This window comes from Liolophura sinensis, chromosome 6, assembly GCF_032854445.1.
Source record: "Liolophura sinensis isolate JHLJ2023 chromosome 6, CUHK_Ljap_v2, whole genome shotgun sequence".
Taxonomy (NCBI): Eukaryota; Metazoa; Mollusca; class Polyplacophora; order Chitonida; family Chitonidae; genus Liolophura; species Liolophura sinensis.
Window position 1 is genome coordinate 11,610,995 of NC_088300.1, and position 227,646 is coordinate 11,838,640.

The window sequence follows — 227,646 nt, forward strand, 5'->3', positions numbered from 1 at the left end:
CGTCTTAATTAATCACGCCTGAAGAATAAGAGCTATCAACAATTAATGATTCATCTTCTGGTGTCAAACTATGAACCTACCGTGATGTATACGACATGACCTACTGGTCAAGCATGGTGTTATGTTAGACCTGATCTAGGACAGTAGCAATTGTTAACTGCATAAAGGAGTGTTGGTATCTTGAGTATGTCATTTCGAAAACTTCAAATCACAATTTATGCCGTCAACTAGAATGTGGTCTACATGTTTGTATGTATGTATGTATCTACGTATGTATGCGTGTGTGCAGGTGTGCTTGGGGTTTTATCTGGTACTTAATTTTTCAGTCATATGGCGACGAGGATTTATTAGGTGTGTGCACATATAATGTGTCCATGCCATCAAGGTGCTGGCACCATTGGAGTATCATGCCGAAGATACCAGACATGACACGTCACCAAGGTCACATTATACTGAAACCTGGCCAACAGTTCTTTTTCCTTGCTTTAACCTCTCAGTGCCTAGCGCCAAGCTAGGTAGCAACAAGTAACATTGTTAAAGTCTTTGGTATGACCCGATTCGTTAACTAAAGTCACACATGGCTAAATTATGTAAAAACAATTACTAAATATTATAATAATGATCCCACTCTCTCATGAAAGTCATTGCAATTGGATCTAAAACTATATAAAAGACTACAATATAATAAATAAAACCAGATAGTGTGGTAGTTGGCAATTGGTCACAAGTGAATTCCGGCCACTTGCCAGTATACCACAATTATAGTTGAATTCTTACTGTTTATAAATAATGCATAAACAGAAGCTATTTACACGCCAACTATCACCTTGACTTAAACATAAATATGTAAAGAGAAATGGCACCAATGTTAATTGGAATCCATTAGACGTCACTGGTGTAGAATTACTCAAAATACTGTAGTGTCTTCATATTTAACATTCATATATGAAAACAATGAAAATGGAGCCAGGCCAAACCGCATGTTTAGTCCACCAGGAAAATCCTGGTTTATGCAGAAATAAAGACCTATTTCGTACGTTTATTCTGATAAAATTTATGCTAAACTCACATATTTCAAAAGGGTGCTTGTTCTCAGCAGAATCCCGATTCATGTAGGAAAATATCCTTAAAGAAAAACCAGAGTAATGGCCATAGTGTGATAATTGACAGATAATCACATGAAGCAGAAAGACGTGTACATTCAACATTCCTGCGTATTATAGCCTATAAAATTGAACTTTAAGCTTTGTAAAAATTAAATGCGAAATTCCAGCAAGGCCTGTGCTGAAATATTCTTTATCTCAGAAGTAAGCTTCACTAGGCAAACCACCTGAAAACGTTATCTAAAGATATCCTCATTTCGTTAGAAAAGTATTTTGTCACACAATTTATTGTAGCCAACTATGGTGGACGCCATGCGCCATATCGATCGTGTAACGAGAAGTGACCACCTTTTCTGATTTATTTTCACCTATATGGACAAAGTACTTTTGAATTAGCTTTCTGCAAAGTATATATACATTTGAAGAAGCTATCTCTTGTTATCATAGACCATTTGAAGTGAAAAATTACTTGTGAGTTTATTCACAGATTTAAATTAGCAAGTTAGGTTCCTCTTTGAGACGCAGAGTGGCCAGTCCGCCGTCAGCACACTGGTGTCGTGTCGTGTGTCTTTAGCACTCTAGAGTATACAGCATGAAGAGTAAAGGCAGTGCTGCGATGACAGTGTGATAATAGCATTACAAACTAGACCTTCCAGTAAGTAGCATTACAAACTAGACCCTCCAGTAAGTACCATTACAAACTAGACCTTCCTTCCAGTAGGTAGCATGGACATAACGCTATTGAGGTATTGGACATCAGCGTAACGGAATAATCGAAGCAATATTAACAGCCACATAAAGAAGAAAGCAAACAACTCTTTGATACCATTTTTCAAGACAATAACTGTCTTTCTTATGTATCTTTCTGCAACCATATACATAGGTCCGGCATCAAACATACACTTGGTTTTTACTTAGATACCAAATCTGAAATGACCAGTTTACACATAGTTCTTCTTCGTGAATCAAACCATGATGGTCAGAATGTGTCTTATAAAGGAAAACATTCTTTTATTAGAAGCCAAATGTTAAACCATATGATATCAAAAAGCTATAGATTACATAATCTTATTAACGTTTTAAAATTACATAATCAAAATGTTGACTCCCTTTGAATATTTCAAGCTTTTCAACACATAACGGACAAAATCCGTAGTTCCGTTAATATGTCTGTGTTTTTCTAAAAAGCAGCTGCACGCCATGTCTACCCTCCTTTGTTCTCCTGTCCCCAATGTCGTGGGTTAGTGAGTTCCTGATCGAGTTAGTCATCGGGGCTGGACAGGTCTCCTCCAGGTAAGTCCGCTAAATCCGCCTAGATCAAAAGCTATCTATGTCAGCGGCTGTCACGAAGCACCGTGTGCCTACTACGCCAGTAAGTATGTTTACCTCCTCGACAGACCGCACAGACAATGTACACCTAAGTCCTGGAGCGGAGCTTTGTTTGCGCTACTTGTTTAAGGTTGAAATGTTAAAAGTGGTGGCGTGTTGGCCGAAAATCTACATGTTTTCAGTTCTGCCCACTTTACTGTCTAAAGGAATATGACCAAACATAAATCGCTTCGACGCCATACTCTCCACAGATGCACAGTGTGTTCCAACACAAGGGTTCTCTGTCGCCTTTTGGTCGACAAGTTATGGCATTTCTTGACAACTTCTGGGATCTTAAAGAACACTTCTTTGTACTTGATAAAACATTTCACGGGCAAAAATCACTAAGACGTTGTTATCTGTGACATGTTTTCATGCAGATTTCACGCTCGTAGCACTACATGTATTTCACTTTTATTCCGCAAGGATAAGTACGCAATTAAGAAATGCTGAAGAATTTTTCACTGATACGATAGCAGTCAGTTTTATGCGCATGGAAACCGTAACGCCAGATGAAAACCACCGACCTTTGGTAAGTCACAGATGTGATTACCATTATGGTAGGACAAAAGAGTGAGGGCGGTGTAAAAGAATATACAACAGACAATTTGCTCTATGACGTCATCTGTGCATCACAGGGTGTTTGCTGTTCTTCGGTCGAAATAGACTACAAGATGAGGGCCTATTGTTATACAGAGTTACTGAGGATTATAAAGCAACAGATGCACGTTAAACATAGTTAAGATGAAGTCTTATGTTCAAAGACACATGGTTTGACTGCCGCCGCGACTTTCTTCAACCAACAAAGGAAAGCTTACCGCCAGTTTGTGTCTTAGTTTCTCGGTTTCTGTTTGTCTCTGAGTTTAGAAACTAATTTAGTGTTGCTTGGGCTAGCGACGTGTGATAAAAATTTGTAGGCAGAATATAGAATGCAGGTTTTCGCTCTATCCAATCAAGGAAGCTGTACTGATTATATTGTCCTTCAGTGTAGACCTCTTCTTCCTCTACAGTTCTTTCGATATTGCGCAAAAAAGGGGACAAAACAGTTTTTCCGCGGACACACATTGTCCTCATCCTACGAGAGAACATCTGTACGTTACAGATGACAATGTTTGTCAGTTACTTGCCAAAGAGGGATGGTTTACTCTGACCGCTCTCATGTACAAACAAAACATTCTTTTAGCGTTTAACGTTTAACTCCACTCAAATAAATAAACAAATATATATAATATATAAGTATATAAGTAAATAAATACTCATCCTGTCGTATGGCAATTTTGATAATTTTTCAACCAGCCACCAAACAGTTGAAAATAATTGCTTTATTGTAAAGAATGTCTAATCTTATTGTCTGTCCTTTCTAAAGTATTCAGCAAGTTACAAATATCTTCAACAAGTCAAATGCGGAAAAATGCAGTTAACAATATTAACATTGACATTCAAACAATCATACAAAAATTTGTGGTCCTATGCTATGGCCAGTAGCCCAAGACTAAGGACAATTTTTATCGATCCGGCGATTCTTTCACAAAGCAAATGTGTTAGAGACGTACAGTTGCCATGGTACATCGCATTTTGTGTTATGCTGACGCTTTTCTTTCGCACCATTTTGTGCAACATTTTTGTGCAACGTAATTGTAGATTTATTAAATGTACTTTGCAATATGTTGCAAGAATATTGTTTGTGTCAAAATCTAGACCAAAAGTTTGGCAGAAAATTTATGAAGAACAATATAGGGCAATGTCAGTTAAATATGGAACTCTTGAAATTTTTCGAGGCCATGCATTATAAATAACGACATCTGTGTCTTAGTTCGTAATTTTCGACTTGTGTAACGTGTTTCTTTTTTGTTTTTGTTTTTTTGTTTTTTTTTAATATACTTTATGTAAGCATTACTACACGAATACGTAGCTCAATTAAACAATCTTCTCAAATACATTGTATTGTTTTTGCAGCATTTTGTGTCGAATATCACTGACTGATTAAACGTATGTATAGCAGGGTTTTTTGTCCAACGCATCGGTTAGCTACATCGATCTGACATGTAAACGGCAATATATGTCACAGGATGACTCCACAAGTTTTCTTTGTGAAGAAAAGGGCTCTGGCTGACTTCGTAGACATTTTTTCTGCGGCAAAGAACGTTGGTGAGGACTAAAATCATTTTCCATCTCCTAAGTACAAACAGTATGTAGCAGAATCATTGGCTTTTCAGTCAAGACGACCTGCAGGATGGCAAGCTGACAGATGGGGATACGCTTGGCTGTTACATGGTCCACCTACTGATTTTCTGCCTCATCATTTAATAATGCTAAATGCCTCACATGCAAGTAGCATGCTCTTAGTGCCTTGATCGCACTTTCATATCAGAAACAAGTAATTTTTTGCACTGAATTACCCAACATAAAAATCAGATTCGGGCATCTTTGCAAGTCGTTTATTTCTAGATGTTATGTTCTCAGATTTCTGAAAGGAACGAAAAAATGACGGATATATAGCTCTATCAGTATTTGAATCTACATTATTAAACTATGTTTACTGAAATTCTTATTTCAGAATGTATAAAATCAGTTTGCTTCACCTCACCTTTTTGAACAGTTTTAACAGGAAAATTGTGTATAAAACGGGTTAGCTTCAGAATCAAGGCGCACATACACCATGCACGAAATGGTGTTCGATAACCACAAGATCCATTTCTAAAACAAACTAAAACGCCAGTTCACAAAGGAATGTGTAAGAAATAATTATATAATTCGGGAAGTGAAACTGGTAATGTGTAACACAAAAGCAGACATCAGTTTTCAATGACGCAGGCAAGACATATTCGATTTTCAATAGACAAGATATCCGAATCAAATATTGAACTCGTAAACTAGTACTCCGTGACATTTTGCATTTAACACTCGGTGCTATATCGTGGTATTGTCTGGAGGGCGACTGTAATAAATGATGTAATTTTACCCCAAGAGTTCAAATTTGACGACATTATTAATACCGTTCAGGAGTTTATGCTCTACCTGCAATGTGTGGCGGTGTTCTTAATCCATTATCACCACGTCTTCATTTGAGTGCAATATTCTTGTCATACAAGCGAAACAAACCATACAAACAAAAGAAATTGAGTTTTATGATAATTGGCGTTGTCGCGAAAGGTAAGCCTGTTTATGGGTGCATCTACACACCTGGAATAGACTATATATTTCTTTAAAGAGGAAGTTTCATCTAAAAAGAGTAATCGTACACACTGCATGTGCTAGCAAACCTTTTTCGAACTAAAGATATTTATTTTGTCTTTCAACAATCTGACGAAGGTGATAATATATGAATATAAACAAAAAGTAGGCCTTGCAACCATGTGTTGTCTTCATAAAGACCCGTATAAGGAGATATTCTCTGTAAATATGGCCAATTTGAGCTATAATTTCGTACAATGATGTTATCTACTGGAGATTAAAATGGTGAGTGTTGGTTAAGGCGAGGGAAGTAATTTACAGAACTTTTATTTACAATTATTGTATGTAGGGTAAAGTTGTGTTTATATGACAAAATTTGTATTTCTTTTAATTGTAGGATAAAATTTGTATGTCTTTCCTAGGACAAAACTTTTTCTTTTGTTGTTAAAAAGTCTATTGCTTTCTTTTGTAAGACAAAACCTTATTTTGTAGGACAATGTTTTTTTTTATGTAGGTCTAAATGTTTTTCTTTCTTAAGACAAAACTTAGTTGTGTCGAACAAAATCATCTTGAACTGTTCCCTGACTGAGATATACATTTCTGCCAAGACTTTTCTTCAAGACATTGAATTATGTTTGGGCTAAATTTAAGATTTTGGAATGTTTTTAAATACTCCTACTTGTAAAGAAAATAAAACTATTATTTTGTCTTGAGGAGCCGTTTTCTTTTCGTGTTTTTCATGAGGCGTCGACCATGTCGAGTTGGATTCACGCACTGTACTTGTTTTTCTTTCACCGCTAATTAAAAAGTTCATCACATTTTCACGAAGTATAAAATAACATTTCTAAACATAATGAGAGACGCAGACCTACCTGTTGTTGTTTTGCATTAGGACCGGCCTTCTACATGAACACACCACCGTGAAATATTGTTGAATATTGTTGATTGTCCAACTCCTTTTGTGTATGACATTTAGTAGATACATCGACAAAGACAATGAACAAACTTACTGACAATCATTAGATTGGGTTTTATAATGAATTTTACGATCAGCTGCATCTAGTTTATAATGGTTGCGAATTCGTAATGTACAGGCTAAAAAAAGATATATTTTTCTCAGCAGAACGGCTAAACCTATGTATACGTAGCTGTTAAGTGTACAGTTATGTCCAGCATGAACGAAATTACCGGATAAGTGTTTCTTTTAGATTATTCTGTAATACGTTAATAAACAATTATGGGAAGAATACTTGGGGCCATGCAGAAGATAGTAAGAAATGGTCAAATCCTGAAACATGTTTTGAATACATGCAGAATTGTAAGTCGTTTGCAAATAATATATATTTTACGGAATTAGATTGTAGAAAGCTCCTCAGCTGTGTGGATGATTTCCAACAATTTACAGAGGTCACAAAGAAAATTCTTCCAAATCGATACTTTTTTATAAGCTAACATAAGACGTTTTTGGTACTTATGGTTTGGCTATTTTGTTGCGTTGGTGTTTACGGCCGTATATCGATATATATACGATATGATAAGTAAATAAGATCAATATATTAGTGAAGTATAAATTTCAAGACAGGTTCAACAATCTTTATGTAGACCAATCAAGTCATCAAGTGGCAAACACACATGTTTTTCGTCATCAAATTCATTCGCAAAAAATTCTGACAAAAATTGAAAACACTATGTTGATCCTCAACTTAAGAAGTCTTATTTGATCTCCACATCAATGTACTGCAGAATTTTAAACACTAACATGTATCTGTTGCATATGAGCGACGGGGGAGGGGGGGGAGGGCGTGGTCCTCTTTAAGAAGCATACCCTACCCTCAGTCGATGGAATATTATTATTCTGGCATATGAGTAGGATCCAAAACTTGCCGGACAGACTATAACAGCTGTTGTAGAACTCGACCTCCTGTCTGAAATAAAGTACCCATATAGGTATCAGCGAAACATTAAATAAAAATTAGTAGACGCAGAAGCTATTAAAACTACATATCCCCATGAAAAGGTAATATCATATAATTTCTTTGCTGAAGCACATTCAGGCGGCAGCGGAGAAAAAAGAGCCAAGATCAAAGGATGTTAGAATCAAATCCATATCAAAACACATCATTTCGGTGGACCTCGGAAAAGTGTAATCGTGAAACGTGAAGAAAAGATTGGTGGCAAAGGGACGAGGAGGCTTCCAAGATTCCCAATCTCGCAGACGATGAGGCTGGAAAATCCATCAGGGAAACCAAAGTGGAGAGCGGAGCGACTTGCTGTTTCACGGCAGTTTGTTTGAACTCGGCATGCTCCGTAAAGAAACAAAATAAACGCGGAAGATTTTGTAAAATTCAAGCAGCGCCAGTTATTGAAACTCATATGAACCGTAAAAATGCCGCCCATATCTAGCGAAATCATCCACTTCTGATGAGATATGATTGGCTGCTGTAATTATCACCATGACAATCTCGTGACCTCCGTTCTCAGCATCCCTTTAACAAAAAACACAGAACTTCGGTATAATTATGTTTTAGTATACAGTTTATTTGTGGAACCCTTTTATTTATTAGCATTGACTCGCTTTTATGATTAATAGGCTGTTGTTGGTGTACGGATAAAGTTTCACTGTCAATGGTTGTAATTTTGAATGCGACTGAAAAACAAAATAAGAATGATGGCTAAAGGGAAGTAAGTTTTAACCAAATATTTGGGTATGTCATTAAACCACGAGGTATAGTTCATTTCTGAATGGACACATAGCTGGGAGAGAGAAAAAAGTCAGTTAAACCTGTCTGGTGTCTATATGTGACAAATGGAACTCAGCCGCACATGATTGGACAAATAGTGCGCATTTCCATCATATATTTGACTCAGTGTTTCGTTTATTCACATCTCTATTTGTTCGTTAATGTGATTTGAGTTTGATGCCGTAATCAGGATTATTTCATTTATACAAAGACATTAAGAAAAAAACGACCTTGACAAGTTATTCTCCCGGTTGTCCTGGTTAAAGACTTGACTTTAATGGTTTGCAATACTTTAAGTACACAGTCTTTGAAAGTTTGACAGATTTTCACTTATAAGTCAGCACGGTGAAGAACATGCACTGAGAGAAGAGTTTGGTTCAACTGACTCAGAAATCTGAGTTATACAACAGAGCTAATTTATCTCGGAAAACTGAGTCATATGATGAGTTAAATTAGCTCAGTTGTGTAAGTTTTCACAGTTGAATTAGCTCAATTGTGTACTGATTTTTTAGTCAGATGACCCAAACTTTCTCTCAGCGTACTGTTGGTAAGTTAATAATAAAGAAATTGAAGCATTACCACGTAACTGTGCGAACGTTACTCAAGTCTTGCGGTATAAACCAGCCTGATTTATGCATGTATGTTTACGTCATTTGAGAAGTGGTGCTAATGCCCTCTTTACAAACAGCTTTCCGGATTACCAAATATATATAAGTATCTGAGTTGATCAATGGATGCACATATTCGTAAAGGCTAAAACACTGCTGATGTCTTTGAGGATACTGCTTTATACTTGACATGCTTGGTGCACACACACAAAAATATATGCGTCCAAACAGACATTTGTACACCGGCCGTCCACCATTATGGACGTTCCAGCTCAATAATCGCAAGATCAATTCCCAAAACTACGTCTAACACAAACCACCAAACAACAAAGAAAGCATGTAAAGTACGAAAATAGGCATAGAAAGACGCAAGGTATGTTCTTGGCAAATGAGTGAAATCCGTATCCAAATCGTGTACCATGCCAAAACATCAGTCAACAAAGTAGTATGTATCCGTTGTAAGTTAAGTTGTGCTTTGATTCTAGCCGTTCACTTATCCAACGTGTCGATCCAATTCAACACGATAAATATATAGCCCCTAGCCTCGGGTTAAGGAGAGTTATACACAATCAGTTCAGATAGTTAAAGCGCTGATTCACTGTAACAGTCAGGCCCGTGGCCCACGAGGTCGAGTGTTCGAATCCAGCTGTCGCTGCCTTGACTGTAGCTTTAAGTCCGGACTTAACCCAGACAGCCGCCATGTAAGTGAACCATGGGGATTAATACCAATCCGTCAATCAATCAATGCAGAATTATACATCAAATATGATGACAACTCAGCATTTTGAGTAATTTTATTCCCATAACATCTGATACATTGCAACTGACATCCCTACTTTTTTACTCAATTCTGCTGAAACCATGGTGTTAGGGGGTTTGTACGTTGCTACTTGTCAAGCATTTACATGGACAGTCAGAACAAAACCCTGAAATGAGTTAAACTGACAAGAAGCCGGATTTCACCGGTAAGACGTGTGATCAACTATCATATTGTCGTTTATTGCCCCTCCGGAGTTTTAGCTCCATGATCCCGTATTTTATGTATGTTGCCCTTCTTGCTTAAATCCATATAGGAGGAATCTGAAAATAAACGGCATGAAATGAGGCAAAGATACCTGAACAAAAAGCATATGAAATGAAAGATCCATACACTGCAATCATAAAGAGAAAAATGAATGGCTACTAACATTTCATTTAACAAATTACACAAAATAATATAATTGTATTACACGTGTACGTGTGCTTCAACATTATATACGCCCGAGGAAATTTCCTCAGAATATGGTAAGATACCTGGGCCAAAATATCAAAATAGTTTTGCTTTCAATTTAATTTAGCCACAGGTTCTGTTAAAGATTATAACTATGTATTATATGCGCGGAAATGGTCATGGTATGTTGATAAGTAGGGCAACTTCAAACGAATGTTCGTTAAAGATTCGAAGTATTTCTGCTATAATTAAGTCCAAAATATGCGCTCCGTCGGTGATTGGTAAGGCATAATTGTGGCGATTAGTGTTGATGCTAATGCTAGGCTAATAAGTGAACCGGCAAGGTAAAACGTCTAGACTACAAGCCTTATCTCTGCAAATTCTCACCCAACCCTTAAATTTATCACACTAATGCAGTCTCGTTGATTTGGTATCGTTTTTATTTTAAACCCCGACAGACAAAATCTTCTACTCTAAAATTTTGCATACTACATAATTATGTGAGTTCTACCAATAAAAAACATAAAAGTTGAAACTGTAAAATGCGTTTTAGTTAATTGTTGAGAATACCGACAATAGTGTTGAACACATGTATAGAAGATAGGTAGTTTCTTGTTGGTTTCTCTCATGTTGCGCATGCGCGTTTCATTTGAGAAAACATCGATTTAAGCTGTCTTCAATACCCTTCAATAAATGGTCAATACCCCTTGTAATGCATAATCATTAATGAACAACTCGAAATTTTGAAATTCAAATGTATAAAAAGCATTTAAACCTTCCCAGAAATGTTTAGACATGTTTACCATAAGCTATGTTAGGATTGCTGACACAAATGGGTAATACTTTGAGAACAATTTCAGGGACTGTAAAGTACAGAAAAAGGGATAATACGTGCAAAACAGAGTAACACTGCAAAATGGAGGGAGAGAGTGTGTAGCCGAGTCGGTTATGATCCGGGAGATTTGTGAGCTTAATGCAGGGCGAATACGATATATGTTTATAAACTAGTGATGATAGTTCATAACCAGCCCCTGCTGATTATATGCTGTTCTGGATTTGTTATGGACATTAATTTCTGTACAAATAACGCACATTGCGCTAACAAAACAACGTTTGTGTTTTGACGGAATTTGATGTTGTGATTGATGCTGTACTAAATAAAATGTATTGAATTGAATGAAATGATAAAAAAAATTAATGGACAAACGGCTAAGAACGATGTAAATGATAGTAATCTGTTGTCCAATACGTCTTTGATTTTTTTTTCTTTTTTTTTTTTTTAGGTAATTGTTGACTGTTATTGATACAGAATCGTGTTTCGCTAGAGTGGTATTTTATTCGCGGTACAGGGGAGATAACTCTCATTTATATAGACGCAGTCTTGCCAATATTGAAACATTGTACACATATTCAGATAACCATGATTGTTATAACAATGTCCCCAAAGTAACTTATATCTACAAAGTATTGCCCTGTATTCCAGGCCACGTTGGTAGTGCAAGGGTGAGTTGTAAATTCATGGCCAACGGACAATAAATGCCCAGTGGTTTTGTCCAGTACTAAATGGAAAAAAAATATTGAGGCGGGTCCACCCAAGCATTAGAGGTCAACTATAAGCTTATCAGTTCTGCAGAGCTTTGTATATGAGCTTTGCACATGAACAACTGAAAATAGGGGGAAATCGATTGTAAAACGTCTGTACCATCTCCATCTGTACAGGTTAGTAATGCATCATTGTTTCCATCCTATGACACAGTGCAACGGAACATATTGTACTGTTTATTTATTTCTTGTTTTGATAAGGGTTTTAATTCTTACTCAGTGATATTCCACTTATATGAAGGATTATACATGAAGGGAGAAAACGTCTCACCTCACCAATTACTCCATTCACGCCATGACGTAGCAGACTCACTATTAATGTTTTACTGTAGTCATTAAGGATAGCGTTGACTAGAATAATCCAAATAAATGATCTTTTAAGAAACAGTAAGCACTTATCATTTCGATTTTTAGATCCATTTCAAAGGAATGCATTTGCATGAAAAATGTAATGCGAAAAATATAATCAGATCATAAGCCGACTGAAATAAAGATACACGTGCGCGGATAAGGCTAAGTAGAGCCGTAAGTAGTAGGTTATTCGCATATAAGCTACTATAATGATATGCCTGTCAAATTCACACCATCTTTGTGGTTCAAAGATATAAATCGTTCATAAGAGAAAGTTCATTCCGATTTTATTCCACACAACAAATCCCACCACGTGAACACGGCTTTACTCTGCAGGCCTTTAAATGGACTATTTGCAAACGTTCACACTGTCGCCGCTTGATTCGATATGCTGTTATCTTTAATATTTTCGTTCGGTCAGGAAAATGTTACCAGACTCTATTTGGTGTATAAGACGTAAAAACCTACAGCTTGTGAATGGATGACTTGCGTTTAACTCCAAATTACGTAGCTCCTGAGACTTTAAAAATTACTGGCCAGCTCTTGAATGTCTGCTATTACTACTGTCACTGGGGAGGTGCCATTTGTTTGTTTGATTTGTGTCTTAGGCAAACTCAAGACTATTTACCTTATTATACGCTATCAGGTTCATAGGTGAAGATGTATGCCTCATTAAAAACCGCTGACGAAACAAGCGGGAGTTGGATTCGAACGTGTGACCTTATTGCTCAAAGGCAGAGATAATTTGTCCGCTCGCGTGTAGGGTTGAGATATACATGTCAGGTATATTCGTCATGACTTTCCAATAAGGCAGCACTATATAAATATCTCAGTACTAGGACCGAGGTACTAAACACGGACAACGCCATAACATTCAAGGTCACTCTTTGATCGTCCATGTAAATATGAAGCTCTTTGAAGTCTCCTAAACAGTTAAGCATGGGTACGATCGACATATAGTAAGCAATATGTAAAGTATTTCTTTTTCCATTTGATTAATGTTTACATCGCAATCAGTAGTATTCAACTTATATATAGCGGTCTTGTTCATATTTGGAACGACCATGAAAGGCAGAGTCTCCTCTCGAAATCATCGGTGGCCGGATTCGAACAGACGGCTTCATTGATCAGTAGTTAGTTGTACACAGGTATTATAACACTCTGTCGCAGCGAAGGCTTTTCAGTTTTCATCTTGTAGTTCACATATGTATCTAGTCTGTGAGCATTCACTTTATGTCCGGGGTACCATTTCTCGGCTGTATGGCAATTATTCGTTTTCTGAACACTGATGTGTTAACTATCCATCAAGTTTGTAATGTGTGCAACAAACCCTGATACATATTCAGCAGATGTATTTACACCATTTACTGAGTTCACAGGAATATTAGCTACCATGAACGAATAGTTAACAATATCAAAAGTCAAGTCATTTCTTTTTTCATCAAAAACATTGGGCTGGAGGAATTCCATCGTAATCAATTAGTAAGTACAAACAACTTTATCTGGTGAACAAGTGGCCAACCTTCAATCTTGTAAATGAGGTTGTTCTTGCTTTTCTTGCAAAAATACCCTATACTTGTAGAATGTTCTCTTCATACTTTTTTGTGAGTGTGAAGTGTGGGCTTTATGAAGTCTATTGTTTTCACGATCCTCTGCACATAGTTGCATGCGCACCTGGACAAATAAATATCCGGTAATCTACAGGATCACAGCTGTATTCTACTATAGGAATGACAGATTGCTGTTGGTATATTTTTACATGTATAAAATTCCGAATTTCATGTCAATGTTATAATGGGGATTCAGAACAATGTAAAAAGACCAAGACCTCAATAATGGTTACATCGACAATATTCTGTGCGATGTGGAACTATTTCAACCAACTTCAAAAGTTAGGTTTTCAGAATCTAGTGTGTCACGGATATTTCACTTCTCCTTATTTTTCACCATGAGTGTCCGGAAAACCTGACGTTCAGCATTATGAATTTGTCTGATTCTGTTGGACTCAACACGTTATTCGCATGGTGACCTTGTGAATGGTCATGGGTTTCCCCCGGGCACTGCCCGGCTACCTATAGCTCCCACCATAATGCTGGCCGCCGGCGTATAAGTCAAAATATTCTTGAGTACGGCGTAAAACGCCAATCAAATTAACGAACAAATAAATAAATATTTGCATCGCCACGTTGTATATATGAACACGTTGTATATATGAATACATTGTAATCAAAGCGCAACAGTGATGCATAATTTTGACAAACAAAAAATTATATCTCGTCATGGTTCACAGTTTCTATTCTGATTTTAAAAAAATCTGGATCATTCCTTGTGTTTTCCGGCATCAATGAGAAGTATTGATTTGCATTATTTTGTACTAATTTATTAATTATATGGCTTCTGCGTGGTTTGTGGTGAAATTTGTTTGGGAACTGGTCTTTCGGTCGTTTACCTGGAACATTCAATATGGATAACAAATGCAACACGAATTTCTATTAAAACGCTCAGATCCCAAATGTCCAAAACAGTAAATCGAAATCTTTTCTGAATTTAACACTGGACAACATTACATCGCGATTATCTGGAATGCTGATCCTGGCAAGAAGTATTTTGGCGAAACAATAGCATTATCTGAGCATTGTTTTATTAATGCATATACGTGACAGATGTGCAGTTCAGTATGATATCTAATGAATCCCTTCATTCAAAACATTTAGGACAATTGTGCTACGTAATGTCCACCCATATTTCAGCTTTGTTAATATGGCATATCACACCTACATACACGATTATCAGTTCAACATGGACACATGTGCCGTTGAGTGTATGTTAAAATCAGTTAACCCCTTTTAACATTTTTAATTATTTAAGACAATGGAGTTGTCAAGAAAACCAAAATATTAATTACTTTCAACAGAAAAAAGTACATTGAATTTTCCCACCCAACTGCAACGTAGGCCTATAGGGTAGTATGCGCTCCTAATTTCACTGACTTGTGTATTTATTCTCAGAAACGAACAATATACGTAAAGCTGATGACACTTTCTCCCAGACAACAACAGCTGGGCTCTATTTATGAGTTTCAAACTGTCTACTTTGATGTTTCATGGCGTTTTCATAACAATTTTTACAGGCCTGTCTTTTTTACAGGTCCCAAATGCTTTAATGCTTCTGAACTATTCCCTGATAGTCCATGTTCGAACATGTACTCGTTTCTATATGGCTTTTTCTTTGACGGCCTGAGTCGTGATTTAGAAGCGCTGCCTCATATTCGACCACTTTCGCCTTTTAGGTACACTGAACTGGGAAATCATTTACTGCACAGGTCTCCCGTTTGTTCTTATTCAGCATACATTTATTTGTATTTTTCAGAGTTGTTTTCGAGAACAAGTATATTTTTTCAGCATCCCGCGTAATACTTATTGTTTTATCAGTCTTGATTTCGGTAGTATCTGGGTACATCCAGCCCATTTGTCCCCTGATCATACAGTACATTATATTTATCTGTGATCCGTCTACTTATTTCTTATCTGCGGGGTGCTGCGTGCCAAACCATCCACCTACAATATCGTTTCATGACATATGGTACATGCCTCCTGCATTTGAGACATTGTTTCTTCATAGAAAAGGATTAATTATCGCAAGAGAGTATGTCACGTTTTTTCTTTGTCTTACTTTTTTTTTTCTTTTGTGTGTAGGGGGCGAGGGGACTTTTTTCCATTAAAAATGGAGTGCAAATATCATTCTTCGTTGTGAATCCGTGGTAAATTAAATCTTTCTAGTTTAGCCACTGGGATGTAAACTGATTAGACACCTTTTGCACACCCCAATGTCACTGGGTACACCTCATGGGGTAAATATACATGCAGTTTTATCACCAGAGTCACAAAAATTTCATGCCCTGCAATTTCAAACGAAACATGACGGCCGCCATTCGAGTTTGCCTCGGGTTGCACGGATTGACCCGATCGATGCCGAAGACTGCCGAAGGTAGCTACTGCACATGTGTGGGGTTATTCGGTGAAGCGCTCGTGATGTAGTACCTGTCTGAAAGCTGATAGTTGACAGACGGCACATGACGGAAACTTCGCATTATTTGCATGTTTTAACAAGGAACTGGAGGTAATAAAGGTTTGATTGGCTGGACCCGGGCAGTGAATTATGGGAAGATGGATACGACCTTTGACCCTGCCGCAGTGCGTGCGCGCGTGTGTTGCCAGACGATGGTAGGTATTGGAGACGAGCATCAATCATCCCCTGGCACTCACTTAACACAGGGTAAACAGACATATCCTACAGAGCCCATGCCAGGGGCAAGATCATCTGCTAAAACAATCTCTACTCCTTAACAAACTATCTAATTTTCCTACAGATTGTCACTTATAGCAGAGGTGCCATTGTAATTTCATATTTCATTCATTCTTGAGTGGGCAACATAACACCGAATAGTTCTTAATCCGTAGGACTGTCACGAAAACACGCAAGGCGTTTTGATTCGGACATTTACTTTTCCTTTTTTTTTTTCACTTTTCTTTTCAAATCCATTTGTCAATTCGTTGGTAGAAAAACGGACCTTGGAATCTAGGCGTCAAAGCAGACATTCGTATACCAGTCGTCAACCAAAAGACGTTCCAGGGCAATAATCGGAAGGCAAATTTCCTAAACAACGCTCAACACAAATCAAAAAAGATGTACAAAGTATGAAAGGAATTTAGGATTGATTCATACAAAGCGAAGCACTCAACAGTTTTCAGTGAAGACTGAAGGTCACAAGGAATGTTCGAGGCGAAAGAATTACAACAGTATCAAAATTGTGTACCATGCTAGTGAATAAGTTATCCTTATCCAGGCATCTCGTTTGCGCTTTATCTGCAATTGTTCATATATCCAAAGGGGCGATCTTATTCCATACGATAGACATACAACCTTAGGAACCTCTATATTAAACCACATAATATTTGTATAAATCAACTGGTTGCTAAGTGCGGTAAAACAATGTAAACATTGGCTAATCACCAAATTTCGTCAAACAGTTTGCAAATACGTAGGCTGACTACATAATTATGACCATCAAAGTAATCTTATAGTGCATTTTTACATCGTTATTTTATCGGATGTTTGTCGTACTACGAGACATTCAAAGTTGTTTGCATTTCCCCTATTTCCGAATAGAAAGTATAAGGGGTATTTTAAAGGCACTCTGCTGTCAGCAGTGGTCAAGGCGTTCGGTGACCGGACAGCTGGGCAGTGATTTATAACCCTGAGATATCTGAGTGGACATCTGGATGGACAATCACAATTTGAAGACAACTTCATTCACGAGGAAACCTGCGACAAGAGAACGCACAGAACTAGAAATATCCAAAACATGGTAGCGTGGTGTTGCTTTGTGTTCTTTTAATTTAAAACACTTCACTTTTGCAGACAAAAATTTGAAACACTGTTTACTTTTGCTCAAATCACATTGACAGCCACAGAGCCACAGTGAGAACCAAGCGAAGTTTTACTCCAGTGGTAGTGAATTTTGCCGTTCAAAATTAGCTTGCATTTTAGCTTAGCATGTTGTTCAAAGTTGAATTGATAACAAATTCGCAAACTGCGTAATATTGTGTCGTATACACCCAGTCGCCTAGAACATACCTTGCGTCTTTCCAACATATACTCTCTTAGTTCTTTGGTTGTTTGTGTTATACGTCTTTTTGGGAATTGGAGCGTCCTTATTTTGGGCCGGCTGGTATACAAATGTCTTTTTCGATGCATACAGTCATATATTTCTCCATGTTTTGGACGGAAAAGTAGTGATGTCTTTGTTTACGTCAAAATATATCAAAGGTGATGATAATTTTACGTTGTCATTAATAGATAAAGTAACAAAATTTCTGTTTACATCATCTGTAAACTTGAACTCAGAAATATGGAATTCAGAACAGAATCAACCAAATAAATCAACAGAAACCCCATGGAGGACGACCGTTAGATTGTGTAAATATGAATTCTTGTGGTCTTGAACAGTCTTTGGTCAAATACTGTTCAGGAAATCAAAACCGTGTAAGCACTGTGAAGATTCCAAGGCTTAAAGTTTCAAAATTGAAACAAAACATAGTGATAGAACAATGGGTAAGGTTTGTAGTTTGTCAGCGTTATATGACCAAATAGAGATCCGATTCCTTTAGGTACAGAAATAATATTTGTCACCGTTAAGAGTTCAAATAACATGATAAAGATATTCGCCATTTCTATGCAATAACTAACGTATGGTCAGGTTATTTATTTCCTGGGCGTTTCCAATCTTCAATGAACATGTCACTGCTTACGCGTGCATGTGAAAAAGGTTGGACGTACGAACCTTGGAGTTATTTGTGCCAGGGGAGGAAGTGGTTTATCTCGCGTATATGTTGTTCAGAGTCAGCCTACCCACCTCTGTACTACCTCATGGTAAGAATAGACGTGCGGAGGGTAGAGGGCAGTTAGACTGGGTGCCAACTCCCGCGGGTCTGAAGGCAGGCAGGCAGTCTGGCTGCCCCAGGTCTTCCTGCATCGCGGCCACTCCTCAACCTGATACCAGAAAACGCCAGATCTTCGTCACTCGGACACTAACAATTTTTTTTCCTGGCGCTACAGCCGTGTGCAATGATTATGTGATTTCTCCATATGTGTTTATAAGTGGCTCACGTAAATAGAATGAATGGGGTCAAGGATGGGATATGCATTAGTTCACCAAATCAACTTCCGATGCCGTTCAGCGTTGTGTCAAATGAGCTCCAAGACTACAACAGTCTGATTGTAACTGTCTTTTTCATATTTATACATGTACACGGAGTGGCTCATTAACGCTTGGAATTTTTATTAAATATGTTCTTAGACTATTGACGTTGGAAGAATTTGAATTGAATGGAATCATTTTACGACTAAAAGTTTTAGCTGTACTAAATGTTATGTATTAAGGCACTGTAATTGAAGTATTGAGTTCACTGAAGTATATAATAGCTAAACAAGATTCCCCGGTGATACAGATCGAACAGAAGTTCGAACCAAAGGACTATATCAGAACTATTCTTGTTAAAAAAAAAACCAAAGTAATCAATATCATTGAAAGAACTTGAATTGAATGAAACCATTTTACGATTAAAAGTTGTAGTTGTTATAAATATTATGTACTAGGGCACTGTAAGGATGAAGTTGAAATAGAGCACATAATGGATGGTCAAGATGTAGGGGTGATACAGATCAACAGAAGATACGATCAAACAACATCAGAGCTATACTTGTAAAAAAAGGAAGTAATCAAGTTTTTTCAGTTGGTAGAGAATATACATGTATTCCTTAAATGATTGATAAACACATCCTGGCAACTTCACTTGTCTCGTAAACCCAGATTTACCATATTACACGCCAGTCTTCTGTTTGGTAGTTTTGGCTGTAGAAAGGCTTCCTCGTGTTCCACACAGTCAAGGCTCATTGGAAACCACGCAGCGCGGATGTTCCTAAGCCGTAAGACAGACAGCCCTAAGTAAGAGAATACCATTGGTACGACCTACGTGTTGGTTTGATCACGCAGGCTTTGTTGGCAAAAAGACACTGGAAGAAGCACATGTTTTGTAGAATATATACAGCAAAAGATCAGTTCAATCGGCAATAAACTGGACCCTGGCCACTGGCTATGAAGTTGTATTACAAGCAATTATGCAATGAAAATCAATAATATCACTTTGCTAAAACAAGATGAGGTGGCTCTAAACTAAACTTTGAACTAAAACAAGATCGTGAATGCTGATTCCTTATATATTTTGTGTTATGAAAGCTATTTTCAGTAGGTTCAATGTGGTTGCCTTGGAAGTATAATATATGTAGTCTCCTATATATGGGATAGTTATCTCCGCCAATAGAAATTGCAAAAGGTCGATTTCATGAGCATTTTGTTTTTCACTGTCTTGTACTAGTATTAATCAAAGTAACATTATACCCACAATACTGTTTGATATAAAATATATATTTCTGAATATGAAGTTATTTTCTTCTTGTGTTTTGGTTATTTCAGCTTTTAATGAGAAAATTAAATTATCATTTCATTTGATTTAGTTGAAAGTAAACGCAGCCACGACGAAAGAGCAGTTGCGAATTTTTCTATGCAACGAATAAAGAAACGTATGCTCAGGAATTTGTTTCAACTTGGAAAGCTTGTCTGTACTGGACACTTAGAGAAGCATTTATTTATTTTTTTATCTTCAAAGACGCTTTGACTTCAGTATTCACCTACGATGATCTTGATAATGCCATGAATTTCGCTAATTCTCTCTTAGACGTCTCTGTAAGGTTTCATGTGACATAGGTAACGGAGTACACTGACGCACCTTCGGCCTCGTCAGCTCTGGAATCTTCCAACAGAAAATATTGCCAACTTACATAATCAGCTTATGGAGTTAAGCTTGAAGACGAAAGGCATAGTAAAGAAAGAATCCACAACAAGATATGTCCTGTTCGGGAATTTAAGCAGTGAATTCCAGCGCAATTACCAGATCAGATCTTCTAACGACCGCACACGTGAGTTCACGTGCAGTTCTGGAAAAACACGAGATCTGTACGTTATTCCATCTTGGCCCCAAAGGTCGCTTTTCAACGTGGGAGGTAAAATCCGTGAGTACACTCCGCATATTGGAACATTGTGCAATCATCTGTGTTTCATTTACAAAATTTGGTGTATGACCTCACGTAAAAATAGAGTCCATATTTTATCGCCCAGAAGTGGTCGTACAGATGTTGTTCTTTGCGATATACTAGAAATGTCAAGCATTCAGCTGGGAAAAGTCGAGTATCACTTTGCATACGGCAAAGTGAATACGACCGGGTGGCGCATGAATATCGAGACATCATTAACTTTAAGATGAGGGGTTTTCTAACCTTCTCTTGGTGCTTCTGAATGAAAGTTGCAGTTGGTGGAATACAAAAAATGGATATCGAAATTAGTTAATCGAAGTTGTTGATGCCTTCTTAAATATATTGGTTACTGTCGTTCCATGATGAAAAGACGAATGCCTACATTATAGGACGTAGGAATCAAACTGAGCGATATCACTCAGCAATACTGGTAGATGATCTTAGGACACACTAGAAGCTTAGAAAAAACATAATACTAATAGGTTGTAAAAGAAAAAATACCGACGCCAGCCAACTGAAAACTTTGAACGGAGTCGAACTCTCGGCTGGTTCAGTTCTTAGTTTAGTAAACCCTGGGTGAAGTCTCGACTGTTCTGACAGTTTCTTGTACAGGATTTTATTGTACCCAGTCAATAAAATTGATTAAAGTTGAGCAACTGATTAAAATATTTGCGTGAAGAAGGGTAATATCTGATGATCGTGCTTGAAATAAGCTTACCGTTTAATTCACGGGTTTGTAAAGATTCGCACTGGTACAGCAACATAGCCTATTTTTAGACTTGTGAGATGTCAATTAATTGCGAACATCAGATTCAATTTTTTTCTAGCTTTTCTATTTTGTAATGTTTCAGCATTCAGTCTGAATATCGCCAACGCCACGTTTGAACATTCACATGAACATTAGAAAATCAGAGCTAAGTATCTGGAATCAATGCAACGTCTGTGTACGAGAGGAACATCAGGTAATGCACATTCACAGTGTACTGACACCATACAGGCCAGATAGATGTATATGTATGTACCGGTATTTGACTATTTGAGATTGCCATTAATTCTAGCCGGAAGCACTAGTCACACCTCATTTAAAGCTAAAAGGATGCCTAAGATGGTTGCCCATATGAAAACTGAACTCAAAATGCAAATGGATTCATTTTTTTCATTGCATCTATAGCGTTTTGTAGTTAAATTCTTAGGAAATTATTTCTGCTTTTGGTAAAAATGCCTTTCAGGATACAACGTCAATATTTTGATTATAGGTTATTCATCCTCATAGTTCAAACGAAAATAACCTCCTTCGCATAAACATTTAATTGTTATTTTAGGCCGGCAATACGCCATTTTATGAGTTCTTTAGTTGTTCGTGATACCATATACACAATAACTGGAGATGTGGCATGATTCTTACATTCTTTTAATTCAAGAGAAGCTCTGTTTATGTTAGCAGAAGTAAACGATCCAAAAGAACAGCTGATGGGACTATTTTCGGGTACATTGCCAAACGTTGCAGCTCAGTTCCGAATGAGTAGATAAGTCAGCTTCATTATCGGGATACTGTTAACAGATAAAAGCTTATAGATCTTTTAAGCTTGTTTAACAACCTGGTTTGATGCCAAAACACCCGTTTAACTTTGTATAAAAACAAAGTGAATGGTGCCATGACCTGGTATTGTTCAGTCAGCAGGCCCTGTTAAGTTCTTGTACGTTTTTCTTTCTCTCTCCTTCTTTCTTTTCTTGTATTCTCTCCGCCGTTTTCATGGCGGATAGAGACCAATGATACATGTGACAGGTTGTACCACCAAGACGTGCCTTATCTTAGGCACGGGACCAAGGAACGCCGAGTTTCATTATCGACTGACAAGAACGGCGTGATGAAGGGGGCGAGTAGCCCTCTCTACCGGTCCTACCCACAGAAGTGGTCAGTTAAGTTATAAGCCGTCAAAGCATCATCAACAGCCGCAGGCTAAGAATAAGGGACTGTTTTATTATTCTGGAAGCTGCGCGGAATGTGGGCATTGGGAAGATGTGAGTCCAGCGGCCAGTTAGCCATGCGCAGGAAACACCTGACCAGGCTCGGCCAACACCCCCACGGTGAGAAAGTTACCCATCTAGGGTACTCATTAGCTCAAGGTCCGCTTAACAAATTGAGGCAGGTGGTGTAACACGGTATCGACGTGTTCACAGTGTCTTTATCCCAGGGAATAGCTTCTGACAAGTTGGACGTCCCTATTTGCTACCTACTTGTACTTCCATGTACAATAATAATCTTGGAACATTACGAGAAATTCTAAAATTTGTAAATTGTAAATTTCCAAAATTTGTATCCAGCGAATTGCAGTTCACGGTATATTTAAAGAAAATTTTTTTAAAATCTGCCATTTTTAAGTGATATAATTTTTGGCTTTAAAAATGTGTACAATTATGATCGCTGCTATAAAAATTGTCCATTAAACTCTTTATCATCAAAACAAGTGTGATATAAGAATATTACATATGTTTATGGACAATGCGAAAACTGTTAAGGTAACGCATGTTTAAGCCAGTTTCAAGGGCAAAAACGTATTATGAAATTCGATTAAGGAAAAAAGGTTATTTAGGTGTCAACGATTGTAAAGCTTTCCTTTCTGTGATTCTCGTCTGAGTCATTGGTTATTTGCTATGCTTTCCTTTCTGTTATACTCGTCTTAGTCATTGGTTATTTTCTAAGCTTTCCATTCTGTGATTCTCTTGTTAGTAATCGGTTATTTTCTGCGACAAAGATAAAGACAAGTTAATCATCCTTGCGAGGCTAATAATAAACATCCAGGACTCCTGCTGCAGAGTTTTTATCGCTCAGGACATATTAATAAATTGAAGATGCAAACAAGAGGTAGGGCGGTGCGGCCTTATTAAACAACTTCTCTGGTAACGAAGTTATGAATCTAATGCGCTTATCGTAATTAACTTTACCAATTTGCCTCAAAATTGTGTAGGTCGCCTTATACTTGTCTTTGATATATTTCCTTATAATCATCTTTGTGAAACGTGATCTAAGATCAGACTGGCTGATGTGGCGGAATGCTGACGTCTATGTCGGGGAAGAAGATGGGACTCCCTTGGTTGAGACGGAGGGTTGTGATTAAGCAGGCGCTATAGAGGTGCCACTTCTCCCTCCGTAACTAGACATAACCCGGTCCAGGCCAGTTCTCCGCTCAAGGCGACAGTAATTCGCGCACATAGATCATTTGCTCTTTGATTTGATTTCGTCGTAAAACACTTGGCGTGCCAGATGTGAACCCCGAAGCCCACGCCTGCAGCGAATCAGTTCTCGGCTCTTTACTGGGTGAACCGCCGATCACATGACTTCGTGACACATCTTGTGTTATATCATTCCACTGACCGGAAGTCTTTACCTCCGCCATGTCATTCAAACTTCTCTGAACAGATAGCAATAAATGCACCATAATTGGAAGGAATTCCCCGCAGCTAGAATTATCAGGTTAGAATCGACTATGTCTTGTAACACATGGGCTACACACTGTATCAAGCATCAAATGTTGTCAAAGTCCTCTAACAAAGACCTCATCTGTATGTAAATGAAACGGCAATTCATAGTTTTAAACCCATATACCTCTTTATGCAAATTACCAGACCAAATTAGAAAATATACATATATGTCTCTCCAACTTTTAAATGATGTCCTATTGCGTTACCCTATCATTTATAAAGTGTAATGTAGCATAATCTTACCTGTTGTCTGTAAAACTTACAAATGCAGACTAAACAAAATTTGCTAAAATATTATAAGTAAGTAGAGTAAATACTGTCACATTAACATTCATGCTCATTGAGGACATACATACTTAAAATTAACAGTTTTTAAACTATTTGATACCATACGTATTTTCCATAATTGATTTTATCGTAAGTATGTATGCCTATACTTTGGCTTGTCAAGACGAGGGCATGTCGGAGTACAAAACAGATGACGTACAGCTGATTTAATTGGTGTTAGTGTTTGCAATCACGTTGCTACATGATATATTGCATGTAAAATGATAACATATGTAACTGAACAAGCAGTCGGGTGGAGTTAACCATAGTTTCTGCCAACGTCAATTTGTGTAAACATACGCACTAAGACTCCCTTGTAACTGCGTACCCGGTCGTACATTTTCAGTGCATTTCCATAGGGATTTTAAATATTTCAATACAACAGACGTAATGACCTCCAGGTATTTTGTTTCTTCATTCATTCATGGCTATTATACTATACTCCTAGTTAAAGAATCAAGTTTATAAATATTAACCATCATAAGTTACCAGGTCCATCCGAAATTGTACAGTACTATCCTCACAGTCCAGGCGGAAAAAATATTCTTACTCGCTGTGAAACTGATAGCTTTATGACCAAACCACACTCAACAATGCTGAACACAGTGGGGAACACGAATCTTCTATGCAAACTGCTTGGGTTCTCTACTTCGACTACCCAGGCCATAAATAAACATGAAGGCCTATCACACTCATAATAGACGTTATCTTACTTGTCACTGGCAATTTAACAATATATGTGTGCCATACGAGTACAGTGCGAATTTCCTATTTACATACCGTAATTGGAAATATCTTGCAGCAACCTGCGGATGGTCGTGGGTTTCCCCCAGGTTTTGCCCGGTTTCATCCCACCATAATGCTGGCAGCCGTCGTATAAGTGAAATATTCCTGAGTACGGCGTAAAACACCAATCAAATAAATAAATAAATAAATCATATTTACATACATGTTTTTGACATGTGCGAAATAAGACGGTCACATTATACTTCATCTTTCCTCACGAATATTTAATTGTTGATTGTTGTTTAACGCCGTAGAAGGATTTTTCACTTGGGATGGCGGCCTGCATATTATGGGTGGAGGAGTGCTCGGAGTAAACCACCAACCTTTGGCAAGTTCTACTCGCGAACTTTTTTTCCACATGGCCTCCAGTGGACTTCATGTAAGGCATGTAAGGAGATAGCGCCATCGACTTATTATTGTTGCCAAAACCCTGCAACGGAAGGGTCAGTACTGACACTCGGGTATTATACCTGTTCAAAGGCGTTCAAAGACTATGAATGAGAAAACACATGTCCATTCATCACAATTCACATGCGTAGACATGAATACATTTATGCCTTAGTAGTTAATTATGATGCGTTACTGTGAGTGAAATACTTTTTTTCCACTAAAAAAAAGTCGACGCGAGACCGTGGAAATCATGTGAAACAGTACGATTATATGGCATTGATTATACCAGCGTCACTATTTTACAAGGGCGTTTAGCAAATGTATCGTTGTTCATGAAAGAACAAACAAGTCCACAAAGCCATAGGAATCGCGGTAAGCTTTCCTCATTTATCTTCGTGTTACAACACAACAATAATTATCAACGATGCATGTACTTTATCTCCGACTTGACCTCGATATTTTTCCCACATTTTCCCAATCGACCGTTTAAGCGGGAAGCACCGGTTATAGGAGACTGTACTTCACCAGGCCTTATCTACATGTGTAAATCGGCCATTGATGTGAAAGTTTTACGGGCCCTTACAGCGACGAAAACAAAAGGGTTAGTCGGGTTAACGAGTTAGGGCTTCAGTCGGGGGGCAGGGATGACGGCATGGCGGTGATTTGTAATCTGGGAAGTGAAACTAAAGTCGATGGAAGTACGGTGACCCGCCAAAGAGGGTGGCTGAGTTCACTGTTCGTCGTGAAATCATCACGGTTGATATATAAGCTACCTCCATCTTCATTACAGTTATTGGTCCGTATATACGATTACATACAAATACAGAATTGTCCCCCTTTGATTTTTTTTTTTTTTTTTTTTTTTTTGATTGGTGTTTTACGCCGTACTCAAGAATATTTCACTTATACGACGGCGGCCAGCATTATGGTGGGTGGAAACCGGGCAGAGCCCGGGGGAAACCCACGACCATCCGCAGGTTGCTGACAGACCTTCTCACGTACGGCCGCCCAGCATGAGCTGGACTTGAACTCACAGCGACCGCATTGGTGAGAGACTCCTGGGTCATTACGCTGCGCTAGCGCTTTAACCGACTGAGCCACGGAGGCCCCCTGTGTCCCCCTTTGACATGCTATGTTTACCTATTATCAAACCCAGTCATTTTCTGGTGTTTCTTTAATTGATGTGTTCTCGTATTTTATATGCTAAGGGTTCATTCCCGTTTACAGAACAAAGATGGCTGAAGACCCTTTGACTAACACCACAAAAAATCATTTCATCAGAGAGTTAAAGGACTGCACGGGCTTTCATCATCGCCTATAGTCAGGGACTTACTGACTTAATTATTCACTCAGAACGCTGTAGTTAATGTGTCAGACATAATGCTGATTTAAAGATAATTAAAAATTCCGTTCAGTATGAATCGAAAAAAAGCTGCTCTTCTTTTATTAACACCTAACGCCATTTAATCTATTTGTCTATCCGTCTTAGATGTTATATATACTTCCTACGCATAAAACGCATGTAAACACAAGAATCCGATGTTCAGCGAGGAAACTGGTTAAAGGTAAGAAACAACGTCCTACATCTTCCGTGTACCTGTTAACCGGCTAGCATTTAAATTGAATGGCGTTACTCTCCAAAGTAACGATGCTGAACATCAGTGTACATACCTGTATATGTAACAGAAAACTTTAGACACACACACACACCTATATTGCTTATACTAAAGGTACAGTTATATAGCATGCGTCACCTAGCGGTCTGATATTGAACGGCGTGCATAAACACTCAGTTATGCACTTATCTACCTCTGCCACAAAACAGTTGAAGAGGGTAAGACTGAAAAAAAAGATCTCATGTGCAGTGGGCTTAGTCAGTGATAAGCTGTCGTGAAGAAATAACGGCACATTTGGGTGTCTTGACACTGTAAAGGTTAATTTATCAAACCCGACTGCATACCCATTCGAACATTTAACTCTCTGGCATATAGTTGGGCTATGTGTTGCTTTCCTCAATTCAACCACAAACTACGTAAATCACACGTGATTGTATCTGTACGGATAATAATGTTGTACTGGTGTATCAAACTCTTAGCTACATGGGTGAAAAGACGTAAAAATGACTGTCATCAAAACACTAAGGTACAAAAATAACTTTTTGACAACCAGCTATATCATTACGATTCGGTTTTAAAGATGACCAGTGTTTGAAATTACTTTCATCACCTACAAAGCAAACTCTAATTGAAATCTAGTTACGCATCCTTGCATATAAATATATATATTAAATCCACATTTTTGTACAAAAGTTGTATATATATATATATATATATATATATATATATATATATATATATATATATATATATATATATATATATATATATATATATAAGATATAAGATATCTCCAGCTGGCTTCCTCTTCGGACTTATGCGGAAAGGTCTGCCTGCAACTTGGGTATAGCCTGGTTTCGTCCCACCGAATGCTGGTCGCCGTCGTATAAGTAAAATATTCTTGGGATTCGGCGTAAAACACCAATCAAATAAATAAATAAATAAATAATTAGATACATAAATAGACAAAAATCAAATGCAGCAAATAAATGTGAGAAAATAATAATTTATTTATTTAACGGCATATAATTCACATTCATTTAACACCATAAATTTCAATGAGTTATATCCTTAATTCGTAATTTTATCGGCATAACACATACATATAATTACGGGTTTGCACGGTTCTGATATAGTCCCTCCAATTTCTGTGAAGTCTCATGTTATCAAGCATGCAAGAAAATCATTCTTTTTCCACTGACAACATTTTCTATATTGTTATTAATGTATTTTGCATCTATCTTCATTTTACTGGAAAAACTTGGAACATGAATGCCATAATAAATACTTTTGTCAGCTCAGTAAGATTAATTTATGTCGTCAGAAAGACTCTTTCGTTTAAACATTTTTTTCACATAAATAAAAAAATTTGCTTGTGATTTAACAAAATATAAAAGTAACAAACAAGTACTGTGAGCAGTTTAGCGAAAAAGAAGCGACAAAAGTTCAGACCAGTAAGATGGTTTGCATAAGGGATGCGACATATGGCATATCGTAATAAGTTAGGGCGTCCAGGCACTGGTGGCGTTTTTCAGCATACAGGCAAAACTAGCATTAAGTCACATAAATCACCTTGGAAATGTAACCAAAATCATTCCTTTAAAAACACTGCTTGTATTTAGCTGTGTAAATTTTATGCCACGTTTATATAAGAAGATCGACATTGGGGAAGGGAAAACGTGCTGTCTTCACTGTTAGGAAAAGCTGGATATGAACGTTATATCTGTGTCTGCATGCCGCTCTGTAGACTGGGGCAGTCTACTGCACTCACCCGTTCATCATCACTGGATCAGGTTTGGAAATATAGAAAAATAGTGAGAGAAATCACTGGGATTCCTGATATGAAAAATTATGCGAGATATCTCTGCGCATACACAACAACTTGTAACGCAACCAGAATTAGCAGCATAAGCTTTCGCCATGCATGCATGAATAGGTTCTGCTATCCAGAAAGTCATCAGACAATTTTTCTAAAAGTTGTCTCAATTTTGGTGCGAATTTTCGATGTCATTTAATAAATGTTAACGTCTGTGTTCCCTTTGCAGGTTATACTCCTTCTTCCAAAGAAGTACAATAGGCCCACTTCAACTTTCAACATTACAAATTCCACAACAGGCAATCATCTTCAGTCTGTCAATTGATCCCAATGAAATGATGATGTGATGTAACGAATTTAACACACGTATAAAGCAGATTTCAACTCTGTAAATACATGGGTGTAGGCAGAGAAGGTCGAATGTTGTACCCATTGTAAGTTTGACCCATTTGGGCGCTGAGGTTCTCTTGGGGCATCCCGGGTGGGCATGACTGGGAACTCGGCTGAGGGAAGGGGTGCAAGGCAAGAATGTCCGAAACGGAATGAGAGGAGGGCCAGCCCCGGGGCATGTATGCAGAGGCCATGCTGTTGAGGGCTGGGGACTTGTAGCTGGGGTAAGCCACTGAACACGGCTGACAGGTGGACAGTGGGGGAGGGGTGGGCACGGTGGGCACTCCGCTTGGGCACGGGTAACAGTTGAAGGGGTTGTATGGCGCCGTCACCGGTCCCGCCTGGGTACACTTGCCGGTTACGTCAAACGTCACGGGCTGTATATTCTGTTGGTTTCCTCCAAGTTTATTCCTCAGAATTCTGCTAATAGAACTAACTGACGGAACGTTGTATTTGTCGCAGATAGAGTCCGATAACAGTTTGTCCCGTATTTCCCAAGCGAATATCCCCGGGTCTCTTTCCTTGTATAATTTGATGTGTTTAACAACGTTTGGTGTGGTCACTCGAGGTTTACTGCCCCCTATAGCACCTGGCAGTATACTGCCTGTCTCGTTGTATCGCGCCAGTATTTTGCTCACGCAACCATGCGACACTCGTAACTGTCGGCTGATGTCGCATGGCCGGACCCCCAGCTGAGCTAACTCCACGATTCTCAGCCTGATTGCGTTGGGTAAAGGTCTGCCATTGACGAATACACCTCCTAACTGGTTCACCTCCCCGAACGACTGATCTAAAATAGAAAAAATATTACAGGTTATATACGGATTTGTTCATTTTATTCGTGTTTTACGCCATACTCACAAATTTCACTTGCGCGGTAACATCCACCATTATGATGAAAACAAACCGGACAAAATTTGTGGAAACCCACAGCCATCCGCTGGTAGCTGCTTGACATTCTCATGCACGTAGGACCGAGAGCCTCAATATTTATTTTTATTTTCATTGGTGTTTTATGTCGAACTCAAGAATATTTCACTTATACGACGGTGGCCAGCATTATGGTGAGAGGAAACCGAGCAAAGCGCAGGGGAAACACACGTCTATCGGCAGGTTGTTGCAGACATTCCCACGTACGGCCGTCAGTATTATATGTTAATTGTGTTAAAATATAACGATAAATGTAACCATTGTTTAATTTTACAGATAGACCTTAATCTCTCCATATAAATTATCCTGAGCTCAACATTACCTACGCGCCAAATACACAACAACCTGGATTTGAACACACGACCTCACTGGTAATAAAATTGTCTCAAAAGAATGACTTCGCAGAAACACATAACTCGGCAAGGATATGTGTACACAGTTTGAGACCACTTGTTAAATGTGGACACTAGCTTGATCCCTTGTCTAGTTCCGTGACGAGGCTATTTCTAGTGTTGAAAAATTACTGTAACCATCTTTTGAGCCTATAGATGTACTAAAATTCAATACTGCTAATAAAAAATCTAATCTCATTAATTTATGCATCATGTAAACGAATAAAAAGTTTTTCTATTCAAAGCATGTAATTACTGTTATACAAAGTAAATTAAGCAGCGATTTACTGATAGGAAATGTATAAACTCATGCATGTTAAAACATGTAAGGGTCAGACCAAGATGATAGAGTTCTGAATCACGTACATCTGATACAATTTGAGTTGGTTGGATGACAGTAATTCAACCAGTAATTTATCCACTATACGTTTTCTGTCACTTATATAATATGTACATTTGTTTGCACTTATCGCAATTTAACCTAAACTCGATCACAATCTTAAACGTAAAAGAATTAATTGAAGGAGGAGTGGAGTAGAGATCTTCCAACCACCCAGACTTATAGCCTGTCAGAAGGCCACTGATCACTTTAACATAACCTATACGCCTGTCCCCCTGCATCAGTTACACGCAGTGTTTCACCATCGGTCTGTTTGAGCATGTACGTATTGTAAGCATTCATCAGTCTATGGCCCAATGTGTCTGGCGGCCTGGAATATCCCTCTAGGGGGATACAGCCCGCAGAACAGTCAAGGTCCATGGCTCGCTATACTATACGCTGTATCGGATACGTTATCGCATAAAAAGTATTTAATGATTTCTGCAGGTGCGCACCACCATTAAGGCATATATTCAGTTCACGGGCACACTTAAGAGAGATTTTCAAGGGCACCAAAACAGTTTTATCCCATTCGTTTTTATTTAACTGGCACGGTGATTTTTTTCTGTCTAAAAGGTTTATAACTTGCAGAGAAGAAACTCCTCGAAGAGTAAACTAATACATAAAAGACGATCATACAATTTGCAGTTGTGAAACTTTACTCTGAAACAGCCCTTGGGCGGAAAATTACCACAAGGTTTAATACAAAACGATATTTAGATAATTGGTTATTTGATTTGCATGATGAAAATTTCTGTTTATTTTGTAACGCTGTGCAAAAATTATTTTTAACACAGCCAGGTCCCCTGTTTTCAGTTCATAGAATCTGTCATTAGGCCGTTATTTCTGCTTATTCTCTTCTCATGTATGTCTGAAATTTCATCTGTAAGAATGAATGAACGAATAATTATGACTTTACTTCGTCAACTGATGTTAAAAGGAAAGTATAAAGTTAACTAAGTTTAGCATCAACAATTTTAATTAAAATCCAGTGGTGTAGTGTATACAAATCGAGAGCAAATGTACAGGATATGTTTAGATTTAAACATGTTGGCATATACAATGCACGGGGCAATCAGCATGTATTATTCGTGATGTTAATTTTACTAAAAAGTAGACAAACAACTTTTTTTCTTAATATTGCCAGGCAAACTACTTTAGTAAACCCTGTTGATTTAAGTCTTAATTTTCCCCTTCAGTTTGGATTGATCAAAAGCAGAAAACGGATGTTCCATAGAAGCGTTCGGCGAGGTTTTTCTGCACAAATGAACAATAACATTCAGTTTGTATAGTCCCAATTTTTGACGAGCTCTATCTCAGTTTAGATACCCTGCCTACCTAGATTTGTTTAAGACATTACCGTTGTTTGTTGACCACTAGATTCATCTAGATCACCATGAAGACCTCGTGAAGCATTTCGAACAGAGCTTATATGACGTAATACATACATTTTATCTGTTGTGTTCACGTGGGGTTGCTGCATATAACCAAATAAACTGTTGTTTATCGCCCGGCTAAAGAATGTTTTACTAACATGACAGAGGTCAGGTTTACGGGTGCACGGAATCGCAATGGCTGGAGTAAACCACTAACCTCAGATATAGGTATAACTGGAAATCCTCACATTGAGGAAAGGTATTTTTGACTTTGACTGATATCGAAAGAAAGATGATCTCTTCTATATACATGGACTATCTATGAACCACCTACAATCTTTGTGATCGAACTTCGACACTGTTGTTTAGACCTGTTCTTAAGTTAATGATTGATAAAGAGTTTTCCCCAATATTAATTCTGTGAGGTATGCAGAATTCTTAAACAACAACACAGGTGAAATATGCCGAAAAAAAACCCCTGTCGCTAAAGAAATAATTTGGTAAATGATTAGAAACTAGCATGTAATATTTAGATTTATTCTTAGAAGCTTACTTCGAAGTCAGAATTTTGCAAATGTTTGGGAGCTTGTAAAGGAGAAACCTGTATGGGCATTGACTGTATGCTGGTCAGCACATCTGAAGATTTCCTTTAGGCGACCACATGTGAACATTAATGACATTGGAAGAGTGGTAAGGATGATGTTCACAGAGTCGTTTATAGCCCTGAGATGTGTAATGAGCTGAGAAGTCTGTCAGGCGTGTCCGCTGATGGGACAGGTCCGTCGCTCAGAAGTAACTTAGGCCCGCTTTGGTCAGTCCGCAGTTCGTTACGGTCTGCCACATACTGTAACAGCATCTTCCAGGCGCCAAAGGCACCTTACCAGAAACACCGTGTTACTTAATTAACAAAGAGTTCATTTGTTTCACACCAACGCTTTTATAAGTTTGTTGTCCATATAGGCCCGATGTGAGGCCTCCCAGGCCTTACATGCTTTAAATCTTTAGAAACCAATAATAAGGTCAGGCAACTTGTCAGGAAGCTTCCTACATTATCTGGTATGGTAAGGCGGAGAATCAGCCCCAGACAGGTACGATAACAAAGCGTAAATTTCAAAATCCCAGCACAATTCTGTAAATTTCTAAATCAGAAGTATAAATCTTGGTCGAAGCAGCCATGAAAGTTATATGGTCATAGAAGAAATGGTTGCTTAATAATAACCCTTCAAAAACGCACTCTCGATCACAAACGTCAATTTTTCGTTAAACGAGGATGTTTTTAACTTACAATTTAAAGATCAACGTTAATCAGAATTTTTTTTTTGCTGAAACTTTCACGTTTGTATTTCTACATGCTGTTAAAGTTTCGTTTTGGTTGACGTATGTCTTCATATGTAAAACATAAACTTTATAATATGATCAGTTTTGTCATATTTTGGCAAGTCTAAAATCCGTATTTCTGCAAAAGTCTTTCAGGCATCCATCATAGTACAGTGGGATAAAGAGGTGGCTGTTGAAAACAGGATACACCTCTTTGGAAACATACCTTAGTGTGAGTTAAGATAAAGGTCGTCTTGCAATAAATAAATGTTACCATGAATAAGAATGGTCAAGCTATAGTATTACCCAACATTTAACAACTATAGCGAAATCATAAGGGAATCCTGGTTCAGAGCACGTGGCCCTCTAGCTATTACAGACATTAATGTTATGAGCAAGTATAAGGCTTAAAGTTACATTTGTTACATAGTTATTTCATTGATTGGTGCATAACTGCGTGCTCAAGAATTTTTCCTAAAGTTACATTTGTACTGTGGCGATTTTCAAAATTCTACGTTGTCCAATGCAAAAAAAGATATTTCAGAGTGACTGGAACCGGCCACAATTTTGCAATTTTATGACCTATACATCGTTTGTTTAGAGCTTTACAAATGGCATGCTTGCCATATAACAGGAAGAGAAAAGTAAAACAGAACCGAAAAAAATGTAGCCTTACGAGTGTGTCTGTAGCTGTCACTCACAGATGTAGTCAATTCCGCTACTTGAAGTGCGCAGTTTCTCGCACAGGGACCGATTCCCGGCCTTATCATACCAGGTCCTTTGTCATGTACGACATATCAGTATATTTTATTGAATAACCAAGAACAGTGGGTAATTAGAAATGATTCACCCTAATACAGCAATAGTGAAAATATCGACAGTTTAAGTATTTCCTTTTCAAATTGTGAGCTTATGCTCGGAAATGGTCAGTATAAGGCCCTGTTTAATCAACTGTAGACAAAGTTACTGGAAACAGCCATTACTTTTCGATCGTTATTTGTATTGTTTTAGAGGCAACATACAACATAGTTTAGCAACATAACTTAAGACTGGAGAATAAGACAACACAGGTTTGCATATACCAATGTCTACTGATTTTTTCTTGACAAAATTTTGTTCAAAGTTAGGTTAGTTAACTGTAGATGGCGGTTAAGCTGTCTGTCAATGATGAATAAACTGCTTTATGAGTATTTATTGTATAAAATGGATTATGGTAAAGAATTATTGTTAAAACAAACTGATGGCCGGTGAATACACATGTATTGTCATTTGTACTTGTCAGTATAAACCCCTTGGCTACTGGCGGATACGTATTGATGTATAGCCAAGCAGGAAATAGTGAGTAAATTCTAGGTACATAGTTTATGGTTGCCTTCATTTTGCTGGGACTGGACAAACTGGAGACGCCGATTAACTATTCAGAACTGTGCGTACAAAAAGGTACGTGTAGTTGTACACAAAAATTATCCGTCCAATTTATCTCAGAAAAAAATTATAACTTAGACGTCTTTAACATCTGCATGTACCATTTTTTTTTAAAATCACCCTTATACAGCATATATGTTCATTGGTATTTGATGTTTTGCATCCGATTCGAACAGATGTATTGGACAGAACTTAAGGTGCGATTCTTCTTTGGCGTAAACCATGCCGTATTCCTGTATAGTTTCGTACATCTATGTACCCAAACGTGTTGCGAGTGGGTACACAATATTTAGCACCCATGTGTTTAAGGAATTTTGTTCGTATGTCAAGTTTGTTTACGTCTATACCGCACATCCCAACTGCTGTTTTCTGTGCAGTCCGTCATCTGGGAAACCTATTGCGTGTAAAATGTACGAGTGGCGTTGGACTATCAATATAAAGAGTATACACGAGCTTGCTATACCTCGCGCGTCTGGCCTGCTAACTACTGGCGGCTGTTCAATCTCTTCAACACCTCGAATTCAACATCAGATCCTATTTTCACATAATCTTAGCACGATTATAGCTACAGGCTTAAAAATGTAACAAATATGGTTTTGTAATTTTCTCGATTCTGTACCATTTGTTGATTGTATCATGATAAGAGATCACGTCGGATTCAGCAGTTTTATGTCTTCTGCCCTTCCGGAAGTATTTCCTGCCGAGGTCTGGAACGTTTGTTTATTTTGCTGAAAAACAGCTTTATCGACAAACATTTATAAATTTTGTGCCTACTTAAAATTGTCATACTAATGGAGCAGCTGAGGAAATCCTAGACGGTCCTGATTATTTGCCAGAAGTTTGGATAAGTCGAAGCGTATTGAAAGTTTTAGCTAAGACGCCACTTGTCCAACATTGTGCTCTCCGCACATCTCTAATAAGCAAAATAAATACAAGAACTTGAAAACATGAGAGCATGATGGGTAAAAAAAAAGGAAAACAAAAAGAACCTACCCATGCTCCCTTGCATCATCGGTAAATTCTCGGCCATGGAGATGTTTGGAGATTTTTATCGTGTTGAGTTGGTCATGGTATCCGACTTCTTCCTGTAACTCCTTGATCCACGGAGGATTGAGACTAAACTGTTCTCTGGCGAACCCCTCCTGACACCCCAAGGCCTCATTTACTGCCCTTGTTCGACACAGAGCTGACTCCCGCCATATGTCATTCTCTATAGTACGTGACTTTCACTGTTTTCCCGGTCGAAGATCCGATATCGTTGTGGAACATACATTCTCGTTAATTAGAGTTCGGGTAACTTGATTGGTCGAACTGTCGGGGTCTGAGCCATGATGCCTACTCCCAAAACGAGGCCATGAATGAAAGGCCACTTGCTTCTCCGTTTTTCTAGTTACGGAGAAGAAACTTTATTTCCTTGTTTAAATATCTGAGAAATTCTGATAAATGATACATGTGAATAAAAATGTTTTCAGCTAAGATCATTTAAAACCGTTTTTCCTTTCGCTCGTTGCAATGATGTTAGCGACTTGTACATGCATAATGTGAACCACTTAGACAACTTCAGATAAAATTGGCTAGTCTCGATTCTTGTACCAGCAGATGAATCAAATGACGTGTATAGTAAACGAGAAACTTTATACATGCGACGTAACAAGAACATTATAAGTAGAGATCTACAATAAAAATACGACCTACACGCATACACCAATAAATAGATCAGGGGCGAAAATTGACTACCATCATGATCTGTACTGATTGTGACGAGTGAATAGTAATACTGGGACATGATGAGTTTATCCTAGTGTACCATAGTTGTCTTATATTACAAATGCTGCCATTAAATTTGAAATTAAATTTAACATATAGTCGAATTATAAATCTCTGCTCAGTCCACATAGCTGTTATAGATACATGGTCGGGAGACGGTGATTTCCTTGTCTTTTATTTATTATCAAAAACCGATGTACAAGAATGCATTTATTCTTTTTTATTTGGGGGGTCACATATAACAGCTATATTGTGTTGGGTCCTGTGTATTTTGGTAGCAGTATGTGAAACATTTAGTTCAATCCGTGTTGCTTCTAAGCCCTCATTTACCTAAGTAAGTCAACTTTAAAACTGATCGTCATAACCACTGAATAGCTTTTCAATCCACACGATCACAAGAAATACATAATCAAATATGTATATAAAATTTAAAATATAGCATGTACACGTCCATAATTTATACTTTACGTTAAACTCAAACATGAAACTGTGGTCTTTTTTGCGCTAAATTTCCAATTCACTGTAGCAGTTTATTTGTTTTTGTTATCGGCCATTCTGATCATCGCCCACAGCTAAAAAGGTCCAATAGGCTCTTGTGTTTATTTTCCGAATAACGGACTTTTTATTTCACTTTTATGTACACTGGCAACGATGTTTGTCTTAAGCTGTCCTCAGTTCCGCCTGGAATTTAACTTCAAGACCAATATAATCAGCAAGTGACGCGAATTTACGACTTTCCTTACGACAGATTGCTGAATTATATTGGCGTTTTATGGCTAACAAAGAAGGCACGAAGCAAAGGGGCGTAAGCAGGAAGCTAAAGTGAGCTTGGCGGAATGACAGGTACATCCGAGATTTTCAATAAGAAGTCCATACGTATCTCGAGCTGTAAAAGATTTTAATTCTCGGACGCGGTGAATGTCTCTAAATAGATGCTAAATCTAAATGCTGATAGAGCTATTGCGTGAAATAATGGGCCGTTATAGCACGATATAAGTACTGACGAAGAATCTGTCCCGAAGTAAGGAATGATAGTTTTGATGCTTTTATATACCTACATCACACATATAGCATGAAGTATTCAACCTTGAATGCAGTTTGTAAGAGCTTGATGACAGAGAAATACTGAAAGCTAACATACATGGTTGAGCTGGGTGTGCGGGGATGTGCGGGGGTGTCATGTTACCAAATTCGGCAATATCATCATAAACAGTCAGGAGGATTCCTCGACTATGTGCATGCTTACGTGTCCATCTGGTAAAATATCTGCAGACTCACCTGCATTTTCCTGTAAAAATAAATACCTTCTACAAACGTAGTGAGTTCGAAACCGTTTCACGCAGGATGGTGTGAGCTGTGAGCTTTGTGTAACTGGGACATCATTAGATTATTTGCCTTGGCACATGTAGTGGGCTTCTTCAAATCGCCCATCAATTTCCTCATGCACGACCGAAATCAGACTAAGGTCATATTTTTATGTATTTGATTGGAGTTCAAATTGCCGTACTCAAGAATAACCTGCAACCTGCAGGGGAAACCCACGACCATCCGCAGGTTGCTGAAAGGCGTTTTCATGTACAGTCGGAGAAGACGCCAGCATGAGCTGGACGAACTCATAGCAATCGCATTGGTAAGAGGCTCCTGGGTCATTGCGTCGCGCTGGCGTACTAAGGCACCGAGCGGTCAAATCGCCAGTTGCTTACTCAATGGTATGATGGGCAATTAATATTCCTTATGGCATATTAACGTCTGAATTACTGTAAGTTCGTGATAGTCAAGCAAAGGAAATTAAAAATTTGTTGCAAATTTCTCACAATCTTCTAATATGCAACCTATATGTTTTGGTGTAAATGTGACAAAAATAACTGACTCAGTCAAGTTCATTTAAGAGCAGTAGCAGCGGGAGCTGTAAGAAATACATTCAAGCACTGTCAAGACCTCTAATCCTGAATGAAATGAACGATTATGGCGTAATGCAATTTCGGCAAGCGCTCTGAACAATTTCACAGAAGTCAGATCTTAAGTATCCACTCCCGATGGCGGACTTGCTTACACGGGTCGATGGTCCTATATGGCGTTGGATGACACTTCGACCTCCTGCATATTAGCACTATATCTTACAGATCGCGCTAATTTTAAATCATCAGCAACTCCACGGAATGTCAGACATAAATTTATTTTAATTCTTTTTAGAATTATCCCTATATCACATTCCACTGAGTTATATGGAAAAGATTTACTTTCATCGCAACCGGAAGCACTGGCGAATTTAACCGCCAATATAAAAACCATAAAATTGTCCAATCGCAGACGCGATAATTAATGTCAAATGATTTAATGTCAAAGGTCCTGTGATATACTGACAGAATATCAGAATAAACGCGCAATAATGTATCAGTGGTTTTCAACGTTGAAATCGTAGTGTGCGCGCATGCATTGTTACACGTTAGTACATGTATATGTGCATTTACCAGTTTTGTGCTGATACTTATATATAATTAGCTTGATAAATTGCGCGTGTTTTGTATTAATCAGTCCATAAACCATTTTTTTGTTTGTTTAAATCATATGAATGCACACGAGAGTAGTCCACATCACCCCGCGATGCACGTAGCAGTCTCATTAGATGGTTAACTAGCCCACTTGCCGCGACCATGTAGCAGACCTGTGGCCGATGAGGTCGCGTGTTCGAATCCACCTCACCGCTGTTTCATCTGTGACTTAAAGATAAAAGGTTTGTTAGATACCCTGACCAAGGTCGGTGGTTTCCTCCAACCATAAACCTGGCCACTGTCATATAAGGTAAAACTGTTGAGCTTTTTTTTTTGGCTCCCTGCGTGTTTTTTTCCCTTGCCTCTTCTCAATTTCCTCCACTCAATAAGCTGTTTTAACCTCAGTCAAATAAATTATTAAACATAATATCAGCTTAATTCAAACGGGCGATACCGAGCATTCTACATTTCTTTAAATTAATTTCTGAGTATGTGCATTTATAATTCCCATTCATGCCTTTCATCCACTTTATGAAATGTACTAGGTTTCGATTATATACATGATATAGGCTTATTGATTCATTAAATACTAATACGACCATATTGTTAATTTTAGTGTTTTGTCATAGATGTCAACAAGTACACATTGCTGTCGGTGCACGTTATCTAGCAGTCGAGTAGCTTTAAAATTGTCATAAGCATGCAGCAAACAGGGCATGCAACAAAACAACATGTTTAGAAATCACTGGTCTTTCTTAAATCAGCTCAGCCAGTCTGTGTATTGATTCGTTTTAATAGATACGACTAACTGATATTATTCAACATGGGCATAATCCCGCACAAGAACAGCCACACCTTTGAAGCTTAATTATCCAACCATGTGTTCACGTAAGTACCAATGTGTAATTATCTCTTTTGGGGCACGACTTGGGTGCAGCGATTTGTGTCAGTTGGAAACACGACGTTTTGGGATTATCGCCAATGTTTGATGGAAAATACCAATAGGTCAATTTGAGATTATCTAAATCCAAATGTATCCGCTTGAGGATTACCTAGGCCTGTACGTATTTAGCCCAGTACATACATGTGTGGGGCTTATGTAAACCCTCTAAATCAGACGGAGTATAAAAGGCGTGTGCTGTCGATTAGAAGACAAACCGCTATACCTCATACCATAAACCAACAAGGACACATATTACTCCAGTCCGCATAGTTCAATTATAAGAAAGAACATCAAGTGGTTTGAGTGGTTTAAGCAGTGCGCATACCGATCTACGGGGTGCCCAATGGAATCCGAAAGTCCTCTTCTTAACTTTCGCAGAAAAAAGAGTTTCAGTCAATCCTCTGGATTCCCAAACTATGCTGTCCGACTTTTGGAGAAACGGGGACACACTGGATTCCATAAGCGTCTGCTCGACGACATCCTGCAGTAGTGGCTACCTTAGTGACACAAGCACTTCTTTTGATGACGCAGAAGACTGGGAAACCGAGATGCACTCGAAAGTCGCCAAGGCTGTCCGCGATCTGGAAATCAAGTCATGGCGACGGCGGGTGGCCAATAAAAAACGAATGGAAAGACGCGGATCTTTGAAAAGGACCATCTCTACCCTTCAATAGTTATTACTGAGTATACAGAAGAGGAGGCGAAGGAAGCAGACCCTGAGCAATGGATAGAATGGGGAGAGCTAGGCCTTCTCCAGAATGGACTTGAAGTTAAGACCAACAGTCAAACAATCAGATCGGTGTCCGGTACAGACTGCAAACACGTTGAGAATACATCTTTCCAAAGCGCCCCAAGTACAGAGTCAAATGAAGAATTTCACAGTTTAAAGAACAAGGGAAAAGGTATAATTACACACCAATCTAGAACACACGTGGAAGAAAATACAGAAATATTGTCCTTGAGCCTAAGCAATATCGTGATCTTGAAACGGATCAGGGAAGGAGTAAATCAAAGTTACCAGCAAAAGAGTACGATGACTTCGTACAGGCAAACAGTAATGGCCAATCTGAGCGTGACTGTAGCAAACAAATGTGTTCAGGTTTGGCGCCGTTGAACTGGCTGAGTCCACGTACAGAAAGACAGGCACACAACAACAACCATTCCGCTGCAGATGACTTAGACAACATATTTGATGAGTTGAGACATTTCCCCGACGGCGACAAGGACTTCGATTGTGACAGAATACAGAGAACGAGTACACCTGAGTGCAAGCGACAGAGCCCATACCAAGAGGAAACACTCGCGTCCGACCTCGCGGCCGCTTTCGAGGAACTCTTGCAGATAGATAAAAAGTATCACCGTAAAGAGCATTCAAAACGCTATGTAAGCTCTTCCTCACCAGAAGATAAAGTTGAAGGAAATGTTAAAGCCTCAGTCCAAAGATTTGAAGACATTTTGGCCAAAACAGTTTCGCAAAGTCACAGATGGCGTGGAGAGTAAGTGATGAACGCTGCTAGTTTGATTAGTTTTACTTATTTCAATGATAGGGGTATTTCTCGGTCCGAGATATGAAAATTTGTAAATTAACAATTTTGTAAATTATGTTATTTTAATTTCGGTTACTTGACACTGGTGCCATCATGTGATATGCTCTTCAAGTATTTCACGAAGTTTGATACAGGTATCTAAGTCAAGATAACATATGAGCCTATTGTCATGGCAACGTTCATAATTACAATATTTCATGTTTGCTTTTTAGGGGTTATCAGAGGTCTGAAGTAAGACTAACCGCGGAAACAGGTCACCTTGTATGGAAGAAACCAAGAGGCACTCTGGAGCTGGTCATCGGGGAGGGAGACAAAACCAAGGCCTTCAGGTAAGCAAACAGTTCCAGATATACCATTCATCTGTGTCCCTACGGTTGGTTTATAGTTATTCTTTGTTTTGATGTTTATAGCCGGATTATGTGTAAAATAATCTACCGCTCTCCCATGCAGCTATCTGTCTTAAAGCCGCAGATGAACTTTTCAAATGACAATGGCGTTGAACATTATACGTTGCACATTGAACAATTAACGTCTCACTGATTGAAGTGCTTCAATACCTGTCTGCATAAAGTTTTAAATAATTCCCGTCAGGTCCCATAATTTCAAGCTCCTCATTCGCTGGCTTAATGCCGGTGAGGGTCCTAGCTGTGAAGTGCATGATTAAACATGATTAAATAGAGGACAATATGCTTTAAGCCTAAGGCGTATAAGTTTCATGGCGTGAAATGCGCATGTCAAGTAGGTGCACAGGCAATGATATTGTAGCCATCTAGCTAAGACACTTGTCTTCCCTATGTAATAACGACGGCCGTGCCAGAAGAATGCTGGTATGAATTAACATGAACTTTGAATTTTTCAACAGATGTTACCTTGACCCACAGAATTCAGGTGTGAAACTCAGTCACCTTAACAATGATGGGCTACTGGAAATGGTACTGGATGGCACAGAAAGTCCCAGATGTTCCCGCAGTGAGCGCCGAGTCACCAATCAAATAGGGCTGAAGGAAAACTACTTCCGGTTTGAGTCGTATGAAGGACACGTGAGACTACTGTTGGACCCACTTCTGGACTCAAAATGGGACTTCTTCAAAATGAATTATGTCATACTGTGATTTTTTCTGTTTAATTTGAAATCTCAAAGATTTATTATCACTACAATGATGTGTGTATATTGACGTATCATTTTAAGGAGGAGGCATTCAACTCAATCTAGTTGGTTTTTGGTGGTACCACAACAGGTAATAGATCGATTGCAAAATGACACCATCATTGGTGTGCGCTATGCATTGTGGGATTCTACACGGGTTTGATTACAATACCAGAGTGCTTTATCCAAAATATGCTTTATACAAGTCATTTTGTATATCAAACCAGAGTTTCAACCAGAGTAAATTCGCAGTAGAGACATCCCGCAAAAAGTCGAAAATTTCGTATAAGCTTGTGTTCGTTGGGAGGATAGTGCCATGCTAAATGATAGGACGTAAACAATTTAAATGACCAACGAGCAGACATTGACTATTTTCACTTAAAAATGTAATTACCGGACCAAATTTGTTCCATTGGTCCCGGAGTATTGCAGGCACCTGTTCTCGTTTTGACACCTACTTTTTGAAGTTTTGCACATTACGCCAAGGGTGAATTTATAACAGTCGTTACTCAAGTTTTCTTTGCTTGAGACTTCAATTCAAAACAACTACTATTCGCTATCCAGATTGGAACGGTTTTGGCAAACAAAGTGAAAGGAAACATGAAAATGTACTGTAAAACGAAGAGTATGGTTTTAAGAATATGCCAAAAATATTCCTTAATAATCCCTCTATTTTATGACGGAAATTTAGTCAACATCCTAAACCCGTCTTACGAAATGAAAACCAAGCGTTTCATGTATCCTTTAACGAAGTTAACCACTTGTTCTGTGTCATATGAAATTGGAGTTATTAAGTTAGATCACATGAAATCCTGCTATACACTGCAAGTTCATAGGCGTCAATATGGTACAGGTTATAATTACATGGACCAAACAAAATTCTTAAGTCAGTTTTCGTAACTTTTCTGTCACGTCACAACGACTTAGTGTAAGTTACAGTAAGTGTTTTTGAATAGGACTCCTGGATGGCGTAGATTTATAATCAATGTTTGAGCGAAGCAGTCATTTTTAGGTGTTATGAAGGCGCCAGGCTTATCCCTGAATGTCTTTGTAGCTCGTTAAATCCATAATTAAAACAGGTCAACCCATGATCTACCGCAACACAGCTCACTCAACGGGCTATGGCAGAATCCATACCTTTTTTATCATATTGTGATAATTTCACCCCTTTAGATAACATCAGACATTAATATCTAGTTTTGTCAGTCTTGACTCCATAACTGTCTACATCAATGTTTTTATTAGCGAAGAATAAAATTAAAGGATTCCATATCAATCCATAAGAAACATTTGTAATGGTGCAATAGGAACATCGTTTATAAAACTTTTAAATGGGTCATTTGTAAAAGAACATGTTTGTACCTGTAAATACGCAATATCATACAAGAACAATGTTACATATGCTAATTTTCCACTTGATCTCTATCGCCATTGGGAAACAAAACAGAAACAAAATTAAGACCATGACATTGTCATATATTTGTTTTATATTTTATTATTATTTACCATGACCATTCTAATAACCTTAACCATTCACCAACTTGACAGCCTTGCCTTGGCATGAAACATCCACCAAGATTAGGTCATGAAATCCCCCATTAGTTATCATCAAATTTCATTAGTTACATTTATTAAACCATTTAGTTCACCACAATTGTATTAAAGAACTAGTAGCCCCAAGTTGGATATCTGATCCTGGATATGTTTGTATTAGGAGATCCTGTTGACAACATTTTCATGATTTTACAATAAACTTCTGAAACCACTGTCAAGCCTTCCTTTAATCATTTATCCGCAATACAAATGCAAATCAGAATAAATAGTTTATAAACATTACCTTATCAATATTTATTACTTTTTCTCCTTTTTTATGAATATGTACATGTATTCACATTTTGCCCACATTGTAAATAAGTCATTCAAGCTGACAACCCTCTGCAGTTTCATTCAAAAAACTCAAATCATACTGCAGATGCACAAAATGTGTCAAAATGTTCTCTTATACAAACGCTTGGAGAACTACGTATAGGTTTGTTTTTTACTATGCAATAGTTGAATTCTCCCAAGGAATTGTTCTAAGCTTCTCTTAAACCACTGTAGCATATAACAGACCAGTTTCCATTGGTCATCCATTTTGGGTCCTGACTTTCAACCTCTTTGGCCTGTTCAGGCTTTAGGCCAACCACAACGTCTGCCTTCAATGCCCTTAATGAGCACAAGGGGGCAGGGTGGAAACCCCTGAGTGCTGTGTCAAAAGGGGTCGCCGGATCCCAGTTAAGATCGCCAACCAATTTACGATAGTTCAAGTCTCCCTTCAGAAGAATTGCGTCGGCCTGTGCCAGATCCTTGTACAAATCAGCTGATCTCATCCTCATTTCTGAGTAATCAAATGGCAGACACCAGAAATCATGAACTTTATACACCCAGGTTTTGTCTGTCAGGTACTTCCTCCATTTGCGACCAAACTCGGACATGGTTGCATTGTTGCTGGCGTGGAACTGTTCCACAGTCCACTCCCAGTCATCTGTTGTTACATCGGAGACAAACCATGGCATTGTCTTGCCATGGAAGTGAACCGTGTTCACCAGACCCATGGCAATGAGGACCTCAGCCAGACAGAGGTCAGTAACAAGTTCAAACCCAGCATTGTCCAGCACAATGTCCAGTCTTACTTTCCCTGGATTAGCTTTCTGTGCAGTGGTCAGTTTCTCCCAAAGTTTCTCTGTATCGTCACGTAAGATGTGGGGTTTTAGCATTGCCAGCTGCTGTATTGGGCTGGTCTTCTGAAAGTTCTCTGACCCAGCCGAGATGGACAGGTCACATTTATTTCCCCAAAGACACACCTGTGGATGTTGTGCAATTTAAAAAAATGAACTGGTTATCAATTTATTTATTTATCTGATTTGGATTTTACACCGTATCAAGAATAATTTCACTCATACAATGATATCAGGTTTATCTTATGTAGGTTGTTATGAAGGTACACTTCAGAATTTTATAAAAATTGCATTTGAAAACACACCTTACAGGCATAAAATATATTATGTTCAAAAATACAAGGCAAGACTTCACGTTCTCCCTGTTTCTGTGAGACGTGTTCATTTTTGGTGTAGACATCTTTAAAATATGGACATATTTAATTTGAATACAGCCATTAACCAACTTTGAACATTTACATTGCTCTTTAGCTTTTCTTATTTTTTCTTGTTTGCACTTCCTTGGACAAATGCACTAACATACTCTAACCCAAGACACCGACACACTCAGTTGCAAAACATAGCATGGTGGTTCAGACCCATGAAAAGCCTGAATACAGAAGATATCAATGATTTTCATGGATCTCCAACTACATGTATACTAGAGATTCTTTTGAGATGTGTCACATTTAGCCATTTTCTTACGGCCTGGACATCAAAGTCACTGTGAGAGAGATACAATGTTAAGCTTAATGTGAAAATATCATTAAAGTAAATTAGGTATGACAGTGTGACTTTGAAATATTTCTGCAAACTATTTTAGCAAATGTAAGAATAAAACGGCCGTCAAGTACCTCTAAATACTGCTGGAAGACTTCCCTGTTTTTCTCTGCCCACTGTAGTGTTGGTATCACCTCCTTTAGGTGTTCGACCAGCGTTATAATACTGGCTTGGGACGATACAAACCCATGACGCTTCTGATCACAAAAAACATCCAATGTCTTCAATAGTTTACTGCAACAATGTAACAACGCAAAGTAACACCACTGGAATAATGGTCAAGTCTGTAATTTAACTGTATTTTCATACTGCTATCTTTCAACAACAGTAACAATGTTCAGAGTAACAAACTGGCTGTTCTTTTTGCCATGTACCTGTGCAAGCAGACAAATGTTCATAGGTACATGTACAAATGTCAAGAGGCCTTCTTTCACTCAATAAAAGCGTCACACTAAATTTACTGTAATACGAGTAAAAGATGCCACATTGTACAAATGTGTCACAAATTGTACATTTCACGGAATGACTGCCCCTCAAATCTCCATCTTCAAAGCCGTCACTTGAAGGCTGACTAAAGGGAGACAACTGACTCATAACACATCGGTGAAATTGGAAGTTAAAGTTATGATGCTCCTGCCCGTTTTCAACAAAAATTTAACTGTCTCTCAAAACTGCATAATGATCCTCCTAAACCCCTCACAAAAAGGACCATGGGGTCATTTTGGCTCCCACTTTTGCAAGCCCTTAATAGCTATATTTAACTGTTGTTTACTCGCCCTGTATGCAGAATTTTTCATTGCTCACTGTCAGTTTTATGGGTGGAGGAAATGAAATGCCACAGCATAAACCACCTTTGGCAAGTTACTGACAAATTTTCCTACAGTGATGTACAGATGTGCACACTGTATCGGCGGATAACACATTGTCTTTAATCGATGTCAGACTGAACAAATAGTCACATGAGGAAAGATCTTGTGAGATCATATCAAGATGCTTTATAATGCGATGATGGTTCAAGTATTGTAGCCGATTCCCCCATGTCATACCTGACTTTACACAAAATTTGAAGTTTCATCACAATACTTGATTTTAGCTACTGGATATGGAAACTTTGATATATTTGTTTTTAGAGAACACTGATGAGGTGGTCAAAATTTTATTATCCATGGCAGGAGGAGTGGCTGTGTAGAATTGTCGCCTGATGTGTACCTCAAGTGTACAGCCTCTTTGATCCTCCTGTACATGTAGCACTCCACATACAGCCAGGCTGACTTAAACCAGCACGGAGCCTCCCTATGTTTCGCTGTCTCCTCATCCAGGTACTGGTTCCATATTGCCGTGTCAGAGCCGTCATCTTCCAGAGCTATCACATGCTTATTGGTCTGCACTTCATTCTTTAGTTTGGACATCCGACCAGCAATTGCCTTCAAGTCTTCAACACCTTCCTATAAAAAGTCAAATACATGTCTGAAAATATTGCATGAAATTCAGATTCTACACCTCTCAGCTTGATGGGCTATGGTAGATTCATATGACAATGCTTCTTCATTTAATTCAGAGCTATGCTGTACATGCATACATAGTGAAATAACAAACTGCAATGTGTACCTGTGAAATTGTTATCGGTACAGAGGAGCATGGGATGGAGCTTTGGATGGGGACAAGGTGATGGTGTTTGTGACAGCACCCTTTTTTCTAGTGCAAGGTAAACAAAGTGTAATAAGCCTGACTGTTCTTAAAAAAAGTGCCTCATCACCCATTTGATTTACACATTTGAATCCATGCAGAGCATTTCAAAGTTTTTGACCTGCTAAATTTTTGTAACCACAAATTTACCTCTCCATACTCTTCCATCACTTTGTCCTTCTTCCTGTGGACATTGTCTGCAACTGTAGTGATGATCACAGGCAACCTCTCACGGATTGTGACATTGGCAAACTGTCTGCAAACACATAATAATAATTTTTTTTGATAATAATAATTTCAAAAATTTACATTTTTACACAGTGATAATTAAGCATGATTTTTTAAAATAGAAAATAATCCATACTGAGATGATTTTCCAAGCTTTGAACTGTTTGTAGAGTTTAAGATGGAAGACCTTGTACGTGGCAAAACTCAACCAACCTGTCAACAACAAACTGTGAATGTGCATGTATCACCCTCACTGCCATACATTTTATGCAAATGTAAAGCCAAATAGACAACGCATTGCTCCCTGTCAGCCAGTTCTCATGTAGGGGCAAAGGGGTTCTAAACTTGTGTTATCATCTGATGCCACATCTGTCATTTCCTAAGTCAGGGATTTATGTCTTTACTCAAGGTGGCACCAAATTTATGGCGGTGTAAAGGACAATGTCCTCGACAGATGCAGTTATTGCAGCTGCTGTTGACAGGTAAATAAGTATATGTGGTTTTTCCTCATGCATGAGCTATTATGGGTTATGATACTGTATCCTGTTCTATTTTAGTTTCGAACACTCACGTTCTTGTAGATTTCTAAACTTTTACACCCAACAGAAAGTGAAGGCCCAACATATAATTAATTTTTTTTTTTCTTTAGATGGTGAGGGAGCTAAAATCTTATTCCGAATCTATCATGCCTAGGTTAAATATGCTCCCTTTACACCTCCAGTAGTCTCCTCACTTGACTAAAGAGATGATTTGCCCAGAGCTGATGATTTGTCCAGAGCAGCTACAACGTATGTCACATAAAAACTATGAGTATTAATCTGCGGTAACAGTTTGAACCAAAATGATATGTTCAATAAAGTGTCAGATCTGATAAACATGCCCATGCATGTCCACCCTCTACATAATCACCTTAACTAACAAGTCTTGCTGGCATATATCTGTAGTTAGTAACATTAAAGGATACATGAAATGCTTTGGTGTTATTTCTTAATGTGCAGATTATGACATGTAATAGCATTTAACACTACAAACAAATTTTTCAAATTTCACTTTGGAGGGTAAAAATGGCTTCAAAGTACAGTTTTCTTTAGGCCCCATCGGTCAGTCCTGAAATTAAGTAGCTTGCAGCGGTGACATCAACAATGATCCCTCTTTAAAAAGAACTGTGTGAGGGACAGAAAAAAAAATGGGTCTGGTCGCATGAGGGTGGGGGTTTGGGAAACAGACTCAATGGGGGTGGATGGACGGGCACAGCGGGCGACACCCTGGCCTGAAGAAGCCATGCAGTATCTGTGTACATCTCACCTTGCCCATGGTTCATTGGGCTCGGGGCACTTAGGGGTGTTCATCGAGTTCCGAGCAAGATCAGGGATGATGTAATTTCCAAAAAAATCTGATCTTCGAGGGAAAATATGCATAATATAGGGAGGTCATTAACAGGTATAAAATACCCCCAAAATGAAATTTTTTGAATAAAAAATCCGGGGCACAATTTTCTTTATTTGGCACAGAAACATAATCTTTGTTTTCAAGTTTCTTTTCAGGTATCCTTTAAGAATATAAAAATATGTATTTGTAATAAATAATGTTTACATCTTGTTACTTCCAAATATAAAAATACTCCACTGACTATAAATAAAAATGCAAAACAAAATGAAAAGTGTGATACTGCTCTTAACTGAGTACAAGAGTAACTGTATTTAAGTTAACCTGAATATTCCGAGAAGTTACTCTGCGAACTTGCAGCAGATATTGTGATTGGCCTGAAAGCATGCTGCAGTTCCAGACAGAAGTTGCTTCATTTAACATGATTAAGAGTTTCAGTGTGTAGGGTGTGTGTGACATAAGCAGGTCGTGTGCACAAAATGGCAGGTACAAGTGAAAGCGTGAATGGAGAAGAGATGTTGAAGACTTTGTTCATCAAAATATTGTTCAACATGAACTTTACCAGGCAAGAAACTGTCGACGAGGAGAGAATGACTGTAAGTGCTTGTATGTAGGTGAAACAAGAAGATAAGGTGGGTAATTTAGCGTTAGCAATGTTCTTTGGAAATGTCAAATGGAGCGAGTTCTGACCAGAACTACAGCATGTCGTCAGTCTTATAACAATATCTGCTATAAGTTCTAGTCAGAAAATTCGGACTATATTTTAGTCTGGTTCCTTACTTAAAATGAACTCTTTTGTGGTAGAAATACAGAAGTCTGTGTTAAAAAAAGAGCATGACAATCTTCACAAAACAAGAAAAAAACACAACGCGCAAAATGTGAGGTTACTTCAAGTACCAGTACATTGGCAACAATCAGTGACAGCGGTGGATGCAGGTATTCCTTTTACTTGAAGAAATCGAGCCAAACATATGCTTCTTCGTCCAATAGGAGGCATTTGAAAGCTTTCCGCGCTGTAAGTCTCTAAACTTAACTACATATTTGTAACCATCGCCTCATCAGGCATTATCAAAGACTCAATTTTCGTGTGCCGGCAATCTTGACAACAATGGAGTAACATATTTATGCATAGTAAGGGTGTATATACAGCGGCCTGAATATTAGAAAACCCAAGAAACTTGTTAAAATTTGGTAAATAACACTAGCTTACTCAGGATATTTCGCTGACAAAGGTTCTGGGAGGATTGCCTTCGGCATGCTGGGTGATACTATAGGCACAGAAAACTAAATACTTGAGATATCCAAAAGGTCTTGCTAACAGTTATACGTGGTTAGTGCCGTTTTGATAGTTGTATGATTGAGATTTTCCAGTCAGGTTGTTGTGGCGAGAAATTGTCAAAACGTGCGCCTGGCGTGAATGTTCTAAAATATATTTATGCTCCTGTTCTCAGTTTTGAAAAAAATGTTTGGAAATTGTGCTGCGGACATAACTAGAATCACCTTCTTGGATGGCTGGTGTTTGAATGTTTTGAGCTGATACTGGTAAAAATGCAAAGCGCTGCAGTTTGCCGGTAATGTCCATCTAGACTACTTAATTTAGGCCGACTCCCGTTTTCGTATATGAGAGAGCAACTTTCAGTACAGTGTATGCATATTTTTCATTTGGTTTTTGGAGACAAAACTACATTGGTTGAATTGACCAGTTTCGGATTTACAAATAGCATAACTTGATCAGTCAGCAAAGAATAATTTCAGAATATGGTGGCAAACATTCAAAAAGGTTGAAGAATCACAGTAGTCCGAGCACAATGACTGGGGGTCCGGCGACATGCCACAGCTAGGTTTAGCAGCCATGCAATAATATAGCGTATCCAAATATTTTTCAACCAACAGTCTGTGTACTTGGACTACATGCATCTAGTCCATCTAGATGGACTCAGTGTGCTATTTTAAAATTTCTGACTCATTATAACACTGATTCATTGACTGTCAGAATTATAAAATAGCGCACCATATAGATGGACTAGGTAAGCTGTATGTCAGTTTTCACTATTTCAGTGAACTTGAATTGTGTGAATGATTACTGCAGTACCATACCGCACGTTTGTTCAAGTTGAACAAGTGCGGTACCGGTTAGCCAAGAAATCAGCTGTGAACTTTTAACATTGGGTAAGGTTTTTAGTTCAGATCAGCGATCTCCACGTATTAGTAAATATAAACCATCCTGTGACAGTGTTTTCAAGCTATATATGTAGGTATGGCTAATCATTCATACGTACAGTGTTTTGTATTTTTAGAACGGTACGTTTTGTATTTTTAGCAAGGTACGTAATAGATGTATGTATGTATGTATATATTCGTTGATTTTTACCTCGTACTTGACACTTTTTTAGTCATATTAGGATGAGGAGTCATTAGGTGTTTGTATATACATGTACAGTGTGTCATCGTGAGTCCATGCCGAAGACACCAGACGTGACACCCCACCCAGTCACATTACATTCACACCAGGCCAGCCAGTCTGGTTTCCTTGCCCTAATTAACCTCTCAGAACTGAGCGAGGCAGCAAGATAAAGAAGTACCATTTTGGTATTACCCAATTTTTATCCCAGGTCTACTGACTTTGGGCAAACGCTCTAACCATTAGGCCATGGAAGCAGAAGAAATAGATTAATCAATGCCTTAATTTCCAGATGTACTGGCAAATATGCTAGTGAAGATTGGTGTTAAGTTTGGATCAGAATTAAATTAAGCCATGACCAATCACCAAATGTATCTCATGAAAATGAGTGGTATACAGTGGTATGAGTAGGCTTACATTCAGATGTTTTTCTTTAAGTTGTACTGTATGTAATTTGCAGGTAGACATTACTGGTGGTGTTTTAAATGGAGCTTATACCTCTTCATAAACACCAGAACTACCTGGATGCCTGTGCTGAAGTTCTGAATGAAGAATGGCCAAGAAGCAAAAATGCTAGGTGTGTTGTTAAAATTTTAAATCCTTATAAACCGTATAGATAAAATCTTTGATAACTTTGTGAATTTGTTGAAATGTTGAAAATTAACTAAAAAAAATTTGCAGGAAACACCAATCAAATAAATAAATTAATTGATAGCCGTTATAGGAAAATAAATCTTTATGCTGTTTGTCCTTCAACACAGGCTTCACAGCTTGGAGAAGTCATGTGATCACCTACCTACCTGTCTGATACTTTTAGATGACAACAAGAAGGTGATTGGGCACAGTCGCCTCAGCCAGATGAGAGGTCGTGAAGGGGCATGTTTGGTGGAGTCAGGTAGACATTCACTTCTACTGTTAACTGCTCTGTCTCATTTTGTTATTGTGCAATTCAAAATATCAAGCAGTTTGTGCTATTCAGTAAATAGGAAATATCAGCAAGCTAATGTGATAGTGTAAACAATGCAGATTTTGAAAAAGAGCAACAAGCTGGGCAATTGACTGATCACTCCCAGTGATGGACATACCCAGAACATGTGAGTTTTGTTATTCAGCATTATGACAACACGGTGACGTTCATTTGTGCTGTGTCACTTTAGAATATATCCTAAACTACATATCAAGAAAAGGAAACCATGCATTTCATGCATCCTTTAAAGTTGGGTTTGCCTGTAACAAGGTCAATATCAGTGGTTTACATTAGTTTCCTCCCACTTTAAACTTGATTGCTGTCATCTAAGTGAAAATTCTTATGCACTTTTTTAAACATTAATCAGGTAAATAGATAAATTGTTATATACTCACTTTTGATTAAGATACTGGTAATAATACTGCTATTGTAAACATTTTCTTGTACAGGGATGAGTGTTACATATACTTCAACCTTGTCACATGTTTGCAAGGTGTTCAGTCAAGCATATTGTGAAGGTATTATTCTGTGTAGAATGATAAAATTATACTTTTTGTGAAGCCCTGAAATTGGCCAACTCAACCAATGTGGTTTTATCTCCAAAATCAAATTGAAGAAATGTGCAAAATTTGTACTGAAAGTTGCTCTTCATGTGCGAAATGGACGAGGAATTAGGGTAGCTTCAATCTTTAATTCCTTTAGTTGTTGTGCGGAAAACTGTTCGTGGTCAAGGTCATGGAAGAAGCATCATGGAGAAGACAGAGGAATACGCCAAAAGGTTTGTCCATTTTTATCACGAGTTGTGACAATAAGCCCAATTAACTTTAGGATGGGCATCCTGCACACCTGGAGAATTAACCTGTCATTCGTCAGTATGGCAATCAAATAAAAGAAATTATTACTGAATGCCATAGCCTTTTTTGTAGAATGTCTTGAATATGCACGTACCAGTATTTGGAAAGGTTTTTGGCCCGTTATAAACTATGATCCATGACAATCACTGGGGACTTTTCCTCCAAAGTGTTTGGCCTCTCTGCAGATGACAGCTAGTGTCTAGACCTGTGCAGCCACATGTTCACATCCATCATTTCATCTTGCCATAAAGGTGATTCCATCCACCATAAAGGTGTGATTTCATCCACCATAAAGGTGATTTCATCCAGCCATAAAGGTGATTTCATCCAGCCATAAAGGTGATTTCATCCACCATAAAGGTGATTTCATCCAGCCATAAAGGTGATTTCATCCAGCCATAAAGGTGATTTCATTCGCCATAAAGGTGATTTCATCCACCATAAAGGTGATTTCATCCAGCCATAAAGGTGATTTCATCCACCATAAGGGTGATTTTGTCCAGCCATAAAGGTGATTTCGTCCAGCCATAAAGGTGATTTCATCACCATAAAGGTGATTTCGTCCAGCCATAAAGGTGATTTCGTCCATTCATAAAGGTGATTTCATCCAACCATAAAGGTGATTTCATCCACCATAAAGGTGATTTCATCCAACCATAAAGGTGATTTCATCCAGCCATAAAGGTGATTTCATCCAACCATAAAGGTGATTTCATCCAGCCATAAAGGTGATTTCATCCAGCCATAAAGGTGATTTCATCCAGCCATAAAGGTGATTTCATCCAACCATAAAGGTGATTTCATCCAACCATAAAGGTTATAGACACCATGTAAGTACATTATTCTTGAACAAATTTCATATGTAACATACTTGATGATGTTTCTGAATCTTTTCAAAGGAGAACAATTTGCATGAAGTAGTTGCTCGTAGTGTGTACTGTTGGTTGCTTATTGGGAGCAAGTTAACTCTTGATCCATTTTTTAAAAATTTCCACAGGAAAGGTTTCCAAACAATGTACCTGACAACACATGATAAACAGGGATTTTACCAGAGACTGGGATATGAATTCTGTGAACCGGTGGTCAGCTTTGGAGGTGACTTTGCCAACTTGCCAGAGAGCTTTGTGAGTTATGGATATTTACACACTCACCAAAAGCCACAATCACTTGTTGTAATCGATCACTGGTCGTACCTTGTTCAACATGTTCATGACATTTCAGTGGAATACTTGTGTCAAGAACAGGTCATATATTAAGTTGATTTGTAAAATATTTTATATGTTGTAGAAAAGGAACAATGTGGGAAGTACAGAATAAAAATATGACATGACTCAAATCAAGAAACTCTTATTGCATACATTATGTAATGTTTATACATGTATCTTCCTAAAATCTTATTTCACTGTATGATGACTGTTCTTGTGCAGGCAAAGATATATAGGCTTGAGTGAACTGGATACTGTATTTTAGCTAAAGTTTAGCATTTTTTAAGTGATGCATTTTGTTTGACCCCTATTGATTCCTCCACACTTCTATTCTTCTAAAGAGTGTTTTGTAAAGTTTGGTGACTTCCTGATCAGAAAATTTTAAGTGTTGGCATCAGAAGTATTACATCCTTGAGAGGCATTTAGAAGTTGAGTTGGATAACATAACGAGATATATGGATAACAACTTCTGTTTATTTGGAAGCGATGTTTTGGTATAGATAATAAAACCATTATCAAGCATAATGAACAACCAGAGCAACTCTGCTTATGTAAGCACATAAAGTGATTAGTGTCAACACTTATTTATGTGCTTATATTAGTAGAGTTGCTATGGTAGTTCATTACACTTGGTAACAGTATTACTATCTATACCGAAACGTAGCATCCAAATAAACGGAAGCTTTTATCCATATATCTCGTTATGTTATCAAAAGTATTATTTAACCTGTTTCTGAAAGCACAGTTTTACACACCAAACTTTAGGTTAAATATTGTAGTCTGGTTTATTGTCAAAACCCTTATTTTTGTTTTGCAGTCAAAGGCATTGGCTGGTTTATCAGGATCTACGAAGCAAGAGTTGGGAAAAACTAAGCGAAAAGACAACACAGAAAGTGAATTCCACAGTATATCACAACATGTAGCACCTCAGCTACCCCCACAACCTCCACCTTCAACTGTCTTAGAACAACCTGCACCTTTAACACCGGCTGCTCCACCACCACCTTTAGCACCACTTGCAATACCACCACCCCCACCTGTGGCTACTTTGCCACCCAAAGAACCTGCATCACTAGTCAAATCATCCATTGTGCGATGGGATCCAGCAAAAGTTTCTTGGTTGAAAAAAGAGCTGTGATATGTTTTAATCTAAACATCACTGAAAGTGAGTGCCTGAGAGTGTCTTTCAGTGTTTGGTGGAATAGATACCTATTTGTACCATGAACTGATGTTGTTGATTAAAATTTGAACACATGTATGATGGTTCATTGGGAAAGATTTTTTTTGCATTGTAATTCTATTGATCTGATTTTTCATTCTTTTTCAAGACATGAAGTTAAGGCAATGAAGAACCTTTACCTTACTTTCTCAATAATTTCAGATGCATTTTCAGAAAATATATACCATGATGTCTCGCGGCGGTTGTTGTCTTAAGTTGTACAATCTTAGAGGATTTCCGCTAGTTGATCAGTGACAGCTGTTTATGCCTCTGTCACACCTCAATGCCTCTGTCACACCTCAATGAGCCTCACCAGCTTGGCAAGACAGGGAGAGATGAGACAGGCTGCCAGGTTTTTAAACCTTCACTTTTTGTGAAATAACTAATAATTTTTAAAACCAGATATGGAGTCATACTCTACATTATTCGTAACTTTTGAGCACACCTTTAGAGTGTTTAAATATGTAGATAAATATGTACGAGAATTTGGCAATTCTTTTCTTTACTTTAGACATGTATCAGGACACAGAACATATATGTTTAGGTCTTGCATCTGGAAATGACTCCAGAGCCTCCCATGTCCCAGGCATGCAGGTGCCAGATGAAATCTACATGGTTTGTATTCTCGTCCGGGAACTGGGAAATCTGGCCTTTCATCTTTTCAGTTGGATCTAACCACTTTGCGAACACTGTTTATGTACTTTGTGTCAAAATAAGCAATGCCTTTCACAACGATACGTACTCTTCAGAGATCGATAATCTTTCATGGTCGTCTGGTATGTAACCAGTCAGCTTTGAATTAAGGCATTTGAAAGTGTTACAGCCCAGTTTATCTAATTTAATGACATATATACCTTTTATATATATCTCATATATATCTTTTTCTGGAAATACTCGCTTAATATGTTACAGACAATCTTTTTTAAGGTAATCTAAAAGTTGTGGTCCACTGCTCCTCACCCTCCTCATCGTGCCTATTGGTTAACGGAAGCCACACCTAGTACCACTCAGCCCAATCCATCCCCAGTAAGTTGAGTGACCAAGTGTTCACTGGCTTAGTGTCAGTTGTACAGTGACTGTGCAGGGTATCATACTTGGTATCTTTGGCATGGAATTCCAGTGAGGCAGCACTAGCTATAAAACCGTTTCCAAACGCCACACTGCATACAGTGGAATGGTTATACATAACAAGTAGTGTTCTATTTTATGATGGTGCCTCGTGCTGTGTGCACAGTGGCATGCAATGGAAATTGACCTTAATGCTTAAATCGTTGCCCTCAAAGTTGCAAGACCTGGCCCGGGATCACAAAGCAATCTTAGACTAAAGTCAAAATTTCAGTCACTAAAATTGATCTATTCCTTTCCCTTATTTCAGCTGAAATTTGTTTTACAGTAACTTACCTAGGTATTAAATTGTCAGGCAATATTTTGACCTTGTTATGTAAGAAAAAAAAGAACAACTTTAATATGATCGGAAATTTTGACCTAAGTCTAAGATCGTTTTGTGATCCCATGGCCTGGGATAAGGGTCATACCAAGGACTCGTCTTTCCAAAGACTTCCAAAGGGAAGCTAGTACATGTGTGCCAGACTGATAGTAACTGCAGAACACTCAACAAGAATCATCTCTGAATACATAAGGACTGTGTCTCACCTTTTGTTTACAACCATGTCTCACTCCGTACAGAAGCGTTTCAGGGGGTACAAACAAATTGGTAGATAAGAACTTATCTCAACTGGTATAGAACAACTTATCTGATCAGAGGAGAAAAGTTTAGCTCACCAGGTACATAAGAACTTTCATGTAGGCAGGCACTAACTCACCAGGTACATCTACATAAGAACTTATGTGTAACTCATCGGTCGATGTGAGTTCAAGACCAGCTTATGCTGGCTTCCTCTCCGGCCGTACGTGGGAAAGGTCTGCCAGCAGCCTGCGGATGGTCGTGGGTTTCCCCCGGGCTGCCCGGTATCATACCAAAGGCTTAAAAAGAAAAATGGTACAAGCTTGGCACTCAGCACTGAAAGGTTAAAGCAAGGGTGTCAGGCCTTCGGCATGATACTTCAGTGGTGGCAGCAGTTTATCTCGCTGACAGCAAGTACATAACCACTGTCTTGCCAGGTACATAAGACCTGTGTCTGAAGAGGCACAAAAATGCTGTGTCTCAGCTCGAACAACAGAATACCATGCCGGCTTGCATGAGAATATGGTAAATTTTCCAGTCGTACATTTTACTTCACAATGTTGTTAAATCTAGTTATGAAAGACCAGCAGATGATAAGTATCGGGAACATAAACAATGCTGGTCAATAAAATGGGATAAATCCACTTTTAATAATTTAATAAATATGTGTCATACAGTATCTTCCATTAAATAAACCAGAGGTACATGCATATATATACTACAAATATGTTTATAAGGTATGTGCCTTGTTATACTGCTGATCTGACCTTTCAGTCCCTCTCATACATGTGTGGAAAACTATATACCTCTGGGTAATCTATATCATGAGTATGATAACTGCATAATGATCAAAAATATGTTAACCTTTTAGATCTACAAGTACATGTACCCGTCACATGCTGTACTGCTAAACTGCAGTAATAGTATAGTTTTACATACAATATTGTATTTCTAACAGATGATTTGAATATGATATCTTCTCCTTAAACATCTTTAAAACCAATAAAAATATATGTTGAAATCACTATTAAATGTACATGTATTATCCACGCCCTCCAATAGCAGCAGAGTCGGATAACTTTCTGACCAGGTTTTCCAGCTTAAACAAGTGTTCATCTTGAACGCCTGGTGCGATTTGCCTCATGGCATTTGCAAGTTCAAATAAATATTCAGAGTTATGTCCACTTGGTCCAGCTGAGTGAAATATCTGATAAGCAACTTCCTCTTCAGGAGCATCGCCGAGGTAGAATGGGTTGTCTTCAGTTCCCACATAAATCATTAGTTTAAATGAATTCTCAGTTTTGTCTTTAGGATGGAATGTCACAAGAGTCTGTTTATAACCACCCTTTTCTCGAAAGTCTAAATGAGATGTCACTTCCTCTTCAACTTCTGGTGCAATTTCATAGGCAACTCCCCATACTGTGCTCTAAAAAAAAAATGAAAAATAACAACAGCAATCATTAACTTACGAATTACTGAGCTGAAGATGTTTGGGGCTAGGTTAATCAATCAGAAGCAACTTCGCACAAAGTGCAGTGATGATCACCATTCTCAAAAATCTTTCACTTTTATAATGGCAGTCACTTTTGTGGAGGAAACGGATGTCAATGAAGTAAACCATCAATCTTAAGGCCTTTAAGTGCTTCTGAAAGTGCATTTTTACATAAAAACATTAGGTGAAACATGGTAGCTTATATAGGCCTAATAACTAAGTACATGCTTACAATCAGTGACATGATTCATACATTTTTTTTTTAAATTAACAGTCTGCAATTCATCAACCTTTTGAAATGTCTACAAGATGTTTATTGATGTGTATTCTGACAAAAGTATGGTGCTGACTAAAAAAAAAAATTGTTGTGGAGCTCTGAAATTGTCCACCCTAATATTGACAATTTTGTCTCCAAAATCTAATTATATGGGTGAACAACTGGCACTGAATGTTGCTCTTTAAGAGAAGTACAATATATCAGAGTTAATGTGGTATTTGCTATCTAAATGTTTACTTACCTCAGTACTTTTGGATTCTACCAAAGTAACAACCCGGCCAGGCTACAAGTGGAAGAAAAACATTTGTTGAGCACAAAATTAGGTGGCTTACATTAATAGCGATATTGAACCATTAACTACAGGTAGAAAAAAGTCCTTAGTAAAACAATTACGAATCTTTCATTAATTGTGTGCATAACTATCACTCAGGATGTAGTACATCAACAAATCATAATTACACCAATAACTCATTAACTGTTTGGAGTATTATTTTTATTAAAATGGCTGGAGACCATACGCATGCAGCAGAAATGTAGACTACATCCAATGCTCAGTATAAAGTCTCGGGTAAAAGCTAGCATGGTGTAAACCTTCAAAAATTTTTGATTCAGCTGAATTCGGAAATTAGGTTTAAATTACCCTCACAATAAGAAAGTCTCCGAATTTTATCAAGTGACAGAAGTAAGACATTTACTCGACGAACACAAGCCTTATACTTTTGAGGGAAGATGAACACGTTTCAAATTCATCTTATCCTTATGGGAGTGATGTCGATAAATTGAACGGCTGCATGCCTATATAGTAATCCGTAAATAGAACGGCGTTCAACGCCGAAAGGTGGTGAAAGCCGTCAACCACTTACCCGACCGGGAACACCTCTGTGGTCTTCGCTGCCTTGCCAAAACCTTCTTTCAAATCCATTTATATATCCAACCAACTTTCTAACGTAAGGGAAATCAACTTTCCATATTAATGAACCATAGCCGAAAATCCACATGCTTGTGACAGACGTCTTGGTTTAACTGTCAACCTTGTTCCAAAGGAACAACATCTAGCTGCATCTCCCACACTACTAGTCTCGCACATTACAGCAATCACGCGAACTAATCGTCCAGTTAACTCTTCTTTCGGAGACGCAACCCACATAAACGTACAACAACAACATGCGATATTTGTAAGCAATGTCGTTTAGCTATGACCACAGTGACTAAAATCCTTTTCACATCTAGCTTAATACTAATTATTTACTGTAATTCAGAGGTTTCCCTTTTGCTAACAAAAAGAAAACAACAGAACCGCCTGGCTGTTTTCTATCCACTACGCGACTTAATACAGCTTTATTGTTTGCGAGACTAGTGTAAATGTCATGGGAACAAGGTAGATTATCACTAAAAGATCGCAATAATATTTCGAAAATGGAAGCTGTGGGCATACCTTTATGTTGTAGATTGATCTTTTTTGTACACCTAAAATAATGTATATTTATGTTAATACAATTAAGTATATTTTGCATCATATCAAGGTCTTTTTTTCTGAAGCTCATACAGTTTCTTCAAATTCAAGTCGTCTATCGCACAAGTTTTACTTTTTAGTAAAACCTTGTTTTCGGTGAAACTAATAGAGCTGTAAATGTGGGTAGAAAGAATCATAAGAAATGTTAAGAGTTTCGCATGATAACTGTGTCAGATTGGCTATGTTATAATTCCTGTACGAATAATAAAAACACAGCATAAACTTAGAACCTAAAAAGTTTATTGTCGAATGTTTTGTTTTGTTTTTTTTTTCTTACATATCAGCTGTCTCCCCTTCTGTCATCACAGATGAGATAGACCAGTCCTTCGTTATGATGCTGCACAGAAGATGAAGAAGTCTGGTTAAATTATGAATGAAAGAAATTGCGAAAATGTGTATAGGTTAAGGCTGCAAGATGCAAGTGCATTGCAGTCTACTTTCTAGTGAAGATCTAGTGCCTACGTGTTAGGGAAACAACCTGTAATGGTTTGAGAATTATCTTGGCGTAGTTTGATTTGATTCCAGCATCAGCAGCCATTCATTGACAAAATGGCGACAAGAGCGGCAACATGTGGGTATTTCAGTGTTACAAGTAATTTGTGTGGCTGTTGAAACCTATGGCATTCAACGCAAATTTTGCAGAAAAGTAGGAAATTCTAGTTTGTGCAAATGGTAAAATAATATGCTGAGAATTCTAGTCTTTTGATATGTTAAGAAAAAGCAAACACTTGTTTCTCTCACATTTATTTATTTATTTGATTGGTGTTTTACGCCGTACTCAAGAATATTTCACTTATACGACGGCAGTCAGCATTATGGTAGGTGGAAACTGGGCAGACCCTGGGGAAACCCACGACCATCCGCAGGTAGCTGAGTTTCTCTCACATACACGTATTCCTTACTTGCATTTTATCTTGTCATACTGTACATCTCCATTTAGTTCTTCAGCTCAAACATTGAACTGCTATAATTATACCAGTAAGCTGTCAGTGTAACGTTTGACAGTATAATCCCATTGTAGAGATATACTGGTACAAAAAAAAAAAAAATCATATGACGATTAACATAATGCGTGTGCAGCATTCACAATGAGCTAATTAAAAATGTTGTTACTCCATATCGTTTTTATTTTTTATTTTTATTTTTGTTTTGTTTTGTTTTGTTTTGTTTTGTTTTTGTTTTGATTCCTGCAGTCAGGTTTAATATTTTTATGGTATTGACTGAAAGTGAAATCTCCGAACACAGCGTTAAGGTATTCTGCCTCAATGAATGACTACATATGTCACCTGTGTCAAAATACAATGTATGCAGCCAGATTATTTTATATTGTTAAAAAAAAAAAAAGAAATGGGAACTGTTATCTGCAACTGTAGCTGTGGGGTTACTCTCATTTAGCAATGCAGTTGAGAGAGTTACGGAGGGAAACAGCCGCAGGTGTGTCGTTTTGATGGTAAGTAAGAAACATTTCCCGCTGTTCACACACGTATTAAAACTTCCCTAGCATAAATCGATGTCAACTGTGGACTCCTGTTGTGAGACTCACCGAACCAAAAGGGTCCATGGCAATCACGTTTGTTCATGAAATATTAATCATGTAACTAACACTTGTAAACAGATCAAGATGGTGGCCACAGTAGTGTACACACTGAAAATGGCCTTTCTTGTCAATCTGTATTATTGCCGTGGACTATGTTTGGTTAGGCCAACTTAAGAACAGGCTGGTTAATTTGTAGGAACATTTTGTTGGGAAGTTGTAATGTGGGTGTGAATAGCAGTAAATGTTCTTAACCACCAATCCAACAAATTTGTGACTGCTTCCCTGAGTAACTCTCGCAACAGCATGGTGAGTTACACCACTCCGTAACTACGGCAGTGAGTTACACCACTCCGTAACTACGGCAGTGAGTTACACCACTCCGTAACTACGGCAGTGAGTTACACCACTCCGTAACTACGGCAGTGAGTTACACCACTCCGTAACTACGGCAGTTGGGAAGTTCATGTAACTGTTCAATGCTTAACGTCCATTCAAGAAAGAATCAGCTTTTCACAGTGAATATCTGAGTGGGGAGTCAACATCAAACAGTGGCATTAAAATGGACTTTATAACTCCCCCATTATATGTTGCATTGCATTCTAACTAAAACAAATGAATGGCTAATCACCCCCAACAAAGCTCATCATGTGTTTGCTATTTCTAATCCTCACAGTCACATCCAAGATCCGGAACTTGAAGGACTACCATTACCGTATCATCAACAACCTGTCTCCTCAGCCAACAGGTGTGGATATTGCCAACACCCTCAAATACTTCTCACAGACTCTTCTCAGGTGAGAACTGACCCGAGTCATCATTGACTGAGTATTGTTATTGGTTACTAGACTCGATCTGCAACCAGCAGTAGAAATTCCAAGCTCGCAAATAAGCAGCCTGACAAGGAAATTTTGTCATCTGGCATAAATCATATCAAGTATAAATTAAGTGGTGCCTGACAAACTTGACAATGTAAATAACATAGGAAATCTTCAAACCAGAAGTAAACGAATTCCATTGGTCTCCAATAGCTTATTGGTTTTTCATGTAGTTGAAGTTGTCAGCTACTTAATATGGTGCAGTGCATGATGGGTGCGTCAAGGACAGGTTAGTTGTGGAGTAGGGTAACTCTCATCGAGCAACGCAGTTCCCAGAGTTATGGAGAGAAAGAGCCCCCAAATGTGTCGGATTGACGGTAAGGAACATTTACAGCTGTTCGTACGAGCATTAAGTCTTCCCTAGCATAAATCAATGTCATCAGCATGTTCCTAAATCTTAACTAACCTAATCTTATGTTGGTCTAGCCAAAAGTAGTCTATGGCAATAACACAAATTGAAAAGAAGGACATGTTTAAGGTGTACCCTACTGCGTGCACAGTCTTGAAAACTCACTACATGCTATGGTATAGGCTTGAAAAATGTGATGATTTTTCTTGACGAGACATGATTACCATGATCCCTTTTGGGACTGCAAGTCTCACAACACGTTAGTTTCTTAAAGAGGTGCCCATTAATGGTTGATGCCATGTCATGCTAGGGAAGATTTAGAGCCCATGTGAACAGTGGTAAATGTTACTAATTGTTAATATGACAAATTTGGGGCTAGTATTCTCCGTAACTCACGCAACTGTATAGCTATATAACTGTATAAGTTTTACCTCACTCCGCAATTAGTTCCAGGTAAGCATCATCCTGCAGGTAATATCGATATAGCTTTTGTGTGCAAAACTCTGTTTTAAACAGTTTGTGATACCAGCCCTATGAATTATATGAAAATTGCTGTTTTGTGTCATATATCAAGCTGCCTTGAGAAAAGAAAACTGACAAAAGAGTTAGTCATTCAGTTATTATTAGCATCTTGTAGTTTGATTTCATCAGGACAGAAGTGAGATGAGTGACAACTGAGATGTGTAGAGCTTTCATGTCACTAATCAGAACTGTTTGCTATAAGTGTGTTGAAGGATGTCCCAAACATCCCGGCTGAGAGTTTTGGCCCGCGACAGAGAGACAGTGTCAGATTGTCCATCTTCCCCAACCTGAACTATTGTGGACTGTACAAGGCAGTGTTAGGAATTATCGATGTAGTTCCTCTTTTGCAGTTTGGACAACTGGGTTTGTATATTTTTTATTCATTAATAAGTTGTAGAGGATTTAATTAACCTGTTTTTGGTTTTTTTTTTTAAATGACAGCAAAATGAAGAATTAACTTAACTCTCTAAGCAGTAGCTTTAGGGTCAGTATAAATTCTATAAGTACATTGAATGAATGTGTATATATATATATGATAACAACTACTTGTCAGATAGACTGCATTTGAAAATGCGTATGATTTTTCCACAGAATGGCAGGAGAAATGAAATATTATATTCATGAAACCAAACATTCCCTTGAACTAGCAGTTATATTTACATAACAGTGAAAAAATTGCCAATATTGTGGCATCATGCCATGACCATTTCCAACTAATTTACTATGCATATTACAAATATTTTGATTATTGCGAAATATAAAGTGGTATAATTTCTGTTAAGAAGATACAAGCTGCTATATGTTATTGAAAAGTCGTGTATTTGCCTCAGGCACACCTTAGAAAATTTGAGAGTTTTTGAATATAATTAAGTGATCAGGAACCTCCAGTACACCTTATAAGGGTAACAACCTTCATTAATATTTTTTTCAACTTTCAAAGTTTCTGAGGTACATCTTTTACGTGTTGATTTTGTTCAGAGTTGCAGAGGAGTGTATGAGGTACATTATCTCGTATTCAAAACTGCCCTAGGTTTCTTAGGTATATCTAAGGTATTGGCATATGTGTAGTGTGTACCTGAGGTACAGTACAGCTCAGATAACTTAGATGGAGTGTACACCTCATCTATACCTCACAATAAGGTGTACACCTCATGTCAGTAAGGGGAGTTTTATGTGATTAACAGTGAATCACATATGGTTTTTCTCCAACTAATCACTTTTCTGTTCGAAATCCATACTGAAGGGTGATAAGTCACGGAAAAATCACATGAAACTATAGATGATTTACTGTACATGTGTTCAACTTCTGTAGCCTTTCTTGCCCGTTCTTGTATCAACTTTAATTGCAGATGTAAAATTTCCTGTACATTTCAGCGCTTGGAGAAGCAGTCCTCAATGTGCTGGGCTGTCTGGTACCTTTCCTGGAGTATGATCTGCTGGATTCTCTGCCTTACACAGTGGCTGCTACTCTGGCCATCTTCCCAAAGTCTCTGCACAAAGACACCATTGAACTACTCTGTAGTAACCTTCTTCCTATGACACTGGGTAAGTTTACAGAACACACAAATTCCTCAACCTTTTTGCATAAAAAAGAGCAACGTTCTGTGCATTTAAAGTACATTTTTAATTTGGAGACATAACAACATTGGTTGGATTGGCCAGTTTCAAGGCTTCATAAAAAGTATGATTTTATTAGTAAACTGAGAAAAATGCCCTCAGAATATGCCTGAATAAACACCTTACAAACAGTACGAAAAAGCTGAATAATTACAGTAGATGCATTTATTTTCCAATATTCTTACTTTTTCTACTAAAAAAAACCTTATTCACACATGAGTACTATTTTTTTTTTAAATAAAACATGACAATAGGGCTAATCCTGCATACACATCATCAAATATTGTATTGCCTCAGCCTATTTCCTGATCATTGTGTAATAGTTTTAGTGAGTTTGACATTTACATCTTTTAGATGTATAGAGAGTTATTTCAGTGGTCAGTTTTGAAACATGTTTTGTACAAGCCACTTCCTTAATAATAGTGAGTGATGTAAAAAAAAAAAGAAATATTTCCCTGATCATTGACTGTGTTTATCTGATATGGTTCAGTTATCCCCCAGTAAATAATGGCCTTACTATTGAGTAATTATTTGTTATGTGGCTCCATGCATTTTAACTGGTGTGTCTTACGGTATGTACTGTAGGTTTTGACGGGTGTGCTGAGCCGTCCTACGCCAGCGAGTCTGCTGCAGCTATCATGACTTTGGTCTTCCAGCACACAGACAATGGAGGTATTGTAACCAGGGCTATTTCTGTCAGCGTTACATATATAACAATAGTACTGGCCACCATTGTATAAGTGAAATATTCTTGAGTACGATTTAAAACACCAGTCCAATAAATAAACACATACATGTACATAACAATGGTGGATGATCTCTATTCATGCCCTGTCATTAAAACATGTTACCAAAATTGCATTAAGTAACAAAACTATTGCAAATACTAGATTTTTCTGTTATAATTCTGAAAAGCCTTTTGCTTCAGACGTGTAATTTTGTGACTGGCCATCTGTAGTAGCTTATCTTTTTTCCTATGCGTACACACAATATAAACACACATTTTAACATGCACAGGAAATATTTTGTAAACAAAATCTCTCTGGGGCCACTTTCTCTAAAGTTTCTGTAAACATATTTCCCCTGCAAAACACACCTGATCTTTGTTCAAATGCTCATGAACTTGTTTTGGAGAAAAATTCCACATGGATGTTTTTGTTAAAGTGACCTTGGTTTCTTCTGTAAATTTAACAGACAAATAAATGAAAAACCTTCATAGTAATTCATAAATTTTGTGGAGTTGAACCAGGTATATAATCATTGTTGGTAATATTTTGTGTCCTTCACTATTCTTTATGTTCACAGCCTTCCATACACAAATTGTGGAGACACTGATGAGCATGAAGAAATCTCTCTGTAAGGTAAGGTGTTGATAGTGGACCCTGGACACATCCAATTCCAAAATTGTCCAAGAAAGGATGACCACTTGAAACATTTTTTTTTAAATTAGTTTGTATTCATAGACATTAGGTTATGATAGCAAATGAAATTTGAAACAGTATCTTTATTAAAGCTTATAATAATGTTACATTTAAAAAACATGGGCTGACCTAGATCATGGATAAACTGGTAGATATGGTAGGTGGTGTTCTGGTAGGTGTTCCATTCTAAGGATGCAGTAGACCAGTTGTTTGACTTCATGAACTATGATTGGATAAAGCTTGGCACAGATTTTGATAACATTACGAATGTGTTATTGTGTTTTCCTGTAGTGCTGAAAACGTCTAAAGATCAAAAGGAACTATTTTCTCACTACTCTGAAGTGATTGAATTACAGCTGATGTTGACTTCCAGATTCTTAAGATATTCTTAAGGTCAGTGACCTATAATTAAGTTGTATATGTTTTACACTGATGTTAAGAATTTTCAACTTATACTATGTGCAGGACATATTAAGTGTGATTGCGTATGGCCCGCCAGCAGCCAAGGCTCCAGCCGTCCACCTGCTGTTTTACTACTGGCCGCAGCTGAACCCACTGCTCTCTGACAGGAGAGGGCTACACTACAAATACCTGGGTGAGTTCTCTCCACTCACATGTATATGTCATGTTTAAAGAAAATGAAGTAAAAGTGAAAGCAAGTACACAAACTTCAGATTGGCTTAAGGTGTATGTTTTCATGTGGAAAATTAAGTATATATAGTGCCAGATTGTGTTAGCCTCTATGATGGTTATCAACCTTGATAAAAAACATGTGGTCTTAGATGAACCTTATGTGCGAGTATAATGTGTTATTTGAAATTCACAGGAACTATGCTGAGGTCTAGGGGTTACGAGTGGGTGCCTTTCAGTAACGAAGTTTGTTTTAATCTTTCCTTAAGCAGGGAATTTGTAGATTTATCCAACTCTCATTTCTTTTGGGTCTTTTATAACAATAAGTGGGCTCCTATGGCCATTAGTTGAAGACCGCTTGTCTTCATGTGAAGAAGTTTGTCAGCGACTTGCCTGTGGTCTGTGGTTTACCCAGGCAATCAAGTTTCCTCCACCCATGAAACTAACTGCCACTGTATAAGTAATAAGGTCTTTAATAAGTCGATATTCAGAAGTGAAATAATTAATTAAATTTAAATTCATATTGTGTAGATTATATGTAGCTCCAGTTTAGATTTGATTTTAATTTTGAAGTTGTCGCTAAATGTTTGGTTCTGTAATCAGTTCAAGGAATCTGGTACTGACTCATATATTTGGACATAATTTTATTTAATACATGTCATGTGAAATTCATTGTAGATGCTGACCCTATTGAGTGATAGTATTTATTAACAACATTAGCTTGTATTTAAAATTTAAAATAAGATTGTCAGAAAACACGTCTTTTCAGTAAGATGTCCTAAACTTACAGAAGATACATAATTTGCAGAACTCTGAACAGTTTTTGACTTTCATGTATGAAATTGCATCCAAAGCAAATCATAAATTATCACGTACATTTATGCAATATCTTTGGTACATTGTAATATTTTTCTTCTTGCATGTAACATTTGATTTCTCCATTTCTTTATTTTTTTTTTACTTCACTGTTGTTACTTGTGTGCGGCTTGTTGGTCTGTGATAATAGGATTTACATTCCCTGGTAAGATAAAGATCACCAGCTATATATGTGTATGGGCACGTAGACTTAACCTCTATAGAGGAAGCACCTGTCGGTTTAAATATGTAGATGCATAGCTACTGTTGTTTTTCTATGACCTACGTTACATGTTATGTGTGGAGTGTAAGTTAGAAAGACATACCTGTTTAGTTGTTGTTGACACTCCGAATTCAAGCATTAGAAACACCTGTCAGTTTTAGCTTGAAGATCTCTGGTTGCACTTGTGAATGTTTAAATGATAACAACAGTTTAAAACATGGGCGAAAATGGCTAATGGACCATCTACACATGTATTAGAGCATAAACTCAGCATCTAATGAAGATACATATATGTACAGATTTTAAAATTGTGGTCATATTTATCAAAATTATAGCGCTTATGTACATATTGATTTTATGGTAGTCGTGGTTGGAGTGATGAAGACTTCATCTCTTTAATGGCTATTTGAACTTAAGATCTTTTACTAACACCTGGCTGGTCCTTTAACAGAAAACATCACCAGACATAAACTCGTCTTCTAATATGATTTGTAGCGAAAGAAAAAGAGTGGAGCTGTGTCAGACTCCTGTTGTATTCAAGGTTTTCTCCAGATTGTAACATAAACACGTGTTGTCAGCAGTTGTTGCACAGTAATTTTAGTGCTGTGATAATCTCTATTGCTACCACTAGACATAATCCAGGTAGGCCTACACAATTTGAGTTTTGATATGATGATCATGATGATTTTGCAAACTTGGTACAATTAACACTTGTAGTACATTTAGTAGTTCAGAATTCAGATAACAAACTTCACATCTCTTTAACTGATTATACTCAAGCTGGATCTGGTACTAAATTGCTAAATCAGGAGATGAGGAAAGTGAAGAGGGGAAGGTCCTTACAGATGTTCAGGGAGATAACTCTTTTTTTCCATTTCATGATGTATATGACTTTGTTTTCATAAAAGTACTCACATGGCATATCTGTATAGTTCTCTAGAGTAGATGTGTTGCTAGTAAATGAAATACATAATGAGCATATGTAGGTAGAATTAGCACTGTGCAGTAATACATCAGTTTAATTCAACTCTGATATTTTGTACATTGACTTCCTCATTACTGTGACCTATGTAGATGCAATGTATTGGCATTACCCAGGCTTTTTCCATGATATAGTACCTTCATGTACTTTTTCTACATGTAGGACATCAGTGACATCTTGATAGCCATTCAATACATTCAGTGTTTCTACAAAGCATACTAATAACAGTTAATAGCTGATAACAGTGAATATTATAAATTCTGTTTTTTTTTTTAGAATTGCAGCATACAACTGTGATTCTGTTTTTTTCAAATTTCAGCATACAACTGTGATTGAAATTTTCATGTTTTGGCTTCTTTGTTTTTTTTCTTTCTTTTTTTCATTTCCAAAATGTTTTGGGGTAAAAATTTTTCCCCACATTGGCTGTGTCCATACATGTTTTTTAGTTTTTTGTAATTACTGAACCTTGCCTATATTGGTGAATGAAGGGATAAATTTGTCCCAGTTATGGACATTGCAGAGTTGGGTCATTCTTGGTGTAATCAGATTTTATTATGATTGCACTGTCTCGTCTAATGAATGAAAGTTACTACAATCTTTCTTAAATCTAAGGGTCTGTTCCATTCGCTCTCCCATGGCCACTGGAGGAGGTGGTTTCGTTCTACTGGAGGAGACCAGCAACGCCACAGCGTCTGACTCCGTTGGAGTTGGTGGCGTGTATCATAGCGTCTTCACTCACCCAACTTGACGTGACTTTCAGAGATGTGTAACACTGTGACGTCACACTGTGTCCTCCAGTGGCCACTGAATCCGCCACCAGTGGGGGTCAGATCGAATCTGCCACCAGTGGGGGTCGGATCGAATCTGCCACCAGTGGGGGTCGGATCGAATCTGCCACCAGTGGGGGTCGGATCGAATCTGCCACCAGTGGGGGTCGGATCAACGAATGGAATGCACCCTAGAATACTTGGACATCTGGCAATATTTGGTTATTAGGCCATCAATAAAAATATCTTTCCCTGATAACCAAAACGCTTTAAAAATGCCCTATGCTGTAATTTGTAAAGGGTTTAAGGTGGAATTTTGTCTATCTGTTTTTCTCTCAGTGTTAATTTTTAAAATGAGTATCATTTCCATTAGCCAAATTAAGAAAAAAAGGAGATTCCTCACAGACATACACTAATTTTTTCCTGATATGGTTAAGTTCCACAAAACAAAGAATGTTTTAAGGATGGCCTAAAGGAATCTGTTGTGAATGTTTGATATCTCTAGTATTTCTTAGATAATTCTCTTAATCTGCAATTTTTGCACTAAATTTAACGAAAATACGTTCCATTTAACACACCCAAATGTAAACATTTGTGTCAGGCTTTGTAGCTGTTGGTCTGAATGCACTATACTGTACATGTGTTTCTGGATTATATATAAATACTTAGATTAATACATAAAAATACTGAAAACACAGCTTTATGCGGTGCAAAGCAAAGCATGCTTCTGCTTTCTTGTAGTGTTACGTTTTCGTAGTGAGGCTAGCTCTAGATCAATGTAGTATTTATGTTATATGACCTTTTGTTTTATTGAAGATGAGCAGATGTCTTTACCTAATGAAATGGTTAACAGATACATGTACTTACAAAGCCCTGTCCATTTTGATGACAAATTTCAGTTTACCCATATATTGTTGTCTCTGTAGTTTTATGTGGTCTTGGTAGCAATTTTGACCTACATGTATTTCATTTGACTTATTTGAAGTATAGTTAACATTTTCTAAACAACTGGTTTGTACCTGTGTGGAATGCATCTTAATGTAGCTGACGTATATGCGAACAAAATTAAACCACCTGTTTCATGATTGAATTGAACTTTGGAATGTTTGCACATTTTAATAACAAGCCATCAATCCGCTTTCAGCGTGGACCCCTGTGTTGTGCCAAAGAGAAAAGTGTTTGAATGCAAGGAACTGTCAAGCTGTAAAGGTAAAGTAATACAGTTAAATCAAATAATCTATTGCTGAATATGTAACATGACTATCATTATATTTGATACCTTTTGTTCTAACAAATCTGGTGAACATGAATGTTGTTTATTGGGTAAATAATGGGAAGGTCTGTCAACAACCTGTGAAGGCAAACAAAAAGACACATAAATCATGAAATACCCACTTCTATTTTCCTATCAAAACATAATCATGCAAATAAATGTGCTGTTAACAGAAAAACAAGCAGTAGTTAAATTCTAGAATTCCTTTTTAGTTTCATTATATCTGGCCAATACATTGTTTGCTAGATTGTGCTGTGGAAGCTAAACCTGTATGATCGAGTGCTTGTTTTGGAGCTGGTCACAATGACAGTTTATCTCTCTCTCTGTCTATGCTGGTAGATGTGCCTGAACCCTGCCCTAGCCATACAGTCTGGAGACAAACCTCCTCCCCTGTACATCTGTAGTGACTGTGTGGATGTCCTGAAGAGGGATCACGCTGAGTATATGGTGGACATCACACTGCCCATGTCACACATCTCACCTCTGTGTGAGAACAAGGTAAGCACATCAGTCCACATCACACTGCCCATGTCACACATCTCACCTCTCTGTGAGAACAAGGTGAGCACATCAGTCCACATCACACTGCCCATGTCACACATCTCACCTCTGTGTGAGAACAAGGTAAGCACATCAGTCCACATCACACTGCCCATGTCACACATCTCACCTCTGTGTGAGAACAAGGTGAGCACATCAGTCCACATCACACTGCCCATGTCACACATCTCACCTCTCTGTGAGAACAAGGTGAGCACATCAGTCCACATCACACTGCCCATGTCACACATCTCACCTCTGTGTGAGAACAAGGTAAGCACATCAGTCCACATCACACTGCCCATGTCACACATCTCACCTCTCTGTGAGAACAAGGTAAGCACATCAGTCCACATCACACTGCCCATGTCACACATCTCACCTCTCTGTGAGAACAAGGTAAGCACATCAGTCCACATCACACTGCCCATGTCACACATCTCACCTCTCTGTGAGAACCAGGTAAGCACATCAGCCCACATCACACTGCCCATGTCGCACATCTCACCCCTCTGTGAGAACAAGCTGAGAACATCACAGTCCACACCACACAGCAAGTGTCACCCATTTCATCTCTCTGTGAGGACAAGGTGAGCACATCAGTCCACATCACACTGCCCATGTCACACATCTCACCTCTCTGTGAGAACCAGGTAAGTACATCAGTCCACATCACACTGCCCATGTCACACATCTCACTCCTCTATGAAAACAAGCTGAGCACATCACAGTTCACATCACACTGCTCATGTCTCACATCTCACCTGACTGAGAACAGGGTGAGTACATCAAACTGCCCATGTCTCACATCTTACAAGTCTGCGAGAACAAGGTGAGCAGGCCAAGCTTTCCATGTCACTCATCTTACCTGTCTGTAAGAACAAGGTGAGCACATCACCCTTCCTATGTCTCATATGTAAGAGCACATCACCCTGCAAGTCTTACATCTCACCCCTCTTGTTGTAAAAACAAGGTGAGCACATCACTCTGTCCATATCTCACATCTGACCCCTCTGTGAGAAGAAGGTGAGCATGCCAAACTTCCCATGTCACACATCTTACCTGTCTGTAAGAACAAGGTGAGCACATCACCCTTCCTATGTCTCATATCTCATCCTTCTGTGAGAACAAGGTGATTACATCAAATGCCCATTTCAACCCCTGATACCTCTGTGAGAACAAGGTGAGGACATCACCCTGCCCATGTCTCACATCTCATCCTTCTGTGGGCATCAAATGCCCATGTCACACATCAGATACCTCTGTTAGAACATGGTGATCATGCCAGACTTCCAATGTCACACATCTCACCTGTCTGTAACAACAAGGTGAGCACATCACCCCACCCATGTCTCATACCTCATCCCCCTGTGAGAACAAGGTGAGCGCATCAAATGCCTATGTCACACCTCTGATACCTCTGAGAAAAAGATGAGTATATCACCCTGCACATGTGTCACATCTAACCTGTCTTTGAGAACAAGGTGAGCACATCAAACGCCCATGTCACATATCTGATTCTTCTGTGAGAACAAGGTGAGTACGTCAGTTGCCCACGTCACACCTCTGATACCTCTGAGAACAGGGTGAGTATATTACCCCCCCCCCCCATGTGTCACATCTCACCTGTCTTTGAGAACAAGGTGAGCGCATCAAATGCCCATGTCACATATCTGATACCTCTGTGAGAACAAGGTGAGTATGTCAAATGCCCCATGTCACACATCTGATACCTCTGTGAGAACAAGGTGAGTACATCAAATGTTCATGTCACACCTCTGATACCTCTGTGAGAACAAGGTGAGTATATTACCCTGCCCATGTGTCACATCTCACCTGTCTTTGAGAACAAGGTGAGCACATTAAATGCCCATGTCACAAATCTGATACCTCTGTGAGAACAAGCACACCATTCTGCAGTACATTTCCTCACTTGACTATTACAGAACAGGATGGGTACACATAAATGCCTAAATATTGCAGCTATATGCACATGTTGTTCAGGGCTGGACTACTCCTGTAAATGTATCTAACTTATAAAGCTGTGTGGGGACATCATGACATTGGACGATAAATATAACAGTTAGTCTGAATTATTGTCATCAGCAATAGCGGGGACCATAGAGATAGCAGAAGCTGGAAAAGAACTCCTATTAACTGTGGTCATCTTTGTGGTGGTATTAAGCTTTCCCAGTTTCTTTCCCTTCAGAAATATATTGTCTATCTTTAAAAATGTCTTGTTATGCAGACTTACAGGCATGTCAGCATGTGATGTCAATGTAAATTGACCTAGGTAATAATACTTTCAGGTTTATGTAATGTGAATTTGATAATAGAGTGGTATTTATGGGTTTATGTTTGTTCTATCTAATCCTTTTGTGATCTTTTGTACAGAACTGCTCTGCCACGGATCACACGGCGGTCTGCACCTGCTTCTCAATTGAGTGTGCCAGTTACAATGGGAATCACCCTATCCGTTACTGCCGAATCTGTCACTTTTCTCGTCACTCCACCGATCATGGCATGACCCATATCTTTCATGACAGCATTCCTGACATCTGGGATTGCCCCTCTGACATGCAGCGGTACCTGCTGGATGCCATTGTTAGGTGACATTGAGTTTAAGAATGTGGAATTTTCAAAATGTTAATCTGTTACCATTTGGTAGTATCTGCATGTAGCTTACCCAGATTATATACAATTGCTAAGACCTAATCTGAATTTCATATTTGTAAGTCAAATTCAGTAATCATTTTGTAAATGTCTCATTGACAGCTTGTTGAAGGAGGCTCAGCCTATAGAATCAAAGCGTATGGTGGAAATGGGTGAGGAACATCGTCAGCGGGTGATGGATGATGAGGACTTCTTTGAGGCGGAGGAGGCAGAGGAGAGGAAACTGCTGAGTCGATATGGGATCTGGCTCATGGTGGAGCTCTGCAACACCAGAGAGGACATCCCAATAGTAAGGGATAGAGTTATGCCCCTTGTCAAGAGACTGTGCTGGCTTTGTGCAAGAAAAGCAAAAATGTTAAAGTTGTATAAACAGTTGAATTTTTGAAAATGGAACTACACTTTGTAGTATATGTTTTCTCCATAGATACATTTGAAAAGTCCAATATTTCTTAATTATAATTTGCAAATTTATTCCTGGCCAAAAGTTGTACAGCAATGTGTAATATTTTAAACCACAGTGTAGTCTTATTTGATTTGATTGGTACTTTACGCCGTACTCAAGAATATTTCACTTATACGACGGCGGCCAGCATCATGGTGGGAGGAAACCGGGCAGAGCCCAGGCGAAACCCACGACCATCCGCAGGTTGCAGGCAGACCTTCCCACTTACGGCCGGAACAGTATAGTCTTAGCTCTGTGAAGTAGTTTGTTCTCTTTGTGTTAACATCTAGTACTGTTGTAATGCATGCATTCCAACTTCATTAATATTACTGTGTCTTAACATTTGCTTTCAGGAAGTTCTTGGTCGTCTTTTGGGAATGTTATTCCAGTGGTTTGATTCCACAGCCTATTTGCCTGACGGTGAGTGTTATTTTAGAAGATACAAACAGAATAGATAGTATTGGTGATGGCCTAGGTTTCAGTCTTGAAATTTGTAATTGTATTTCAGGAAATCGTGACCTGCACATGGAATATCCTTTTGAATTTCCGTTGATAGAATATCTCGCCTTCTGTGTTGTGTTTGTGCCATGGTTAAATTCAAAGTTGGCTTACTCTGAAGTTTAAAGTACAAAAACTGGCCTAATTTGTAGAAAGGATCAAACAACAACCTGTGTATCTGTCCATAAATGCAAAATATGGTAACACTGCAGCCATTTTGTTTTTCTTCCATTCTGTTTTTGTGTATATATGTTTACATATATTTTAGTTCTGCTTGTGTCATTAATCAATTAGGGGCCTCCGCGGCTCAGTTGGTTAGCGTGCTAGCACAGCGCAATGACCCAGGAGTCTCTCACCAATGCAGTCGATGTGAGTTCAAGTCCAGCTCATGCTGGCTTCCTCTCCAGCCGTGCATAGGAAGGTCTGCCAGCAATCTGCGGATGGCCGTGGGTTTCCCCCGGGCTCTGCCCGGTTTCCACCCACCATAATGCTGGTGAAATATTCTTGAGTACGGCGTAAAACACCAATCAAATAAATAAATAAAATTAATCAATTTGTCTCCCTTTTATGCCAGTTGTCACAGCCTTTAGGGTCTTCTGTCGTATGCAAAAGGGGAAAGGGGGTGGACAAAGTTTATGTTTTCTTTCAACACAGTCAACAAATTACAGAATTACAGCAGCATCCCAAGCATCGGCCTTATACAAACATATATGTCCATGACGATTTGTTAATGTCAAATACTTATTTTCTCTTTGTGTGTTTGCAGATAATGTAGGAAATGCATTGGAGAAGCTGAAACCTGAGGTATGGCCACAGAAGCTTAGTTTCTAACATGTTCTAGGTAGTGCATAACTGCAGTCCTTTGGATGTAATACCACATGTACTTTATTTCTACATTTCCTTGTTTTTAACCATTCTTTCCAGTGGTATATAGAATACCAGTGCCTCTTCTGACACCTTTTTGTTCTAATATAATGAAAAGTTATTTGCTTAATGTTATGAAAGGATGTTGCATTTGACTCTTTCTGATCCCATTGAAGGAGCTTTATGTATATGCTGTTTGAAGTATACAAACCTGTGTGTTAAATGCTGGTTGGGTGGAAAATAAAATTTTTAGTGTACAAATTGTCAAAGAGAAGCTCTACAATGCTTATTTGGAAAGGTCTACAATACTATGACTTCAGTCTGACTGTTATATACTTGTTTCACAGAAGGAGCACAAAGTAAATGTTTTCAACTTGTTTCAGTACGTGTACAAGTGGCTGCAGAGAGTGAACAAGACTCACTTTGAAGTGATAGTTTCCTGCCTCCTTCCTCACCCAGTGGAGTACGCCCGGGTGGGAGGATACTGGTAAGGCACAACCAAGGCATGATGCTTTTGTCGTTTCTGTTGTTCTGTGATCCGATCTGAAACCCTGATCTTGCTAATAACACAAAATAAGAACAAAGCTGTGTAAAGCAGCTGATTTGAAGTTAGTATGGCGTAATACTGTCAAGTAAATTTACAATAGTTATACTTTTATCAGTTCTTTACAGGTACAGGATGGAACTACAGGTTTACACCTAGATTTTCAGTCTGCTTGTCTAAAAATTTTTCTAAATGGTTCAGTATAATTAGCTGAAACTTCATACATACCTCCCGCATTTTCAGACGTTGTAGTCCATTTGCAACACAATTATTACTGTTTTTGTTCTGTTGTGAGACATTATTTAATGGCTCTGATTGGAAGGGAACAGAATGCTTCTGTTATTAATTAATGGCTTTTAATTGATGAATGTACATGATACATATACATTAATATCCTTAAATCATGACAATTGAATTCTGTTCTACCATTTTATTCAACTAGTGAATTCTTTGTATTTGGTTGTGATTATCTGTTGATGTGCCTTCATTGCCTTTTCCTAAACAGGGATACCCTTGCCAACAGAACCTGTCAAATCAAAGAGGGACTGAATCGTTTGTTTTGTCTGGTTCCATATGATATCATCACATTTGAGGTAAGTAACAATCCTTGAATATAAAGGGAGCTAACTCTAACATATGCGCTGCGCTAATCTAGCTGAAGCAGAATATTCTCTAGAGAATAGCGTAAGAACAAGTTTGTTCAATTTTTGCCAATTTTTGTAGAGTAAATGTCGCTTTAGTATGATCAATTTGAATTTAGTGGGATGTCAGTGATTTTGAGTCATTAGCACATGCTGCGAGATTCGGTTTAATGGAGGGGGTGGGGTGAATAAGAGAAAATAACGTTTTATATGCTGACCATATATGTGGATCCATTGTCTGTGACTGAGGGGAGTTTTGTGTGTGTGTTTGTACAGATCTGGGACTATGTGATGCCCTATTGGCTGGAGGCTGTCCGCACAGAGGTCCCCAGTGGGGACATGGGCGAACTTAAGGTTCTTCTCTGGTAAGAAACGTATAAATCTGTTTGTGTTGAAGTACAGTATTTAAGTAATCTTGATTCATCAAGAAAAGTTCAGTTATTACCTTGACTTTGTGGAGTGGAGTAAATTTTCCTGTAGCCTGACTTCTGATAGTATGAAGCAGACTGTTAGTTAAACAGCTTTATGAGTATGGCGTGTGGTCTGGTGGATGCAAAACTGAACCAAAGATAGAAAGCTGAAACAAAAATTTGGCTTTGATGGATTTGATTTGTCTGATTTGTATATCTAAACCAAGTTATAAGTTTTTGATGTTCTAATAAGGAAGATTTTCTTTCTCTTCACAGTAAGGCATTTGACATTGACATGTGTCCTCTGCCCTTCACACTGGAGAAGATGTACCACTTTGCGTCTGAGCGCTTTGTGGATCAGGGGGCATATGTCCAGGAGCAAGCCTTACAGTGGCTCCAGGTAAACTGACACTCCGAAACAAAGGCCGTAGTCTGACCATCATTCCACTTAAGTCTTTAATGTGCAAAGTGTCATTGTCTGGCTTATAAACCTCTTAATGAGGTCAGTTGCTAGAAAATATACAAAGAAATGCGTGTATGTTTGTTATGTAGTTGCAGTTTCTGTTATAGTATTGGCTGTACAGCGGGAAGCTTGCTAACATTGAGAAGATAATTATGATCCTCATGTAGAATGATCACAGTAAGTTTTACTTGTTCATTCTCATGGCTATCTGCTTGCAGTTTTAACACAACACTGGAGATTTGTCACATAACTGTGTGGTGGTTTACCCAGGGTTCTGGTTTTCTCTTTGCATGAAACCTGCGTGTTGAAGTTTTATGCCGTTGTCCTGAATATATCACTTGTACAATTGCAGCCGTCATTATAGTGGGAGGAAATTAGGAAAAGTGGGTTGACCAATAAAATCATATAGAAGATACTGATTAGACTATCAGCACAAATTCGTTATGTATGGAAAATGGTTGATGACATTATGTGTTGTCCTGTTACTTCCCAGTAAACCTAAATCTCACACTGCTATGTTTGTACATTTCAGATCCTGTCAGGCATTGACATCATTATCCCACACTGCTATGTTTGTACATTTCAGATCCTGCCAGACGTTGACATCATTATCCCACACTGCTATGTTTGTACATTTAAGATCGTGTCAGACGTTGACATCATTATTCCACACTGCTATGTTTGTACATTTCAGATCCTGTCAGACGTTGACATCATTATCCCACACTGCTATGTTTGTACATTTCAGATCCTGTCAGAGGTTGACATCATTATCCCACACTGCTATGTTTGTACATTTCAGATCCTGTCAGACGTTGACATCATTATCCCACACTGCTATGTTTGTACATTTAAGATCCTGTCAGACGTTGACATCATTATCCCACACTGCTATGTTTGTACATTTCAGATCCTGTCAGACGTTGACATCATTATCCCACACTGCTATGTTTGTACATTTCAGATCCTGTCAGACGTTGACATCATTATCCCACACTGCTATGTTTGTACATTTCAGATCCTGTCAGACGTTGACATTATTATCCCACACTGCTATGTTTGTACATTTCAGATCCTGTCAGATGTTGACATCATTATCCCACACTGCTATGTTTGTACATTTCAGATCCTGTCAGACGTTGACATCATTATCCCACACTGCTATGTTTGTATATTTCAGATCCTGTCAGACGTTGACATCATTATCCCACACTGCTATGTTTGTACATTTTAGATCCTGTCAGACGTTGACATCATTATCTCACACTGCTATGTATGTACATTTCAGATCCTGTCAGATGTTGACATCATTATCCCACACTGCTATGTTTGTACATTTCAGATCCTGTCAGACGTTGACATCATTATCCCCATGCACATCTTGTTTGGCGTGTTCAAGTCCGGTGTGAACTCACTAACGAGTGCAGAGGTGATAGCAGAGTCGATGGGGCGCCCCTTGGCCCACCACTCCCTGCTGTCCCCCTCCTCCCCCATTGAGGATTATGTGCCTCCCCTGAGCCCTGAGCACACCCACGGCATGTGCGACCAGGCTGACATGTTTGACAGAGAGACAGAACTCAACTTACCCTGCTACATCCTCATGCTTGACCTCATTCTGAAACAGGTCAGTTTGTAAAAGAAATAAAAAGCTTGGTGGTATGAGCTGATAGGCACACCAGAAACATTATTCTAAACTTGCAAACAGTGTTCTTAAGGTACTGAATCATGAATTTACGTAAAGATGAATATAAGACAAATGTTTTTAGTTTAGCAGCTTAAAAATGTTACATTGTTCTAGAAAACAAAGGGAGACAAGCAATGCATGTGTATAATGTTGACTACAAGGCAGCAACATAGCTTTGTTTAGGTTGTGTTCAGCGTCGAGCATCATTTTGTGTTACATATGTGTTGGGCTAAATGTTATTGATGTGATCGACAGGTTGTATTTTGTCTTTCTATATCCCTGTGGTATTAAATTATTAAAGTAAATTGTGGGGTTTTTTTTTAATTAATTATTGTTTAAGTAATTAAGTAGCTGTGAAGGTGAGCCTGTATATAAAGTGGAGTAATGTGGAAACTTTGCAGCGTGTTATTTTTTCTTTAACACAAAAAACGTATCAAAACCACTTGAACAAACTCAAATCATCCGAACGGAAAAAGTTTTATTTGCTTATATTCTTTAAGTACTTATAAATAAGTAATTTTGAACACAAATAACACAGATGTATTCTGCAAAATTGATCCCATCCCATGTTACAGATGGAGCTGCAGGATTCCCCTGAGCACCTGGGGATATTTAATGAGACAACCAAGGATATCATGCAGCTGGTATCATCCATGTTGAGCAGAACATGGGATGGCACCCACACCTGTCAGGAGGAACAGAACTCTGTCAACTGTCTGTTCTGTCAGAACATCGTCCTTTGGCACAAACTGGCGTCAGAACTCTTTGGCAGAATTCTACCCAGGGACCCGGTCAAAATTCCCACCAAGGAGCTGCCCAAAATGGACGAGATGCAAAAACAGAAGTCTCACAAAAAGAAAAACAATCAGGGTAATCACTTGCTACTTTATGTCCTTTTTTTTCTGTGGCTTTCCTTAAATATAAACTGTCAAATAGCTCTATGTAGTGAACTGATCATCTAAACATGTTATATACTTTTTACTCCAGTAGACTAGTTGTCTCTGCCTGGGATTACCTTACAGATATGTTGCCACACATTGTGTTAAAACATCAGCTGTTGTATATTAAGCAGTACCATTCATTTTCAGCAGATGGGAATTCTTCCCCAGAACTAAAAGACGATGATGAGGAAGTAGAGCCAGATTTCAGAGTGAAGGAAATGCCTGTCCATCTACAGCTCTTTGATGCTTTGCTAAAGGTGGGTAAACCAGAATTCATTTTTGGCCACCCCAATTTTAACTGATGCAATTCTTTTTTGCAATGTTGGAGGAGTATGAAAATAAAAATACAATCTGAAAATCATCTAATTTGTGGAAAATGTCTTGGCAATTTTTACCCTTGAAGACATATTTACATGATCAGAAAGCATTAATCAAAAGAAAAATCAAGATCAGGCAATGGTTTTCAGTTTTATTTTCATTATATTTTTTGATCTTTCTTGTGTCAGCTTGCCCGTAAAGCACAAAATAAAATTGATGTCGCCTAATTAATGGATGTAATAATTAAGTTTTTATGAAATAAAAACCCACAGTAAGAAATGTAATTCATCATATTTCACCGTTTTTTGTTGTTTTTTTTTTCAGGAGCTTCACGAGTTGGAGGACTCAGATGCTATCTTCAGTCTGTTATACTCTCTTAAGTTTCTGTGTTTACATGGAGAATGTCTGAACTACACTGTCAGTCAGTATGAGACTTACCTCAAGTACAGCATGTCTAAAACACTGGTGCCAGAGTAAGTCCATGACATTACAGTTAACTGATTGTGTAGCATTTACTTACGTAATGTCAGATAAAAGGACCTAAGTGTGTGTTTACCCATGAAAATGTTAAAATGTAAAAGTGTTACATTATACTCAGGAAAACATGAACAAGCACCAGAGATATTAGAGTTCTTTTCATGATAACAGAAATTGTCAGATTTGTCAACTTATTAAAAAAAGAAGATAGGCATCATATAGACAAATGCAGCAACAGTTAAGAAATTTTGTATTTGCAAGACAGAAGAGATTTCAAGACCAAATTAGATGTCCCTAGATGTTCAGTACTTTCTGAAAGCTATTTAGCCATTATGAACACCTCTGACCAGGAAATTACGTTTTATGTTGAAAGTGATTTAAACTTAATGTACAGTGGTTGTTAGATATGTGCTAACTTCTGTGATAGGCTTCATTCATTATTTCCAGTGCTGAAAGTTGAAAATTTGTACGAGGTACAATTTTTCTGTATGTACATTTAACTGGTTTTAAGAAGAATCAATGTTTGTATCTTTGATGTCGGATTTATTTTTCTGCTAAAGCATGTAACGTAAGCATATAATTATTGATCTAAGTTTTATGAACCGACAATCATCATCATATGACAGAAAAATTGTTAAGCAGAATGTAAATCCTCCAAGCATATAGATAAACCAACATTACTGAAGAAAAGTGCAGTTATTTTGAACACTTAACTTTGTTTGTGGCAGGTTGTGGAAGTTGTTACAGTCTGACCATTCACACCTGTCTTTTGTGGCCGTACCTCTGCTGCTACACTGCATGACTTTGCCCACTGGAGCTGACGTCTTCTGGCAAGTCGTAGAGGAGGAGTATAGCAGTGACGACTGGAGGCAGAGATTTGCCTGTGGTAAGGGGGAACAACTCTCTTGGGAGTGTCCAAGTTTATATTGCTTGCCTGTAGAAGTTTTCCCTCCCTGCAGTAAAATTTATTGCTTACAAATAGCTTATTTTTAAAAAATAAATAAAACATTTAATATACTTTCAAGTATTATTCTGCTTTACTTTATCTTATTATCACTTGCTCTCCAAATCATCATATTTTTATAGTAGTTCTCAGATATTTACCTTGGAAATTACTTGTTAATCCAAAGCAGAAGTCTCATGTTTAAATTTTGCATTTGCTAGTTTTACCCTTAACACAACCATAACCCAGTCCCAAAGTTCTCCTCCCTTTAATGTAAAGTGCCAATGAAATGATAAATTCAGTGTAGCGATAGTCATGAAAAAGCCAGAATACTCGTGAATAAATGTTCTTGTTGTGAATTGTCCCAGTCATGGACTGTCATAAAAAAAATTAATGAAAAAGTCATATATTTTTTTATTTCAGTCCCATTTAGAAACACCTGAGTTACAGGATTTAATGGTGCATTGCTGAATCACGAATGATATGTTAGATTTGGTCTTACTAGAGAATCACATATTTTGGTTTTGAAACGTGTAACCTGATAAGGGTTCTTAATGTTGCTCTTCATTCACTTGAACATTGTCTTATATTCTCCTCTTGTAGTTGAGAAGGTGACTGTGTTGGCGCGACACCTGGACAGTGACATGATCCGCTGTAACCAGGTGATACAGACCACTCTGGCCCACGCCTTCTGCCTACTGATTGGTTCTCTAGAGGACATTAATGCTGCTGTGGCTCAGAAGACTGTACTCTACCTGGAAACAATTAAGCCTTCAGCCATCAAGGTAAGAAAACAAACAGACTTTGTCACCTTGTTTTTCATGTAACACTGTTATGTGTGACAATACAAGAATGTCACGTTCAAAAAGCAGGTGGCATCTTCTATATCCTGTTTTCATATTACATCCACATCAACTTTGCACCTGTTACCACACCAGTTACAGCCTACCAGCCAATTTTATTGGTTAATAACTTTTAACAAACAAAAATATGTTGTTCATATGTGTTCATCATATGCAATACTTAATCGTTGTAACTTTCATGAAGAGTTTCCGTGTTGTAAATGAATAAATCTTGGGAAACCATATTGGAACTGCCTGTGAATGGTTCTGAATGTGCTACCAAGCACACAGTTTACACATTTGCCTCACCTGTGTTACAAAACAAGTGAACAAAAAAAATCAGTGTACGTACTATTTACAGCAAGAAGTTTCTGTTTTAGGCTACATTTGTATTTTTATCCTGTTATCTGGGCTTACTATACGCCTAGTTAGAGTATTTGTCCTTTCATGTTTTCACGTAAGCCTGTAACATTTGTTTCTTATTTTTCAGCAACCAGATTTTAGCATTTTTTAACGTGCCACTGCTTTGCCAATGTATGTGTAGTGTGTACATTCTTGTACCATTGTTGCAGTTAACTGGAGGAAATTTAAGTGTTGTCTCTGCATTTCTCTCTGGAGAATCGATTGTCTAAAAACACTTTAACCCATGGTTCTTGATGACTGGCTTTTGCAGAAGATAGTAAAAAAAATTTCATCAGTATTGTATTTGGAAGACTTGATCATTTGAATGAAAAGACCCACAATGTGTGAAATGTTGGTCTGCAATAGGCAGTTGTTTTGAAATGTTAACTTGGTAGTGAACGACTGTTACCGGCAGCTGAGCAGATGATCTCCTTTCTGAGTTGGATTCTAAGACATATATATTCTTCATTATCTACACTATACCTTGAATAATGCAACAAAGTCAAAAATTACAGTTTAATATATTGAACCAATACAGACTTTATACACAGTGAAATGTCTTTGTAAGTTTTCATACTTGTATTGATTGTCCACACAACAGAATGCAACCATAAAGACTACACATAACATTGATTTACTACTGCTTTTAATTTTATGTAAAAGCATTAATCATCATAATATCAGTGTAGTAGTGAGGGATTTCTGAAAATGAAAATGCAGTGGGTGTTGATTTCATGAATTATTCCGTTTGACTTAGAAACTATTGTGTAAGAAGTATTATTTTAGTTGTTTTATTATAATAATAACATGAACTCTATTGCAGGCTTATGTTTATATCCTTTCTTCGTCATTTTATTTAACTACTGTGTGGGTGTGCTTTTTATTGATTTCTTGACAAAACTATGCGAGAGTTCACTTGCATTTATTTCCAAGGCCATAAATCTCCAGACCACTTCGCGAAATAGGAGCATTAAAACATAGTACTAGAGGAACTGTTTTAATTTATTAATGTCCAGAGTGCAGAGAAAAGGTTAAAGAGTTTTTGTCTGTAGCACATAAAACTCAACCACTGTAAAGTGGAACTCATTTTAAAACCTAGATTGGTACATGTGCTTGTGTTTACATGTACTTGTATATATGCATAAAGCCTGGATTAGAATCTTGTGTGGTGTCATGCTTCTGTATCTTTCAGATGTTTGAAGAGCACATTTAAAGTCATGTTGTGATACTGAATTCTCTATAGTTGAGTATGTATTAGTCATGAAAACTCCACAATTCTATATAATTGCACAGGTATGTTATTCCTAGTAGTGAATAAGATGCAAATGTTTACTTAACTCAAAGCATATATAACAGTAATTTTTATTTTTTTTTTTTTTTTTGGTCTGTGTGTGTGACACATTCTAAGCATCGTGATATTCACATATAATTGTTTGGCAAACTTTTGCTTTATGGCTTTCTCTGAAAGTGTTGCATTGCATCCGCATCATTGAAGTTTTAGAAACTCTTGTGGTGTTGTAGTGATTTTTTTTTTAAGAAGTAACCTTTTTTCATTTATGTGAATCATTAGGAATATTACGGTACATGTATATAGGCGGTACATGTAAGCAGTGTATAATCCCCTCACCAGTCCATCTAATGAGAGATTAGCATTTCATTAGTGAGGCTTATCACATAGGTGGTCATCTGTAGCTGACCTGTGTATAGCCGCTCTGCAAATCACTGGGAAGATGTTAAGTCAATAGGACTGTGTCAGTTGACAAAAGAGGTTGAAGAGGAGGCACTCCCTCCTCTGCATAGGTCCGTTACAGAATACTTCAAGTGGCTGGTACTGATATACATGTATACTTTGTCCTTAATGCTCCTCAGACAGGTAATTAAGTGCCAGTACACTCTTGAACCGAACCCTGTTTTACTGGTTTCTATGGGTTTTATATATTTTTACAAGGGAGATCATTTGTGAAATCATTGTTGAATGTTTAAAACATTTAGCTAATTAGCTAATTAGCTAATTAATATAAACACTTCACCAGTAAATAATGGGTTACTTTATGCTACATATAGGCAATGGTTTGTGTATATTTCTTTATGTAAGGTACATACACATTTGTATTCATGGAGGAATCAGAATTTATTGATGGCATCCGATTATGGATGTTTCTGAGACAGGGTAAATGTTACCTGATCATACCCTACATTGTGAAAGAAACAGACAGTATTTGTGATGTGCTGGTCTATGAATTCAATAACATATTTAAATTCTCAGAAAGAACTGTAATGAATGGCTTTACAGATTAAGGATATATAGCAGGCCATTGACCAGGACTTCTTTGACCAGCTATATCATTTTAGAGAGGGATCTATCTTTTGGCATACTTATTTGATGTCTTTGTTGTTCACTGGGTCAATCTAGGGAGTCAACATTTGCGCAGTTACTCAGAGGTCAAATCTCTATTTCACCTTTAAGATTGGTCATTGTTGCACCTGTCAGAAGAGGTGAACAGTCTGGGCAGGAGCCTGCTGTCCAGCCACCCTGGTGACATCTGACAGAGCTGTGTGCCTGCCAGACTGACAGCCCAGACACAAAGGCACCTGGCGGAAACACGGGCTGTCACAAATGAAGGCCAATTCCTGGAAGGAATCCAGTAATGAGGGCGTGAAATCACATGGGGGAAGTGAGACTTTACACAATTAGGCTACATCCTGCCTTGATTTTAATAATGCTTCTTAGGGGAATGACCTGGGAACGTGAACTTCTGTTGAGCCCAGCATTGGAAGTGTTTTGAAAGTTCTGTATTTTGATCACTTGATCCCTGACGTTTTGATAATGTAGTAGTTTTGAATAGACTTGTCAGAATCCACCTCCCTTCCCTCCACCTTTTCTTTCCAATTTCCTGCCTTGATTGTCTACTGAAAGAATAAATTTTATTCTCAGTATCTAGCTTATTCAAATTGTAGAAAAATTTTTTGATACTTAGGTTTTCACTTGAAGTCCTCCATCACTTCCCGTGACAGTCCAATTCAAGGTTTTAGTAAAGAAACCAAAAAGAAGTAGTGTAGACCTGCGGATGGTCACAAGGTTCCCCCCCCACCCACCCCTCCATCTGTGCTGGTGCTGTCATTTGAGTGAAGTAATTTACTGTAATATATACAGGTATATATACAGAGGTAATTTTCACTCATGTTAGGAATGTTGACGTTAATATCCTCAATGAGACTAAAAGTTTGAAAGTCCGCCTGGAATATAAGGATGTAGGAATGGTATATATATATATATATATATATATATACATATACACTGTATAAGTAAGTTGTCCATACGGATTAAACTGGTTTTCTTTTACCTGTGATAATTAGACTGTAAAATTTGACATATTAAAAGGGTCCATTTAATTGTGTGGTCATGGCTTTAGCCATTAACTATCAGACAACAGGGGAGGCATCATCTGACCCAGACAGCTTAAGCTAGTCAGTGTCAAGACGTCCAATCACTGCAAATAATAAAACTGGGTCGAACTTCTGCGAGTCTATCTGGAGATGATTGATGACTCTAACCCTTGTCTATAACCTGTCTACACTCCAGCTCAAGGGGCCAGCATTTTTATACCTGTTTTTGAAAACCCATGTTGATCAAGCCAGATAGTGCCCGGGTACAAGTTATTTACTCCTCACATACACAGAACATGACACAGATATTGTAAAATCATTACAGCATTAAAGCCTTTTTTTTTTTGTCCATAATGACAAAGAAAGACTGTGACCAATATGTCACATAGAATGAATCCTGCTTGATCATGCACTGATCATTGTTGAAATTATAAGTTTCCCAGAAGGATTTTGATTAAGACAGGCTTCACTCCTCTCACATTCATCGTGTGATCCCTTCATTACCAGAAAGTTTCATCCTGAAGTGTGATTGATTGCTTAAGGTGTGCAGCATGATTTCAGCAGTATTTCGTGCTTATCATGACAGTTACATCCAGGACACTGCTGACTGTTGATGCTGCCTCACTGGAACATCTTCTGCACTTCTACTTGCTGAGACTAGATAACAGGTAGTTGTTGTACATATGGCGAGGGGACAAGGTGATAATAATAATGACAAAATTTCCCACAGATCAGTTTAGTTTAATCCAAGATAAACGTAACTTGGATTTGAGTACTCATCCTGGTATGCTGTGTTTTTTCTAGTTTGACATGAATTATGCATTCATCCCAGAGTAGGCTGATGCTTAGTGGGGTTTTGCAGTTGACAAACTTTTATGAAAATATAAGTATAATGTTCAGGGGAGGTAATTCATCTGAACTATGTGTTGTGTACGCCGGATACATGCAACTTTCTCCTGTCTTCGAACAGTGGAATACTTCATGTCATAAGTCCCTGCCTTAAATGTCATGGGTATCAATAGATATTAAATCTTAATTTTGTACAAAAGTTTTTATCTTCTGAAGTTAACTTATTGTACTGAAAATCAATTTTTCGGTCCAGTAATTGCATGTACTGTCAGTTGGTAGTATTTATGCTGAATTGTCTGGTTTAATATTGGGTAGAGTGTATGAATGGATAGTTCAAACCCTGTTATAGTATAGAGCATCAGCAGCTAGCAATCCTTTTGAGGACCACCCACATCCAAAACTTCAAAGCCGTTATCATTTTAACAGTGCGTGAATGGTGCCCATGTTAAAGTAAAAGCGGTTTTCACATAATTATTATTAAAATATGTTGAATAGAAGAATGAATCTGAAATATGACATATTGTCTTCTGTAAGATTCCACTGTTGAACAGCAGAGTATGATGTGTGACTTGTGAGTGTACAATCATTCATGTTGTCTGTCATTTTGTTGGAACTGTAACACCTAGGCTATGAAGAAAAAGAGAAAGAACCTGTAAATGGTTGTATCATGAAGCATAACCATTCCATCTTAATTGATTAACTACAATAGCCCAAAAAAGTGGCACCATTTTTGTTAACAACTTCTGTCTTTCAGATGCTATTTTATGCACTTTAGCATACGTAACATCATCAGCTTCAGAGTTTCATGAAGAGTTGAATTTTGTCCACCTCATATCAGTATTTTCAAGACATGTCTAAATATACAAGTATAAATTCACGAAAAGACTTCTGTTTTTAACATTTTGTTTATCTATTGGCTGTAACCTAAGCATTATGATAACAGACCCAGGTCCTAAACGATGCAAACTTATGGAACAAGTTAGCTGGTAGTGACTGCTGAATGCAATTTGATCTCTTCTTGGATTGCTTTTTCACAGTCACATTTTGATAATCATCTGTATCCTTGGTACATATTAATATAATTCAGTGGCAGCTTTGTGTGCTGTGGCATGTAATTAACCCAGTCCTCGACCAGGAATAAATTCGCTAACCAGTGGCATGGTGGTTGTAAACTATGCCCCAGGTCAGGTACATGGTTCAGTCTTAGTCATTGTTCAGCCAGTCATAAATGTCAACATTTCCATTCTATGCTTTACTACATGCATAAACATCATTAATATTCAGTTGTAAACTCCTGTAGAAATGCCAGTTTTCCTGTGTCTTGATTAATGGGAAGTCAAGGCCGAATTTACCCTTGCTTTGATCCATGTCAAAAATAAATATTATTAATTCTACATTGAATCCCATTCTGTCAAAAGGTCACCTGTAAATTATGAAGGAAGTTTTGTTCTTTCAGATGTATCCATGTTTTATGAAACCATACTCATGTGTTTAGGCTTACCCTCCTGATACATCAGTTCTACATGTATTCCTGCTTAGGCTACTTTATGTTTGCATGCCCAGTAATTATATCTTTGAGTTTCTTGGCTCAAGGACCACACAGAAAGAATCAAGTCACACTTTGACCCAATGTCTTGCCAAATTTCACACAGTGCAAACTGAGATTCACAAGTTTTATTTGTTCTCATTTTGTAGATATGAAGTTGCTGGAAATGATGTTTCATGATCAGTACTTTTTGTGACATGATGTTATGATGGATGTCACAACAAAAAAAATTCAGTGTAGGGTCCCAAAGAGAAAGGTTCCACACACAATTCTTTACAGTCTGTTTCAAACCTTGTGGTAGTGCACTGTTGACATGCAGCCTCATTATACTGAGTAGTTACTGTACAGTACTGAGATGCTGCACAGTATTGGCATAGCACTGCTATGAACAGTCACGGCTTTGATGTACCCACCTCTAATTAAAGATGCTGCCATTACTTGCCGTTTGTCTTGGTTTATGTTGTGCCAAATGTGACTCATAAAAGTACAGCTGATGAATCAGAAATGTTAAATATCACGTGTTAAAAATGACAAAAGCAAAATGTGGCTAGTGACCCTTTTTTTTTTTTTTCCCGGCTTGGGGGGGGAGTGGGGGGCTTTAGGGGTAATATTACATTCATCTACGAATTGTACACATCATGGAGTTTCATGGAAATTCTAGAGTTGTCTTGATTCTGCAAATATTAAGTAATTGTAATCTTACAAACTTAGTCATATGATTCTCCTTCCCAAAGTCTGTTTGGATGTCTGAGCTTTTGCACAGTTAAACATGGTGTTGAAGGGTTGAAAAAAGTATTTGAAGGGTTGAAAAAATGTTGTCATTTGTATTTTTAGAAAACTTTGCTGCCAATTTCAACAGATTTAACTTCATGTACTAAGAAAGAATGTTTTGTTAGATGGTACAAAGGAACATTAAGATTGACTGGTTCTTCTGCTTCAGAATGTCTGGAATATCCAGCCTCAAGTTGTCTTGTAAGTCATAATTACTAGCAGCGTGTGTCTGCATTGCATCGAGGTGTAAACGAGGTGCCTACAGTTACGCCATTTAAATTACTTAACCCGAATTCCCAAGGCCCTAGCCATGCCAGCTTGGTTAAGGTGATCTACAGAGTGTTGATTTGTTATAATTATGAAAAAGGGCCAGGCAAGATATCTAGTCTGCTTAATAGTGAAGTGAAGAGCCTTTAAGCAGGTTCCAAGAAAGCTGAATATCTTTACAGTTATGAATTATTACACATCATGCTGGAATGCTTTGGTGTGATATATTGAGCCCAGTGATTCTGAAATGACATTGCCCAGTGGTTGCAATTGTGAATTTATAACTGGTTTTCTATGGGATTTTGCTTGGATTTTGGATGTTGTTCACTCATCTGCCAGTGTTCTGGTTTCAAAGAGGTCAATTTCCTATGTTGTGCTTATTTTCAAACTTGGCATCCACTGCCTTTGTGTCTCTGGTGATGCCCTGTTCAGAAAATTCTTAGCTCCATCTTCCATCTCCCAAAGGAATGCTTGTTAAGAACAGCCGTAGACAGTCATCAATACTTCAACACCTACTCTGTTCACTTGAAGCCTGGAAAAAGAATGTTCAATGTTAAAGAGCTATTCTACAAGGTGTTTTGATTGAAAATGATGGTTTCAGTAGGTGAAACAGAGGACAGTAAACCTTTAAGGATACTCTGTATTTGTAGATTGTAACTAAAAGGGTTAATGGCCTCTGTGGGAATCAACTTTGAGTACCGGCAAAATAGGATTGTAGGCCAGGTGAAATCCTTTTTCATGTACTTGTCAAATGTCATTAAGTCCAGTTAGTTTGATGAAAAGAATTATGTGAGGAAGCAAAGGATTGAGTATGGAGAGGTAATATTTCTGTTAACCAAGGATGGTGTCATTTAAAACAAGAATAAAGGGGACCTAATCTTTATCCTAACTATTCCATAAATACATTATGAAAGCATAATGTAGTAAATGTGTGTATAAACAATTGCGTGGCATCTTAATTTGTCATTTGATGCTGAATAACTTTTGTTCCTTGTTGTCAAATCTGCATTCTTAACTTGAAGAGTACCCACTGATGTTAAAGTAATTGATTGCCAGAACTGACCCAAATTGCCATCTTCAAGGCCAAGATGATCTGGCAACATTTTGGGCATGCTTCCCATACAACGTATTTGCTTCCACAGACACCTGAATGGGAAAAAAGATGCATGAGTTACTGCCTTGGATAATGTTTGAGGCAGGTGTATGAGAGTGAAGAGGAAGCTCTTGCTTGGTGTAGAATGGAGAGGGATTATTTTAGGAGATAACATTTAACCATTATTATTCTTCTGGCAGATGATAGAAAAAAGTAGTGGACATAAATTTTTCATATATTTTTTTTTTTTTGAAGCATGAAGTACATCTAATGCTGTCAAGCATTATGGTATTTTTCTGGAGTTTTGTGTACAGAAATAGCTCTGGACCACACTGAAAAATAGAAGGGCTTTGCAGAAAGACACGTGGATCTGGGTACAGGGAACAAAATATATGAAAGTGACTGAGCCACCCGTAAGATGGCTCCAAAAACTGTTAGACAATGTTTACATCCAGTCCAGTTCAAAGAGCTCTTATCAGAGAAGAAATCATGATTTACAACTGATTGTTAAGACAAATGCCTGTACATCTATGAATTCTCGTGTGTTTGTCATATGGCTATATAGCCAAATAGACAGGTAATCTGGACTTCAGACATAAAAGGCAGTTATCAACAGTTTTGTTTTTTATTTAGTTTATGCCAGTTTGAAATGCATGCATGTCTGTGTTTGTGTTTTCTGGATTAGGTGTCACTTGGATAAAAGTTGTTGTTTGAAAGATATGTCAAAAAGTCTGCTTTTCCACAACTCCTGTGGTGTTTTTTAACATCAGAAAAGTGTGGACAAGCTTATGAGAACAGAATATATTTGATGCACCCTGTTAAAACTTTACTGTGTACATGTACATAGAATTTTTTTTTCTATGAGGGCTGACCCTGGGAACATTAGAAAAACCACTTACATGTAGGCTGATGTCAGTCATTTCTTGGCGTATCACACAGTGAAATTAATGCAAAAAACAAAAGTTTTCTAGGGGAAGCTTAATAGTGGAAATGTCAGCAGACAGTTATTGATGCAAGCAGCTTACATTGCCAACCTCTAAGACTGCACATTCTGAAAGAAGTATGTGGATAGCATCCTGTGGAAATATGTAACTTGCCAGAAACAAGTTATTTGTATAATTTGCGAAGGTTTTTCGTTTCTTAGTGTTTAATTGTCTGTAGCTGATGTGTCTGTTCTTTTGTGCTGGAACTGACTTCTTCTCTTGGCATGTGCCACTTTCTTAATATAGACACAGGAGACTTTCTGCTGTTCATCATATATGTTCTGGCATATAAACCTGTATTGGAAGTAATAGTGAATGGTGGTGTGTCACAAACTTGGTACCTGGTGAAGTTTATCACAAACTTGGTACTTGGTGAAGTTTGTTACAAACTGAGTACCTGGTGAAGTTCGCAACGAACTTGGTACTTGGTGAAGTTTTTCACACACTTGGTACCTGGTGAAGTTGGTCATAAACTTGGTACCTGATGAAGTTTGTACCTGGTGAAGTTTGTTACAAACTTGGTACCTGTTGAAGTTTGTTACAAACTTGGTACCTGGTGAAGTGTGGCATTCTCTGATTCCTCCATATCATCAATTTCTGAATAAAAATTCAGATGTTTATGAGTACAACATACATGTAAAATCCCGTCAATTAAATAAATGAAATGAATAAAGCAAATGTAACCGATTTATGTTTTCGATCTTGGGTTCAGTCCTTAACATTTAAGTAGTAACAAGCCTTAAGCTTTGTTTAAGTCTTACTGAGTAACCCCCCGATCCGATGTTATTCAGCAAATAGTATTCAATCAATCATTTTTACAACTTCTTTTAAATTTTTTTCACATGAAACTTAGGAAGCAGTGTTATGTTGAAAAAAGTAGAGTAAAAGCAAAAGGAAGCTATTAGATGTATTGTTAACTGAGATATTCACACCCTTTGTTTGCATTCTGAATTCCATTGATTTCTCCCAGGTAATGCTGATGTTTACTATTCTGATGTAGTCTGGGGTGAGCTTGTCCTGATTTCACCAACCATTTCCCGGGCCCAGGCAGTTTATGAGGTCAGGCCTGGCTTAGGTAATGGCTAGGGCTCCCAGGAATTACTGCTAACCACAAGCTTATAAAATGCCAGGCTAGCAGAACAAAGAGACAAACCAATAAAGAGGATTTAGGAGGAATGTACCGAGAGTCAAATCTGCTTTCTTTTGCATCACTAGTCAGGAGATTAAAGATGAATCTGTCCATACCTGTGATTTATGTCACCTGTCGGCCTGGCACTTAAGCAGTCTGGAAGGCTGTACATATGTAAGACTTGATGCCCATCCATCTTCTTCCCTCTGGAATCAGTCTGTATTCTGTTCACGTACCTGATCATGGCATGGCCTTTTCATTAATATAAAAGGTGTGATTGGGTGAATTTTAAGCATTTTCAGAATTCATGATTTTCAGATAGAAATTATAATACTAATTGGGTGGGCTCAGTTTGGGCCTATAAACAGGCATGGTGTTAACATTGGAAGAATAATGCTACAGAACATTGCTCTTAACAATTGAATAAAAATGCAACATGCAAATATGGCTAATTTTGGACCCTGTAAACAAGCATGGTGTTAACATTGGAAGAATAATGCTACAGAACATTGCTCTTAACAATTGGATTAAAATGCAACATGCAAATATGGCTAATTTTGGACCCTGTAAGCAAGCATGGTGTTAACATTGGAAGAATAATGCTACAGAACATTGCTCTTAACAATTGGATTAAAATGCAACATGCAAATATGGCTAATTTTGGACCCTGTAAACAAGCATGGTGTTAACATTGGAAGAATAATGCTACAGAACATTGCTCTTAACAATTGAATTAAAATGCAACATGTAAGTATGTCCAATTTTGGGTCCTGTAAACAGGCATGGTGTTAACATTTGAAGAATAATGCTACAGAACATTGCTCTTAACAATTGGATTAAAATGCAACATGCAAATATGGCTAATTTTGGACCCTGTAAACAAGCATGGTGTTAACATTGGAAGAATAATGCTACAGAACATTGCTCTTAACAATTGAATTAAAATGCAACATGTAAGTATGTCCAATTTTGGGTCCTGTAAACAGGCATTGTGTTAACATTTGAAGAATAATGCTACAGAACATTGCTCTTAACAATTGAATTAAAATGCAACATGTTTTAATGTTTACACAATATTGCTCTTAACAGTGGAATTAAAATGCAACATGTACATATTGCTTAGCCATAAACTTAGCCATATTATAAATTTTCCTGAATAATAACAGTCATTTTTAAATGCAAATCTTTATCTTTATGTGTCGTAGTCTGTGATTGCACTGTTTCCTTGGTAACTTAATGCGTGGAAGAACTCTAAAATCTCCAGAGTCAATATAGGTGAGGATTTTTTTTTTTTTTCATTTTTTCATTCTCAAGATTAGACCATTGGTTTTGTGAGATGAACCCTGAATATTTATGGTCTCCAGGTAAAAGAATTCAGACTGCTGACTGTTGCTGATCCTATTGCTGGCAGACTTATGAACAAGGTGATATAGGGTTTGATCTTTTATGTATTATTTTTTATCTGTATGTACATAAAGTGTACAGAAACATGAACATTACTCTTGCGCATTGTGACTGTAAAAGCCTGCGTTATGTGCACATTACAGGACACCTGTAGCGCTTTATTGAGTGTGAGGCTTCTTCTTACAGCTTCTGCTAAGAGCCTGCAAACCTGGCATCACAATTTAGGAAGGAAATGAGAAAAAATGTTTCTTTATAATAGTAGAACCTAGATATACATAAATGTATGTAGGTGGAGCCCACCCATGTCTTAGTGAGTGGATCCTGGCTCATCAAAGGGCAAAGAAGAGGCAGATGTCAGCCAGTTAAAGGGCTAACAATAAACAGACTGTCCTGCAAACTTTACCAGACACTGACCAGAAACCTACCTCCGACTACTAGGGGAGAGAAATAAATTGTGCATTATTCCTGTCTTGCCATGAAGTGCATTACACAGGTGCTTGAGTCTATAGGGCTGTAATGAATTGTTCGTGTGTATGGTGTTGGTTTAGACAAATCCAGACCAGACAGCTTTGTAAGTAACCAATGTTCTGCTCTTTGCTGACTGGTTTGTCTGGCAGGCTGACTAGCTCTTGGTCACCGGGGTGTCTTTGGTCTTAACCATTACACAGAAGTTGGCTAGGTTGGAATGAAACAGGATTTTGAGGTTTTCTCCAAAGATGACAGCTGCTGTTTCCGGATTGAAGTCTAAAACTTCCTGTAACTTCAATTTGTCAGTTTATGTACCAGAAACACCCTTTCAATCACTTCAAAATTAAGGTGTATAGGTGTATATAATTATTATTATTTAAAATCTGCTATCACTGTGACATATGTGGATTGTTCACAAATTTAAACAGATTAGTAGTCTAGAAGATATTTCAGGGTTATTATCATAGTTAAAAAAAAGTTTCTGCTTTAATTTGTTTACTGTATCTACATTTATTTCCTTGACATTTGTCCTATTCGCAGCATGATGCATGTAAGTGAAAAACTGTCTCACTTTAGAATCATTTAGAATCATTTTACCTTGTTCTGCTGGGTGCAGTGGCAATGTTTGTTTTACTTAAGCAGTTTAGGGATAACATCAGATAGGAACACAAGTTGGATATTTGTTTTGTTGTGAGAATGAAAATCAAAACACAAGCAATCTTGCTTATTTGTGTCAGGTTTGTTGTGCAAGTGCGAGAATGGTTACAGGTCTGGTAATGTAATACTGACATGCCAGGGTCTATAAACAGACTGATAGACTCTCCAGGCAGCTTCAATGTCTGTGAAGCCAAGAATCACCTTCTCTGTGACAGAATGAGATAGGTAGGCAGCATTGCTTCTGTTAGGAAGCAGGGCTGTGGAATAGGCCACTGTAATAGGGAGCAGCTTATGTGCAGACTTGTAGATGGTGTACAACATATTTTCACAGATGAGGTGGCTCAAATTCCTCTCTACAGGAGATGCCTGCCAGCATTCTGATGACATGTTATGGAAGTAAGGCTGTGCCTGGAAGCAAGGCAGAGGAGTACATGTCCAAGGAAAAAGTGCACAATATGCTCTGAATTGTTGGGGGAAAAAAAAAGAGACAAGCCAAGTTGATGAGCCATCATATCTGAGCTGCGATCTGGTCTAGAGTTAACAACACACCATTTCTTCATTAGCTCCTAATAATTACAGAAACGTATTTCCTAAGCTGTTTGGATATATGCCAGTGAGGCTATATATAATATTAACACATTATAGTATAAAGCTCACCTGAAGGGCAAATAATATAGAATGTATTATTGTACATACACTGTGTTTTTCTAGTTCTGTTCAAATCACATATATACCACATTTCCACCTACTACAACATATGAGCTACCCATAAATACAAGTTTTTTTCTTCTTTCCATACTATTACATTAGTCAGGGCTTGATTTAGCTGAATCCCAAACTAATGACTCTCAAACTTTTTTTGATGAGTTCAAAGTTGCCCTGAATCAGGCGTTATTAGTATAACAAAGAAGTAACTTTTTCAGAGTACTTTTCCAGTGATAAATACTGTTCTAGAAGTCATGCTGAGGATTAGGTACGGGACTATAGGATGTAACTCTCAAAAGTTTGCTGGAATTGCTCTTGGTTTAAATATTTCATGGTTTTAACATGTTTGAGCATACTCGTACTGGCTGTAGGCTGGGTAATAACCCATAAGCCCAGCTCTACTTTGCAGATGTGAAATGCTCAGATTTCATGTTTTCTAGCTTATAGACTGTACACACACTTGCATACACCATTTAATTAATATACTTGAATGCACCCATACAGGTGTTTAAGAGGATAAGTATTGGCCTTGGACTGGGCAACTTCATACAGCATTCTTACTCTTCAAAGAACTCGAAAATATCACTATAGATTTCACTGCTGAAGGCTTTCCTGTATGTTTTCAGCCTTTTGGCAATCTACTTTATTATGGCTTTTAAATTCACACCAACTGAACTGTTGGTTATTGATTTTATGCACACATGCAGCATTGTGTTGCATCTTGTTGTTTTCTCTTTCCTCCAGGTTAGGTTGTACCAAACCTACGTACCATCAGCTTGCTCAATAAGGCACTGACTCTCTCTCAATAAGCTAACATTGTTTCAACTTGGGGGCTGGAGGTCATTAGGTTCGTCAGGTGTTTGGTGTAGGTTAGTGGTTACTTTTGATACACTCTTAAACCTGACCACTGTCATAAAAGGTAAAAGTACCCAAGCACAGCGTTTTAAATCAAATAAATAACAAGACCCTTTGGAGGAGCTATTACCCCGTGATAACACTGGATGCTTGGGTAACTTGATGAACCACTTCACAATACACCTTAACAGAGGAACCATCATTACCTTGGCCTGTTGCAGCAAGAATGCCAGAGCTGCTGATAAAATGTTGACATTATGTTTTTGGTATACATGTATTTGTACATATAAAGCTGGTAAATTACAAAGTCTCAGGATACATGGCCTTGCCTTGGTACATGGACAAGTGGACTGAGTTTGGTTGAACTACATTTGCATGTACTTCTCACAGTAGAAGGAGAGGCATCGAAGTTGTAAATGATCTTATCAGTGTTATGTCAGCTGTAGATGTTACAAAATGTCTACAGTTGCTCAATTACGCCCCGTCAGACTTGATGCATCAGTGCAAAGTAGTGAAGTGTACCCTAACCAATGACGCTATGCAGGCCTTTCCCATTACTGGTCACAATTTAGTCTTCAGCTGTGACTTATCTAAATATTAGTCTACTTCTGGGTGTGAGTCCTGTACAACCATGTTCTCCCCCACAGCTGTCAATACAGGCCACCAGAAACATCAAGTTCTAATTTAAAACCTGTTGCTGTGAAAAGAAGGTGTATGTATGTGCTGACTGAATGCTAATTATATTAACACCATCTTCCTTTTTAAAATAAAAACAAATTTTAAAAAATTTCAACTTGATGTTTTGAGAAAAAACAAGTTTTTTCCTACAATTTTTCAACCTATTTTTTTGTTTTTTTGTTTCGCTCTGAAGGAATGGGCAGGTAGTTATCTGCTTATTGAATTCAGATTGATGGGAGGTCCATATGATCAGCATTCATAGACTTCGCAGACTGGCAGGTATTTATTACCAGAAGGAAACAGCTTTGAAGTTCCTCCGAAATTTACCTCTTCCTCCGGCAGTGTGCTACAGCAAGCATTATTCATCCTGTCAGGCTATATTGAAAAATTATCTGGTGTGTTGGCGCAAAAGGGAGTTTGTGGCTTGTTATATAGTATTACATCATTCTGCCTTTTTCTTTTGTTTTTTTTTTCTTTTCTGGGTATCTTTTTGGCAGATTCTCTGCCTTGCGTCTCGTTGAATCATTTTGCGTGGATAAATTGGCACCAGAATTGTTTCACAAAAGTACATCTTTGTCCAATTAGTGTATTACTTTTAGGGGTTCTGTTTACTGTGCCTTTAATACAACACTAATAGCTGTTTGGGGTGGTGGAGTGGGGGGGGGGGGAGAGGGAATGTTTTTTGTGCTTTAAGCCATAATAATTTAAAACTGTATGCAGACCTGTGGAAAATATTCTTTGAATTGAAATGTTGGTCACCTGTGTTCGTGAATATTTTCTGACTGGTATTTTCTGTCATTTGTGAATGCTCTGATGTGGAATATTGTTAAGATAACTAACACTGATAGTTGTGACTTTCTTAATGAAAAGTGATGTCAAAACTGCTCCAAGTGGCAACCATGTATGTGTGTCTTTTGGGTCCCATGTTATATATTTAGGCATGACTTGTTACTGGACAAGATATCTAACGATTTCTGCATAGTTGTGCAATGACGGCCCTTGATGAGTTCCCAGGGGTAAGCATGATGTTTCCCGTAACACTTTTGATGTTGTAGATGAGTCTCGGCTACATTCAGAACATATCTGCAGTTAGGGATATTCCCTTAGATAATTCAAGGTTTATGATTGTGGTTGCTATCACTATCATCCTTATTGCCCTCCAGAGAGCTTGCCCCAAACCACAACAACACTTATACATGTACACATTCACATTCCATAGTTCAAGGGCTATAAGGTGCCTAGATGTCTTACAGATTCCCTACATACTCCTGAAAGCCATAAGGAATCGCCTTATCTCTCCCTCTGTGCGACTTTTCTGTTTAGTTGCCTGCAGCATCTCTTGTGTCATCTGGTGTACATTTAGTTACAAGCGTGCTAACATTTTACAAATAATTCTACATTTTTAAACCATTTCATGTGTTCGTTTACTGTAAAATCCTGTTCTAGAGTGCAGTTGGATGTCAAATTAAGCCAAGCTGGCTAATGGATAGTTTGTATGACCAGAATCAGCATTGCATGCTATATGAGGAAAGTCAAAGCAGAGCCAGGTATAGTGTATGTTAACTCTGATGAATGAAGCATTTTGTCTGGTACTCATGACAGTGTTTGTGCAGTCCTTTGAAAACTTTGAAAAGCCTGAATATCGAAAGTAACTTTTTCCATACCTTGAAAAGATGGAAGATCATTTATTTGGAAAAGCCTTGAAACTGAGTACCAGCTTAGCACATGTACTGTGGACTGATTCATGGACTGATCTACAGAAACGTGAGCTTAGACTATATTTATGTGTAGTAGGTTGACATCATTAGCGTGTATGATCCCTTATTTCATCAGGGTAGCACTGACATTATGACATAGGTTCATGCTGCTACATGTTAATTTATACAAACCAAATAAAGATTTTAATCATGTTTCATCATCTCTTGTTTCAGAGTTTTTAATTTGACGTAGTCATTCTTACAAAAGTTCAAGTTTGCACTGCATGAGAGAATAATGTTAGACTGTAAACAGTTTTTCTCAGCTAAATGTCATAAAGAGCTAAGGAATTGAAATCCTTGTATAGTGAGTCTGAAAATGCCCTACATGTAGTTTTGATGATCTAAAATTCCCTGAAGTATACATATGTACCTCAGTATCTGGTTTTGTTGACTTCACAGTTTTAGTGGACAGTGGACAAGTATAATCAGATTGGTGACTGGAAAAATAGTCATTGTATTGGAAAAAACGAAAGAAAGATAAAAAGTGTTTTCTTGTAAAACTTTCGATGCTTCATGCACTACAGTGTTGGCAGATTTTCTCAGTTTTTTTACCCTTCAGAATATAGAAGCAGTATGGTTTTGATTCCGTATAATCACAGTATAAAGAATGGTGTCAAATTCCTTAGCTGTAGTCACCTCTGCCCAAACCAATTAACCCCTTGTAGCACCATGCATGACTGAATGAGGAATGTGCTGACTGCTGACGTGCTGGCCAGCTCATCCCTTCCGGTTAGCCTGCAGGATGCAGATGTCTACTTGTGCCCACACCCCAGCTGGGAGGTAAACAGACAGCTCCGGCTCTGGCACCGCCCTATCACTTCCCTCCATGCCTGTGTCAACACCTACCTTGTCATCCTCTGTTAAGTCCCTTCCTATTCATACACTCTACAAGCACTGTATATATAATAAATCAACTTTCACGACCTCTTACTGTCTTCACAGCTTCTTTCTGTATATAGACATCTGTCCAAACAAAGTGTGTCCACTAAACAGTTTGCCTTCCTCCAAATCAGTTGTGAATTTCTTCAGTTTTGGTTTCACATCTAGGAAGGGTAAACTAGTACATTCCGCTTCGCTGGAGTCATGAATCTTTGATGATTAATTATCAGAATTTTGTATTATGTACCAGTGTTCTTCTATCATCACTTGTTAGGCTGTATAAGGACCTTGGGTGTCTTCCAGACCATGCTAATTGTGTGGTGATCTGCTCCATTGATTTGTTTGTAATGAAGTTTAATCATCAATAATTCACTGCCAAGTAATCGAGGTGCTAGTGATGGATTGCAGAAGGTTTTCAGGCATCAACCAGCCAATGTCAAGCCTGAAATATTCTAATGCATGGACACTGCCTCTGGCTTTTATGGTCAAACGTTTACACCTTCATATTTATTCACCAATTATTTCTACAGGTGCATGCTCTGGATAAAAAGGTTAATGGTAATGAACGACATGTGTGAGATGATTTAGTTAATCTTTAATGATTTTGACTTTTATATGGAAATCTTACATGTTGTTTACAACTGTTTGAATTTCTTTTTTTATAAGAGTTGAAAAGTTTAATGTGGAGATTATCTTTGTGATGTGAGGCACCAAAAATTCCAAAGAACTGCAGTAAAACATCATTGTTGGACCAAGACGAATGAGGAAGGAAAGATAAGAAGCGAATGTTACAGGGGTTTCATTATATTTACTATGCTTTAAAATTAGATGGTACATTGCTGTCAGAGCTGACATTAGTAGGCCTGACATTGAGCAAACTGGGACAGTATGTGCTTGTTTGCTATGCTCCTCTGATCATTGATGTTTCCGTCTGGAGAAGAGTCAACACTTCTAGTGTGGGAACATCTGGTGTGATGAGCATTGGTTTCTTGTTTCTTTCTACCTTATTCTCTTTTCTTCCAGTGTTCCACCAAAATGCCTCCTATTGATTCAGTCTGTGTATTATACAAGTTACGGGAATGTGAGCCTCTTGACCCATTGATTTATATCTGGATAAGACCACATAACCTTTCTTTGCGATCAAGTATTTTCTGTTCCTCAAAGATGTTCCCTGTAGGATTGTTAGATCCAGATATAGGGATAAAATGCTTCACCAAAGATTATCAAAGCTTGCATATGTGCATTCTATACATACTTGATGGCAGGTTTGCAGCTTTGATTTTTTGATTAAAAGTCAGTGATGGATGCAAGATTCTTGCCATTTTGGTCATGCCTGAACTTACGACTGCAAACATAAAATTTAATTTGTGGTTCTTTTTTATACATAATCTGTTTGTTAATTAATGTATTGGGGGATTAAAGACAATGACAATAATAGTATTACAGTATTGACTTTTCTTAATAAATCTTGAGGGCCTCCGTGGCGTAATGACCCAGGAGTCTCTCATCAATGCGGTCGCTGTGAGTTCAAGTCTAGATCTTCCTGGCTTCCTCTACGGCCGTACGTGGGAAGGTATGCCAGCAACCTGTGGCTGAGCCCGGTTTTTCACCCACCATAATGCTGGCCACCCGTCATATAAGTGAAATATTCTTGAGTACGGCGTAAAACACCAATCAAATAAATAAAAAATAAATCTTGTAATGGCCCTTCATGTATGTAGCATGAAAGGCATTTCCCAAGACTTCCAAAATTTGTACTTTTGCACACCCAGTTAAAAGCATTGTTTTTAAAGTGTTACTGGTGGGAAGAGATCAGGTGCAAACTTTTTTTTTCTGGCTAAAATCTCAAGATTCCCGCACAGTGCTGTCCTGGTAAAGGTATATTCTTGGTAAAGTTTGCTACATGCTGTGTTGCCTACATTCCTTTGGGTTTGGATTGCCCCTCTGGTCCTCTAACCAGTCATTAACCTGGTGTGTGAGGATGTTTGGTCAGGGATTCTTTGTCAGTAAGATGTTTGGACTGTTAAGTACTGACAGGCCTTAATCTGATCACATTGTGGACACTAGCTGTGAGGGGGAGTTTGCTAGACAGGGAAAGAATGGAACCTCTGACATGTGATCACCTTACCCCCACTAGAGGAGTCAACAGGGCAGTATCTGTCAGGTGTCCATAGAGATTAAAGCACTGCCCAACAAACACTGACCAATCTCACCTGATATGCCTGTTTGTAATATATATATATATATATATATATATATATATGTATATATATATATATATATATATATGACTAAAGTATTAGGTCATTGTAATAAAGAGATCCTTCTTGATTCAGTGGCTAAATGTGTGCTGGGTGTAGAAAGAAGCAGGTGCATGAATTTGAAGAGAAATTATGCATTTATTACCCCTGATGTAGTTTGACAATGACAGTTAGCAGTGTAGTAGCAGTAGCAGTCATTAGTAACAGTGTGTCAATAGTAGCAATAAAACATCTTAGAGGAAAAACATAAGCAGTGTGTCGATAGTAGCAGTGTGTCATTGTTGAAATGTGGCAGTGTGAACCAACATAATTATTCCAGTAAAAACTGTCTGTAAAAAAGCCCTTATGTACACCATGTTCTAACAAAGGTCTTACCATGTACAACATATTTGTGGGTTTAAATGTAAACCCCATAATGCAGATAAAACTGGAATGGATAATGGCTTCTCGGTTTAATTATGCATTTGTATTCTAATGTCAAGTGAAGTATATTTTAAGGGGTAAATTTTAAACAAACACTGCATTGGAGGTTTGTGCAACCTTTATCTATGTAGGGCATGTGTGTTTACAATACATAATGTCGATGAGAGGAAGGTGTGAAGCTGACATTACCATTCAGCATATATTTTTATATGGCATTCGGATTTCCCTTTTCTGTTTCTATTTATTTCATGTATTTAAATTTTTTTTCTAATTTACCCAGCTGGAACTACCATAATTTCTTTCCTTTACAATGTTATATCATTAAGTGCAATGAAACGACATGAAATAAGGTATGGGTCAAGGTCACTGGAGCAATGCAGGTGTGTTATTGCAGTAGCGTTATAACAAATGTGGTATTTCATGTACAGAAAGTAAAATATAACCTTGACCTGTGAAAAATGTTACATTTTATCTGTACATGTATATAAATGTAAAGGAAAAAAATACTGTTTACTTTTCTTTTTTTTTTGATAATTGTAGATTTATCATTATCATTTGTTATGTTTCAGCTTGTACATAATAATAATAAGGGTTTTCATGCACATCAGCCTTATTTTAAATGTTTTTATGATGTCTTAATATTATCAAGCGATCATGTCAAATGACATTAAAAAAAACATATGCAACCTCATTATAGCACAGTGATGTAAAGAACTATAAAACATCACAGAGGAAAAACCCAATGAAAAATGCTTCTGCCATGCTATGTATAGTAACTGTGTCTTTTGTCACTTGATATTGTCAGCAATCAGCCTCCCTGGCTGTTATCGATTCACCGAGAATCTTCTCATCCCCTGAGCTGGGCGACAAAAAGCTATTTCATTTACATGTTCAGACTGTACAGAGAAATCAATGGTAGACAGTTTTACCGGTTGTCACATTTTGTTTTGCACCACCTTCAATGGGAAATCTGAAAACTTCAAAAAGATGTTAGCCCTAATGACTCCTGGCCAAAATGTCAAGTGAATTTACGTTTTTTGTGTATTCTGATGGAGAGAGAGTGTTTCTGGCTCTGAGGGACTATGTTGTAACTCCTGTGTAACCAGTCATTGCTCTGAAACCTGTGTTTAGTCTGATTGGGTTGATCATTGGATAAGATTAGGCTGCTGTGATTTACTGATTGGCCACCACGTCCCACTGGTTTCCCGGGACCCAGGAAATCCACAAACAGAGCGGGAGATGGAATCTATATATGAGACTGAAAAAAACATGGTAAAAAAAAAAGTACACATGTTAACTTGCTTTGAATTAGTTTGAAAGTTAAAAAGGAAACCATTCATCTTAATATAAAGAGGGTGTGTTAACAGCTCCCAGTATAACCATACCCTCTTGCTTCCATGGTTCCCTGATTTAAAAAAGCACTTTGTCCCTTAAGAAAAAAAGTGAATTTGATGTATCCATTGTGTTTAGGATTGGCTTCGAAGTTTTGCACCGCTGAAACTTAGTTTTATGGTTTCCATTAAAACTGAGGCGGAGGAGAATTTCATGTCGTGTTCGAAAGGAAACACACACACACCAAAAAAAACAAAAACAATTCAATCAAAAGCGGATATAAACAGCTAAAGAAGGGTTTTCACTTGCTGAAGTGAAAAGCTCCATTTGAAATGGCCGATTTGTTTCTGGCAGTAAATGCTTCTTGGATGGATATTTGTGCCAATGTGAACACATTTCCCAATAATAAATAGATATATAACCAGAATGTTATTAAGCCAGGCCTGCTGCCAAGCATCTGTCATAAAGGTAAAACTATTTCATTATAATTCACCACAGTTTTATAGGATGGGCCCCAAGGCATTTGCTCCTGGTTGTGCGTGTGTAAAATCTAACTGCTCTAGTACAATGATCTCCCTGCAGATAAATTGGATTTCCAATTTTATAATTGAATGTCTCGGATTGCTGGATAATCATGTCAATTCTGGAAACATCCAGGGGGAGCATGTGACTTTTTTCTTCCAGATAATTTTTTTTTTTACGCTTGTTACCAATAGCTTGATATCAAATTCATCACTTGCTTGTTACCATAAAACAGATGGTTATCTTCATCATCAGTAGGTGTAATGCCGAGAAGGTAGTCCATCAGAAAAAATATCTGATTTGGAGGAAAATAATTGGAAACAGCAATCGGAAAACATGTGTAGATGAAAACAATATAAGGCTTTTTAAATTCCACCCTGTCTATCTTCAAAGGGTGGAGACAAAAAAAAAGCAGCCTACTGCCTATAACGCCATCCCGGCAACCTTTGAAGCCCTGTTCTTGAGGTAGGATATATGGTATATCAGAGATATCAAAGCTTGGAATTGGGGAAGTATACCATGTAGACTGGTCAGTCTAATGTTTCCTGGTCAGCAGAATTGCCCAGTGTTAACCCCCATAGTGTTGTTTCAGGTGGGTATGGTCCAGTTGAGCAAACCTATTGGATCCCCTGCCTCTCATTCTATCATTCCTGTTGACTTTTTTTGCATCAAACTCTATGCTCTGTTTTCTTCCTTCAGGCAGACCACATAGACTCTTTAATTTTGCCGACATACACAGTTAGAATGTTGACATTAATGAATGTCTTTGCCCACGGACACCTTTTGTGTGAATATTTTAATAAAGAGCACTTGCTTTGAGGACCTTTTAGATTTAGCTTGTTTAAATCTTGACACTTTCAGTGTTACAATTTGAATTCTTGAATGACTGCCCATAGAACTATTACATGTTTATTTATAAAAGAAATGATCCATCTCACAGATGTGTGCATTTTAATTTAGTTAATAATTTTAGTATGTTTATAAGCTGCAAGTGGCACCTGTGAGGTTTATAAGTACCACTTTGATAATGAATGACATCTGGCATAAAGATATGTGCTTTGATGAACAACAATTGAAGTCCATTGTGCTTTGTATTAGAAACCGTGGTTACTTTACCCACACTTTATGAAAGTGGTCACAATCTCTTATCAGGTTCATAGGTATTTCTCTATCCAATATAGCATTTAGGTGGTCAGATGGACAGGCACTGATATTGGAAACATGAGAGTGCTAAAAAGTATTTTATTGGGATTGTTAACATGCGAGTTGAAAATGCGAAGAAATTCATATCATATATATTGGTCGTTCTAGCTTCATGTATCCTGTCAGAGGTTAAACTATAATCAAATAAATAAATATAATTGACAAAGCAAGGCAATAGATATTTTAGAAGCTTTCTTCAGCGGAAGTGACCTGTTAAGCAAGTGTGGCATGGTATATGGAGAGGAATGGCTTCAGTGTGTGGTCTTGCGCATTGTTAAACTGACACAGCCAGAAAAGTAGCTACTTTTATCATGTCACTGTCCATTTATCAGTATTCACAAAGAGATCATCCAGCCATTTCATTATGGATACTGTTTAGTAACAGCTTATTGACTGTCAAAGTTTGTATTCCTGACTGGAAGTAATTCTTCAGTGGGCCAACATTCATTTATCCTTGCAGTGCTAAATATTTGTCATTTTTGCCTTTGTACAGAAATACTAAGACTCCGGAATATCCTGAGTATTTTCAAGCTTTCTTGTATGACAAAAGATTCACATATCATTTCTCAGTTTTGTGCATTGAGGCAAGATCCCGCTTCAACAGTGGCATCTTCTAAGACACAATCATTGTAGCTCAGAAATATCATTGCTGTTAGTCCAGCTTTAGCCACACATAAGTTGTCATCAACCAATCACTGTTGTCAGCTACTTCAAACATATTTTTCCTAGCCAGTTCTAATTGAAGGCTGTAGTGGAGACGTAATATCTGTATAGTGACAAAGAACACAGTGTTTTTTTATTTACAAGACAACATTTTATTTTTGTAACTTTATAATACACTGTACAAAGTAAACAGACTACATAATGAGTAAATTCAAATGATTGACAGTTGGGACAGACGCACCACAAGGTACATGTTACCGTCATACATATACCCAGCAGAACTGGATTTCACCCCTGACTACATCATAACAGGCTTGTCAAACTTCATCTAATCTTAGAAATAGTTAGCATTTAACAAAACATGAAAAAGCACATGTATATCCTAACTGACAGACACAGCAGTTAACACAGCCTGATCCATTCAAGTCTAACGTGTAAATTACCATACTAGATGTAGCATCAGAGGCAATAGAAACATCATACATGAGTATAAACACACAACTAATTTGTAGATATTTGTACAAATGCATATATTATGCAGCGCAAACAATACATCATAATCTATGTACAATAAAACAAATTTTGCTTTTAAATACACTAGTATATGTCTAAAAAAAACATATTGAATTAAATAAAAACTGGGTCTTAAGCATACTGGAGAGAATCCAATTTGTGTGCAATGGTTAACACATGAAGTCTAGAAACAACAAAAACTCATCACATATAGAACCAAAAGCATGATCAACATGCTCATGTGAAATGTAAAATTGAAAAACAAAATGTATCATGCTTTTCTTGATTTGCATTAGAGAATACAACAGTTACGATTGATATGAGTTTGGCACAAGTACTAGGACATAAATTGAATAAACTGAAGAGGCACCTAAGTAAATCAACCTATGTTATGAAGACAGAAAATCGTTCATATCAGGTGTATTGGAAAATTGAACATCAAAATAAAACAAAAATAAACACTATTCAGATGCTGAGAAATTTTGTGGAACATTGGAGTCCAATATGAATGATGTGGAGTCTAGATCTGCAAAATACCACTTCATTCATATTATACCATATTACTGAAATTGTTGTAGAAATTGGTGAAAGGCTGTCAGGACAGGTAAATTGAGAAGAAAAACATTTGGAGGTACATGAACATGAATGTCGCACAAACAATTTAAAACAGTGTATCATTGACAGAAGAGAAAATTGGAGTAGAGCTTTAAGAGAAATTGGGATTATTTTGTATAAATCGCCTTTGTTTCATCGTTAAGTGTGATATAATGTGTATTATGAAGAAGTGCAACACAGTCGTTATCACTGCACCATTTAGCTGTGCTGGGGAAATTAAACTCATGTGCAGTGTAAACTTATCAAGGTGCTGGAATTAAAATGTAATAATGTTATGGCTGTTACCGTCATTATGAAAATCGGCATGAAATAGGGGAGTCTGTTATTCCTGCAATGTGCATGGGGAATTGTTAATAATGTATTGTCTTATGATGGTGTCACATCAGAGATGTCATGCCCCTGCTTGGTAACATGAACATATTCTCAGCTACCTGTACAGTTACCGGAATGGAGTATGGTATACAGTATGGCCAGATCTGTGTATTGGCAGCTCACAGGTGTGAATGGTAATGCTTGTTGTGCACAAGGTATTGGTTGCTGGGGAATCTGTATTGTGTCGTTGGGTCCTGGATCTGCCTTGTATAGATTTACATGTTCATGTGCTGTCTTTGAGCTCTTTGATAGGTGGTGGGTCAGACAGTGCGGAGAAAACTTTAGCAGTGGCAGAAAAAAAGGCCTGAAGGCTTGCGGGCAGTTAAAAACAAGGCTATCTAATGCCAGCATGTCTGTTTAGAGAGACTGGTGCAAACAGACTGGTCACTCTATAGGCGGTCCTATTACACCTATATTAACACCATGCCTGTCAAACATGCCCACAGCCAACTGACCAGCCCAGCCAAAATAAAGCTATCCCACAGTAGAAGGAGAAAAGAGAGGCAAAAAGGAAAAAAAACACATAGCTCGTACTCAGTTTGACCTTTAGCTGACGCCCAAATGGCCATTTGGACATGCTGGGATTTTTACTTTTATGTCATCATTGGTCGAAATGTTGGTCAGTTTTTACTCGAAGCATGTGGTAACCATAATGTATCCCTTCAACCACAAGCATGAACCACTAAAAAACAGTTTCTCCCTTTATTTACTGTGCTGAGGTTAAGAAAGTTTCTTACTTTTTTCTGTTTTTGAGTTGGGCTGCATTCTTGCGGTATAGCCCTAACATTCCCGTTGTGTTGTGCGTGGCAGAGTTGTTGTTACAACAACATGAAGGACCAAATCATGCTTTCTCCCCAGTATTCTAAACTCAAGAGTTTGGTACAACACAAAGTGTTCTCATGTACCTTGTGTCTTTACTGATGGCTGTTGTTTTAATGTCACCAGAAAGTTCTTATTAGCAAGTTGTATTAAAGAGAGAAGTATTCCCTCAGTACTGTTACTGATATTTCTACTGGCAGCAGTACTTGAAGAGTGAAAGTTATAGGCTTGTGGTTCTGACATTTGACACTGATATTTAAAATTTATGAAATTTTTGTACCAGTGCCTATTCATGTTTGTTTTGGTGTGCCACAATTGAATACCTCACCCACCTGTACCATTGTACACTGCTTTTTCCCCCTACTTTGCATGAGACAAACTCTTCAGGTTTTCACCTGTGAACTATCATCTGACAAGACATGTAATTTATCTTTATATGACCTATATACTTAAGCTGTTCTCACTATGTATCCAGTTTAACTGAAGTTTCTTTCAGAAGAGACTTGTCTGGCCATTTAATCCAAGATACAGGAGTAAAAACGTGTTGTATTATTAACATGTCCATAAAAACATTCTATATTGTCAAGGGCCTGTAGTGCTACATGCTAGATACACAGCACTGGTGGTGGGTTGAAGCCCAGGAGATAAAACCCCTTATACATGTGTCTGATACATGTATTCAGGCCGGATATTTTGAGGTTCATGTGTCAAACTGCTTTCTCGACTAGTTTTTTTTTAATGACAGGTACCTTGATCATATAAACAGATGATATATGTGACCAATGTACACAGAGGTCAGAACTGAAAACCTCAAAATTTCCTGGGTCAGTCCTACCTTAAAAACCACAATATAAAACACTTTTTGTGGCTACACATTTTTTATATTTTTGTCTCATGATTTTAACCGTAATTGTTTGAAGTGGCTATAATTGAGGAATCGATTTGATTGTCACTTCATTCAGAGTTTGAAATAGGGTTTTACTGTAATGATACTTTTATTGAAGTTTTTTTTTTTATCTTGAGCATTGGTGCAAATTGTTCAAGATGACCTATTGCCAAAAGTTGTGCCATGCTGCCTGTAACATCGATTTATCGACCAGTGTGCCAATCTGTTAGTGACATATATCTTACAGCTATGATGCTTGTGGCAGAGAGAGGATTATTTGAATTAGAGCAATTCAAGGCAAATATTTTCTTTTTGCACATTTAAGGATCTTTGTAAACCCTAACTTCTGCGCACCAATCATGCTGGGACTCCACCGAATACAACCTGCTTTGCTTTATCACTTGTAGTAGACTGTGTTTTTGTGTTCCCAATGCCAAAGCAGATTTGGGAATTGTTTTCTGAAGGAAAATAAATATCATTAATTTTGGCTTTTGGGGGCTGAAACCTACGTTTGCCATTTAAATAACATCCTACTCCAAACAAACCTCAAAACACTTAATAAGATCAATACAGCTCTCAGAATCAGTTTTAGGGCTGTTACCATAGGCTGCAACCAAGCACATTGTTTCCACTCAGATCACTGTATGGTATAGCATGCTCATGTAGAACACAAATGTGTAAGTATTATTTTGCCTGTTTCTCTCCTCAAAAAATTTTATTGATTTTTGTTGCAGAACATTTGCACAAAAAGTCCGGTAATATTTTTTTGTAGTCCTGTGGCAGACAAAAAAGGGATGATCCCATTCCAATACCTGATTCATGTGAGTGTTTGCTCAGGCCAATGCTATCAGAAGGTCATCTTTAATTCAGGTGGATGACCGTTGGACAGCCCAACACAAAAAAACTGCTTTCTCCACTGTTCTTTACCCCGATGGGCTAATTGTAGACACAGCTCCATGAAAGTAGATAATTAACACCAGTGACGTTGGTGTCACACCTCAATAGAAGGAACGTGAGGTCAGTGGTAATCCTTCCATAAGATGAACAACTGGTTTCAAAGTTGTGGCAAGTGGTGCACATTGAAATCCACAAGTACTTTTGTGGAGATTGAACTTTCCATCTTCCTTATACCTTAAGATATACCTGTGGCCAATGTTCTCCTGTCCAGCCTGTTTGAAGATTTCGTCTTCAGGAGAGAATGCTGTTAAAATACATTAAATTACCTCAATCCAGAACCTATAATTTTTCTCTGATATTGTGTGTTCAACAAATAGACTGTCCCCCTAAAATTTCACCAAAATGAATAAAATTGTCTGCTTGTGAACACAGTGAGGTCTTGAGAAACTTGAAGAATCCATTGCAAACAGAACTGTTCTTAATGATAGTGCTTTATGCAAGATGAACAGATTTTTATGCTGATTGACACGTCTGGAGCAGTTGGATCTGGAGCTGGTAATGGAGGAGTACTTAACAAGTGCTGGGGAAAGTTGAGGGTAATGTGAAACACTGGTAGATGGTGTGAGGGATGCTTTATTCCTTCATCGTGTCCTGGCTGTGACCTGAGGCTGGATGCCCTTCCTGCTCCATGGGTCACATTGTGTGGATAATGATGACAGGAGCTAACTCATCAGTGATTGGTCACCTTATCATCACAGCGTAATGGTAATCCATCTCTACGGAATAGCTATTCCACAGTCGTACCATTTTGGAGACCGGTAACCATGGCTGAGACCAATTTTCCGCCTGTAGGGCCGAACACCCCATTGAGCTCGTCCAAAACCTGCAAAACCAAAACGCCAGTATGTCATTTGGAAATTTTTAAAATCATCTTTTTTGAAGTAGTTAAATACTCCTGAAATGGATTTCCCATAAAACAGGCCACCATCATATAAGTCAAATTCTTCTAATACAGCATTGAACTACAATCAAATAAACAGACCAAAATACTTATGAAAAGGTACCTGTGTTAATGAAGATATATAGCAAGAGCTTTGATCCTCTTACTTCCAATATTATATTGGTGTACATCAATTCCAAAAAAAAAAAAAAATTTACATGACAAGAAGAAATTCATGAACTACTAAATTGTCATGCAAAGAGGACTCCTAACCCACAGCATTTAAATTAAAAACAGCATTTAAAGTACATGTGTGACCTTACATCTAATCAGGAGAACGGATTTACATGATGCCCCTCAGTGTTAAGATGCAATCTAGGTGCAGTAACCATCAGGGAGAAAACATCTAGATGATAGTGGTATTGAATTGCATTTTTAAGAAGTACATATAATGAAATGTCATGATTGGTTTAACTCATTTTAACAGTTGTGTTCTTAAGTTCTTAATACTAACTGCTGTTGGAATAGCCTTATATAATGTTTTTTTTAACTTGAGCTGAGTTACATTGGTTTTAAAAAAGTTATTTAGAGGCCGGATCTGGGAACTCTGAGAGATGCATGCTGGGCGTGACAAGTTTTTATGCCCAAAATGGCAGATGGTAATTGAAAACACATGGGGGTGGAGCTAATAAAATGTTAGATATTGGCCCAAATGGAAATCCAGCACATCTCCTCATATCCAGTATAATAAGCCTAACATTGGGAATGCTGAAACTGGGGCTGAAACCTTTATAGTTCTAAGATGCCTAGAGAACTAACTGTCTTCTTCAGACTTCCCATCAAAGCAACTAATCAAGAAACATAAAACATGTTTGGGAATTGTCCAGTTCTACATCCTTGTCTATCAGGATGAAATTCAGAGAACATGTAATTGTATTAGTAGCTTGGATGCTTTTCTTTTTCCTCCCAGAAGTCATTTATGTACTTGTGTATGTTATGCTAACAAATCATAGGCCTTTGGTTTCCTTTGGTAGAGCATTCCCGCAGGAGGCTTGTGATGTTTTTCTGCCAAGGCAAGGGTATACGAGACAGGCATACTTGTAACTTTTGGTGTTTTCTGCCACAATGCTGTACAGATTGTTGAATCTGTTTTATTTTTTAAGAACTTAACTGTATTTTGCTATCTTCAGCTGGTCTTGCTGGTATATAGGCATATGTAATGTGTTAGTGAAAGACTGAAACAGTAACTCATTTTAACACAGTTATACCTAAACCATATGCTGCTTTCTCATCATATATAATAGACAATATATAACATACAGCAGTGTTCTAGACAAGGTTTCATTGTGTCCTTCAACATGACTTTTCCATACAGTTCAAATGGACACAACAAAAATGGGATGGAATTCAATGAAAATTTAACCTTTACAGTTGACTTTTGCATTCTGAAATAGATTTCCATCAAGAATCCATCCATACATATACTCAAGATTTTGCATTATGATGCTCATAAAATTATATTTTTGTTTATATGTTGTCATTTATGATAATAACATTATATATTGAATGAAATGAGGACTGTATTTCCTCTTTTCTTATATTCTTGAGAACAGCATAAAACACCAATCAAAAATATATAAGGGCTGTACAAATAATGTAATGTAATGTAACCTTGCATATTGCAACTTTTAAGCCTTAATAGTTATAATAGATTTTCAAATAAATAATTTCTCTGGTAACAATGTGTGCCATAAATACATGTGCATTGACATTGGGGATTCGCTGTCTCTGAGGGCTAAAGTGCTAACCCATTATGACTATCAGGCTTTAATTTGGCCATTGAGGTCACATGTTCAAATCCAGCTCTTGTATCAGTAGAGGCTTAAAGTCAGGATATTTGACAAATATCAGGCAAAGACCAGAGAGGAGGTCAGCATGAGCTGGAGAAAAAAAATGGTGTAAGTATTGGTAGTAGTGAAAACGCCAGCCTTAAATTTACATGTTAAAGATTATAAATTTTAGCAAAACATCATGAATTGAAATTCCTGTGTATGACTGCCTTGGTGTCTTATCCTAGAAAGGTGTATGAAAACTTATGTTACTAATGTATTTGTACACGTAGCTATATATATGCATGTGATAGCATATCTTGACATAGTTTTTGCCCATGTAGTTATTAAGGCGGTGCCTGGGATCAGAAAGGAATGTTCTTGAGGAGGGTGGTATAATGAGCTGGCAGTCTGCCTTCCCTGTACCAAGCCAGCCATGTCAGTGTTAATATGACCTGTAGCCGACGCCAAACCATTCCATCTCTCACAAGCAATACCCACTAGAAATACAGCTATACAGAAATAAAAACTACTGCCAAGTAACTACCTGCTCTAACAAGCTTCTGTCAGGCAAGCTTCAGCCATGGATTATGGTTTTGTGCAATGGAAACTGATGTTCCCTGAAGTCACAGGTGATTGACCCCCTAATTTAAATGCCATTCTAGAAATTACTTGATGACAAACGTCATATAGTATGCTTGTAAGAGAAATTACAGTTTGACCTGATATAACATACCACTTCTCTTCCCTCTGAATTGGTTTAAACTTACCTGAATTCAAATTTTTTACTCATTGTCATGTAAATTTGGACATGATCTCTGCGTACAATCTCTGCATGCAGTACTCTGATACATAGCCTGCTGAAAATCATACTGCTGTTTTAATCAGCCAAAATCTCACTGAATGTGTGCTGATACTTTACTCACATTAGACCAGATAACCTGATGTATATACTATCATCGTTTGTGTTTATGACCTATGCATAAATGATAGCCAATTAAGGCTTACATGTAGCAGTCCAAGTGGATAATTAAATGATACATATCTTCAGTGCTTAGCCACTTGTTAATTATCTGTGATTGACACATACTCTAAATGACCTAAAAATTCAACCACAAAAGAGAATTTTTGGAGGCAAATGAATGTCATGAGATATTACTTCTGGTGCTAATATTTATATTTTCTAAGTAGGATATCATTCTATCTCCCAAACACCTCTCAACCTTTCTAAAATCAATAGAACTCCCTACAATCTGGAAAAATGCGCAACTGAGTCATTGTGAAATTTTAGGTCATTTAGGGTAGCTGTATCAGACTACTGCTGACTGCATGCTTTGCAAACAACTCCTATCACTTTTAAAACATTTTGCCAACTGTCTCTACCTGAGTAGTATTTGGTCTCAGCAGAGCAAAATCACACCTTTCATGCAGTAAGAAGCCAAATTTCACACTCCTTCATTAACTGTTGAATCTTCTATCTTATTCATAAATCTAGACCTGAAATGCAAGCACTTTTCTTTATTTGACAAACAACATGTCAGCAAAAAAGCCAATATTACAAACACTTTAGAGCCCATCAACATCAAAACTGTTCCTTCTGGTGGAAACATGTAATCTGGAAATAGGTTGACAAAGACAAATTCTGATTAGCGCTATTTAGGACAGGTGTTGAAATTTATTTAGCCACTGTGACAAGTGTGAAGCCACTAAACTCTAGCACAGCATGAGAAATTTTGCTTTCAGCAAAAATGTTTCCAGTATCTCTGCATAGGGTTTTTTATAGAGTTCTTATTCTAGACTTTCAGTTAAGGGAGTGGCCAATTTTCTAGCCCAGAGCACTCTACACCCAAAAAAGTTTCAGCTACAGGTATTTCTACATGTTGTCTGGGATAAGTAACTATTTTAAGGAAGGCTAACACACCTGACTGGGTAGCCTAACGGCTTAATGTAAATTGATATACATGTATACAGTGCACCACAGTCACCATTATGATTCTATCTCATGTTCTACATTTTTAAAATTATCTTTTCTGCACAAGTTTTAAACAAGCCAGCTTGTTTTTTTGCTCAACTTTAAAGCAAACCTGGTCTTTTCTGCATATGATATATGATAATTCAGCAACTCTGATTTATTAAACTTCTCTTTTATTTGTGAATTTAGTGTTGATTGTAGGCGTTAAAATTTTATTATTATATAATAACTGATATTATTTTATCAGGTAGAGAACATATTAACACAATAATGTAAAAATTTGAAGAATAAATTTGAACTAGGCCTAAAATTTCATATTTCCACAAACTTGATTTCCTTCATACTTATACAAAGTAGAACACCAATCGGGTAAATAAATAAATAAATAAACAGATGTTACAGGCCTGTTGAGCTACATAAAAGCACAGTTTATGGTGATGGGTATGTGTTGTTGTGTACAGATATGACTCATGAGCTGTATTTCTGGGTTGTAAGCAGTATGCAAGGACCATGAAATACACAGCTTAAACTGCCACGAATAACCCCTGTACATTTGTGGTGACTAGAGTTTCAAAACCACTGCTGAAGCTTTGCCAGCTTACTTGTAATATCCTTGCACATAGCCCCTCTTATTTCCCAAGGTCAGACCATATATTATTCCAGTCATTGTGTAAGCGTTTTAACATAAAGCGTTGTAATAGAAAAACCAGGTTTGCACTCACAGTGTGCTAGTGTACTTTTGGTGTTTCATTGAGGGAATCACTGAACTGATATATATTTACTTAACAATAAAACTGTCCTTTGTAAACCTGGTGCATGTTTTTACTGTGGTAAAGAAGCCAAAGACATGATCACTCATGTCTGAAGAAACTGACCCAAATTCTCCATCTCAGCTTCATTCAGACTGTTATGTGAGTAAATGTACAGTACAACCAATACATATTTATAAGACTTATTTGGTAGGATCAGTATGTGGTATCAGTTTGATAATAATGACTGGCAAAGGCCAAAAAAATTTGAAAATGTGTATTCCGTGACAAGACCATAAAAAAGCATCTGCAAATACATTTTTTTTAAACAGTATGTTCTGAAAGGAAACCCATTCCAACAGCTGTATGAAATCAAGTGATGGTGTTTGATATAACTTTCATTGGTCTGTTTCTTAATGCTTTGTTTAAAGTGAACACAAAACTGCCTCTAAATATACTTGGGAAAAAAGGATATAGGACACAGTTATCACAGAAAAATATGTTAAAAATTCTGTAAAGTTTTGAAAGTCAAGAAGATGAAGTTCAGCATTGGGGAGATTGGACTGACGGACAATTCAGTCCAAGTAGCCATGTTGTAGAAACCCTTTAATATGATTTGGCCAATCACGAGCACCGAAAGCGTCACATGATAATTGGCTGTCACTTCAAGAAACCTATTAGCTCTCAATTGTCAGTGTGGTTTCTATTGTGGATAGACGGATATCAGTGCAATAAATTGGATTTTTGCAGTTAGTTTAAGTGTTAAACTGGTGCAAGTGGATTACACATTTATGAGCAGGAAACTGAGAACGGCTGCCCGTGTCCCAATGTAAACACGTTGGGCAGGAGGACAGCAGTAACTTGTCAGGGTGAGCTAGCAAGAAAACTGCCTCGGGAGAGTCATTGCTTGAGGAAAAGTATTGTGACTTTGCATTATTTTTGCTTAGCAAGGTCTATATTTATTGCAAAAGTATCTTCCCAAAATCTGAATGAAAGAGTCTGTTATAAATCAGAAGGTCCAGCTATGGTTGGTAAATTCCCTGAAGTTGGTACAGCCAGCTAGACCTAATGCTTTATACACCTATGCAGGATGAGGGCGAGCAGGACTGCTAATGCATGACGCTTGTGTCCAGGAATGCCGCCCCGACCGAGCACCAAACTAAAAGAAACATCGGCCCTGTGAACACAGAACTGAGCTGATACTCTTTGGTTGGGGAAATGGGGTTCTTGTTTGTATTTTCTCATTTTCACATTGTTTAATACCAGTGGTACGAGAGAGCTCCCAGATTTTGTGATGTCACTCTAGATAGCTATAACAAGACAAAATTGTGTCACAAAATAAGATTTAATGGCTGACTATGTTTAGACCGTGGGTTGACACCAGTCAGTATTTAAAATCTGATTTGAACACTTAATTTTTTACCTTAGCAATTGAAATTGGATATTCCTAGGAAGTGTGTTAGATAATATTATGATTTCTGCATTTTAGGCTATATGCTACACCTTAGCATACTTTAAACTTTTTAAGATTTATGTCAAAAATTGCTGTATTAAGTTAGCCATTCTTAACAGCCAATAGTGAAAAGTAATGCGAGTTATGGCAATGTAAAGTGTTTTACACATTTCAGATAAAATGTACTTTGTCATAGCAACATACAAATTGTCTTTGAATTCTGAAATGCTTGACTGAGAGATGTCCTTCTGATGATTCATTGTCAACCTTGATCACTTGAGTTATATCCTTGGGGCCAAGAAAAGTATGACTTTTCACTATGAAATTCAAGTTATGGGACATAATATGTCTCTGTAGTTTGAGAGAGACGTGTGAGTAAGACTGGTATTCAGTGTAACTTAATACTTGTGCTCTATGTCACATGATTTAAGAACAGGGGTAGCTTCAATAGGAGTTTAGTCAGGGGAGATCAAATTTCACTTTGAATTAACTGTCCCTTTATGGAATTTAAAATTCATAAAAAAACTAGCTTGTGTAATATTTGAGGTTGATAGATGCTTGCTTTATTAAAGCTGTGTAGTTATTGAAACATGTGGTTATTCTTGTAAGACTATTTCAGGGTTAGTATAAAACTGTGAGATAACCTAGATCTTCTCTGACCCTTGACCTCTTATGTGTCTATCCCTATGTACATCCACATGTGTGAAATCTGTGGACTGGCAACCATTGTCTGGTAGGGTCCATGATATATTTTCATAATTTGATACATTTTGAATACCATTCAAAAAAATAACAACTATTTTCAAGTTGTTTGCACATAAAGAAGAGCTTTGTGAAAAATATCTCAGTAAGGAATATAATAATTTGACTGTTCTTGACATTATTATAGCCATTATTATTATAAGGCTTACCAAGGAATCGAGTACATATAATCTAATGCTAAAGCTGAACTTCAAGAAACAAAAAAACAGATCAGTTTGTTGATCCGTTCTGCAAGTAATGAAAACTGCAATGTCAGTGTGGCCTTTGCGAAATAGAGAGATTTTAGTTTGTCAACAGTTTGAAAATTGTGTTTACAGTTATGTGAGGATTGACCTTTGAGACCGGGAAGCTGGGACTGCTGGTCAGGTACCCCCCACCCCCATGATGAGGCAGACCCTCCCTTAACAATTATGATGCGGAGCAAGAACTGTCCAACATATGAACAGTGTAATGGCCTAAAGTGGCCTATATATACACTAACCTGGCCCCCAAGGCACACTGTACAGTGTCTACTACATTAGTTTTGACATAAATGCAAGACTTGTTCTGTTAATAGTACAACTTTTGGGAGACACAAATTGTGGTCGTTTACAATTTACATGTATCTGACAAGGCATATACAGTTTAAAATACCGTGGAAAATCCTTTAGTGGTCATAGAATGTGTTTTCACAGGACAGTTTTGTCTTACAGATACTCATGCCTCTGCTGATCTGTCAGTCACTTCTATTTGAAGTAAGCTATTTGGCCTGGGCATTATGAAAAAACCCTCAACTCCATTTCATTGTGATCAGAAGTTTTGCTGACATCCCAGTAATCCTTGCTTATGGTAAGGAGGTAATGCTGATCTGTGTTCTCCTACAGTGCAGATGAAAAGGGCTCATCTGACCTGACAAAACGTCTATGAAAATATCCTGAAGCAATATGTGGCATGTACACATATGGTATTTGATATCTATATAATGGAGTTAAATTTTCTATGTGCCGCATAATGATAACATAAGAGTCACTAAAATATGACATAATTTTGGAGAAAAAGTGTATCACGTTTACACAACTGCTTTTTTATATGAATATATTGAACAACAAGCAACAAAAGCTACTCTTTATCTGGGTCATGCAAATAAAAGACTCAGTGACTCTGCCTGCAGTCCGTGTCTGTTTTACCATGACAGCCATAATGATTGAAAGTACATGGATAATGTACATGTGTGATCTTTGACCATGACTATCTGGAAAACACATTATACCTAACTTAACAAACAGTGCCAAAACTAAGCTGTGATGGTAAGAAGGTAACATCTGTATGAAGATGCCTGACTTGTCTTTCTCTTTATAAACATGATATTTTAATCACAGGGTGCATGCAGCTGTTGCATTGGCCCTCTGAGTGGCCTATAGAATGTGTCTGACACAACATTTGTCAGTTAAACACAATTTGTTTTGCGAATGTTCTATCTTTGAAAACCTAGCCTGTAAAAGTTAGACATATGTTAATGTATCATGTAGACCTTAGCTGTATGGATAGAATACATTCGTGACTACATCTTTACACTCCAATCTAACAACGGACAGTATTATACCAAGACCAGTGCTTACAAGATATGTCTCCTCACCACCACCTCTCAGCTGTGGGTTAATGTAGGTGATGAACCTACTTGAAATATTTCCCATTGGAACACAATTCTGGCGTCAGAAGTGTGAAATTCATAGTTAGATGGCTGAACTTAAAGGACTGCATATCCCTCTGTCAATACTGAAATTTGAAGAACTTAGAGCTTAGTAATTAGTAACACATGGCATTGTAGGTGTGTATTTACTGAAGGATGAAGACTTGATCATCACCTGTTATTGCGGCTTTCATGCAAACAGCTGATAGAGATCACAGCTGATTATTGTTGTTCCTTCATTTTCTCAGCACTGATCATGTGTTTGATTGAACTTTCCTATGACTTTATCATACATTATCCCGACCATCTAATGAAGGAGATGATGTGTTAATTTTGCCCAGGATGCTACATAATGATACATCTACAAATGTACATAGTGCGTGTGTGTCGACAAGTGAGATTGAAACAAACAACAATGCTGAACAGTTTCATTTTGATAATAAACTAGATAGGTAGTGTGCTTAACGGTTAACCATTGATCTGTAACAATCTGGATTTTGACCCAATTTAATGTTTTCATTTTGATGTCTATATCATAGTGTAAATGTATATACATGTGTGTCAATGTTGCCTGTGGGTGTCAAGAAAATATATCTATACAATATATATATTATTAAGATGATTTATGTATAGCTTAATAATGTATATTTAACCTGTCAAGTACATCTCTTCTAGCTGCGGACTTTTTACAAGGCTGTCTGGTACGTACAGGGAGTGCACATAGTCGCTCATGAGTAACCAATTGCTTATTGAGGGGGATTTATAGAGCCTTTGTTAATGTGCAATGAATGTAATGATGTGGAACTATTCACACATGTGTGTATGAAATCTTAGATCAGGTGGTGTGAAATTTGACATGCAGCTGGAAGTAGACATTAGACTATAAGTGGAAAAGAAATGAATGTGGTGGTAGCATGCTAGAAAGAGAAAAGTCTGCAGGCAACAAAGTACACATGTATGGTCACAAGTGCAAGATGCCAAACAAAAACTTTTTTAAAAAGGCTTAAAAGTAGAATAAGAGATTATGAGATTGCCTATGGTTATCCTGAGGCTACAGCCAATGGCTAGTTCAGTGCATGACTGCAGCAGCAAGTGTGATAGGCAATGCTTAGGAGCCCTGATGAAACGTACTTCAGCATTTGGAATCAACCGTGTACAAATATTATGGACATAGGCTATAGGTACTAGATAATGGCATTGCACTCAGAACAAACATTTCCTAGTAAAAGGAAGTAAATATAGCAGGAGCAGGACAAACACATTATGTTCGATCATAACCTTTATCAGTCTGTGCTATAAATCCACAGGGCATAGTTACAGTATCAAAGTTCATTGACTTTTTTGAACATGATAGGGCATATTATCTAAGATTTAACAGTTGCATAGTGGTAAAATTGCAAGTGTTTGTTTTTTTGTTGTTGTTCAGAACTGCATTTATTGGGTTTGTCACAAAAATACACCTAATTCAAGTTCAGATGGTACACATTCACCCAAATGGCCCTTTGTGATTGTTATTGCACTCAAGTCCTCCTTTAGGTAGCAAGTTTTTATTTTTAACATAAAGTAAATATTTGTTATAAACACTACAGTGCTTCGTTAGCAAACTGGATTTGAAGGCTCTCTGGGTTAGTTTGGTTGGTTACTTTAGAAATTTTGCATTAATTTTGAGTCCGGTGTCTAATCGACTCTTTTGGGCACATTTAGTGTTCAAGTCTTTTCTCGAATGCCTTTCAAATTTAGAAATGCAGCTGAGCTGGAGACACCACAGGTATAGCCATCTTGACACAAGGGTTTACGGAGTTCACATAACCAAGATATACATATAGGCTCATTTAACTGTTTGATATCAACCTTTAAGAGTGTTAGGCCTGTACCCTGACTGGAGACATGACCAAAGCAGCATACCATGTGGCTCTGCTGCACTGGTGGACATTGAAAAACCTTAACCCTGTGAGTGGTGATATTCCTTCTTAAACCCAAATTAACCCATAATGCATCATTGCATCGCAATGTAAAATACATGTATGTGTTAAAAATGTTTAAAAATCATTTAAATTTGACCAAACATGAACACTCAGAGTCTGTCTTGTATAGGATAAAATGTCATATAAAAGTTAGTTGTGGCTGTGATCACCATTTGTATGATATATATTCATCTACATGTAATCATTGTAGATCTGTTATGCTTGTACAAAAACAATGTCTCCATGTACATAGAATTTACAATAAACTTTCTAGAATGATCCCACTTCTTGCTGAGGCATTGGCTAACAGGGACTGTCTTGGGACGTGCCTGCATGCCTGTTGTTTTATAACCGTGTCTGCATCTCTAGTCAATAACCAGATTAGACACCAGGCTAGAAGATGAAGCTCGCAAATATGATCACGAGTCTTCCAGAATGTCAAAGCAAGGGTAGGAGAAAAAAAACAAAACAAATTTCATTCATAGTATTAAATTATTCATCAGTAGGTGAATGTTCAGGACATCTAATCACAGAAATATGACAGTGATGTGCTATTGCTTCTTTGGTATAAACATTACTGGAATGAATGCTTCATCCTTGACTAATACAGCCATGGGTATCTATGTGCTGTGTATTGTTCAGGATCATAAGTGGCAGAGGTAAGAAACGAGAGAACACAATGATCCATTGTTACATGTGAATCTTTAGCCTCACAAACTGACAAAACGTATATTATAAACGAATCACAATCACTGTGTTTTTAGGTCACACACTTGTGTAAGCTGGACACATTACGTTGCATGCAAATGGCTATTGCATGTGCTCAGGTAGATGATTTGTGTCGTGCTTCGTTGCTGCTGATGGCTTTGAGATGGTGTATACCACTTAATTCCTGGCGTATTCCACATATTGGACAAAACAACCAAAAGTCACTTTATAATCTCTCTCCCATTTTGGCACCTTTTAGAAATGCACACTGTATAATCATAGATAACTAATGTTATCATATGTGTGAAAAGATACAGTGATTATTTGTCTGAAATTGGAAAGTGTATGCCATGATAAATGGCCCAAATTCACCATCCCACCCCCCACTGCCCAATAATTTTTTAGAGGTGAAGAAAGGTTATGAAATATTACCTTTGGTGCTCAAACTTATATTTTCCAAACAAACCTCTGACAAATTGTGTAATGAAACTTAATGATGGGCGAAATTTTAGGTTATTTACTGTACAGTTGTAGTAACATGCAGAAATAACTAACTGATTGCCCCAGAACAGACAAGTGGATGTGCGGCCAACAAGATTACAGGTAGCCCAGGGATGTAGACTGATTAAATGGAGATGTCATTAGCAGATGGATACAGGGAAATGATTATATAAATACATTATGTGCTGATAATCAGCTGTGGGGTGTGACTGGAGGCTAAGCATGATGTAATGTAGCCCTGTCAGCCAGAGTCCTGTCTGACCAGACACATTGAATAATAACTACTGTTCTTGGCTCATTGCCCAATTCCCTTAGTGGTATTAACCAAGGCTTGGTGGAAAAACATAAAACTGAAAAAATGTACCATACATGTATCTGAACCCTTTGCAGTAGGTGTTCCATTTTTCATCACTTTGCAGATTAATATAGACCATGTGTTTATGGAGAACTTATGAATTGTTCATTATGAAGAAAGCTCAAGTTTCACATGATAAAGAGAAAGTAACCAAGAATATTCTGCTGCTTTCCTGTTTTATGATTGAAATGATTAATAGTTCTAAGTGGAACAGCATACAATTGTTAACATTTTAGCTTCCAGCATTTCGAGGCACTTAAAGACTTTTTTGCACTCAGTTACTAAAGTTGAATGCATTTTTGTAAGTGAGGAGTTGTAAGCCCAGAAAGCCCAGCTATGACAGTGTCATATACCAGTTACTGTATGATCTTTGTATAATTCTTCATTCAGTATTTATTCAAGTAATGGATTATATCCGAAACTAACCAACGCTGTATCAATCATTCTTTTTTGACAGCGAAATCAATTCTGCTGAATATGGCTTGTATTCACAATGGTTTTTCCTCCATATAAAATAAAGTCTATGCATTGTAATATCAAATATACAGATTTGAGTTACTCCAAGTTACTATAGTATATTTTAACAAACTGGATACTTCTGTATTGTAATGTAATATGACAGCTCTTGCCACTTTTTGTTTATTTTGATATTTCTTCAAGTGTGTTACATATAGCATGTATCCTTATATTTCAATAACCAATTTCATTTATGAGGAAGCATGTGTGTTTAACCTAAGATGTGTAAATGTAATTCAAACAAAAAACAAACCCAACTTTAACTGAAATTACAAGTTGAGTTTCCAGGTTAAAAGGCAAAAGAAATAACGTATATGTTTTTATAAGGGTAATGTGACCGTTAAAGAAAAAGTAACCTGGTTTAGATCAGTGGGTGGGGGGTTAGCTCTACTTCTGTATGGGTGGTTTGTCAAGCTGTATGGCCATAGATGTGTTCTAAGGAGAGGGTTGGGAGTATGATCCACTTCAATAACACTTGTTTGGCAAGCTGTCTGGCAGTAAATGTGGGAATTAGTGAGATGGGAGGCTTGTCCCACATGCATAACGGTGGTCTGGCCAAGTCTAAGGCTATTAGTATGTATAGATTAAGGCAATGAGAGAAATGTGTTTCCTGTTATAAATACTGCATGTTCCACTAACTGTCTAGAGCAGTGTAAAGGGCTGTGAATTCAGCAGTTTAAAAATGCACTGACAGGTTGGACTAGGGCGGATTGACATTGCTTTATATTCATGCAGGGGTGACCAAAATGAACTGCTTTTTTCTTGAAGCACTCATAAATCCTCCCCTCTTTTCCCCCCCATCAGAAAAAATAACTAACAAATTTACAGAATTCATTTTCATAGGCCTACATCAACAAATTCTTAACAAGAAAAAAAATTCGTCTGTTTCTGTTGTTTTGAAATTATATTTAATATGACGGACTTCAGATAAATGAAAGCATTGAAGTCTGTAAAACCTACATGGTTCAGTAGGCAGTACACACACAAGAACTTCATGGTAACTTGAAGTGTTTAAATCTGATGGGGGGCCTCCGTGGCTCAGTTGGTTAGCGCGCTAGCGCAGTATAATGACCCAGGGGCCTCTCACCAATGCGGTCGCTGTGAGTTTAAGTCCAGCTCATGCTGGCTTCCTCACCGGCCATACGAAGGAAGGTCTGTCAGCAACCTGTGGATGGTCATGGGTTCCCCATGGGCTCTGCCCGGTTTCCTCCCACCATAATGCTGGCCGCTGTCATACAAGTGAAATATTCTTGTGTACAGCGTAAAACACCAATCAAATAAATAAATAAATCTGATGTTTATTAGAGGTTTGTTTCCATAGGGTTTTATAATGTATATCTAAAGTTCATGTAGGACATGGGTAAAAAAGTGAATGAATATTTAGAGAAGTGTTATGCTTGAAATGATAACATGTCAAAATGATTCCAGGTAAGACTCCTGAGGAATACTCAGGTAGATGTATATATACTGAATTAAGTAAACATGTAATATTACTGCTGTAGTAACACCATACTTTCTGCTCTCTGTACTTGTCCCTTAATATTAAAAGTCATTTCTTCTGAAACATTTTTTTGTGTATAGTAACCCTGCATACATTTTCCATGTAAAGTATGTATTTTTTAGTGTGAAATCAAGAGTGCATTGTTTAAAATGCACCAGTTATTCAGTTGCATGTTTGTTCTGTATTACATGAACAAAGAAGTGGACATACCCACTATGACACCGTTGCCCTTTGTTTCCTTCTGTCGGTGATAATTAAAGTACAATTGTTTTTGTTGCATGTCCTCAATATTCAGTTAGAAAATTAAAGTAGCTCAAAGCATTCTATAGCCTGTAATTAATTTTAGTGTTGATAAAATCTTGACATGTGCTTATAACTTTAAGGCATATTAATAGCATCATCATGAAATGATATAGATTAAGGCAATTCTACTTCTTGTGAGGAGAAGGAGTCACATGAGAAAAATTTTCATCACAACTTGTTGCAAAAGGCTCACTTTTGAGGTTACTGGTACTGAAATACCCAAAACAAATTCTGTCATGTTTTTTGGGTGTTGTTTTTCGTTTGGATAATTTGTTAGTTAAATTTAATCACATTATATATATTGAGTTCATGCACTTGTGACAAGTGGAAGAGGTAAACCCTGTCAAGGCCTCTCGTAATTTCTCTTCTCTCTTCTCTCCCCCACCACGCCCACACACACACATCCTTTCTTTCCCCTCTATATATTCACAGAGTAGTGTAAAAAGTGTAGCAGATATGACCACAAGCTCCTGTCAGCTGTTTGACTCACCATCTGCACCACCGCATCCTGGCATTTGCTGATTATGTTATTCTGTGCATTCCTGTCTATCACCAACAAACAGATTTTAAGTAATACTTAAACCATATGCTTAACATACATGTATGTATTAAGTGTAGCCTTTTTACCTCACATACATGTAAGTGCTATAACTGCATCAGTTTAATGCACAAATGTTATTTTCTTTAAAATCTGATACTCTCCACCAATTGGTAGGCTCAGTATTGAAAATTAAATTTAGCTCCATTAATAATTTATTCAGTGAAATCTGCTTGATAAATTGTTCATTGAAGTGATTTTACTGAAATTAGATCATGTCTGTTTAAGTAAGCGTTGCTATTAAAAATGCTTGGTTTTCTGTGTGTTGACAAGAATTTTTAGGACAATTTCGGTCCACATAAATTTTGACCTAGTTGTTGCGTCATAGTCTGGTGCTTTGCCTCTGGTGAAAACAGACTAGGTTAAAAGTAGAGACATTTAAAGGCTTTTCTGGGTTAAGAAGTGTTAAGAAGTGTATCTCCATCAGCCAAATGTGACCATAAACACCTTTTATTCTGGCCTTTCATCTTTAGTTTTATGATCTGTACTCTTTTGAAGCAGAATCCTGTTAATCTGCAAATTCTTGGAAGGGAATTCCTCTGACCTCTGTAAAACAGTGATCCATTCTGTCTGTTTTTTGAGCAAATAGCTCTTTGAAACAAGTTTAAATGTGTAAACAGAAGACTTCACCTTATTTCTTTCTCACACATTGGCATGTTTCACAATCCGCAAAAATCAGAAGGCACTAGAGGCCAGAAATGTAGAAAATGGCGAAACATTTGTATGTGTCCTATCCTGGATTAAGAGGTACATTCCCTTGGATCTGGTATTAGAGTAAGATTAGAGCAGTAATAGCACATGTTTAACAACTTAGGCACTGATCATTATTGTGCAGAACTACTAAATTTAAACAGAGCAGTTGACACATGTCACTCACCCATGAACTTCTAACTCCTGACATCTGCTAAACATTAAAATCCCTGCAGATTTCAGCATGATAAAGCTTATCAATAGGAATTGATTCATTTGTGTTATTGTAACCATACATCCTATGCATACATGGGCTGTATATCACTGTCTCCTGATATGGCTTAGGCGTAGTCTGTTGTTAGAGTAAGGTCGATTAACTGTGTACTTAACTTATATTCAGGTAAATAAGTCTTGACTCACCTTTTACCTGGGCAATTGCCTGTAGTAAAGACCTTTGCTCAAGGCTCAGCACATTGAATCAACATTAAAATAAACCTTGTTTCAAATCCTTGTGTACTGTTTTCACCTTTTGCGTAACAATTAATACATGATATTTGACCATTTAGTGTTGTGATGTGAAAGGTCAAGAGATATTGTTATTATCCGCAAATCTTTGTCTCTGTTCTTACTTCTTAGTTGTAAGCGAATAGTGCTGCTATTGAAATGCACTACAGCCAAGAAAATGATTCATGTTGTTGCTGAGAAAGCATTCTGTGTGTAACAGCATGTACATATGTTACTGATGAAGTTTCTGATAAGATCTCAATACAGTTTCACTTTCATTGTGAATTGATGGATAGCTGTGGCTATTACCCAAGGTTTCTTTTGGGCTGCATCAGCACAGTAGCATACATGGAACTGGGAATTAACCCGGGGAATCCCTGCAAAGTCAGAGAAGCTACCTGACCACTTTCAGTGTGACACTTTACTCACCTGCTATTATTAGAGGTTGAGCAACGGGGAAAATTCTTTGTGAATTCCAAAACAAGTTAACTGTTTTTACATGATATGTGTATATGTGTGTATCCAGGTCTAATGCTCCTTAGTACAGGTGGGATGTTATGTCACTGAATTATTACAAACTTCCTCTGTTTCGTCTATTAATGTTGATTAATACCAGTGTCAATATATATATGAGAGCTAGTGTAAATGGAGAGACATGTATGCGCATAAATGCCAACAAATACAATATTCCTATATTTGATGAGTGCGTGATATGGTTTTTGAACTAATAAAAACTTACCATCGATTTCAGTGGTTGGACCAACATGGTCGCTCACAAACCGAGCCTTTCTGTAACTTCTCACAAACTCACAATGGTCCTCGCCATTGCCAGTTCGATCTCCTATATTTAAAAACTTTTTCTGGAGATCGTCACTTAGAAAAATTTTATACTTTGAGGGAGAACACAGTACAACTCCCACATATTTCCCATGCCCAAAATCATATCCTGAAAGCTGGACATACTGGGGCCCGCGACACCCGTTCCACGTGGTGTCATAGTCAAAGGGGTAGAGTTTCCACTCAAATGTAACCTGTTGGTAAGGGTATCCTATGGTGGACACAACTTTCTTCACAGAGGACAGCTGTTTCTCCATGATCTGCAGGGTCTCCTGGGTTCTCTCAGAGTCATGCTGGAGTGAGGACAGTGCCTTGGTTAAGGTGTGGAATCCTTCAGACTCCACACGCAGGTGGCTGTTTTCCTTCTTTAGGTCGTAGATCTGCTGCTGCAGCCGGGCGATTTCTTCGTCCTTCTGGACAAGACCCTCTTGTAAATCGTGAATTGTCATCTTCTCATCTGTCTTCAGGTACTCGCATACTTCCTCAAGTTGATCGGCTACGAAATGTTTGAACTCGGACGTCTTGTTCACGTCTTTCTGTATGTCCTCCATTACCTGGTCGCTCTGAAAGTGAATGTCCTTGAGACAGCTTTGAATTTCCTTAGAGGCGTCAATCCTCATGGAGTTCATCAGGTAGCGATACCGCTCAAGAGTTTCCTCCAGCTCGGCATGGGTATCCTTGTTGAGCATCATCTCTGTTCCAATGCGGTGCAACTTTGTTTCCAACATAAGTAACTCCATTGAATTATTCATGTAGACATCATATATTTTATTGAGCCTGTTTTTCTGAAGTTCCTTCAAGCTGGCCAGACTCTCTGAAGCATTTGCCACAAACTCTTTGTTGTGGAGCAGGTCGTACAATGGGTGGTCATACAAAGGCACGCCTGTAAGATTGCCTGCTTTCTCACTTGTGAGTTTAGGCCTACCTGGACTGGCTTTTCTTGGCTTGTTTACGCGTGTTCTGGGCCAGTGCCCCTGGTCTCGGTACAGAACCCCGTCCTTATTACGACGTGGGCCTGTTCTATGGACAGGTTCTTGAGATGCTGAAGAACGAGGGAGACCACCTCCCCTGGTCAACTTATCACCATCTATCTTACCTATGTGACCTAAATCTGACGGGTTTGGTGGTATCGCTGAACCTGTATCCTCTCCCATGTCTTCAGGCTGTATGTCTGGCCCTCCCCACATTCCCCCATCCTCTGGCCCTAGTTCTACCTCTGTCAGGTAGCCAGGTAGGGATGGGAAGTGGTTCTCTTCCAGCTTACCCCTCGGGGCGCCTGGGTGGGAGCCGTTAGGTGGCCTGTATCTTCCACGTGCTCTGCCCCTGAACCTGTGCCTCCGTCTGTGAGGGTGGTGTCGACGACGAGCATGCTGATGTCCGGCTGGGTGGATGACAAGAGTGCTTGGGGTGAGGATGGGGCTGGGGGTGAGGGCAGACTTGAGCTGGAGAGCTTCCGCTGGTGTGTCTCCCCCACCCTGGCTGACCACCGGTAGCAAAACGTTAGCTAACAGCAGTGAGCTGAGTAACGCACGCCATGCCATGCTGCTCAGGTTATACTACTGAATGAGCGGGCCAAAGGATCTGCTAGGGAAAACCAGCCAGCCGTCACTCTACACTCGCCTGTCTGATTGGCTGTTGGCCTAATAGCTCCTCCAATGGGATGACAGCCTGCCTGAGCCAGAGCCTTGAGAGGGTCAGATAGGGAATAGTTTCTGTACTCTAACTCAGATAATTATTGTACAAACAGTCTTATCTGTCCTTTCACATCTCATTGAAGGTTAACCAGCCAAATACACCTGTACAGCACTCTTTTGATCTGAAAAATTGACCAGCATGAGAATTTTATTTACACACAAAGTAAACAGGACATCAAGTTTTTCATGGGTGTAAAATTTATGATCACAGCTGGAAATATTCAGTTTTGCAAATAGATGTTTTCAGCATTTAACTGACTACACACAGTGAACACATTTGGAAACATATGGGGGCTGTTATATTTATTCACTGTGCTTGTGAATGAGATGTATTCAGTTGTTACGATTTCATTTAAATGTGATGGGTTGAAACGTTGATTGATTCTATAAGGTATTTGCACAGAATAACTGACACAGATACTAAATATTACACCCATATACTATCATGTATCTATATATAGTATGTTACCCTCAAGGTTTTCTGGAGGTTAAGTGTTAAGTACAACGTTAAACCCCAAGCATTCATTCATTCATTCTGCTGGTTAAAAGTTAGTGATTGATGGTTTTTCTTACCTTGTAGATCTTATCTGGTGATTTAAAGTTTGCTTTGATGTACTTAAACCTATATAGAACAAAAGTTTTGTTTTTCTTCTCTTTATGCTGTATGTACAACTCACCTGTTAAAGTGTATGTATTTGCTCAGGTGTTATGATAACTGTCTTTGATGTTAAAACAATGACAGGTGAGGAGTCAGTTTCATGCCACTTTGATCTGTCCAGCAGATTTTGATAGTATATGGTTATCAGGGATATTAGTTACCTAGGTGTTCTGCAGAAGCGTGCAAGCCTGTTCATAACTGACCCCACACCTGGTCAGTGTGAGGGGAAGTCTCAAAAGCGGTCAGATAACCGGTTAATCTCTGAAGACTCCTGATAAAGAGCTGACCACTACATGGTCTGAAAAAGCTTGGAAGTTTGCTTGTCTATGTATAGGTTTGGAAGTAACTCTGGAACTAAAATCAAATTGTAAGCAAAAGAGAACCCTGTAGATGGGAATGTGAAGAAATGGCAACTATTATTACATAAATTTAATCCTGTGGGAGCTTTCCTTATAGCATTGGCTATGTTATCTAATGGGCAGTACTCACCATGGTACATGGCTAATACATGGTTAAGCCATAATCATTCATGCAGGGCTGAGAATTTTCAGCTCATTTTAGCTGATTTTAATGAAAGTCAGGATTCTCAAAGGGTCTAATCGTTGACCAAAATTGGTCAAATTAATTATTATTAAAGGGGGCCAGCTAGTTTAAAAAATTTCAGCTGATTTTGATGGAGAAGATACGCTTCCTTGTTCATTCTAATGGATGTGTTTAAGAGACCTTGATCAATGAAGTTGTGAGTTCTAATCTAGTTTATGCTGGCTTTGTGGATTTCACGGATATACATAAACCTGATTTTCAGTGCATAAGGACAGTATTATGGAATATGAAATAAAACAATAATCAAATAAATGAGTCCAATAAATTGGTTGTGTTAAGATTATTCTACAACTGGATAACATGTGGAATTAAAATATGTACAGGTTAAGTGTGGGTTGAAATTTACAACATCACAACATATGTCCATTTAATGAAATTTTAATTAATGCCATTTGAAATTAATAAAATAACATTCTCATCCCATTTTCAGCACTGCTCAAGACATGTATGTTTCAGTGCTTTGCCCTATGTTTCAGGGCTTTGCCCTATGTTTCAGTGCTTTGCCATAGCTTGAAAACGACGTGTGTGTAACAAGTTTGTCTTGTTAACAGTGATTTTCAAATTTGGAAAAATTACAGTTCTGCGGAAAAAAGGATTTTGAATGCTACCAAAATTAAGGAAAGATCTTGTATAACTGAAGAGAAAGAAAACAAGATTATTTGTTTTTCATTTAACTCACGTGCTGTACAAGTATATCTTACAACTTCATTTACAACATGTTACTGCTAAATAATTGCCTTGACCCTTTCTCCCTGTTAATTGTGTTGTACCTGGTGCCTATAATGGAACAAACACAAGAAACAAAAATGATGACATTTTTACATCATGAGGGGACCAATGGTGTTTGGATATCAAATGTTTAGAATATATTAAGTAAGTTTGTCCCAGAGCCCAGAGCTTTGCAAGATGTGGAATGTACAGTGTAAATGTTTATACATCTGGAGAGTGTCCAGCCTGGTCAGATTGCAATTGATCTGGTCACAGCCTTCTGCTCTGTCCAGCAGAGGGACATGTGCATGTAAGTGGTAGAGATGTTAAGCCTGTGCCCTCACCCATGTTGTAGAACAATAGGCTGTAAATGGTAAAGCCATTAGGGGTGTCACCTTGATATATACATTGTGTGATCTATCTGCCGAGATTACCCCAGCCCGTGACATGTGACAATTGGTGGGATAGGCCCCACTATGGCCAGCCCTTGATGAGCCTCACTGGGTGGCCATGAAATATGGCTGTGGTCATGCCTGTATGGTCAGACCTGAATGAACCAGATTTAAGTATAAAGCCAAGTGGCCTGCTAACTCAAATACAGCCAGTAAATAATGGCATGTCATTCTTGCAGGTCTAGAATTTGTCCCGGGGAACAGAGAGGCCAAATCCAATTAAAGAGAACCCCTCCAACATCCTTAGTAATCTTTATAAAGAATGTTTTAATTCTGTAATCCCTCTCTGGATTTTCTGATCACGGCTTTATCTGAAAAAGGTCAAAGAATATTGTGGCGGGGCCTTCCTGTAGCCCCTAGGGCAGGGATCAGTGGAAATCTTTGACCATCAAAGCTCTTCACCATTTCTCAAAATGTTGTCTGAAAGACATGCCTCCAAATCTTAAATGAGGCCCACACTTTGACGGGCCACTTCAATTGTGTGTTTCCCAAGCCTATGCTAACAATTTGCTCAGATCAAATCAAGGCTGGCTCACTAGCCTGTGACACAATAGGTTATAGTGGTTAATGGTTGCTGGTCAGTCATTGTGTGGCCCCTAACCACCTCAGTACTAAGCTCAACTGTGCACTCAGGTGAAAGAGTTGGACACACCTTCTACCATAATGAGCTATAATCCATCTGAAATAAGACACATCCTGCTTCTATGTCGGCAATAAAGACTTTCTGCCCTGCGTTTCCTAATGACTGTTTCTCAGCTTGGATTTTACGACTGACTTCCTCTAACAGGTGGTGTTTATTGGTTTATGTATTCTTATCCCTGGTGTAAAGCTACAAAAAATGGGTAAGGGATAAAGAGGTAAATAGACAAGAATTCAGTGCCACTGGCTTTGTTAGCTTTTTTGTTAAATATGGTGATATCCATTCAGATCTCAGAATGTATAATGCTTGCTTGCATCTATTATTGTTGTAAACTTTTCACAACTTTTCATCTTGTATGTTACATGCTGAACTTAATTAAACCATATAATATAAACTTTAGGTAATTATATATAGGGCTGACAAATAGGCACACAAAACCAGCATGAAAAGATTGTGATAATTACACGTAGTTTACACAGGTTTTATCTTGCTAAAAAAGATAGTGAATAACAATGAATTCAGGTTATACAACTTCATTTTACATTAGCTGGATAGGAAGTGGATAATAAGATTTCGCCTTACATATCAGTATGTACTATATGAAGTGCTTTAAGGTACATGGTGTAGGAAAGAAATTCGTGTAATTCTTCTGGGATATAGCTTAAGTTTGTGATATGCTTGATGGCTCTATCATGATCCTGATGGCTATGTTTCTGTCTATAGATACAGAACCATTTAGGACTTGTTTGCCAGGTATACACTGTCCCGGATACAATTTCAGTCCTTGGGATGAGTACAATAAAAGCCATTATAGAGCTGTGAGGGAGGACAGTCACTCCCACAGTATTGTGGTCAAACCTCAGCATTCATTTGAAATGTTTGGATGGGTCCTGGGACAATGCCACTAATAGCTAGTGGCCCTTTAAGGGAGCCCTCCACAAGAGGCCAGTCCTCCGTTGTTTGAGGTATCCCTTCCCCTCTGCAGACAGACTGTCCAGCAGCCTGCAGTTGGATGCAGGGCCAGTTTCTCTGCCTGTCCCACACCCAGGACAACTGTGAGAACAGGACATTGCCAGACACACACATGCTCTAACACTCTGGACCGGAGACCCTCAGTCTCTTCCAACCTCACTGAGCAAACTTGTGCTGACAGTCTCTTTATTTATGCCAATAGAACACTTTAAAAAATCGCACTTAAAACTTCTTATTTATAATCGGTGCATGGGAAAATTATTGACTCCACTTTATTTGTCCCAGGGCAAAGTATGTAAATATTTAGTGGTCCTCACTGAAGCAGGTTCCAGCTTTTATGTATTAAATGGCAGAGACAATGACAGGTTTTCATGTATGTAACCACAGATTTTAGGCTTGTGGAGAATAGTTTATTGGCCACTGTTTGATTGCCAGAGGTCTGTCTGGATTTTAGTGATATATTATGCATGTTGGAGCAAGCACATTGAACTGCATAAAACTGTCTCTGTTTTTACCACTTGAAAACAGTTCATTGTATTGAACCTTTTGCGGTTTGTGGATTGGTTATATAATTTGTGTAAAAGAATTAAGCAAATTTTAGAGATGTAAACCATTTTACTGTATTGTAAATTTTAGTGTTTTATTAAATGATCAGTTGTAATGTCTCTCCTTGCTCGCGGAATGTTCATGGTTTCAGAATTTGTTTCTCTACATAAAGGAATTCGTCATCTTTTTCAGTCTGGCAAAGTTCTTAAGCTCAAGAAATGTGGTTTTGTCTTGTACAGTTCTAGATGTAAGGTTTCACTGGTACATTTCTTCAGCTTATGAAATGAGATTTGTTCTTCATTGTGATGGAAGTTTATCTGGCCCAGGTCCTCAGCTTATGATATGAGTTTTGTCTAACACCTTGAATTTCCCTCATAGTTTCCTCCAACTGTACAGCTGAGACATATTGTGGGAAATGTGTTTCAGTTCTGTCAGTATTCTTAGTTACTCCAAATCAGAAATAGTCAGGACAAGCAAATGATTTTTCTGCCCATATGACTTTGCTTATACAGTAAGCTGCTTTTTTATCGTTGAAGCAGACATGAATTTTACTTTAAAGCTGCACGTGAATTATGAGTTGATAAGCAAATTTTTTAGTAGGTTAGGTGTTAATGTGCAGTGGCATGTGCAGTTAGCTGACAATCCCTAAACTATCCCCTGAGGTTCACAGGAGTCCTGGACTTCAGGGATATCTAGAACAGGAAATGCCTGTGGCCATGTTTGTCTCCCGGTGGTTTTCAGGAGGACGTTTGACTGACCTTAATATCATGCATGTATTTGAAAATCAGATCAGCTTCAACGTAATACACGTAAATAAATTCAGGGTAGGTTAAGGTGTGGAGGACTCCCTGTGATATGTAGAACCCATCATAATGCATATAGGTCACTAACTGGGTAGGTAGCATGTCTTCAGCCAGCCCTCTTCTTGATGTGTCCTTAGCCTCTGTACACACTGAGGTTTGTCAGGAACCTTGAAAGAGTGGTTGTTTCCTCCAGTCTCTGGCTGGTTGTTTGCACCTATAAACCGACTCCTACTATGTGCACCTTGGGCCTCCGTGGCTCAGTTGGTTAGCGCAAAGCACAGCGTAAAGGACCCAGGAGCCTCTCACTAATGCAGTCGTTGTAATTTCAAGTCTAGCTCATGCTGGCTTCCTCTCTGGGCGTAAGTGGGAAGGTCTGCCAGCAGGCTGCGGATAGTTGTGGGTTTCCCCCAGGCTGTGCCTGGTTTCCTTCCACCATAATGCTGGCCCCTGTCGTATAAGTCAAATATTCTTGAGTGTGGCAAAAAACACCAATGAAATAAAATAAATAAATACTATGTCACCTGTAAACCTGACACTTTCATCCTTGACCAAGTTACTCATTTTGCTTGATTCTGATGATCAAGTGATCTTAAAAAGCTATGTTGAGGTTTGTTTAGAAGATAGGATGATATCCTTCTAGAAAAATGTTAATTTTGGGAAAAAGAAGGAATGTTTTATGACGTTTATTGTCTGAAAAACACAGTTTTTTGAGCAAAATTTTAAGTCAAAGAGTACTCAAGTGCAACATCCTTGAGAACCATATTTCAGCTCTGATAATGAATCATATAACCTGTTTGATGTAATAAAATACTGCAGACCTGTCAGTGAATAATTTGGATTTGATTAATAGAATGAATGAATGATTATGGTTTCACGCCACCTCAGCTGTATTGCAGCCATATCTTGGTGATTGACCAGTGGAAAAATAAAGACATGTTCCGTGGAAGCTGGCAGGATATTTTGGATATTATTAATGATTTACTCTTTATAGAAATCCTTGTCATTGCCTTTTTTGCTATAACTGGAATTCAGTGCAAAAAGAAATTCCTGGACAAAACTCTGATTACCACCAGGCCTAGAACTTGACAGCTGGAGTAAAACTCACATTTCGTGATTCCTAGCTGAGCAATTCAAGAAGATTCAAGTTAAGCCCTTCTTGTTTCATTATGCTGTATATCTTTTTTCTTCTGATCAGCCATTAACATTGAAAACATTTGCATGTTAAGTTCACTCTGGCCAAGGTAGCTGGTGTTTGTTAGCATGAAACTGGAAAAGTATGACCAGATCTTCCGTACAGCTAAATAAGAATTTGATGGACATGTTTGGACAAGTTGCTGGCCATTGACCAGTTAAGTTCAGTTTATCTTTTACAAGTTTTACAAGTCTTGTTCACCAAAAATTCAGGTACTGCTCTATGATTTAAACATCTTCAGCCAGAATGTCCACTTCATGCTATATACTGCTTTAATTTGGCAGTTTGCTTTTGTTTTTTGTATACATTTAGAATACAACTCCAAATGTTACTTCTTTATGACCTCTGCAGGATGAAAGGGTGATGTGATAGTGTGTTCACATAAGGTACATACGTCAACTTTGCACATGTCACTTCATCTCTTTGTTGATAAACCATATAAAGTATTTACTTCAGTTATGCTAGCAGTTAGGTTCAAGAAAGCGAGGTTGTCATTTTGAAACCATGCATGTGTGATAGAGTTGTAAACAGAGATGTGTGTGTCCTGTGGCTTAAGATCTGGTGTCAAAGGCAGACACCCTCTTACTTAAGACATATTTCTCTTTGTGGACTCGGCACTGTTTGTTTTGAAGAATAGCACAAATTATTATGGCTGTTGTAAACATTGTAAGAATGGAAATGAAATCAGTAAAATATTGATCTTAAGAGCTTTATTATTATTATCCCAAAGTATAACTTCACCAAAAAAAACTTTCCTTAACTGATTTTTTTAAAATGATGATCCACTGACAGGAAATTTTTACATGTGACAAATGATGAGATGTAAGACCACATTTTGGCATTTTTCAGATTATCCATGAATAAACTTCATGGTACTACCCAGTCAGCAACAGTTTATGTTTTCCTCTATACTTTTAGTCATGTACATCCAACCCTTGATTTAATTGACAATTGAGCCTGCACACAGATTCTGTTATCTCTCTTGTGCTTTAGTGAAACCTGAATACTATTTTGATATGTGCACATTTTTCGAGACCAAATATTTCAGAAATCTGTATGGTATCATAGACTGGGTAATTCCATCTCTGTCCTGCTCTGATTATGGTGAAGATCTTCTCATGAGGCGACACAAATATTGGTGTTATCAGTGGTGTATATACCCAACCTGACATGCCTGTTGGGAAGACATCAGCTTGTGTGTGAACAGTGTACAAGCTGGTGGTTAATTTGTTTGGACGGTAGCTGTAGCACATTCCACATTGTGCAGCCAGACCTGCACCATGGACAAGTTCACATAGATTTAATTTCAAACATTCCTTGTGTTTTGGCTGAGTCTTATAGATCAGCTTTGCCTGGCCATACAGAATTGTAGGTCCTCTAAAGTTTCTGCCTGTGGGTATAACCGCTGTTTGCATGTAATTCGGCCGTACGTGGGAAGGTCTTCTAGCAACCTGTGGATGGTCATGAATTTCCCCTGGGCTCTGGCCGGTTTCCTTGCAGCATAATGCTGGCCACTGTCATAAAAGTGAAATATTCTTGAGTACGGCATAAAACACCAATTAAATAAATAAATATAACCCCAGAATTTGAAGTTGTTGTCTATCTGCTGTAGTGAAGATAAACGTAACCTTTAGATACTCGTCTACTTCTGATCATATCAAATCTGCCTCCTTCAAAGCCTTCTTGCATCTGTTGCTTGTTTTTATGTGTGGATTTGAGATAAGACATGCGGTATGTGATGCCCTTGCACTTGATGCCAGGCAGATTTCATGGTGTACATAGCAAGCTTGCATATTTGAAAGTTCAGCAGATTGCAAGCATTTTGTTTTTTTCTAAAAAAAATTATGTTATGTAACTGTTCTTGATGTTTGCATCTTTTTTTGACAATGTGAGTGTGAATCAAATGTATGCCCTCCGCCCCCTACCCCAATATAACTGGCTAAGGAAATGAAGGAGAAAGGCAATTTAACTTTGTTCACTTAAAATGCGAGTGAAGTCAAAATCAAGGTTAAATCTAAAGTTAGAGAAAGGTTGACATTATCTCACAAATATGCTTTTATGGATGAATAATCCGTAAGTTATGTTAAAGTTGTATCTTAAAAGCTTCAAGTAGGAATAGAGATATATGAATCTGAAAGCTTTTGAGTTCATGTGGCACTTGCATATATAATTTTCCCGTTTAGACAATTCTTAATGTTTACAAGTACAATTGAGTAGTTTGCGTTTAGAAGGGCTGATCATTTCATGTACATACTGAGTTCCCTCACTTTATAATTAACCTGTCTGGATGCCTTATGGGTGCCAGCTGTTTGGTAATGTCACCAGGGGTTATTACCTTTGTCAGTCATGATTCAAATTGCTAAGTGTTGAGGTACATAACCAACTGTTAGCCCTGTGCCACAGTAAACCATGAGATATGCCCCAGAGATAGTGGCCCGTATTGTGGGGGACATATCTAAGATGTTTGGGTGGGCTGGGGGCTGTGTTGTCTACAGTAGACTAATGGTACAGCTGCTTTGAGTCATTGAGATACCCTTGGGCTTACTGGGTTCAGAGCCTCTTTTTTTACCTATCTCCTATTGCACAAGTGAAGAGCATCCTTTGATTCTACCTGGCAGTGCATGGGGCGCTGTGTCAGCAGGGGATGGCCTTTAAACTTAAAAACACACATACCAAAACTCATTTTTCTACTAGCCGATTGCCATGGAAACGGTGTACTCAGCCAGACAATTCCAGAACTATTGCTCCTGCCATGCCAAAAGTGTTTTCCTGTGTAAATAATAACAGCATGAAGATGAGAGCTGTAGCAGACAAAAAAAATGGCACAAAACTCCATGGCATAGGTGTGTTGGTTAGGAGCTGGCACACAGAGCCACCTTTCCAGGTTAGGTTTCACCACTTGCTGCACATATTCCTCACCTTTCCTCCTAAAGTTTCCACAACATAGCAGGCAGATAGCTGAAAGATGAGTCTGCTCAGTGGCCAACAGTGGAGATGGCACCCTGCTACAACAACAGGCTATCTCTTGTGGGAAAATTCTGATATGGGCATGGGGGAAGACCTAGATTAAAATGCTGAGAAACAGACCAGTTGGCTCAGTATAATTTCTTACAAGCACCTGGGTATAACTTGATACAGGAAACAAGTGGATATTGGAAATGAAAAACGAACAGGACTAATTCTGAAGGGATTCATGTTTTTGCTATATTACCTCGTTCTTAATACCAGGCTTAATCCATGAAATCATGATATCCATGCACCCTTCTGGATTTGAATATACATGTACTTCTTAACTCACTGCCACAATTGACCAGAGGTGTTTCATCATAGCAGGTAGCGTTATTCTGTCTGTCTGTTCCTTAATCCTCTGCCTCATAAAGACAACAATTCTTAAACTCATAAAGTCAAGATTACCATATTTGTACCACACATCCACTTAGTTATTAAAAAAGCACCCCTGTCATTTTCAGCTGTTTTCGCCATTGATCATATAGGTAGCTCCACACATGTTTATACACCTGATTCTGTTACTTAAAGGAGATCCTCAACAACTTTATTTTCACACTAAAGTTCCCAGGATACAATATTTATGGCACATATTTATATTTATGGTCTGTGAGCTGCATTTAAAAAAGATAATATGTTAATTAGTTCCATTTTTAAAAACCAATAAAGCTGGATCATCTGACTGTCTTGTCTGTTGTGGAGCCCTTGACAGGTGAAGATTTGCTGGAATTATGTAGTGAAGAAACGACAAGCAACAGTTCATTTCTTGAAAAAGAATCAGTGTGATGCTCCGTTTTACACTATTTTGGTCGAGGAATGTTAAGTAACTTGCACAGTATTTTTAACTCCTCGTTAAGGAAAAAAGTACTTTATAGATTTAAGCGCAAATTGAAAGGAGCTTCATACACACTTTTTTACGTGGCCAAGAAGAGATAAAAATCCCTTATACCAGTAAATGTACATGTTCCATGTAGTCTCTACCATGTGGATCTTCTTCATAATTGAGAAGGTTTTATTCTTGGCAAAGTTTTTAATTGCCTCTTTTGTATTACAAAGAAGACTTTTTTGCTGTAAGAGCAAGGTCCTAATGAGTTCTGTTTCAAAAGTGAAATATTGTTGAAATTTCTATTTGATTCACTCATAAATATGCCCTTCTAGTGGATCTTAAAATGACATTACACAAGTAAAACAAAACAGAATTTGATCATGTCAAGGCAGATTAAAAGAAACAACAAATAATATAATGAAATATTTGAGAAGAACTGTGGAAGTAGACCTAAAACATTTGTTTGTAAGTGATAAATTCATAAATCCAATTTCAATGACTAATTCTTACTACACTATAGTGTGTGCCATGTTAGAGCAACCAAAAAAACATAATGTTGCGTCACCATATGCGAATATAGTTAAAAGGCAAAACAGGGTACAGGTGATGTAAGCAGAAACACTTGCGTCCTGAGGTTGTAGAAATAACTTGTGCCTTATTAGTTAAAATTGATAATGTAGCGACACTTTTTATTTTCTTACAGCAAAAAAGTGTGCATGAATTTGAAAATTTTTAACTATGATGTCTCAAAAGCAAAAAGGTATGCCTCTTAAACTGCATGTCTGATGCCTAATCAGTGGACACATACATTTAATCTGGTATTATCTTTTCTTTTATAATATACTAGTTTAGGTAAAATTGACATAGCTTGCATGGCCTGGAAATTAACATCCAGCTTATATCTCGAGCCAAACCCCCTTTGTTTCTGGACACATGGATAGAGTGGAGTACCTCCGTGGTAAACTGACAGACATGCTAAAGGCATTGCCATGCTGAGTTTTCATTGGGCTGTCAATTGTATATATAACTTTCTGTAAGCTGACAGTTTAAGCACAGAGAGCTCTATGCCCAGGCTGTCTGTTGGTGTATAGTTGAGGGGTGATAGATGATTTCAGATTTACCCTTCTCTGATAGTGTCCACTTTGGTGGTCTTACATCTACATCCTCTGTTTGAGAGCTGGCCTCGCTTGCTTTTCTGGGTTCTAGTTCTGTCAGGTTTCCATGCAGATCTCAGGCCATAATAGTGAAAAACACGAAATGAATTGTAGAATGGTTTTCTCTCCAGAAATAGGGATTTAAGTGATGAAATCCACAGACTTCCAGAAGCATGGCATCTGAATCCCAGAAGTGCTTAGCAGGTTCTGGTCGGCAAAAAAAATCTGTCATCAGTAATGGAAATTTTGTTCTCCTGGGACATACTGCTAAAAAGGAAACACATGTAATAAATTTCACATAATACAACTGTAACCTTTCTGTTAATTTTTTTAATATGGACTTGACTCTAAGCTAATGAATACAAGTGACAGGTGTAGAACAGAATTTTAAAGATTCTGTTCATGCATGCATGTATCCAAAAACAAGACTGGAGCGCTAGTTGTAAAGTGTGGTGGAATATCCATGACAAGCTATTGAAATCACATTTGCCGCACACACACACGCTTTTCCTTATTGAAAGAGAATCCAGGTGCCATTCATCAAGAATATACTCTGGTTTTCTGTTGAGAAGGATTTCAAAAGCAGTTGTTTGTCCATTACTGTGGTTGAAAGCCAGGTTTAAGAAATAAGATCAGGTTAATTTGTCCAATGTGGTCAAGTTTGTTAAGCCTTTCGCTTATTTCACGTTAGGTGCATGCAAAACATGTGAAATGTGTAAATCATTGTTGAATACCTCAACATCTGTTCGTAATGTAAATCTGTATTAATGGCTTTTGGTTTAAGAATGCATACATGCATTGCATTTATGTGCACATTGCAGCTGGAGTTGTTCCCCTTGAATTAGTAGAATTCCACATAAATTATCGGTCTCTGTTTGGTATCTCCAAAACAAGTTGACCTTTTATCACCACTTTATACATGTACTTCAGGTATGGAATGTGTCAAGGGAATTGTAACTACTATTACTACTACTACTATTGTAGTCTATTTTTTTCAGGGAGTCAGATTCACTTTCAAAATTTCCTTTAGCCAGTGACTCGTAACAACCCAAGATCTACACATTGACTTGTTGCAACGTCAGTATTATTACAAGGAAATTGCAGTTAGAATACATTTTCTGATTCATAATGTTAACCTCTGTAATCTTAGTTTCGACACCGAGATTTCACTGCCCAGGACATCATAATTCTTCAAAAGCAAGTTGCATGCTGGACAATGGGCAGGGAGAGTAATTTGTTTTACAATGGCTGCACCAACAAGCGGTTAGAACAAACTCCACACAATAACATAGCCTACACTACACTTTCTGGAAATGGACTACTTGGCTATAATTTCCTTACATCCATCTCTAAATCCATACCTGTACATGAGAAGGTCTGTCAACAACCTGCGGATGGGCGTGGGTTTTTCCTGGGCTCTACCTGATTTCCTACCACCCTAATGCTGGCCACCGTCGTATAAGTGAAATATTCTTGCATTGGGGATATGGCACTGACTTGCGAACTTGCGCTGAAAGCGTCACGTGATAATGGGCTGTCATGTCAAAAAAACCTATTAGCTCTCGTTAGTCAGTGTGGTTTCTTATAGTGGATATACAGATACTGATACAATAAATTAGATTTTGCGGTTTGTTCAAGTGTTTAACTGATGTATTTTGAAACACATTTATGTGTAGGGAACTGAGAATGGCTGCCAGTGTCAAAAAGCGTACACGTTGGGCAGAATACTACAGTAACTTGTCAGAGTGAGCTGTCAAGAGAAAGTGATTGCTTGAAGAAATATATTGTGACTTATTATTATTTTTCCTTAGTAAAGTCACATTTATTACAAAAATATCTTCTCAAAATCTGAATGAAAGAGTCTGTTATCAGTCAGAAGGTCCTGCTATGTTTGGTAAATTCTCTGATGTCGGTAGAGCCAGCTAGGCCCAATGGTTACACCCATGAAGGACAACGTCGAGCAGGGCCGCTAAAACACGACGCTTGTGTCCACGAACATCGCCTTGACCGAGCGCCAAACTAAAAGAAACATTGGCCTTCTGAACATGGAACATGTTTCTCGTTGTCACATCGTTTAATTCCGATGGTATGGGAGAGGTTTTGTGACATCGCTCTAGATAGCTGTAACAAGGCAAACTGGCGTAACCAGATAAGTGGCTGGGTACTGGCAATTATTAGCTATTTATTTTGTTAATAAGTGGTGCAGAGTTTTTTAAAATATTTTTAGAACATTTCTGGAATACTACTTTATTAATTAATTCAGCTTTAGTGGTTGACTTCATGTTCACTTCAACATTATGTCATACTAAAATGTGTAAAGAATTTTAAATATAACAGCAATCGATAGCACTGTAGGTAACTGGTGTCGCTCTCCATCAAAACTCTGCCCAATATCCAGCATGCCACTGGTTTTTTAATAATTATGATGTCACATGATGCAATGGGTTCTTGCCCTCAAAACCCAGCTTAGGGATTTTAACATTGTGAAGTAGAAAAAATGTTGTAACTTCATTTTCCTTGAAATAATACAGTCTTCCAACATATTCATGTGTAGATGTCCCTTGTGTTGCTGACTAAAAGCAATTTTGGTAGCAAGTATGACTGATTTTACAGAAAGCTGAGTATAGGCAACTGGATAAAAGAAGTAAGACTTAAGCTTTGGATATGTAAAAATTTGTTATAATTAATCTTGCCTTTCAGCTTTTAATTTTGATTTGTGTAGCTTTTCTTTTTCTTCCCACAACATTTTATTGTGGTTGAAGGGTGTTTCTCTGTCCTTAGAGTATTTATTAATTCTTCTCTCCATGGCTCAGTTGGTAAGCATGCTAGCGCAGTGTAATGACCCAGGAGCCTCTCACCAATGCCGTCGCTCTGAGTTCAAGTCCATCTCATGCTGGCTTCCTCTCCATTCGTACGTGGGAAGGTCTGTCAGCAACCTGCAGATGGTTGTGGGTTTCCCCCGGGCTCTGCCCGTTTTCCTCCCGCCATAATGCTGGCCGCTGTCGTATAAGTAAAATATTGTTGAGTACGGCACAAAACACCAATCCAATAAATAAATAATTCTCTTGAACATACATGTGCAGAAGCATATTGGTGCCACAGTGGGAATAAATTATAGGGAAAGAGTTAAAATTTAAGGATGAACGAAAAATGAAAAAGTTTTTGTGGGGAAAAAACTAAACGTTTTCCCCAAATTTTTATTTCACCATTACACCTAAAAGCTTTTGCACGATACTTATGTGAACGTAGTGATGTGTAATTCTGCTCCTTAACCAGTGACTTGTGTGTTGTATGTTTGCAGTGCCTGTGCCAGTGTCTGGAGTTCCAGTTTGACACAGTGATTGCTGATCGGGTGATGATACTACAGCGTCTCCGACTGCTGGCCAGCACTCTTCCCACCCAGCCTATCCTCACCTGGGAGTTCTTCCTCAACCGCTTTGACACTCTATCCCTAGAGGCTCAGCTCGACCTGGAGAGTAACGGTGATATACAGTACCCCACAGGTAACCCAGCAACCTACCCAGCTATGTCAGTTCACACACATGGTGCCCAGTGTGTTTCAGTCTGTTTTTGGCTTGTGAAACTTGGTATGAAATATGTCTATACTTGTGAGATAGTGATTGGGACTTAGTGTAATGTGTGTTGTTATTGAGAATTCAGATCTCAATGGAGAAGGAAGAAGTATTCATTAATCCAGAAGCCCATTTCCTAGAAGTATGCAACTTACCTATATCTAGTCTCCACGGCACATTACACATGTTATGTCATCTGTAGAAGCTCACGTCACCTGGTGAAGAAATATGCCCACCTCTTGGGCGGAAATTGTGAACTGAATCATAAGAAATCTAATTGCAAATGGCTGCTACAAGAACTGGCCACACATTGAAACCGATTCTCCTTGTAGTATAACTACAATTTCAATAATTATTGTAGGTATGCAGTTATAAGCCCATTGACTATTTTTATATTTCCAAGCAACTTTAAAACAATTGCTGTCAAAAGACATTGTTGTCCTTTTACAAAACTATCTGCTTTCGTAATTTTTTTAAGTGTATTTCATTTCAACCACGTTTGGATCCCACCATGCATCAGCCGTTTCTCAAACGTTAGCTGCGCAGTAGAGAGAAAAAAAAGATACATGGCTGTGCATATATGTCCCATAATGTGTTAGAGATGGAAGAAAAGTGTAAAAGGCCGTGGAGACTAGATATAGGGAAGTTGGATACTTATAGGTGATGAACTTTTGATTAAACATGTATTATATTCAAAATTTTTATATTCAATTTTATCAAAAATTGTAACATGTATGAGACAACGGGTTTCAAACTGGAACATTCTGAGATTTTATACTACGTGTATTGTATTATGGAATGCCCAGAAACATAATCTATATGTATATCACAAGAATAAACATTAAACTGTTCATCTGGTCAATGAATTATGAAACACTGAAACTTCCAACATCCTTCTCAGTAGCTATTACAGTCCTTCTGCTGCAAACCGTGTGGGTATAATCTGTCAGATGGCCATGGAGCCACGTGCTAGATGTTGGCATGTAACCTACATGTACATGGATTGCTTTTTGTCCCCTGGCTGATCTAATAGTACACATCCGTCTATCTGATACTCCCAACAACTAACAACTGTCTTGTCACTCTACATTTGGTCAAGTACATGTATGTAAATTCTCACCGTTTGCTGTACTGTTAAATTTGTCCTCTATGATGTATAGCAAGTGATCATATATGTTACATTTCAACATGTCTCATGGAGCATGAAAATGAACTCTTTCACAAGGCTGTATCTCCATCCATGTCTGACCACATTAGGATTAACATCACTACCTTCAGTTTCATCTCAGTATAACGTTGTCATTTTGTCTCTGTATTTTTACATAATACTAACATTTCATTATCTTCAATTCTGCCCAAGTTTTGTATTCATTTATTTTATTTTAACTTTGCACATTCATTAAAGTCATGTAAAACTTTAATGTTTCACATTGACCAGTGCTGCACAGCATCTTAACATGGTATTAAAAGCTGCGTTCACACAGGGTGATTGTGGATTCCACCTGTCAGATTTGACATGCTCTTCCATGCGGTTGTAGTATTCAGCAAATCAGATCGTCTGAACACGGCTAACAGAGCTGATTGATTTGTATTCCACTTGTCGAACGTGTGGAGTTGATACGACGATCTCGTCTTGTGAATGTGGCTTTTATGATTCTTTAAAAAACACTTAAAAACTGTGAGCTAACTCCTGAGACATATCATAAAAATTCACATGACTTCTGATGTAAATCTAATAAATACATGTATGTACAGTATTAGAAAGTTCACTGGCAAATCTTTTTATCCAATCAGCGACTGGCATATATTATGCCCTGGCACAGGGCCGGATTAAACGCTTGGGGTCGAGTGAGTATGAGTTATCTCCCCAAAAAGTGGTGTCGGACCCTGTAACTCTCCTTATACATGTATTTATATATACATTTTACTGTTTCCTCTTCAGCACCTACATGTAATAGCATTCACCTTATAGGGAGGAGATGTAGTGGAAAGCTTTGGGGAGCAGAAGTGAGCAGTGGGGAAATGTATTTAGGCTTTTGTGTTCAGTTCACCTATAAAATCTCCCCTATTTAATATTTGGTTGCACAACTCACCAATCTCTCTGTAATTTAAAATTGGGCCTGCTGCAGATTTTCCACATGAAGCCACACATTTCTGTGTTTTGATTCAGTAAATTTACACAAAGTCATGCATATAGCTGGTTTCCACTGAGAGTGTTTAAGATTTTCATTTGCAGAACACCTTGTTCTAAAATTTAGATTCTTCCACATGTTTTTTGTGAGGAAAATCTGTAGTATGAATCTGCTGTTTAAGCTTTGTTTTGCAGAAAAAGTAGCCTTAACATTACTAGAAGTTTCATCCCTTATCCTACTAACAAATTTTTAGCTTAATATCGCTTATTCATTGTAGTAGTGCTGAATAAATGATGGCTAGACATGATATATTGTGAACTTATTCTTGTAGCAGTCAAGCAAATATGCTTTTAAATTTGACCTGAGGATAAGAAGGAATAAAGAACAAAGTGATCTAAGCAACAAGGATGTTATTAACACTACAGTGAAAGCCTCCATATAAGCTTATATACTGCAAATGTAATTTATAATTTTTAAAAGGCCTGCACATACTAAACATCCCATTATAGAGAACACCCTATTGGAGACGGAGGAATGGCCTCATATTGTTTTAGCAAATAAGTTGTACAAATTATGTAGTTGTGATGACATAGCTTAAAAGTGTGGTCAAATTTGTGATTTTGCAACTTTTAGTATAGGTCATTCCAGATGAATGGGCCTGAGTATATCAACTTTTTTGCAGGATGAATTTAGTTATTTCAAATTTGAGATTTCTATGAATGTCTTGTAATGTGACAAAATTCAAAAAAAAAAAAAATTGTCATTGTGTGTTCATATGTAAACTTGGCTTGAACGAGGACAACTGAATCAATTCATCAATGACTGTCTTAGCTTTCTGCAAAAACAGTCTGTCAGTTTAAAACATTCTTTAGAGCGATTACGTCTGTTTTGCACAAAATTTGCACCAGATTTGCACAATCACCAATGTCTTGTATAGTGTTTCACGGTCATCCTCATACACACTGTTGTCATGCACTCATCTACTTGCACTACATGGTATACAGGGCTTCTATGTTACATTCATCTGTCACTCAGTTAACGAGTGGTCATCATTGCTAAACTAGGATGAAGTGCATGTCATACATGTACAAGATTCCTACTGCACAATGTGCGTTTGTTAGTTTGCATACATTTTTCAGTGAACACTTTACCCTAAAGCTTTGTTAATGTGCTTGTTTGTGTTACGATTTCTACGCTCAGGTTTGATAGTTTCTTGCACCTTGATTTATATTGTAACTTGTATGTAGTAAGCTTTAGTGTTCCAGCTAGCTATAAACTTACAGTCCCATACATCACTAATATTAATTGTTACAGTATGATTTTTTTTTTCAATACCTCACCTGAAAGAAAACTTTGTGTGAATGAATCCCCCAGTAACAGTGTGGAATGTGTACATGTAGCATAAGGAATGCTAATTGTCAGCTTTCAGCACAAAGAACATTTTACTTCTTTATTTTAGAGCGTTGAATACTAATTACTGAGCAACTTGTTGCATGAAAATCACCTTTGGAATGACAGACTTTTTTCTGGCACTTTAGTTACATCACAAGTGGTAGCTGAGTTTGTACATGCATAAACTTTCTGGAGTCATTTCTTCACTTTGCAAAATTGTTTAGCTGAATAGCTCTGCCTGATATACGTACATGTATGTACATAGCTGATATATGTATGTCACCTGTACCATTGCCTATCCTTGCTTGACTTGTTTTCCCCAGACCTTTCCAGTAGTGATCGAGAAAGTGAACACTTCCTGCGCAAACTTAATCGAGCACGATTTGCCCTGGCGCGCACAGACAGCATTCGTTCAGTGAGCGACAGTCTCAAGACCAAGCCTCCATACAGGCGCACAGTCTCTGTGCCCCTCCATCTGGTGACCAAAACAGCATCCCCTAAAGGTAGATAACTCTGGCAGGAACATTGTATTTAGTTATTAGGGATAGTAAATGCATGACTTCATATCAGTATTTGTCATCATTTCTAATTGTATCATATTCAGTTGTATTATATATTCATCTAGGTGCTAGTGATTCTAATTATTTTAAATTATCTGACCCATTTTATTTATTGCTTCAGATATTGTGAAGAACAGAGCAGACTTCAACAGTTAAATGTCCAGCATTGTCAGTAGTTTGTGTACTAAATAGCAAAAACGTAATGGAATTAAATATTTTTCAGGAATATATTTTGGGCCATCTAATTGTACTGCTGATCAACATATTGTAGGTAAAATTTTTATGTTCAAGGTAGTATTGTTCACAGAAAACAGTGAGAAAAGATAAACAACTACGACGTGTGACATTATCCTGAACTCTGCTATGTTCTTTGTGAAGGAAGATCTTACTTCTTTTGATATGAATGTATTTTAGGAGAACTTTATTATAATACAAGCCATTCTGGTTGTAAAAACCTGTTTAAAACTTGATTGATGTTATTGACAGATTTGTCATCTACAAATTTGCTCCATTAATGGGTGTTTATGATTCTTTAGTTGTTCATGAATATATGTTTCTGTAAGTAACAAAGAGAACTCCTGTTTTGGTGTGACAGTGTCACTTAACTTCAGACAAGGCTCTATTTCTTTAATTATTTGATGGGTGTTTTTTTGTCGTAATCAGGATATTTTCACTCGTACAATGCCAGCCAGTTTTATGTGTATACATGTAAAGGGGAGTGTCCAAAGTAAACTGTCAACCTTTGGCAAGTTACTAACAAGCGCTCCCAGATGTCATATTGGTGGAAGGCATGTAGCATGAAACTTTATGTAAGACACCGCGATCAACTGCAGGATTCAGGAACTAGAGAAGCAGGGAAATCCTGAAATTGACCTGTCCAAGAGTGTGACATAAAGGACTTGGGCCTTTAATAATGTTTGACATAAGGGAATAAGTTGGGTAATCAGAAAATGAAATTGTGGGCAGCAATATTTGTAAAAATATGTATAGCACTTGACTTAGCCTTTTTTGGCAGTTACATCATGTCATCATAATATTTTCTAGTACTGCTTTTTTCATATTTCTTTGTACAGGTTTTTATTCTTGTGTAGAACGTAGTTCTCTGCAAACTGGGACAACCATGATCAACATACAAATTTGCTTAATGTAGTCAGTGGTTTGTGGAGAAAAACTAAGTACCTTGACATTTTGTGTATGTTTTCTTAAGTTTTCCAAAGGCGGTGAAAATTAGTTCTCTTTAACAAGAAAGCTTGGTTTTCCCAGGTTGGATTGCCTTTTAATTGTGGATACATGTTTTAAGATGTTTACAGTACTCACTTTTGATTAATCTATATTATCTCTAGATGTAAACTTATAGTTTCCATTCATATTTTTTCCACCTTTTATTTCTTTAATATATGTACTGTAGTCGTATTAGATTTCATGGTTGGATTCTTTTCCTCCGATTACTAATTTCTCTTTATTGATATGTAGACTTAACTTCTTTTGGGTCTGCTTTCAATTGCTGCACTTTTTTTACTCTTTCTTTATTTGCTGCGACTTTAGTGGGAAAGGTGCAGCGAAAAAGTTACTGGCGACACAGCTCAAGAAAACACAAAATTATTCAAATGTGCAATAGTTTACCAAACTGTGGTATGTGGATACAGCATACAGTGTACTGCCATCACAAGCACCTGCTGTTGTTGTTGTAAACTCACTGCACAGCACATTCAGTGTCCTGGGCACTTCATATTTCAAGAGATGTTGTATTGCACCCATTTTGTGTTTCCAGTGCCACAGATAAATACCAAGAATATGTGTAAAGTTTAGTCCTTGAGTGTGAAACTGTTTGGAAAAGCAGAGGGGTTGGACTTGGTGTTGGCTTTGGATTAGATGGTACATATATACCGTTTTCATACATCAAACACAGATGGATAAATTGAACCATAAACGTTCCTGCAAATCAAGAACTAAAATGAACATCATACGAACTAAAATGAACATACATATTCACATGCACATATAGGTTTATTTCATAATCACATGGAAAAACGGGGAAAAGAAGGCTGTAGTATTTTTGGATTAAAACTTTAATATATTCTAAATTCCATCTTTCTGTGCTTGATTTATTTTATTTATCGTTTTTCATTCAGGTTGTTGATGTTTTGTTTACTTTTTTCATAGCGTTTAACTTGCCTTTTTAATATATATCCATCTATAAATACCTCCCCAACCCTCACCCTCCAATCCCCCTCCCCTCACTCTTTGGCCAAATTCTGGGTATTCCTCTAGTACTAGCTGGTATCATTGAATCATAGTTGTATCTTAGTATATTTTATGAGTTCATTTTAATTCTGAGCAATACTCGCTGTTGGGTCATGCAGATGTTGGAAGTATGATGTATGGTGTTTGCTTTACACAGCTGCTTCTCCTTCACGTATCAAGTTGATAGAGTTCAATGCCAAGTGGCGACTGCTGAAGGGTAACAAATTTTCCTGGATTACATTTTTGCTGGCATGACAGCATTTTACGCTCATCTTTTGCCACTTTGACCAGCTACATTATGATTAAAGAGCTCTCTTCCTTTCAGCGCTGCATGTCTTCTGTTGGCTCCTGCAACCACTTTGAATTTGTTCTCAACAGATCTCAGCTTTGGACTCATTTGATGTGTTAACCTCAGGCTACTTACAGGTCAAATGATAAAATTGTACAAAATGCAGCGGTACATGTACTTGGTACATTTTATTTTTCCCCATATAATTTTTTTACAATCATCCTTTGGTTTGATAATAATATGAGAAAAGGTAGTTTAGAAGCAAAATTTCATTTTATTTTCCTCATTGAATTTAGAGTTGGCAACTGCAATTTCCCACCTTTTATTGAGGCCAATGTAATTTGATTTAGTTTGGTTTCCCCACAATGCAGTGTAAAGTTTAATTTATTTGCATAAAGATGTTACTTAATTTTCATTGAAAAGTTGACTCACCTTTAGTTATTGATTGCTTTCTAATTTGGGTATCAGATTTGCATATTATCAGCCATTTTGGTAAAGGATGAGTTTTTACTAACATGACATTTGCAGCTACATTTATGTGTTATACATGTATGTATCATAGAGTATTTTTCTCCTACATTTTAAAGACTAGATATGAATGCCACAATATACACAGTGTACAGTGCATCTTTCTCTTTGTGCTACAAATACACTCTCAACGTGGATGATGACTGTAATTTTATCCAGACATTTAATGAATTACCTGTACTAGATCACAAACTATCGTAAACTTTGTTTCTAAAATTGTTCGATCACCATCAAAGTCCAATGGATTGGTGTTTGGCTGTACAAAAAATTTCATCTAAATTTTTCTGCGAAGTTGCTGACTGACAGTGAAACAATAAACACTGGCAGAGGATAAATTTGTAAGCCTGTGCATTGTCAGTTGATGACTTCTCAGGCTAGAATGTAGAAGGTGATTATAGACAATCATCAGGGATAGAATCACTCTCTGTGTATGACAGATCATATCACTGTTATGCATGAAGATTAAATGGACTCTTCCTATAATGCAGAATAAATTTGCCCTATAAGTTACAACTAACTTATGTGCATCTACTCTTCAATATGTCAACTCGTATGCCAGTCTTGAACTCTTCACTCTGTCACTGTTGTATGAATCTTGTCTCAGCTAACACCAGTTATCATCATCACTGATTGTGGAAATGCTTTGCACTTTACAATGTACTAATCCAAATCTGTTACGTCCTAAAACATTTGAAGATATTGCATTTTTTTTTTCAGTATTTCTGTACAAATTGATAGATGATAAGCATGTACTCTTTGATTCTCTCCTTCAGAATATAAATTTATATGAATACATATATATATATATACATATATACAAGCCGACATCATTCTATAACTGTTAAAATGTTGACCACGTAACCCTGGCTCAAGAATCTACCTGATTATGCAGGCAAACAATTTCTGGTCTGCTGGAACAAGAAATATTTGAATACAATAAAAGTTTGGTGTGTTTTTTATGTGCCAACAGAGAAGGATAAGGCTTATATGAGACAGCAGTCTGCTCCATTTAATCTTGGCCGCCGACTGACCGGGAAGTTTTCTGGTGGTCTTGGGGGTTTCAGTAACTACATGTTTCAAGGTAATTTATCAGTTAAGAAATTGGTGGTATACTATAAATCATAATGTCAAATTAACCCATATATTGAAGTGAAGAGACTGGCAGGGAACAGGAACAATTATTACTTGTGGTACGGGGTATTTGGTACATGGATTGGCTCTGCCGATCTGTGCTCACAAGTCAGCATTTGTATTTATACATACAGCAAATATGGATTACACAGCCAAAAAAAAAAGTTTTAAAAAAGTTCTCGATGTTAAACATGCATGTAAAAACATGTGTTCTTCTGTATGTTGTGAATTAAAGCTATAATGTGTATGTTGTAAACAGGAGGACAATTGAGAGAGTTCACAGATGAGGAGAGTAATTTTGCTGCCTTACTGCAGCGGGCCATGGACCTTGAAGGGGTGGACAGAAACACAGTCTACGAGCTTGTCGCCCTGCTTATGAAGGTGAGGGGAAGAAATCATTGAACATACCGCCGTGAACTGGGCGGAAATATATAGGAATAATGGTGTTTTTTTGTAGAGGTTTTTGTTTGGTTTTTTTTTTCAAATGGTAAATATCTGTACTTAAAGAAGGAAATAATCTTAATTATTTGTCTTTACATGAATGCTGGTAATTCTTGTCATAATCCTTCTTGTTTCTGGTTTTAAAATTTGGGGTTTTTATATACTGTTTTCAGCATCTTTTTTGTGTTAGTTGTTGTTGAGTTTTCTTCTCCTGACAAAATTCTTGTCTTCTCTTTCAGTACATGGTTAAATGTAACCAGGATGAAGTGAATGAAGACAGGGCAGCTTTTAAAGCTCAGGTAAATTTCAGTTAGACTGCAAAGAAGAGACATCTTTATTCCTCAACTTTTTCACATATGAGAGAGCAACTTTCAGTGAAATTTATGCACATTTTTAATATGAATTTAGAGACAAGACTACATTGGTTGAATGGGCCAGTTTCAGAGCTTCGCAAAAGTAGGATTTTATCATTGAACACAGAATAATGGCTTCAGAATATGTTTGAATAAACACCTTGTAAACATGCGAAAAGATTGAAGAATGTTTTCTTATGTTATTGACTTGAGTAATGGATGCTTTTTTTTGTTCTTACATATCCAGACTCCTGTGAATGTTTAACCTTCATATTAAAGAAGTTTATTATCATAAATTTCTTTGGATGATAGAATAAGATTTGTATTTACAGAATATCGTGCTGAGACACCTGAATGTGTTGCTGGGCTATAACCAGACAGAGAAAGCCTTCAGTGTACCACCTTACAAACTCAGGTTAGCTCAGTTGTGTGTAAGGTGGGATGTTCCAGTGAATCAATTAGGTTAATATTAAGAAATTTAAATTCTTATTCGGAAATAGAAAGTGGGCATACCTTTAGTTCCTCTAAGGATATTAGTGGTAATTCAAAATGTGATGTAACGGATGTACATAATTAGATGTATATGTATCAGTCGAAAAAATGTCTGTGAACAGTATGTATTGAACAGTTTAAGTTATGCACAGATTTTGAAAGAATGGTTTGACATTCTTTAGATCATTGAACTACTACATTGTGAAGACTTGCAGGCCTAGTCAACATGTCTTGAGTTCTTGAGTCACATTTTCTGTCACTTTACAGGTGCTCGGCTGTGTTCAATGCATTTCTGGCTGGATTACCACATGTGAGTTATAAAGCTGTGCTGATATATGTACATGTACTTGTATCTGTGTGTATAATAAGCCTTCATCATGTCATTTTACCTCACTGTGTTCATCCTGAGAGCTCCAAATTACAAATCTTGATACTTCATGATAGTAGTACATATCCACCCAGTATCAATATGCTTTGAATGGGTGGGACATTTTGTCTTGTATCTTTTGCATGACAATCCAGAGCAGAAGCATCATGCATTAAAACTGGTTTACCACTAGGAAACAATGTCATGGTGTCAAGTTATTGTTTTCTGAGTATTTTGCCATGCCCAGTATTAGCAGTATTGGGTATATAAAGCTCTCCATGTCAGTACAATGGCTTCCTCTCTGGGAGTATGTGGGAAGGTCTGACAGCCACTTGCAGATAGTCATGGGTTTCTCCTGGGCACTGCCTGGTTTCATCACACCATAATGCTGGCAGCTGTCATATAAGTGAAATATTCTTTAGTACAGCGTTAAATGCCAATCAAATAAATAAATTAAATATAACAACTAGATATGCATATGTCAAGCAGCAAGACAAAAGAATTGTACCTTGAGACAATTTATACAAAATTACTGCCATTTCCATCAATTTTACAAGAGCAAATACATTAAATTGTCATCAACAAAAATAAAAAAACACTTCTCATTTTTCATTTTCAGGTTCTGGATAAGAACTTTAAGTTAGGTAACATGATATTGCCCATATCACTGTTGCTGCTGCAGTACGGCCCGTCCCCTCAGCGATATGCCAGTGACTACCAGCCCCCAACCTACACACTGTGGTACCTGGAGCCTCACACACGCCAGGCATGGCTCATGGCTCTCCTTGTCATTCTCTACAAGGTATACTGATGTTCATCAATCTGATCAAGTTGCTCTGAGTAGTGAGGTCATGTTTGACATGTTTGTGAATTAATGTCTGAAGGATTGTAGGAATACAGGAATACATGTGTGGGAAATACCGCTCTTTGAAACTTAACAGCAGTTATAAGACCCCTTTTAGTATCTTGTTGTATTGAAGAACTGCATTATATTGTCGGCGTTATATTGTCTGCATTATTCTAGTTCAGTGTACATGGTACTATATTCGTGTATTCACATTCAACAAAAAAATGTTTAGGGTTTGAAATATTCTGTTCTTCTTTTTTTTTTTTTCTTTTTTTTTAAGTTTTTTGAAGGAAACTTAATGAGGAATTTCACATCAAGTCATTGTAACAGTATTTTTTGTCCTGTGAAAATACTGTGACACCACCTCTCTTGATCCCTATGTATGGCTGGCTATGTTTCAGTATCAGATCAGCAGCACCCCTGTCTCCACCATCATGCAGACTCTGATCAGGATAGTCATCAACACCATTGATGCCCAGCACCACCGCTGTAAAAAGAACGAAGATGGATTTGCCCCAGCTAGTCCAGCCGTGCCCAGAAACAGAGGTTGGTAGTCGGCAGTGTGATATCAAGTCAGTGAAGCAGATGCCTTTAATTGCTATGTATTAAGTCAGTCTAGGCTGGTTGTAAATTTGAGATAATTTGTCACATGCAGCAAAGAAAGATATTTTGTCCATTTGCATTATTTTGCAGATACAGTCTTCTGATGCATATGTTGTAATTTTTGTCAGTAACTTGACATTCACTTTGGCTTTCTGCCAGTACTGAAAATCAACCATCCATCAGTATTGTAAAACATAATTCTGTTGATTACATGTATTAAATGTTGCAAAGAAGTCTTTATTTCTTACATTAAAATCATGAGTTGTTCTCTGCACTTAATGAGTGTTGCCATTATATTGTCCTGTCTCGAGGCATCAAGCCTTAATCATCCATCGCCCTGCATTGCCTTTACTGCAGATGCGAGTAAGGTGTCAATGAGTGACCTGGAGAACATCCAGGAGACAGAGACTCCACCCCAAAGCCCCACTGAATCTCATGGAGACTTGCTGAGCATCCACTTGAGATCCCCAGCCAAGGAGAGCCTGGTCCAGTATGTCCGGTCTCGGCAACCTGAGGGCCTGGTGGAGGAGGAGCCATCCGATGCAGACTCCTCCCCTGCCCTGAAACTCAACAGAAAACCCCTGAAGATCCCCGTACATCGCACTCCACGACGCCTGGTCGACTACTCTCTGACAGAAAGCGAGGAGGAGCGTGATGACAGGACGTGCAAGGAGCAGCGGGCAATTCATGAAGCAGACAAAGAGCAGAGCACAGACAGAGAGACGGAGAGGGAAGATGATGAGGATAAGGATTCTGATGACAGCCACACTACAGCTGAAAGGAAGGACAGCCTGGATCAGGTGGGTTGTGAGGGTTGTTAGAGCTGATCACATATGTAACAGTCATATTTATTGCATATATAAACCTTCCTCATTGTCTGATTTTGAAAATTGTGAACATGGACAGGGTTTCCACAAGATCCATTTTGCAAAAATTCCACCTCAGACATACAAAAAAGTGATAGAAAGAAAAATTCTTTTCAGTCACCTTTTACATGTATGTTGACCGTAATAAATAGTTAAAGCACTAAACAAACCAATCTACACCCTTGCCAAATCTTGTGTATCCACTACGTCACCAATGAGTCCCATTCTTGCATCTCGCCAAACACTTTTAAGTGTCTGTGTGTCTGAGACCTAAGACCTAATACACGCAGGAATAGTTAATAGCTGGAATGGATAGGCCTGTACTAGCCTGAAAATCCGTCCTATGGATGATCAACTCGAATGACCTCTTCAGACGTCAATAATTTTGGAAAAATGCTTTAAAAGTGACAAGAAATCAATGTTTGATGCGTAAATTGTCACAATGAGATGTCATACAATTGCCCCTTGTATACGCCATGGAGTGAGATGAGAATCATCCACAAAGCTGCTTTTGCCCAGGACACCTAAGTTTTGGCACAAATTTTCGTTCCACCAACTTGCTTGTTGGAAAGCTTTGATACAACAAATTTGCTACGAACATCATGAATTACGCCTTATCAAAAGACTCAGAAGTGAAGGGGGGAATACCACACTCTTGCACTCTCCCCCACCCGTATAGCACAAACCTTTGGCCTCAAAACGGAATCAAAATTTTGTTCTGGTGGAAACCCTGATGGACCTTGTAGGTACATTGTAAGCCATTATTTTCATAGTTTCCAAAACAACTCCTGCTAAGCGCTAATTTTTCGTACTTTTTTCAGGTGAGTTCCTCAACAACAGCCAAGACTTCAACCTCCTCTGGGGTGCAGAGGGATGAGATTGTGGAGTCACATACCACCTGTACTAACCTGTCTGAGGATTCGTACCTGGAAGACACAGCCAATACACCTGGGGAGGCAGCACCTGGCCTCCATGGGGCAAACCCCTCCCAACTCCCCGCTTCTGCAGTGGATCACAAGATGGTGCAGCAGATAGAAGAGTTTGAGGGTGAGGTCAGGCGTTCGTCTAGAACTCAGATACAACCGTTAAGTGGGTCTGAGATGGATGGGATGAAGACCAGCTCTGAGCAGCAGGCTGACGATGAAGAGGGCTCTCAGAGAAAACTGAGTGGTGAGGAGAAGGAGAGGAAGCGTAGCTCGGAGGAGCGTGATTCCTTGTCACGGGAGAGAATCGGGGGCTCAGAGGAGCGAGCACTTAGTTCGGAAGAGAGACTGCTGTCATCTGATCAGGGTCGGGAGACAATGTCAGAAGTGGAAGAGAGTGCAGAGGACAGCGAGAAGACACAGACGACATCGGACGCAGAGTCAGACAAACAACAAGCAACCACAGACTCTGGGGAATGCCAGCAAGATGATAATAAAGGTAGTGATCTAGGGAGACGGATTGATACGATTAGATTGACATTGTTCATAAGGAATTAGTTTTACCATCACCAGATGTGTGAAAATGTACTTAAAAATAAACTTAATAGGTTGTAATTTTTCATCATTTAAAAATACTAGGTGGTTATGTTTGAATAATTCAGTTATGACAAAATTAGTTTAACTCTACAGAAACTTGTTAGATTTCATGAAATTACTGTAGCCATTATTGGTCCTGGTGTACACAAACACGTTCGAATTCATAAAGTTACTATAGCCATTATTGCTCCTGGTGTACACAAACATGTTAGAATTCATAAAGCTACTGTAGCCATTGTTGCTCCTGGTGTACACAAACATGTTGGAATTCATGAAGTTACTGTAGCCATTATTGGTCCTGGTGTACACAAACAAGTTCGAATTCATGAAGTTACTGTAGCCATTATTGGTCCTGGTGTACACAAACACGTTCGAATTCATAAAGTTACTGTAGCCATTATTGGTCCTGGTGTACACAAACATGTTAGAATTCATAAAGTTATTGTAGCCATTGTTGCTCCTGGTGTACACAAACATGTTGGAATTCATGAAGTTACTGTAGCCATTATTGGTCCTGGTGTAGAAAGAAGGAAATGTTTAATAAGGAAAACCTGTACATACAAGCATATATATTACGGATTTTGCAGAGCTAGGTGAAGAAGACCTGGCTCACCAGACTCCTTCTTCACTGCCTAAGCCAAACTTCAGACAGAGGAAGCAGAGAAAGACTGGCCTGACAACAGTTGAACTACAGAAGATATTCCCTGAGTTAGCTGATACAGGTCCTACTCAGGAGACAACTTCCTCCCCAAAACCCAGCAGGTAACATGCCAACTAACCAGCCAGACCAATATGTGATCTCAGACATACAATATTAATAAAGAGCAGAATCTTCTACATATACCTTGCCAGTGCTTGAAATTTTGACTTCATGAATAGGAGTATTTTGGAATTGGTGGGATGGGGGGAGGGGGCGTTTGTTAATAATTTTAGTTATTTACAGTAAAGAATGATGCAAAGATGAGAATTTATCTTGTTCAGTGATGGGCAAGTTGACTGGTCCATAATGCTGGCAGATGCCCTGGGTATATATTTAGTGTCCAAATCTATATGTACACAGTGGTACATTTACAAAGATGAAATTGTGGACAACCAATACAGCCATGTAACAAGCATTTAGTTTGGAATTGATGGTATGCCAGAGTTCTTGTGCATGTCCTGTATTCTATTAAATGTTCTGTCTCTACAGTCGCAGATCACGTAAAGCAGAAATCCTAAACAAACCCCAGAAGCCTAAGAAGCAGGCACCATCTCGGTGCAGTGAGACTCTGTTGGTGGAGAGGTGCCCAGAATGCAATGCTGTCCTGGAGCAGTATGACGAGGACACAGTTGGTCAGTGTATCATCGTCCTGGCAACCTTCATTCATAGAGAGCCCTCGCTGGCCACACCCATTCTTCTGGAGACATTTCAGACTGTGGCAAGGTGAGAATCACATGTGCTGTGTGTTTTCAGAGTGGCATACCAAATTTGTACATGAAAATGGGATGTAAGAAGATTTGGAACATTAAATATTTCATCAATTGTAAAAGGCCAGAATCCACATTTATCAAATGTCTTCCAACTTAAAAATCAAAAGTTCAAACACAGCTACAGTAAAAAGTTTTGGCTCTGGGAAGTTCAACTTTACTGCAGAACAATGCGCCCTTCACAAATTGAGCTCTTTCCTGTTCTGAAATTGGCTTTTTGATAACTTGCAACTTATGACTTATGTGGTTGTGTGTGCATATACAGGTCCTACTGGCTCAGCTGCAGTTTTAGACTGAGAGGTTTGTTAGGTACTTGTAGTGAAGTAGTGTAGTTTTGTATAGGCCCTGTCCTGTTTCTTTTTAATAATCCATAAACTGTTGTGTAAGTCAAATATTCTTTACTACAGTATTTAAACCCAGCATGATAAATGTGAATAGGAAAAAACTGCCTGGGGTTTTCACTCACAGATGAATGTACCTCCTTGTTTATTTCCTGGACGTGGAAGTGAAAGAATGGCCAGCTCTTGTGTCAGTTGACACATAGGGCTTAAATTGATCTCTGATCACAGGTTTTTCATGTACATGGAAGCAGTATTTTTGTATATCATGTACAGATCTTTTATGTGGTAATCATCTACTTTACAGAATTGCAAGTCATAGCCCTTATTCCTGGCAGTCAGATGGGTAAGTTTTAATAAACCATGAATTCTTTTTGTGTATTTTATACTGAGATGTTGTGCCCTGCACATGTGAACATTGAATCACTTTGACATGATTGGAGCAAACTGACAAATTCTGTATGAAAAAAAAAATATTAAGTTTAATATTTGAGGAGACTGTAATTGCCACAGAGTTTCAGTTTTGCCTGAATGTGTAACTTTATGGGAAGAAGCTATTCTTTGTTATCACATCTTTTAATGAGTCAAACTAGGTATGTAATTGAAACCTTCGGTTTCAACCATTAATTGAAGCACATATATTCTAGACCACCTTTAAATACACCTACTCATTCCAACCAGTACAATGTTGAACTTTTAGTCCCATAAATAGGGATATGTTGAGAGGCTCAGACCTCGGGGAAGGTTAGTCCAGGGAAGTATCAATGGCAGTCTTCAACCTTTTCCATAAAATAACTATGAAAATAACAGTAAAATGATTTGTTCATGTCACTAAAGATGCAAGCTTCATAAAACTATGCCAATTATTTCTCTACACCCCATACTCCTTTCAGAATGTTTCAAAATATTGGTCACAAAGCCAGTTGAAAAAGTTGATCAACAGATTTTAATAACAGTGTATATGAAATGGTTACTTTGTGATACATGGTTTTCTGGCCTGTTTATTACGTCTAGTTTGGTTGTTCCTGGGAATTGTGTGAGTATAGCTCGTCAGTTCCTGAGGTGTTGCTTACATCAGCTAGCTCCAAATGGAATCTTCCCAATGCTCTTCCAGAGTAACATTGAAGGTAAGTGACCCACATGTACTTGTACATGTATCTATGGGTAAATCAATTATTGCAACTGATTTCATAGCCTTGGTGCTAACTGAGTGATCCGAATTGTGAGTTTTACAGTGATTCTACTGAATTAACACCTAAATTATCAATAGGTAGACCAGTGGGTACAGTTAACTCAATTTACATTTAATATGCAAATTTAGAAAACCATTTAAAATTTTTATTTGATTATTTCCAGCCTCTGAGCAAAACACTCGGACTATTCCTAATTCTAAAAAAGATAAGAAAAATTTAATATGCATCAAAAGTTTATTGATAAGTAGACATGAAAATTAATCCATTATTCTCCTCCCTGGTCGTACATGGGAAGGTTTAGCAGCAACCTGTATATGATCGAGGGTCTTCCCCGGGTTTCTTCCCAACATAATTGTGGCCAGTGTCGGATAAGTGAAATATTCTTGAGTAACTTATTTACCTCACTGAATTATTTTGCAGATTCCTTAAAATAAACATTTCAGGCAATAAAATTCAACCATTATGGATAATATTCATTATTTTATATATCTCGCCATGCATTGATTTCACTAACTATGCTGTAAAGCAAAGGGGTGGGGGGGGGATTTCTGTGGTTCAAGTCCAGCTGATGCCGGCTTCCTTTGCAATCGTTCATGGGAAGGTTTGGCAGCAACCTGTGGATGATCAAGAGTTTTTTCCCATCATAATGTTGGCCACTGTCGTATAAGTGAAATATTCTTGAGTGTGACGTAACACAAATCAAATGAATAAATATTCCATATACCTGCTATTCTTTTGTATCTGGTACTATTCTGTCCATTCAGATTCAAGCTTTATGAAAACAATGGCTACAGCTTTGGTGGACTTCAGTGAGTTGAATTGCCATGCACCCTTACTCTTCCTGTTAGAGGTAAGTAATCTCCTTTTCCGCTGTATAGCCAACTGCAATGAATGAAGAGCATTTAATGTAGCATTAGCTCAGTGCTAAATGCATTTAATTCATAAAAACACTCAAGTTTTGGAATAAAAGCTTGTGATGTGATTATGTGCAGTTGAAAGCAGCCATTAAGGCTTTGTACAATGTGAGTGTATACATTGTATGTATTGATTACCATGCCATCTTCATACTAGGTTCATAAACTCTTCTAACCAGGACTTTGTGTAGTTAAAATTTTACAATGTTCCAAGCTTTGCCGTCTCCATGTGATGTATATGATTGCATCCAGATATTTTGAAATTCAGGCTCTTTTAATTTAAGGTTTAATTTGATTGGTTAAACTTAATAATATTTTTGCACTTTCGATTTTCTCCTCGAGTGCTATTTTGCATACTGTTAACTGTGATGCAACATCACAGCAATAACAAAAAATATGCTTTTTAGAACCTGATGTGGGATACATTATTAATGCACATACATTTTACCTTGTGCTGTCTCTTTTTTCTAATATCTTTTGGGTCTGTTATTATAGGGGTTAAACAGTAAGAAGAACCTGCCAACAGAAGGGATTGTCCTATTGCTGAACAACGTGTCGACATACATCAACTGTATCACCCTGGAGAGTAACTCACCCGTGTGGAACAACATTCTCATACAGTTTGACATTTTCTTCCGGCGCCTGGTCACTGTGCTGCCAAACCCCTGCGATATGACCTCCTCAATGAAGATCATGATAGCTGTCCTCAAGGTCCCTGGTGTGGCCAATAACAGAGTAAGAAATGTAGTCTAAAATATTATTTACACTTCTGTGCAACCTTATTCAGTGCTCAAATCAAATGCCGACAACTTCTATATAGAAGCCATCATGATTGGAAGTATTCTCAAGTTGGTGAAAGAAATGTAACTTATATATCAACTGCAGTGCAGGGTATAAATAGCTCGTGAATAACCTGAAGGGATGCTAGGTCAGGGCTCAGCATGTATTCCTGGGTAATATGTGTTACATGTCCTACAGTATGTCTTGGATGTATACAATGTATGTATGCTTGGGGTTTAACATCAGATGTCTTGGATGAGTATGTGGAACCAAAGTACAAGTTAATAACATCTGACCAAGGAAAAAAATTGATCCGTCATGTTTTAGTGCACATGTATACATTCAAGCATAGCTATGACTTCTGGGACTTTCATTTGATGTATTGAAAGAGAAATGTAGCCAGCATTATGAGGGTTCATCTTTCTGTAGTGTTTTCTGCTTGTGTTGAACATATTATTGTACCGTGTATCTACTTTATTTTATCAGTGCATCCTGGAGCCCTTCTCCAGGTTCTGATGTATCAGAACATATCACTGTACCGTGTATCTACTTTATTTTATCAGTGCATCCTGGAGCCCTTCTCCAGGTTGTGATGTATCAGAACATATCACTGTACCGTGTATCTACTTTATTTTATCAGTGCATCCTGGAGCCCTTCTCCAGGTTGTGATGTATCAGAACATATCATTGTACCGTGTATCTACTTTATCTTATCAGTGCATCCTGGAGCCCTTCTCCAGGTTGTGATGTATCAGAACATATCACTGTACCGTGTATCTACTTTATCTTATCAGTGCATCCTGGAGCCCTCATCCAGGTTGTGATGTATCAGAACATATCATTGTACTGTGTATCTACTTTATCGTAGCAGTTATGACGTATCCCAACTTAACTAGAGTGTATGTATTTTATCTTGACAGTGTATTCTCGAGCCCTTCTCCAAGCTACTGAGCTTTGCTCTCCAGAACTGTTCTTTCAAACTGCAGCATCTACTGGATATATGTTCTCTCAGCAACAGGGCATTTGTCAAGGTAAAACCAACACAATACAGAGCTTTCAAGTGGTGACATAACAACATCGTGGTTACATTGCTTTATTTATTTATTTATTTATTTATTTATTTATTTATTTGATTGATGTTTTACACTGTACTCAAGAATATTTGACTTATAAAACAGTGACCAGCAGTATGGTGTGAGAAAAACGAGCAGAGTCTGAGGAAAAACCACGACCATACCCAGGTTACTGGCACAACTTCCCACATATAGCGAGATAGGAAGCTAACATCAGGCCACAGCGGTTCAATAAGTGACAATGTTAACATTTAGCACTGTAGCTCAGCCCCAAACATTCCGTGGCCAATAAGCTTTGGTGCATATCTGTGAGAAAGAAACCATAAAAATCTTGACGTAGGTTGAAGGTCAAAATCTACACCTTTTTATGCCGTCAGCTGGGAGGTGTGCATAGCAACGCCAAGGGGACGTCACTCGCAGCCTCATCACCACCTGTCTCCTTGTGTCCTCTCGCCCAGAATTTCAAACTTTCCTCATTAAAACTCATACCTGCCCAAAGCTTAGACAATTTCCATCATTTTGATACCAAGCAGTACACCAAAAACTGCAGGCTGGCAGCAAAAAATGACTTTACACTCTAAAATACACAGAATTCCCACTCAAAAAATGGACGTTGTAATGGGGGTCTGTGTCCATCTACTGGACTTTAACCACAGAGCTCTCCCCAGCCCATTGCTTTACAGCATGGTTGGTGAAATCAATGCAGCTTAACATGGCCAGGTATATACAATAATTAATATTATCTACAATGGGTGAATTTTATTACCTGAAATGTTTATTTTAAGGAATCTGCAAGGTATTTCAGTGAGGTAAATACATGTATGTTAATGTTTTGTGAATTTTTATTGCTGCTGCCCTTGTTAAAATGCAGTGACTTACCCCACTATTCCGTAAAGTGACAAAGGGACATCACCATTTATCACAATGTCGTAACTGTAAACCCCTGAATTGGGTTATAATGGGGACCTAACTGGATTAAGCACTGTTGTACAAAGGCAGGAATGAGCAGTAGGCTATGTAGCTTTGGCCCAAACTACTTCATACACGATAGGTTCTCCATTAAGTGATAAATAAAATCCTGAAGAGGTGAAGTGGTGACTATGTAATTTTTTTTTTTTTTTTTTTGGGTTTGTTTGTTTGTTTTACTGAGTTTAGAGGTGAATCTAAATCAGTTATGATGCAGTGTTTTATCTAGTTAAAGTATCAGCATGTTTTTTTGAAGTTAATCTTTGTGGTATTGCCATAAAGACTTTCACACGTGAGAGGAATTCATCAAAAACCTTGAAGGAGTGTATTTTGTGTCAGGTCGCTTCTCATTTGTAACTCAACAGTATATGTTTTAAATAGTCTACCACTACCAGTAGAGTTTCAAAGACAAATCGTAGTCATGCTGTATACACCATTTCGTCAGATTCGCACCCAATGCATGTTATTTATTATGCTTATTGATTACGATGTGTATCTGTTTCTGTAGGAGCGGGATAAGCTGTTCCTGACAAGGAGCGTCATATTTGAGTTTGTCCAAGCTCTCAAATTCAAGTCAACTTTACCTGATGAGAACTGGCTATTACTAGCTCAGGTAAGTCCACATAACTGACATTTTCCTTACAGAAGAACAACATTAAGTTTTTATTTTTTAGTTTCATTTGATTAGTTAATTAATTTGATACATTTTTTTTATCATGCAAAATGAACTCGAACAGCGTAACTTAATAATAATATCACTGAAGTTGGTTTTGTACATATGGTTTGCAATGATACATGTACGTGTGCTTCCTTGAAATGGAAGCCTTGTAATTTAAAGTACTGGGTTATTTTTCTAATAGTATTCAGAAACCTATGAGAACGCTGATTAAACCTAGAACGCTTAAGAACAGAAAAATGGTAAAATTTTAAAATTTATCTAGCTTAATTTTTATTTCACCTTTCAACAACCACATGCCAAAGGCACAACCTCTGCCTTTGTAATTGTTGAGAACTGTGTTACTGCCGTGTTTGTTGTAGTTTTTGATCTAAAATAATGAAGCTACGGTTTCCTCCACCCATTGTAGAGGACATGGTTACTTCTGTGTTTGTAGTTTGTGATGTTGGATATCTGGGGAAGTGTTTAGTACACCCTTGTTTTAGAGGACATGGTTACTTTTGTGGTTGTTGTTTGTAATCTCAGATGATGGAGGAACAGTTTCCTCCACCCCTGTTGTAGAGGACAGATCTTGGATGTCAGGGAACTGTTTCATACACCCTTGTTTTAGAGAACATGGTTATTTCTGTGTTTGTAGTTTGTAATTGTGGAAGCTGGAGAAACAGTTTCCTCCACCCATGTTGTAGAGGACAGATCTTGGATATCTGGGGAATTGTTTCGTACACCCTTGTTTTAGAGAACATGGTTATTTCTGTGTTTGTAGTTTGTAATTGTGGAAACTGGAGAAACAGTTTCCTCCACCCATGTTGTAGAGGACAGATCTTGGATGTCTGGGGAATTGTTTCGAATACCCTTGTTTTAGAGAACATGGTTATTTCTGTGTTTGTAGTTTGTAATCGTAGAAGCTGAAGGAACAGTTTCCTCCACCCATGTTGGAGAGGACAGATCTTGGATGTCTGGGGAATTGTTTCGTACAGGAACAGTTTCCTCCACCCCTGTTGTAGAGGACAGATCTTGGATGTCAGGGAACTGTTTGGTACACCCTTGTTTTAGAGGACATGGTTATTTTTGAGCTTGTTGTTTGTAATCTCAGATGATTGAGGAACAGTTTCCTCCACCCATGTTGTAGAGGACATTTTTACTTCTGTGTTTGTAGTTTGTAATCTTGGATGCTGGAGGAACAGTTTCCTCCACCCCTATTGTAGAGGCCAGATCTTGGATGTCTGGGGAACTGCTTGGTACACCCTTGTTTTAGAGGACATGGTTATTTCTGAGTTTGTTGTTTGTAATCTCAGAGGATGGAGGAGCAGTTTCCTCCACCCCTGTTGTAGAGGACATTTTTACTTCTGTGTTTGTAGTTTGTAATCTTGGATGCTGGAGGAACGATTTCTCCCACCCCTATTGTGGAGGATATGGCTGCTCTGTATCACTCCCACGCTAATGCCCTGGTCAGCACATCAGCCTCTGAGTGTATGCGACAGCACCTGACAGACTGTACAGAATTCATTGCTGACCTTCACACACTCACCAAGGTCAAGGTAATTTGGAAGATATAGATAAGGCATGATAATATTCAAAGACAGCTTTATATGAAGCCTTACAAGTTTTTTTCATTAGAGTAATTTGTTTTCTGCTTCTTACAAATTTATAGTTTTTATAAATTCAACTGTATATGGATGTACAGTTTTTATGAATTCTACTGTGTAAGGTACATGTAGCTGACTCAGATGACAAGATTTAGAATCAGTTATTCTAGGAGTGGCCTACATTGATCATGTGCTTGTGATTCTGTTGACAGAGTATCATGAAAGGAGGAAGCAGCAGCCTGAACGAAGACACCTTGGGGAGTCAGCTTAAGGCAGCCCTGGCCCAGTATATTGCCCTGGAGATCAGCAAGGGGAACGGCAGAGACAGCCGTGCCATTACGCGTTACCTCCCCTGGCTTTACCATCCCCCATCAGCCATGCAACAAGGGTGAGCTGTAGGCCATGGTGCCAGATGTTGCCGCTCATGCTGACATGCTGGTTTTTAAACACATGGTGGAATTTTAAAGGAAAATAAATTACCAGTTGTATTTATAGAAAACAGCATTTTTATGTATCAAGAATACAGTGTCTATACACATACATTTATGTGCAATGTTTGGTAACCTAATTGAATATTAAGACATAACGTATGATAATTACAGAAAATTCAGCCTGATTTTTGTGCTTTTCCTAACTCTCAGTATTAAACCATAATTATTTGTTTGTGTTTTCAGCACTAAGGAGTTTATTGACTGTGTGGGTCACATTCGGTTACTGTCCTGGCTGCTAATTGGTTCCCTGACCCACACAGCACTGACAGATGGCACCGCCCCTGTGGTGTGTCAGCCAATACCCATGGAGGCCAGCAATCAGATAGCTGACCACGTCATGGTGATCATGACAGGTTTTGCTGAGCAATCCAAGGTTGGTAAACCCTGCGTCTTTCTTAAAATAAACCTGTACTGTTAACAATTATATGAGAAATGGTATTATCAGTTAAGGGGGCTGTCACTTATTCTGCCGCATCATGAACACTGGAGGATTGTCAGTTACCTGCAAAAGGACAGTGATTTACTCCCCAGTGAGGCCCCAGTTTCACAAAAATGTCGTACATGTACGATAATCACACATTTACGACAGTGGTTCAGTAATAGTCAGGTATAAAAAAGTTGTACACCGCTTCGTGAGACTGGGCCCTGTTTTTCTCTGGTGATATATCTGACTGCCATCATATAAGTGAAATTCCCTATAAAAATGCACTCACCAATCAAATTTGTGATTTATCATGACCTGTTAATGCTTCCTTGTTTTGTGTTGTATACTACTGTAATTGTATTCCATTATCATCTGCTAATTGCTTTATGTTTACAGGCTTCTGTCCCTCACATGTCCTCACTCTTCCATGCTTTTATCCTCTGTCAGGTAAGAGTGTGAAACAAGTGTACATGCATTACATGAAAAAGGTGTCAGTTTGACCTTTCATGCCACCTCAACATTACGTGAAAAATGTGTCAGTTTCACCTTTATATCACCCGAACATTACATGTAATAAAAGATGTCAGTTTCAACCTTCATATCATCCCAACATTACAAAGACTGAATTCCTGGCTGTACAGTCTTTGTATGTGAGTTAGATATAGGTACATGTATATCATTTCTGTTTTTGATGTCACCTAAATAAACGTTCAGCCCTGAACTACCAAGAGCTTAACATGAATCTCTAACTGGCATTCATTATCAGATGATTCAATACTTCAAGAAAACATTCCTAATTTGTGCTTTAGTCATACTTGGAAAAAACATTGAATTTTATTACAACTACAGTCAAGTTGTTTGTTTCTACATTTGCATTTAATTCTTTGCTTATGACCTGTATCTGCTTGACATGTTTGCTGTATTTCACTGTAGCTGTGGACCATGTACTGTGAGTCTGCAGCCACCATGCACCCTGCAGGGAGTGAGTCACACATCACCGCCTCTAGTACCATCATGGATTTCTGGGCACGGGTCACCCCCGGGGTACTTCAGCTCCTCTCTCACTCCAAAGTGGTAAGTCAAGGCTGTATTACCTGTCAAGTAAAACCATTCTAGATCAGGTTTTATCTGCACTGCCAAAATCACCCTCTGTCAAATATCGTAGCTCTTCAGCCTTTTCGCATGCAAAAAAGGCAACTTTGGATTCAGTTTATGCACTGTGGTAATTTGATTTTGGAAGTAAAATGTATTGGCAAGATGGCAATATCCTTAGCATTATTAAACATGGTGGAAATATTCCTTCATATCTGAAATTAGGAACAATTTCTTTCCTGAACTTTTGACATAAAGGTTGCCACCTGCACATGCTGTCTTCTTCAGCTACATGTATATGGTTTAGTATGCACATGAGATTATAGGAAACAATAGTAAGGAAAAATATACAATAGTCCAGGAGATAAAATCATCAGTTTTTCTTTCAGATGAGTGATTTTATTTGTAAGTCTTATTCCAATAAAATATTTTGCTCTCTCTTAACTGATCAGGCCTTTTGAAATGCCCTTGTTATTTGGAGAGGACACATAATTCACAGTCCTGTCTGGTTGCATGTAAATGTAGGCCTAGGAGTTTACAATTAATGGTGATGTGCCTAGCCATGAGCACATGTCTGAATGAAGGAGGGGTTCACATGTATCAAAGAATTAATGGTGATGTGCCTAGGCACATGTATCAAAAATAAAACATATGAGTGATTTGAGTAAAACATCAAATATGTTAGAATATTAAAAACAGGCTTAAAATAGAAATGGTATGAACTATTGTGAATACTATTACACTATAAAACTTTTTTAAATTTGAAAACAATAACGTATGAAAGTAGCTCAAGAAATACAAGTACATGAAGTTTAATGCTCAGATGAGTAACCCAAACCTTCTTATGCTTTTGTGTAAAATTTTAGTAAGGAAAAAATTAGGAAAATTTTCAGAACCAAAGTAAATCAGAAAATTGTCTAATTGTGTTTGCTGAATTTTAGAGGCGAGTAGGATGAGGATATATTTTACAAAGATGGCTTAGAGTTGAAATTGGAGGTTTTGATATTACAGGAAGTCAGCGATGGAAGAAAACAAGTTGTATCAGTAAGTGTGGATCTAAATTGGATCTACAGATCAGTATTACTCTCTTTGTTTGCTGAACTTTCTGTTCATTTAGGCTGTAATTTGTTTTAAGAATGTTTGCAAGTCGCACATTATTCAGTGTGTGTTCAGTTTAATTTAAAATCCATTTATGGCACTGATTATGTTTATATATTGTATTATTGTACAATGGTAGAGAGCACTGTACACTTCTCATACACCTGTATGACACAGACTGGATGTTAAGTGCATCTGTTTCACATTTTCGTTTGTGTATCAGACACTCTTATTTCTTTCAGTCATATACACGTATGTCTGTAGTTTTATGTAACATTTATTTCTTAGAAGTTTATCTTATTAATTTCACCAGTATACTGTTACTTATGCTTGATTATTATCTGTTCAATTTGAGTATCAATAGGACTTGTTATAGAAGACTAATTGTTGTGAAAGTTAGCCATGTTAATGATTATTGGGTTTGTATGTCTTTAGACACATGTAGGCTTGTCATTCTAATAAGTGAGTGAGGACCCTTGCTGACTGAGTGATCTCTTATTTCTGGGGGAGCTAGCTTTTGGCTACTCTCTCTGAAGACCACTTGAAATTGACCAGAGAGATCACATGTTCTAATCCTACAATCGCTAGCTTGGATTGCATACACACAGGCTGTCTCAGTTTCATGGGTGACTTAGTTCCATTTTTGTAGTAAAATAGAGGCCTCCATTGCCGCGTTAGTGTGCGTGACAGTGCGGCGCAATCACCCAGAAACCTCTCACCAGTGCGGTCGCTGTAAGTAAGTTCAAGCTCCTACTGGCTTCCTCTCCGGCCGTAAGTGAAAAGATCTGCCAGCAACCTGCGGATGTATGGGGGTTCCACCAGGCTCTGCTTTGTTTCCTCCCACAATAATGCCGGCAGCCGCCATACAAGTGAAATATTCTTGAGTATGGCACAAAACACCAATCAAATAAATAAAGATAATAAAGTATTATCTGATGCAGTGTACTTGTACAGGTGAATGTACTGGTTGAAATATTGGCATTTCTTATCAGCCCCCATATAAACCTGATGTCACTGTATTGAAGGCCTGAGGGCTTATATGGATATGATATGAATAAGCCAATGTTTTAACCATTTCGCCACATGTTTTTACCGGTGTGACAGATGGTTGCCATACTATTGAGAAAATGGAGAAATGAAGTAATTTCAGTCTACGTGTACATGTGTGAGATGTATTTTAATGGAACATTTACAAAGTCTTGGTAATAATGGGTAAAAAGGAAAACAAAAGATGGATATTGTTGTCATTCCGGTAAAAGGCAATTTGTTCTGGCAGAAGACTTGTTTGACTAAGCTTGTTTGACTTCAAAATATGTTGAACAATGTAGTCAGTAACATACTGTGGCCTGCCTGCCGTCCTCTCTGCCTGATGTCTAGCAGTCCACTGGTATACAATCGTACTCAGTACCAGGTGAAACAAAACTACGCGCTCATACGAAAATAACTTTTTCAAGGGTTTTTATTTGGCGTCATTGTTTGTGAGCCCACTCTAGGGGGTACATATACAACAACAAATATTAACTGTGCTGGGATACAACTTTGTATGTGTCCAACATTATGCATATAACATGTTGGACATTCGTAATGCCTGTAAGTTTAGTGTACAACAAGTTTAAAGCCTATGAAATGATGACTGACAGGTCATGTATACAACATAACTCTTTGCCTCTTATATACTCATGCTGGTAGCAACTATCATAAACTGATCGTTAAACAGGATTGTGACGCCCAAGAAATGCGCCTGGTATTGAATTCTACACTGCTGCAGAACAATGAAGAAATTATGCTTTAATGTATGAAATTAGCTTGCCGTAATTATTTGTAACAATGACTTCTGGTCCTTTAGAAAAAAAAAACAACATTCTAGTATAGTAGTATGGACAACACATATATGTACTTCTATTCATATATGTATATGACACTGTGCATGCATCAGTCAGCTGTGCTGCGCACCAGCTGTTTATACCAAGGCAGGAGGCATTGTGTAGGCAAAAGAATTAAATTTGATTTTTTTTTTCTCTTTTTCAAAAATTAGGGTACTGGCTCTAGAAATAACAATTTTGAATTAGAGGAAGTACATTTAGCATGTCAACAAGAATTCAGGTCTGATTTACTCACCATAGTGATTTGGTCAGCATTGTACACTTAATTCGGGCTTTTGTGATCATCTTGTCATACAGCACTAGTTAAATTCACTGAAGGAAACCTGATTACTAGTAATCTTTTTGGACAAGTTTGTCTCCATACATTACACATAAAAACCTTCTGGCAGGGAAGTTAACTGAGAATTCTGAATGATCAGCATATTTGCATGACCTTACTTCCAATCTACATGAAGCCCATTCAAATCAAATTCAAAGTGTACTTGAATTCATGTGTAAGTGTGAATACATTTGTATGAAATTATTAAGATTCATTCATATACTGCAATTGAAGTATTGTCGCATACTGCATCAAAGATTCCTGAAAGTAATGTAAACACGTGGTTGCATCTGTTGAGTTCAGAAAGTCACTATCCTAATTTTGATCATGATATGACTGTCTAAATGCATCATAAACAGACAGATTAATACATTTTAATCCTGTATAAGATATGGTGTGGCAATGACTTGTATGTTTCCCTTTTGTCTTCAAAGAATGCCTCGCATATTCATTCATTCAAAGATTGTCATCATTTTAAGTTGTTCAGTAAGGAACAGAAAAGCTGCTCTCATCTACAGTGATATGGAAAAGGTGTGCAAAAATCGTGCTGGTGTGAATCATGTTTGAAGCCACACGATTACTTCAGCCAAAATTCTTCTTACAAGATTTGACGTTTTGTTTTTGTAGCTGGCAGAGATGGTGAATCTTCACTTCCTCAGTCTAATGGAAGCGCTGCAGGAGTGTAACTCGTTTGTGTTGGCCAAGGTAAATTGATGTCTCTTTTCTCACTGTTTTGTCTATTTATGTGTGTAGGTGTGGGGAGGGTCATCAGTGGGTTAATGTTCTACATGATTTGTTCTATATTTTGAACTCATTTTAATTTAAAAGAGAATATCTCCAAAATGATAAATATTGGTACGAATTTGAACTGTTATAATTCTGATTGTGCATTGATTTGCTTTTATTTCACACAGCTATTCCCAATGTGGACATCCGTCTTGTACTCCTATCATTCGCAGGTAACCTTTTCTTTCTGCTTCACTTCGCATTTACAGACACATTTGTTGGATTACAATGACTACATTATGTGTGTTCAGCTATGTGTAGATTAGTGTGCAGGTGTTCTTTGTGTAAACTTCAGTACATTGGTTTAGTGAGGCACGTTATCTGTTACATACCGGTAAAGTCTGTGGAAAGATCTGCCCACTACCTACAGATGGTCATGGGTTTCCTCCCACTATAATGCCGGCTGTCGTCGTATAAGTGAAATATTCTGGTGTACAGTGTAGTAATACTCCAAACAAATAAATAAATATGTAAAATGCCTTAAAGAGTACAAAAAGCAGTGAGGTTGAGTAGATACTGGTAATGTACACCAAAATATGTTCTGCCAACAGTCACGCTCTGCTAAAATCAAATGGAGATATTGAAATATTTTTATAGAATTTGAAAATTCAATTCACTATGTAAATATGAGCACACGTCTATAAGTGTTTATCAGACTTAAAGATGTTTTGAACATTTATATGTACTAAATAGCAGCTAGGAAACTCAAAATAATAAATCCCTTTTCACTATTTTTGACACATACATGTACATTCATTTTTCTGTTCTTCATTCAACTTATGGTCGTCATATGACTGAAAAATTGTTGAGTACGACGTTAAACCCCAAGCACTCACTCACTCATTCAACTTATGCCTTTTTGAGAGAGAGATCTAGAGAGAGGGAGAGAGAATGTTATGAGATACTTTGACCAGCTAAGCATAACAAACATACTTAATGGTGTCTCCTTGTCCCTGTTACATCATGACCACCCCGACTTTTTAGCTTCCAGGCCACCTGCAGGTGAGGTTACAGACCTGTCAGAACTGGGAACCCACCAGGAACACCAGCTCTCAGCCCTCCACCACCTGCAGCATGTTACTCACCTGGTTGAAGAGGATCCAGTTCAAGCTGGGACAGATTGAGGTCCAGTCTTCAACTGCCACTCAGTTCTTCACAGTTTAGATGGCAAGCTACATGTAGCAGGTCAAAGAGCTGGGTCCAGTCTTCAACTGCTACTCAGTTCTTCACAGTTTAGATGACAAGCTACATGTAGCAGGTCAAAGAGCTGGGTCCAGTCTTCAACTGCTACTCAGTTCTTCACAGTTTAGATGACAAGCTACATGTAGCAGGTCAAAGAGAAGGGTCCAGTTTTCCAGTGCTACTCAGTTCTTCACAGTTTAGATGTAGCGGGTGAAAGAGAAGGATCCAGTCTTCAACTGGTTCTCATTTCTTCACAGTTTATGTGCTACAGTCACAGGGCAAAGCAAATTCAGTATAAGCTAGGATAGAACTGGGTTAGTCTACTGAGTTATTCACAGTTTAAGTCACCTGCGAGCAACATAAGAAGAACCTTGTACCGGTAACTACTTCTCAACTGCTACTTTAATAGTTTTTTAGTGCTTAAATGACAGAAAGATTAGCTTTAAATTTTAAGCTGTAAAGACAGAAAAATTTGCTCTGCAGTTCTTTATTATTTGAGGGCTTTAACATTTATTAATATGTGGTGCATTAAGGCAAATCAAGGTCACCAAAATTGTAATCAATTAAGATAGTTAAGTCAAATCTGCAATGAATCAAATAATATATGGCCTATACAGTCTGAAGATATGGGGCCATTCATTAGACCTCATGAAGGAGTTTTATAATAGTCTTGAGACAAGCCAAAATTCCTGTTGTGGAACGAGCTCATAGGCTTAGATCTGGCTTAAGATATTAGTTACCTGGAGGATTTGTGTATAAATGACAAATATCACTGTGAATTAATATACATGTGCTGAATTCTGTTTACTTCAGCTGTTTTAATAGGGCCTATGTGCTGCATACTAATAAATGCATGTTGGCTTTCATCAGATATTCCAGGGTTGCTGCATTGTTGTAGACGGACTGCAATGTACATGTCAGAATATAGAGCTCAGCATCTGACACACAGGATTATCTAATAATGTGTATCTTTGATTTCCAACAGGAAATGTTGGTGACACCATGGTTATTGTATAGGGTAATTTTTAAGCTTAGTCATGACAGAGTGCTGTAAGGGCATTGAACTTAGAATGTACACATGGTTTGAAGGTAGACATGAGTAAATAAGACATTTCAGTTGGTAAGTAGGTTCTTCCATACACATGCACATGTACATGTATGTTAGATTTATGTTGTTATACATGCTGATTTACATGTATTATACATGTCCACAATCAAAAGAACTGCTATCTGTGCACATGTATGATAGAGTGAAGACATGGAGTTCAATACAGGTTCATGGTAAAGATAGGAATTTACAAGATTATCATTTACAGGTCATATATAGGATTGAATATTAAAATTGTTTTCGTGTTGGTCATGGAAAACCAAAGAGTTTAAAGCACAAGTCTTTTCAGCATTGTTGACAGAAATGAAGTGTTTCACTGTTTCATAGAAGAAGTATTTAAAGTTTACATATGTTCTTGATGTGCAATATATCTAATATATACATCTTATATATCTAGATGTTTCTGTTTTTATTAATTTATTTGCTTTGTTTTAAGCATTACTGTGCAATATTGACATTTGTGCAATGAAAAGATAAATTATTGTTAGACATGTTTAATCATGTGAAAAACTTGTTGATGGAGGAAATCTGAAATATAAGCTGAGAGCTATTTCATATATTGCTATAAAGGTAGCTAACTATGATGTTACGTAGTTACACAATGCTTACAGATTACCAGAATGATTTTTGAACAGTTTTTTAGACTGACTTTTTAATGTTCACATTTTTATTATTTTTCTTATTATAGTATTGCTAGGCTGCAAGGACAAATATGGGAAACCAACCAAGATCTTACATTGTTACCATTTTTCTAATTGTAAACATTGCATTCAGTTCAGTTCAAAATTCTGGGTTGAGCCTTTATGTGTCAGTCATTGCATAATCTCAGAACTTGTTATTTTACTCTTGTTTTAGCTTGTAATTTGCAATTCATGTGTACTGGTTAGTGGTCTGAAAATTCTACCGTTGCTACATTGTATGTTATACATATGTGTTCCATGTATGGTCTACTGAATGTTTTGAGCTTTTTTAGTTTTGAGATAACCTTTTGTGAACATACAAAATCATAAACAGAATTTCATATACTCCTAAGCCATCATGAACCATTTATAGTTTGGCGTGTCGGAGTGGTTAGTGTGCTAGTGAAGCACAATGACTCGGAAGCCTCTCACCAATGTGGTCACTGTAAGTTCAGGCCATGATGGTTTCCTCCAGCTTTTCCTGGTTTCCTCCCATGTTAATGCTGGCCATCGTTGTACAAGTGAAATATTCTTGAGTACACCGGAAAAACACAATTTATCAAATCCTACTTTTATATAATAGAGATTTGTTGTCAGAATGACTGGTACCATTGTTTTATTGTTTTTCACTTGAGTAATGAATTATGACTAAGTTTTATGAATTATAAGTACACGCTAAGCACCAAAAATGTGATGTTTTGTCTTCGCAATGTTGGGTTAGTTATTCAGTCTTCACACACTATCCAGCGGCTACCAGTTCCTGTACAGGAATAGTGTTGTGTAACGTAGATCAATAAATAATGTCATGCTTAGATATCAGTTGGCTTATTTGTTTAATGTTGGTTGGTATAAAATGGAAATGTCTAGAGATGACTCTTTGAGAATATTCACTGGTTGAGACAGTTGATGGACAAGTTAGTATTCAAGGTAACTTTTATGCTGACTTGACTTAAAGAAAGACTAAACTCAGACTGAATCACATGTGGTTTGTCAAGAAGGAAGTTAAGGAGGATAGCGGTGGAGGGTTGCGATGAAATAGGAAATACTTGTATTTAGGTGATGTAAGTCTATTGCGTCATCATTTAAAGGAAGATTCTCATCTCATTTGCACAAGAAGATAAAAAAAAAATTGCTGGACAACATGAAGTGGGTGAAGAACATTTTAGAAATAAATTTACCGTAGGCAAATTAGTTCTAATGGAGTATTCACCTGGAAATCCCCAATGTTGGTTCTTCCACTGAGGGATAGGCCAAATACTGGTCCAGCCAGTTGCTGAGTGATATGTGGTGTTCATGCAGTGTCTTAAACATGGCGTTCCGCTGAGGTACTGTAAATGTGTTCGCTTTGATCTATGTGTTGGTGTTTTATGTGGTAGGTAATTGGGTGAGGCCTAGCGGTTTACATGCCTATATTAATCGCTCTCATTACGTGAGAAGGTCTGGTAAAGACCTGTGGATGGTCGTGGATTTCCCCCGGGCTCTGCAGGGTTTCCTCCCACCATAATGCTGGCCGTAGTCATATAAGTGAAATATTTTTGAGAACCGCGCAAAACACCAATCAAATAGATAAGTAGAAATGATCGCTAGCAGACACAATGAGCGAGTTCAACACTGACGATTGAACAATGAATTTGTAGATTTCCTGCTTTCATGCACTATTCGTCGGACCTTAGTAAGAATAAGCTGGAATGGTCGTTTGCGCAGTTTAACGTTCGTTGCCTTCCGCTAATATTATAAACATATCTTTACATCACAAGTGGCAAAATTTGGACAGTGGCTTGGCAGAGATGAGTAGTTTACGCGTGTCATCTTGGTCCCCTCCACTCATAAAACACACGGCCATCGTATAACGAAAAAGTTCTTAAGTATGGCGTTAAACAGTAATAAATTATGTTGATCCAGGTTTAAGGGGAAGAGCGAATGGATAAATCCAGGACAAAACATATTCATCCCTGTATGAATATGCGCATAGCATAAAAAATGTTGAGTTAGTGTATACCCTGCCCAGGGTGATGTGTGGATTGAACCAATGTAAACAGCCAACTGAAGGACTTCATTGTCGTCATATATAAGCGTGCTGAGACTTCTTTCTTAATCACATGTCAAGCTCATGCTGACTTCCTCTCCCACCGTACGTCGGAATGTCTGTCAGCAGCCTTCGGATGGTCGTGGGCTTCCCCCGGGCTCTGTCCGGTTTCATCCCACGTATTTTGAGTACGGCGTAAAACACCAATCAAACAAATAAAATATATTGTTTCAATCTATGTTCTAATTTGCAGCATGTTCATGTATTCAATTTATAGCGTCAAGGCATCTGAACCCTTTGACACTGTGATGGCGTCCTGATGAGAAGGTCCCCCTCAAGACAAGCGCTCACTTCTGAATATGATCAAATCTATTGTTCCTCACTGAATAGGGTGGTACTGAGGACTAATCGAAAGGCTCCAAGACAGAAAAGGCATGTTAAATTCTCTGTCTTCGACATTAGTCCACTATAGATCAAATCTACCCATAACCCTTACAAAACAAATCTTGAGCACTGCGTTGAAAACAAATCAATCATTCGTTCAGTCAATCATATCTTCATGTGAGGGTTTCAGATTGGCAATACCCGCCCTGCTTCACTTGGCCTTGTGTATAGGCGAATAAACCGAAAAGGGTTCGTCCCACTGTCAACATGCACTGTTGATGGCTTGGGCGCCAGACCGCCTCACCGGGTGATTTCCATGCCAACAAGGCCATTCACAACATGTATACAAAATTCCTTTCATGGGCGTAAGATTCAGCTCTCTATAGCTGTATAGCCACTACATAATAAATATTTAACTTAAAGAAATATTCCCTTTTCTCTTGAAACTGATCTTGATCAGGTTCTGTTTTACCTTAAACCTTAAGGGATACTTGCGGCGTATAATTCTTGTAGCGAATTATATATTCTCGTGTCGTATTCTGTCCTGCAATCCATCTGTTTTCCAGGTTAGCATGACACTTAATCCTGAGAGAAGGAGTCTGAAATTGTTTTAGAGACATTTGAGCTTAAGTCCATCACAGGAAATCGGGGAAATGTGTTACACGGGCAATAAAAGTTACACAGTAAAACTGGGTTGAAGACATTACTTAAAGTGCTACATTGCCTTTGTAGTGCATAAAAAAGGTTTCCTGATATAGTGAACGGTGATTATTTTGTTATCATACACTCTGTTTGTAACCCCGATAACCCTATCAAACATGCCTGACGCTTGTTTTTTCTTTCACTGCCAAAAGTAACCTCTAATCTTATTTAAGAATAAAAATGTTTACATTTTATGAATGACAGCGTCGGCATGAATACTAAGCAAATGTGACCACAGTAGCACAGATGTTAGTTCTCCAACCAGCAAGAAAGTACAAATCTACATCCATCAAGAACAGTTTATTTGCAAACGCCTCAGCAAATTAACATGTGCATGTTAACACATGTGGACAAAGTACAACTCGACCACTATACCCGAACTAGAAACCGATAGACTTGTACTTCAAGCCGACACATGCAGAACTAGATAAAGGGGTTAGTTCTGTGGTTTCTGACACTGTCGCCACTCCACAAATCAGTTTTAATTTTATTATTCTGACAGCAACGGAGAACAAGTCGTAATAATGTATGGCGTGGGACTGAGAGTGGTTACAGGAATATTAGTTATGTCAGGAACTCTTATAGATACTACAGGGGCATTGAAAAAAACGAAAAGTGAACATACTGTTACTGCCAATTTACAGGCTGTGGAACCGGAGTTCAATGTTGCGGGATCGGTGACCTTGGTGGACACTGCCTCCCCCGACCCCACGTCTGGTTTTGAAACACGTTTCTTGACTAAACTGCAGACCATAAAGAACAGTCTTGGTTTTAGGTTACGTAAGATGTTTACGTCTCTCGATTCCCAGGTTCATCGTCTCGACGTTATGGAGAGAGACATTCTGGATAATGTCGGAGAGATCCCGATTTCTTCCAAAACTTGGTTCATGTTCCGAGTCTACCGGGATCGGATTAGAAAAAGCCGGGGAGCGGTCTCGAACCTTAGCTACAAACTCAACAAACCCGTGTCCTTCATCTATAACATTGATGAGGAGCCTGTAGAGACAACGACCGACGTCGAAGTGGCTTTGAGACAGATTTTGGAGCAGCTAAAACAGAACATTGAGCTCATGGGCATTTTTTCCAGGGATCGCGCAAAAATTCTTCGGCTCTTGGAGAGCGTTAGAACTGGCACGGACAAATCCATCGTAGCGGAACAGAAGATGAACGAATGTTTGAGCTTGATGGGCCGCGTGCCAGAGATCGAGAAATCTGTGAAAGCCGTCCTGCTGGAACACCAAGCCGACCAAGCTGCGGCGCAATCCAAAAACAACAGCAACAGCTTGTCCACAGAGAAACTTCTGAACAAAATCCTGCTGGCTAAGTCTGGCAGTAGGATGGAATCCATCGACCCAATGTGCCTGAACGTGGGTAAAACTTGGCAGAGATGTAGTTTTGTGTACGACGGCTCCTACACAGATTGCCACGGCTCTCAGTATGTCAGACTGTCTGGCTATGACGTGGGTAGGTACGTGGGTGTGGTCACTTGTGGTGAACACAGGAACAAAAGGTATAAAATATTCCTTGGCGATTCACTGAGTTCCAAGTTTCTTTCCATCGCGGACTTGAACGGCAAGGGAGAGGACCATTGCGAATTTTTGGGTGCCGGATCCAGCCCTTACTGGAGACACAGTATGTCCTATACACCAGGTACATTTGAAGGTGAGTAATTAGGAGCACAGTGAGGTACAGGTACATTTGAAGGTGAGTAATTAGGAGCACCGTGAGGTACAGGTACATTTGAAGGTGAGTAATTAGGAGCACCGTGAGGTACAGGTACATTTGAAGGTGAGTAATTAGGAGCACAGTGAGGTACAGGTACATTTGAAGGTGAGTAATTAGGAGCACCGTGAAGTAGAGGTACTTTAATTTCATTTGATCATTTTTTTAAAACCGATGCTCCAAATTTATAATGAAGTTATTCTTCAATAACGTGTTAACTGTTGTCAGATCATTTCTCAGCAAATCACTGGCTTCTATTTGGTTTAACCCTCCGAAGAAGGGAACTGATATGGCTGCATAGCGAAGACGCATTTATCATGTGACTGATTAACATGTGCTGCATCGATCACATCATTCCACACACAATCACTTTCACATGTCTTGAGCTACTTTACTTAATGCAATATCTCTGTACACCACGCATGACCAAAACATCTTTCTACCACGACGTTTTGAGTTTAGATGCGAGAATCAGATCAGTTTAGATCAGTTTGGCCTTAAATAAAGGATGGCGCAGAAAAATTTTTCAGGCTTGTCTAAAGACATTAATCCTGATTAGAGGGATTAGGATTAAGATACCATATGTCAACTTGTATTGGTTCTGTCAAGATACATATGCGTAATTACATCTGGAAGTCTAAATAAATAAAAACTCCTGTTTTTGTGAAGGGTTTTTTTTCCACAAATCACTCCGTGAAAAGCCGAAAACGTCCGCCGCGACCATGTTACGAAGAGACTGTAAGGCTATTTCCTCGTCGACTTGACGTTAAAGTAATTCAGCCGATCTCAATTTTCACCCTCATGGCGACAGTATATGACTTGACGAAAAAGCTGAAAGTAATTTACAAGTTGTTAGCATACAGACGCATCTCCGGTTGGGTAGGCACACTAGTGCCGAATCTACAATAGTACTTGTTACACGCTTACGTTCTGTCCGTTCTGCCCATTCTGCCAGCGAGAGCAAACTCTTCTGTTCTATTCGTGAAGCATATGTTGCCGAATAATTTTAATATCTGCAAAAGCGATAGTCATGTAAGTAAGTTTATGTAGACCATTCCGTGTTAACTGTACCAGAAATTATTCACGCTAATCTGTGTCAGTTAATCTTTGGCAGCTGAAAATGCTAAGCTTGTAAGCCTTTTTCTAATACATACAACACTGCATGAACCAAAGAAATGGTGTTGAGAAATTATTTGTTTTTTCGTTGATATTTCACATTTAGGAATAAGTATCTTCTGTCCTGCACACTGAAGGCGGTCACATTGAAGAGTGATTTAAACCTCGGCGCCTTGACCTTTTCTAATGAAGCCCCTGCCCTGTTGACATGTTCTCAGGAACACATTATGTAACACTGTAAATAGTTCACTGATTACACCGTGTTTAGGAATTATTCACTTCTATAACCACGATCAGGTGTATGGGTATAGGAAATCGGGGTTCCAGGCGCAAACCTTTAAACGCAAGTCAAACTGGTTTTCATTTTACTTATTAAATGCAGTTTACAGACTACTATAACTTGAAGTTTGTTTGTAGGTCATATTTACCGTGAAAATAAAAGCGTTGGGAGTCTCCTTTAAGATTATGAAAAGAGATCTGGGACTGGGACATGGGTTCAGCCGTGAAGAAAATCGAATTACATATAAATTGTTTTGTACCCACAATTCATATTGTTAGATCCATATGAAAATATACAGTATTTATAGTCTTAACTGGCGATTTTATTACAGAACTTATAATTAAACTTAAATGACCTATGAAGTCTAGTTCTAGCACCGATGTCGGGGTTATTTGTGATACGGTTAAAAGCCTATGATTTATATAAAATGATAAATTCATTAAAAATACATCTGGGAGGTATGACATATACATGGCTGAAGCGTTGTTCTTGGGGTTGTATCACTGTGCCCTGCTGAAGACAAGGCCTTCCCTGGAAAACCGTGAAACGCGATTTTAAATGTCCACCCAGAGCCACCTATCCTGGCACCACGCCCGCCCAGACCCTAACTACTTTCTTGACTTGTATTGACCAATAAGTTAAATTTCAAAGCAACATCATCGGTTTTTTTTAAAGCTTCACTGTGCAGACTGAAGCCAGTGCTCGCTTGTCAGGGCATGCGATCTGTAAACCACCAGCCTACATATACACATATAGCAAAATCTTCACTATACCTGGACAACCTCCAATATTGGGTGAGTGAAACTGTGAATTTGGCGTTTTCCAAGCCCTGAAAAGGGATGGTGCACGCCACTCCAATAGTCGTCAGAGTATATCGTCATACAAATATGATTTAATCTCGACTTTATCCTTCGAAATTAGACCGATTGCGGAGCATTTATAGTATGTCGTTGTTAATTTTTATATTTTCCTTGTTTTCACTTTCACTTATTGATTCGTACGAGTTAAATGTAAGGCATATCCGCTAAATGACCAGACTGATTCAAACAAATCCGAGGTGAGCTTGACAAAGACTAGCTGGCCTTTTGAATCTTAAAAAGTTTAAGTCGTGCATGGATGACATGGTTAAATTAAAGCGCATGCTTGTAACACTTTCATATTTATTTATTTATTTATTTGCTTATTTATGTGATCGGTGTTTTACGCCGTACGAAAGAACATTTCGTTTATACGACGGTGGCAAGCATTATGGTGAGAGGAAACCAGGCTGAGCCCGGCGGAAACCCACGACCGTCCGCAGGTTACTGCACGACTTTCCCACGTACGGCGACCGGCCCGGATAGCACAGTTGGTAGAGCGTCCGCTTCGGGACCGGTAGATCCAGGATCAATCCTTGGTCGAGTCACACCTAAGACTTTAAAAGAGGAAATTGTAACTTCCTCGCTTGGCGTTCAGCATGAAGGGGATAGTGCAACGACTGGTTGACCCGTATCAGTATAATGGCTCGGGCGGGGCGGCTTACTTGCCTTCGGTAAGTCGTCTCAGTGATGCAGCACTAAATAAAAGAGCGGTGGAAATCCGTCCTGCAACAAGGAGGCACATTACACGTGCATGCACCCTAATGATTCCTTCTTCGTCATATGACTGAAAAATTGTTGAGTACGACGTTAAACCCCAAGCACTCACTCACTCCCACGTACGGCCGGAGAGGAGGCCATCATGAGCTGGGCTTGAACACAACAGCGACCACGTTTATGAGAGGCTCATGAGTCATCGCCGTGCTGCCCTAACTTGTAAGATATGGATATATGATTGTATTGGTTGTTATCTTATTGTGGACGTCCTCACCTAAACCCTGAATGCAGAATCCTTGTGCTGGGTTTGCCATACGGAATGTAGACGGGTGGTACACGCTACATTGTTAAAGCAATATTATTGCTAATCCACAAGAATTATTAACACATAGCGTTGATAGAGAATATATATTACATCTCATATTCCATTATATCCCACTTTATGACAAAGAACATGCATTTGTATCGGTGCATTGAATCATGTATACATGAAATTATTCACAATAATTTTGGTTTGACCAACAAAACTGACAACCTTGAGACAACCGACCGCTAATATAGGGCTAGTCAAATTTTTCGCAACTTTCCACCAAATTTACATTGCTTTGTATAGCGATAGAGCCTATAGCACGACGAGAAATTTGACTTCAGAAGTTTCATATAAGTGTGCATTAGGTATGTCTGAATAGAGGTCCTTCTTCGTCCTCCTTTGTTCTGTGTCTAGGTTACTTGAGGCGGAGGAGAGGAGAACCACCAGTTCGACGGACACTCCACGGCAGTACTGGTCATTACTCCCCCAAGTGGTACGAGTGTGGGGTTGCCGTGCCATAACTGGAGAGTCGGGGTTTACGTTGTCACACGGAATAACACGTGGTCCACCGACAGGAAACCATGACACATCAAGAGAAAGACGGCAAATGTTTACCTAATGTATGGCATTACTTTGTGGCACAGAAAAAGTGAAATATCCTTCCATGGTTTATCTTACCAATGGCACAAAGATTTTGCAGAAAAAGTTTCTCTGCGTGCAATGCGAATTAGCCCGGTATACAAGATCATCAGAGTATTTTCTTCCCAAAATGTGGCCCAACCATGGAGTTATAAACAGCTATACCGGTATATATTTATACATTTATAATGTGTACCGCAAGTATCAGGTTGTCATGACAGGTCATACACTGTTAAACTTTTTCCATAAACTTTTAGTGAAATAAGTGCAGCTGGACTGGATCCGCTTCAGTGAAGTTTCACTTCACGTAAAACTATACTATTACTTTTGTAATGTAAAGGTTAACATTTATCTTGATGTCTTCCAGCCGTCGTGTGTAAACCTCTTCTGAAACATTTACTCAAAAATATGCAGCCTAGATTTGCAGTCCTTATTCATGCAGGCTGCGGTGGGCTTATAGGCCTATTTCCTTAGGAAAGTATTGATTTAGTACACATCATTTAAAAAAATATATATGTATAAGCGTCATACATGGCAAAACGTAAACGTTCAGCGATTTGAGTGGAGAGTGGGATATACCCTTACCTTAACATGTACATGCTTAAAGAGTAAAAGAGTAAAAATACCTTAGTTCCAAGTAAAAATATCTTAGTTCATCTTATAAATGAGGAATGTTAACTGGAAAAGATAAACATTTCCACAATATGTGTAAAACATATGCAGTTATCGCTGAAAGTTTACTAGAATTTCTAACAGTGTGTGTGTGCGCTACAGTACTTATGTTTTATGACATTATGGCTAAGCAGACGACCCCTTTAAGAAACCACCAACTTACACTGTATGAGAAATATTCTACCAGGTAGGCAATCCACTGAATACATTGGCCGTCAGTCTGCCACCCAGTGGACTCGTCAGTCGATGTATTTGTCGCCGCTCTTGTCGGCATGGCATCTTAGTTACCGTTGGCAACTGGTTCGCTTCCAGCGTCTGTTTTGAAACAAATACATATCATCCCTGAGATCAGTGATTGCTAAGTGTTCTTTGACACCTGGGCATTGTACCGTTGAGATATACAGATGCCCGAACGGGCATACTTTATTGACGTACGCTGAAGAGGTTTCACTCATTACGTTTGAATACACTCAAAAAATTAATCTGTTAATTTTAGCAGAAAGTCTGTTGTCTGAGAGATGCTGGAATGTGTTCTGTATTATAACATAATACTGTGTCATATTCAACACAATGTCCTGTTTAATAGAATCTACATGCTCAATTAACAGAATATGTGTGTTATGTTTAACAGAATAATCTGTTGGAATAGCAGAATGCCTTCTAGCATCACTCAGACCAGAGGCTTTCTGTTAAATTTAACAGATTATTTTTGTGACTGTACGATGTTGTCGATCTAGGGGAGATACATAAAAAATCCTCCTCGTCGACTATAGTTGATTCATTCAACAGGTGGCTGCAGTCCTTGGGGCCCTTAATCCCACAAAGGTTTCGCTTGACTAGTGAATTTCTGACTTTCTGGTGCTATGATTTCTCATGAGTTCAGTTTTTGTGAAATTGATCACAAAAAGTGACATAAGTATTCCAACATCATAGATACAATTTACTATTCAGGATGAAAATAATTTGATTGATGGAGCGACACCTTAGCCCTTTATGTCATGTATTTTTGGAATTCATTTCGTGTTAAAATGTTTTACTTTTCAGTTTGTCAGTTAAAAGTCTCGTTGACACAGGCTATTAGATTTCTTAGCCTTCTAGGTAGTGTGATAGTTACATGGTTAAATATGGCTGACATGCGGATTACTCACGTCCGAGGGTCTACGATCTTATAGATGCTCCCATCTGCCGACCCAGAAATAGCTGTTTCGGAAGCGAGTAGGGTAAACCTCACCTGAAAGGAAGAAGTAAACTGTGTATGATAGAGCTTTTAAAGGAGAAAGAAATTTAAATATCAAAAAATACCATTGAATAGAGTATGCATTTCCCTCGCAGGTGTATGCCATAAGAAAATTCTAATATGTACCTCAAGCTGATAAATTATAAATAACGTCCGCGCAACATCCGCTGTGGGCGACTCCATTTTCCCTGAGAATTAGTGCTGAAGTCCTCTGTGTTAGGAGAAGAATTTGCCGTCGGAAACCGCCGATGTGCAGTTCGTACATTTCCGGTAGAACTCCCAGGAACTAGCTAACAGTACAGTTCGTTTTCCGCTTTACGAGCGGGAAACTGGAATGTTGGACGTAGGCTCCGAGTTTACACGAACAAGCCGGCAGTTTTAACGACCCTCACTGGCTGAGAGGCAACACACCCCCAGCATAAATTACCGGGTGTTCAAGACAGAGGACGCCATGGACTCAGCGATTTATGCCAGATTGCCGTATTCAGGCTTTACGTGTATGGCGAGGAAAAATCGCAAAATTATGCAACAGGCACCACCAGATAGAAAAAATGTGCTCTTTTCAGCCTACAGTGTCATGTCTTTAAGTTTTCTTCTCCTTTAAGAATTCAGCTCTGCAAATATTTAAACTCCAAACTCTACAGTCTACTGCTATATTGATAAGGGGATAGAGTCATGGTCGAGACGCTATCTTGCACGCAAAAAGTTAATCTGTTAACTTTAACAGTCTATTGTCTCAGTGATGCTAATGCAGCTGATTATTCTATTAAATATAACACACATATTCTATTAATTTAACATAAATATTCTATTACACTAACAGGATATTATGTTCAATATGACTCAGTATTATGTTTAATAACGTACGTTCCAACATCACTCAGACAACACACTTTCTGTTAAAATTAACACATTAATTTTTTTGAGCGTAATATTTTGAGTGTAATATCGGTAGATCATTTGGCTTCCATTAATATGCCTGACACTTGTTCGTCAGCCATTAGCTGATGATGTTCCCCGGGCACTCCATGGTTTCTTCCAACCACGAAACTGACCGACCTTAAATTCATTTGATTGGTGTTTTTACGCCGTACTCAAGAATATTTCACTTCTAGAACGGCCGCCAGCATTATGGTGGGAGGAAACCGGGTGAAGCCCGGGGGAAGCCCACGATCATCCGCAGGTTGCTGACAGACCTTCCCACTTACGGCCGGAGAGGAAGCTAGTGTGAGCTTGACTTGAACTCAGAGCGACCGCATTGGTGAGAGGATCCTGGGTCATTACGCTGCGCTAGCGCGCTAACCAACTGAGCCACGGAGGCCCCCGACGTTAAACAGCAATCAGTTGATAATTCACCATTTTGTTACAAAACAACCCTTGAAGTCGTCGTTATTTTGGCCAACAAGAAGTATATACGTGTGGGCAGACTTGCTATATGTAGAGACGTTTCTGCAGGCGTCTTGTCGTATAATAATTTTTGCAATATTACATGCCACAAAAGTCTAATGTTTCCAGACACTTACATGTTTATTACAGTTGGGAAATACTTGATACTTTAGGTTTTTCAGTATTTTCTTTGTTTCTTACAAAATGTACTGTAAGATGCATGCTAAGAGTTTCACCGTGTAACAGTCAGAGTCCTTTATAAATTGTCCCAATTTTCCACAAATACCATCATCTACCATCCCAGATCATCAAAAAGAATACATATAGAAACTATATTAATAAACTGTTTGCCTTGGCATAGGTTTTTTTGTGTGTGTTTACCTTTGGGATCCTGGCCAAATGCCATTATCTTTCTGTTGTAAGATGAAATAAGGCCATCGTTACAGAGCTCAGGTCCACACACGTCAATCTCCTTGTTTTGCCATTGGTTCGTGGTAATATTCTCCTCCAATCTGAATATCTTGCTTCAAAATGCAAAGGGAATATTAGCTAACAGAGTGTAATACATCTGTTATTTGAATCCAGCTCTGGCATTTATTTATTATTTATGTGTTTAATCCGGTATAGTAATTTCAGGTCAAACATTCAACCATTCTACCACTAACATGGCCGCCACCATATACTAGTAATACGAAAACTGAGTTCGGCGAATAATCTACATAAATTAGGATATGTAGGGAATTTGTACATTGAGTGGGCGTTTCATTAAGAATGAATAAATGAATGATTGGACGTTTCATCCTTGTTCTTTAGCAATTCATTAGCGTCCGAAAAAAAAAATTCTCATGGTAACTGGGTGATTATAATTTTTAAACTACATGTGTAATCGATGCACTTATTCGAAGCAAGCACCAACCTAAGGTACAACGTTTTACTGAATTTGATTGTATGTTAAATGTGATGACAACACAGCATTTTGAATAATTCTAGACCAGTGACGTCTAATACATTTCAGTTAACACCACTGCATCATTTTTACCTGGTTCTGCTTAGGCCATGGCGCTAGGGCACATATAATATTTAAGCATGTATATGAACAGTTGGAATAAAACCCCGACTGAGGTAAACAGACAAGAGGTCGTATTTCGCCGGTTACGTGTGAAAAATTGCCAGCTATCACACTGTTGTCGCTACTCTGGTTTTACTCTCTGTGCTGTACGTCTTTATTTATAAACATATTCTCACCCGACGAAGTAGTCCGCGTACAAGTAGATACCGTTAAGTCGCGGGCTCTCGCAGCCCCGGTAGACGTACCCGCCGGTCACGGACCTACCCACGCTGTGGTCATAGCTGTAGATAGGCTTCTCCTCTTCACCTGGAAAAAATGGAGTAGCGAGACCAAGGGTTCGTCTACAATTTACTTTAGTGTAAGTCACCTTGTAGTGTGTAGTTTTTGTTAATTCGTATCATGGATTATCATAAGTCTCCCAGTGGAAAAAGACGTGTTAGGAAAGATGTGGTGATTTTCTCTTTTAAATTTTGTAGTATCTTTGGGAAACTCGAGATAAATAGCTGCTGATGTACAAAGAGAACGTGAGTAGATAGTTGTGAATAATCGGAATATTCATTTAAACAGGTTACCTATTTCTTTGAAGTTTTGGGACACCTGATCTGCTCATTTCAGCTAATACATACGTAACAATGTAGCTAATACATGTCGCAGGAATATTAAGGTTCTTTTTTCTCACATGGCTAGACCATCTAATGAACAACATACTCATATCTTTACTTCTTTAAAAAGCTGGTAAAGAAATGTTATATTCCACTTTGAACACTACTAATATGTCCCCAAAAATTAGAAGAATTAGGGTGCATTAAGCCAATCCAACTCACGCCTGATTTACATGTACTTCTTTCAGTGTATAATATCCACTCGCACGTAGAACCTTGTCGACGAGGATTTTTATGCCAGTAATTATATATGACATTCGCTTAAATAAAATGAGATCTTAATCGATCTTACCGACATTTCCACATAAGTCCTCGTCATAACAGCGAAAACCTTCGCTTGCGCGCCAGCCGTAGTTGCCTCCCTTATTGATAATGTTGACCTCCTCAATGGCGTCCTGTCCAACGTCCCCACAGAATATACGACCTTTGCCATGCCCTGTTTGGAAAATTAGTTGTAAACGTCAGAGAGTGTCGGAATTAAAGTAAGTGTAGGTGTTTAAACAGTCAATGTCTATATCGCTTAAACCAAACAACATCGCGTAAACGATAATTAAAGTAACCAAACAACGAAGTGCATGAACTTCAAATTTGAACCCAATGACCGAAACACGTGTGAACACTGATATTCGGTGGGTTTCCAAACACATCATGCTTATAACAGTCACTATGCAGTCAGAGCCAGCATCTTGGTTTGGCTATGGTTTAATTAACAGGCTTGAAAGGATACAGTATCGATTTTAACTGGCTGGTGTGAGAGGTAGGAAAGTCCAGGCTATGCTTTGCTTGAGCTCAATTTTAGTATGGTACATTTATTTAAGAGTGACGAAGGACGCAAGATTTAACCCAGGAAATCCTACCTTAGCTCTCAGCCAATTATCGCCAATTGTGTATCGCTTTAATTAAATCGGTTTCCATGCAAGCGTTGTTTGCTTCTTGGCACCGACTTATTTATCTGACTGGTGTTGAGCAAATGTATGAGAACAATATCTAAATGATCAAATGATAAACTGCATGCAAAGAATGTATACTGCGTGTCTGGGGGGAAAATCTATAGATTCTGTGCCAGTATCAAGGAGGCCTAATGTCAGATGGTGTCTTCATCTTCTGGTGGATTTCTAACAACTCTGTCCGGTTTGCTCAAATATAAAGTTTAGGCTATCTTGCCCGTATAAATTAAAGGTTAGGCACTGCGGTGTACAACACCTACCAGATACATATTAGATGAGAAATGGTATAAAGCTTTAAAGTACACGGTACCAACCAGTGGTTGGATCGCCAAGATCCTTTGAGCATCTCCATGGGTTTCTCAGTCCATACGCGTATATCTCCATCCTGGCATCTTTGTCCTTGGCGAATGGGTTAGGTGGTTGAGGGGAACTGTATGGCAGGCGAGGTTCGTGTTCTCTCTCCCCAGTCGTCTTGTCCACATCTATACGCAACATCTTACCCAGCAGGGAGTTTCTGTTAAAGTAAACAACAGCATTTGCTTGGAAAACTTTTAGCACTGTGTTTCTTTTTACTTTTGCTAGGCGTCTAATCATCATCCCGGTGTATGTATCGACATATTTGTGATGCTGCCTGTAGAATGCCAAATAGTGAGCACGTTGGGGGGGGGGGGGGGGGGGCATCCAGGTCACTATGACGCCGATCTTACGGAAAACGACAGGAAATTCACCAACGATGCGGAGTTTTTGAATCGCTGTTTGGACTAAGGTTTGAGGTCAGGATGTTTGCTAATTCACAGAGGAAAGGAAGATGGCTTTCATCAGGCTTGCATTGTTTCTTTGTTAAACTTGATGACAACATAGCATTTTGAGTAATTCTAGATCCGTGAGTTCTAATAAATTTCAATTAACAGCGGTGCATTTTTTGTACCTAGTACCTTTTACGCCATGTGTGAATAATTCCTACCGTTTATGGATTTGCATGGACAGTAAGAATAAAATCCATGGCAAACTGAGATAAAATGACTAGAGGCAGTATTTCACGGGTTACGTGTGACCGTTTGCCAAATATCACACTGTCCTTGCTGCTCCGGAATTTCTCTCAGTACTGTACGTCTTAATTATATTACTAGAGCAATACCGATTTCCACGGCGTAAAACAGCAATCAATGGCCAAATAAATAAATAAAATAAACATTATTGAATAAGGCGTAAATATACTTTGGGTAAGTTTCACATTCTGGTTTTCAATGAATTTTCCATTTTTTTTTGGTATTTTATATTATGATTTTGTAATCAAAGAATACCAGTACCAATTTTGAGTTTCTGTAGTGCCAAACAGATGAACTCACTTGTTTTGAGCATTGTTGTGAGGATCACCGGCTGCTCCGCCATCTCCAGTTGCTATGTACAGAAAACCGTCCTCACCAAAAATCAGCTGAAACATAGCATGTCATCCATATTGGTAGCTGTCAGTGTTAAGCCCGGAATCTTTGTTAATTCATAAATCATAATTACATAGTAGTCATAATTACATAAATCATTACGTACCACGCGTACTTTATGGTTCATCTATAATTCTGGTGATGCGTCAAGAATGGGCTATTGTGGAATCATATGCAAAACATTTTACCTTACACTTCAAAATGTCTTTCATTCCTACGGAATCACCAAGTTTTTCCAAATTTGGCGAAATCTTTCTTCGCTTATGCTGGATGTATCCCTTAAAGGGAAGGAATTATTTTTCTTTATTATCTAGCATTTTCCTTTGTGTTATGTATGACTATTTAACGTTTTCATGTACTGTTAGTCTGCAGACCTTAGTGAAAGCATAACAGGCCCTGTTATATATGTACAGCGCGGACCGGATGGAAAGCACCTTGTTCAATGCTTTGTTTATTTTATTGGCTGTTCATTGGCTGTTAATTCTGTGTTTAAGAATAGTTGAATCCACCTGGAACGTATATAAGCCGTGTTTTCTGTGCAGAGTGGAGGTATTTTTGCTGCATCCACTGGGAGCCAGGAGAGTGTGCGACGCTCACGTATCGAGTCCATTATATTGATATGAGCTGGTGATGCCAGTTTCGTTTGGGAGGACAGATTTCTATGCCGGCACCGTTTGTGTACCACAGTTTGTACTGATGTCTGGTTTATGTGAATTTCTGCGGAAGTCACGTTTATTGGTGTTCGATTTTTATTATGATTATACAGTGTTGACTGTGTAATTTGTTTAACACGCTGACCTCACCTGACCGACAAGGTCGTCAAGGACTCTTAACTGAAGTTTTCAGTTTTGCAAAGGACGTTCGTTCTGCCACAAGGTGACATTACTCTACGTCTCTGAACGGCTCGTTTGTGAGTTTCTGCGGGAGCTGTGACCGTTCTAAAATGGATTATACCTCCATGCCTGTATTTACCCTGTGTTGTGCTCTGCGGGTGTGACGTCATTCAAAGGCTTGACTGTTCCAGTTCTGTGTAACCTGTGTACTGTGTTCGTGTTCGCTAACCTAGCGAAGTACCTGACTGGACAATTTGTGACTTGTGTGTTTATCCCATGGTCTTTACGTTGGATCTCCTGGAATACGTTCCTTGGGATGCAAAGGTGAACTGGAAACTTTTAAAGACCGGTAATACTGATGTGTATGTTTTTTTTATGTTGTTGTTGTTGAACTGTCTGTAAACTGTACGTCTCATTTTATATATAAAGCATTGTAATATTGAGTCACTGAGTGTTTTCTGTTGCTGTTTTCAATACCGTAACATTTGGAATACCGAAGAAGTTTTGTCTATGTGTGTGCCCTGTGTGATATTTGAAAAGTATCAAATTTGTCATTTGAAAAGAACGCACAAAATATGCATAACGACAATTTTCACAAACATATCTTACTAAACTGAGACTGACTGAAGAGAGAAAAAGGAGAAGCTATTATCAGTGTTAAGCGATGTGTAGGCATCGAATTTTCACATATTTTATTTCACATAAATCCATGCTAAATTTGACGTTCATATTATCTATATCCATGTCAACACAAGAGAAACAGTAAGTAAGTTATTAGGGTTTTTCGTCATAATTAACAATTTTTCAGTCATATGACGACTACGGAGTCCCTAGAGTGCATGTACATGTAATGTGCCTCCTTGTTGCAGGACGGATTGCAACAACTCTTTTATCTAGTGCGGCTTCACTGTGACGACTTACCAAAGGCAAGTAAGCTGCCCCATCCGATCCATTATAATGATACGGGTCAGTTAGTCGTTGCAATATCCCCATAATGCTGAACGTTAAAGGAGGAAGCTACAACATCCTCTTTTAAAGGATTAGTGTCCACATTCATTATTTATTCATAATTAGCTACCCCTGTATATATTGTTAAATTCAGTGTAAAAAATGTTGAAAAAGGGTACACTAATCAGAGTAATATGGCACTTAAAATAATCACATAATAAGGCTGGTTTTTAAATGCATTTTCTCCCGCCAACACTCGATAGTCTCCGTCGAATTACGTCATACAAATCCAACCTTTACGAGCTGTCAGAGCTTCGCCATTTAGTTCAGTGTTTAAAAGGGTGACAACAAGCATATCGAATTTCTATAAGAAACGTTTTACTGTTTTGCATTAGTTTGTAAAATGTGTCCTCGAAAAACCCTGAAGTTGGTGTTTCAGGTTTCCAGACGATTTGGCCCTCAGGAAGGCGTGGATTTACAGCACAAGGAGAAAGGACTTTGTACCCGCCGAAAACAGCCAAATCTGCTCTCGCCTCTTTACAGCTGAGTATGTGACGTCACCCGCTTAGCCGTACCGGTAGGCCGGCCGGCTGGAGATCGGCTAGGGCAGTAAATCTGTTGTTTTGGTGGATTTAAAGTCATTCTGACTTTCTCAGAAGCCCTTCCAGTAACACACCGATTAAACAGGTTATAGTCTTTATAATTACCAGCAGATAAATCTCAACACTATTCCTCTAAGGTCTTACGTGTGACCCGACCCAGGATCTACCGTCTCCCATTAAGGGACAGCCAACTGAGCCATCGGAGTCGTTAAAAAGACAAAGGTGTACAGCATTATATCTATTATATGCCTTCTCATTAAAACTCTATCTGTTCCTTTTAAATATTATTTAAATTGAAAATCTGAATGCAATTTAATGGTAAAGATCTCATCCGAACCGCTAGAGCAAATTAAGCCTATACAGTTAATTCCTACAACCTACTGGTAATTGCATGTTATCAGTTCTCATTTACAGCCTGCAGAATTTCAATTGCAAACAGTTAAACTGGACTAATGCCTTTGATCAGAGCACCTGTTTTTGGGGGGTTTTTTTCACTGAATCTGGACATTTCTTCAAATATTGGAGTTTTATAATACCCTGAACTCTTGCTAGGATCCGTTCCGCGAAAACGTTCGTTGTTACCTAGTTTAAATATCTAAACTTAAATTACTTTCAGACATATATATTCAGACGTAAGAACACGCTGTCATAGGCCAGTTACCCTACAACTTTTTTTTAACCTGAACAATAAAACATGAATTGTTATGCCAACCTACTGGTTATGAAGATGATATAGAAAACGATTCTAAGTAAGTATAATCTTAAACAAATATTAAAAATGTGTCCATATCATTTATGATTCAAGCAGTGTTCAATACACATATGCTTGATCAAACAAACGCTCTGTCTGATTTAGATGCCCCTTTATCGGTAACCATGACTCAACCATGAAACAAAGAACAATTTAGTTATGAGCTTTGCAACATAACTGATAACTTAGCCTTCGTGTAACCTTCAGTACAGGTAACCAACGAGATCACATTGTCTCAAATAATAAAGTATTGTCGGCCACTTCATCATTCGTGTTATTTTTTAACCTTGTGAAATCAGGCAATAGAGAACGCAAAGGACTTGGTGAAATCTGCTTTGTTGTGAAGTGCACTGGTAACTAGGCCTTCCTCTAACACTGGTCACTAATTAGTAATGTATAAAGATTTTGACTTATGCTAAGTTAGGAAGACTTTTACACAGACCTAGAAAGTAAATAACCAGAAGTACCAATGTATGAACCATACATTCCCAGAAACCCCAGCTTTGGGAAACTGGAAAAATATATTTACCTCCCCTGCATTGTGGTTTAGGAATGGTTGATCAATCTCCAGAATGACACGCTCCGAGTTAGCGTCAGCTTCATTGGGATTGTCTGAGGAGACTCGGAACTCACTTAGTCGGGTCCGATTCAGTACTCCTCGGCTAACATAATATACAAATATACGTCCGTTTGCTGCAAAATAAGGGTGAAAAGCCAACCCCAGCAAGCCTCTTTCGTCCCCAGCCTTGTTAGGTTCAATTATAACACGGTCCCTCAAGTCTAAAAACGGTTTCTCGACTCTTGTTTTGTTTTCGTACAAGATGTATATACATCCAAGTTGTTCGACGACAAACATCCTCCGGCTGCCATCATCGGGATATTTCAGTCCAACAGGGTTACGTAATTTGTTGGCGTATTCTTCAAAACACAAACAATCCTCTGAGTTTGTCAGTTGGATTTGGTTTCGGCCTTCACTCTCTTCCACTGTTAGAATGCTGGGATAGCAATACTGCTCATCCAAAAGTATAAGTCTCTCACAAAGGTCGTCTCCAAGAAGTTCTGGGCTGATATGGGAGACGAGAAACCTTAAAGCCTCCTGACAATTCGCCTCCAGTTGAGAACAGTAGTATGGACAAAGACCGGGAAACTGCTTGGTTTCCATCTTCCCCTCAGCTGAGAATACATGCGCTGCGTACGGGCAACATGGCTGGCACATCAAATCATGGACAGGCTGCTGACAGCGGTCTAGATTGCGAGATTTAAGCTCTTTGGAAATATTCAGGAAGTTTGCCAGGATACTTCTGTCCTGTTCTTCGGAACAGCAATTTGAGTCTGTGTACTCGGTACAGGACGGCTGCCATCTTGGTTTGGATGGGGCGCTGAAATCCAGGCACTGTGGATGAGATTTGAACGAGGACTTGTAAGAGAAGGTACACCCCTGCCCTGCTTGTCATCTTACCTTCGGAAATGTGAAAAAATAATTAACTTTTTACCAGTCCTGCTGTTCCATAAATTCATTTGTTAAAAGCCCCAAGCCTTCATTCCCCACGCCAGCTGTAGAATATGTTATATCAGCCTATATATTTGCCGATCTGTTGATCAAATTGTTCTATAAATAGAAAGTGAGGCCCACATGCTGGACGTTGATATTGCCTTAGGGCTGAGAATATATAAAACTGTTAAATGACAATCAGTCGCAGCACATCTAGACATCTAATTACCATGAATGGTAGGGACAGCTAGCTGGTTGAGATTACCATTTATGCATTCTTTTACTGCCTATTTAAGATTCACCTATTCTGAGCTTTGAGTTTGTCGGACCCCAATGACACCCGGATTAGTGTTTTTCTTTCTTTAAGTTTGTGTTCTTTATTTAAATCGAATCATAACAATAAGACAAAAATGAACTTATTATAGTAACTTGTTAATTTTGAAAATTTAGGTCTACCAATTGTCAAACGCTAATAGGTGGCTTAGTTATAGATGTGAAATGTATATGTGTAATATCTGTCCTCGGACTGGTTTGATTTATTTATTTATTTGATTGGTGTTTTATGCCGTACTCAAGAATATTCTCTTATACGATGACGGCCAGCATTATTTTGGGAGAAATGGCCTATATATCCTTGGTAAGATACAGCAATAGAATATTTGAGGAAAAGTTCATCGTGAATGTTTCGCTGTCCTGCAACCACGTCGCGATGCTATCGTGACCGCCAAGACCTGGACTTAAAACACACGACCTCATTGATCAAATCTCTTATGCCTTCAGCAAGTGCTTTGTAGAGGAGAGGGACACGAGTGTTTTGTAGTTATCCCGATAAGACCACAGGGTATTAAATTAAAATGACTGAAACACAACAGACAGAAAAACGTTGATTGACGCTTGGGTCGATTTTGCAATTCTACTTGCTGCCATTCTGTCCGATCTGCCAGCGCGAGCAAACTCTTCCAATCTATTCGTGGAGCATGACTCGACGTATCATTCTAATATTTGCAATAACCGAAGATCATGTTTGTAAATTTATACTGGTCATTCCCTTATAGCTGTACCAGGAAAGAGTTAACGTTAATATAGTAGTCTGTAAACCGCATTTAAACAAGTAAAATGAAGACCACTTGCGACAAAAGGTTTGCGCCTGGAACCTCGATTTCCTCTACCTATACCCTGATTATAGAAGTGAAAAATTCTTAAACACCGTGTAATCAATGAACTATCTGTAATGTTACATACTGTGTTTAAGAATATGTCAACCTTTCAGGAACTTCATCAGGAAACGTGGTCAGTCATGGAGCTGTATTCACTCTTCAGTATGACCGCCTTCAATGTGCGTGGCGGAAATTAAATATTCCTATATATGAAATATCATCGAAATAAGAAAGACCATTTCTTGGTCAAGTATTTAAATTTTTTAGAAAGAGGTTTCCAAGTTTGGCATTCCGGAGATTTACATGTTTTTAAATGTTGTTCTTTATCGTACCGACTGGTTTGTGATTTTCAGGTAAATAATATCCAAGAATTAACCCTAACTAAAATTAGTTTATATCGAATTATTACATTAAGACAAAAACGAACTTCCTGTAAAAACTTGTTACTTTTGAAGATATAACTATTGTCAAACGTAAATAGATGGCTTAATTATAGGTATGAAACTCTGGTGGATCAGATCGGACAGCACGGAGTAACCCCCCTTGGCAAGATACCCGGACTGGGTGAAGCTGAATCATTATGCCTTTGATGAGATAGAGTAATAATATTTCATGGAAAATTCATCGTGAATGTGTCGCTGTTTTACAGCAACTATCGGGGGGGGCCTCCGTGGCCGAGGTGGTTAGCGCGCCAGCGCGGCGAAATAACCCAGTAGCCTCTCACCAATGCGGTCGCTGTGAGTTCAAGTCCAGCTCATGCTGGATTCCTCTCCTGCCGTGCGTGGGAAGGTCTTCCAGCAGCCTGCGGATGGTCGGGGATTTCCCCCGAGCTCTGTCTGGTTTCCTCCCACCATAATGCCATCGTATAAGTGAAATATTCTTGAGTAAAACATCAATCAAAGAAAAAAATAAATTATCTTTTTATTACTGTGAATGAATCTATCCTTCTCCAAACCATAGAATTGGCTGAGTGCTGGAAATATAAGTGTCCTACGCTCCTACGCTACAGAAGTGACTGAGAGTGTTTGAAATGAGGTGTGTCCTACACACTCACTTCTCGTGCTTTTTTCCAACCACAGAAGTGACTGAGAGTGTTAGAAATGAGGTGTGCCCAACACACTCACCTCTCGTGCCTTCTTCAAACCACAGAAGTGACTGAGAGTGTGAGAAATGAGGTGTGTCCTATACACTCAGCCCTCGTGCCTTCTCCAAATGACAATTGTTTGAGAGTGCTGTTAAAACTGTACACATGCTGGACTCGTTTATACGTATCGAAGCTGTATTCATCCAGTAAACTATCTATTAGATGCTATAGGTTATCTTAGTAGTACAATTGACATACTATAGACAATGTGCACCTCCAGTAAGGTATCTTAATAGTAGAACTGTGACACGGCAAAGACAATGTACACCTGCAGTAGGGTATCTTAATAGTACAACTGCGACATGCTGTAGACGATGTGCACCTGCATTAAGGTATCTTAATAGCAGAACTGTGACATTCTGTAGACGATGTACACCTGTGGTAAGGTATCTTAATACTAGAAATGGGTTATACTGCAGGCGATGTGCACCTGCTGTAAGGTACAGGTACAAATGTGACATACTGTAGACGATGTACACCTGCTGTAAGGTACAACTGTGACATATTGTAGGCGATGTACACCTGCTGTAAGGTACAACTGTGACATATTGTAGGCGATGTGCACCTGTTGTAAGGTATAACTGTGACATTCTGCAACCAAGAACATATGTATCAAGGGGGTATAGAAGATAGGTGATTTTGAGGGCAAAAAACGTGATAGAGATATATTCCTGTTTTTCCCCAGTATGTCTAGAACAATGTACTCACCCGTTTAATATAATGAAGCAAGAATTTTCAACATCTATCAACAGAGAAATGTCGAGAAAACGTGGAGTGAATCAATTCAGCTTTCATACCCACTCCACTAACCATTGCAACTTTGACACTCATTAGATTTTGAGGAATCCATGGCCCAGAACCACGAATCTGACTTAAGGTGATCTAATTATGAAGCTGACAGACTAATCTAATTATGAAGCTAACCTAGGGTGAGATGATTCTGAAGGTGACTTAGGCTGAGCCAAACATGAAACCGACTTAGGCTGAACTGCTCCTGAAGACTGATATAATTCTGAATCCAGCTTAGGCTGAGCAAATTCTGAAGCTAACTAAATCTAAGTTACTCTCGAAGTCGACTTGGGCTAAATTAATTCTGAATCTGAGCTAATTCTGAAGCAGACTTAGGCTGCCCTAATTCTGAATCTGGGCTAATTCTGAAGCAGACTTAGGCTGCCCTAATTCTGAATCTGAACTAATTCTGAAGCAGACTTAGGCTGCCCTAATTCTGAATCTGAGCTAATTCTGAAGCAGACTTAGGCTGCCCTAATTCTGAATCTGAGCTAATTCTGAAGCAGACTTAGGCTGCCCTAATTCTGAACCTGAGCTAATTCTGAAGCAGACTTAGGCTGCCCTAATTCTGAAGCTGAGCTAATTCTGAAGCAGACTTAGGCTGCCCTAATTCTGAATCTGAGCTAATTCTGAAGCAGACTTAGGCTGCCCTAATTCTGAAGCTGAGCTAATTCTGAAGCAGACTTAGGCTGCCCTAATTCTGAATCTGAGCTAATTCTGAAGCAGACTTAGGCTGCCCTAATTCTGAAGCTGAACTAACAGCTTCAGATTTCTCTTCTCTCCCAGTTCATTGGGATGTAGCGGCAATAAGCCATCGACAACACTCGTATCAGGGGTTACGTCCCCTTTGATAGTTGATCTCTCACCAGTATGATGTATCTACGTCACACATGGGCATGTTCGTGAGTAATTTACCAAAAGTCGATGGATTACACAGGAACATATACTGCCTTATTACATGTACTAGGCAGATGAGATAGAAGGTTTGTTTATTTGTTTGATTGGTGTTTTACGCTGTACTCAAGAATATTTCACTTATACGACGGCGGCCAGCATTATGGTGGGAAGAAACCGGGCGGAGCCCGGGGGAAACCCACGAACACCCGCAGGTTGCTGACAGACTTTCCCACTTACGGCCGGACATAGTAGGTAACCATCACAATAATCATGTTGCTCATGTCATGTTAAAATTTAAAACAGTCTGAGCTAAATACTTTGCTATTAGGGTTTCATGATACTGCTTCTTCAATACATACGCACCGGCCACGATGGCTCAGTGGATAGAGCGTCTGCTTCTGGGGGGGTGGGGGGAGGGGGATACATCCAGAGTCAATCGTGGGTCTAACATCTTAAAAACAGGAAGTTGTAGCTTCCTCGCTTGGCGTTCAGCGTTAAAGGGATAGTGCAACGACTGGTTGACTCGTATAAGTATAGTGGCTCGGGTGGGGCGCCTTACTTGTCTTCGTCTCAGTGAAGCCGCTCTAGATAAAAGAGCGGTGGTAATCCGTCCTGCAACTAGGAGGCACATTACATGTACATGCACTCTAGGGACTCCGCAGTCGTCATATGACTGAAAAATTGTTAGGTCAGACGCTAACCCCAAGCACTTACTCACTCACTCACTCCCTCACTCAAAACATTATGGCAAAAACAAATTCCTTCCACTCAGAAGAGACATGCTACATATCTTTTTGAACAAAATATTCAGCATGAAACACCGTGGTGTTGCAGCTGTTTTTATATACATGCTTTCACAACAAAAATATGTGAACATAAAACGTAAAATACCCATATTAAAATATGGCGTTAATAATACACATTAAATGACACATATTTAAAATCCAAACTGTGTATTTCATCAGTTGTTCCTCTCACACATATTTAACCATCAGCGTAAATCCTAAGCTGGGAAGAAAGGAGAAGGCTAAAGATAGTTCTGCAAAGGCACTTCACCAATGATGCATGTCCATCCTCTTAGACCAGATGAGTGGTCTCCGCCAAGAAAATCCGCTTCAGAGGTCAATATGCACACATTTTAGGAGTACTCCTACATTGTATATAGTCCCGCATGGAGCGGCTCAACAAATCGGTTTAAGTGTCTTTGAAAGCACAGCGAACATGTACAGCATTATTGTGGTTATCTTCCATAAGTCTAACTTTACACAACAAGGTCTTCATATCGTGTGCTGTGCCACACTTTGGCTACTCTGTTAAGATGCAACACTAACCGCAGTGCTTTTGTTCGGACAATATTTCACTACTACTGTTGACCTCACAGACCATGAAATGGTATGTTTCCACATTCGTCATCAGGCACCTGCATCAGGTGCCTCATCACAGGAAACGCCAGAAGAAATCACAATAACATAGCGCATAAAAAGACACACGAAATCACGACTTTCCAAGCTTTTCTCAAACATGGCTTTCCACTGGTATCTGAAACATGAAAAGCATGCATTTAGTTTTTAGTAAATGATATAACTCAAGCTTCAACTGCACTCGATTTTACTCTTTTTGCAGACGACACCAGCTTATTTCTTTCTTCTAATAAAACCTCTCATGTGTTTGAAATTGTGTCTCAGGAACTGGTCAATGTGCAAAATAGATTATCATTAAAATGTGCAAATAGATTATCACTACACACATCCAAAACTAAATGCATGGTTTTTCTTCCTTCTAGACATCATGGCAGTAATACGCAGCTACTAGAGTTAAATAATGTTTTAATACAGCAGGTTTCAAAGAATTCAAATTCCTAGGGATTGTACTAAATGACAATCTGGACTGGACGCCTCATATCAATTACATATGTTCTAAAGTTTCTCGAAACATCGGTCTCATTAAACATATCTCATCAAGTGTTAATAAATCTACCCTTATGACACTATACAATTCCCTGATCTATCCCTACTTGTCTTATGCCAATGACCTTTGGGGAAATACATACCCCTCACATTTATCACCACTTTTTCTCCTCCAAAAGCTCATTGTCCAAATCATATCACACGCACCACGGCGTGCACATACAGCACCTCTCTTCAAACAGTTAAACATTCTAACATTCTCCCAAATAAACCGGTACTTAATGGCCTTGTGGGCATACAAATCTATCCATCAACCATTCCTACTTACTATTGCTTTCAGGGCCCACTCCACCTGTCTTAGGGATATTCACCAATATCCAACAAGGAGTCAATCATTAAACCTTGACCAGTGATTTTTTCGCACAAAGTTGCCTAGATATACGATTAAATGCATTACCCCTCGAGTGTGGAACAGTCTCCCAAATACATTAAAAACGCATCAGTCTATCTCAAGCGCATAGTAAAAGATTATCTCTTGGCATAATAGTACTGGGCAAGTAAGCAAGTGTGACAAATTTTTCATTTTATCTATATAGTATAACTCTTATGTGTACCTAAATATGACCAAACACCGACTATGTCGTGCTCTTTCTTTTTTTTAAAAATATATATCCCTCCAGGGATAAAACAAGCCTGAAATAGGCTTTATTCCCGCTGTAAATTAAGACGGTGTGTAACTATGTCCATAATTATTGTTTGGGTGGATAGAAGAAAGAAAGAATAAAAGAAGGAAAGAAAGAAAGCACACTACTTACTTATCACATATGAATACAAATATTAGGGCATTCTAAATATGTAATCATTCTTAAAACGCCACAAGGGTGGACAATATTACTCATTTTGCTCTAAGTGGAAAGGGTTTTCAAGATGCCATCTGTTGGCAAAGAGTATTTAGGTTACAATGACATGGAAATGATCCCTTAATCCCCAAGGGGAGAAAATGGGGATTCAAGATGATCGTCGTATTTCCCCAATATCATACCACAAAACCAGTGCAGAGAACGGTGTTAATTCTGCTCTCAAATACGACATGCAAAAGTATGACTGTTTCTTCATTATTGATGGTTTTTGTTTTCAAGCATACCTTTTTCATTCGGGGATTTCGTTAGTGTTTTCGCTGGTGCGCTAGGAATGATAACGGGTTCGTTCATTTGGAGATTGCTAACAGACATGCCTGTTCTTGCGTCTTGGTGGCACATCAGTGGATTGTTCCGTCTGAAAATAAACGTAAAATTTGTAAATGACTAAGTTCTGCGTATGGTAAATCAATCTTACCTGAAAAGGAATAGAATCTTCCACTTTACTGAAGACCAAGGTACCATTCCAAGAAAAACCGTATCAAAAATTGGAAAAATGATTTTTCCGTCCAGAAAAATGTTACTTGTCCCAGAAATGAAATGTTCTTAACCAAGGCGTCAAACACATATCGATAATTAAATCAATCTACCATTATACCTGCACTTTGCAAGGTGGGTTTTAAATAAATTCCGTGCCCAGACGCGTTGAAAGTGTCTTCGGAATTGAACGGAAATGCCCCATCATCATCTTTAATTCCAAGACATTTTTGATAAGGTGACAGCATATAACAAAACACAGCACAGAGAGCAAAATCAAAACAGAGGCGACAGCGACGACACTGATTCGCAAAGATATGTATACATCGAGATGATAATCAGAGTTTTCTTATTCTCAAAACAATAGAGCATGACCTATAAAAAAATTATACCTGCGGGGATCGACTATTTTGTAGATAGTTCCGTCGGCTAGGTATGATCGAGATGATGCTGAAGCCAGCATGTAGACCTCCCCTGAAAATACAATGTAACGCATAGCTAAGCCAGTCAACGTACAAGTATAAAACTCGGTTCCATATATTTGTGTTGCCCATATTCTTCATAGCACGACATAGTGGATGAGAGAGTCAAATTAAGACAAATTAATACATCTTTACAGAATTTTGCCCCTTTGTGTTTCGTAAAATGAATGTGGGCTAAACAGGTAACGTCTGGCCGCTGACATGAATAACATCTCCATTAACAGAATTTATGAGACTATAACAACAACGTTTATAGACAATCAGCATTCACCTGAGCTGTTTATATCCACGTTAACATCTACAGCAGGCCTCGTGGCTTTTATTGTTTAGCTGACTTTGTTCACCACAGCTGTCCTTTTATTAAATTTAGTTATATGATTGGTGATTTCCGCCGTACTCAAGAATATTTGACATATACAACGGCGGCCAGTATTATGGTGGGAGGAAACCGGGCAGAGCCCGGAAGAAATCCATGGCACGACCATCCGCAGGTTGCTGGCAGACCATCCCACGTAGGGCCGGAATAATTTATGATCATTTTAACATTATAAATAGTACAGGTAAGACTCTGGGACCGTTTTCACAAAGCGGCGTACAGCATTTATTGATCGTACATTTGTACGATACTAGGGTTTGGTCCGTCACTATGAACGTACCATATTACTATATGTGCGATATGGTATAAGTACGACATCTTTGTGAAAGTGGCCCTGATATTTACTGCAAGTCAATAATATGAGCTCTATTCTTTGTAAATAAAAAGCATTTGATGTAAATAGTAAATATATGTAATTTTCTCGCGGTAATATGTTGGAAATGGTAACTACCTTTACGAACTCACAGTTTATATGATCACCAATCGACATACATGCGACTCACAGTGATGTACTGGAAATGGTAACTATCCTTACGGACTCACCCTTTATATCTTCCAACAAAAGATATACATGTGACTGGAAATGATGTACTGGAAATGGTAACTATCCTTACGGACTCACCCTTTATGTCTTTACAAAACGACATACATGCGACCCACAGCGAAGTACTGGAAATGGTATCTATCTTTACGGACTCACCCTTTATGTCTTCACCAAACGACATACATGCGATCCACAGCGATGTACTGGAAATGGTATCTATCTTTACGGACTCACCCTTTATGTCTTCACCAAACGACATACATGCGACCCACAGCGATGTACTGGAAATGGTATCTATCTTTACGGACTCACCCTTTATGTCTTCACCAAACGACATACATGCTACCCACAGTGATGTACTGGAAATAGTAACTATCCTTACGAACTCACCCTTTATGTCTTCACCAAACGACATACATGCGACTCACAGCGATGTACTGGAAATGGTAACTATCTTAGCGGGCAAAAGACCAGCCTCGTCTGTGCACGTGTTACTATTCAAAATCAGTAATAAAATTCCTAAAATTTGCACAGCAGTTCTCATTGTAACTTTTTCAAATTTTATGATCATTCTAACATTATAAATAGTACAAGTAAGACTCCGCGGACACTTACACAAAGCGGCGTACGACATTTATTTATCGTACATTTGTCGTACGACACCCGTATTTTGTTCGTCACTATTAACTATTAACATATTTACTATATGTGCGATATCGTACAAGTACGACATCTTTGTGAAAGTGGCCCTGATATTTACTGCTGGGCAATAATTTGATCTATATTCTTTATAAATAAAAAGCATTTACTGTAATTAGCGAATATGTAATTTTGCCAAAAAAATCTCCGGTATAGCCACTTTATTAGACTTCAAAGGACATAGCCTGTGGTTTGAAGAGGGATTGGAATTTGTCTTGACCCACTCACCTCTCCTATCCTCAGCAAACGACATAACCCACTGAGAATGCTGGAAATGAAGCCCGTTGTTGCAATACTCTGGGCCACACATGTCGATTTGTCTTACACTCACCTCTCCTATCCTCAGCAAACGACATAATCCAATGAGAATGCTGGAAATGAAGCCCGTTGTTACAATATTCTGGGCCACACATGTCGATTTGTCTTACACTCCCCTCTCCTATCCTCAGCAAACGACATAATCCACTGAGAATGCTGGAAATGAAGCCCGTTGTTACAATACTCTGGGCCACACATGTCGATTTGTCTTGCACTCACCTCTCCTATCCTCAGCAAACGACATAATCCAATGAGAATGCTGGGAATGAAGCCCGTTGTTACAATACTCTGGGCCACACATATCGATTTGTCTTACACTCACCTCTCCCATCCTCAGCAAACGACATAATCCAATGAGAATGCTGGGAATGAAGCCCGTTGTTACAATACTCTGGGCCACACATGTCGATTTGTCTTACACTCACCTCTCCTATCCTCAGCAAACGACGCAATCCAATGAGAATGCTGGGAATGAAGCCCGCTGTTATAATACTCTGGGCCACACATGTCGATTTGTCTTACACTCCCCTCTCCTATCCTCAGCAAACGACATAATCCAATGAGAATGCTGGGAATGAAGCCCGTTGTTACAATACTCTGGGCCACACATGTCGATTTGTCTTACACTCACCTCTCCTATCCTCAGCAAACGACATAATCCAATGAGAATGCTGGAAATGAAGCCCGTTGTTACAATACTCTGGGCCACACATGTCGATTTGTCTTACACTCACCTCTCCTATCCTCAGCAAACGACAAAATCCAATGAGAATATTGGGAATGAAGCCCGTTGTTACAATACTCTGGGCCACACATGTCGATTTGTCGGTTCTCCCACTCCCCCGTCCCTGTGTTCTCAACAAGGCGAAATACTTTCCTGTTAATTCGAATGCACTGATTCAAGAAAACTTTATAATATATAGCGATTAAAACAACAAATACTATTTTCAAAAGTTTGATACGCCTTCTAAATTCGCATGAAACGACAAAAGGGTACGTTATGTTAATGGCATATGATGTAAAATATTTAATGTACGATGTTTAACTATTCACTTTAATATTGCTCCCTTTTTAAGTTGAGATCTGAACTTTTAAAATATAATTGACTTAAAAAATCACGTTTAGTTGATTTAGTCAAAATGATACACATATATATACACACTGACCCTTGGAAAACATATTTCCAAGGTTTAAGGTTTAACCGGTAAAGCTATACCCGAAGCTACATTTCCATACATTTTGCGATATACCCACCAAATAATACCCTTCGTTCATCACCATTAAGTCTAGAACTTACCCTAAGAAGTAATCCCCATAGATATAAAACCCATTAAGGTTGGGGCTGTCACATCCACGATAGAAATGCCCTCCGGTCACGGACTTTCCAACACTGTGAGGGTAGGTATGTATAGGTAACTCTTCTGGGCCTGCCAATAGACACATATATCATTATACTCCCAGGTACCATACAAAGACTCCAGTGTTGTCTAAACAAACAAAGCCTCTGTCACTTGGTACAGGCCAGATTAAATATCATAACAACAGAGATGGTAAAACAGGAAAATTCTAAAGCTTTATAGATTAGGATGAAGTTAGGATTATGCCACATATACAATGGAGCTTCCTTCAATATACCTAACAGTAATCTGGAATGCTTCAAAATTTCGCGAAAATTAACCCCTCTGTTGTGTAACATTGTGAAAGTTTTCTTTGCGAAAATAAGTCATTCCGTACTTAACATAAATATTTACAATTATCCAATGCGATCATGTATGGAAAATGACCATGGCATACGTTGACGTTACGAAATCCAAGGGGAACGAGCCACATCATTTCGGGGAAATTATAAACTGTACATATTTTGCGATTATTTCTGACTAAATATAAGCCACAAATTGCATAATGGTATACAAGATAACAGAAGAAAGCAAACACAATCATCACCACGTATTTACTGTGACAACTTTTGGTTGGACACCAACTGAGTTCACTTTTAATTAGTCCTTAACAATATGTGTATGATAGTTCTGACTTGATACAGAGTCATCTCTCCTGTACTGCTACACCTCAGTCAGAACTATAAACCTGTCATGTCGTGTAGGACTTATATACTTAATGCTATCCACAATGTATACTTTGTGAAGACAAGGATCATGTATGACATTAAGTAAAAGAGCCTGAACCAAAATAGAAAACGAGGGTGGAACATACGAGGTCGCATAGGCTACCTGGTCCTTGTTAGCGTAAGTCACTCACCTATATTACCACACATATCATCGTCATAACAGGCATACCCTTCCCGCGCTCTCCAGCCGTAGTTCGCACCTTTCTTCAGTATGTGTATTTCTTCGAACGCTGATTGGCCGACGTCACCACAAACGATACGCCCCCTTCCGTGGCCTGTCATTAAAAGATGTGCAATTTTTGCTGACCTCGAGTGAACATAGCTCGTCATTTGCCATGTCATATCGTTTTATTTATTTATTTATTTATCTATTTTTTGGTTTGTTTGTTTACGTCACAAAACACAACGACCTATTGAAGCACCAGTGACAGTTACGAGTGACAGGATCACCCCTTAACAGTGACAGGATCACCCCTTAACAGTGATAGGATCTTTCTTTACCAATGACAGAATCTCTCCATGTAAGTCACAGAAACTCCCCTTAACAGTGACAAGAATCTCCCCTTACCAGTGACAGAATCTCCTCTTACGAGTGAGAGGTTCTTCAACAATTTAAATATGAGAGCCTTCCCCTTACCAATGACAGATTTTTCCTTTACCGATGACACAATATCTACTTACCAATGACAGTATCTCTTTTACCAGTGACTGAATCCCCCATTAAAAGTGACAGTTTTTCCTTACCAGTGACAGTCTTCCATTACCAGTGACAGTCATCCATTACCATTGACAGTCTTCCATTACCAGTGACAGTCTTCCATTACCAGTGACAGTCTTCCATTACCGGTGACTGAATCTCCAATTACCGTTGACAAAAACTTCCCTTAATTCCCCTTAACATCTTCTTTTATAATTCACAGCTTCTTCCTTTTTAGGCCACAGAATCTTCCCTAATAGTGACAGAATCTCCACTCACCAGTGGCAAGTTTTCCATTACCAATCAAGGGCTCTTCCCTTGCCGATGACAGGATCCCTCTTATCAATGAACGAATATCCAACTACAGCCCATACTGCGCATTTCTGAATTAATTTGAATTCCCTTTATCCATGACAGTAACCCCTTAGCTGTGACCCACGGTCTCCCGTACCCTTACAGAATCCCCATTTAACCGTGACAAGATCCCCCTTTCGCGTGATAGGTTCTTTCCTTGTGTGTGACAGGATATCCTCGTACGCGTGACGGGACCCTCCCCCTCCCTTGATGAGTGACAGGATCTCCACTTACCCGAGGCAGGACTACCCCTTACCAATAACAGGGTCTCCCCTTACCCGTGACAGGATCCCCCCTGTCCTTCCCGCATCTCCAGATATTCCGGACACCGTACGCGTATATCTCCGGCCTTGCCTCCGGATTTCCTAAGAACGGATTGTCCGGTGGGATGCCATACGGCTGTTCCAAGGAATCGACGTCAATCCGGAGAACTTTACCCAGTAAGGTTGTCCTGTAAACAAAAATTGATTATTCTCAAAGGCAGTAAACATTGGATCGTTTTGGATCATTAACTTCAAGTCAAGTGAATGTGATTTTTATGACTCATTGGGGAATGCACCTTGATATTACTTAACTGAATGTCTGATTAATAGGGACCTTCCGGCTCTGATATTAATTTAAGTACAGGTATGAATTATGAAAAGAATTTATGTAAATCTCTTCTTTTAACTTATTACGTGTACCATTTGAAATGCACAACTTAAAATGTGAACAAGCTTGAATGGAGGTTCACCTGTTGCCTGCTGAAGGCGGTTGTTTTAGTCTGGTACTCCCATTTATTTTCCCTTTATAAACCGGACAATTCTTAACAATTAAACAAATTTTAAAACAAGAAAATTTGGCCAGGCAATAAATTAGTGAACGTCTCAGAGAGCAAATACTGGCTTGTGAACATTACAGCAGGGATATAGGCCGCAGTATGGACAAAATCATCACTTGGATCAATCACCCGGGTCAAGGTCAAGGCCCCATATCATCTCCTCACGATGGTACGAAGCAATGAAACGATGGTACAGTAATGTTCAACGATTTCTATAGTAGCATGATAATAATTATTAGCACCTTACAAATTTTGTGAATTATTCTCCGGATCTCCAGCGGCACCCCCATCGCCCACAAACAAGTACAGGTAACCGTCGTCCCCGAATAAAATCTGAAACATAACAAATACTGGTAATCGTCTTCTCAAAATAATTTATGAAACACAACAAATACAGATAACCGTCGTTCCCGAACATCTGAAACATAATAAGTACTGGTAACTGTCGTCCTAAAATAATATCAGAAATATGTCAAACATAAACCCAAGCCCACCATATCTCTTAGCTACGTAAGTTCATTATATATTTACATGATTAATTCTCAGATTGCATTTTTTATAAATGTGTGAAAACAGAGTGACTTTAAAAAAAACTGGCCCATGTGTTTCAAAGCAGAAATTTGATAAATTACGTGTGGAATAAATCTAACTTACCTCGCCGCCATTGTGATTATCATATGGCTGGGGAATTTCCAACATAATTCGCTCGGACTGCATATCCGCTACATTGGGATTCCACTGAGATTCTCTGAATTCACTTATACGCACTGTTCCTCCATTAACACCTGTAAAATAATACAAGAAAGAGCGTTTGTTGTATCTGTACTGTGGATGGAACGCTATGCCCAACATTCCCCGTTCGTCACCCCGCGCTCTACCGACCTCTACCACCGACGAGATGTTCAGGAACGGATTGGGCAGCCAAGATTTATCCTCGTAGTAAATGTAAATCACACCGTATTGTTCGCCAACGAAGAACCGCCTGCTGCCATCTTCCGGGTATCTCATGAAAACTGGGTTACGGAGGTTAGAGGCGAAATCCTCTACACAGAGACAACCTTCAGAGTTTACGGTGGACATCTGGATGTTACCGTTCAGTATGGGGTTAGTTAACAAGTCTGGGTAGCAATAGTCCACATCCGTCAGGGCAACCGCCGAACAAAACGCATCTTCCGATGACAGGTTCTCTATGAGAGAAGATGGGCTGTTTGTAAATAGAATAAACAGGTACAAGGCTTCGTGACATTGCCGAAACACTGTCCTGCAATAGTTCTCGCAAAGTCCAGGAAAAGGCCGGCTGCGTCCGGTAGCCTCGGCATCGTATATATGAGCAGCATAGGGTGAACAAGGTTGACATATAAGATGGTGGATATATGCACTACAGTGCCAAAGGTTCCGACTGATCAGGTGCCCGGATATTCGCATGTACAGATTCATAAGCGATGCGTCCTCGACAGAAGTGCAACAGCCGAATTCCCCATACTGTGGGCAAAACTGGACGTGTTCTTTAGCGTCAAACGGAGGTTTGAAGTCTAGACACTGAGGATGGCTGCAAACGGAGCAAACTCCCAAGAGGAAGGCCAACGCTGCCAAGAAAAGGTGGCTTGCCCTCATTGTCCGTTAGTTATTAGATATTCACGGATTTTGATTCAGAAGTAATGGTCTAGTTCACACAAGCACATGCTTACTCGTTTGAATACTAACGGGGTCCTGAGCGCGAGGAAACTTGATGAAGCTTGGAGGGTTAGAGGTTATAGTTGTAACTTTCCTCGGGAATGTCTTTATCTTAGTAGAACTAAACACGCTGGTCCGATAACTTTTGACAGCAGAGAACTGTCTGGCGCCTGTGTTTTTCTGGACCACTGACCTAAGATTTCGCAGACAGGTCATAAAACCACTTGCCCAAGGAAAGTAACGTTTACCTTGTGTCCACAAGAGTATGAGGCTGTATACGCAACGAATCTGCTTTACACGGTTGAATTATAGTCCAAATAAGTAAAATGATCGCCTGTATGACTCGTTGAGCAAAACTAGGTCCGTATGTTACATAGTTAATTGGGATCACTGGGTACTGTTTACACGGAGGTTGTTGCTCACTTCACGCTGAGGAGCACTTAAGATAGCTTGTTGATAAGTGAGGAACGGGAGTCATCTCACCATTTCCAGCACAGAACTGTTAGAAGTTTGCATGACTGTGCAGAATCTAAGCGTTTACGCAGCTTCCACATTAAGTGGACTGTTGCATAAAGCTTTCAGCTTATCTATAAGAGTTAGACCCGCGTTGAGCTCTTGTAAACCTTAGTGAAATATCTCTCCCCTTCTAAGTATACGCTATAATCTCACTCTCATTCCCCAACCCCCTCCACCCCCCTCCCCCCACTCCCACCCCCAACATCCCACCCATCGAACACTCTAGGGCTGTAGGTTTACAGCATATTGCAGGCCCAGTACTCCCCAGGGGCTGCTAATAGAGGCTACTATTGACACTAAGAACTATTACAAGCATTCATGTGAGGTGTTATATTTTTAGTGCTCTTGTACTGTTCACTATTTACACATTATAGCCTTGTTATATATTGCTTTAGGAGCTGATATTAATGGTTTCTTTGAGATGTGATTCAGTGACCGGGAATGGTCCATTTTTGGTTGAGGAACAGTACATGAATATCCACAGAAACACAATAATTTGTAAATTTTATGGGCTGACTTCAACATTACATTGTCATCTATGTCTCCTGTCAGGATTAAAATCTCACTGTAACAACAAGTGTTTTAGCAACCTCTCCGATTTTAGTGATATTAAGTACACGTATATATCCCGGCTATAGATCCAACGCATTTTTATTTGCTGGCCAAGGCATTAACCTACATTTATATTTTATGCAGTGCCCGGTATGGTGCTTGGCTAATTACTTTACACATACTGGTCGAAAGTACTCACAGTTTTTTTTTCTGTATAACTGGGCGGTGTGTCCAAAGAATCAGTTTTTGGTCCATTACTTTATCATTACTTTATCACATAATTATAATTACATGTATTTCTGATGGCATAGAATGTGATTTGTAATATATGAGGTGAGGACAAATCTCTTTCTACTCAAATTAATGAAAGAAGAAAACGAACGGCAGAATAAGTCGTTACTTGCATCGCCTATATATTATGATCAAGCAGTGGTGAATTACTGTTTAAGGACCATAAATTTGTTTGCAGGATCATTTTTCACTTCTACGACGACGGTCAGGTTTAAGAGAGAAATGCAGGAGTAAATCTTCGGCCTTTTTGTCAAGTTACCTACATTAACATACAACTGACGAACTGTCACAAACAATGACAAGCCATGCCAAGATAAGGAATGATTATATATCTAGTTTAGGCATAACTGAAACGCCATGCACTTGACGGTGACGTTTAAACCCTATAAGGGGGAGGTCAGGCTCGGGGGAAACCTCACGACCATCCGCAGGTTTCAAATTTATTAACAGAGCGTGGATGCCTTTAATTGGAGACATATAATATAAGTACTGGTTTGTTGAAGTTTGGTTATACTGGCAGCGTTAATAAAAAAAAATGCAACGCTTTTAAACAGCGTGTAGAATACATTATGTATGACAACTTGATACCTTCGATATTTGACTGTGGGAATTTGTGTAGTTAATCAGAGTAAAGTAATAAATGGAGTATACAATTGTATTCTCGTCAACTAAGGGTCGAAACAGGTCGTCATGGTAGATCTCCAGAGAAATATGACGCTTTGTCAGCTTTGTAATTTGAACGAGTATCACTATTTGTCACTCCACAAAGATTATATCAAGCCTTATTCTGGTAAAAAAAAACGGCATTTTAAAATGTATTCAGCTCTTTGCAGTCCACAAAAAAGTGTTTTACGATGTATTACGCCACACAAGACTATTATTTCCGTACTTTAGATTTTTTTATTTTTTTGTTTGCTTATAGAAAACCTAAACTACCCTCTACTGATATATTATACTGACCATTATATATGTGTCTGCATGAATTTATGAATGTGACGAGGAGTGAATGAGCTCAAATCTAATACACTTGAACATACTGTTTTAAAGTAAGTGATCAGCTAACTTAATTTATTTACGAAATAACACATTTAAGACATCAAAACCCTATATAAGCACTGTCTGTTGACCGCCTATTGTCACTAATACTACACGAAAAGTCGAACAGGGAAAATCTCACCGAGGATGACTATTAAAATACATGCCTTCATGAATAAAGATGTACAGGCCAGATTTACACGTAAAAGCCTGCCTACAGGCTTTCCAGTAATTAACGTACGATACCATTATGGGCTTTCGTGGTAGGCCTACCAGTATGCAGATGAACTATTCATTAAATGGACAAGAAAACCAGGGGCCACTCTCATAAAGCGTCCTACGACATTTTTCTTATTGTACATTTGTTGTACGATTTTTTGTTTGTCGCTATTAACATGCAATTGTCCTTTAGACGACAGATTCGCTCTGGGTAGCGTATTCAACCAATCACAGTCTTTAATTTGCAAGTACTTATTCCTGTAGGAAAGATCTTCACATGAAGACTTGCTGGGCGGGGCCAAGCAAACCGTCACATATGCTGATTGACAAGTCTTAGGCGGGAAACGTCAGATTGAAATTAGCACAAGTCAATCAAACACCTGCACGGTATTTTGTTCCTGACTGGCAGATTACAACAGTAAAGCACGCGAGTAAAAGTGCGTATTGTTATCTAGAACAGCCAGTCAGTCGTCTAAACCGGATAGAGGCCATTAAGAAACATCTTCGTATAGGTTAGAGTTCATTATGTTTAAACGACTGATTACGCTATGCCAATTTACTCGCGTGCTATACTCCCACAATGATGTAATCATAGGTTTGCTGGCTTTGCAGGCGTTTGATTGTGTTAATTTCAACGTTTCACGCGACAATCGCGTATTGTCAACGGTTTGCTTGGCCCCGCCCAGCAAGTCTTCATGTGAAGATTTTTTCCTACAGAAATAAGTACTTGGAAACTAAAGACTGTGATTCGCTGAAAACTAAGGAGCCGTGAAAGTGACATGGTGGAAAAAAAATTGGGGAGAAAAGAAATTTTCTTTGGAAGCGAAATTGTTTTTTCTTAAGCCCGAATTAATTGACCAATCATATATGCAATACTAGGGGTTAAGCTATAATCTCATCTATATATACACGTAGGAGGCTACTGCCTGATCATCAGTGCCATTATGCTTTTGCAAATTAACTGTTGTTTCTTGCAAATTACACTTTCTCAGTCCCAAAACGTCCTTTTAGACGAAGAGGAACGCCAACATAATCGCGATTTATAGCGGTTTAATCTCCAACAATATTGGATTATTTTTCATAAAGTAAGCTCTCAACCAAATAATACACTCATATAAGCGACAAGATGTCAGCTTATCGCTGCCATCTTTATACTTACACAAAGCTATGGCCTTTGGTCTTATATAGCACGTAGGCCTACATATAGCTCGCCTTAGTGCACCCAGGCTGCATAAGTACACGTATTCGAATGATGTCTCACATTTAGCTGTTGCAGTTGAGATTGGAAGAAGTCTACTAATTAAGAGCGGGGATGCATACTGTGCTATTTATTTTATTAAATCCATATTTGTCTCTTGAAATCTGTTTATTAATAGGCTGTCTCGTTGATAAATGCATTGGGAAATGCACTGCGGACCTAAAACAAGTGAGGCTGTAGCTTCTTCTTTTAGTACGTAACTGTTTCTGTATAGACTTAGCTATGTTCGTCAAGCAAAGACGTACATGTACATGTAGGCCTATAGTGCACAAGCACTGCAGCGTGGCAGCTGAGAGTGATGTGTTCTTCAACGGACTGGAATTGATCCTGTTCTTGATTTAAAATACAAGTTATTTATCTCATGGTAAGACCCCAGTCAAAATATTTAGTTATTATTGAGAGATGCTGTGGCTGCCATATCGGTTGTTGATTGCAAACGACTTGTGTTGGACCCATTAAGTCGGGGCTCTGACTTAATTTAGCTGTATATATATATATATATATATATATATATATATATATATATATATATATATATATATATATATAAAAAATTAAATTCATGATAGACCTACATTCACCATATGGTCCTACAAATAATCAAAATTTTCGCTGTAAGTCTGCATGGCGTTCAGTTTTCTTCAACCTTAAGTGAAAGAATGGCTAAATCCCTCTCATAGAGCCCCTTCCAGCTCCACCACCCTCTCGGCCCAATCCGGAGCCATACGCACTTGGAACTGACCAGCAGAGCAAAATAATATACTACAGTATATTGTGCCCTAGGGTATTAGAGGTTTTCATGATATCCGAGGGCACAATGTATTGTAGTACCGGTGTCTTATTTTACTCTCTTGGTCGGTTCCAAGTGCCTGTGCTCTGATTATGCTGCAATTTTCTCTTTATTTTCATCGATACCGGTACAAAATTTAAATAAATTTTGAAAGCATTTTTGAAATTAGCATCTTTCAAGCATTCAGCATAAACATACAGGCGTGGTGGGCCTATATACGTGCTTATTTGAGCAATATTTTGGCCCACGCAAGGCAAAATGCAAGTTTGCTTCTCTTAAATGTGGAACTCTTCAGTAACGAAGGTGAGATTGTTCTAATGAGCTGTGGAGCATGGCAGGGTGGCAGGGAAACGAAAGCCGACCGACGACTCTAAAACACCTTGCTCTCGAAGTTCTGCGAGCGGATGCGGAAATAAACGCTACGAAAAGCAGCATACAACGGCTTGCATCTGATGTACAAGAGCTTTCGCTGGTAAATATACCACAAGCTGTGAGGCCTACCGTGTACGGGGATAGTCAATCTCTGAGACATCCGACAGTCCGTCATTCATAGTCTTTGCATGCTTAGGTGAGGAGTGTGGCAATTCTCACCGTGAGTTGAGGTGTGAAACAACCCCAACTGTGTCGGAATGACGGCAAGAAACATTTACCCCTGTTCACCCCCGATAACCTGCTCTTAGGTTGGCCTAATCCTAGTCCATCAAGATGAACTCAATGTGCTATTATAAAATTCTGAGTCCATCCCCGCCTCTCAAAAAAATCGTTGCAGATTTCTGAACGCTGTCTACCCAAACTGTACTAAAAATACAAGTTTGTTTTATGCCTTTCTGGGTTGGATTAAGAGGGTTGAAATGGTAAAAATGGTTTGACAGTATTCATGTCAGTCCATTTCACACCTGCACTCTGTAACTAAGGAGAAGCTCTCTGGGGATAAGTAGCCCTGGACGATTGTTTGTGTTTTTGTGTGTCGACTGGCGCTCGCATAGTCATGGCTTGGTCTCATTCACCTCAGTAGTGTACTTAGTAAACTTTCTGGAAACAAGTGATTACTACCCTACCTGCCCTGACCAATTACTCCTGTCAAATGCTAAAGGGTTGTAGACCAGTAACCAGTATGCAACCTGTGAGATATATACAGGCTGCAAATGTCTGCTAAAACTGGCCTCTGTATATCCTGTCGTCAATGGGCAGTCAAGTACAGACTGTCATTAATGTATTTCAGAAAAATGAGGAGGATCGTGTGAACAGACTATGGTGTTGCCATGGCAACCCCAGATCCGAGGCATGGAGGATGGCTGAGAAGTTGAGGTATAACCCTGACCTCCTCTCAGGTAAGTAAACGTAAAACAAATCGTGCAACATAGTGATTGAAGACCAGAGCAGCTCCAACAGTGTGATAGTTGGCTTAAGGTTTTATTCTAACTGACTGTAAATTTATGCCTAACTGGTAGCAATTTACAGGCTCGATGGCACCATGGCCCAATCAGAATTAAAACTTTTGCAATGATTTGCAATATATGAGACATCATTGGTCTAGATTGGCTTAAGATGATGTATAGTCATCACATTTTAATATACAAACACATTAAAACAATACCAAGGGACCAGGCTTCGGGGAAGCTGAGTCTGTCCAGATGCCTGTAAGTTCTTATCTTTGCTCATAATGGCACCATGGATATACTGATACACTGTAGTGGGATAAAATTATGTGACATTTACCAGAAATGTAAAGCTTTTCCCTGGTGGAAATGATAACCTACAAGAAGTGTTACAAAAAATTGATTTACTGTGTTTTGTAAAAGTTGCTCCAGCCCTATAGGGCCACTTAGGAGTTTTTTGTGATGTTTGAGTAAGTTCTTATCTGAAAAACTTAAGTGTTGACATGACAAGTGTCATGCCAAGGCCTTTAGGTGCTCTCTGAAAATGCATGTTTCCATACTATTTTATTTATTTTTTTGATTGATGTTTTATGCTGTCCTCAAGAATTTTTCACTTATCTGACAGCAGCCAGCATTATGATGCTAGGAAACTGGACAGAGGGAAACCCACAACCATTTTTACACACTAAACATTAGGTGAAATACAGTATATGTAAACACAAGTGTAGGCTTATGTGTTCCTGTTATTATGCACGACCTGTTATTCTCAAGTACGATACATATGCTACTGTGGTGTACAGCTATAATCATTTGTCCATCATTATTCCTCTTTTCCAGATGTGATCAGCTCCCTGAATGAGAAGTTAAAACAATGCAGAATGGAGACTAGTCAGCTCAGACAAAAGTGTAATCCTGGATGAAGGATATTTGCATAAAGTATTTTATTACTAACATCATAATTGAAAGCCAGCTGACATGTCATACATTGTGGTATACAAATAATTTCTGGTGAGAATATTTTGCATAGATGTGAATGCGTGTGAATCGGTTTGGGTTGTACTTCACATTCAGACCCATCATTCAGTTTCCTTATTTTTTACCGATTAAATCAAATGAAAATCGTATATTTACTTCATCAGAAAATCAGTTGTTTATCTAATAAGTGAAATAAATAATTAATAATTAAAGATATTTAATATGGAGCTCATTGATTGAATCCCCCTGCTTTTTTTCTTAATATTATTCATTCTACTCCAGAAAAGTTTGATAAGCACCAGATAGATAATTCAGATGTTGTGAACAACTGGTTTTTAAACAGTTCATAAAACCTTTGAAAGCTAAATTTCATACATGTATCTACCTCATCATGACTTGATATTGTGATACGTATAAAGTATGTATATTAATGGTTTAACCTGCAGTCTTTTTTTTAAGATTTGTTGGACCTACAAAAACGTGAAAACAGTTTACATTGTAACCGTGGAATACATTTGTAAATGAGTGTAAATGAATTGTGCTATCAGAAACATGCATTTGTAATTTTTATTTTCACCTGAGTATATCTCTTGAAATAAGAAGTTAAGCAAGTGTACAAGTGTTGCTTTGTATTGTGTAATACTCAACATTTTCAGCATGCTAAACAAAATGAGATTTTGGGTTTAACTTTAAAAACAGTGTTGGTAAAAAAATTCATTTTACTACTCTAGGATGGGTAGTGAGATAGTAGGGCTAAATTTGCTCCCCATCAGCTTAGACTGCCTCAGCTCAGGTCACTGAAACCAGTGAGGTCGCTGGTTCAAATCTAGCTTGTGCAGATTTGGCGGCAGCCTTAAATCAGCATGTGTCTGCCAGCAACCTGCGGATGGTTGTGGGTTTCCCCAGAGCTGTGCTCGGTTTCCATCCACCATAATGCTGGCCGCCGTCGTATAAGTGAAATATTCTTGAGTACGGCGTAAAACACCAATCAAAAAAAAAATTAAAATAAAATAAATCAGCATGTTGGTGAGGTGACTTTTGAGGTGTGGTGGTTCTTTTGCCATCCATAAACATTACTGAGAATGGTGTGAAACCTTAAGATAAATAAAAGTCAAATGTGCACTGAGTGTTTATTAGCGTGCTGTTAAAGGGAAGGCCTCTGAAGAAGAGGTAAAATGGTGTTTTTCTTCATGACTTTGTTGCAAATACCAGCACTTGAAGGTTAACTGACAACCGCAACCATTCAGGGGCAACAGTGCATTCTTACACTGAGTATTTGAGTTATTTATTTGATTGGCATTTTATGTGGTTCTCCAGTATTTCACTTATACGATGGCGGCGAGCATTATGGTGGGAGGCTCCTGGGTCATTTTCGCTGTACTGGCATGCTAATCCCCTCGGCCACGGAGGTTCCAGTATTTCCTTTGTAAAAGTCATATGTTTGTGGACCAGGATATGTAAACCTTCGTACATTGTTCCTCAGATCAGACAGGTTACAAATTTCTGGAACAGTGTCTGTGCTACTTGGCTTCCAAATTATTCCACACCGCACAATCAGATTACAGTTACAACCCTGAGAATGCATTACTTCTCTTCAGCTGATCTCAGTACTTTATGCTATAGTTTCTTAAACATTCGTGAGGTAGTCTCGCCAAGAGGAGGTACATGTAGTTTGTTCCAGGTAGACCAAGTTGTCCAAGACCAGATATGAATCTTCAGCATGGGTGCTTCAAAGCTGCAGTCACACATCTTGTCATACCCCTGAGCCATGTCACACTCCCGTTGATGTTATACACCCATTGATGTCACTCCCAATGACGTCACACTCCCATTGATGTCACACTCCAACTGATGTCACACTCCAATTGATGTCATACACCCACTGATGTCACACCCCAAATGAGGTCAGACATTCATTGATGTCACTCCTGCTGATGTCCTTCACTCACTGATGTCACACACCCATATATGTCACACCCCTGTTGATGTCCTTCCCCACTGATGTCACACACACCCATTGATGCCACAATCCCAATGATGTCCTACACCCACTGATGTTAACTCCCACTGATGTCCGCATTCCCATTGATGTCGCACTCCCACTGATGACACACTCCCATTGATGTCGCACTCCCACTGATGACACACTCCCATTGATGACACACTCCCATTGATGACACACTTCCTGAAGCCATCAATGTGCACTTCAGGCTCCAGACATGAAATGGGATTTTGTAGCAGTATATTTATTGCCGACACTGGGTTGATTGATACACCTACATGTTACTCCAGTATTTCACTTGTAACACTGGTGTGGGTTAGGCCTACTGGTGGAGAAAACCTTGTAGACACTTGGGAATACAACTTTTAATTCTCTTACAGAGCATGACACACTCCATGTAAAGCCAAGAGCATCACATTCAAGCCAAAGGCAGCTGGACACTCTGCCACACTGGTCAGGTGATTCCAGACTGCAACAAGGAATAATTGTGATTATTTTGACCAGTGATTCAGTTGGCATCTAGGTTATGCCAAGTGAAAGGATTTGGGTTATGCCAAGGGAAAGGATTTGGGTCATGCCAAGGGAAAGGATTTGGGTCATGCCGAGTGAAAGGATTTGGGTCATGCCAAGGGAAAGGATTTGGGTCATGCCAAGTGAAAGGATTTGGGTTATGCCAAGGGAAAGGATTTGGGTTATGCCAAGGGAAAGGATTTGGGTCATGCCAAGGGAAAGGATTTGGGTTATGCCAAGGGAAAGGATTTGGGTTATGCCAAGGGAAAGGATTTGGGTCATGCCAAGGGAAAGGATTTGGGTCATGCCAAGGGAAAGGATTTGGGTCATGCCAAGGGAAAGGATTTGGGTCATGCCAAGGGACCAGTAGAAGTATTCAAAACAACTGACAGTTGTGTGTTGATGCATTTATTACATGAATGTACAATATGTTACTGCTGTAAATACATCTGATGACAAGGGTACAATATTATATACATGTACAAAGACAACTAAGCATATACTCACACATACATCATCCTCATAACAACATACATGTACATTACAAACATAAATTTCATGTGCAACATTCAAGACATATCCTTTCAGGTCTCTGTAATATTGGCACTAATGATTTATAAACAGAGGATTCAAGTCCTGCATTATTGTGCACTTTTTATGTAATTCATTTAATACCCTTGATTTAATCCAGTTAATATTGCTGAAATACTAGAACATGAACAATATAAGTAGCGGTCAGAGAAGACATGATGGTAGAGGTTTGGTATACACGGGTACTTCAATGTCTTAGAACTGGACCCATTCTGACGTCAGAATCAGACAGGACTGTAATAGTATAGTTCAGTGATGAGAAACCTCATACTTTGTGCGACACACAACTGCCAAGCAGTGCTGATGTCCGTGAAGATATGAGCTTAATTCAAAATTTGAAGTGTTATCAACCAGTTTTCATCACAAAAATCTGTTGTACTAGGCACGTGAAATCCCAAATGACACTGCTACAAAAAAAGATATGGTATAACTGCATAATTTTCTGTCACAACACTAAAGCTCTCACCAATCATATTTACGATTCATGGTGTGGTTTCAGCCACGATCATCACCTCACTGTTGTTATAGTTTTTCAGCAAATTATTACACACTGACATACATGCTTTCTGTTCGACTTCAAAGATTGCGAGAATGACGTGCCTTCCAGAGCTGATAAATCTACTACCACTGGTCTGTGACTTTTAGCTACAATACATGTATACTTAGCCAGCCTTACATGTGCAATAAATGAAACCATGATAAATGATTATTAATGTACATCACCATGACATACCTCATACTAGTGTCCATTCCCAAAACCTGATCACAATAGGTAACAAATTGTTTGTTGAAGGGTGACACAAAAACTCAACTAAATGCATATCACAGGATATTTTAATTAAAACCAACGAAACAGTGTATCAAACCTGCTGCTATAAATAGACATAAACTTTTGATATGAAACAACAGCACTATTACAAAACCCTATGAAATGTTCCCACTGAAATTAAACTCTGCTTACAAATGCAAAATAAAAAACACTCCCCAAATGTAACCTAAAAAGCCTAGATAGCATAACATTGCCTGCGTACACAAGTCGGTTCTAAGCTGTGTAAAAACATATCATTCTCTGCTATTCTGAAGCAGTGATAGTGAAAGTACTACATGTTTGCTTACAAACTATACAAAAACAACGATCTGTTTAATACTGAGAAGACCAAACCAGTACACACCGTTTGGACCAAGTTGTTGTAGATAAGCCATGTTCCCCACAGTGAAATAAAGATTAAGTCATACTATCATATTTCTTCTAATATTTGTGACACCTGGTCTGTTCATTTTAGCCAATATATAGGTAACTGTAGCAGGAATGCTGAGCTGCTTTTTGCTCACATGGTTAGATCATCTAATGAACAACATATATACGTATCAAAAGGATGGTAAAGAAATGTAATATTACTAATATCTGTCCCAAAAATGAGAAGAATTAGGGTATTACAGATGGCATGAAAACTCAAATCATTTGAATACAG

General features: G+C 38.3%; 11 protein-coding genes across 18 annotated transcripts; 5 read left to right on the top strand and 6 right to left on the bottom strand.

Annotated features, from left to right (window-relative positions):
- Positions 1-28,461: 28,461 nt before the first annotated feature.
- LOC135468369 (paired box protein Pax-1-like) lies at positions 28,462-36,638 on the bottom strand. Its single transcript, XM_064746582.1, has 2 exons — positions 36,430-36,638; positions 28,462-30,407 (listed from the first exon to the last, which is right to left on the bottom strand). Exons 1-2 carry the CDS (start codon positions 36,464-36,466, stop codon positions 29,608-29,610), a joined length of 837 nt encoding a protein of 278 aa, XP_064602652.1. The 5' UTR covers positions 36,467-36,638; the 3' UTR covers positions 28,462-29,607.
- A 4,721-nt stretch (positions 36,639-41,359) lies between these two features.
- Positions 41,360-43,552, top strand: LOC135468963 (uncharacterized). Its single transcript, XM_064747460.1, has 3 exons — positions 41,360-42,134; positions 42,398-42,514; positions 43,048-43,552. Exons 1-3 carry the CDS (start codon positions 41,728-41,730, stop codon positions 43,295-43,297), a joined length of 774 nt encoding a protein of 257 aa, XP_064603530.1. The 5' UTR covers positions 41,360-41,727; the 3' UTR covers positions 43,298-43,552.
- A 1,685-nt stretch (positions 43,553-45,237) lies between these two features.
- On the bottom strand, positions 45,238-48,744 carry LOC135469014 (damage-control phosphatase ARMT1-like). Its single transcript, XM_064747532.1, has 4 exons — positions 48,645-48,744; positions 48,018-48,253; positions 46,883-47,042; positions 45,238-46,175 (listed from the first exon to the last, which is right to left on the bottom strand). The coding sequence occupies exons 1-4, from the start codon at positions 48,660-48,662 to the stop codon at positions 45,408-45,410; spliced, it is 1,182 nt and encodes a 393-aa protein (XP_064603602.1). The 5' UTR covers positions 48,663-48,744; the 3' UTR covers positions 45,238-45,407.
- A 2,780-nt stretch (positions 48,745-51,524) lies between these two features.
- Positions 51,525-56,806, top strand: LOC135468979 (N-alpha-acetyltransferase 80-like). 5 transcript variants are annotated; one of them, XM_064747486.1, is made up of 6 exons: positions 51,525-51,650; positions 52,970-53,086; positions 53,271-53,404; positions 54,179-54,254; positions 55,328-55,454; positions 56,353-56,806. In XM_064747486.1, the coding sequence occupies exons 2-6, from the start codon at positions 52,995-52,997 to the stop codon at positions 56,671-56,673; spliced, it is 750 nt and encodes a 249-aa protein (XP_064603556.1). In that variant the 5' UTR covers positions 51,525-51,650; positions 52,970-52,994; the 3' UTR covers positions 56,674-56,806. The 5 variants fall into 5 exon arrangements, with proteins under 5 accessions (XP_064603556.1, XP_064603554.1, XP_064603553.1 ...); XM_064747484.1 differs by having other exon boundaries at positions 51,533-51,753; XM_064747483.1 differs by having other exon boundaries at positions 51,534-51,679.
- A 2,277-nt stretch (positions 56,807-59,083) lies between these two features.
- LOC135468915 (putative glutathione-specific gamma-glutamylcyclotransferase 2) lies at positions 59,084-61,212 on the bottom strand. The gene is made up of 3 exons (XM_064747404.1): positions 61,071-61,212; positions 60,449-60,490; positions 59,084-59,864 (listed from the first exon to the last, which is right to left on the bottom strand). The coding sequence occupies exons 1-3, from the start codon at positions 61,203-61,205 to the stop codon at positions 59,481-59,483; spliced, it is 561 nt and encodes a 186-aa protein (XP_064603474.1). The 5' UTR covers positions 61,206-61,212; the 3' UTR covers positions 59,084-59,480.
- An 856-nt stretch (positions 61,213-62,068) lies between these two features.
- Positions 62,069-179,311, top strand: LOC135468008 (protein unc-79 homolog). Of its 4 annotated transcripts, none has more exons than XM_064746003.1 (52): positions 62,069-62,291; positions 63,931-64,051; positions 65,206-65,366; positions 66,378-66,548; positions 67,206-67,292; positions 67,926-67,981; positions 68,507-68,636; positions 72,643-72,707; positions 73,111-73,269; positions 75,706-75,920; positions 76,087-76,273; positions 76,780-76,846; positions 77,691-77,728; positions 78,172-78,275; positions 78,838-78,925; positions 79,250-79,338; positions 79,660-79,783; positions 81,189-81,470; positions 82,106-82,400; positions 82,619-82,728; positions 83,114-83,262; positions 83,995-84,152; positions 84,813-84,994; positions 147,794-147,995; positions 151,912-152,091; positions 154,550-154,609; positions 156,180-156,290; positions 156,600-156,721; positions 157,021-157,080; positions 157,467-157,549; positions 157,894-157,936; positions 158,613-158,795; positions 159,242-159,386; positions 159,801-160,243; positions 161,131-161,731; positions 162,417-162,591; positions 163,019-163,252; positions 163,942-163,980; positions 164,649-164,761; positions 165,592-165,677; positions 166,237-166,476; positions 167,442-167,552; positions 169,069-169,173; positions 170,595-170,774; positions 171,035-171,210; positions 171,497-171,686; positions 172,134-172,184; positions 172,671-172,811; positions 173,841-173,873; positions 176,757-176,834; positions 177,044-177,088; positions 177,900-179,311. In XM_064746003.1, the coding sequence occupies exons 1-52, from the start codon at positions 62,270-62,272 to the stop codon at positions 178,077-178,079; spliced, it is 7,470 nt and encodes a 2,489-aa protein (XP_064602073.1). In that variant the 5' UTR covers positions 62,069-62,269; the 3' UTR covers positions 178,080-179,311. The 4 variants fall into 4 exon arrangements, with proteins under 4 accessions (XP_064602073.1, XP_064602074.1, XP_064602075.1 ...); XM_064746004.1 differs by having other exon boundaries at positions 82,622-82,728; XM_064746005.1 differs by lacking the exon at positions 173,841-173,873.
- On the bottom strand, positions 113,893-132,779 carry LOC135469263 (uncharacterized). The gene is made up of 2 exons (XM_064747865.1): positions 131,141-132,779; positions 113,893-114,270 (listed from the first exon to the last, which is right to left on the bottom strand). The coding sequence occupies exons 1-2, from the start codon at positions 132,777-132,779 to the stop codon at positions 114,164-114,166; spliced, it is 1,746 nt and encodes a 581-aa protein (XP_064603935.1). The 3' UTR covers positions 113,893-114,163.
- Positions 179,312-183,737: 4,426 nt separating the features above from the next.
- Positions 183,738-189,648, top strand: LOC135469066 (uncharacterized). Its single transcript, XM_064747590.1, has 2 exons — positions 183,738-184,659; positions 188,414-189,648. The coding sequence occupies exons 1-2, from the start codon at positions 183,783-183,785 to the stop codon at positions 188,518-188,520; spliced, it is 984 nt and encodes a 327-aa protein (XP_064603660.1). The 5' UTR covers positions 183,738-183,782; the 3' UTR covers positions 188,521-189,648.
- An 828-nt stretch (positions 189,649-190,476) lies between these two features.
- On the bottom strand, positions 190,477-200,349 carry LOC135466897 (HHIP-like protein 2). Its single transcript, XM_064744649.1, has 7 exons — positions 199,717-200,349; positions 195,961-196,046; positions 194,926-195,125; positions 193,957-194,100; positions 193,179-193,308; positions 192,315-192,457; positions 190,477-190,541 (listed from the first exon to the last, which is right to left on the bottom strand). The coding sequence occupies exons 1-7, from the start codon at positions 200,347-200,349 to the stop codon at positions 190,477-190,479; spliced, it is 1,401 nt and encodes a 466-aa protein (XP_064600719.1).
- Positions 200,350-205,598: 5,249 nt separating this feature from the next.
- LOC135468637 (HHIP-like protein 1) lies at positions 205,599-215,930 on the bottom strand. The gene is made up of 9 exons (XM_064747001.1): positions 215,037-215,930; positions 214,630-214,715; positions 213,841-214,013; positions 212,643-212,786; positions 211,684-211,813; positions 211,121-211,263; positions 208,360-208,441; positions 207,718-207,848; positions 205,599-206,205 (listed from the first exon to the last, which is right to left on the bottom strand). The coding sequence occupies exons 1-9, from the start codon at positions 215,817-215,819 to the stop codon at positions 206,126-206,128; spliced, it is 1,752 nt and encodes a 583-aa protein (XP_064603071.1). The 5' UTR covers positions 215,820-215,930; the 3' UTR covers positions 205,599-206,125.
- A 5,118-nt stretch (positions 215,931-221,048) lies between these two features.
- On the top strand, positions 221,049-223,932 carry LOC135466898 (uncharacterized). The gene is made up of 3 exons (XM_064744650.1): positions 221,049-221,189; positions 221,940-222,048; positions 222,934-223,932. Exons 1-3 carry the CDS (start codon positions 221,049-221,051, stop codon positions 223,014-223,016), a joined length of 333 nt encoding a protein of 110 aa, XP_064600720.1. The 3' UTR covers positions 223,017-223,932.
- The last annotated feature ends 3,714 nt before the right edge of the window (positions 223,933-227,646 follow it).

Bases quoted from the DNA above. Each gene is read 5' to 3' on its own strand.
- LOC135468369 (XM_064746582.1), bottom strand. From the start codon at position 36,466: ATGGCCGAGAATTTACCGATGATGCAAGGGAGCATGG. The intron at 30,408-36,429 runs GTAGGTTCTTTT...TTTCTATTTTAG, and splicing joins GATGATGCAAGGGAGCATGG to ATCAGTCGTTCGGGGAGGTG.
- LOC135468963 (XM_064747460.1), top strand. From the start codon at position 41,728: ATGTGTTCAGGTTTGGCGCCGTTGAACTGGCTGAGTCCACGTACAGAA. The intron at 42,135-42,397 runs GTAAGTGATGAA...TTTGCTTTTTAG, and splicing joins AGTCACAGATGGCGTGGAGA to GGGTTATCAGAGGTCTGAAG. The intron at 42,515-43,047 runs GTAAGCAAACAG...ATTTTTCAACAG, and splicing joins GACAAAACCAAGGCCTTCAG to ATGTTACCTTGACCCACAGA.
- LOC135469014 (XM_064747532.1), bottom strand. The intron at 47,043-48,017 runs GTACACATCAGG...ACATTGTTGCAG, and splicing joins AAAGAGGCTGTACACTTGAG to TAAACTATTGAAGACATTGG. The intron at 46,176-46,882 runs GTACTTGACGGC...CAACATCCACAG, and splicing joins TCTTCCAGCAGTATTTAGAG to GTGTGTCTTTGGGGAAATAA.
- LOC135468979 (XM_064747486.1), top strand. From the start codon at position 52,995: ATGGAGCTTATACCTCTTCATAAACACCAGAACTACCTGGATGCCTGT. The intron at 54,255-55,327 runs GTTTGTCCATTT...AAATTTCCACAG, and splicing joins ACAGAGGAATACGCCAAAAG to GAAAGGTTTCCAAACAATGT. The intron at 55,455-56,352 runs GTGAGTTATGGA...TTTGTTTTGCAG, and splicing joins CCAACTTGCCAGAGAGCTTT to TCAAAGGCATTGGCTGGTTT.
- LOC135468915 (XM_064747404.1), bottom strand. From the start codon at position 61,205: ATGTGGATTTTCGGCTATGGTTCATTAATATGGAAAGTTGATTTCCCT. The intron at 60,491-61,070 runs GTAAGTGGTTGA...TTCCACTTGTAG, and splicing joins ACAGAGGTGTTCCCGGTCGG to CCTGGCCGGGTTGTTACTTT. The intron at 59,865-60,448 runs GTAAGTAAACAT...TTTTTTTTTTAG, and splicing joins TAGAATCCAAAAGTACTGAG to AGCACAGTATGGGGAGTTGC.
- LOC135468008 (XM_064746003.1), top strand. From the start codon at position 62,270: ATGGCGACAAGAGCGGCAACAT. The intron at 147,996-151,911 runs GTAACCCAGCAA...TGTTTTCCCCAG, and splicing joins TGATATACAGTACCCCACAG to ACCTTTCCAGTAGTGATCGA. The intron at 156,291-156,599 runs GTAATTTATCAG...TGTTGTAAACAG, and splicing joins CAGTAACTACATGTTTCAAG to GAGGACAATTGAGAGAGTTC.
- LOC135469263 (XM_064747865.1), bottom strand. From the start codon at position 132,779: ATGGCATGGCGTGCGTTACTCAGCTCACTGCTGTTAGCTAACGTTTTG. The intron at 114,271-131,140 runs GTAAGTTTTTAT...TTGGTTTTGCAG, and splicing joins TCCAACCACTGAAATCGATG to GTTTTGGACGAGCTCAATGG.
- LOC135469066 (XM_064747590.1), top strand. From the start codon at position 183,783: ATGTTTACGTCTCTCGATTCCCAGGTTCATCGTCTCGACGTTATGGAG. The intron at 184,660-188,413 runs GTGAGTAATTAG...TTCTGTGTCTAG, and splicing joins TACACCAGGTACATTTGAAG to GTTACTTGAGGCGGAGGAGA.
- LOC135466897 (XM_064744649.1), bottom strand. From the start codon at position 200,349: ATGGAAACCAAGCAGTTTCCCGGTCTTTGTCCATACTACTGTTCTCAA. The intron at 196,047-199,716 runs GTAAATATATTT...GCTATGTTTCAG, and splicing joins TAAACCACAATGCAGGGGAG to CTGATTTTTGGTGAGGACGG. The intron at 195,126-195,960 runs GTGAGTTCATCT...TTACTTTAACAG, and splicing joins CACAACAATGCTCAAAACAA to AAACTCCCTGCTGGGTAAGA.
- LOC135468637 (XM_064747001.1), bottom strand. From the start codon at position 215,819: ATGAATCTGTACATGCGAATATCCGGGCACCTGATCAGTCGGAACCTT. The intron at 208,442-211,120 runs GTGAGTGTAAGA...TTGTATTTTCAG, and splicing joins GTTTGCTGAGGATAGGAGAG to GGGAGGTCTACATGCTGGCT. The intron at 207,849-208,359 runs GTATAATTTTTT...GTTTATTTTCAG, and splicing joins AAAATAGTCGATCCCCGCAG to ACGGAACAATCCACTGATGT.
- LOC135466898 (XM_064744650.1), top strand. From the start codon at position 221,049: ATGGCAGGGTGGCAGGGAAACGAAAGCCGACCGACGACTCTAAAACAC. The intron at 221,190-221,939 runs GTAAATATACCA...AATGTATTTCAG, and splicing joins ATGTACAAGAGCTTTCGCTG to AAAAATGAGGAGGATCGTGT. The intron at 222,049-222,933 runs GTAAGTAAACGT...CCTCTTTTCCAG, and splicing joins TAACCCTGACCTCCTCTCAG to ATGTGATCAGCTCCCTGAAT.